The 243,903-nt window shown below is 36.8% G+C and overlaps 27 protein-coding genes, 2 long non-coding RNA genes, 1 other non-coding gene and 2 pseudogenes across 51 annotated transcripts; 18 read left to right on the forward strand and 14 right to left on the reverse strand.

Annotated features, from left to right (window-relative positions):
• Positions 1 to 5,237: 5,237 nt before the first annotated feature.
• On the forward strand, positions 5,238 to 12,906 carry LOC132175015 (beta-1,3-n-acetylglucosaminyltransferase radical fringe protein, putative (DUF604)). 4 transcript variants are annotated; one of them, XR_009439384.2, is made up of 4 exons: positions 5,238 to 6,365; positions 6,466 to 7,017; positions 7,128 to 7,484; positions 12,111 to 12,906. XR_009439384.2 is itself a non-coding variant. In XM_059586806.2 (3 exons), exons 1-3 carry the CDS (start codon positions 5,412 to 5,414, stop codon positions 7,236 to 7,238), a joined length of 1,617 nt encoding a protein of 538 aa, XP_059442789.2. In that variant the 5' UTR covers positions 5,238 to 5,411; the 3' UTR covers positions 7,239 to 7,613. The 4 variants fall into 4 exon arrangements, 3 of the variants coding, with proteins under 3 accessions (XP_059442789.2, XP_059442790.2, XP_059442791.2); XM_059586806.2 differs by lacking the exon at positions 12,111 to 12,906 and having other exon boundaries at positions 7,128 to 7,613; XM_059586807.2 differs by lacking the exon at positions 12,111 to 12,906 and having other exon boundaries at positions 6,466 to 6,981; positions 7,128 to 7,613.
• On the reverse strand, positions 9,605 to 10,832 carry LOC148586732 (uncharacterized; annotated as a pseudogene).
• Positions 12,907 to 16,205: 3,299 nt separating the features above from the next.
• GTL1 (GT-2-like 1) lies at positions 16,206 to 20,617 on the forward strand. Of its 2 annotated transcripts, none has more exons than XM_059586315.2 (3): positions 16,206 to 17,265; positions 17,991 to 19,590; positions 19,747 to 19,843. In XM_059586315.2, exons 1-3 carry the CDS (start codon positions 16,895 to 16,897, stop codon positions 19,756 to 19,758), a joined length of 1,983 nt encoding a protein of 660 aa, XP_059442298.2. In that variant the 5' UTR covers positions 16,206 to 16,894; the 3' UTR covers positions 19,759 to 19,843. The 2 variants fall into 2 exon arrangements, with proteins under 2 accessions (XP_059442298.2, XP_059442297.2); XM_059586314.2 differs by having other exon boundaries at positions 16,209 to 17,265; positions 19,743 to 20,617.
• An 8,793-nt stretch (positions 20,618 to 29,410) lies between these two features.
• LOC132173437 (uncharacterized) lies at positions 29,411 to 41,485 on the reverse strand. The gene is made up of 10 exons (XM_059584941.2): positions 41,095 to 41,485; positions 40,887 to 40,965; positions 40,663 to 40,757; positions 40,216 to 40,320; positions 40,058 to 40,137; positions 35,323 to 35,413; positions 35,143 to 35,250; positions 34,846 to 34,932; positions 29,885 to 29,953; positions 29,411 to 29,759 (listed from the first exon to the last, which is right to left on the reverse strand). Exons 1-10 carry the CDS (start codon positions 41,338 to 41,340, stop codon positions 29,628 to 29,630), a joined length of 1,092 nt encoding a protein of 363 aa, XP_059440924.1. The 5' UTR covers positions 41,341 to 41,485; the 3' UTR covers positions 29,411 to 29,627.
• A 3,142-nt stretch (positions 41,486 to 44,627) lies between these two features.
• LOC132173696 (S-adenosyl-L-methionine-dependent methyltransferases superfamily protein) lies at positions 44,628 to 49,186 on the reverse strand. 2 transcript variants are annotated; one of them, XM_059585269.2, is made up of 6 exons: positions 48,798 to 49,186; positions 47,299 to 47,996; positions 46,658 to 46,868; positions 46,192 to 46,489; positions 45,629 to 46,093; positions 44,628 to 45,529 (listed from the first exon to the last, which is right to left on the reverse strand). In XM_059585269.2, exons 2-6 carry the CDS (start codon positions 47,986 to 47,988, stop codon positions 45,301 to 45,303), a joined length of 1,893 nt encoding a protein of 630 aa, XP_059441252.1. In that variant the 5' UTR covers positions 47,989 to 47,996; positions 48,798 to 49,186; the 3' UTR covers positions 44,628 to 45,300. The 2 variants fall into 2 exon arrangements, with proteins under 2 accessions (XP_059441252.1, XP_059441253.1); XM_059585270.2 differs by lacking the exon at positions 48,798 to 49,186 and adding an exon at positions 48,107 to 48,276.
• A 3,995-nt stretch (positions 49,187 to 53,181) lies between these two features.
• On the reverse strand, positions 53,182 to 72,740 carry LOC132173631 (ARM repeat superfamily protein). Of its 5 annotated transcripts, XM_059585171.2 has the most exons (28): positions 72,407 to 72,740; positions 72,194 to 72,289; positions 71,945 to 72,108; positions 71,457 to 71,730; positions 71,316 to 71,383; positions 71,112 to 71,181; positions 70,648 to 71,010; positions 68,392 to 68,471; positions 68,241 to 68,292; positions 67,880 to 68,033; positions 67,361 to 67,448; positions 65,800 to 65,902; positions 65,613 to 65,700; positions 62,921 to 63,018; positions 62,607 to 62,789; positions 61,754 to 61,999; positions 61,325 to 61,420; positions 61,117 to 61,211; positions 60,936 to 60,999; positions 60,757 to 60,844; positions 60,579 to 60,652; positions 59,311 to 59,577; positions 59,107 to 59,180; positions 57,697 to 57,803; positions 55,708 to 55,826; positions 55,114 to 55,191; positions 53,754 to 53,959; positions 53,182 to 53,672 (listed from the first exon to the last, which is right to left on the reverse strand). In XM_059585171.2, exons 1-28 carry the CDS (start codon positions 72,596 to 72,598, stop codon positions 53,660 to 53,662), a joined length of 3,600 nt encoding a protein of 1,199 aa, XP_059441154.2. In that variant the 5' UTR covers positions 72,599 to 72,740; the 3' UTR covers positions 53,182 to 53,659. The 5 variants fall into 5 exon arrangements, with proteins under 5 accessions (XP_059441154.2, XP_059441155.2, XP_059441156.2 ...); XM_059585172.2 differs by lacking the exon at positions 53,182 to 53,672 and having other exon boundaries at positions 53,840 to 53,955; XM_059585173.2 differs by lacking the exons at positions 53,182 to 53,672; positions 55,708 to 55,826 and having other exon boundaries at positions 53,867 to 53,959.
• Positions 72,741 to 74,265: 1,525 nt separating this feature from the next.
• Positions 74,266 to 75,663, forward strand: LOC132175392 (uncharacterized). The gene has a single exon (XM_059587334.2). The coding sequence runs from the start codon at positions 74,662 to 74,664 to the stop codon at positions 75,511 to 75,513; it is 852 nt and encodes a 283-aa protein (XP_059443317.2). The 5' UTR covers positions 74,266 to 74,661; the 3' UTR covers positions 75,514 to 75,663.
• Positions 75,664 to 78,264: 2,601 nt separating this feature from the next.
• On the forward strand, positions 78,265 to 82,834 carry LOC132174708 (NAD(P)-binding Rossmann-fold superfamily protein). Its single transcript, XM_059586352.2, has 9 exons — positions 78,265 to 78,693; positions 78,785 to 78,851; positions 79,041 to 79,069; positions 79,160 to 79,368; positions 79,795 to 79,913; positions 80,446 to 80,541; positions 80,624 to 80,699; positions 81,048 to 81,201; positions 82,137 to 82,834. Exons 1-9 carry the CDS (start codon positions 78,484 to 78,486, stop codon positions 82,272 to 82,274), a joined length of 1,098 nt encoding a protein of 365 aa, XP_059442335.2. The 5' UTR covers positions 78,265 to 78,483; the 3' UTR covers positions 82,275 to 82,834.
• A 100-nt stretch (positions 82,835 to 82,934) lies between these two features.
• LOC132174427 (uncharacterized) lies at positions 82,935 to 87,307 on the forward strand. The gene is made up of 2 exons (XM_059586086.2): positions 82,935 to 83,601; positions 86,616 to 87,307. Exons 1-2 carry the CDS (start codon positions 83,428 to 83,430, stop codon positions 86,838 to 86,840), a joined length of 399 nt encoding a protein of 132 aa, XP_059442069.1. The 5' UTR covers positions 82,935 to 83,427; the 3' UTR covers positions 86,841 to 87,307.
• A 1,456-nt stretch (positions 87,308 to 88,763) lies between these two features.
• Positions 88,764 to 92,732, forward strand: LOC132174908 (putative cinnamyl alcohol dehydrogenase 1). 2 transcript variants are annotated; one of them, XM_059586657.2, is made up of 7 exons: positions 88,764 to 88,881; positions 89,343 to 89,437; positions 90,541 to 90,654; positions 90,729 to 90,959; positions 91,689 to 91,974; positions 92,090 to 92,240; positions 92,373 to 92,732. In XM_059586657.2, the coding sequence occupies exons 2-7, from the start codon at positions 89,349 to 89,351 to the stop codon at positions 92,567 to 92,569; spliced, it is 1,068 nt and encodes a 355-aa protein (XP_059442640.2). In that variant the 5' UTR covers positions 88,764 to 88,881; positions 89,343 to 89,348; the 3' UTR covers positions 92,570 to 92,732. The 2 variants fall into 2 exon arrangements, with proteins under 2 accessions (XP_059442640.2, XP_059442641.2); XM_059586658.2 differs by lacking the exon at positions 88,764 to 88,881 and adding an exon at positions 88,939 to 89,203.
• Positions 92,733 to 95,213: 2,481 nt separating this feature from the next.
• LOC132175832 (putative cinnamyl alcohol dehydrogenase 1) lies at positions 95,214 to 98,684 on the forward strand. 2 transcript variants are annotated; one of them, XM_088514163.1, is made up of 7 exons: positions 95,215 to 95,363; positions 95,525 to 95,638; positions 95,731 to 95,803; positions 95,876 to 95,961; positions 97,491 to 97,776; positions 97,856 to 98,006; positions 98,143 to 98,683. In XM_088514163.1, exons 1-7 carry the CDS (start codon positions 95,275 to 95,277, stop codon positions 98,337 to 98,339), a joined length of 996 nt encoding a protein of 331 aa, XP_088370289.1. In that variant the 5' UTR covers positions 95,215 to 95,274; the 3' UTR covers positions 98,340 to 98,683. The 2 variants fall into 2 exon arrangements, with proteins under 2 accessions (XP_088370288.1, XP_088370289.1); XM_088514162.1 differs by having other exon boundaries at positions 95,214 to 95,363; positions 95,731 to 95,961; positions 98,143 to 98,684.
• A 304-nt stretch (positions 98,685 to 98,988) lies between these two features.
• LOC132176486 (WAT1-related protein At5g07050) lies at positions 98,989 to 102,564 on the reverse strand. The gene is made up of 6 exons (XM_059588711.2): positions 102,371 to 102,564; positions 102,035 to 102,214; positions 101,706 to 101,964; positions 101,443 to 101,601; positions 101,189 to 101,340; positions 98,989 to 99,271 (listed from the first exon to the last, which is right to left on the reverse strand). The coding sequence occupies exons 1-6, from the start codon at positions 102,553 to 102,555 to the stop codon at positions 99,097 to 99,099; spliced, it is 1,110 nt and encodes a 369-aa protein (XP_059444694.2). The 5' UTR covers positions 102,556 to 102,564; the 3' UTR covers positions 98,989 to 99,096.
• A 1,771-nt stretch (positions 102,565 to 104,335) lies between these two features.
• Positions 104,336 to 108,017, forward strand: LOC132173983 (putative cinnamyl alcohol dehydrogenase 1). Its single transcript, XM_059585698.2, has 8 exons — positions 104,336 to 104,353; positions 104,493 to 104,527; positions 104,667 to 104,761; positions 105,866 to 105,979; positions 106,054 to 106,284; positions 107,019 to 107,304; positions 107,421 to 107,571; positions 107,704 to 108,017. The coding sequence occupies exons 3-8, from the start codon at positions 104,673 to 104,675 to the stop codon at positions 107,898 to 107,900; spliced, it is 1,068 nt and encodes a 355-aa protein (XP_059441681.2). The 5' UTR covers positions 104,336 to 104,353; positions 104,493 to 104,527; positions 104,667 to 104,672; the 3' UTR covers positions 107,901 to 108,017.
• Positions 108,018 to 110,797: 2,780 nt separating this feature from the next.
• On the forward strand, positions 110,798 to 113,336 carry LOC132173982 (putative cinnamyl alcohol dehydrogenase 1). Of its 2 annotated transcripts, none has more exons than XM_059585696.1 (7): positions 110,798 to 110,884; positions 111,368 to 111,462; positions 111,631 to 111,744; positions 111,837 to 112,067; positions 112,154 to 112,439; positions 112,519 to 112,669; positions 112,806 to 113,336. In XM_059585696.1, exons 2-7 carry the CDS (start codon positions 111,374 to 111,376, stop codon positions 113,000 to 113,002), a joined length of 1,068 nt encoding a protein of 355 aa, XP_059441679.1. In that variant the 5' UTR covers positions 110,798 to 110,884; positions 111,368 to 111,373; the 3' UTR covers positions 113,003 to 113,336. The 2 variants fall into 2 exon arrangements, with proteins under 2 accessions (XP_059441679.1, XP_059441680.1); XM_059585697.2 differs by lacking the exon at positions 110,798 to 110,884 and adding an exon at positions 111,202 to 111,224.
• Positions 113,046 to 117,218, reverse strand: LOC132173985 (WAT1-related protein At5g07050-like). Its single transcript, XM_059585701.2, has 6 exons — positions 117,042 to 117,218; positions 116,706 to 116,885; positions 116,377 to 116,635; positions 116,114 to 116,272; positions 115,860 to 116,011; positions 113,046 to 113,942 (listed from the first exon to the last, which is right to left on the reverse strand). Exons 1-6 carry the CDS (start codon positions 117,212 to 117,214, stop codon positions 113,768 to 113,770), a joined length of 1,098 nt encoding a protein of 365 aa, XP_059441684.2. The 5' UTR covers positions 117,215 to 117,218; the 3' UTR covers positions 113,046 to 113,767.
• A 1,064-nt stretch (positions 117,219 to 118,282) lies between these two features.
• LOC132174426 (WAT1-related protein At5g64700 pseudogene) lies at positions 118,283 to 119,316 on the reverse strand (annotated as a pseudogene).
• Positions 119,317 to 128,536: 9,220 nt separating this feature from the next.
• LOC132173336 (uncharacterized) lies at positions 128,537 to 130,662 on the forward strand. Its single transcript, XR_009439304.2, has 3 exons — positions 128,537 to 129,269; positions 129,501 to 129,573; positions 130,477 to 130,662. It is a non-coding gene; the product is annotated as an uncharacterized LOC132173336 (long non-coding RNA).
• Positions 130,663 to 134,870: 4,208 nt separating this feature from the next.
• LOC132173288 (large ribosomal subunit protein uL6) lies at positions 134,871 to 136,332 on the reverse strand. Its single transcript, XM_059584740.2, has 3 exons — positions 135,900 to 136,332; positions 135,307 to 135,429; positions 134,871 to 135,150 (listed from the first exon to the last, which is right to left on the reverse strand). Exons 1-3 carry the CDS (start codon positions 136,269 to 136,271, stop codon positions 135,058 to 135,060), a joined length of 588 nt encoding a protein of 195 aa, XP_059440723.1. The 5' UTR covers positions 136,272 to 136,332; the 3' UTR covers positions 134,871 to 135,057.
• A 1,225-nt stretch (positions 136,333 to 137,557) lies between these two features.
• LOC132173287 (Nucleoporin autopeptidase) lies at positions 137,558 to 146,761 on the reverse strand. The gene is made up of 13 exons (XM_059584739.2): positions 146,593 to 146,761; positions 146,062 to 146,130; positions 144,966 to 145,268; positions 143,401 to 144,045; positions 142,938 to 143,144; positions 142,266 to 142,846; positions 141,414 to 141,501; positions 141,169 to 141,235; positions 140,422 to 140,560; positions 140,113 to 140,229; positions 139,832 to 140,006; positions 139,095 to 139,145; positions 137,558 to 138,488 (listed from the first exon to the last, which is right to left on the reverse strand). The coding sequence occupies exons 2-13, from the start codon at positions 146,078 to 146,080 to the stop codon at positions 137,860 to 137,862; spliced, it is 3,021 nt and encodes a 1,006-aa protein (XP_059440722.1). The 5' UTR covers positions 146,081 to 146,130; positions 146,593 to 146,761; the 3' UTR covers positions 137,558 to 137,859.
• A 1,245-nt stretch (positions 146,762 to 148,006) lies between these two features.
• LOC132175960 (uncharacterized) lies at positions 148,007 to 150,735 on the reverse strand. 6 transcript variants are annotated; one of them, XR_009439479.1, is made up of 4 exons: positions 150,575 to 150,735; positions 150,273 to 150,385; positions 149,306 to 149,397; positions 148,007 to 148,401 (listed from the first exon to the last, which is right to left on the reverse strand). It is a non-coding gene; the product is annotated as an uncharacterized LOC132175960 (long non-coding RNA). The 6 variants fall into 6 exon arrangements; XR_009439478.1 differs by having other exon boundaries at positions 150,277 to 150,391; XR_009439476.1 differs by having other exon boundaries at positions 150,273 to 150,391.
• On the reverse strand, positions 149,818 to 149,890 carry TRNAA-UGC (transfer RNA alanine (anticodon UGC)). The gene has a single exon. It is a non-coding gene; the product is annotated as a tRNA-Ala (tRNA).
• Positions 150,736 to 151,013: 278 nt separating the features above from the next.
• On the forward strand, positions 151,014 to 159,633 carry LOC148586733 (uncharacterized). Its single transcript, XM_088514299.1, has 6 exons — positions 151,014 to 151,493; positions 152,303 to 152,371; positions 153,335 to 153,386; positions 153,692 to 153,828; positions 155,295 to 155,429; positions 158,867 to 159,633. The coding sequence occupies exons 1-6, from the start codon at positions 151,149 to 151,151 to the stop codon at positions 159,518 to 159,520; spliced, it is 1,392 nt and encodes a 463-aa protein (XP_088370425.1). The 5' UTR covers positions 151,014 to 151,148; the 3' UTR covers positions 159,521 to 159,633.
• An 8,943-nt stretch (positions 159,634 to 168,576) lies between these two features.
• LOC132176384 (WAT1-related protein At3g30340-like) lies at positions 168,577 to 172,652 on the forward strand. Its single transcript, XM_059588576.2, has 7 exons — positions 168,577 to 168,822; positions 169,090 to 169,152; positions 169,237 to 169,353; positions 169,462 to 169,876; positions 170,845 to 170,996; positions 171,107 to 171,354; positions 172,573 to 172,652. Exons 1-6 carry the CDS (start codon positions 168,641 to 168,643, stop codon positions 171,294 to 171,296), a joined length of 1,119 nt encoding a protein of 372 aa, XP_059444559.2. The 5' UTR covers positions 168,577 to 168,640; the 3' UTR covers positions 171,297 to 171,354; positions 172,573 to 172,652.
• On the reverse strand, positions 172,414 to 173,197 carry LOC132176217 (uncharacterized). The gene has a single exon (XM_059588356.2). It carries the CDS (start codon positions 173,131 to 173,133, stop codon positions 172,633 to 172,635), a length of 501 nt encoding a protein of 166 aa, XP_059444339.1. The 5' UTR covers positions 173,134 to 173,197; the 3' UTR covers positions 172,414 to 172,632.
• A 2,862-nt stretch (positions 173,198 to 176,059) lies between these two features.
• LOC132176367 (RING/U-box superfamily protein) lies at positions 176,060 to 179,543 on the forward strand. Of its 4 annotated transcripts, none has more exons than XM_059588553.2 (7): positions 176,060 to 176,499; positions 176,607 to 176,864; positions 177,539 to 177,673; positions 177,759 to 177,801; positions 178,837 to 178,896; positions 178,992 to 179,106; positions 179,201 to 179,543. In XM_059588553.2, exons 2-7 carry the CDS (start codon positions 176,662 to 176,664, stop codon positions 179,332 to 179,334), a joined length of 690 nt encoding a protein of 229 aa, XP_059444536.1. In that variant the 5' UTR covers positions 176,060 to 176,499; positions 176,607 to 176,661; the 3' UTR covers positions 179,335 to 179,543. The 4 variants fall into 4 exon arrangements, with proteins under 4 accessions (XP_059444536.1, XP_059444534.1, XP_059444535.1 ...); XM_059588551.2 differs by having other exon boundaries at positions 176,061 to 176,424; XM_059588552.2 differs by having other exon boundaries at positions 176,061 to 176,390.
• A 1,565-nt stretch (positions 179,544 to 181,108) lies between these two features.
• LOC132173680 (uncharacterized) lies at positions 181,109 to 186,033 on the forward strand. Its single transcript, XM_088514204.1, has 11 exons — positions 181,109 to 181,476; positions 181,776 to 182,068; positions 182,267 to 182,593; positions 182,707 to 183,111; positions 183,309 to 183,770; positions 183,854 to 184,048; positions 184,128 to 184,487; positions 184,571 to 184,765; positions 184,845 to 185,204; positions 185,288 to 185,482; positions 185,562 to 186,033. The coding sequence occupies exons 1-11, from the start codon at positions 181,311 to 181,313 to the stop codon at positions 185,850 to 185,852; spliced, it is 3,249 nt and encodes a 1,082-aa protein (XP_088370330.1). The 5' UTR covers positions 181,109 to 181,310; the 3' UTR covers positions 185,853 to 186,033.
• A 1,021-nt stretch (positions 186,034 to 187,054) lies between these two features.
• LOC148586734 (uncharacterized) lies at positions 187,055 to 187,738 on the forward strand. Its single transcript, XM_088514205.1, has one exon. The coding sequence runs from the start codon at positions 187,402 to 187,404 to the stop codon at positions 187,567 to 187,569; it is 168 nt and encodes a 55-aa protein (XP_088370331.1). The 5' UTR covers positions 187,055 to 187,401; the 3' UTR covers positions 187,570 to 187,738.
• A 7,876-nt stretch (positions 187,739 to 195,614) lies between these two features.
• Positions 195,615 to 198,360, forward strand: LOC132175493 (heavy metal-associated isoprenylated plant protein 30). Its single transcript, XM_059587458.2, has 3 exons — positions 195,615 to 195,902; positions 196,999 to 197,074; positions 197,814 to 198,360. Exons 1-3 carry the CDS (start codon positions 195,765 to 195,767, stop codon positions 198,134 to 198,136), a joined length of 537 nt encoding a protein of 178 aa, XP_059443441.1. The 5' UTR covers positions 195,615 to 195,764; the 3' UTR covers positions 198,137 to 198,360.
• Positions 198,361 to 200,180: 1,820 nt separating this feature from the next.
• LOC132175400 (uncharacterized) lies at positions 200,181 to 205,852 on the forward strand. 2 transcript variants are annotated; one of them, XM_059587345.2, is made up of 6 exons: positions 200,181 to 200,321; positions 200,646 to 201,205; positions 202,522 to 204,278; positions 204,722 to 204,901; positions 205,065 to 205,242; positions 205,314 to 205,852. In XM_059587345.2, exons 2-5 carry the CDS (start codon positions 200,659 to 200,661, stop codon positions 205,239 to 205,241), a joined length of 2,661 nt encoding a protein of 886 aa, XP_059443328.2. In that variant the 5' UTR covers positions 200,181 to 200,321; positions 200,646 to 200,658; the 3' UTR covers position 205,242; positions 205,314 to 205,852. The 2 variants fall into 2 exon arrangements, with proteins under 2 accessions (XP_059443328.2, XP_059443329.2); XM_059587346.2 differs by lacking the exon at positions 205,314 to 205,852 and having other exon boundaries at positions 205,007 to 205,113.
• Positions 205,853 to 212,191: 6,339 nt separating this feature from the next.
• LOC132173926 (B3 domain-containing transcription factor NGA1-like) lies at positions 212,192 to 218,599 on the reverse strand. Its single transcript, XM_059585607.2, has 2 exons — positions 216,187 to 218,599; positions 212,192 to 212,440 (listed from the first exon to the last, which is right to left on the reverse strand). The coding sequence occupies exon 1, from the start codon at positions 218,057 to 218,059 to the stop codon at positions 216,911 to 216,913; it is 1,149 nt and encodes a 382-aa protein (XP_059441590.2). The 5' UTR covers positions 218,060 to 218,599; the 3' UTR covers positions 212,192 to 212,440; positions 216,187 to 216,910.
• Positions 218,600 to 228,683: 10,084 nt separating this feature from the next.
• TIM13 (translocase of the inner mitochondrial membrane 13) lies at positions 228,684 to 231,042 on the forward strand. The gene is made up of 2 exons (XM_059586851.2): positions 228,684 to 228,879; positions 230,699 to 231,042. Exons 1-2 carry the CDS (start codon positions 228,760 to 228,762, stop codon positions 230,846 to 230,848), a joined length of 270 nt encoding a protein of 89 aa, XP_059442834.2. The 5' UTR covers positions 228,684 to 228,759; the 3' UTR covers positions 230,849 to 231,042.
• Positions 231,043 to 231,125: 83 nt separating this feature from the next.
• LOC132175045 (putative F-box protein At2g36090) lies at positions 231,126 to 232,273 on the reverse strand. The gene has a single exon (XM_059586850.2). It carries the CDS (start codon positions 232,219 to 232,221, stop codon positions 231,157 to 231,159), a length of 1,065 nt encoding a protein of 354 aa, XP_059442833.2. The 5' UTR covers positions 232,222 to 232,273; the 3' UTR covers positions 231,126 to 231,156.
• Positions 232,274 to 243,903: the final 11,630 nt, after the last annotated feature.

Genomic DNA, 243,903 nt, shown 5'->3' on the forward strand with positions numbered 1-243,903 from the left:
CTTTGGAGTAACTCGCCTAGGAATAGTCGCCAAGCAAGCCTCAATACCACTCGAACTAGAGGTCGAAAAGATCCTCTAAAAATACAAAATAAAAGCTTTTCAACTTCTTATGGGGATGAGTGTAATGAGCCTTCTTCATCGTGAATACAATGAATTTCATTTGCTCTCCGATGTTGGTTGACACACGCATGAAAGAACTTAGAGTTCCTATCTCCAGATTTCAACCAAGCCACCTTTGCACGCTGTTTGAGGTGGGTTTCGTGTTGTTCTATTAAGAGAAATGCTAAAGGCCCAACTTTTTTGCCCAACAAAAGTCCAACTTTTACCCTTTATTTTTTTTCTAAAAAAAACAAAATGAAAAATGGAAAAAATGTCTGAAGCAACCCTATCTATTTTTTGCCTTTCTTTTATTTAATATTTTTTTAAAAATGAAAAATAGTATTTTTCTTCATAATAATGACATTTTCTTGAAAAAAATGACATTATTATGAAAAAAATACCAATTTTCATTTTTAAAAAAATACCAAATAAAAGAAAGACAAAAAATAGATAGGGTTGCTTCAAACATTTTTTCCATTTTTTATTTTATTTTATTTTTTAAAAATAAATAAGGCAAAAGTTGGACTTTTGTTGGGCAAAAAAGTTGGGTCCCTATCATTCCTCTTCTATTAAACCATTCATTTCACGTTGGAGCTGACCCATTTTCACTAAATCCAGAATGCCCTCTTCCATTTGAAGCTGTTGTAGGTCACGAGCTTTGGAAATAATGAGGCCATCAACTGGATTTTTATTAGCTACTGCTCATCTTCCCAGTTCTTCCTTACTCTCAACAAGTTTTTGCCTAACAACCCTCCACACCCCTACATCCGTTGTTTTGGCCTTCCACACCTGATGGATGATTTTCCTACATTCCTTCTCAGTATTCCATTCAGCTTCAAATCTGAACCTCTTCTTCCAGTGCCAATCTCCGAGTAGATTTACTAAATTTTACCAACAAGGGAGCATGATCAGAGCTTCGGTTTGCCAAGACCTCCACTTGCCTTACTGGATAAGCGTCCCTCCATCGATTATTGGTCGTCGCCCTGTCTGGCCTTTCCTTTACGAAATTCCCTCCTTGTTGCATGTTACACCACTTGAATCTAGCTCCTGAAAATCCAAGGTCATGCAATTGGCAATGGTTTAAAGTGTCATAAAAAGCTCTCATCCGCCCTCTAGGCTTATGAGCCTCACCAAATTTTTCTGCATCCTCAGTGATCTTATTAAAATCACTGACACAAAGCCAAGCTTCTGGGGGAAAAGAATAAAGATGGCGTATGAGACTCCACATTTCTTGACGCTTTCCCACCTCGGGATGGCCATAAAACCTCGTAAACTTCCATTTAATACCATTTACTTCCGTTTGTACCATTGCATTTATATGGCGTCTACTATAATTTTGAATTTCCACGCAAATATCCACACTCCATATCAATGCCAAACCATCACTACGCCCTACGTTATCCACCACAAAAATGCTACCAAAACCAGCTTTTGCTTTTTAATAATCTCCATTCGTTGTGTCGGTAGCTTGGTTTCCATTAAGAAAACCAATTTGGGCCTCTTCGTGCAATTTTTCTCATCACCGGCTCATCAGGAGAGATGCCTTGATAGATAACGGAAAACACCACGCCATCGGTAAGATCTTCTACCTTCAATTTTTCTAGATTGAATTGGGTCATAAATTCCTTCAAACTCTCCCCTTCGCATTGATGGAGTGTTGAGAGATATCTGGAAGGCTTCTTCCTCTCCCGAGACCCCAGGAATTGGGTCAAAAATATTCAAGCAAGGTCTTTGAAGGAACTTATAGAGTTGGGCACTAAGCCTCAGAACCATTCTCTAGCGTTCTCCGAAAGAGTCGTGGGAAAAGCTCTACATGTCACTTCATCGGGTGTTGCATGGAGTGCCAGATGCATCCGATAATTCTTTAAGTGCTCGGTTGGATCCCCGGCTCCACTGTAGCGGATGGAGGAGTTAATATTTTTATTCCTTGGCTATTACAAGTAATTTGTAACTATATTTTTAACGTGCATCCCTTGTCTGGCGCGTAACTATCCGAGTCATCAATATGAGTCCATGACTGAAGCGTAACCAACCAGATGGTTTAATGCATGTCCGTTACATTGAGTGTTCCCGATTGTGCTAGTCTCGGACTAGCATTCTCGGCATAGCTGAAACCGCAGGTCAATTGGTCTTTTACTGGGGCTTTGGGCTTTATTAGGGTGGGCCTATTGCGGTATTCTGGGCTTCTTTTCCATTAGATCACTATGTCTGGGGCCCATGGGTTTTACCTCTGATAATATGTGTAACACAAACTAAGAGACAAAATATAAGAGTATCAATTAGGTATAAATGTAAAATTAGTCATTGTAATTGGCTAAAATTACAAATCATTGCATGCAGCATAAAGAATAATTCAGATATCCTCGGGGCAGGACAAAATAACTATTTAGTCATTGCAGTTAAATTTTGTCAAAACATTTGATGAATTTCATTAGTATATAAATATATAAAACTTAAACAATTACTTTATTAGAAAAAAAACAAAAAAAAAATGGTGGCTCGAAGGCCACCCCAAGATCTGGCTAAAAAAAAAAAATTGAACAATATTTGTTTTTGAAACCATGTGATTTGGAAAACAGAGAAAGAGTTGGATCTGGATGCGAAGTTCCACATGCCATCTCGAAATCAAGTTTTGGAAAGAAAAGCCCCCTAACGTAGTTTTTGCGTCAGAGATGGAAGAGAAAAAAACCCTATGAGTGGATTGTGTAGGAAAATTATTCATATGTGATTGTTAAAAAAAAAAAAAAAAAAAAAACTCGGTTGAGGAAAAAAAAAAAAAAATGGTGAAAAAACAACCAAGTTGCCTCATCTTTCCTTTGTTTGACTCAGTTATTTGGTTTATTGTTGGTCATGTTGTTAATTTGGATTCATTTTCCGCTCTTTGTTGGCCCATCTTTGTGTCTTTAAGGTATTGTTTGAAGACATAGGCCCATTTAAGGCCCTCAATTGACTCTCATTTAAGTTTACAGTTGGCTCTCATTTTGGCCCATAATTAACCATATTTTGGCCCATAGTTGGCCTTATTTTGGCCAATTGTGTGGCCTAAGTTTTTAAATATCACCATAAAAGCGCTAGTTATATTTATGATATCATCCCAAAATAGTTAGTTAATTTGAAGCTTTCCTAAAATCGCTTATAAAGCCGAGTTTCATATGCTAAGTAAACAATGTGAGTTTTAACACTTATGAAACATCTCTTATACACCCACACACTCCTTATGTAGACTACTTATATAATATGGGATTGAAGTGTTACAAACCCTTCTCTTAAATTTCTGACGTCCTTGTCAGGGTCATGTCATGCGGTGCTAAATGCACATTACTAAGTCACTTTCATACCATAACTATAACACTCCTAACCCACTAGGGCTAAGTTTGTCGAACTTATTCACTCAGAAGTGTATAAAATTATAAGGTTTACCATAGCATTTAACTAAATGGGATAACAACCGCATGAAAAAGGTCAAAATGAATTTAAAACTCCATTTAATTTGGAAACACTTGGTCTAGATTTCTATAATGATATCATAAAGGTAATAAAGATTCATAAGAGACGTTTCATCATGCCGCCGCACTTATTTAAGATGAGGAAAATACATTCATGATATTGCTTCCTATACGTTTCATAGCTCAACATTTCGGCCGTCTATTCCTTGCCTATAACTTGAAAAACAAAAACAAAATTGAATGAGCGAAAATGCTTAGTAAACAAATCTCCAACTACAAAAAGTTAGATTAAATTCATTTTCTTTAACACCTTTCACTTAAATCACTTATTTTCTTATAAATACTTTTGAACATGTTTATTACGTAACACTATTTAAGTAAGGATAAAAAAATTTCTATGCTATCTAAATAAATTTTGTAGCAAAGCTAAGTTAAAACCATTTTCTTTTCCTTTGGAATCTATAAATGTAGTGATAGGTGGTTTATACGAGATGTTCATTGGTGCTAAGTTTTATATTGCTTATTTTCTGTGAAAGTTGCTTACTCTTGGGTTGCCAAGCCATTTTTTGTTTTTGGTTGTGAAATTCATATGAACGTACCATTCCGTTGGCACATTTCCTTTTTATTTAATTGAGTATATATATATATATATGTGTGTGCAGTGGCAGAGCCAACCATTTTATATTGGGGGTGCCACTAAAATTTTTTTGGCGTCTTAAAAATTTTTTCCACCTTAAAAATTTGGTAATTTACATAATATATGCATCACAAAAAATATTTATAAAAGTTCATAAATATGTACTCAAATTGATATATTAGAAATGTAACATGTTGACACTATATCAAAAAGACAGAAATACAAAAAAAAAAGTGTCTAAAACTACACTTTACGAAGAGACTAGAGAGAGTATGAGAGAGAGCGCCTTAGAGATTTTTTTTTTTTTTTTTGGTGCTGGAGAAGGGTTGCAGTGGGTTAAATTGCTGTGTCTTGGGTAATAGGTAGGTAAAATTGTAAAAAAAAAATTTATTTTTTATTTTGAAGGTGTCGTGGGTTAAAAATAAAAATAAAAATAATAAAAAAAAATCCTTGGGGGTGCTATGGGGTAACGTGGCTCCGCCACTGTGTGTGTGAGACTAGGGCCTTGTTTGCAAGATACAGTTAATAATAAAAAAATAAAATAATAAAATAATGATTGATATAAAAAGGTGAAAAGTGAAAAAATTTTGTTGTGAAAAAATTTTGTTTTGTAATAATTTTTTTTATTTGAATAATAATAAAACGTAAATATAAATGTGAATGATGTGATATATAAGTGAGAATATTTTGATATTAACTTTTTTAAAAAAAAAATTGAAGTAAATAGTAAAATTAGAAGGATGTGTTGGACTTACGAGGGTGCGCCATGCTACACAAAAAATTGACAGAGAAGGGCGATCGTGGTGCACAAATTGTGTGACAGGAGTGCATGCAAGGGAGCGGAGCATTTTCTCCTCGTCAAATGATTTCGAAGCCCGGGGAAAGCAGAGAAAAAAACAAGACGTTGGTTGAAAAACGACGTGGACAAACGCAACGCAACACAAGGCAGGGGATTTGAGATGATGCAGAGGCTCGCTTTAAATTTGAAAAAAAGAGAGAAGAAACTTGAAAAAGCGAACAAAGCGTCAAAAATCAACATCACACAATCCGAGAGAGAGAGAGAGAGAGAGACTCCGTTTGACGTTGATTTATGCGCCTATATCCCCGTTCTGGAACCCAAGTGAACTGACTCTACTCTCCCAATTTCCCCAATTTCCTCCCCTGACTAGTACTCTCTCAACTCCGTAGTGTTTGTTGGTGGCGAGTGGTGGAAATGAACGTTGGGGGCGATGATGGTGACGAAGATGAACAAGAAATTGACGAAGGCAACGACGACGACGATGCCCTGTTACCATCCTGACCTCCACAAGAATCGATGCCGTAGCCGAAGCAGTCCGTGGCGTCAGAGCCGCACGGGCACTGCCGTCGTGGTCGTGGCGGCACTCCTCCTCTCTACAACAGTATGGCTCTCTCTTGTCTTCTCCGGGACCACCACCCACTGCTGGCAGCGTTTCAAGCATTGGGAAGGCAGCCCCCATTCTCTCCTCTGGACCGGGAGGAATCGTCGTCGTTCCGATCTTCTTTCGTCATCGGCGCCCTCCTCGCCTCCGCCTTTTCCCACTCACAGTGGCAGCCCTTCGGTGGAGTTGTCGCTGGAGCACATTGTGTTTGGCATTGCCGGATCCTCGCAGCTCTGGAAACGGCGCAAGGAATTCGTGAAGCTTTGGTGGCATCCTGATGACATGCGCGGCCATGTCTGGTTGGAGGAGCCAGTGCCTCGCGAGGATGGCGATGATTCCTTACCCGCTGTCATGGTTTCCGAGGACATCTCCCGCTTCCGCTACACCAATCCCACTGGTCACCCTTCTGGACTCCGCATCTCTCGCATTATCACCGAGTGCTTCCGACTGGGTCTACCGGATGTACGCTGGTTCGTTCTCGGTGACGATGACACCATTTTCAATGCCGATAATCTGGTGGCTGTTCTCCGCAAGTACGATCCTTCCGAGATGATTTACATTGGGAGCCCCTCCGAGAGCCATTCTGCCAATACCTATTTCAGCCACTCCATGGCTTTTGGCGGTGGTGGGATCGCTATTAGTCGCCCACTGGCCGAGGCACTCTCCAAGATTCAGGATGACTGCCTCGACAGGTATCCCAAGCTCTACGGAAGTGATGATCGCCTCCATGCCTGCATTTCCGAACTTGGCGTTCCATTAACCAGGGAACATGGCTTCCACCAGGTCCGACTCTTCTTCCATTCTTTCAGAAATAATTTCTTTCTGCATTTGATACACAAAATCTCAGGAAACATTTTGGGAAAAATTCGCTTCTTTGTTGCAGTGGGATATTAGGGGTGACGCACACGGTCTTCTGTCCTCTCACCCCATTGCCCCCTTTGTTTCAATTCACCATGTCGATGCTGTTGATCCCTTTTATCCCGGCCTGAGCTCTCTGGAGAGCTTGAAACTCTTTACAAAGGCCATGAGACTCGACCCCAGGAGCTTCTTGCAGCGATCAATCTGTTATGACCGAGCACGACGCCTCACTTTTTCAGTCTCACTTGGTTATGTTGTTCAGGTTTTCCCAAACGTCGTGCTTCCCCGTGAGCTGGAGCGCTCAGAGGTCACCTACTCTGCTTGGAACAGAATACGTGACAGGAATGAATTCGACTTCGACACCAGGGATCCTTACACATCTGTTTGTAAAAAACCTATCCTTTTTTTCTTGAAAGACGTAGCCAGACAAGGAAATGCTACATTGGGTTCATATGCGTGGGCCAGAGGAAGAGAAGATTTGAAAAGAAAAGTTCTCTGCTTTCCACGTTCTCCTCCTCTGCGCTATGTGAAAAATATTCAGGTCTTGGGTTTTCCATTGAGCAGGAATTGGCATGTGGTGTGTCTTTTACCTTAATTCTTTAATGTTCAATCTCTTTTTCCATTTTTACTGAATTTTCTGGAGTTGGCCGTTTCAGTTTTTATAATGTCTTGAATGTCCTTGGACAGGCGCCACGTCGGTTATGTTGCAAAATAAACCAAACGAGTGAAGAAAGTCTTAGATTAACAGTTGGTCAGTGCGGGAAGACAGCTTTCAGTTCTGTCACTGATTTTGTCTGACTATTGGCTGGGGAGAGTGGCAATTCGGTCGATTATTCTATTTATTGGGATATATGGATACTACCTAAAAGGAGTGTCTCCACCATCGTATGCTTTATACTTGTTGGGATACATTAACTCTACTCCTGTCTTTCAATGATCATAGATCAACTGAGATCCGGCATTTGAAAATCCATCTTGCAGATTGCAGATATGAGGGCGCTATGTTTTACGAAGTTGAAGACGAGTGTCCACGCTTCAGCTCGGGTATTACATTGTTTGCCTTCGTTTTTGTCCAGGACGTATTTTAATCATAAACAAAGATCTGAAATTTGGAAATTACTGATGATGTGAGAACAATTAGTAGTTATACGATGTGAAATCCTAAATTAGTGATGACTTTCTTGATCCTCTGGGCTTCGTTTGTTGTTTCCCAGTTTTGTTTACTGGTCAAGTGGTGGAGTTTCCTTCATTTAAGGCTGCACTTCCAATTAAATTTTAGTAAAGACAGTAGTTTTCTTTTTTGAATTTACAGACAAAGAAATAAATTATTTATAGAAAAAAGCCCCTTCAAAAATAACTTCAGTAGTGGAGTTCCATCCCGAATTTTGATGCTTTTATAATGTTTTATATGATAATTAGATTTTTTTTATTAAAGTAATTCATATCATTGATTAGCACATAGAGGCGCAAACCTAGTACACATATAATTAGATTTTATGTAATTATTTAATCATATTAATTAAAAATACTTGTGTTTAGTCATGGAACTTCATTATTTTCCCCATGCCCCTGCACGAAGTTGAATCCTTGATTAGGGAACTTTCTGTTCCTAAAGTTTAGCATATTTGTCTTTCTTAATATATATGTATAACCAATGACAGTAATTGCTTAAACACTTAGGGATTTATCATTTCACTTGCAATATCAAGTCTCGCAACTCTATTTTTCATTGTAAACTAATAAGATATAAGGTGTATTGAACACTTTGCGATGAAGAGTTTGAGTGTGCCATTCAGGAGTGGTGCAATTATGTTTCATTAATGCAATTGTTCCACAAGAAAAAGAAGCAAAGAAAAAGAAAGAGAACTAACCCATTTTTTGTTCTCAGGTTCTCTCTTGGTATGACTTTGCATTCCTTTTATGTTGCTAGTCTATACATTTCATGAGAAAATAACATGAACTCCATTGTTTGTTTTGTTTGAAGGAGGGGGGGGGGGGGGGGGGGGGGGGGGGGGTGTCACTATCAGTAGAGGGAAATTATCTTGACCTATGTAGGGCCAAATTGACATTTTAATGCTTTTAGTTGCTTTCTTTTGGAGTTTGTATGTCTCTGTGTTTTTTTATCCTTCATAATCTGAAAAGTTTTAGAAGTTGAAAATCTGCTAGGTGGAAGTACTTCTGAAGGGAGTACATTTCCTGCCCATTTGTTTATTGCTCGGTCTTGGATTGTGCACATTATAGACAAGAAACTCAAAATTTGATGAATCATGAAAGTTAAGATGATGTAGGAGAGTAGGAAACAGAATCTAAAACTTTCTTTTATTTTTTTTAGGTTTAATGGCTCTCCAATTTTTGGAAATGTTTATGTGTGTTTAATGTTTGTGATTGGTTCCTTCCAAAGTTTTTGAATAATAGTTGATGAAAAGATGACTGACGAGTTAGAATTTTTTCATGGTAGAAGTTTTTAGGGTTGTAAAGAAGGATCAACAAGTTCTTGCTGGAGATTTAGGGTTGATTAGAGGAGACAATGGGCTCACACACCCAGAAAAGGAGATCAGTTGCAATATATTTGAATAACCAAAATAATTCAATCAGGAAGGATTCGTAAGTGCTGACAGAGGAGTGTCTCACTGAGGTTGGGGTCTCATGGTGTTGCTTGGTTAATTGCATTTGAAATCGTTAAGCAAATCAAGGAGGGCTGTAGGAAATAGTTTTCTACTTTGGTTGAAATGAAACGTGTGCATAGATATGTTTCAAAAGTGAGCAAAGTTAGGGGTGTAAGTGGTTTACATGTTAAAAGCTAGTTTCAAGGCATGCAAGTGGGTGTCAAAGTAGGAGAGAATTGTTTGATATCATGCTACTCTTTTGCAAGAGGCACTTTTGGAAAAAAAAAAAATGTGGATCAAAGTGGCCAATGTTTTGGAAGTTAAGAATGATCAATGAATTCAAGTTGGAAAATTTACCCATTTTTTAAGACTAAGAGCATGTTGGTACACGAAATAGACTATTGGAATGGAATGACTATTCTTATAGGAATAGTTTTTCTTTTGTTTGGTTACACATTACTCCTAGGAATATTATAAAATGAGTGGCCGGCCACCCTGGCAGAACCACTGGGTGGTGCGACCACCCCTGGTGGCTTGGCATTAAAATGAGCATGTGTATCATGGAAAAAGGCTCTTGGCCTCTGTCAACACCTCTCTCGGACCCGCCTCCATTGCTGCCACCTAGTCACCAAGTTGATCTAGCATGTCCTCTATCTGGCTTTGGCAGTTGCACAAAGTAGCCTTGTTTGCAGTCGAAACCATTGTCTTGAAGTTCGTGAACTCAGCTATGGAGAGTCAAAGAGAGAGCTTAAAAATGGCTTCTAGGACGGTAAGTTTTGGGGAGGTGAGGTTGTAGGTGAGGGAGGATATGCTGGAGAAGCACGATTCAGGGCACTGGGTCACGTTGGACACAACTTTAAGGGAGTCGACAGAGTTGTATGAAAGTGATGGGACTCCGGTGGCTTGGTTTCTTTCTACATGGATCAATGCCCTGAGCATGAGACCAATAGTTAGAGTCAAGAAGAGGATGGCTAAAATTGTGACGATGGTGATGAGGGACTTTCGGGTGATGGTGGTGTTTGTGCTTCGGTGTTGGGGTTGATCTTCAAGGTATTGTACTTTGCCGTTGCCTTTGAAGAGGATCCATGTCTGTTTTGTTAGTTTTTGTCGATTGAATTGATGCTCATCAAGGGTGGTTGCACTACCTATGGAGTTCCTTAGGGGTCCATCATGAGGGGATTTGGAGGTGGTGCGACCACTCTTGTGGTTTTGCCATGGTTGAGGTGGTTGGCCACCGAAGAATTTTTACTAGGTTTTTTTTTTTAATTATTATTATTATTATTTTATTATATATATCTTGGGTATTTTAATAATATTGTTACATTTCCAATAAAAGCAAATGTGTTATCACTAACTAAAAAATTGGAACAACTTAACTATTCCATTCCATTTTCTTTCATTTCCATTAATAGCTATGCCTTTTCTTTTTAGAATAGACATTTTGCATACCAAACGAAGCCTTATTTGCATGGTGTTAGAGGATCTTTAGTAGAATAGGAAAATGACCTATAATAGTCAAATAATTCAAACCAAGTGGGCGAGAGGTTGAGAGAATGGAAGAGTTTAAAGCCAGAAAGAGAATGAGCGAGAGATTGAGAGAAGAGAACGAGAGAGAGCCTGTGAGAGAAGGGGGATTTTCTGGCCTTAGGTGGTGCGGTTTGGTAGCAGTGGTGGTTGGGCCACCGTTGTGCATGGACAGCAGCTCGAGCTGCGGATTCCAGCCCTGTTCAGGCGAGCTCTGCCTTTGGTTGGTTCCTATAGCTTCTCGGTGTCCAACGGCAATCATCAATGTAGGAAACTTCTAGTAAATTTCATTGGTTTAATCTTTGTAGAGATGAATATTTCTGTGATTTTTGGTGGGTTGCTGGGTGCAATTGTAGCTTGAGAAAAACCGAACAATTGATTGTTTTGATTGGGGTTTCGGTTGTTTTGGGTGTCCTGGTTCTTTGTTGTTGAATTTGGAATTGAGTTGATTTTTAAAAGTGGATTTCGGTGTTGTGTTTTCCGGGTTGGTTGATTTGTTGGTGTTGAAGGCATTGAGGTTTCTGTCTTGAAACTCCACCGAATGGGCAGTTCCGTTTTAATTGTTCAATACAGGTTTGCATTTGAGGATTTGGTAGAGAATTACTTGATGGCTATACAAATGGATGGATCTGTATTTAGTGTGTATTTATGTGGGTAGCTGTAGATGAACGGATGGGGCCCTTTGTGCTCTTAGTTGGAGATGAGAGAGAGAGACAGGGAGGGGGGAAGAAATTAGTGGGTTAAAAAAAATAAAAAAAAAATATTTAAAGAAAGTAGAGAATGTAATAGATAATATGTTAAAATTTGTATAGAAGAACTAGTAGTTAAAATAGCTACTACTCCTAGAGAGGCTCTTAGGACTAGTTTAAAATAATATCGACTGATTAATTAGATTGGAAATGGAAGTAACCAACAATTGATTGTTGCCTTGTTATTTTTCTGGAACAGTCTTTCAGTGGTGATCTTTCTTATTTCTTCTTGTCATGTCTTGTCAAATATTCCATCTCTATATCTATAAACTGCCTACTAGAACAAGTTATTTGGACTCTGAGTTTTGATTTTATATTGAACTCAACAATGGGATGCTCTAATCGTATGAAGTTGACTACTTCCAGGATATCGAACATGCTATAGATAGACATGAAGGTGTGTTGTTATGGACTTGCATTCAATAGTTGTGAATATGGGTAAAGATGGTTATGTGTTATTTTCTCATTGGTTATTCTGGTCGGAGGGGTTATCACCTATCAGTTCAAAGCATTAGTTAATCAACGGGGCCCTTAGTGGTATGTACTGCTTGGCTTCACCTATTCATTTTGAATCTGATAACACGTGTTTGTTGGCAGATGAATGAAATTTTTTATACTACTAAGAAAATAGAATATTGAGTTAATTGGCTCCCATTGTGAATGGTGATAATTAATAATCATCTGTGGTTCAGCTCGCGATGAGTTGTCAATTTCCTATCTATGTGCTTGCTTTCTACTCCTTGCTGCAAGTGAGATCTTGTACTTACTATGGTCTGGTCATTTGATTTCAGATAAAAGAGATGACTTCTGTTGACAGATTCGGTCCTGTACTTTATGGACCTTGTTTAGAGGTGATGCAGATCATAGAAATTGGGAACCACTTGGAACAGTGTAGGGTATATGGGAACACCGACTGTTGACTCTCGAATAGTATTTGTCATCCTCTGTCAGATTCCTTGTTGCATTTTCTGTCTTGATGTTGAAGAATACCTTAGGGGCGGTGGTGGTGGTGGTCAAGGAAAAAAGGCCTTATAAGCGATTTGACGCACCGGGTATGCATGAGTGAATGAATATTGAGGAAGTATTTTGTCTTCATTGCTGGTACTCGTCAGTTCTTATGATTTTTGGTCAATCATGGGCAAACTCTCTCTCTCTCTCTCTCTCATACACACACGTGTGTGGTTGTGGTTGTGGTTGTAAAGTGATCTTTCAACGTTGCCTGAAGATACAAAGCTCAAAGTTGAATCAAGTCCAAGCTCAACTCACTCTTAAGCCTAAAACAAAGTGCTAGTATCTGAGATGTGATAAACTTTGATGTTAGTGCCGGGATGCATAGTCATACAAGTAAATGGGGCCTTGAGTTGCTCAAAGAAGAGAGGAGGGGGGATTTTCTGGTTTTGAGTTTAACTACACTAATATAATTTAGTATGTTATTTATGCCAAAGTTTTGCCCCTTGCTTAAAGGGGAGACAAAGTCTACCCACACTTTGTCAAATTTTCATACTGCAGGGTCAAGATCGAGGGGAAGAGGGACTATTATTATGACTTTGTTTAGTAATAATGTGTAGCCATGTTCATATAGGTGCAATGGGGGCCCAAAAGCTTGGCTGGATAGGATTATGATTGCTTCCTTCTGTAACTTTGGATTGTTAGTTAAACTCTATTGTGTGGTTTCTTTACCTTCATTCAACCAAATAGCTTTAAGTAACCGAAGAAATATGAGATTGGAACTCTTGGGGTACGTTTGGTATGTGAAATGACTATTTCATTAAAAATTATATATATATAGTTTTTATTGGGAATAGAAGAAGGTAGAATAACCATTCGCATGAGAATAACTCTATCATATACTCTATTAGATAGATACTAGAAGATAGAGTTAAACTATATAATATCAATAATAATAATAATTTTTTTTAGTATTTGAGCATTTGTTCTAAAGCTAATTAATTAATTATTTATTATCACCAAATCTTGCAAAACAGACTAGTAATTAGAAACATAAAATAAAAAAATTGGGTCCGTACTCCGTAGCCGATCAAATTAATTTTTGATAAAGTAAGTAAAACGTAATGACTGTAAGCCCAACATTAGATCCCGTGTAAAAGCCCGTTGTTGGCAAGCCGATGAGCAAAATGGTTGGACTCAAAGTTGTATATAGTTTACAAGAGGTAGGAGCCTAGGCCCATTCTCAGTCAGTCAGTCAGTCAGTCCCCTTTACTGTGAGTAAATTTTTGTATGAATTTACGTAAAAAGCGAGGGTCGCAAGTGGCACGTAAAATTCATAGTATATGAATAAAAAATTAAAAATAAAGGGGATAAGGAGTGAAAATGGGGGGAAGCAAGGGGCATGTGCACTGATCCGGGCATGGGGATAGATGCCTGGCAGTTAGGGGTTTCACAAATCCGGAAGAAACGCCACGCACGTTCTTACCACCACCTCATGAAGTGGGCCCCCCACCCATCCCTCCTACAGCTGTAGCAATCTGTTCTTGTCTGCCCCCACCCCATCCCCATGCATCCTCCCTCCCCTCCCCTCCCTCCCTACTCCCTCGATTGGATTGGCCCGATTGGGGGCTTCTTTCCTTTTTCCTCCCATTCATTATGCTTTAGCTTATCCGCGTTTTTTGCTTTCTCTCTCTTTTATTTACCCTCAATTAATTTGACTTTATATATATATATATAGTCTTGTGAGGTCGTTTTTAACTCATATATATATATATATATATATATATATATATATATAAACCAGTTTTTCATATTTTGCACGAGATTTTAAGGAGTTTAATTACCGGGAGAAAAGAAAAAAAAAAGGAAGAATTGAGGACTTGGCTTTTCTTAATTAACATCTCCTCTTCTGATCATATTTCCGAGCTCTAGCAAGGGATTCACTTTATAATGGTTAGATGGTGTACAATGAAAATTTCACATGTACGTACACTAGTAGTAACACAATTCCCCCAACGTATACTAAGAAACCAAATCTAACGCTTAATATATAGTTGAACACTTGCACCCTAATTCGTATACTTTGATAATTGATTTTTCTTTTTCTAAATTTACTAGAGAGAATATTTCAATCGATCTAAGACTTAGTTGTACCATGTTTTATTCCTTATCACTAGATCCAAGACCTGAGGACCAATAAGAAAAACTTGCTTGTGGAATATAAATTGTGTATATAAATTAATGCAGTAAAAAATTAAACTTGATAGACAATTCATGTTTGATTCTGAGGAAAAGTGGCTTTAGTGGAAAGAGAGTACTGAATGTAGGAGTAATAAAATGAGTGGTTCGTACGAAAACACCCACAAACGCCGATTCATAGGGGCAGTTATAGAGTTGTGTGTTCTAGTTGTAGCAGATGATTATTCGTTTTGCTCACAGAGAAATAAAAAAAAATATAAAAAAGAAAAGATGATTATTCCTTTTTTTTTTTAAAAAAAAAAAAAGATTAATGAAAGAAAGAAAAAACCAAACACAAACACAAACAAAGTCGGAAATCGGAATAGAATACAAGTCAGAAACATGATAAAGCAAGTAAAAGAAACAACATATCATCAGGTGGCCGGCATTTTATTCCCATATCAGGTCCTGAGTGAGGTTGCAGTTGCAGTTGCAGCCCCCTTTTTAAGCCAATGTATTGGCTAGCCTGGCTAGGTTCCTGATTATATTTATACGTTTCCAAATTGGGTTGCCTGGCGGAAGCCCCTCATCAAGACAAACAAGGGGGACTCTTTAACATTATTCGTTTTACCTCGGCGTGGAGAGGTAATACGGAATCTAAGACGCCCCCCAATCACATGGAACTTATTTAAACATGTCAGGTGGAGATGGGGCCGACAACTCAACTTTGTTATAAAACTAAAGTCATCTGACACCACCACTGATCCCCCGCAGGCTAAGGCCTAGCTCAAAGGGGCTTCAAGCTTCAAGCTAACTGGCTGTCATTTTAATTAAATCTTTTTTTTTTTAATCCAAAAAAAAAAAAAATCATATTCATTAATTAGTTTTCAATCTGTGTGTTGCGTGTTTTTGTAGTATAAATTATCCAAAATAGTGATTTGTAGTACATCTTAGCATGTGGTTTGATTTGGGTTACATTTTTAACCCTGGTTAAGTTGGAGCGTAGAATTAGATATTCTGATTCTCCTGTGCGCCTCCCAATTAAGTTCAATCTTCGAGTTTGTTCCAACTAAACAAATACAGGTTAAACAATCCCACTGTATAAATATCTTTAGAGAATTAATTGGTAAATATAAAAATTAATGTATCCCAAGTATGGGAAGCCCAGAGAAGTAAGCGCCGGCCGGCAACTAATCTGGTTATATAGAGATGACCTCCACCCACCCAAGCTTGATCCTCATCAACATCATCAGATCTCAGCCCTTGTAGCCTGGAGTTTTTGTACTTCTTCTTTCCTGTGTATTGCATAGAATAAATAAAAAAATAAAAAAATAGGTCGAAATTTGGACTAGAAAAGAAATAAAAGGGAAAAGAATCTGTTATGGCACTTGTGGGAAGGGAGGGGCAAAGCTTTGCTGCTGTTAGTTCTTCATAAAGTTAAAACAAAGTCCAATTATGGAACGCCACGTGTACCGAGAATTGGAGTGTTTGGTCAATTTAGTAGAACAAATGATTGGATTAGGAAGCAAAGGGATTTTCAATGCGAAGGATGATGGAATACTTGTGAGTGTGCGCGACGGAGTGTTTTGCCATTTCCTCAAAGAAAAAAAAAAATTGATTTTTTATTGTTTTGAAAAGTAGTACAATATTGTGTGTAAATGGTTTTAACAATTATTAGCTGCAAAGTGAGAGCTGCTGACAACACAGCATCCCGTTTGTTTTATCATATAGCTCTCTCTCTCTCTCTCTCTCGCTTTCACTCTCTGTCTCTCTCTCTCTTAATCATCATAATCCTCATAATCGTCATCTCCATTCATTTCTCTCTCTCTCTCTCTCTACATTTATCTCTTTCCCCCACAGCCCATTTCTTCTCTTTTCTCTGAGTCATTTTTGCAGGGCAGGGCAGGGCAGGCCAGTGCAGTGCAGTGCAGTTGATGATGATGATGATTATGCTCGTCTGCTTATCTTCTCTTTCTTCTTTACTGCTTGCTTTATTTTCCTTGAATCTTATTTTATTTTAGCTTGCTTTTGGTTTCAAATTTAAGAGTTATAAACAAAGGAATAAAGATCAAATCTGAAGGCCAGCACTAACTCATAGAAATTCACTTTCTGGCTTTCATCTTTCCAGTTGTCTACTGTCCTCTTTATTTCCATTCTTGACATCCCACAACCCCCACCTTTCACCACAACTTCTCTTTGCTCCCTCTCTCTCTCTCTCTATTCTGACCACCACCACCTCCACGAGCAGAAGCCACGTCCCCTCCTCTCATCACGAGTGAGTAAGTGAACGAGGGAGGAAGGAAGGTGAGAGAAATCAAGTGGATTGTATACAAGACGGTGAAGAAGATCCAGTGGATCATTTGCCGCTACTTGTAGCGCTAGAACAATCTGTATTAAAGAATTCGGAAATCAAGGCACAAGTGGAGGGTATTCGATTGAGAAATTAAAGATGCAACAAGGAGGAGGAGGAGGAGGAGACTCTAAATCCGAGATGAGTGCTCCTGCCTTGGCTGCTGCTGCTGCAACCGGTCAGCCGATGGGTACGGAAAGTGGACAAGCCCAGCTAGTAGAAGCGGCCTCGCCCATCAGCAGCCGGCCTCCTGCCTCGGCCGCTGTGAATTTGGATGAACTGATGCCTCTACAGGGCGGGAGTGCAGATGAGGATGCACTTGCCGCCGCTGCGGGGGAGGGAGGAGCTATTGGCGGCGGGAATCGGTGGCCTCGTCAAGAGACTCTAGCTCTTCTCAGAATTAGGTCCGAGATGGACGCTGTCTTCCGTGACGCTACCCTCAAAGGTCCCCTCTGGGAAGATGTTTCTAGGTAATAATTATAATTCAACCCCTTCCTTCCTTCCTTCCTTCCTTTCATTTCCAAAAGAATTCTACAGTAATTAAACAAAGGAAAAAGAAAAAAAGAAAAAAAAAAAAAAAACTCCTTTTTCTTTATTAGAACGCATTGTCCTCCTCCAAAACCAAAGCTTACATACAAAGCTTTAATTTGGTGAGCAAGCAGGTATTCCTCTCAAGATCTCTCTCACGCACGCACTCTCATTCCCCGCACAAAAACGCACATGGCTTCTTATCACTTTGCCCTCACGATTCACGAGCTAGCTGGGCATCCTTGTCTCTTTTCTTCTTTTTATGTAATTTTCAAAACGCCCCAGATCCGCTGCATGTCTTCCAGCCAATCCCCTTATACACAGAAACAGTGAACTTTCCTTTTATCCCCCCCACCCACCCACCCTAGAGAGAAAGAAAAATCAATTTATATTACTATATTCAATCCCGAGAAGAATTCTTCTTGCTTTTATATAATTTTAGTTTTAAAAATCGGACCCTATTAGAAAAGAAAAGAAAAAAGAGAAACACAAGTACTTTTCTCTCTCTCTCTCTCTCTCTCTCTCTCTTGCTTTCTTTATGTAGCTAGCTAGCACTTTTTTGGTTAATTTCCTGAACTCGTCGAGATATATGATTTTTTACCACCTGAAATTGTGATAAGTGTTGAGTGAATCTATTTATGCAAAGCAAAATTCGGGGTGGTGGCAGGAAGCTAGCGGAGTTGGGATACAAACGGAGTGCCAAGAAATGCAAGGAAAAATTTGAGAACGTCCACAAGTATTACAAGCGAACAAAGGAAGGCCGAGCTGGTCGTCAAGATGGGAAAAGCTACAAATTCTTCAGCGAGCTTGAGGCTCTCCATAGCTCAGCTGCCAGTAGCAGCGCCACCGGCAATAACGCTTCAGCGTCCTTCTTAGCGCCGCCCGTGACAACTACTACCATCAACCCAGTGATTTCTCCTGTTTCCACTGGGATCGGCATCGGCGGCTTTATCAGCAACGCCATGCCAATCTCCTCTATCAGAGTTCCCCACGCCCCTCCAGGTGTCGGAATGTTTCCTCCTGATCCGAGTGCGGCAGTTATTGCACCATCAGCAGCAGCAGCAGCAGCGCCCCCGCCAACAGGTATCAGCTTCTCATCGAATAGCTCCTCGTCTTCTCCGGGCTCCGATGATGAGGAGGAAAGCCTAGAAGGGGAGCCATCTAACGTAGGTAGCAGCCGCAAGCGTAAACGGGGGTCATCAAGAGCCGGCAGCGGTTCTGGCACCCGTAGGATGATGGAGTTTTTCGAGAATCTAATGAAACAGGTAATGTACAAACAAGAAGTGATGCAGCAAAGATTTCTAGAGGTAATAGAGAAGAGAGACCAAGACAGAATGATAAGGGAAGAAGCTTGGAAGAGGCAAGAGATGGCTAGGCTGGCCCGCGAGCACGAGCTCATGGCTCAGGACCGGGCCATCTCTGCTTCTAGGGATGCCGCTATAGTTGCTTTTCTACAAAAAATTACTGGCCAAACCGTCCAATTACCTACCCCTACTACTGTAACCAATATTCCTGCTGCCCCACCACCGACTGTGCCAGCGGCTCCAACGCCAACGCCGCCGCCACCACCGCCACCGTCACAACAACATCATCATTATCAACAACAGGTCCACCAACGTTCTCCTCAAAATGCTCAAGTAGTAATGGCCATCCCAGAACAACAGGTACCCCCACAGGATACGAGTGGTGGAGGAGGGATGTTTGAAGCAACTTCCTCGAGATGGCCCAAGGCAGAGGTTCTTGCACTCATAAGCTTGAGGAGCGGGCTTGAACCGAGGTACCAAGAGGCAGGGCCCAAGGGCCCACTTTGGGAAGAAATTTCTTCAGGGATGTTGCGGATTGGCTATAAGAGGAGTGCCAAGAGATGCAAGGAAAAATGGGAGAACATTAATAAGTACTACAAGAAGGTAAAGGAAAGCAACAAGAAACGCCCCGAAGATGCCAAAACCTGCCCTTACTTTCACCAGCTAGATGCTCTTTATCGGAAAAAAATACTTGGCGCGTCTAGCAGTGGTGGAAGCGGCAGCGGCAGCGGCAACAACACTTGTTTTAACCAGAATAGGCCAGAACAGCAACAAGAGAACGTCAAATTGGATCCACGCGATGCCCCGGCAATTATGCCAATACCAGAACCGCAAGAAGCGCTTGCTAGTACTCATGAATTAGAAAACCAAAACAAGGCTAGTACAGATGAACAGGCCCAGGCAAGCGACATAGGTTTGCCAGCGGGCCTCCTTGGAGAAGGAATTGGAGCGGCGCCCAAGAAGGTAAACTCAAGTACTCCTGTAGTTTAATATTTACTTACTATATATTGTCATGAGGGATCGATCTCACGTACGTCTCACATCCAACTATTTAATATTTAATATTTAATGTTTACTTACTATATATATGCTGATTCTTGTTTTTCTACTTGAAGCCAGAAGACATTGTGAAGGAGTTAATGGAGCAGCAGGAGGATCGACGTGAACAACAATTATTAGTAGATGAGTATGATAAAATTGAGGAAGCTGATAGTGACATTAATATTGATCAAGAGGATGAGGAAGATGAAGATGAGGACGAAGAGGAGGATGAAGAATTAGAAGAGGAGAGGAAGATGGGTTATAAGATAGAATTTCAGAGACAGAGCGCAGGACAGCCTAATGGGGGAGGAAATGGGGCACCGGCCTCCTTTCTGGCCGTGGTTCAGTAGTCTTGGTTTCGTAGCTAGCTAGCTAGCCCCTCCTCGACAAAAGTGTACCATGTACGTATCTATGGGTTCAAAAGCATAAGAGGATAACCATGACGTCCGAGTTGAAACCCTCATAATTTCTTTCTAACTTCCATCGCCATCATCTTCTTGTACTTGTCGGTACTCAGCAGTAGAATAGCTTCGTTAAGTTGGGAACTGGGAAATGTTGGATGACGCAGTGATTTTTTCTAATTTATTGATTTGTTGGCGAATAAACCGTTTCAAAGGTAGAACGGGAAAAATATTTGGATTGAGACAGACAAATAAGCTTGCCAAGCAGCAGCAACATCATCATCATCGTCATCGACGAGATACACGAGCATGGCGAGTAAGAGACTCAAAAGCAGATAGTTTTCAAAGCTGAAGCAGATGTATAAGTTCTCGTTTTTCTTTTTTTTTTTTTAATTTCAATTAAACTTTGCTTCCTTCCTTTCCATCCTTGCTTTGTTTGGATGAAGAGCTGGAAAATTGGGTATCCAGAAATTCATTCTTGTTATTCAAATTGTAATAACTCTAGTTACCTAATTTCTTTTTCTATAATGTTTGTCATGTTGCTGTCATTCTCCTCACCTCTCATTGCAATATATAGTAGGATTACGGGAAAAGAAAAATAGAATTCCAAAGCAAACGAACATATATACAAAAACAATAGAGGGGGATTGAATTCTCCAGCAATTTATTGGAATTGCAGGGGCTGCTATTCTTTGGATCTAGGCCATTCTAGGTGTCGCGTTGTAACATCTCATCTCAATGACACACAATATTGTCCGCTTTTGGCTCTCACGAACTAGACTTTTTAAGAGGTCACCCATTCTGGTACTATTATCGCAGAAGCATGTTTAACTGCAGAGTTCTGATGAGTTCATGACCATTACGGCTTTAAAAGGCGTTATTGTCATGAAAGGTGTAAGTATACATATAAGCATATATTCATCTCTATTCCTAGGCGATGTGGGACATCATACACGTCAACCTTCAAAAAAATAAACAAAAAGGCAAATGAACAACTAGTTACTCCTTGAATATTTGAGGAGTGACCAACCATTGTTTTAGCCTTTCAGGAGCTGCTTGACCACTCGAACCATCCAACACTCTCATGGAGTGATCAACCACCCATTAGGGGAAAGAGGAGGTGCGACTATCCCCCAAACAATTGGGAGTAGTTGCACCACCCTTCAAGCCCTTGGAAACCACCCCTTAAACCCTCCAAGGGTGGTGTGAGTACCCCTAATAGCTCAAGAAGTGGTCAAGCTATTAGAAGGTAGTGCAATACCACTTAAAAAAAAAAAAAAAAAAAATCATGTTTGGCATCATTTTTTAAACGACATGAACAGTGAAAAACATGATGGCAATCAGTTGACTTGGTTTTTTTCACGTTCTTTTTCATCTGTTGTGATTCTTGGGGTTGAAAAAATATAAAGAAAAATATTAGTTAATATACTTAAGTAGATCCAAACCAATTAACTTAAACTTTTGGGTTAGAGTGATATTTAAATATGTATATTAATGTACTATTGGCAAAAACTCTCAAAATGTTTATCTCCCCAACAAGTGGTATCAGAACTATGGTTAATTAGTTTCCTAGAATGGGTGTCTGGACGCGTGATGCAATGTAACTTAGTGGGCTGCAGCGAAGAACATCAATAAAGAACGGGATAAATAATTCTAGATCTTGAGTCTATCAAAGATCTAATAATTATTCTTAAAACTATAGAGTCTATCTATGGTTTGAAGGAAAATATGAAGAAAGCTCAACTCTAAGGCTTCTTATTCATCAAAACTGATTCATAAACAACAACTACATTTTTGGAGGCCATAAACATGTATTTATAGACCCCCAAAACCCAAAACCTAATAAAATACGAAATAAAGACTCCCCAAAACCTTAAGCCTAATAAAACACTAATTAAAGTCGGTTATTGAAAACCTACGGCTACACGTTCGAACGGTACAAACCATCGTTCGAACGAACGACTGAACTAAAAACTAAAAAACTGCTGAAATTAACATAGGCATTCGAATGGGGTTTGAACGGGGCTTCAAACGGAGCTCACTAACCTCCCCCGAATCAATTGCATGTTCGAACAGGCTGATCTGCCATTCGAATGGTCTTCCGCTGTGTTGCGAGATTATGAGCGTGTCACCATCTGTCGAGGTGTCTTCATGCTTACATCCCACAGATCTTCCTCATAAACTCCCAAGCACTGTGATCTACATCATCCTCCTCATGTTGGAGAGAATTCACTCTTGAATTCGCATCCTCATTATTGAAGCTCGTAGGGGTTAATTTCCACCCTACATCATTCTCCCCCTATTGGAGAGAATTCAACCTCGAATTCGGCCGGTTCTTTACACGGTCCTTCGGATGTCCAGTCAACTCATTACACTCGCCGTTCCTCAAGATCAAGAAAAGACAACACCCCACAATAGATGCGATGCTCTTCAACATCGACATACCTTGATGTTTGTCGTGAAAGCCCCACACACAACTTTTCCGTGTAGACTTGTCATGCTTCTCTCGTGCTTTGCCCATCCCACAAGCCATGAGAATTCCCAAAGAACTCACAATGACCCCTTCAATCTCTGATAGAAAAGTCGTCTCCACCCCATAGATCTCATTACAACTTTGGTTAAAAGTTTTTGACAAAATAACATCTACTCCAAGGAAATCAACTTCCAAATCAAAGGCTTCTATTTTAGGGTTTTCATCAAGCACTTGTTGTATAGAACTCACCACTTCGTCGGGATAGGTGTCATAGATTGGTGGAGAGGCCCAATCTACCGAGCAATCTTCTTCAATAAACCCATCTTCCTCCACCACAACCGATTGGCTCCTAACCTCCGCCGCCTTTCTAGGCACCACCTCTGCCATCTTCCTAGGTACTTCTTTTTGTGAATTTTTTTTTTTTTTTTTTTTTTTTGCACCATGAACTCTTTGGGTTGCAAGCAACCTTGGAATTTCGGTATATCGAGTTTGAATCTACTCACCCGCTAATTGGCATGAGCTTGCACAAGGTGTTGATGTCCATGAGTTCGGCGCTCCGTAAACGGGTTTCTAGATCCATTCACATTGTGACCACCCATGTTGGATATGCCAGTAGTGAGGTCTTCAATTTGATCCTTCATAGCCTTAAATTGATCATCCATGTGTTGCCAACGTTCAGCGATATATTTGCCTTCTGCTTCTACAAATCGCGGTCTTGGTTGGCGACGACAACCATTCGGCCAACCACCTATGTGCCATAAATAAATAGTCGGTTGCTCCTTACGTGTTGTCTCCGTGTGCACATGTACCTCGTTCATGTCTGCACAACGATCACCCCTTCCCATTCATGGAAAGTAACTTGGGCTCTGATGCCAACTGATGCAGCGCAAATTAGTGGGTTGCAGCGAAGAACATCAATAAATAACGGGATAAATAATTCTAGATCTTGAGTTTATCAAAGATCTAAGAATTCTTCTCAAAATTATAGAGTATATCTATGGTTTGAAGGAAAATATGAAGAAACCTCAACTTTGAGGCTTCTTATTCATCAAAATTGATTAATAAACAACAACTACATTTCTAGAGGCTATAAACATGTATTTATAGACCCCCAAAACCCTAAACCTAATAAAATATGAAATATAGACTCCCCAAAACCCTAATCCTAATAAAACACTAATTAAAGTCGGTTATTGAAAACCTACGGCTACGCATTCAAACGGTACAAACCACTGTTCGAATGAACACTAAACTAAAATCTAAAAACTGCTGAAATTAACTTAGGCATTTAAACGAACTTTGAATGGAGCTCACTGACCTCCCCCAAATCAGCTACGCGTTCGAACGAGCTGATCTACCATTCGAATGGTCTTTTGCTGTGTTGCAAGATTGTGAGCATGTCACCATCTTACAGGGTGTCTTCACACTTACATCCTCACGGCTCTTCCTCATGAACTCCCAAGCACTATGATCTACATCAACACGTCTGGTTTTGAGTTGTATTCGCTTCCACAACTCTTGATGCGGAAAACTCTCGGAAATGTAAAAGACTCACAAGTGTTTGAAATTCCAAAAATTTGACATCGTTGGATTTCAATTATTATGATTTGAGTGGAAATTTTTCAGAAATGATCTTCCAGATTCCAACACTGCAAATGCTTGACTTATCAGGTAATTGTGTTCTTAATTAGGGTTCGTTTCCAGAATTTCCTTCAAATGGATCCCTTCAAAAGTTGGTGCTTAGATCGACAAACTTTTCAGGGACATTGCCACATTCCATTTGTTACCTGAAAATGTTATCAGCAATTGGTCTTTCCTATATTGATTTAATAGGTCGAATTGCTTCCATTAGGTGGGAAGAAATTCCAAATCTGGAGGTTCTTAACTTGAGTCACAATTCACTAGAAGGGAGTATTCCAATTTCTCTGTTTTTCCATCCATCACTGTTGGAGCTAAGACTTTGCAATAACCGATTTCCTGGTCCTCTCAATGCAATATTGTCAAATGTTTCTTCTTCTCTACTGAAATCCCTTGATTTGAGTCACAACAACTTGGAAGGGTCAATGCAGTCTCTATTTGAAATCCAAAGTCTTAACAGTCTATTACGTTTTTTGAACAACTTTAATTAATGGCTTTTTCCAGCTTAATGATTCCAATGGATCCATTCCATCATTCACCATGGGTGAGAATTTGACTACAATATTAGACCTTTCCTATAATAATTTAATAGGTCAGATTACTTCCATTAGCAGGTGGGAAGAAAATTTGAATATGGAGGTTCTTGACTTGAGTTACAATTCACTCAATGAATTGGGTGTATTCCAATTTCTTTGTTTTCACATCCATCAATATTGTTGGAACCAAAATTTCATAATAACCAATTTTCTGGTCCACTCATTGAATTGTCAAATGTTTCTTCTTGTCTACTAGAATCTCTTGATTTGAGTTACAACTTGGAAGGGCCAATACCCATGTTTGTCTTTTAACTCCGAAGTCTTGATCTTGGAACAACTTTAACGGCTCCTTGCAGCTTAATGTGATTCCGACCATGAGAAATCTTTTAGATCTCAATCTTTCCCACAAGTGATGGATGCATAATTTTAATAATGACGGATGTAGCGTGTGAATTATTTTTTTAAGGTGAAACTTTACAAAGTCCTCCTAAACTTCCATGCATTTTGAAATGACCCATCCAAAATTCAAAAACTCTCAATTTCACCATTCGAACTTCTAATTTAATGTAATCTACTCCCATCCGTTATGATTTGGCCTTAAATCCTAACGAAGGCTAGAAAAATACCAAAATATCCTGGTCGTGAACCACGCTGGGTCACAAGGTGACCCAACCATGGGTCATTTGTTGACCCACAACAGGGTCACGGTTGACCCATGCTAGGTCAGAAGGTGAAGCCCGGCTTTAATCATTTGAGCATGAATCAACTTTCTGACAAATGGTTCTTTGGACTTGAGGCTTGTCTGGAGGAGGTAGACATAGAAATCCAAAGAAGAGGTGGGAAAGGGTGGGCTCAGGGCCTCCATTAGAGACTACTATTTTAACGGTCATGCTAGGTCACCAGTAACCCACGATAGTGGGTATGCATGTTGACCCGCAGTTGGGTCGCGGCAAGAACCGTTGTGGGTTACTTTTTTATTTTTTTAATGACCTTAATTTTTCATTTGAAATTGAGGGTAAATTTAGAATTTTATAAAAGTTTCAGAATATAAAGGCCATTTTATCCATTTTACCGTTTATTTTAACGTCAAACCCTAGTGGAGGGAAGAGATTGCATCAAATTAGAAATTTGAGGATTGCAATTAAGAGTTTTTGAACTTTATAGAAGTCATGTCAAAACGCGTGAAAGTTCATGTGGACTTTGTGAAGTTTTCTTTTACTTTTTTTAATAGAAGATGCCAAATATATTCTATTTTAACTTCATTTCCTTAATTAATGATGCGATTTGACATTGTTTCTTGAAGTAACGATGAGATTTGACGTCGTTATTGTGAAAACAACATTTTTTTTTTATATATTCTATTATAAGTTCAATAGATCAATCATTAAATTTGTGGGGTCCACCATTGACTTATGTATAGTTCACATAAGTCCACAAATCTAATAATTGATTTGTAAGATGAGTCTCTCATTTTGTTTTTAAAAAATAATATCCACCTATATATGATAAGAACACTAAGATAACACCAGGAGAGCACCTAACATTTCCCTTTCATATTGAGATACGAAAAAAATATTAACACTAATTATTTTTCAAAAATAGAAAATCCCTAATGACCAATTTTTTTTTACTAGCCCATCTACGCCACATTCTTGGGGTGACAGACCATGTAACCCGCCCCCAATATATATATATACTCTCTTACCAAGAACTTGAAGCAGAAAATTGCTATATATATATATTAAATTTCTCTAATTATATGCATTGCAGGACTCCCTCCTCTTTCTCCACCTTCAGTTTTTGGTAAGAGAGTATATATATATATATATATATATATATATATATATATATATATTAAATTTCTCTAATTATATGCATTGCAGGACTCCCTCCTCTTTCTCCACCCATGGTCTCCTCCACCACCCTCTCATGACCTACTCAACCAAAGGATCCTTTCTGGGCTGTGGATATATATATAATGTTTTATTATAATGTTTCTAGTTAGTTTGTACACCTGGTTGTATGTTCCTCGTTTCATCTCATTTATAAAATAAAATAAAAAAGTAAGAAATGCTTTCTATTAATTCTACGGAACATCATTTTTGAATCTCCCTATATATATATATATATATATATATATATATATATATATTTTCCAGGTGTGGATCGATGGTGTGGGAACCACCAGCCCCTCCCTACGGCCTTTTCCTCAGTAAAAAAAGAAAACAAATCATCTTTGCCAACTTGTAGCAACATGGGTTTATGGATCCTTGTCTGCAAATGCAAGCCTTAATTAATTATCTGATCAATAATGATCCAACTCGATCGGGTCGACCCTTAAGTGCACTACCATGTGCGTATATATATATATATATATAAACCTTTCGTCCCTTGGCTGCTTTTCCTGATCGATCTTCATGCTCGCCACTTCTCTCTTTTTTTTTTTTTTTTTTTTTTTTTTTTTTTTTTTTTTTTAACGTACGTCCAATCTTAGCAAGAGGACTTTCAGAACTCTCCTTTATAAATATTTATTCATTCATGTCCAATTATGTACATATGCTTCTATATCTATTTATGGGCACGTATGAACCATGAATGATGGGTTAGCTGGCTGCTCTATTAATACATCAACATCAAGCTAATAAAGTGCATAAAAGAATATTAATTTAATAGGTGCTGTCCGAAGGCTGAAGCACATGGGAGGTGGCAGATTGGTTGGTGTTATCGGCTGGATTTCCACATTATATTTAAGGGATATGGTCCCATCCCCTACCTTTTCTTAGTGATCTATCCACCAATTAATATTTCAACTCATAAAAGGAAGCGGAGTGGGGTTAAGGAAAGATGAAATCAGAAATTAAAGCCACGTGAATACTCTCTCTCTCTCTCTCTCTCTTGATCGAATATACTTTATTTATTCTGAAATTTCTCTAATTAATTATATGCATTGTATGCATTCTGTTTAATTTGCAACCTTATTTTCTTTTTAAATGAGAATTAATATGTGATCCTAACAAAATAAATAAATAAATAAATGTTTGAAAATATGCAAAAAGTACTGGAAGGCCATGTGAATATATAGACAAGTCTCCTTTTACATGGATCGTATTAATTAATCATAATTAACAGTTGCTTTCAAGGAAAACCACATGTACACTCATATTGGTTAATAACTATAAATATTAAGTATCCTATTTATTATTATTATTATTTTTAAAGCAAATAAGGGTAGGGTACAAGGAATCAAAAAACCGAAAAAGGGGTTGAGTTCCCTCCATAACAAACCAAAAACAGTAATACAATGTAGAAAATACAAACAAAAAGGAAATGGGCCAAAAAATAGCCCGGTCCTCTGGATCTTGGTCAACAAACCAAGAAATGGCACCACCAAAGTGATGTTTGAAGCAAGCTGACCAGCTTTGAAACAGCAACACCGACCAAAAGGAGGTTGTTGAAAGAAAGACACTGAATTCCCATCTGGATCCGTTGAAAGGAAGTAACGATCTTTGGTTGATGAAACAATCTCCACAAAAATTTCAAACTAGAGTAGCTATGGGAGATTAAAACTCAAAAAAAGAAAAATAGAACAAACATAAATACAAGACAGATCACAAAGCAAAATATAAGAAAGTAAGCAAAAACCCTTCAACAGCATCAGCAATGGAGGAACAAGATTCTTGGCCAACAAAAGGAGAAGCAAAATACTTATGTTGCTCGTCATTTGATAAGACATAAGATCCTCTCCATTTCATGAAAGTAATTAGGAATAGGACCAGAATAGTGTCCTATTGATCCTACTTTCATTTACTTCACCGCACCCTCATAAATATTAAATAGGTAAGTTTATTATTTATGTATACGGTGTAACTGTAACCCCATCCTTTGTCATTCCAATTTCAAAGCACGTGCATTTTGTAATTAAGAAATAAGAAGCACTTTTGTTGTAGATGAGGTCCCAAGGAGGTGTAGCCCAGTACTGTGTGTCGTGGGTTCACGAATCGCCACATACTGATTACTGAGTCTATATTTGTATTTACTTGAAAAATAAAAAAGACTCAATTACTCACTATTATAAATGCATCTAATATAGAGACAGTATCTTTCCAGCCAGGTGGACATTGTCTTCTTCTGCATGGGCAGCCTCCGTCTGCAGTCAGTTAGGATACCTCTAGTACTACAACTACAAGGCACTGTCTACAACTCATAGGTCAGCGACGTTCAAGTTTTAACGTTTTCCTTCACGGGCAACCAAAAAATATTGAGATAGTTTCACCACAAAAAATGGAGCCCAATATGCATGCTAATACTCAATAGAACGAAATTAATTGAATTTCTATGGCTATTCAGATCCCTAAAGTGATCAACTATAGGGAAATAAAAGCACCAGGTTCACATCTCAAACTGATCATTCCAGCAGGAAATAAAAGAAACCCTTAAGTTCTTGTAGAAGCCAAACCTGAAAAGAAAAAAAAAAGAAAAAAGAATTAGATAAAAACCAGCTAAACTGGCCTCTTCTTAATCTCAGCCAACCCTGGTTTAGTATTAGGAAGCGCCAACTAAAGGTCTCTTTTATGGTGATACTTTTCTACATGATTCACATAAACACTCTTTACCTTGATTCCAACTTCACGAGAAGAGAAGAAAACAAAAGTACATGGGACAGAACTAGGTGGATCAAGTAGTACTACACAAAATCACAGCAATTCAAATGCATTCATTCTCAGACTCTTCAGCAAGAGTTCAAGGCTACACATTATAAAGGTGAACGTACAAAAGCCAAAATGAAGATTTGTGAAGCAATTTGTACTGCCTTAGCTTCTATAAAACACGTTCGACCCAGAATAACACTCCAAAAATGGGATCCTGTAAAAAGCTTTGGGCAGAAGACTAATTCTGATAATTAGGGACGGTCTATTGCAGGTCCTGCTTGCTCTTACTTCTTTTCATCTTTGCCTTAAATCTTGACTTGACCAGGAGTGTCTCCACTGTATTTGAAAAGTTCCCAACAGCCATTATAACTAGAACGATCCCACAAAAAAACACCTGCCAATAACAGCTTTCTGTCAGTAAACATTGCTTCAGCATAAGTAATAATGTAATTTCTCATGTCCAATACTATTTCATTTGGTTAAACTGATGAGCACAGGAAGTTTTTCCACAAAAATTACCTGCCATTCAGAAACAACCCCAACCAATGCAGTCTTGAGCAACAGTAGTCCGACGTATGCCTCAAAACCCTAGATAAAGTTCAGAAACACACAAACAGAAAACCCATGACTAAATTCATGTCTCTGTACTAACTTCAACAAACTATATATTATAAAGATGAAAAGATCATTGATTTTTATGCAAATCGAGAAAATGATGTAGATCAAGTAACAAATAACTTAGTGAAGAAATTTGAGGTAAAGAGTTTCGCTCGACTGATATGTAAATCTCTTTCAAACAAAACCATGGAATGCTGCTCAATACTAAATCCGGACATCTTCGGTTGATAGTTCGATCGTAGCTCATTTGACTGAAGTGATGAAGTCCACTAATACAAATCCTGAGAGCTTCAGTCGATATTTCAATCAAATTTCGTTTGATTGAGAATACGATGTTGTCTCGTTCGATCAAACTTGATGTTCATTTGGCCAAACTTGTAGCAGAATAGTTTTGTAATTTTAGTTTTAGGCATGCGACCCTACTTCCACTTAAGCTCAATATGGACTGCTTGGCCGCCCAAACTTTATACTTATCAGTTTTCTCAATAAGGAACACTCGGGGAGTGATTTTTCTTCAGTTTCCTGCAATTCCTTGATATTTCTTGGATTTGTGGAAGAATTGTGAGTTATATAGTGCTTAAAGATTTAACTTCCCACTATGCCACATTGCATCAGTTGGTATCATAACTTAGGTTCCTTTCCTATCATGGATGTTGCTTAGTACTAATTCCAGAGCTTCAGTCTATAGATCAATCATAGCTCGTTTGAGTGAAACCATGGGATGTTGCTCAGCACTACGTGTTGAGAGCTTCAGTCGATAGTTTGATCGTAGCTCGTTCAAACAAAGTGATGAGGTCCACTAGTACAAATTTTTGAGGAATTCAGTTTATATTTCGATCGAGAATGTGATGGTTTGCCTCATTTGATCAAACTTAATGTTGGTCCGACCGAACTTGGGGCAGGGTAGTTTTGTAATTTTATTTTCATGGTTGCGACCCTACTTTTATTTAAGCTCAATATGGACGGTTTGGACGCCCATACTTTATATTTTATCAGTTTTCTCAATAAGAAACACCCAATGAGTATTTTTTTTCAGTTTTTTTGCAATTTCTTGATTTTTCTTGGATTTGTGGGAGTTGAAAGCTATGGTGCTTGCAGATTCAGTTTCCTACTATGCCATGCTGCATCAAAAAACCCAACACACACTTGAAAGAAAAAAATAATAATCTGTCAGCCTACCTTCAGCTGACATGACTTTTAGGTTCCCAAAACAAACCTTTTCACAGTAGCTGTGTATAGGTCATGCAATATATTATATTACCACTTAGTAACAAAAAAAAAAAAAAAAATCACATAAAGCCTGAAAAAAACAGTTTTATTTGTAGGAATGATTAACTTGAATATTCCACCAAACTACGAGTCCCCCAATATTACATGTGTGGACAGATAAAACCCCAAACGAGGATCCTACAAAAGGAGAAGTGAAAGCCGCCCTTCTAGCCATCAAAAAATCATCTCAACTAGGCTTCGATAGAAATATGGTGGAAGGAGATTCATTGATTGGTACCTATGCATTGCAATCCTATACTAGAAACACCCAAGATTGGCAAATTGAGCCTATTATTAAAGGCAAAACCCCATCCAGGTCTATTCGTAAGATCCATCGTAGAACCAACTTTGTTGCACAAAATTTGAAGAGATGGAACGTTTCCAACCTTATCACTTGAGGTATTCTCACTTTGTCCCTCCCCTCCCCCGATCAATGAGCTTAAACACCCCCCCCCCCCCCCCTTGACCCCATTACTCCTCCCCCTTGACCTTAAACCTCCCCTTAGTAACACCTTTTTTTTTTTTAATGAATTTTATTAACAACCAAACAAAGAATATTACACACTCCAACAATCATGCTAGAACTTTTTTTTGATAAATAATTCATTTCATTGATAAATGCAGAAGGGCACAACCTTATTACACACGATGTATATGAAGAGAGTCCCCCTTACATGCTAAAAGACAAACAAAAAATATTCACATATTCTGAAAAGTTAGAAGATTGAGAAATATTTTACTCCACTATCCAACTAAGACGCAATTTGACCAGGATGTTCTTGAGCTCTTCCTTCGTCTTCTCACAATCTTCAAAACATCTTGCATTCTTTCTCTCCATATGCTCCCCATTAAGCACAACGGGGCTATCCTCCACACATCTAGAACTGAACGACTACCTACCTAACCTTGCCAACAATCTAACCGTATCACCCTTGCAGACATAACCCATTGGAATTCGAAGAGTTGCACTCCATAATTCTCTTGCCACTTAGCAATGGAGTAAAAAATTATCAATAGATTTCCACTCCTCCTACATGTGCAACACTATTCCACCACTATTACTCTTGCCTTTTCCAAATTATCCAATGTTAAAATTTTACCATGAGCTGTTATCCACACACCAAAAAAATCTCACTCTCAAAGGGACTTTAACTTTCCAAATATTCCTCTAAGGAAAAGAAAAACCATCCGCAGTAGATAACTCATGAAAAAACGATCTCACTTCAAACCTCTTCCTCTTTGAAGGAATCCACCAAATACAATCCACTACCTCTTCTCCATCTGAGGGAAAATAACGCACCAAAAAATGTAAGCACCAAATCTACCTCCCAATCTTGTATAGATCTGACAAAAACACATTCCACTGAATAATGGAAAATTGCATGTCCACAATGTACGCCTCCTTACGAGCAATACTAAATAACTCCTGAAAAGCTTCCTTCAATGGCTGATCCCCACACCAAATATCATGCTAGAACCGAATCTTAGATCCATAGCCCACTTCATATCTAATATATTTTGAGAAAACTTCCCACCGCCTTCTAACATGTTTCCACACTCCAACACCAAAAGGCCTTGCTACCTCCTTAAAACACCAACCACCACTCAAACTATCATATTTTGCTTCCACCACAAACGCCATAACGCCTCCCTCTCCATAGCATACCGCCATAACCATTTACCCAACAAAGCTTAATTAAACTTAATCAAGTTTTAGATTTAATCATGCTAGAACTCCTTATGCAATCAGGCTACAACACTAGCAAACAAGCCACACAAAAAAAAGCCACTCGAAGTAAAGCAACAAAGGAGCAATTATCTATACAATTTACTCCCTCTGGCTAAACAACAAACATCACACCTATCCAACTCACAAAGGAAAGCCAACAACAAACAAAATCAGGCAAACAAACATTTATCTGAAGTGCAGCATCAGCAACCATCAACCCCTTCTAAAAATCACTAAGCAGAACCAGCAACAAGCAAGCAACCAAGTGGCCACACAGACAGCAACTCTGCTATGGCAGCTCCTCAACTTAGCCACTGCAGCATCAGACGCAGCCACAATAGCATTGAGCCAGCAAACACTCAGTATCAAAACACACTGCACCAGGAATACTGCTCAAAGACCTGGTTCGCTCAGAGTAAACAGAGACAGCAAATCTTCAAACCAGATACCAAAACAGCAAGCCATCACAAGGGCTACCAGGCTAGACCAGAACAGAGAGAGGAATATTCCACCTTGCACAAAGAGCCTTGTTCAAATCATTATTTTTGAACCTTCCTTTCCACAAAATCCTGGATCTAACCTCCAACAAATCCTTTGCACTAATTTCTCCTCTGAAATCAAAGGATTCCCAAATTTCACATCATTCCTTAACCTCCAAATGTGATACACAGCCGCACCAAAAGACGACATCGGACAGCTTTGAGGCGTTTTCCCTGCCAATCTTTAATGCCCTTATCCAGAATATCTTCCCAAACATCAAGAACACTCAAACAGAAGCATCTATGAATAACAGCCCTCCAAACCCTTTTACAGAAATCACAACCAAAAAAGAGATGTTCCCTACATTCAATGCAGTTTCTACAAAAAAGACATTTAAAATCCCCTTGGCCTCCCCACTTCAAAATTCTGTCTCCAGTAGTTATGCTATTCTTCACTGCCAATCACAAAATAAAAGAATGCTTTGGAATAGCCAAAAAAATACCAAATCAGGTTCCACCACTCCACTATTGGATGTTTCACTCTAATTTCTTCCCATGTATCTCTACTTGAGTAAGAACTAGACTTAGAAGCCAACCAAATAGGAGTATCCCTTCCACCAATACTAATAAAAGGAAGTTTGCTTTGAATATTTACCAATACTCATATCATTAAAAGTGGCATTGGATGTTTCTCACTAATTTTTTTAGTAATCTCCATAAGTTTAAGGATTTTTCTTCGACTCTAAGTAGCATGGATTTTAATTAAGCTTTTACCTTTGATTAAATTCGTTATAACCCAAGCTACCCACAAAGAACCTGATTTAGCAAAAATATTCTAAATATGGTTAAGGATGGCATCCTTATTCCAATCCTCTGACTTTTTTAACCCCAAACCACCCTCCCTCTTAGGAACACATAAATGATCCCAAGCAAATTTGGCCTTGGCAAAACTTGAGTCATTGCCATTCCAAAGGAATCTGTTGAATTTCTTCTAAATGGATTTAATCACCCTATTGGGAACAATAAAAATTTGGGACCAATGGATTTGAAAAATAAAATGAGAGGTGTTTAGACAGCCAAGAGTCTATTCAGCCAGAAATTTTATCCTTAGTAACATTCTTTGTTGTTTCTTTGTTATGTTTCCTTTGTATTTGCTTAGAAAAAAAAAATAATAAATATATAAATAAGAGTTCCCTAGGATGTTACGTGATTTCACAGTACTACTAGCTCAATGGAAGACAAGGAACTGCAATCCACTAGGGATTGTACTTATTTTATTAATTAAGTCTTATGTAATAGGTTATATTCATCTTTAAATGAATAATGTTACTAAAATGCTTCAGTAAATTTTTGAAAATTAACAACAAAGAATTTGTGTAAATCACCTGCAAAATGAAAAGTATGGGACACAATAGCCATAGTTGGCCATCCACACCGGCTGTTTCTCCCCAGACAACATCCATCCTTTTAGCCTGAAAATAATAGTAAAATAAAGTGGGGAACCATATGTTCACAAACATGGAGATCTGTAATTGCAATAACATGGAAGATCAAAGGACAAAGGAGAGACGGGGGGTTGAAGATTAGGGGTCAAAATGTGCATAATGATCTACAATTGAGATAAAACATGGCAAGACAGAAAACGGAAAATTTTTAGCTGCAGAGACAATTTGGATTGGCACCTTTCCCAATGCAATACGAGTATAGAGTCTCTGGCGTTGATATCTATTTTGTAAAAGCATTGCAACTCCTTGCATCATTGCCCATTGTAGGAAAAGTTGAACCCCTCTCTGCACAAAATTTAACTAGAAGTTACATACAGAACAAATGTTATGGTTAACAAATAAGCAAACAAAAATAACCTGCTTTTGGGCACAATTTGGTTGTCCTTTAATCTCCCATGTCAGACTAACGAGGGCCATAAGCATAGCAAGGTAGTGATGGTATATCCACCTGTGAAATAAAAACATTTGTTCGCAATATCTTCAGTGTGGATATTGACAACAATACCACGTTGATTTTCTTTACAGGAAAGCATAGAAAATTTTATCAGTAAAAACATGTGAAAGCCCTAGTCGAAGGAAGTACACGGGCAAATAGCGAACCTTGAAGAAACAGAAAATGAACTCTAAAGTTCAAGGTATTTGCAACACCTAAAAATGATCTCAAGAAAAGAAACTCCAGGCTGTGTGTGGTGAACACACTCAAAAGTATGACTTTTACCTCCCACACCATTTACACCACATCAAACACATTGGAACAGCTTTCATGTCTGAACTCAGCCAAATTCAAACTCATATGGAGCTCAATCCATTAATTGTTTAGCCAAAAAAGTGGGGTTTGGCTAGATTAGTTCAATTGACAACCCTAGTCTCAGTACCTAACAAAGATTGACCTCAAATTTCTCATTCCTAGAAAAACTCCAAATCAAAGAATCCTCTCCAACTCTTCATGGATTTTCTGAATACAGAAGGTTAAAAAGAGGTATCCACCCATTCCAACTCCCAATCTTGCACTTTAACAAATCATGTGTTCCAAGAAAATATTTCACCATAACTTTTTCTGCAGCTAGCCATTGATGTCTTCCAATCTGCAGTACTTTAAAGAAACCCAGAGGAACAGTTCTAAGGAATCTCTAAAGACCAAATATCATGCTAAAGTGAATTCTCTGACCATCCCTAACATCAAATCTAGCATACAGATAAAACATATCCGAACCTCTCTTCACTCCCTTTCAAAGACTAAACCCCATGTGAGAACCTTCACTATGTTAGGCTTTTTCACCTCAAACCAGAGCAATGAGAATGACTACTATTGTTATCATACACATTTATAGTACTCTTTATTGTGAATTATAGTCTCTTTATATTCATTCACATACTAGATGTAGCAAAATTAAGGACCAGCTCAGATTGTTCCTCACTTCACCACCCATGATGCATGCAATACCTAGATTAAATCTTCCAGTATAAACCAAAACCATGAAATACTCAAAATTTGAACATCATTAACCATGAATAACATGAAATAACCAACTCAAAACAATAAAAGGAGTGCACGTCGAAAAGGAATGAGTCTGTGAATCTTCTTCTTCATTGTGAGGTTGCTTGTGCCATTTAGAATGTTTTCTTCAGTTGATTTGGGCTGTCTTGGGTTATGCCTAGACGAATAGTCAACTTGTATGTTTGTTGGTGGACCACCAGCAACACTCGGAGTGCTACTATGTGAAAGATAGTGCCTTCGTGCCTTTTGTGGTGTTTATAGAGGGAAAGGAATAATAAAAAATTTTAGGACCGTAAGAGGACTTTGGAGGAGATTAAATATTTACTTTTCAACACACTGTATCTTTGAATAGCTGCTTTTGTTTCTCTATTGGTGATTAGTTATCATGATTTTCTTGTTCTTTTTACTCTTACTAACTAGGTGGCTTCTCTTATATACTTATTGTGTACTTGAGGGCACCCTGTACTTTTAATGATATTTTGATTACTTTTTTTTTTTTTTTTTTTTTTAAGAAAAGTGCATGTACTGAATAATGTCAAAAACATTGTATGCAATAGTAGGCCAGAGTATCATCAAAGATAGATTCTTTATACTAAATTACGACAAAACCAAAAGCAAAGTGAGAACACGGTGAGACAAAGCACCAATAAGCTTTAGTTCAAATGGTACTTCCTCCTTTTGTAACAAGGTAGAGGGCGAGGTCATGGATTCAAGACTCACCGGGTGCGTGTGTAACTTACGAAAAAATAAAATAAAAAATAAAAGTGAAGAGACAAAAAAATGGCTAGTTTGTCTTGGAACATCACCATTCAACCTCTCTAAGTTAAGTTTCGATGTTAAGACTTTGTTTTTGGGCCTCAAAACTTGTCAAGTTACTAAAAATGGAGCAAAACACTCCAAGGGATGGTTAACACGCTCAAAAGGATGACTTTACCTCCTGCACCATTTACACCACATTGAACACAACAGATCATCTTTCATCTCTGAACTGCCCAGAATATGATTTATCTGGCATGGGCTACTACATGAGCTCCCAGTAAATTACAGGATAAATTGAGCTGTACTGAAATTCATATAGAGCTTAATCCATTATTTTGGAGCCCATAGTCTCCAAGGGAATATCAAAATACCAAACATCAGGCCAAAAATGAATTCACTGACCATCCCCAACATCAAACCTAACACGCTCATAAAACACATCAGAACCTCTCCACACCCCCCTTTAGAGGACTAAATCCAGCGTAGACTTTCACTACGTTAGACTTTTTTGAGCCAAACCAAAGCAATGGCAATGGTTACTATTGTCACCAGACACATTTATTGTTCCCTATATTGTACTTTACAGCCCCTCTATATTCATTTATATGGTAGATGCAGCAGAACTACAGACCTAGCACAGATTTTTCCTTAACCCCTCATCATGCAGGCAACACCTAGACTAAATCTTCTGGCATGAGCCAAAACTTTGACATGGACAAGATCGAACATCCTTCACCATGAATAACGTGAGATAACCAACACAAAAGCGCGTATAAAGAGTGCATGTACCAATTAATGACAAAAAAAAAACAATATATGCTATAGTAGGCCCGAAAGCAGCATATAAATACCGAAAATACAAAGACTAAAGTGAGAATATGAAGGGATAAAAAGATGGCTAGTTTGTTTCAGACTTCACCATTCAACCAGTTTGATTCAAGCTTTGAGGTCCAGACTTTGCTTTTAGGATTTGATACTTCTCGAAATGCTAAAAGTTGAGTAAATCAATCCCAATTAACTTTGGGACTGGTGGAGGAATCCAAAACTGTCAGCCATTTATAACAGTATTTAATAATTTAAGCCAAGTGTTGACCACCACCAACCAATACGCACTGAAATAAACCAAATTCAAGGCAACACCACTCAATACTCCATAAAGCATAGTGGGACAAGAGAAGATAGAAAAATTAGGAAAAGTGCACCTAGATATTTTCCTGTTATTCTCTAGTAGTCCAGATGGCCTGGAAGACCTTAGTGATAATAGATGAAAGCTTACTTCAAAAAATAAATACAAGAAAACAAAACCTTTGATCCCAAAATTATTTTTGTTATTAAACAACAAGTGAGGAATTCGTAGATCACCTCTTATTCCATTGCCAGATTTCTGATGCCTTATGGAGTTCTATCTTCGGCCTTTATGAGTTACAGAAGGTTATGCCTAGGCATGTGGTAGATCTCTTTGCTTGTGGAAAGGGCAGTGTGGCTCTCTCAAAGGGTAGCAGTGCGGAAGATGATCCCGCCTTGCTTAATGTGGTGTACTTGGAGATAAAGAAATTATCATAGTTTTGAGGATTACAAAAGAATGGTGGTGGATCTAAAGGACTTTTTCCTCAAAACCTTATACCACTGGACAGCCACCTTTGAGTGCCTTCATATTACTAATTTTAATGATTTTCTTGATTTTTTTTTTCTTCTAGTTAGATGTCTCTCTTATATGCTTCTTGTGTCATTGGGTTGCACCCTTTCACTTTTTCTAGTTTAAGCTGTTAGGAGGTGGACCAATCAAGTATATCCAGCATAACACACACTGACAGCCCCCCATTTCCCAAGACATACCAACTGTCCAACAAACCCTGAACCCTGATCCAAATGTATGCCTTGCAAAACAAAAGAAATAAGCTGGAAGGGGGTCACCAAGACCTAAGTCAAAGACCTCACCAAACAACCCCGGCCCCGAATTCATGTTGATGAACCATTAGTCCCAAAAAGTGGACCAATCATGTATATCATCAAGCATGTCATATATATATATATATATATATATATATATATATATATATATATAGCAGACCGCAACAAACCTGATTTAAGTGCAGGCCTTGCACTTGCAAAGCCACGAGAAATTATCCAAATGGAGATCCCTAAGACCTAACACCAAGCCCTGGTGGTGAACCATTACTTCCAAGTTCCAAAAGCTAAAATTGCTAGTGTGGCCCAACAATATGTCAAGCACACAACAAGCTAACAACTTATGCTAAAACTGGAAATATATTCAATCAATTTAGAAGTAAGTTTGCTTATCTAGATAACATATTGACTCCAACATGTCATTTTGTAAGTCAACTCAAGTCTGGCTTCATCAGCTCTACGAACAATATCAGAAGATGGTCTACAGAAATTTGGGTGTCCCCAACATTTGAGGGGTTCCCAATTAGTTGAAAAAACTCAGCCTCAACAAAACAGATGGCAGGCTAAACTAGATTACACTTGTAAGTCATAAACCATAAGTTTAGATGCAAGATTCAACGATCACAATATAAACAAAGTCATCACATGTAGTTCATATAAAGTTTCAAACAGTGCATCTTCAGGGTGAAATGCATTCACCTTCATGAGGAACCAGTAGGCGCCAGATAAATTGAAGATTTAGTAAAAGGTATTGTAAATTTAAGTCATCACTGAAATTAAACATTGATGTTTTGTGATATATAACTTAAAGACCATTTTTCACACATTATCAATTCAGATTGTTCTATTTATGTAAATAAGAGTACAAGAAACATGGTCATTGTTAAGCCAAAACTCAATGCCAGGAAAGATTGTGTGCATGTTTACCATGGACGAATATCACTTCCGTTCACCCTCAAAATGTTTTCTCGCAATGCCAAACCAGTGTAGAGGAACAAAAGCCAAGCCTGGAAAAAAGTAAGGTCCATATTAAACTGTAAATGAATCTTCAAATCAGACATGAAGAAGTTTAACTAGGGGGATACCTGGTACAGCTGAACAGGAAACGCTGGCAAGCATCCGTCCCAAATCCAAGATCTTAGAATAAGTAGAGTTGCTGGGAAAAAGAGAAACAGAAGGGCGGTTTTATCCTGGTCCAAAGAGATAAAAGAGAATCGACTGTGAGTGAAGCTTCTTCAGGAACCACACCAAGGTTCACTTTGGCATTTGTTTTCAGTTTGGGATACACGGAAAATGCACAAGAAATATGATAGACAAAAGCTCGATAGCACTTGAGCAGAAGTAGAAGAAACTTGATCTTTATAGAAGGTGAAGTCTACTTGTGCTCGAATATATGGATCAGATTTTGAGGAAAAGAAAAGTGAATTTGTTAGCATGTGTCATCAACCTGAAGGAAGAGAATTTGTCATGCAAACATGCTTCGAGAATAAAAAAGAAGACATGATGCAGTTGAGAGTGAAAAGAACCAATACTCTGTAACTGTTGTACTCCTCTTTAACCTTCAGCTGGACGTCTTTGCGAGAGGCGCGCACATTGATAGGACCCAGAAACTTCCTCAGAAACCCGCCTGTCGTCGCGTATCAGATAGAAATTAACAGACTTTATAATCAAAATACCACTTGTACTAATAATAATAATAATAATAAAATCATACAGGGAAGGAGAGAAGAGAAGAGAAAGGAAAAGGGAAAAGCACCCTGAGCTTTGCCAGGAAGGAACGAAGCAGCATCTCCATCAACCACAACACATGTCGCTCTCTCTAATTCTTCTTGCAGCTGTTCAGAAGGGAAACAAAGAAATCTAAATTAAAGAGTGAAATCATAAATCATTAATAAAAATAAATAAATAAATAAAAATTGACAAATATGGATGATTGATCAATCCGATCCAATTGAGTGAATTGCCTTGTCGGCTAACTTGGGCTGAAGAAGATTATGGGAGAGGAGAGAGTTGAGCAAGGAGCGGAGGCGGCGGATGGAGGAGTCAAGGGACAGCGCGCGGTGACGGAGAGATTGCTCATCGGAGGAGGTCTTGGAGATGAAAGATGCGGCCGAGTCCTGCAGCTCCTTTGCCTGCTCGACCACTCTTCCTACTTGTTCCTCTATATTCTTCGCCGACTCCTCCAACGTCGCCTCTGAATTCTCCCCCATCTCTGCTATTCGGATCGCCCTCTGATTTGATTTGACGTCTGTTATTATTTCACGCAGAGAGACACTTGTTTAGCTCTTACGTAATTCCTGTGCTCTCTCGTTTTCTTTTCGGAACCTCAACCTGGAGGGTGGAGGGAGGCTATCCTGCCAGAGGCTCAACCGCTTCGTATTAGTGTCCTTGTTACGACTAAATTGTTTAGGCCCGGCCTGGGTATCGGTCAAAACGGTCCGGTTAAGGACCTTATCGGTTATTAACCGATAATTTTCGGTTAAACGGTTTATTAACCGATACCGAACCAATAAGAATTTTAACCGATAATTTCGGTTAAAACGGTACACGGTTAAACGGTCCGGTTAAACCGGTTAACCGATTTAACCGAGAGCTTTATATTGATTTATTTTGTTGGGCCAAAAATCAAAAATGAGTTTTTTTTACTTTTGAGAGCTCAAATACTTTTTGTTGGGCTAAAATAATTTATTAAAAATGAGTTGTTTTAGGGACCAAATACTTTTTGTTGGGACCCAAATATTTGTTTTTTGGGCTAAAAATTGAAGCTTTTTTATATTGATCCACTTCAACTTTTTTTTTTTTTTTTTAATATTATAAAATACATTTTTTCAAAGCAAATGGACTAATTAACATAATGAATGCTAATTAGACTAGCAAAACTAATTAATGAAAAATGCTTTTACCAAAGGCAAAGAAATCTCATCAAATGCCATCACTTAAAAAAAAAAACATCAAACCTACCCAAACCCAAATTAAAATAAAATTCATTAATGAATAATAAACAAAGTATTAACTAATTAAAGTCACTTAGCAAAAGGAAAATAAGTCATGGGCAACACCATTACACAAATTCGGAAACCTGTGTCACTTGTGGGAATTTGGAAACCTCTCTAAAAGACTAAACGGCACCGTTTTGGGACTAGGACTTAAAAAAAAAAAAAAAAAAAAAAAAAATCCCGGTTTCTTATCGGTTAACCGGTTAACCGATAAGAACCGCTTAACCGGACCGGACCGGACCGGACCGAATTCCGGTATACTTTTTTTAACCGATAAGGATATCGGCATATCGGCTACGGTTTATATCGGTTCGGTCGAAGCCGGTAGACGGCCGGTTAAACGGTAACGGTTAATTTGCCCACTCCTAGTTTAGGCTACCAACGTTACCCTTCCGCCATCCATCCTGATTAGTGGTTCCTAAAACACAGACTAATGGTAGGCCATTTACCTTCAAATTTTCCTATGCTTTTCACTTTTCATCAACTGCCCAATCATACAGAAAGGACTTACTATTCTTTTACTATAATTTATTGCAAATTAATACCACACTCAATGTAATATAGTTCAACCTACAAATTCATATAAGACAGATTTTTCATCCAAACTGGATTGAAGAAATTTCCTTCAACCTAATCTATAAAAATGACGTGTATAATTTTATTACTCATAATTAAATTTAATTATTTAGTAACCAAAATAATAATACCTCTATAAGCTTTTTGATTTCCCACATATTCTCCACAGCTAAAGGAAAATTCAACTTTATTATAAATATTGGTAACCATCAACATATGAATGACTAAAACTCAACACCCTCTCTCTTCATGAGGGAAGGGCCACGGTTTAAAATTAAATTTTAAAGTTGGAGTATTGAAATTTTGTATGGAATGTGAGCGATAAACAGGTCAACGATTTATGCCAAACATGATGTCAATGTTACTGAAAGCATAATCGGTGGGAGAGCATTTTCAGCAGTTTACTCGTCATTTTCCTTATATTTAAGGATCCAAACTATTTTTTGCTTTTCTATGTCAAAATACACCCCAATAACTTTCCTTAATCATTCTTTATATCATTAAAATATTTGTTTATATATATATATATATATAAGAGGAGAGATGAGAGAGAATTGTGAGACATGAGAGGAGAGAAAAGCGATAATCATTTTTTTTTTTTTTTAATAATCATAAGGATTGCAATAGTGGAACCCAAAACAGTAGAACCCAATGTTTTAGGTTCCACTGTAGCAATCATAATGTTTAGGGTTCATTTAGAGAGTCTGCTGTGAAAAGTTTTTTGCGATTTTTTGGACATATTCTCTAAACTTAGGGAACAAACTCCCTTACAAGGAATCTGCTGAGAATGCTGTAAGCTAGAATTTCACCCTCCATCCCATCCCCCAAATCTCTCTTGTACCCTTTATAGGAATAGTGAAGAGTGAAGAGTCTCTTCAGCATACGTTTCTATCCCATTGGGAGATAATTCTTTTGGCTTTTGAAAACTTTAGCTGTGAGTGGATTAGTATCATTCTAGACCCTGGAATTTCAATCTACTTAACTAGAAATATAAAGCCTTTCACCGGGGCCTCTATCTAGATGCTTCCTTCCACCTTGGCAAAGCAAATTAAAAAATAAAATAAAAAAGGTCGCCTTGGAACACTACTTTTAGCTTAGAAATTAGGCAATATAGGAAAGGCCCTCCTTGCATAGTTGCAGCCCCTTTGGATGGGAATATATCTCTCCAATCATCTAAAATTCTCCCTCAACCCTTCCTGCCTCCCTTCTAAAATTCTATTTCTCCCATTGGGCCGCCTCTAAAGGGTTGTCTGAATACAATTCCATGTTCTAAAAAGTGTGACAAGCAGTTCCTTCATTTGTCGAAAATATTAACTTGCATAAAAAAAAGTTACTATTGTTAAATCACCATTTATCTTAAAAACTTAAGCTAATAAATAAAAAAGAATAGACATAAGCCTATTTCGGTGTGAGTTCAAGGAGCTTAAAAATGCTTTTAACACACAAAAAGTCCGTTTGAAAAAAAAAAAAAAAAAAAAAAGTATTCATTTAGTAAAAAAAAAAATTTAAGCGCTTTTAAAAGTCCAAAAAGCTAAAAAATGGTCAAAACACACTTTTAACAAAAACTTAAATATGAAGCTTTTGTCAAAAAGTATTTTTTGACTTAAAAACTCTATTTTTCAAACACAATACCAAACAAGCTAATAATCATTTTAACTTATATTATAGTACTCTCATTCACGTGTAAGTTCAAACTTTCCTTTAACAAGTAAAGTCTAACACGTCAAAATTTTTAAATGAAATGGAGAGTGAATGAAGAAAATAAGATTCAAACTCAAAACCTTTGTTATGGTATCATGTTAAATTATTACACATCCCAAAAGCTTAAGCCGATAAAAAATCGTAAACTTAATCATTTAAATTATATTCTAACTATATCACAAATGCATGTCAAAAAAAACTATATCACAAATGACTCGGTAATATATCATAATTAAAAATTAATATAAAGAGTCTCACAAATAAGTAGTTAATATATCATAATTAAACTCAAAACTATAAAACTATAGGTTTAAGTTTTGGATTAAAAGGTGTCCCAAAGACTCCCAAGTTAATCTCTAGCTGAGAGAGAGAGAGAGGCATACTTTAGTGACACCACTGCTGAAACACAACCGTTGTCAATACAAACTATTATAGTTTAGAGAACAAGAGGACACACCAAGCATAGCCACCAAGAAAGAGAAGCGCATTGATGAAGTGAGAGAGAGTGTGTGGTGCTCAGATCATGCCTGGACTCTCTTTCCAAACCACAGATGACAACTTGTAGAGTTAAGGAAATTGGCTCCTTTCCCATGCTAATTTCTGACCATGAATGACAAGGACGTTCTATGCTAAATCGACTGTCCTTATCTTCTTTCCGTAGGGGTTGTAACTTGCTCCAGTATATCAACAACTTAATACAACAAAATACATGACCACTAGGAAAACTAACCTCTTTTTTTTTTTTTTTTTTTTTTCATTTAAACAGCAAAAGTATGCTTTGGCAAAACTCAAGTAAACATGACAATTCCCAAAGAAAAAAAGAACTCCCGAAAAGCTGCAAGCATAGAGACAGATGCAGCAGGAAAAAAGAAATGGAAAGTACGCTACAGCTCTTTACTAGTCTTGTTTCTGTGTAGCTTCACCAGTCCAGTAAGTTTTGACAGCAACAAGAATTTTCTCCGGATTGAAGGGCCCGCTTTCATGGTCCATAATCTGGCTCTTCCATCTCATTCCATCTGTAATACCCTGAATCTTCACAAGGACCTCCACTGTGTCCCTAAAGATAACTGCTCCTTCTGGCCTCAGAATTCTATCCATTTCTAGCAGAATGTAGGTGATATCGCACCTTCAATACACAAACACAAATGCAATCACAAAGTGAATAATTATAAGACCTAAGATCATTGAGCAGTGTGCAATTGTGAATCTGCTTCACAAGTTCTACCTGTCCTGATATATGCTGAAGACTCCACCTGCATGAATGAGATCATACGTTCTTGGATATGTTGAGAATGCCTCACACCAATCCTGGTATGCCCCGATGAAACCCCGTTCATAAATGACTCCTAGAGTGTCCTGTTTCGAATTGGCAGGAACCACATTCATAACCCACACGGGATACTTTAACAGGGCTGCAGCGAATCCACCAAGGTAGGCATTCATGTCCATTATGTTCCTGTATCGTCCTTGGGATAGGGGAATGATCCGCTTGTAATGTGTCACCCTGTCTTTCCATAGTTCATTGTCCTCTTGGAATTTCTCAGCGGTGATCCCTGGTATTGAACCACTAGTAATTCTAGGAGGGATCGCAAATGCGCGCTGGGGCCACTTTTCCAACCCCCCACCAGCAACTTCATCTGAGCTGCTTACTTCTGGTAGTGGGGTGATGCAAGTTTCCATATTTCTGTACCTTTTCAGCACAAATGATGCAAAGGTAAATGGAGTCAACCACAATAGTTTTTGTATTATCAAATGAAAAACTAAGAGTGAAAGATGCTGTGGTAGTACCAAGCAGTGTCTGGATTGTCTGACTTGCATATATGCGGTGTTTTATACAACTTCCTGACCTTAATGCATTCAACGTGGTTGATGGGCTTTTGCCAAATTGAAAGATCATTCTTTTCAATCACTTTCTTCCAGCACAGGCTCTTGGCAACATCCTCAATTGCATCTTGCTCTTTTTTCAAATCTTCTTGGGTTCTTTCCCATCCTCTCCAGTGTTTCTTCCAGTGGATAGGAGGGCCAGAAAGAATCCAGTAACCACCAGGCCTTAGAATTCTGTCCACTTCAATTAGATACATACCATCTGCAAAAAAAAAGTGATCAGATGATTACAAAATTTTCATACTGCAGTGTTAAGCATATTTAAGTTTTTGCAATTAGTAATTGTTAAGCATGAAGGACAACGTTTCTATCTTCCTTATTGTTTGATTGTTTTAAGTTTGTGAATTGACATAGATACATATATTTTTACCATATTTATGCCAAGGAATCAAGCAACGGGAACAATGAGCCATATCAAAAGCCCTCGCTGGGTAAGGAAGCCTCTGTGAAGCCATAATGCCAATCATAGCAGGAACTCCCCGCTCCAATGCAAACTGGACCTGTGCTTCGTGTGTGTCCCTTGGTGCAAAAGACATTGCCAGGATGTCCCTCCTCAACAGGTAAGCTCCCCAACTTGCTACCTTAATACCCACAACCAAAACAAGACATTAGCAAATTGCCATCCCCGTCTATTCTACACTTGGTAATCACAAATTACATTAATCGACAGGCAGCTTAAACATGACATCATGTAGAAGTCTTCGGTGAACGGGGATGTAAACACCCTAGTCCCATATTGGGAAAAGGAGTTGCTCACATATAATGAGCGGTTTATAGAAAGTCATTCATAAGTGCTAACTCTCACATTACTTATTTATTAGGTAAAGGTGGACGAGCACTAACCGCATATGCTCTATCACCCCAAAAGGACCCAAAAAAACCTCATCATTTTGGAATGATAGCCCTGAGGCTAGGGCTTTTTCCTAGTGGGTTCCAACAGAACTGCTGCCTTCATACTTCATAGGCCGTCCCAAGAAGTAAATAAGTTAAAATGAAATATCAACTACTTACACCACAGCCTGTATCTATTGCAGTTCTGATATTCCCGCTTTTGAGAGGAATGAGATCGTTAATGTCATCAATATATGCATCAGCTCCACGGGGGAACATGGTGCCTCCTCCAGGGAATCTGAAACGCTCACCCTCGACTTGAATCCAATTCTGAACAGCCTTTTCAATGCTGAGCTCTCTATGGGGAATATTGCCATACCAGGCATAGTCTCGGCTCTGAGGCCATTTGAAAGGGGTCTTATATCTTGGTGGAGCAGGTATCAGGCAAAGGAGGAGTTCTTCCTTTTTGGGGCAATGCCGCTCTCTGTATTTCAACATGTTACGATCGAATTTCCTTCCCCTCACTGGATCTTGGCAAGGGGTGTATTCGCTATAGGACAAATCACAAGGTGGGAACTTCTGGACTCCACCGGAGTTGTTGATCTCAACTTGATGATGGCTTTGAAAGTCCAATGAAAATGATGATGATGATGACGCCGACGGTACACTGCTGCCTGCTGGAGGTGATCCACCATCACAACCGACTTTATTGTAGACCTCAGATTGATTTGTGGGGGCAGAAGTATTCTGCCAGGCGCCAAAAATGTAAGACAAAATGCACAGCCCACTGACCCCTAGGATCCAACTGAGGCGCTTCCTCTTAGATTCCAGCTGATGATGCTTTGGGGATCCGCTGTACTCCTTTGCCATTCTTACTTCTGCAAAAAAAGAAAAAAGAAAATTAGTAAAAAAAAAAAATTCTCAAGAGAAGCAGAGGAGGCTGCAATGTGCAATGTCAATATACCCAACGAAGTGTTGTTGGGCTTACATATTTCTTGGAACATAAACATTAGACCGAGTATAATCTTTCCAAAACCAGTCTCTCTTGTTTCCTATAATTCTTTTTCTTTTCTTTTGAAGAACAAAACCAAAAATTATGAAGGAAAGGAAACAACAAGTGGACGATAATCGGAAAGGGGAAGAGGCAGACTAGTTTTCAAGGGAGCTGGACGCAAACGGCTAGTAAATCAACCCAAAGAACGTAAAAAGATTGAAACTTGAAGGACCAAAAAAGAAAATCTCAAAACAAAAAAGGACAGAGCATTAGATCCTACAACAAACAAAGCCGCCGGTGCCCGGTAGGAACAGAAAACATTACCAAGTGAAAGATAGAATAAAAAAAAAAAAAAAACGAATAACAAAACGAAGAAGCAAAGGAAATCAAGAATAAGTAAAGTGGCAAGTCGAAACGTACCTCTTTCCCAACAATATAAAATCAAATGCCAAAAACTAGAAAAAGGTTCCCTCTTCTTCAAACTTTATAGAACTCTAACAAGAAACGAACTTTGCAGAACCTTTTCTTTTTCTATTTTATTTTCCATATTTTTGTCACAAACCCACAAAGAAAAGGAGGAGCCGGAAGCCTTACTAGTCTACATACGCAGGGAAACCCACAGGAAACATCTATTTTTTAGGGGGAAAAAAGAAAAGAAAAGAAAAAGAAAACAGAAGAAGCATACCTTGAGGTGACTGCAGGCACAGCTAAAGATTCCCAGATTCTCCCAATAAAATGCTATTATTACAATGTGAAGCAAACATGGACCTCCGTGGTATTCGAGTTTTCTCCTCTTTTCTTTAATAAAAGTTGTAGCTTGGACGTTAGAACCCTAAAAAATATGGAAAAAATATTTTCTTTCCTGAGCTAATAAATGTACATGATAAGTTTTGCAGTCAGAGAAAACTTAAATGAAGCTTTGGAACGGGAGTTTACAAAGGGGGGCAGCGATGGAGAGAGAGAGAGAGAGAGAAAGAGAGAGGCTAAAAGGTCAGACTAATGGGTAACATAAAAAGGGAGGGTGGAAAGCCTCCGCCATTACAGGAAGTGATGAGTGGTAGCGTACATACATATATATAATAATAATAATAATTTAAAAAGAGAGAGAAGATGAAGATGATCGAAGGCAGAGAGTGGATATTGTTTTTTTTTATTATTATTATTTATTCTTTAAATTTTTGGTTTTTTACTAAGAAAAAAGAAAAAGGAAAATGAGAAGTGTGGATTCAGTCTACGACAGCATGGCCAGTGGCACCATATGAGCATTCCGAGGAGAGCTGTTAGCCTTATTTTGCTCCCCACCCTCACTCCACCATTCCCTTTTTGTTTTTAAAACAGATACATACAACTCAAAACGCTGCTTTACAACTACTTTCATGACTTTCATCTTTACTTTCATATCAAAACATTTTCCAAAAAAAATATTAACAAACAATGCCTTTTATGCATATTATATTTCCTACTTCTTGCATTAAATTGCTACAATCCTCCGTATACAGTATGATCTGGATGATGAATGGTTCATTTACATTCTTCTGGTTCAAAACCACATTTACTAATCATTATTCACAAACACTGAGATTTTGCTGTAGTTGATTGAAGTTGTACTCACACCCAGGACAACGAAGCACAATACTAATAGGACTAATATACTTAACCGCTTTAAAGATTAACTAAATATATCAATCCCCTCCACCATAGATAGATAAGTTTTCTAATAAAAAGATAAAGTTGAAATGCAATTAAACTAATAAATAAAAAGTAGAGGAATTTCCACCAAATATAGGAGCTTTAAATTTTACATAATTCCAAGACATGTCATGCAATAACTAACGAAGAAGACAGTGACAGAGGTATATATGAGGCTGAAAGGAATCAAGATCATTATACATTGATAGAGACCGAGGTAAACAAGAGATCACGAGATACTTGTGAGTGCCATACATGTCCACAGTAGCTGCAAATATGGCCCCAGCACTTTGGAAGCTCTTTGTTCCAAAAGGTCGTGGACAGATTATTGCTAGGCCTTGAAATTACCTATAGAGAAAACGACCAAAAATAATTACCTAAAGAAAAATATTATCCTATTCCTATAAATCAAGTTTATGCTTAAAGAGTAATGTTAGACTTATGAGTAATTCTACAAGTTTTTTATAATTTGTTGGCACGTATCAGTATACGAATTTGTAACATTATCAAGTCACATATACTGATACGGTGAGTTAAAAAAAAAAAAAAAAAAAAAAAAGAGAAAATGTACTTTACCTCCTAAAGTTTGATTTTATTTTTCAATTTGAATTTTAATGTTTAAAAATTTGTAATACACTCCCATAAATGATGATTCGGATTGCAAATATTTTTAAACATTAGGACTTAAAAGCTATGTTTGGCAAAGGAAAGCCCCGCACTGTAGCTGGAAGGCATTGTTCCAGCTACAGTGCGGGGCTGACATTTGGCCAGCTTTTTCATTTTTTTTAAAAAAAAAATTTTAAGCAAAATATTAAAAAAAAAAAAAAAAAAAAAGAGAGAAGAAAACAGAGGGGAAAGATGGGGTGGCTGGAACCACCCCCTGGCCGATCTGGGGGTGGTCGAACCACCCCCGAAAAAAAAAAAAAAAAGAAAAAAAGGATCGGTGCATTTGGGGGTGGCCGGACCACCCCCAAGGGGCTGGGGGTGGTTTCGGCCACCCCATACGGCCGGTATGGGGTGGCCGAAACTACCCCAGCCCTTTGGGGGTGCTCCGGCCACCCCCAAATACACCCCTTCCTTTTTCTTTTTTTTTTTCTTTTTTTGCCAAGGGGGTGGCCGAACCACCCCCTTGGCCATGGGGGTGGTCGAACCAACCCCAGATCGGCCTGGGGGTGGCTCCAGCCACCCCATCGTTCTCCTCCCTTTTTTTTTTTTTTTTTTTTCTTTGAAAAAAAAAATTAAAAAAAAAAAAATTCACGTGCAGCAATTTTTAACCCAATTTTAATACTTTGTTTTTTTAAAAAAAAAAACAAAAAAAAAAATTACAAAGTCAAGATTGGTGTCAGATTGCACTGTAATTAGAACAGTACCGTTCCAGCTACAGTGCGGGGCTTCCCCTTGCCAAACGTAGCTAAATTGAAAAAGAGTTACGACTTAGGGGGTAAAGTTGATTTACCCATGATCATATCTCTCCCTCTCTCTCTCTCTCTATTTGTCCACACATTTAAAAGGATTTAAAAACCTTTCTCATCATTTCATGGTCGTAATGATAGAAACACCAGTAACGCAAAACCTTTCTCATCATTTCTTAGTTTTTTCAATGTTGGCACGTGTTAGGATTTGGCTTAGGTACCGTTATAAAAATTATTGCATATTTTTTTAAATTTTTTTTCAATGTTTAAGATTTAATTTTAAATTTTTCATGTGACAGAGAGAACATGAAATTAAATTTAGAACATTGAAAAAACTACATGTGTAATTAAGCCAAATCCATTGGGTGTTTTTAAGAGCACATGTTTTATACAAAAAAAATATATATATACAATTCTATCTTACCCATTAAAAAAGAAATTTTTTTTAAAAAAATTGTTATACACACCCACCCTTACTTACACTTTCAAGTACAAACTAATTGACATTGCACTAAAAAAATCAATGAATCCAAAATTTACTAATGATTCATCTAAAAAATCTAATGATGTTTTTTAGAGCCAGTCATAAAATGTTCGTTTAGAAGTGTAAAAATAAAATTGCATGTAATATTTTATTAAAAGGGTTAAATATTGTTTTGCCCCATATAATTTAATAACTTTATTTTTTGTCCTTTCGATTTTATTTTATATCATAGATGGTACCTGATAATGGCTAAAAACGGAAATTGTACATCCGTCTAATTTTCATCCAAAATTTGATAAAAATCAACTTCAACACCCTTAAAAAATTGACATATGTCCATATGCTTTATTAAAAATAAATTTTTTTAAAAAAATTAAAATTAAAAACATTACAAAATTATTATTATTTTTTTTTTGGAAAAAGCTGGGTGGCCGGGCACTCCTAGCTGGTTTGGAGGTGACTAAACCACCCCTAACTTGCAAAATGTGGTTGCCGAAACAACACCTAAGATTGTTGGAGATGGTTTCAACTATCCTTAATTTGCAAGTTTAGCATGCTCGAATCACCCCCAAAAAGGCCAAGAGTGGCTCCGGTCATTCTTTAGGGCAAAATGGGGTGGCCATTTTTGTCGAGCCACTCCTTTTTCATTTTTTTAAAAAACCATTTTTTTAATGTTTTTAATAGTTTTAATTTTAATTTTTAAAATTTTTAATTAGGTATATAGACACTTGTCAATTTTTTTAAAATGCTTACGTGCATTTTTGTCAAGTTTTAAACAAAAATTAGACAAAATTACCATTTCTATTTTTAACCATTATCAAAATATCATATATGATACAAAACAAAACCATAACAATAAAAAATAAAGTTGTTAAACCTGTAGTCTTTTCACCCTTACTAAAAACACAAAACATAAAAAAGACTGTCGTCCCACGTGCTGTGCTCCCACACTGGGGACACTACGCAGTAAGGACAAGTGGGCCGGATCATGCCATGATGAATTTGATACGAAGTTGGTGGCCAAGCGGATGTGACTTCACACATTCAGTCAAAAAAGCGACCGTGCCTTTTGTGATTTATTTATTTATTTATTATTTTTTTTCCTTGAGCAAATTCGTAATTTCCCGAGCGATGATAGCCTACAAGTTGCATTCGTACGCCTCAAAGTTAACAAGGAACCTTATCCCCAACTTTTCAAATGCCATTTGTCCCGACCAAATAAAAGAAGATTAGCACTCACCCCAAAAAAAAACACAAAAGATTAGCCACTTTTATACTATACTCCAAAAGAACTCGTCCCATTACAATTAAAGTATTCTAAAATTACTTATAGATTAGTTTCACTTAGTCAAAATATCGGACATTGACACATTTATATATATAAAGATAAACTATAAGGGAGAGCCTCTTAGGAATAATATATCCGGATGGCCACCACTGCATTGACAACGATGAGGGAGTTGGATTAAAAAACATAACGTGCATCAAAGAATTTGGAGTTTATCAGTATTGTTATATCACTTACCCATTTACAATTAAAAGCCTCAAGTACAAGAAATAATCTCTACTTTCGGATAATCATTGTGATCATTTTACTATATAGGATCATACTCCCCCTTAATCTTCCCCTTTCCCTTGTATTATTCAGAAAAACAAAAAACAAACTATATAGGCTCATAAAATGGGTGGTATACAATTAATTAATGAGGTGACACTATGTGATTGATTGTAGACTAAACATATTAACTTTACACTAAGAATCTAATCACAAGGAGGTTGTATCTTACGGATTAAGGCCTCACCACAGTAATGATAAAATGAATTTTCCCTTATAAATTAGACACGAGATCTGCATTCAGGTCCCTCCAAATTAGTACCCTAGCCAAGGCCCAAGGGGCGCACCCAATCCCAACCCTTCACTACTCCATTAAGAGGATCTTCAAAAGGATCAGTTTTCTTCATTTACTGCAAGTATCTGTAAGGTGCTAAATCATGGGGCTGGGAACTGCAGTGCAACGGTAACCAACCAAATGACAAGGACAATCCAGAAATTCACCTTATGCTGTTGTCCAACTTCTCTAGTTTCTGGATAATTGATTGATAATTCCTGCCTTTGTATAATTCAACAAGTGATCGTATTGCTTTGGATATCATCTCCTTCTTTTGGTCCCGAAGAGACATATTTTCAAATTCAGAACACGTACTTGTCTCCCCTAATGATGAGCATAGCATCTTCAACCAATCCTCAAGAAAGGAGGCTTTCTATGTGGAACAAAGTTAAAAAGCCAAAATGAGCAATTTGTCATGCACTATGAGAAATGATGAGATATAAAAGAATAATCAGTTAAAAGCAATGGAGCCAAGTTCTACCCCTTAAAAAAGGCACAGAGATACGGGAAAAGATTAGATTACTCCATGTTAGAGACGCACACCATAAGAGCAACCAAACGCAGGCGTGCAAAGAAAGGCAAATTTTTGAAAACAGAGCATGGGCATAGCACTTTCAAAATGCTACATATATAGATAGCATGCACAAACATCGACATATATTATTTAGTCAACTCTTCAATAAGAACTAAAGTTGTGATAATTTGACATAACTCCTGTGAAGTACAATGTAGACACACACAATTCATTTCATTGTTTGACTCTTTGACACGAGAAACCATTGTATTCCTAAATGTTGTACAAACGCAAACATCACTTTTTCTCCTCATACAGTACCATAACTACATACTACTTCATCAAATAATATGAGACTACTCATATTTCAATTTTACTTTATCTTTGGTTGTATGAGGGAGGAGAAAGGGAAAGGAAGTGGGGTGAAGTGAAGGGAAGGAAAGGAATGCCATCTTCCCTCTAGGTGTTAAATCGTTTAGAGGGAATCAGTGAGAGGGGAGATTGTTTTGTGACATCAGAACAGTTAAACCTTGCAAAATAGTCTTTCTCACTTTTGTTTCTTCCACTGCCTCCCAAATTGGGAGGAAACAAAATGGTGGGACAGGAAGGGGAGGATCCCTCCACCTCCCTTTCCTGCCCTCCCTTTCTACCCAACCAAACAAAGGAAAACTCCTCTCTCTTCCCTTCCTTTTCCCTCCAATCAAACTCGGTTAGAGAAACTTCTCCTTACTCTGCTATGTGTTCACTGTGTATAGGTCAGCCAAATGTCCAAAGTTATAGATTTCCATTGGAACATTATGGACAAGTATGAAAAGTGCAAACAAATGTCCAATGTGAAAAGAAGCATTAACGTTTGAAGCATGTCTAACACGGCTGTCAGCCAAATCAAAGTTGTGAAACCAATCCACACACACACAACCAACAGCACAAATGCATTACAGTATAGAAAACCCGGTTATTAAGCAAGGAAAATGTTGTGTAACAAGGAACCCCAACATCTTTGAAATACTTACTTTCACGAGAAAATCTTTCAGAGGTTCATGATCAGTGCTTGAAGCAAGGCTAAGAACATGCAACATGGTTGAGGTTAACTGTATGAGAAAAAAAGAAAAAAATTAAATCACACTAAATTACATAACACACACAAACACAGTAAAGGAAAAAAGCTTACCCAAAACATAACATTTTCCATGATTCAATAGAAATCTAAGCTTAAGGGCCGAATATAATAATTTAGAGTAATATTAGAAACCACATTTTTTATCAGACAACTATCCCACAATATTGACGTGTCAGTGTCAAACCAACTAACCCTTAGATTTATTTATTTAACAATGATCCAAGAGTTGGTTAGGATTGACACGTCAACATTGTGGGATAATTATAAGATAAAAATGTAGTTTTTAGCATTACTCATTTAGATCTTATTAGAATTTTCAAAAATTAACGTCAATTCAAGTGAAATTATGACTCTTTTTCTGCCTTTTCAAATGGACTCAGGAATTGTTGATAAGAACTGTAGGAGCATTCATGATACTTTGAAATCATAAACTGTAAACTAGTACTAATATAGAATTGCTCAAATGCAAAAGATTCAGGAGCTTGACCTGCTTCTCAAGCGCAACCCTATATTTGAAACTAGATGGTGCTGAAATCTGGTCCGAGCCTAGATTCTCTATTATATGCTCCAGACCTTGGATGACATCTGGGAAAGATTTCCCATAATCTGCATTAAATAAAGGGGGAGAAGACTAAGTTACCTTCTCATTCAAGAACTCCAATTTAGAACAGGATAGGAAATGTCAAATTGAAAAATACAAGGTCTTCCAAGGCAGGGTGTAGCACTATCAATACATTAAAAATATAACTGATTTTTTTTTTTTTTTTTATAAGTAATAAAAATTTTATTAAAGAACAAAGAATCGCAACCCTGGTACATATAAAATATACTTGAAACTAGAAAGACACCTTTTAGAAGGGGAACAAAGATCAAGAAAAACAGGAAAAATCAAACGCAGTATGTAAGTCTAAAGTAATTGTCCAAAGGTAGGATTGGCAATCTTTTATACGACCCGCGAATCCGACACGAAATTAGAGGGTTAGGGTTTGGCATAAATGGGTTGACCCACTTGACCCGTTTATGAAATTATATATATTTTTATATAATAAATACATGTTAAAACGGGTTAAACAGAACGCGTTTGGGTCTAAATGGGTCAAATAGGTCAACCCGTTTGTGACAAGTAGGTCGTGTTAGGTCACTCGCGGGTCGTGTTTGGTTTAAAGGTCTGACCCGTTTAGCTAAACAATTTGTGTTTGGGAATTCTACGCATTAATTACATATCCATTTCCTCCTTTTTGAACCAAAGCAGATAGGAGAGGAACTCCCAGTTGACATGGTAATAGGCACAACACTCCAGAAATTCTAGATTTCAGTATGTTGTCCAAACATTCGTTGGCTATATGAACTGAATCTAGACTTATCTCCCCCCTATAAAAGCATTCTGCATAGAAAAGAGTGAACCCAAAACCTGTTTCATTCTAAGAGCAATGACCTTAGCCAAAATCTTATATACACTTCCTACCAGGCTAATAGGTCCGAAGTTCCTTACTTCCAACTACCCAATCTTTTTAGGGATAAGGGCAATGAAAGTAGCATTTAAGCTCTTCTCAAACAAACCATGTTCATGAAAAGTATGGAAGACGCGCATCAGATCGTCCTTCACTATTGCCCAACACGATTGAAAAAAGGCAATATTGAATCCATCTAGCCCCAGTGCTTTACCACCATCCATACTAAGCAACGTCTGATAGACTTCCTCCTCTTGGAACGGCCTCTCCACCCATTCTGCTTCTCCTAAATCTAGCAAGGGAAACTCCAAACCATCTAATTTGGGCCGCCAAGGGGTGGTTTCAGAAAAAAGGTTCTTGTAATATTGAAAGATTGTATCATTGATTGGAAGTGTCCATACTATCAAATGCTAAGACTGGACAAAAATTATTCATCCAATGGGAGTTGGCAAGGCGGTGGGAAAAACTCATATTCTGATCCCCTTCTTTCAGCCAAGTCGCCCTTGATTTCAGCATCCAGCTAACTTCTTGCATAAGAACTACTTTCTCCAACTCTGCTTTCATCAAAGCCCCTTTTGACTACCTCTTCTTCTGTAAGAGGCCTCTCCTCTTCCAGCAAAACAAGGGACCAGATCTCCTCCAAAAAGGACCCTTTTCTCACTTCTACATTTCCAAAGACCTTTTTGTTCTAGCATTTTAAATTAAGCTTCAACCTTTTAAGCTTGTACGCCTAAACAAAGCAAGGGACACCAAGACACTGGTATGAATTCCACCACCGTTTCACCAAATCACCAAAGCCTTTTGCTTCCAACCACATATAGCGTGAATCTCTAGCCATACCACCACTGTCAAGCAAAATATCGACATTATCTAATAAAGGTCATGAAGTGATAAATCCGTATGCCATGGATTTAATTAAAAATGTCAAATTTGGCTGATACTGATAGGCATTGTTGAGTTACTACAAAAACTAAATTTACATTTTAATCTTGACAATGCAAAAAAGGATCCAGCCTACTACTCACCATGAATTGATGCCGGCACAGCTAAAGCAGCAGCTGCATGTATCCTGATCTTAAAGTTGGAAGAATCACGCAATAATAGTAGAAGAATACTAAATACAGATGGAGCCCTGCCCAAAAACACAAGAATACATAATTACATTATATTATGAATGTACTTCAATACTCAAAAGGAAGACATTCATGAAGCAGGCAGATGATATATGTGCTCAACAAATGAACATGATCTATTATTTTGCACTAGCATGACTGGGATCCACAGGAAGCCACTTAAACCTACCAAAAGGCCTAAGTATTTCAAGTACTTCACTACCTTTCACTAAGTGAAACATTTTGTTTTCTCACTATATGCCAAACTGGAGTAATGTCAATTCTGCGTGGCGTTATCTCTCTCGCAAATTCTCAAGATTGAATACCGCTGAATACAACCATGAGTTTGGTTACCGAAACATCTAAATTGCTATTTAGGGGAACAAAAACCTATGAAGACTTGCACTACTTGATCATGAATCTGTAAACAAATATTAGCATACACAAATACACCCTCATTACAGTTGAATCACTATGGTCTTCTCTATACATGCCCAAACCACATAAGTTTCTATCCCTTAATCAACTACGGATATAAATTTCCTACAAACTGGGTTGTAGGAATTCCTCCAATCCAGTCTTTAAAAGTGCTATGTCCCTTGAGCATGTAAGAATCATATGTTTTTTTATTAAGACTATTAAAAACGCATGTAAGAAGCATATGCTATTAAAAAATGTGTTCTTCTCACTAAGAGACAAGTGGCACTTTTAGAAGCTAGGTTTGATGAAATTTCCAACAACCCAGTTTGTAGGAAATTTTTGTCCATTCAAATACACCCATATGTGTATGAATGTTTCTTACTTCTCCATCAAGAATTTCTACAATTAGCATGAAACAGGAAACTAGAAACTGAAATCCATCCGTAGACACCTAGATGAAGTTTATGAACTTTGCCAGTACAAAGATAAAGTTTCCACTTGCTTATTCACCATTGCAGTTTAATCAGCTAATAATTATTTGTAGCATCAGCACGTTTAAATCGCTTTAATGTCATGTTTTGAAGATCGTGAGACTTCGGTGGAAGAGCTAAAGAATATCAGGTACAAATCACTTCATACATGGATTTGGGCGTATAATAGCTCACACTTTTCCAACTTGCTAAATTTTTGGATTTTTGTTCTTTTTCTCCTTAATGGAAGGTTTCTTGTGTATACTTTACGTGTATTAGGGTTGTGCTCCTTTGTGCTTTTAATGAAATTGACTTACTTGATAAAAGCAAAAAATTGTAGCATTGACATGTATCTATATTTTGTTAACAAAAAATCAGGAAAATACATATGTAAGCAAATAGCATCTCAACCATCCCAGCATAAGTACCATACCAATCCATGTCTTGCAGTCTTAATGTCTCATTTAGAAATAGGTTGCTCAATGCATGACAAACATTCCACTGGACCTGTTAGACAGACAGTCACACTTAAAAGAGTGCCTGACAGACTTGATATTAAGAACAAAAACATGCATACTTCTCAGTCATGTTCAAGTACAAAGTTGGTTACACAAATGTAACAATGGGATTATGATACCTTAACATTCCCGGTTGTGACACAAGAGATAAAAGCTTGGACCATTCTCTCAAGCCAACGTGAATCTTCTATAGAAGCTGGATGGAATGAGCTTGATGCATTTCCATGGCTACCTTTCCTATCATTGCTTGATGTGAAAACCTCATTGCTATTGTTCTTCCGAGATAAGCCCATATGGTCCATTGGCTTGTCAAAACTACCAGATAAACATGTACATTTAACAAATCTTGAGAGATTCCCAAGAGCCCTCACAGCATTTGATTTTATCTGATGGAAAGGAAAAGGAAAGGACTTACTAAAGAATCGAACAATGATTAAAAAAAAGGAGGTTCTTTTTTTTAAAAAAATCATTAAAGGTGAGCTTGGTAGCAATAAAACAAATCCTTTTCAACTTAAAGATCATATCTGCTGCTGAAAAAAGAAGAAGAGTAAAACCTGAAAACCAAGCCACTGAGAGAAATGCAGTAATTTTAACCACGGGGAAGAGAGACAAGTAGGGGGGAGGGGCAAATGAAAATGAAATCAAAATGTTTAATACTATATCTAACTGGTGGTATATGTGATTTAGGACAGAAGCTCTGCCTCAATACGGTAACACAAAACAATTTTATTAGAATGACTTCCAAATCCATATAATAGTGACATAGATAATAAAATAAATTAAATTGTGTTCCTGTTTTTTGGAACTGCCATGTGAAAAGGTGTATGATACTTATGTATTAGATATATGCACACTCATCAGGACTAATTTAAATTTATCACATGAAAAAAAAAAAAAAAAACTCAGACAAATATAAACATCTACCAGTATCTAATACATGCCTAAGCATGAAAAAAATACAAGGTCCTGAAAAAATCAATGATAGAGATTTCCAAAAATGGTTATTTTGTTGGTCATATTGATCAATGTGCTATATAAATTTTTGCGAATATCTTGATTGACGGGTGGCTCCTGCATCCTGCCTCGTCCATAATGATTTATTAGTTTATCAGTTATAAATAAAATATCCAGTTGACTGAACTGCTAAATGAGATAAAGCCACAATGACGACTTTATAATATGACAAACTAGAAAGTGCATATTGATGCAATAGGTCAAGGACTATAAAAGTACCTATTGCTGTGCACAAAGGTGGGAGAGAGAGAACCGAGATAGAAACAGAGACAGAGACAAAAGTATAAAATGCTACTTCAACAAGTATGCATGAATGCAATGGGTCCAAACTCCAAATAGAGAGTGAAACAAATTACCAAATAACAAAACTTACCTTGTCTCCATCCTTTGTTAGACGCAAAGCACACTCGGTTAACAACGCAATTAACGAAGAGTCTGCATTTGAGTCTGTAACAAATAATAACAATAACTGATTAGAAAGGGAATGCAATAATACTACAAAAAAAGAAAAAGCTTGACTCATAAAAGTACACTTGTAACCTCAAGCCCACCTTTGGATGGTTTTGATGGAAAATCATCAATACAGAGACGGATTGAATCACATATGTTGGCCAAAGCCCAAGAGGCTGTTATTTTTACCTGAAACAAGTACTTTCAATAAGATTTACTTTCTATAGTAACAAATTTCAAATGTGTGATCTAAAATTTAATATTAAAAACAAAAATATACCGAGACCAGGGGATCGCGAGTATTAATCTCAACAGCATGGATAAACTTGTCGAGGATCTCTGCACTATATGGTTTGAGTTTTTAGTAAAATCCCTAGCCATGGTTCTTGCACAAAAACCAGTAGATAAATGATCATAAGAATGTTACTAGACCATTTCATTTCACAGCATTTCATAATCACCTTTGAGAAACTTGAGGAAAACATGTGATGACACCAATGGCTCGACAAGCAGCAGACCTAACTGAAGGCACCTCATTGTATACAGAAGCATTTATCTACAAAGATTTTGCAATTAAATCCATAACCTAATTGGCAAAGACATTCTGTTCCATTCATCATAACACAGAAAGCAAACACAGATTCAAGTACACATTGCATCAAAACTTACTAATGAAGAAAGAATGAAATCTTGTTTCTCCTTCGTGAGAGAGGAGAACACAGAGGAAGTTATGCCCGCAAAACACGTAACTGATGCAGCTCTCACCTTCCAGAGAAATAAAAACAATTTAGATATTATACGTACTTGAATCTGAGTTTTCCAGACAATATAAACTTTCACCATCATCATTGAGACGAGATTGCTTATAAAAATACCTGCCATACAGAAATCAAAAACTGGAAGAAAACTCAATTTTCTTTTTTGATAAGTGTAAGAAAACTCAATTTTCTGTCTACGCAAATAATATGACAAAACACAGAAGAGATATCATTTTGATGAACATAGAAACCTAAAGCAAATAAGATGAGAATTCCAACAAAACCAAATATATTAATGACACTTGTTCAAAAAGAATGAAGAGACAAAAACCTAACCAACCATTGCACAAGTATGCCATAAAATTAGAGGCATATGCTTCTCAATTGCCTCACACCACTGCTCAATTCCTGACGGGCATGCTTTGGCTTCACTTTCGGTAAGTTCTGTGCTATCTAGTTCATAAGATGGGGCTGATGAAATTTTCTTTATCCTTATGCACTCAGAAGTAAATGGGGTAACTTTATCATCCAAAAGATCCTCAGTTCCTTTAAATCCAGATAATGCACGAAGACATTCATCCAAAACCTGAAAATTTTAACATAAAAAACTATGACAGGATGAACAGAGTAAGAAGAACAAGAAGAGGTATTCCTGTCACAAAAAATAAAACTTGAGGTTCTATTCTATCTAGTCCTTATATCCTCTAAAACTTTAAATACTGAGAAATCTGCATTCAAGCCAAAGTTCTTACATCAAAGCCGCTTGAACAGAATTTCAATAGTTAAATAAATTCAGAAGATAGACATCATGAAAAAAAAAAAAAAAACACAAAAACATAAAAACATAAATCTCCCTAATGAAGGGTTCACTGAAAGCTAGTGTCCGAGAAGTGAACCAAAAATAGAAACCCTATGGTACAATCAGTGCAGATCATTGAAGGACATATGCTTGCTTTGAGAATATGGCACAATCAGTAGAAACCATAGGAGGGAATCCTTTTTTTTTTTTTGATAAGTACCATAGGAGGGAATCCTTAAATCTAAATGAGCTGAATCTGCCCTTTTTCTTACGCTAGACAAATATATTTCACCACAAACCAACAAATAAGGATTTGTTTTATCTTTTATATTTTTGGGTGTGTGAGTTGTGTGTGTGTTGGGGGGGGTGGGGGGGGGGGGGGAAGACATTCTACCTTGACAGCGGCTGTAATAACTTTTTCCCCAATAAACCCAACAGTGTCTCCAGTGTGTCCCTTCCATGGCCTTGCATAAACTTCTGGAGTTGGTACCGTCAAGAAGCCATAAACAATGGTGGAAACTTGTCCCCAACATGCAAACACAATATTTGGGTAATTGTGTGACACAGTTTTCAGTGCCTGCAACCAATAAGAAGAAAATAGCAAGAACAAGGGACGGCCAGACAAGAATTACTAATCCCACTATTAATTATAATTGTTAGAAGCCAACCATCACAAATGAAACAGTATTAGCTTTCTTAAAATATTACCTGGAGAGCCTCAAAGCATACATTTGGGCTGGTTAGTTGTTCTGCATATTGAAATAATGTAAAAAGAACACCTGACTTCTTTTCAGCCTCAAGGAAGCCTGAAAAAAGGTATCAAATGAAATCTAATGTAATTGACAAGGAAATTATCAAAGGAATGAATGAAATTTCTAAAATTAATAGTAAGTTTGGGATGCAAATAAAAAATCAAGCCTAAAGAAAATAGGCAGTGGCAACGAAAAGGTCATCTATACTTGCCAGTTTCTTCTGATAACTTACGTCAATTAATAATAGTAGTCAGTAATGAACTTGTTAGAAGAGTTATTAGGGTTTGTTAGTCATTAGGATTTGGGGGTATTTTCATCATTGTAATAACTAAAACAGAAGTTTGGTCAGGACTGTTAACTACAGTTTGATAGGCTCTCCTGGTTTTGTTTGCGAAGTTCCCACACACGATTCTCAATGTGTAAGTTGAACTTAAAAGGCATGTAGATGTTCAGCATCCACTGTGTTCAATGTCTTTGTCTGGTTATAGATGGTTATAACAATTTATTTCAGGCTACTAGTAACAACATCCGTGAGCACCTTTAAAGAGTTGGCTATGAAAATAAATCGAAGTTGTCAGTATCACGAGTTGCGTGAGGTGGCAGGTTGAATTTGAAAGAAAGCTTTCTGAGCATTATAGGGAAGAAGAACCAAGTGATTCCCACCAAACTAACAAAAAAAATCAATGCAGATTTTATCATTGATTGAACCTTATTATTATTCTAAAAAAACATATTATTGATTGAACCTGGTGATTCATCACCTAAGCCTTGACGGACTGATGAAGTTGAAAGGAAAGTCGAAGGAGAGGAATTGGGTTGCACTTATCAAGAAACCTCAAGTGCACAAATTGTTTCCATCAAGTGGCTAACTTGAATAGGATAAATAATTTCATCGAGTTGGATCACTGCTCTCTGATCATTCTGAGATCAGGGGACATGTGCTTTTCTATAACCAATTGCTTTCCCAACAGTTTAGTTAGCGGCCCAAGTTGTTGCTAAGGAGGAAGCCATATGGTTAGAGACAGTTTGAGGAATCTAAGTGTTTGGAGGTGGTGAAAGGTATGAATAGTAATAAGGCGTCAGGCCCCGATGCTTTTACTATGTCTTTCTCCAAGCATGTTGAGACGTGATTAAAGATTATGTCATGAGGGTTTTCCATGATTTTCATGCTAGATGTAAGTTTGAAAAAGGCCTTAATGCGACTTTTATTGCCTTCATTCTAAAGAAGCTCGGGGCAATTGATGTTAAAAGTTTTAAACCAATTAGTGTGAGTGGGGTTTATAAGATTATTGCCAATTCCTAGCCAATAAATTGAAAAGGGTTGTAGAGAAGACTATTTCGAAGCCCTAAAATGTGTTTGTCAGAGGTAGGCAAATTCTAGACTCCGTGCTCATAGCTAATGAATGCTTGGATTGCAGGATCAAATCTGGTGTTCCAGGTGTGCTTTGCAAACTGGATATTAATAAGGTCTATGATCTAGTTAACTGGGAGTTTCTTTTGTACTTGTTGAGGAGGTGTGGTTTTGGAGAGAAATGGTGTAATTGGATAGCATTGTATTTCTGTTGTGTGCTTTCTGTCTTGGTGAATGGTCCCCCTTCTAGTTTCTTCATCAGATCTCGTGGTCGGAGACAGGGAGATCATCTATCTTCTTTGCTCTTTCTCATTGTTATAGAGGCTCTTAGTAAAATGATTTTTGCGACAGTTGATGGAGGCCTTCGTTCAAGCTTTTTTTTAGGGTCTAGGAACTTTGATAAGGCTCTCTTTTCCCTTGGAATAGTATTTGGCAGACTAAGGCTCCCTTAAGAGCGACTTTTTTTGCTTGGTCGACGGCCCTAAGAAAGATCCTTACCATGGAAAATCTTTGGAAGTTGCATGTCATAGAGATTGATAGGTGTTGCATATGCAAAAAAATTTTAAAATAAATAAATAAAAATTAAGAGTCAAAGGATCATCTTCTTCTCCATTGTGAGGCGGCGTGTGCCCCATAGAATGTTTTCTTCAATCGCTTTGGGCTTTCCTGGGTTATGCCTACACTAGTTACTGACTTGGATACTTGTTAGTTGACTACTGGCAGCATTCAAAGTGTTGTTGTATGAAAAATGGTGCCCTCTTGTCTTTTATGGTGTATTTGGAGGGAAATGAATGATAGGAATTTTTTAGATCATGAGAGCAAGTCTTTCTTCTTCAATACTCTTTATCTATTGACAACTGCCTATATTTCTCTTTTGGTCCTAAGTTTTCATGATTTTCTTGTTCTTTTTTCTTCTTCTAGTTACATGTTTTCTCTTGTATATTTCTTGTGTATTTGATGGCGCCTTACACTTTTAATGATATTTCGATTACATATATAAAAATAAAATAAAAATAAAAAAGTAATAGCGCCTAGAATCCTCCATTCTTACGTCTTAGAACTCTAAAACTTTGTTAATGCCTCTTAAGATTTGCTTTGTTGAATGGGGAGAGAGAGCATGCTTAGGCAATTTTGTAATTCTGGTGCTTTTGGATGTTGTGATTGTTTTTCCCTCTCAGGCTTCCTTTAGGAGCTATGAGGTTTTGGAAGCTACAAGATTTACAAAGATTTTCTCTAGGTGTCTGTACTTAAAAGTAAAATTAGAATTGCCTACACACAAAAAGGGGGTTGAGCAAACCTGTAGATATTTCTTCGAAAAGCATTTGTCTGACTTGTATGGAAGGTGAAGTAGAAAGAGCTGCCGTCAAGCAACTAACAGCAGCAGCCTGTTAAAGGAGGTAGAAATATAACAAGACATTGCAGAAAGAGCAAGGGAGAGGGGGGATTCATATATATTTCCACATAACATATATCAGGAGACTAACCAGAAGACCACTCTGATCATTTCTGAATGAAAACCCATCGTTAACCCTTGTTCGTAGAGATGTGATAACTGTTGGCAACAAATCTCCAGGCATTCTTGAATATCTGAAGAGTGATCACGAATACAAACAACAATTTTGTGATTAGACACATTTTCTCAATAGAAGAATGCATTTGAAGTATGATCGAACTGAAAGGCTGGAACATTCAGCATTAGAGTGTAAATGCGTAGAACCTCTGAATTAGTCAATTGAATGCTATCAGCATGATATGCACTTACCAATGCTCATCCACCACTCAAAAAAGAATTGATATTATATGCTCAATTTGTCACTAGGCCCACTTATGGTAAAATTAATCAACTAATTAGTTCCTAATCCTACCCTAACCTATATTTCAAATTACCAGATTATAAACATTATCCTATAATGAAACAACATTCTAAGAGGTTCAGAATCTTCAGATCCGTAATCAATTGCTATGGACCAGCAGTTTGCTTTGTGTTATTTTGAGAAAACTTTTGCGGGTTAGTATCGATTATATCCCTCATAACAGTAAATAATATTTGCGATATATCATAACATCATGTATTATACCTTTGTATAAGATAGTTAAAAACTATTGGTGTGTATACAGACATTGTTGGGAAATGTAAATTTAGAGGACATGATCATCTATACACACGCCCAAGCTGCACAAGATTATCCCAGTGTGACAGGTAGGTGACAACTTGAACCACATATGCCACATTTTGCAATTGAATTCTCACGACTTGGCATGTGTTTTGCACGTATAAGGTTTTGCAAATTAGTTTAGCACCAAAAGGACAACCATTTTTTTTTTTATAAGTAATGCAAATTCCTTAAAAGCACAGAGTGGCACAACCACCATATTCCGACAATTCAATGAACCTGCTGTGATTATTTCCTCGTCACCACAAAACATACACTATATTCCCCATTCGAAAGATCCTCCAAAAATCACTTAATTCTTCTCCTTTGATCAACACCTCCAACGACTTCATCAGCCAAACCATGCTTGCCCAGCCCAGGACCACCACTCAAAACACTCCTCGTACTTCTCTCTGCTAACTGGACACCACCAAAACCAATCTCATGATGGAACTCAAACGATTTTGCTTCCACATAGAAATATCCCAAGTGTCCCATCTCTAGAATCCGATGAACACTTAACAGAAAAATTCCATTAACACACCTCTAAAACAAACCTCATGCGCCGACACTTACCTCATGCACTACCTATCATCTCGTCTATCGTCAGAAGCTAATATATAACAAAATTATTTATATCTATTACTTCAAATATTATCAAGAAAATGGATGGGAGATCCAAAAGCAAGGAAGAGATTTCCTCCAAGGGCCTTGGCTAATGTGCTAAATGATTCAATAGGGTTCCAAAAGGACAACATGAGAAGCAATAAGTAATTTTTTTTTTTTTTTTTGATAAGTAAGAAGCAATAAGTAATAGTAAAGCAGTTTATCAAGTAGAGTAAAAGACAAAGGTTTAACGAATATAAGATCACTAAGAGAAGAAGATTCATACGGTGTGGACAATACTAATTGCATGAGAATCTTGAATAAGGATGCCAGCAATCTACCATGAGTTTCACGTTGGACTAAGTACAAAATCCCTACACAAGATAGATATGGAACAGATGTAATACTCAAGCATGTAAACAGTAAAAATAATAATTTAGAAGCATAGAAAAAAAGCACCAAAAGAAGGCACAATTTCCACCAACCTAAATGAAGAGTACAGCAATGTATTTTTTGTAAAATCACTAGATGTCCTAAAAACATACGCTGATAGGAAATGATAACATTAATCATTTAATTAATATTCTATCACTCTCTCTCAATAAATGAGGCATAAAGCGTAGAATTTTAACTAAAATGAGAGGTAAATTTTGGAGTTAGGGTTTGATTTCAAGACCATTGTCTTGAAAATTCAGATCGATCTATTCTAATATCGTGTTAATGATAAATCATTAGTTCTTCCAAAAGTTTAAGTTGATAGAAGTAAATTAAATCATTTAATTAACATTCTAGCATATTTCAATACCTGTATGCAGTTGCATTAGTATTTGTCCAAGAGAACTTGAAAGTGCCATAAAAGATCCGAACTTAGAAGATCCTTTGTATTCTGCAACCTGCAGAAAAATGGAAGAAGGCCCATCCAACATGACTTCCAGAGCTGAGGCAGAAGCAATTCGAGCCTAGGCAACACAAAACAGCACATATTAGCCTGTTAGCTAGGAACAACACTAAAGTAAAATCATAATATGATTGAAAAAAAAAAAATGTACCAAAACTGTAATTGGTGAAAAGTCGTTTTATGTATCATGTATCAAAATTTACAAAAAAAAAATTAATTACTAAAGGGGACCTAGTTTTAATTAAATAACCAAAAAAAAAGCCAATACCTTTAAATAAGGATCATATAGCAAACATGTCATTAAAGTAGCTTCAAACTTCCTGTATATAAGAAAGAAACAACAAAGTTGAAAGTTGAGAAATTTAGGGATAGAAGAAGAAATACAACAAAAACAGGACAAAGTACGACTAATGCTTCACCTAGGTTGTAGAACATCACTGGTTGGCAAAAGCAGAGTCCACTGGGTAGTGAATGATTTGGAATCAGCTTGACAGAGATCCTTAAGCCAAATTTTGAAGGAAAACGGTAAAAGTAAGCGTTGAAAATAGTTATCAAAATAGTTTATACTAGAGGTAATGATAATGGAACTGTGGAAGGGGCTAAGCTAACAAGCAAAGCACAACTTTTATCTGTTAAGATTTGTAGGAGGGGGAGTTTGAGAGGGAGAAGAGGAAAGGAGGCTGCTGCCTCTTCTTGTTATTAAGCTTAATAAACCTAATACAAAGCATCACAATATATAGACTAAACCCTAATGACATAAAGACCAAACTACCCTTAAACCCTAATGCTAATAACACTTCTAACACTCCCCCTCAAGCCGGAACATATACATCGTATGAATCCAGCTTGGAAGATACAAGCAAATCAAAAAACAACTAGAAAAACATACAACTAAAACTTATAGGAAGAAGTATGTTTAATCACTTAACCATTACTTTAACACTTCCCCTCACGTGTGGACTCTAATACCATGTTAAATTACCAGTTATCCCATAAGCTTAAGCTTACAGGAAGAGGTAAATTTAATCACTTAACCATTATTTTAACACTTCCCCTCACGTGTGGGCTCAAGCTCCCTTTTAATAGGTGAAACCCAACACGTGAAATATTTTATTTAAATGGGTGGTGAATTGATAGAGTCAAAGTTCGATCCCAGGACCTTTGGCTCTGATACCATGTTAAGATTTGTATGAGGGGGAGTTTGAGAGGGAGAAGAGGAAAGGAGGCTGCTGCCTATGCTTGTTATTAAGCTTAATAAACCTAATACAAAGCATCACAATATATAGACTAAACCCAAATGACATAAAGACCAAACTACCCTTAAACCCTAATGCTAATAACACTTCTAACATTATCTTTTGTGATAGGCAGTAATTTATTAACAATGCCAAAGGTAGCAAACATGCAAAAGGGGCATGCCAAAGGGACATCTAAAAATTAAGTAACAAATAAAAATAGGGCTAGCTGACACTTTCCTCTGACAAACTACCACCCTTGTATCACTTACACTCACAAACTTTAACTTAGTGCAACTTGGACCCTATTATGAAGTTTTGGTGTTAGTTTACCCCCTTCATCTAAATCAGCTATTAAGTTGGCAGAAAAACATATTCTGAATGTCCTTTATGTGAAAAGAGTCTTAAACATTTAAAAAGAAAAAAAAAATTACCAATCCCATTCTCAAATACCTCTTTTATATTGATTTTCAACATAAGAGATAGAAAATTTTATATTTAAACAAACATAAAGTTAGTATGTTTGTCAAGGGACACACACGTGTGGTAATTCATCGGGGGGAAAGTGTCATTTACCCTAAAAGTAAACTGAAAAGTGCTAAACTAAGAAAGAAAACTGGCACATGCTGTTTAAAATGAAGGGCCCAAGGAGGGTTGGCATGAAAAGTCCTCATGTTAAGCATTTTCACAAGAAGAGGATGCTCTAAAGACTCAAACCTGCACACCTGTGCATGGCAGCTAGAGATTTTTGTCATTACAGCACATAAAATCTTTTCACTGAAAATAAGACTATATTATATAGGAAAAACAAGCCTAAATAAAAATAACTCATAAGTGTCATTCTTTTTTTCTTTTTCTTTTTATAAGTAATCAATATATCATTAAAAGCGTAAGGCGCCCCCAGGCATACAGAGAGTATATGAAGGAAACTAACTACTAGGACCTAAAAAACAAGAAACTCATGAAAACTAATCACCTAAGGAAAAATAAAAGCAGCCGTTCAAAGATATAGGGTATTGAAAGAAAAAAGAGACTTAATCTACTCCAAAGTCCTCTTGTGGTCCTCAAAACTTCCATCAACCCAAGTGCCATTCCAGGTGTGATGGTCTCCTTAAGAGACCTTCACCAATACGTATAATACTTGGTGAATCTAACAGTTTAGTAACACGTCTAGATATAGGAAATTATACTTGTTGTCAAGTGGTACATCTGCTCCTCCAAATGGGGGAGATATAGGGTACAACCTAAAATAGGAGGAAGGATATTGGGGTAAGGGAGGGCTATCAGTTCTGTATGCTACTATTTCCAATTGATCTTTAAAAACATAACCCAAAAAAAAAAAAAAAAAAAAAAACAAGAACAACAGCAAGATGACACCTTGAATGACTCAAGCATCAGAAGGATGAATGAGAACAAGAAAAAATGGTGTTGTGAACTTACCTGAATGCAAACAATGGCAGCTACTCTGACCTTAGAGTTCTGAACAGTGTCACTGTCTTTAACCAATCCATCACTGTCACTGTAATCAGAATCTGATGATGTGAAATAACCCATAGAAGATTCATGATCTGAGAAACTTTGAGGATTATGAGCTTTCTTCTCCTTCATATTTGAAGTTTCCATTTTGCGCAAGTGTGGAGGCCTATATGGACTATGATCTACTCTTTTAGGTTCTTCCAAACTTGACTTGCTCACTGTATGGAGTTCCTTCTCCTGGTGAGCAGCAGCTGGATATGTAAGTTGTGTTCTACTACTAAGGCCATAGGTAAAAAACATTCGTAATGCCACTACAAAACCTGTCACCTGCAAAAAACATCGCAAAGTTAGAGATTCTAAAAGACAACGGCCGGAGATAAAAATCATCAATCGATCTCAAGTCCCAAAACACAAAGAAATTGACTTACATGGTCAGAAATGGAACATTTAGGATCCATAAGAACCAAATGCAGACAATGCAGGAGAGATGCATAAAACCTGCAGAGCAAAAGTACCACCAGTTGTAAAGGATGAGAAGAAGATTCAAACAAATACATTAGAACAAATAATCTGAAGGATTATTTTTTGTTTTTCTTTTCTTAGGATTAAGTTATAGAAAAGAGGAGGAATACCTGGACATAACATTGTCTTCCACAAGCAAGCTCTTAGATGCCAAGAAATCCATCACTCTCCTAAGAACCTATAGGAAATAGAGCAACCTAAGCATCTATATAGATAGACATCACCAAATAGGAAAAGAAAGGTATGCCCACCTCAATCATCGATTTCCAAACATCATCCGGAATGGATGACCCGTCTCTTGTGACAGTTTCACCAAGCATAGAAAAAGTGACAGTCTGGACTTCCCATAAACTGCAGTATCTGGGTCCTCTCTTTCCCATTTCAGCAGCACACTTTTGGTTTCTGATAGAATGAGATGAGCAAATTAACTCTGAGTGAGAGCTGACAATAATGCGGAGAAGGAATTTCACCAGCTGGATATCTTCAGATGGTGAACATTTTCTGTGACGAGCACTGATGAGCCGTCTGAGGTGCGAAAAGGAAAGTTAGAGCATGGTTGTAAGAATAAATTTTCAAGACGTAAACGGAAGTCATAACCAAGTGAAGCTTGAAAATAAAAGAAACCCGAGGCCATTTTATACTGTGCAAATATAGCAATAGCAATAGCACTATCATTCCGTAGAAATGAATTGGGCCAAAATGAGAAGGGGCAACTCGTAGAACATGTTCGAAAACTAACCTTATGGTCTCTAAGCAATCCATCATGGAAGTAATTTTAGCAGCATTAGCTGAAGAATCAGCTTTGTTAAGAAGATATTCCAGCATATTTGCAAATGAGTCAAGTATGAGAGACCACGAAGATGAGCTAATCTCATAGGAAACACGACGACATACATCACGAATCTGAGGCAAATTGAACGAAGAATAAATCAGGGCAAGAATCAATACCGAAGAACAGAGAACCAAAAGTAAAGCGCCGAGCGAATACCAAGTTTGATGTGTGAGAAAATGTAGCGGTCATATCTTGTGGGTCGTGACAATTAGAGGCAACCAATTCCAGCATAAACAAGATGTCGGAGGTAACCTATTCCAGTAGCGAAAACACACATTCATAGAAATAGAAATAGAAATGGAAATCCTCGTTCAAAGTGAATATCTTTTTATTATTGCAATACACAGCTGGGAGAGGGAAGAAGCGAACCTCGTGAGGAGGAAGATGTGGGGCGGCAGAGACGAGAGACTGAGAATGGGAGAAGACAAGATGCTGAAGGAGTTGGGGAATGGAAGAGGAGGGCGTGGCGCCGGCTCCACTTGCTAGGGTTTCGTCTCTCATCGTCAGAAACGCCGTCCTCCATGACCTAACTGCCGCCGATGATGATGACGATGACGCCATCCGCTACCGGAGCAAACAAAAATCCAGCTATCCGGCGAAGCCTCAACAGCTACTCAACAACAATGCATAGTAACTAAAGATAGCACGGTCTTCAACGGTAGAAACTACGAACTACCGAATGGTGAATACTGTTCGGTCTCACTGCAGGGCACGCTTGCCTTGTGAGTTGTGTCTATTTGGTTCAGGACCCGTTTGGAATTGCTATTTCAATAAGTACAATTTTATAATTTTTAAATCGCTATGTTTTAAAATTTGTTTTTTTATCAACGAGTGTTTGGATAACACTAACATATAATTGCAATTTCATGGTCAAATAGATAAATATTGCCCTAAATATTCTTTTAAGCGAAATCATAATTTTGATTTAAATTCACACTTTTTTCAAATAAACACCATATAGTCCGCTTATAGAAATCGCAGATTTTATCACGATTTTAAAATTTTCGTTTTTAAAATCACAATCTCAAATACTCAAAAATTGCAACTAGTTTAAAAACGTTGATTATTTATTTCCAAACGGACCCAAGTGACAGACCAACTCCCAAATGCACCAAGTAAACTAAAGACTATCAGAAACAATATGGACAGTTTTTCAAAAGGAAGATGAGTCTTTTGAATACTTAATCTAACGTTGAGGAATTTCTGTCAAAGAGGATATGTTGACATTTATAAGTTTGGGCAACTTTAACTGCAAAATGGGCATCACATGTACATGCTTGATCTAAAGCAGCATTTTACATAGAATTGCATGTTTATTTTATTTATATCATAGTATATTAGAAAAATATACCTTCATCACCAGTTACTTACACACTAATTAGAACAAGACTTTATGGGAACTAAGCATTAGCAAAAAAATGCACACCAAACTATATAGTTTTTTTTTTTTCCTCCGATCTTTTCTTTTGATGAGAAAGTCAATGGAGCATGGCATACACAATTGAAAGATACCTTAAATCTTAAGTATTTCGTACCACACCAAGAACTCAACACATGGCCGTCTCTCTCATATAGAGAGCTCAAGCAATGAAAGACGGGAGTGGGCACTCCCTCTTCAAGGTACGAAAGCTGATCATGGCATGTGTAGTGCAGAAAGCAGAATCTAACAACACACATTAATTAATTAGGAGCATGGGCATGGGCATCGTGACTACTGACAAGGCCCCGGCCAGCTTTGAAGATGAATATTAATTGGTGCTCTGTTCACTTGCCTGTGTTGCAGGCGACTCTTTGTCCTCTTATTTTTCTGTTGCGAACGTTAAATAATGAAAGTGATGATGATGTGGACAAGTGGGAATGACACGTTGATGCTCATTTACTGATGTGGGCCTCTTTTCTCAACCACCACAAGATTATGAGGTGTCCGATTCGATGAACACTTAATTATAGCAGCAGATCAATATGGACGTGGCGCTTTTGAAGCGTCTACGTCTCTGAAATCTTTGAGGTCGCTCTCTCTATTATGTCTTCCCCTAATACGAATCACCGTATCTGTTTGTCGACAAGCTCCCGTTGGGTTCTCTCATCTCTGGGTCAGTGATTTCCAGGCGGCAATTGTGTAGCTAATTGTCTATTCCACCCGTCAAGGGGACATTATTATGACTTTAAGATTTCAATGGACCGTCACAGTTCACACACTCCGAATCTGACAAATGAAAAGCCATGGGTGTAGAAAAAGGCATTCCAAAAGATAAGAGAAAAGGTGAAATAGCTAGGGAGCACAATTTATACAACCTTTACAAGAAAATAATTATGAAGGGAAAATTAGACTGTTGTTGATTATTGTAAAGAAGAACTTTTGGTGAAGCATTCAAAAAACTAGAAAGTGTCCGAAAATCGTAAGATGCCTGCTCCTCAGAAGTCAGAATTGGTTGAACACCAAGAAATGCTTCGTCTAGTACTGTATTTGAGAAGAATGTAGAGGGAAAAAGAAAGAAGTGATTGCAGGCCCCGGCCCCGGCCCCATTCCAACATAAGAAAAGTTTTTTGGTAATTATGTCCCGATATGGGTCCTTTATCATCGAAAAGACATCACACTTCCTTTTGCAAATTCAAAGAGTAAAATGGTAATGTCCTCAAGCGTACGCATGCATTTCTTGATGCCTGGTGCGCATATAAATTATGCCACTCTCCACTCCTACGCAATCTCTCTCCCTCTCTCTCTCTCTCTCTCTCTCTCGGAGCATAAGTACCTCACCTCAAAAACCAAAAGCCATAAACATTCCCCTTTTCTTCAGTTAGCCGTCAGACTCGAAAGGCAGAACCAAATGCGACCACTACTAGAACCAGCAACAGTAGCTCCACATGAAATACACCTCTCCCCACCACTCGCCGCCCCAACAACAACATCAAGATGTGAGCCACATGGCTGCAAGTGGCAACCTTACTCCAACTCGGGAGATTTTGAAGCAAACGCGGCCGTGATTTTCATCGTCCTCCTCTGCGCACTCATATGCGCTCTGGCTCTCAATGCCGCCATCCGCTGCTTCCTACGCGGCGGCCATCACCCACCAGTACCAGACACCCTTCACCAAAACCACCAGCAGCAGCAACAACAACAACAACAAATTCATAATCAGCAAAAGAGTAACCTCGAGAAAGATGCAGCTGATGATCCATTGGCAGCAGCTCCCACGCTGGTGTTCTCTGCTGGGATGAAGCTGGCTGGGGCTGAGGCCGAGTGTGCCATTTGCTTGTCGGAGTTCATGGAGGGAGAGGGAATTCGGGTGCTGGGAAGGTGTAAGCATGGGTTCCACGCGCAGTGCATCGAGATGTGGTTCTCCTCCCACTCCTCCTGCCCCACTTGCCGTGGAAGCTGTCTCCCTGCCTCTCCATCTGCCCAACAAGCTTCCGAGCACTGCCAAAGCAATAGCATCCAGCAAAGCCTCCCAATTGCCAGTGGAACTCTCGTATGATTACCCTTCGGAAGTATACATGTGTGCTAGCTATCTAGCCAGCAACTAAGAGTATTAATTAATAATTTCTCATGTTTTCTTTTTCGTGGAGTAATTTATATGCAATATCTATGGCTACCAACTATATAGTACATATAGTCTTAAGCTCTCGATCTATCTCATGCGACTTTATGGAAGAATGATCAGACCTATAACTATGGAGTCTGATCATCCAATACAAACATCCCTCAACAGGATTGCCTCTCTATATCGTCTCGTCGTTTGAGATGACTAAAATGATTGTGGATGTTTCTTGAGAAATTGATTCTTCAAACAAGAAGAAAAGGTCGGTTCCAAGCAAATATGAAACAGCAATTATTTCAAGTATGTTTTTTACAGTAATCCTTTCACGTGCTCAGCCCTCAGGGCATGTCTTGTGACACTCAGCATTCACCTTCAATCATTATTCCTCCCAAAAAGAAGACAAAAAGAAAAAGAAAAAAAGAAAAAAGTAGGGAAACGACAAAAATTTCACTACTTTTGCACCGCAGTTTGAAGGTCCCAAGTGTCTTATATATATATTGGGAATAATAATGTAACCATTTCTGACCGAGACAAATGCCAATCTATATCCTTAGTTTGGAGTTTCATTATCCTATCATCCAGGGACATTATCTGACATTTTTTTGGGAAGAAAATGAGAGAAGGGATCTTGATTCTTGAGCTCGAGCTGTTCCGGGCAGTTGAGCCCCGCACTACGAAACTACAGATACGTACAGTTGTGCACATCTCATGTATTTGTAATGACCAAGAAAGAAAATCAAACAAATAACACAATTACTCAACCAGACAACACAAGAGAACAAAATACAATGACATATCTAGATGCACTTCATGTGAACGATGGATTCATCATACTCTGCCTTTGGTATCCACATCTCCATTCAAGCTAAACAGAACAATATTCCAGCATTACAATTACAGCCTGTTATCCGAATTAAATATACATACGTACAGAAGTTCAAGCAAATAGGCAATCACGGTAGCATGTATTTTTTCCTAGTATTTTTCCTCTTATTTGAGGGAATTTAAGGTTCGATTCAGGACTTTTGGCTCTGATACCAAGTTAAATTATTAGTTGCCCCTAATTTTTATTTTTTTTATTTTTTATAAAAAATAAAAAATAAATTTGGGTTGGCCATAGCCACCTCTTTGGCCATTTGGCCATTTTTGCACCCCCAAATTTATTTATTTTTCATAAAAAAAATAAAAATTATGGGCAATATGGAAATTTTGGGATGATATTGGTCGAATTGAAAAAAATTGGAACTTTGTAGGAGTGGATTGCAAAAATTAAAATTTTGGTGTTCAAATTAAAAAAAAAAAAGATTGTCAACTTTGGGATGGTAAATTGTACTTTCCCCATACTTTAACAATTTGTGCCTTATTTCTCTTGTTTGAGAATCCCTTGTTGACTTAGGCATCAAAATATTATCTATTAGAACCCTAGGCAAGTCACTCTTACTTTTTTTTTTTAGTCTATCTCTAGGTGTACTGAGCAATCAGTGTGTAATCAACTATAGTAATAGTTTGCCTGGGACCAAATTAGGGGTGGGCAAATTAACCTTTTACCCCCTACCGACGGCTTATCGAACCATCACCGACCGACTTCTAGCGGTCGGTATGCGAAATAAAAATACTGTTTTGACATTGATTCGATTTGTTAGGTGGTAGTTTTATTTTATTTTATTTTTATTGATTAACCGACAATTAACCAACTTTTCAAATGAATTTTGAATTTTACCTGGTAATTTTTTTTATTGTGTTTGTCCAATTGATTTGTAGTTGTCATTTTGGTCAATGTTTTATGAATTTACTTTTTCTTTTCATTTAACCGATCACTTATTAACCGTCTAACCGATTAACCGAAAAAGTCGAAACTATTCATTGTCGGTGGTTAATATATTGACTTAACTGACTTTTACGAATTGATGGGTGAAAATACTTTTATTGACATCGACCAAACCGATACCCACCCCTAGACCAGATGATTACTTGCACTCTCCCTAGATTAATTTCTTGCCAAACACGAACCCAGACCCAAATCCAAAAAGTGTTCGGAACATTTAGTAAATTGTTATTGAATAGTTTGCCAAGGTAAAATTATTTTCAAGAATTTTTTTTTGATATTTGTTGCCTTAAACAACTACAAAACTTTTTGTAACATATGTTTTAGTAATCCATTTGTTACAATCTTGCAGGAAGAAGATCTTCCCGTCCTGTTGTGGCGAGTTTACAATATTTAGAGATAATTATTTTTTACTCTAAGGAACTATAGTATCTTGATACTTTTTTTTCATAAACTATTAATTATGACACCTGATCCTATTAAACTACCATCTTATGACAAAAAGTTATATTCCATCAATCAAAGGAATTAAAATTAACGATTAACGGTCGTGTGCAAGTCATATGTCATTTTAAATTTTTTTTCTTTCACTTTTGTCCTCATTTTAAATTGTTTTCATGTGTTGGATTAGGGTTTAGGAGGGTATAAACATCACTTTTTTGGTCTAAAGTAATGGCAAAAGTGAAAGAAAAAAAAAAAAATTAAAATAGCACATGACTTGCATATAACCATTAACCGTCAATTTTAACCATTTTGACTGATAGAATGAAACTTTTTGTCATAAGATGATAATTTAATGGGACCAAGTGTACTTAAATACTTAATGAGGGAAAAGTGCCATGACGCTCTTCTGTTGTGACGAAACCTCTTTGGAGTCTGATATTCCCACCAAGTCTCTCGTAGACTATGCAACCTGACCGGACCAAACAAACACAAACCATTCCACAGGGAACTCTCAGAGAGAGAGAGAGAGAGAGAGAGAGAGGAGACCCTGATTAAACCAAGCCGAATAGCTCCAAACCGGTGGCGAACTCCGAAGTTGAAAGTTGGCGTTATTGGTGAATAAACGACTAAGAAGGATAATGATAGGAATAAGGATCGCGATGGAGGCGTTGGGGGACGCTTTTCATTTCGTTTGCTCTGTAGAATTCTGGAGAATGGCAGTGTTTTGGACAATCTCTCTCCTCATTTCCTATTGGCACCTATTGTTTGCTCCCAATTCTAAGTCCTATCCTCGCTGCGCCCCTGCAACCTCTTCTATCAATATAAAGCCCGTCTGCATTATCACCGGCGTAATCTCTCATCTTTAGATTTTCTTGCGCCTTAGAAATTTAATCTTGATTGTTCTTATGTTTGTCTGATTGCTTTTGTTATTTGTTGCAGGCCACATCTGGGTTGGGTGCGGCCACTGCTTATGCTCTTTCAAAGCAAGGGTTTTGCGTTGTTCTTGGTACACCCCAAAGTTTGATATTAAATGGGTGCCCAAACATATCTTCTGTTTTTATGTTTTGACATTGTAAATGGATACCCAAATAATAGTTGCTTTTAAAATCATGAAAGAAAGATTTTTTTTTTTTTATTTTTATTTTTTCTGTTTTAACGAAACATTTTGTATAGCTGAAATTCGTTTTGTCTGCAGTTGGACGGTCCTCCCATTTGTTATCGAAGGTATAGCTTTTTATTGTAAGTTTAGTGTTAGGCATGCCTTCTCCATTTTAAGCTTTTTCTTATATTTTTCTCTTACTGGTTCTGGGTCAGATGGTGGGAGATATAAAAAGTAGGAATAAGGATGCCCATCTCAAACCTTTTGAAGTTGACATATCATCCTTCCAGTCAATTTTGAACTTTAAGGGCTCCCTTCAGCAGTGGCTTTCAGATTCAAAAATGCATTCTTCAATTCAATTATTGATTAACAATGCTGGGATACTAGCAACATCATGTAGACTCACAGCTGAAGGCTATGATCAGTAAATTTCTTTACTTGTGACCATTTTTTAAATGGAATTTGGTTATTATCGTGAAACAAATTTTCATTGTTCATGATAAACCCATGCACGAAGAACATATTCCACCAAGTTGTATGAGTTTAAGCTTGCAGTTGATTTGTATAATTTGATCAAACTTGCGTAAGTTACTTGATGACGTTGGCACCTCTAAATCTAACAGTACCATGCTGAGTTAAACTTGAACCTCATAGAGAGACACACAAGATTGTGTAGAAGTCTTTTTTGTTTGTTCTTTCAATTAGGTCTTTAATCTTCAGTATCATATATTTTTTTTTTTCTATTCTGCAAAATTTGTGTTTGTTTCTGCTACATGTTCAGCTGATTTCGGCTTTACATACATTTTGATCTCGTCGCAAATGATTGAGTTAAATATCTTATTCATTTCAGGATGATGGCTACGAATTACATTGGTGCATTCTGTCTGACCAAACTTTTACTACCACTTCTCACAAACAGCCATGTTCCTTCCCGGATTGTGAATGTTTCATCATTTACGCATCGATCTGGTAAATTGGTTCTTGGTTATGTATGTCAACCATTTTTCAGTGAATAGTCAGTGGTGACTTTGTGCCAACGCCATAACTTTGGCATTGACTAGGAAATTCTGTTTATTTTTGATAGATACAATCTCCTTCATGTCGGCCTAAGTTGAAAAGGGGGAGAAAAAAAGTTCAAGAAAGAGAATTGTAAATGAATGTTGGCCCCCAAATTTTTTCTCTGATGTGTTGATGTGGTAAAGAGGCCATCAGGCTTAGGTCGTAAAGTTTCATCCATATAGTGAACCAGTGTATGTGCTAACACACTAACATCTGACTGTTGTGCGGCCCGAAACGGAAAAAGAAAAGGTGCACATTGATTAGATCCATCTTGCTAAGATATTCGCATGATGATTGATTTGTTTAGTATGTTATAGGTTCTGAAATATTCCGCCTAGTTGAATGGCTTTATAAACAGGAGTATATAGTTAGAAAAGTGGAAAGCCATAATTGCATCTACTAACAGACTATTGACAAAATTCACTTACTCTTTTTTCTTCAGTTTTTAATATGCAGGTTGACAAGGAAACTGTTTCTGGGCAGTGCTTTATAAGATCAAAACACTATCCATATGCTCGTATTTATGAAAACTCCAAATGTAAGATGTAATTGCTTCATTAGGTTTATCAGATTACCTTTTATCTCAATCCTAACAAGCAGCATGTCAATTTCTGTTGTAGTATGCCTACTGCTGTTCTCCTATGAGCTTCACCGGCAGCTTGATTTGATGGAAAAATCTCATCAGGTCTCTGTCATGTATGTGATTACAAACTTCTTCATTCTTTCAATCTTTGGGGCTTTGAACATATCCTATTGAATATGTTATTACCAGTGAACTTCCTTGAGTGTAATAAGCTGAATGCATCTTTGACCTTTTCTGGGCTTCATGTATTAAAACTCAGTGGTTTCTTTCTAGATTTGTCTTATAGACAGAACTTCTTGTCTGTCATTTTCTTACCATGCACAATTTTTTTCCTTTTCAAGGAAATCTTTAATTATCTGCCATATTTAATAATTTCTAGCTTTACTCAAATGCTGTTATCCATTATGCTTCATCAAGATCTTCTTATTAACAGTTATTTCCGCTTCTTGTTTGATTTGAAGTGCTGTGGATCCTGGAACAGTGGAAACCAAAATTATGCGGGAAGTGCCTTCATGCCTTTCCTGTGTAGCGTTTATAGTGTTGAAACTTCTGGGCCCCTTGCAATCACCTGAAAAAGGCATCAGCTCTATTCTTGATGCAGCCCTTGCCCCACCAGTGAGTTTCACATAGTCTAATTACTCATATCTTCTCGAATTGAATGCTGACACTCCAATAAAAAAAAAAAGAGTTTGTTATTAATTGTGTTTTTTTAACTTAATCAAAGTCATTGTGCCTACCATTTCATATGTCAGTCCAAATTCCAATGCCAATATTTGTGTTAGCTATTTAATTGTGCTGCCAAACAATAGTTATCGATGGCATTTGGCATGTTATGGTGTAATGTTAATGCAGCTTTAAAGGAGCACTTCTAGGTCTAATCTCATAGTCGCATATGGAACTATATTTTCAGGAAGTTTGCAGATGCTTTTTCTCTTTAGGAAGATTAAGCGACTTATGCTCTAATAGAGCTAGTGCACCTTTTTTCTTTTCATTTTACTAAAGTTGGAAAGGGACATTTTTGGTTCAAGATGTTTAAAACCACTTCTTGTTTAACTTATATTTTGAGTAGTACACCTCAAATAGGTTACTGAGAACTGATTAATGACCTGTAGGAGTCATTCTTTCTTCTTGAAGCTATTCCCAAACGCACCCCTTTAGTGTTTAGTGCAAGTGTCACGAATCCATTTTATTCCATTAGTATTTACATGAGAGATCTAAAATAAGATTGGTGGATGAGTGGCTGGTCGAGCCCTTATGGTATATCCTTGAAGATTTCAATTATCCTGCATGTTCCCCTGAGTCGGTTTAGTCAATGAGTTACTAGAAACTCTCAATTGAATGCCGGCATTATTTTAATCTGCTGAGAATGAGGACTCTTTGAGTTGGGTATGATTCTCCATTTCTCCTTGCATGTGTTAGAAACACTTTGCTGAACTATATTGAAATTGGATTTTGGTGTACTTTTGTTCATTAGTTGAATAAAGAAATCTAAATAATGTATTCCGTGTCATTTGCTGATTACTGAGTTAATTAGTTTATTTCTGTTTCAGGACATATCTGGAGTATACTTTTTTGGTGGAAATGGTAGAACTCTCAACTCTTCTGCACTGTCGCGCAACACCAAACTTGCACAGGAACTTTGGAACACTTCATGTGATCTGTTTTTGCAGTCGCAACTTTTTGTTTAGGAAACTTCCGCTTGAGGATTGGATTGCGATAGGGAGGGATTCTCAGATTCTCTTCGTCAACTGAAAGAACAGAGAAAGATTATGCATCTGAAATGGTGGCAGTTAGCTTGTACCTAGGGGGTTGACTGCCGGCTCCTTGATATGTGTTATCACTTCTTGCGTCATGGATGTTTTGGTAAATGAAGATCTGTAATTGGAACTTGTTTACATTTAAGCCTTGGTGAAAGCCTTGAGAGCTTTTCAGGAATCATGGTTATTTAAAGCAAGGCTGACAGAAGAAATGTGCAGCACAGCAATGGAAGCCAAAGAGGGACATCATCTTTGGGACAGGTTTGTGTTGCCTGTGGGTAAAATCAAGACGCAAGTGGAGGTGGAGTCCATATTAATAAAAAAATTTGGTATACAAGTTTTCGCCTGCATATCTGAAAAATTTTGGTGTTAGAGTCAGTGAAAGAGTACGAGAGTGTCAAGTGAATGCACATAGTAGCAGTTCACTTGCATGCCATCTCTTTTGTGAATGCATATGTTGTAGCAAATGAATGAGCTCGTTTCATTTTTTTTTTCCAGGGATTTTAGATGTACTTTATACAAGGAATGTTTAAAAATGCATGTGAAAATTTTATGCATTTTAAACACATATTGGTTTAATAAATTGGATTGAAAAATTCTCTATTTTAGTTTGGAGAAGAACTGTCCTAAAAAGTTTAGCTTTTTTTATTTTTTTATTTTTGTGCCAATGAAGAAGAGCAAAACTAATTAAACAGGCATCGATTTATTGCGAAGTAATGAATTATGAGCATCTTGATTTTTTGGAATAATTTCATAGCCGAATTCTGAAAATGTATATTGTAATTTTTAATATTTTCAACATTTATCGATCTCAATACTAAAAATAATCGAATTGTGGTGGAGTCCATGTGAGTAACTCGTTCTCCTCCTTACGAGTAATGAAGAATTATGAAGGGTTTCTCTCTAGTTTCGAGTTGTACCCTGTGCGAGCCTGTGGTGTGGTGATAGTGTTAAGAGGCTGACACCCGAAGTAGAAGAAGCATAAGCAGTGACGAGTGGAGTTGGAAGAACTCGGGAGCAAAGGAGAGTAGAGTAGACGTGCTTGGGTGGTGGTGGAGCTTCTTGGAGTGGAGGTTTTGGCACAATGATTTCTGTTCATACATTCGTGAGGCATTTCTCACGGAAGCGCGCAGAGAATCTGAGGAAAATCAACCCGAAGATGACCCCTCAAGAGGCCTCTTCCATTGCTCAAGACCTCTACCATGTCATCAAGCAATGTGGCCCTCTCACCGTCTCCAACGCTTGGATTCACGCCCAGGTTCCGCTTTTTTCTTTCTTTGCCATTTAGCTATTTCAAATCCTGTTTTGAATCATACAAAATTTTGTTTCATGTTAATCATAAATGTAAATTTTGATATTATACTTAATTTAATTATCAATATTTTGATATGTATATCATATATTAACAAATAACAATCCAGAAATAGACTGTATATCTCACACAAACTAATTTGTCATCAGTTTACAATAAAAAGATAAAATCAAAATTCATAGCATTTCTTCCTTGCCATTGAAATATCTGGGTCTCCCCTAAGTGCTCTTGCCAAGTCAAAAGCAATTTGGGATGGGTTAGTGGAGAAAATGGAAAGAAGATTGGCTAGTTGGAAGAAGATCTATTTGTCTCGTGGTGGTTGTCTTACCCTTATCAAGAGCACTCTTCAGCCTGGCTATGTATTTCTTGTCCCTTTTCCCCATACCAGCCAGTATAGCTAGAAGATTGGAGTGCATTCAAAGGGACTTTCTTTGGGATGGTTTTGAAGGTGATCATAAGCTTCAACTAGTTAATTGGAAGACTGTTTGCTCCCCAATTCCAAGCGGAGGGTTGGGCGTGAAAAATTTCAGGTTGTTTAATGAAGCTTTAAATGGCTTTGGAGATTTGCTCATGAAAAAAATTCTTAATGGAGACAGGTAATTGTTGAAAAGTCGAGACTCTGAGAGGGGGCTAGTGTTTTGAGGAAACGTGAGCACCATATAGGGTGGGTCTTTGGAGAAATATTAAGAATGGCTGGGGGTGTTTCTTGAACTTGGTCTCTTTTAGGGCAGGGGATGAATCTCACCTTCGTTTCTGGTATGATGTGTGGTGTAGAGAAGCAAAACTCAAGTCCTTATTCCAAGAACTCTTCTCTATAGCTCGGGACAAAGAGGCTTTAGTGTCTGTTTACTTGGACTCTTTTGACTCTTATGTTCATTGGAACTTGAGTTTTCTCAGGGTGGTCCAAGATTGGGAGCTTGAGTCTTTGGTTGCATTCCTTAATCTCTTATACTCTTCGAAAACCTCTTCAAGAGAGACAAATACAATGTTATGGTTCCCAACTCATAATCATAGGTTTGAAGTGAAGGTCTATTACGATACATTACAATTTGGAGAGTCTTCTCATTTTCCTTGGAAGGGTGTTTGGAAGGTGAAGGCTCCACCTCGTATTGCTTTCTTTAATTGGACAACAACTTTGGGTAAAATCCTTACGATTGACATCTTGAGAAGATGGGGAATGGCACTTGTTTTTTAATTTTATTTGGAGTCTCGTGGGTCATGCCAGGCAATATTCTAGAGTTGCTTTAGAGTAATGCTAAACGTCCCTCTTGTGTTCCCTCAAAATTAATGTGGCTTTTAAAATTACTATTGAATTTCTAGTAGACCACTATCGAATTTTGATCAAATGGTAATTTTAAAAGCCATATCAGTTTTGGAAAGACACAAGTGGAATGTTTAGCATTACTTGTTACTTCAATGTTGGAAGTTGCAAGAGCAAAGACATCTCAAAGAAGCCATATGGAAAGTCATCCCTTCTTAACTAATGTGGAGCATTTTTAGGGAAAGAGATAGACGTCTTTTCGAAGCCCGCAAGTCTAATGTGCTGCAATTAAAAGCCTCTTTCTATAGGTTGTTGTATTTATTTAGATTGAGAAGGGAAGGGGAAGACATGTTGTGGTGGATTCTTTCCAAAAAAAAGGTTGTTTAGTGTTAAATCCTTCTATAGTGTCATGGATTGTTACGATAGTATATGATTCATTGAAAAAGTGTTTAGAGGACTAAGGCTCCTTTGAGGGTGGATTTTTGTGTGTGGTCGGTGGCTTTAGGGAAGATTCTTACTATAGACAATCTCTAAAAGCAGCATGTCATTGTGGTTGATTGGTGTGTCATGTGCAAAAAGAATGGGAAGTCTTTGAATCACCTTCTCCTTCATTGTGAGGTTGCTTGTGCTTTATGGAATGTTTTCTCTAATTGGTTTGGGTTGTCTTGGGTTCTGCTTAGACAAGTAGTTGATGTGTTTTCTTGTTGATGAATTGCCGGCAGCACACGAAGTGTTGTTGTATGGAAGATGGTGCCATTGTGTCTTTTGTGGTGCCTTTGGAGGGAAATGAATGATAAATGTTTTGAGGACTGCAAGATGGCGTTAGAGGAGTTGAAATCTTTTTTCTTCAACACCTTTTTTTTTGGAGTTTCTTGTTCTTTTTGCCAATAATTTCTAGGTGGCTTCTTTTGTATACTCCACATGTACCTAGGGCACCTTACGTTTTTAATGATATTTTGTTTATTTATCAAAAAAGCCTCATTACTGAGCTCCCTTTTAGATTGAGTAGTTTCTTTTGTTGCTAATTTCTCATCCATCTTTCAATCTTGTAGATTTTGTTAACTTTTTAGATTCTCGACCCAGTAAGGTGGTTGCATCTTTTGTATAATTTTCGTGTACATGAGCTTTTCCTCTTCTTCAATAAATTATTTTTTCTCCTTTCTCCAGTGTTTTTCTTAAATTGTTGTCTATATGCGTAATTTTACTACTTTTTGAACATTGTCTAACCATCGAGATCAAAGTGTCCTTCCTTCTAGAGTATTGCTGATTGCAACCTTCTTTAGTCATTATATTTTTTCTTAGTTAATGCCAGAGCCAAAATATGACATCAAGACTTGCTCTTTTAGTAAAATTCAAGTTATTATTATAAAGGATATATGTAACCTATGTTAAAGGTTAATCTAAGTTAACTTTCTAACCTTACTCTTCTCCAAATTATTTGCCTATGCTTGCCTGGACAGGCCTTTGAATTAGTGGACACCAGTCGTGTTCTTCATTTACTAAAGCCAGTACGGTTATTGTTTCCTGAAATACATCATGGAATATTCCTGTTTCTATTTTCTAGCATTAGATTGTGCATGTTAATGGAGGGAAACTTAGGATAAGTAGACCTCTCTGCTACAACATTATTTGTATTGTAAACTATATCTGCATTTGTATAAGCTTTATTGTTTTGATTGGGTTTGATTTTTCATAACAGGAATCTGGTATTAGTGGATTGAACAGCAAGACACATCTGAAGCTAATGCTCAAATGGATGAGGGGGAGGAAGATGCTGAATCTGCTCTGCAACCAATTTGGTTCGAGCAAGAAATTTCTGCTAACTACTTTGCCTGAAGAGCCTGAAACTGAACAAGTGAAAAGTCCCTCTAGTCCGAAACTGCAGACTGAAAAGCCTTCCATAAAGCGAAAGAAAGCCAACTAGATAAGATGCATGTATCAGGGCCTTTCCAGCGGATCGGTACACAAATGGGGAGCTCGCTGCTTATGATCCATTGTGACATGAGTGCCTCTTTCAGATGATGTGTGTTTCAGTTTAACGTCTTTCGATCATCACGATTGCTGCCAAAAACTTCTTTTGCTAATAATATGTTAGGCTTTTGTACGCTTCCCAATTTTCCCCTTCCCCTTTACTATGCATTTAGATCCAGTCTGTTGATTAGCATGCTCTGGTGGGATTTAGAATGAAAAAATTTGGATCATCACAGAATACTTAAAAGAGTGTTGTACGTTATGAAATTCAGCATAATTAAATGCTCTTTTTGTATCTTATAACTCATGGTGTGTCCAACCTCTCTTGAAAGTATCCTCCAAGAACTATTGGCTATATTTTCGACTTTAAAAGTTATTTCTAAATTTTGGTTATATTTATGAAGCATTGGATATATGATTTGGAATGAAGTGTCATCATTTTTCTCTTTTTCATCCTTAGGAATGCCATATAAGTACACTAGAGGCTTTAGTTCTTTGACTCTCAGGTACCCTAGCCCTTGTAAAGAATCATCCATTTTCCTCCATCCTAGGAATGTAAAGGACGAGAGGCACGATGTTCATAAATGGACTTCCATGCCCACCCCAAAAGGACTATTTCTTGACTCTTGTGTGGGATTAACCCACAGGGATCTAAAGTGATTTCCTTTTGCAAAGTGGGATTCACCCAAAAATGGCCATGGTAAGACAACATAATGTATGTCTATACTAAAGAACTTGAATGCTTATTGGTGCGTTAAAAGTTTATCCTAAACTCTAGGATGTCACTGCCTGCGTCAGGGTCAGCCAACCCTTAATTTAATTTAATTTTTTTTTTTTTTTTTTTTTTTTTTAAAAAAAAAACTAATGCTACTACATGAATGCTAATTGGCCGATAAAATGTTTACCCTGAACTAAAATAAAATCTCAAGGATGTCACTGCCTACGTCAGGTTAGGGGTGACCTTAATGTGTCTTTTCATTATTATTATTATTATTATTATTATTATTATTATTTTTGGGAATAATTAGTAGTATACTAATGGTGTTGCTGGTGTTCAATGATGACTGGCTTACCTCACTTTCACTCGAGATTTTCTGTTAGAAAATAAATGGATAGGATTGAAAGATTGAAGAAGATATTCACTTATTTTTTATTTTTTATTTTTGGATAATTTTACTTACTCCATGAAATTATGCGTTTTTTGTAAATACTTTTTAATGTTTAAAGTCTTTCACTTTGGTGTATCGAACTTTGATTTCTTTCCATTTTCTTCATTTCGTTACATATTACAGTTAAATTAAACGGTGAAATGAGTAATTTCAGTATGGGTATTTTAATAATTTCACACATTTCCATTAGGATTTAACAGAAAATCCTAACGGAAGGAAGAAAGTGAAAGGAAATCAAATTTCGATACACCAAAGTAAAAGGCTTTAAAAATTTGAGTGAGCGTTTACAAAAGGTGCGTAACTTCATGAGAAAAAGTGAAATTACCCCTATGTTTTAGAAATAACTTGTCCATTCTTTTTTTTTTTTTTCTACAGAAAATTTCCGCTGAAAAATGTTTGAGATTTCTACAACGATGTCCTAGGAGTGGTGCCTATAAAATTAATTAATCTCTTACAATTTGAAGTGTCTCACATTACTTAAAGCTAATTTTTAAGAGTGATTTTACTAAAGATTTATATCATGATCTTAATTAGATCGTAAAATTGATTCTAATGAAAAAGAACCGTGAAATTTCAAAATGGTCGAGATTTAATATTAGTTTATCTAATTTTGAAGTCAACAGGACCTAGGATGTGCCCGGGATCCAGGAAGGCACGAACGGTTCTAAAGCTACCTTAAATATTAAATAAGGAGAAGGCTTATTCTCGTATTACTACCAGACTACCAGTCTACCAGTCCCATTAGCTTGTCTTACGTGGGTCGAACTCTGGAGTAGTTTACCGAGTATCACTCTCTCTGTCTCTCCGCATCCTTCGCCAGTCCTGGTAAGCCAACACAATCTCATCTCTCTTCGTCTTTTTATCTCTACTCTCTTGAAGTTCACAACGTGAGAATGACTAGTTTCTGTATTTGGAAGTTTGATGATATAATCTGGAATTACACTGCTCCGCCATAGATCTCCATAAGCTTTCTGGTTGACAATTGATCTCATTTTTTTTTCATTTGTCATGCATCCCCAGATTTGTCTTTCCGTTACCTAGACTAATTAATTTATCCATTGTTTGAGTGTATATTTGGGAACACGTCTGCGATATCGTTTCATGAATTTCAGCTATCAGAAGGCCAAAATAGTTATGCTCCTTACGAGTGAGTGGAGTGTTGTACCCACAAAAATGTTGAATTTATTATATGTTGAAATGGGAAAGCTCTATAACCCTGATGGTTTCTTTCCCCAAGTATATTTTCCTTGGACGAAACTCATGTTTGATATTTTATCGAAAATCAGTCAACAATGAGCTCCTTGAGTGCAAAAGACGACTGCCTTGGATGGGCTGCAAGAGATGTATCGGGAGTTTTATCACCTTACAACTTCAGCCGCAGGTATGTTTAGTTAATCTCTTTTTCGAGAAAGGAAGATTATAGAACATGTCCTTTCAAGGAAAGAAAACAAGAAAAAAGCCTTTATGTCTATGCATCATTCAATTCATTAAGGGTGAATTTGGGTGTCCGTGAATTTGATTAAATTCTATTAACATACAAATCCATCATCTTGAATGGAGCCATGAAAAATGAAACCATCACTGTAATGGATGGGATAAGTAATTTCTGTTTCATGAAATGCCCTCACTTCAAATTTCTTGTCATGATGGTCATGATTCTTGAATCCCCAATTCAAAATTTCTGATTTGTTCATTGAAAGTATCGACATGTGATTGGAGCCATCAAATTTCATGGGGCCAAGGGCAACCAAATGAGCCCCAAGTGTGTGTTCTGCTTTCAACTCTTTTCAATGTGTCTATATGCACTAGTAGCAAAATTTCTACACTTTTTTTTTTGGCCTTTTCTATCAAATGGGTTATTTCATTTTTGAAGAAAAAGAATAGAATTTCTACTTTGATGTTTGTTTGAGCATGCCTTGCAGGTCCTATACTCTTTTTTATGCTTTTGTTTTGCTTACAATTTTTTCCTAAGCAAGTTGTTTAGCATATGTCTAGTCCTATAATGTCCTCTAACGCATCTATTGATGGTCACGTTCATTTATCGATGCAAATAATGAACTAGAACATATCATACTTATGGAATCGTATATGATAGAATATTATAAGCGAGCACTAGATGTGATGATTTCTTTCTTGAAGTACAACCATAAAAGAAATAAGGGAAAAGACCAATTGCGCTTGAAAGAACATAGATAACATTCTATTTATATGTCATTTTATTTTGTTGATGTGTATCTATTCTCTTGGATATTCATAATGGGAACAATTTACTCAACTGAAATTATTAGAAAATTTTGCCCGAAGTGAATTCCAGATATTGATTTCCCATATAATTAGTTGACAATAATGATACTATACATGACTGGTATATGATTTTAGAACTACGATTAAAAAATACTTGAAATTTGTATCACGAATGCGTTTTTGATTGATCATGTGCTGTTTTTATAGGATATTCTGATTAACTTAGGAAACTTTATTCAGGGATCTTGGAAGTGATGATGTTTCAATAAATATTACACACTGTGGAGTTTGTTATGCTGATGTAGTTTGGACGAGGAATAAACATGGGGATTCGAAGTATCCTTTAGTGCCTGGGTAAGTGGACTAAATTGTATACTATGAGTAGCCCTAGATTTCATTGAACTAATATATCTATAATTGTAAACCAGACATGAGATTGCTGGAATTGTGAAAGAGGTTGGTTCCAATGTTCACCGCTTCAAAGTTGGCGACCATGTTGGAGTGGGAACCTATGTAAACTCATGCAGAGATTGTGAGTATTGCAATGATGGACTAGAAGTTGTTTGTGCTAAAGGATCAGTTTTCACTTTTAATGGTGTTGATGCGGATGGCACTATTACCAAAGGAGGTTATTCCAGTTACATTCTCGTCCATGAAAGGCAAGTATTCTCTGATGCTAAACTATGTTCTCTTTATTTTATTTATATATTGTAATTGCAGAAGGAAACGCGCCCCCACTCCCTGTACACTGCTGAATGTCTGAAGCTATTTCTCACATTTGCATAGTTTTTACACCTGAACCTTTTAACCTCATGCACTTGCAAATTAAGAAGTGTCTAAGTTCGTACTAATTGGAGATGATGTGACTGTGGAAGTTTATGTGCCTATTCATTTGATCATTTGTTTCACGGAGGTGCTGCATGAAGATGATTGATTTTGGTGGTGTAATGCCTGAGGCTTCCCGGGGCCCTAAGCCTTTGGCAGTATCGCCAATGACTGAACATAAGCTATAAGCCACATATGTGGCTGAGTTTATAAAATATTTCCATTATCATACAGGTTTCTCTCTCTCTCTCTCTCTCTCTCTCTCACTTCCCCACTTCCAATTTATGATGGATTTGACATATCATAGTCTTATACATTGTTTCTACTCTTGCTTGTCATTTACTTGGTATTAGTGCTTCTGCTGAATGAAATCAAGGACCTTCTGCTCAACATCAATATATAGATCTTGCTGATGGTTGGGTTTTTAGAACCTGCATTTATATTCTGCACACTATTGGGAAAAGGATACAATTGTCCTTGTAAACCTTTTGACTTGAAACTCAGGAAATTGGGTAAGTTGTTACCAGAGATTGAGAATATCAGTTTTGATCTTGAATATACAGGTACTGCTTCAGGATACCTGACAACTATCCATTGGCTTCAGCAGCCCCTTTGCTTTGTGCTGGAATTACAGTGTATGCTCCCATGGTGCGCCATAAGATGAACCAACCTGGTAAATCTCTAGGAGTGATTGGGCTTGGAGGTCTTGGTCACATGGCAGTGAAGTTTGGGAAGGCTTTTGGGTTGAATGTGACAGTTCTCAGCACTAGCTTATCCAAGAAAGAGGAAGCCCTGAGTTTGCTGGGTGCAGACAGATTTGTGGTCTCATCTGACCAAGAGGAGATGAAGGTAGAATTATTTAAGCTTGTTATAAAGCATCTGTTTCTCTGTTCACACAAGCAATATTGAAATCGATGACCTATCCTAATTGTTGTTGGATTGATGGTTGTCATGTTGTTTGCAGGCCCTGGCTATGTCTTTCGACTTTATAGTTGACACAGCATCTGGTGATCATCCATTTGATCCCTATATGTCACTGTTGAAGATTTCTGGTGTTCTAGTCCTGGTGGGGTTCCCAAGTGAAGTCAAATTCAGCCCTGCAAGCCTAAATCTGGGTACTTACGACAGTTTTTAGATTTGAAGAGCTTCATGAAATTTACTCTCTTTTATCGTTAGAACTTGTTACCTTTGTAAGTTACACACATAAAAGTGTACTGAACTATCTACATGCGTTGAACTTTTGGCAGGTTTGAGAACCATTTCTGGTAGCGTAACAGGTGGTACAAAAGTGACACAAGAAATGATAGACTTCTGTGCTGCTCATAAAATTTACCCCAACATTGAAGTAATTCCAATTCAGTATGCAAATGAAGCTCTCGAGAGACTAATAAAGAAAGATGTGAAGTACCGGTTTGTGATTGATATCGAGAACTCCCTGAAATGAAACTGCTGAATCTCTTGGATCATATGATGAAACTCAAAAGCATATGTAAGTAGGTTACTTGCCTGAAATAATTGGATGGGTTTGTAGAGTGGTGTTTTAAGAAATGGTTTAATTAAAAATAGCAGTATGGACTTCTAAATGTTGTTCTTTCCCATTGCTGTCATGTGCTTGTGCTTGGCTAAACGTAGTTTTGTAAATTTGTGACATATAACATATAGTTGGCATATGATGTGTCAAGCGCGAGTCACATGTCATTAATTTAGTGGTTTGACTTCGCATGCGGTCACTTAATTAGACAATAAGTTGATGAAGAGATCTAATTAAAATAGGGGTAAAACCAAATGACTTAATTGTTGAAATCGAATACCCGAGAACTAAATTGAAGTTACAAGAAAACGTCGTAACGACAAACTTCGACATTGGGGAAGCTATTTATGCTATAAGCTGCTATTCAAAAGCAATTTAAAATAAAATTCAAGGTGTAGATTGCACGGCAACTTTTTTCATTTCAAAAGCTAAAGAAACACCATTAAAAAAGCCATAAAAAGCTTCATCAAACAAGGTATAAGAACTTTAGAACTAAGGCTCCATTTAGTGGGGCTTTTTTTAGGGGTGATTTTGCTAAACCTGCAAAATTTTTTTTTCCTAGGCTAATAGGGAAAGGGTTACAGAGGACGTTTTCATTCTTAATTTTAATGAAAGAGAGAATGAGAGACTAATTGAAAATGCTTCTGAACATGAGGTTGGAAGCGGCCTATCTAACTAAAAAATGCGCACAATAATTTGCACTCTACTTTTCGGCTATGAAAAAAGGGCAACTGGAAATGAATATTAGAAATGATAAAATCCTTGAAGATGCTAAACCTGCATCTTGTTTCGTGAAGTAAATGTTCCTCAACTTTTCATCACCAAATTTGTGAAGCAGTTTGTGCCTTTTAGATGGCTTTTTAGAAGTAGTCCAAAGATAGATTAAGACTCCTTAAAATTCTTGGGATACTCTCCGGAGTGGGTTTCTTTAAATCTCAACCTTTGTCTTGAAATTCTGCAATATCACTTATCCCTTCATTATTTACCATATTTATAGTCTCATTAGTCATTAATTACCATACCAAGTGATGAATATTGTAAGATAAAAATGTAGTTTATACCAGTTTTCACCTGTAAATATATCTAAGAGTAATGCTAAAAACTATATCTTCACTCCACAATGTTAACGTGTTGATCCCAACCAATACTTGAATACGGCATTTTTTTTTTCTTCACAATACTTCTTCTCTATCCATTTCATAAAACCAGAGCATGTTGCTCTAATAAAATAATATCATAGATACAATGAGAAATTTCTTTCTATCCATATTTGATCCATGTTTTACTTAACTCTTTGAATGTCACCGTTTCAATCAATTTTTAAATCTACAGCATATTCTGGTGCCCAGTCCATCACAACTTTCTCAACTAGAGAGTGATTTTTGGACTTTTCTATCTCCGCTACAAGCGCATTCCCAAACCTAATCTCCTTTGCGTCCTTTACCATCAGTTTCCTTTGCCATCGGTCAGTGATTTGCTCCCTTAAAAAAATCAAAGAGAAACCAAAAACAGATCAGAAATCTAAGATCGCTACTATGAAGGTTTCTTGTAAACAAAAACGACTAAAAGAAATCCAAAAAAAAAAAAAAAAAAAAACTTCACCTTGTAGATCGCTGCTGGAAATAAATCTAGACAAAAAAATATATAAACCATTGTAAATTCTGAGCATTAGCAAACTCACAACAATATTATTCAAAAAATTGAATAGTTGGGGGAGAAGGCGGGAAAGAAACAAATGGTTCTCTTGCAGCTATGAATCAGCTTTGTTAGCAATATTAATTGTTAAGATATATGAGGATTAATTCAAACACGTGGAAAAAAGTTGATTTTTGGGAATGTCGTTTTTTTTTTTTTTTTTTACATGTCCGCACAAGAGGGAAGGAGGATTCAAACTAATGACCTCTGCTTCATTAAGTATGGTCCCAACCGATTGAGCTACCTCTTGAGACATAAATGTTGTTTGTTAAGATATAAGACTAGTATTAATTAAGGCTTCTTCTTTTTTCTTTCTTCTTTTTTTTTTTAATAATTATAATAATAAAATATTATATTTTATTATTTTAAAATATAAAATCACCCCGGCGTGCAGGCGTGATGGTTAACATCACCCTAATTAATTAATTGAACGTCGAGTGTGAGAGACACAAACCGTCCCATTGATAGGGTAGCTTCGAATGGTGAGATCAGAGTGTATGTCACATATTGGCCCAGAAATTGGAGGTTGCTCCGAGGACGTCATTGCATACGTGGTCGGGTTGTTCAATATCTTTTAGAGCAAGATTAGTAAGCGCTATAATTAAGACCAAGATAATTACAACATTTTCATACAAATACGTACCATTATTACCTTAAATTTATCTTTGTCTTCTCTTAATTACCTCAGTCTCTGTCACGTACTGTTCTCAGGTCAGCCACTTCCTTCTTGACTTTCACTTGATAGCCAACTAATTGTGTCCTTGATCCACGTTTTATCCACCTTTAATTGTTATCCACTTTTTCTCCTCTACAAATAATGTTCATCCAATCCATATATTTATTTTAATATTCTACGTTAAATTGTTCATGGATTACTTTCTCTTTGATATTTTACTGCCTTACATTTGGTGGATCAGTCAACAATGAGCTCTGCAACTGCAAATGAAAATTGCCTTGGATGGGCCGCAAGAGATGCATCTGGGGTTCTCTCACCATACAAATTCAGCCGTAGGTATGTTCACTTAATTTTCTCCTCGAGGAAGCTAGGAAGCTTAATTACGGAAACAAAGAACAAGCCTAAACCTGCAGTTTGATAGCACCACTCTTTGCTTGATGATATGTTGATAATAAAATGTTGATTAACAAGTAGTTTGGAGAAAAAAAATATTTCAGGGCTGTTGGAAAAGATGACGTCTCTATAAAAATCACGCACTGCGGAATCTGTTATGCCGATGTAATTTGGACCAGGAACAAATCTGGAAACTCCATGTATCCTGTAGTGCCTGGGTATGTGCACTGATTTAATAATAATGTTGAGAAATTCTTATAATTTGAGTACATTGACGTATATATGAATCAATGATTATTCGCATTGCCAGACATGAGATTGCTGGAATTGTGAAAGAGATTGGTTCCAATGTCGAGCGTTTCAAAGTTGGCGACCATGTTGGGGTGGGAACTTTTGTTGACTCTTGCAGAGATTGTGAGTATTGTGATGATAAACTAGAAATTCATTGTCTAAAGCGAGCTGTTCTCACTTTTAATGCCGTAGATGTGGATGGTACAATCACAAAAGGAGGATACTCAAATTCCATTGTTGTCCAAGAAAGGTAAGAATTTTATGATGTTACTGCTTAATGGATTTGTTAATGTCATAAATATCATGTTAGGAGTTTAATAATAGAGGTATTTTATGATTAAAATACCTTAGGATAATATGTTATCTTTATAGATAACATTAGATTAAAGATTCGCATTTAAATATTATAGATAAGTATTATCATTAGAGTAGTTAGTATAATTTAAATATTAGGGATAAATATTATCCGTAGTTTATTTTAATTAGTCTTTTATTTTATTATGCATTGTAATTGTCTATATAAAGACATCAAGCTCATTAATGAAAGAAATCAGAAAATTAATCCCAAACCTTGAGTTTGAAAAGGGTTTTTTAGGTTTCCTCAAAATCTAAAAGGTCTAGGTTCCCTTTGAACCTAAGGTCTAGGTTCCCTCAGAATTTATAATCTATCCCCGTTACGTATTCACGTAATATTTGGTATCAGAGACGCGATCTTGCTCAATGGCAAATCCAAGCTTGGACCGGCTTGAGCAGCAGCTTGAGGATGAAGAAGATGGAAGAAAATATTGAGACGATGAAAGCAAATAATGCCAAATTGTATGCATTGACTGCCAAATGCGACAATTGTTCTGCTGATAACAATGATGAGTTCCATTTTTCAGAACAGTCACAAATGGTGCCCGAAGACGTCAACAACCTTTTCAATCCGCAAGATCCATTTCACCCCGTTGAAGTCTCTCCACCTTGTGATGTCGTACCTATACAGGCCCAACCAACAAAAACCATCCACAACGTTGTCAAATCGCAAGACTCATCGCAATATTATTACATTGCACGGTCAATTGTAAAACAAGATGAAATGAAGGAATGTTCATCATTGTAGGTAGCCAAAACAAGGCAACCATGTCCACCCCGTGCTCCATTGCAAGTGCCTCGTCGCTATCCTGTATCACAGAACAACAGGCAGTCCAATGTTCATTGGCAGCGGCAAGTGAGTGGGCTTGTGCAAATTTGGACGCTTTATGATAAAGAATTGATCCCACCTCTTGAACGGCCACCAAGGGAACGCCGGAAACGAGTAATGAAGGAAGAAAAGAATTTCTAGACCTTGAGGACAAGGTCTCCTTAAGGGGAATGGAATGTTAGGAGTTTAATAATAGAGGTATTTTATGATTAAAATACCTTAGGATAATATGTTATCTTTATAGATAACATTAGATTAGAGATTCGCATTTAAATATTATAGATAAGTATTATCATTAGAGTAGTTAGTATAATTTAAATATTAGGGATAAATATTATCCGTAGTTTATTTTAATTAGTCTTTTATTTTATTATGCATTGTAATTGTCTATATAAAGACATCAAGCTCATTAATGAAAGAAATTAGAAAATTAATCCAAAACCTTGAGTTTGAAAAAGGTTTTTTAAGTTTCCTCAAAATCTAAAAGGTCTAGATTCCCTTTGAATCTAAGGTCTAGGTTCCCTCAGAACCTATAATCTATCCCCGTTTCGAATTCACGTAACATATCACCTACTCACGTTGGCTTGAATCTGCAGGTACTGCTATACGATTCCTGAAAGCTATCCATTGGCTTCAGCAGCGCCTTTGCTTTGTGCTGGAATTACTGTTTACACTCCCATGATGCGGCATAAGATGAATCAAGCTGGAAAATCTCTAGGAGTGATTGGCCTTGGTGGTCTTGGTCACATGGCAGTAAAGTTTGGCAAGGCTTTTGGGTTGAACGTAACTGTTCTCAGCACAAGCATATCCAAGAGAGAGGAAGCCCTGACTCTACTTGGTGCAGACAAATTTGTTATTTCATCTGACCAAGAGCAGATGGCGGTAAAATACACATGCCTTCTTGGGAGCGCTTGATTTTATTGATTAATTGGTGGTGGTTGTTAATTTCTGGTTTCTGCAGGCCCTGGCAAAGTCATTGGACTTCATTATTGACACAGCATCTGGTGACCACCCATTTGACCCCTACCTTTCGCTTTTGAAGACTTCTGGTGTTCTGGTCCTGGTGGGTGCCCCGAGTGAAGTCAAGTTCAGTCCTGCACCCCTTTTACTTGGTAATTTGACAATTTCAGAGTTTTAAGAGTTACTTGAAGTTCATATTTTTTACTTGATGAGCTAATAGCACTTTTAGCTTGGGAGGTTAGAAAATTGCCGGCCTAATAAACTATTCTATGCTTGACCTCTTGGCAGGTAGGATAACCGTTTCTGGTAGTGCAACCGGAGGCACAAAGGAGACACAAGAAATGATAAACTTCTGTGCTGCGCACGGAATTCATCCCAACATAGAAGTGATTCCAATTCAGTATGCAAATGAAGCTCTTGAGAGGCTGATAAAGAGCGATGTCAAATACCGGTTTGTGATTGATATCGAAAACTCCCTGAAATGAAGCATGTAGAGAAAAGAGGGATTCCTCTTTTTCAATACATATGCAAATATGTTTAACGCGGATTTGAGGGATTGGACAAGATAGACACTCAAAGAATAAGGTCATTGGTGATGTTTCATAGCAGTGCATTTGCTTCTCTGCAACAATATGCACGCTTGATCATCTTTATGAAGCATGTGGTTCTATGTAATAACTTGCAATTTAGTTATGTAAGTGTTCTTATTTAAAATAGATCTAGGTAATAGTATGTAACTTCGGATGGTCAATCTTCTCATTTTGTTGTACTATGCTTATTTTTATATGTTAGCTTGCTTGGGATTTCTTTATTCTGCTCTATTTCTAGGAGATGATGGTTTGAAAGGGTTTAAAGGACTAAATGACGACAAAGTATTAGGGGCTGGCATGTCACTTCGTTTGTTAGATTTCTTAACGAATATGAGAGGGAGATGAATTTGAATGGGAAAGAAAAAGGGCATGGCTGATGGAAAAGTTTGATCATTTATGTTATTATTTTGAATCTTCCTGCACTTTATTGTCCTACAGAGTTACTTCAACCAAATGATCATATCGGTTTCCTTGACAATCAAATAAAACTTAATGCATCTATGCTGTTTTACCCAGCAGTTTGAATGAAAGACTTTAGCTGGTTCTAAGAAGTCTACAGAAAAAGAGATCCCAGCATGACTTAGTGCTGTACTGACAATAGCTTTTGATAGTCATATTTGTATCTATTAACTTTCCAACAAATGCACCTTTTTCATTTCGTTTCATCTGTGACAAAATTCCTTGCTGTCTCGTTGATGGATATCTCCACCATTTTCTTATCATCGTATCCTTTTCCATTCTCTGGCTGCCCAGTGACAAGATTTTCTGCCTTTTTGGCCCAAAGCACACAGTAAAGACCCACAATGATGAGAACTGCTCCTACCAAGCTGGGTAAGACCAAATATACAAAAACTAATTAAAATATGTAGCGTTTCATTTGTGAGAGAACTAACATTCAAATTGTTATGGTAAGTGTTAAATATATTGTTGAATATATTGTAGAGCGGAAGAACGAGAGAGTAAAGAAAGAGCGGAAGCAAATATAAGGACTACATTGTATTTATAATGATTGATATATTGAGAATGATTACAGAGACCTCTACATATAGAGAGGCTATGAGTGATAAGAAAGAAACTCTAGACTAATTAAGGTAAGGAATAAACCCTAATAGGAAAGACAATAAACACTAGAGAATAATATATAAAATATTTTAACATCTCCCTTCAAACTCAAGGTGCAAGCTTCAGTTTGGGGAAAAAAGGGAAAATTATGATTATTATTTTTTTTCGCCGGAAAAGTCGCCGGAGATGGCGGGTGCTAGTGGCAGTGAATGATTTGGGCCATGGACTGGGCCTGAGGCTTGAATTGGAGCATTATAGGATAGGCTAAATTGGGCCGGTTGATTGGGCCAAAATAGGCCAAAACCCATGGACCATTACATATGGTTTGACCCGAAAATGATATGACCTGGGTCTAACCCGGCGAATCGGGTTGACTATTTGGACTAGGTTGTAGGAATTGATCCGGTTGGCCTATTCGACTGAAACGGGTAGGATCCGATTTGTTTTAGATTTGAGTGGACCGGGTCTAACACACGGGTCGGGTTGACTTACAGTACAGGTTTGAGAGTGGGCTGGCTTGGGCAGCTGAGTCGAAAGAAATTAGAACAGTTAGAAACCGGTTTTGGACCCGTTTAAAACCTGATGACTCAGTTAGAAACCGATTTTGGACCAGATTGAAATTAGGGTTGACGTGGTAGCCTCTCTGGGTGGCACATGGCAAGCAGGAACAGGGGAATCGCATGGTGCGTGTAGTACACATGCCTGCATTGGCAGCATCCTTGGTGTGTGAATCCCATGTGCAAGAGCTTAAACCAGCGCGTGGAGGCGCGTTCGGTGTCTGATGGCGGCGTGCTTGGTGGAGATCTGACCGTCAGCGCCGGATCTGTGGATCGGTGTGGATGCTGGGCTGATCCACCTGACATGGCAGCGTGTGTGGCGCGTGGGATGATTGGCAGTTTTTCCTAGCGGCGCGTGGGGGCACGTGCAATTTTGGAATGGACTGAAATTGCACATATCGACCGATCTGGGGCCAAGACACTACTTTTGGTGGTTATTTGGCCAAAAAGAGTGACGGTGGCGGCGTATGTGGCGCGTGGGAAGGCGGATGGTGGAGGATCTTCCACAAATTTGTAGATCTGTGTCTCGCAAGCATGAATCTGGGATAAATTTTCCCAGATGAGGTTTCGTTGTAGGCGTGGAAGAGATTTTCAGTGGCGAAGCGCTTGGCGGTGCATGGACGACTGGAACAGTGACATCATTCGATGGAGCGCTAGGAAACGTCAAAACGTTTATTAGAGGCCACAGAAAGTGGCTCTGATACCATGTTAAATATATTGTTCAATATATTGTAAAGCAGAAGAACGAAAGAGAAGAGAGAGAGAGGAAGCAAATATAAGGACTACATTGTATTTTTTTTTTTTTTTTTGTTGAAATGTCCGCACAAGAGAGGGGAGGGAGATTCGAACTAGTGACTTCCACTTCATTAGGCTTGGTCCTGACCGATTGAGCTATCTCTAAGGGACATGACTATATTGTATTGATCATGATTGATATATTGAGAATGATTATAGAGGCCTCCATATATAGAGAAGCTATGAGTGATAAGCAAGAAACCCTAGACTAATTAAGGTAGGGAATAAACCCTAATAGAAAAGACAACAAACCCTAGAGAATAACATATAAAATATTCTAACAGTAAGAAAAACCATGAAGTTGTAAGTGGAAGAAAGAATTTTTTGTACCTGCCCAAGTGTAGTCGCTCTGCAAAAGCAATAGCTGAGAATATGCCAACGATGATAAGGAGTAGTGGAGTAAACATTGCCGCAAAAACTGGTCCCTTTTTGCTGATACACCATGTTTGGAGGTAGTAGACTAATGATGATAACACCACTCCCTGTTTCAAAAATTAAATAGAAAAAGATGAAGTCTGGTAGTGTTTCAGGTTCAAATATATCATATCCCATAAAAGGGATGCGCTTGTGAACTAAACACTCACAGCGTAGATGATGGTCAATAGCTGCATATTCCATTCCAGCTTCCATAAGGTTGGATTCCTTGCAAAAAACAGGGCAAGGAAAGAAGATTGCAATGATGCAAAGAAGCAAATCAAGGTGTTCAGAGACAATCGAGCTGGGTAGACTTTGGAGACCACAGCCTGAGGATCAGTAAGGCCAAAATTGGGAAAAAGAAAAAGGCCAAAAAGAGAAACTTTTTCATAAATTATTATAAAGTAATATTTGAAAGTATATTGTTCATCACCTGGAGAATCAGCCATGCGCTCCATGCTATGTGACTAGTCAGAATAAGTGCAGAACCCTTGATCCAGTTGTCCTTGCCATGGCTCAACTTGCAAGCAGAAGCATTGGTGCTACAGATATCTATGAGAGGCCTGGGCACAAAGCCTTTTAATAGGTATCCTCCTTTCCAGAAGGTAAATGTAAGTGCCCCGCCAATGCAAATGAGTGTCCCCAACACCTTAGCTTGACCTTTAGCACTTGATATCTTCACTGTCTCCATCCTTCATTAAAGACATAAGCAAATCACTAAAAAGGCCTTTTTATATGAGGAAATTAAAGTAGAGTAAATACCTGAGCACAACTGCTATGAGAAAGGTCAAACTAGGGATAACATTACTCAAGGCGCTTGCAACAGTTGGAGAAGTGTAGGCTAAACCAGCATAGTAAACATTCAGATGGATGGTAGTGCCAAATGATGAAAGCAAAAAAATCTTTGTGATCACAGAGTAGGAGAGTGAAGGGCGATGCTTCCTGCTTTGCAAGAACAAATACTCGTGAACCCACTCAGGCATATGATCAAACTAGACCATAGGGAGTTGATAATCTCAAGGTAAAAGGGAATTAAGAAATAGAAGCAAATGCTGACACACACATCTATGAAAACTAACAATGACAAGGATAGCTAACCTTTCAAGTACATAAGCAAAGGGGCCTAACAAAAGCATAGCAATTATATGCCTATAAACCACGAAGACAAATTGATTGAGTCCTTTTTCTAGAGCAATTTTAATTAGGATATTTCCTACACCATACGCGAACTGAATTAGTACCATTGCCCCATAAGAAGCACAAGCTTCCATGGTTATGTACATCCTCTTGAGTTTCACCTGGTTTAATTAAGTAGTAGTACACATCCTCTCTTGAGGGTATTCTGGTTTAAGTAGTACTTGAAAATCAACCTCAGCCGCTTGTTCAACGAATCATTTTTTTTAAGCCTCACATGTGGGAAGAATGAGGTCGACTTGCTAGCTGCTAGCTAGTGGAATGCATTATCAGGTTACCATCATGCTAGAAAAGCATAGAACCCTCTTAAAAGCTATGTTAGAATATATTCATAATATATTTTGAATATATTCTGATATTTATATTATTTATTTGTATTTCTTAGTATAGGTTGATATTTATGTTTCCTTGTATAAGTTGATTTTAGGTTTACTTGTATAAGTCGACTTATTCAACTATAAATAGAGACTTAAGTATTGTAAACAACAAAGTAATGAGCACAATGTAGCACTTATGACTATTCATAGTGGTGGCCGTAGATATATAATACCGAACCATCTGTAATTTTTTGTTTCTCTTTTCTCTCTTTCGTCTGCTATTATTTCAGTATTTTAGTTTTTCCCACAAATTTCAACATGGTATCATAGATTCATCATATTTCAACAAACTATATGCTGTAAATGAAAAGGATAAATGGGGTCAATTTGCAATCTTACACTTGAATAAGTAGCCAAGGAAGATGGAAATTACATCCCTTGAGCCATATCACCCCCATGTGTTAAAGTATTAATTAAATTTATATCAGTTTAAACTTTTAGAACAAAGTGACGATTTAACATATATCAGAACAAAAGTCATGAGTTTGAACCTTGTTTCCGTCATTCTCCATCCATTTTACTTGTTGAGTGTCACTTATTAAGGGTGATGATTTAACATGAAGGACTACAAAAATTGACACTATTTAGTTTCCCATTTTTCCTTCCATTCCTCGATCTCTCAGTATCCTGCCTGCTATCCAGCTGGTTTGTATTTCAATCATGTTCCCAAGATCATATATAGGGACAAAGAACTTGTCATACGAATTTCAAATGTAGTACGTTCCTTCGCTTCAATTTCTTGTTGGAGAAGTGCTTTATGTATATTCCTATAGTTGAGTAATCTGAAAATGTACCTTCATGTTTTCAAGAGTACTATGGTTTGCATCCTGTATTCTGCGTGCACAAGCACAGAACACAAACCAAAGCCTGTTTTCATAACGATTGGTTTCCATGATTTGTCATAATGATATTAAATTACAATAGTAGATAAGAAGACAATCATGTATCTTCAATCAATACAACTTCAATACAACATGGAAACCAATACTAACAAGAACAGAGTGTTCCCTGTTTGCGTGTGAGGAAAACGAAGTGATGGGCCTGAATTGATCAGCTAGCGTCTTTCAACATCTTGGCTTTTGAGCATTTGTTGAGTGCCCTCCTTGCTCCTTCCCCATAGAAGAGAATAAAGACCTCCAACAATCATAATGCCACCCAATATGCTGTTAGCAAATAGCAAGCACATATATATGAGCGGTAAGAAAATGGGCCAAGTATTGCTTTTCCAACAAATATAGCAGAAGAAGAAACAAGTAACGAACCTTCCACAACGTAGCCGCTCAACCCACACAAAAGCTGAGAAGATAGCTGTTATAAGCAACGAAAGTGGACAAAACATGGCAACATAAAAAGGTCCTTTCTTCTCTATGCACCAAATCTGTAGCCCGTATGAAGCCCCAGTTACAAGCACACCCTTCATATTATTCAAGCAAAGCCATAGATATCCATAAGTTTTGATGATATAATCTGGAATTACACTGCTCCGCCATAGATCTCCATAAGCTTTCTGGTTGACAATTGATCTCATTTTTTTTTTCATTTGTCATGCATCCCCAGATTTGTCTTTCCGTTACCTAGACTAATTAATTTATCCATTGTTTGCGTGTATATTTGGGAACACGTCTGCGATATCGTTTCATGTATTTCAGCTATCAGAAGACCAAAATAGTTATGCTCTTTACGAGTGAGTGGAGTGTTGTACCCACAAAAATGTTGAATTTATTATATGTTGAAATGGGAAAGCTCTATAACCCTGATGGTTTCTTTCCCCAAGTATATTTTCCTTGGACGAAACTCATGTTTGATGTTTTATCGAAAATCAGTCAACAATGAGCTCCTTGAGTGCAAAAGACGACTGCCTTGGATGGGCTGCAAGAGATGCATCGGGAGTTTTATCACCTTACAACTTCAGCCGCAGGTATGTTTAGTTAATCTCTTTTTCGAGAAAGGAAGATTATAGAACATGTCTTTTCAAGGAAAGAAAACAAGAAAAAAGCCTTTATGTCTATGCATGCATCATTCATTAAGGGTGAATTTGGGTGTCCGTGAATTTGATTAAATTTTATTAACATACAAATCCATCATCTTGAATGGAGCCATGAAAAATGAAACCATCACTGTAATGGATGGGATAAGTAATTTCTGTTTCATGAAATGCCCTCACTTCAAATTTCTTGTCATGATGGTCATGATTCTTGAAACCCCAAGTCAAAATTTCCGATTTGTTCATTGAAAGTATCGACATGTGATTGGAGCCATCAAATTTCATGGGGCCAAGGGCAACCAAAAGAGCCCCAAGTGTGTGTTCTGCTTTCAACTCTTTTCAATGTGTCTATATGCACTAGTAGCAAAATTTCTACACCTTTTTTTTTTTGGCCTTTTCTATCAAATGGGTTATTTCATTTTTGAAGAAAAAGAATAGAATTTCTACTTTGATGTTTGTTTGAGCATCCCTTGCAGGTCCTATACTCTTTTTTATGCTTTTGTTTTGCTTACAATTTTTTCCTAAGTAAGTTGTTTAGCATATATCTAGTCCTATAATGTCCTCTAACGCATCTATTGATGGTCTCGTTCATTTATCGATGCAAATAATGAAGTAGAACATATCATACTTATGGAATCGTATATGATAGAATATTATAAACGGGCACTAGATGTGATGATTTCTTTCTTGAAGTACAACCATAAAAGAAATAAAGGAAAAGACCAATTGCGCTTGAAAGAACATAGATAACATTCTATTTATATGTCATTTTATTTTGTTGATGTGTATTTATTCTCTTGGATATTCATAATGGGAACAATTTACTCAACTGAGATTATTAGAAAATTTTGCCAGAAGAGAATTCCAGATATTGATTTCCCATATAATTAGCTCACAATAATGATACTATACATGATTGGTATATGATTTTAGAACTACGATTAAAAAATAATTGAAATTTGTATCACGAATACGTTTTTGATTGATCATGTGCTGTTTTTATAGGATATTCTGATTAACTTAGGAAACTTTATTCAGGGATCTTGGAAGTGATGATGTTTCAATAAATATTACACACTCTGGAGTTTGTTATGCTGATGTAATTTGGACGAGGAATAAACATGGGGATTCGAAGTATCCTTTAGTGCCTGGGTAAGGGGACTAAATTGTATACTATGAGTAGCCCTAGATTTCCTCGAACTAATATATCTATAATTGTAAACCAGACATGAGATTGCTGGAATTGTGAAAGAGGTTGGTTCCAATGTTCACTGCTTCAAAGTTGGCGACCATGTTGGAGTGGGAACCTATGTAAACTCATGCAGAGATTGTGAGTATTGCAATGATGGACTAGAAGTTGTTTGTGCTAAAGGATCAGTTTTCACTTTTCATGGTGTTGATGCGGATGGCACTATTACCAAAGGAGGTTATTCCAGTTACATTCTTGTCCATGAAAGGCAAGTATTCTCTGATGCTAAACTATGTTCTCTTCCTTTATTTTATTTATATATTGCAATTGCAGAAGGAAATGCGCCCCCACTCCCCGTACACTGCTGAATGTCTGAAGCTATTTCTCACATTTGCATAGTTTTTACACCTGAACCTTTTAACCTCATGCACTTGCAAAATAAGAAGTGTCTAAGTTCGTACTAATTGGAGACGATGTGACTCTGGAAGTTTATGTGCCTACTCATTTGATCATTTGTTTCACGGAGGTGCTGCATGAAGATGATTGATTTTGGTGGTGTAATGCCTGAGGCTTCCCAGGGGGCCTAAGCCTTTGGCAATATCGCCAATGACTGAACATAAGCTATAAGCCACATATGTGGCTGATTTTATAAAATATTTCCATTATCATACAGGTTTCTCTCTCTCTCTCTCTCTCTCTCTCTCACTTCCCCACTTCCAATTTATGATGGATTTGGCATATCATTGTCTTATACATTGTTTCTACTCTTGCTTTGTCATTTACTTGGTAGTAGAGCTTCTGATGAAAGAAATCAAGGACCTTCTGCTCAACATCAATATATAGATCTAGCTGATGGTTGGGTTTTTAGAACCTGCATTATATTCTGCATACTATTGGGAAAAGGAAACAATTGTCCTTGTTAACCTTTTGACTTGAAACTCAGGAAATTGGGCAAGTTGTTACCAGAGATTGAGAATATCAGTTTTGATCTTGAATATACAGGTACTGCTTCAGGATACCTGACAACTATCCACTGGCTTCAACAGCCCCTTTGCTTTGTGCTGGAATTACAGTGTATGCTCCCATGGTGCGCCATAAGATGAACCAACCTGGTAAATCTCTAGGAGTGATTGGGCTTGGAGGTCTTGGTCACATGCCTGTGAAGTTTGGGAAGGCTTTTGGGTTGAATGTGACAGTTCTCAGCACTAGCTTATCCAAGAAAGAGGAAGCCCTGAGTTTGCTTGGTGCAGACAGATTTGTGGTCTCATCTGACCAAGAGGAGATGAAGGTAGAATTATTTAAGCTTTGTTATAAAGCGTCTGTTTCTCTGTTCACACAAGCAATATTGAAATCGATGACCTATCCTAATTGTTGTTGGATTGATGGTTGTCATGTTGTTTGCAGGCCCTGGCTATGTCTTTTGACTTTATAGTTGACACAGCATCTAGTGATCATCCATTTGATCCCTATATGTCACTGTTGAAGATTTCTGGTGTTCTAGTCCTGGTGGGGTTCCCAAGTGAAGTCAAATTCAGCCCTGCAAACCTAAATCGGGGTACTTACGACAGTTTTTAGATTTGAAGAGCTTCATGAAATTTACTCTCTTCTATAGTTAGAACGTGTTACCTTTGCAAGTTAAAACACATAAAGTGTACTGAACTATCTACATGCGTTGAACTTTTGGCAGGTTGGAGAACCATTTCTGGTAGCGTAACAGGTGGTACAAAAGTGACACAAGAAATGATAGACTTCTATGCTGCTCATAAAATTTACCCCAACATTGAAGTAATTCCAATTCAGTATGCAAATGAAGCTCTCGAGAGACTAATAAAGAAAGATGTGAAGTACCAGTTTGTTATTGATATCGAGAACTCCCTAAAATGAAACTGCTAAAGCTCTTGGATCATATGATGAAACTCAAAAGCGTATGTAAGTATGTAACTTGCCTGAAATAAGTGGATGGGTTTGTGGAGTGGTGTTTTAAGAAATGGTTTAATAAAAAATAGCAGTATGGACTTCTAAATGTTGTTCTTTCCCATTGTTGTCATGTGCTTGTGCTTGGCTAAACGTAGTTTTGTAAATTTGTGACATATAACGTATAGTTGGCATATGATGTGTCAAGCGCGAGTCACATGTCATTAATTTAGTGGTTTGACTTGGCATGCAGTCACTTAATTATACAATAAGTTGATGAAGAGATCTAATTAAAATAGGGGTAAAACCAAATGACTTAATTGTTGAAATTGAATACCCGAGAACTAAATTGAAGTTACAAGAAAACGTCGTAACGACAAACTTCGACATTGGGGAAGCTATTTATGCTATAAGCTGCTATTCAAAAGCAATTTAAAATAAAATTCAAGTTGCCACCAAAGGGGTGAAAAGCCAAACAGATTGCACGGCAACTTTTTTCATTTCAAAAGCTAAAGAAACACCATTGAAGAAGCCACAAAAAGCTTCATCAAACAAGGTATAAGAACTTTAGAACTAAGGCTCCATTTAGTGGGGCTTTTTTAGGGGTGATTTTGCTAAACCTGCAATTTTTTTTCCTAGGCTAATAGGGAAAGGGTTACAGAGGACTCTTTCATTCTTAATTTTAGTGAAAGAGAGAATGAGAGACTAATTGGAAATGCTTCTGAACATGAGGTTGGAAGCGGCCTATCTAGTTAAAAAATGTGCACAATAATTTGCACTCTAAGACACTTTACAAGCCTTTTCGGCTATGAAAAAAGGGCAAGTAGAAATGAATATTAGAAATGATAAAATCCTTGAAGATGCTAAACCTGCATCTTGTTTCGTGAAGTAAATGTTCCTCAGCTTTTTATCACCAAATTTGTGAAGCAGTTTGTGCCTTTTAGACGGCTTTTTAGAAGTAGTCCAAAGATAGATTAAGACTCCTTAAAATTCTTAGGATACTCTCCGGAGTGGGTTTCTTTAAATCTCAACCATTGTCTTGAAATTCTGCAATATCATTTATCCCTTCATTATTTACCATATTTATCGTCTCATTAGTCATTAATTACCATACCAAGTGATGAATAGAGTGTTGGGCTGCCATATATTGTAAGATTAAAATGTAGTTTATACCATTTTTCATCTAGAATATGTTCAAGAGTAATGCTAAAAACTATATCTTCATTCCACAATGTTAATGTGTTGATCCCAACCAATCATAGAATCCGGCAATTTTTTTTTTTTTTTTTTAACAAGACTTCTTCTCTATCCATTTCATAAAAATAGAGCATGTTGCTCTAATACAATAATATCATAGATATAATGAGAAATTTATTTCTATCCAAATTTGATCCATGCTTTACTTAACTCTTTGAATGTCACTGTTTCAATCAGTTTTCAAATCTACAGCATATTCCGATGAATTATGTCATTAGTCACTGCCCAGTCCATCACAACTTTTTCAACTAGAGAGTAATTTTCGGACTTTTCCATCTCCACTACAAGCGCATTCCCAAACCCAATGTCCTTTGCTGCTTTTACCATCCGTTTCCTTCGCCATCGGTCAATAATTTGCTCCCATAAAAAAAATCAGAGAGAAACCAAAAATAGATCGGAGATCTAAGATCGCAACTATAAAGGTTTCGTGTAAACAAAACCTTAGAAAACGACTAAAAGAAATCGAAAAAAAAAAAATTCACCTCGTAGATCACTGTTGAAAACAAATATAGACAAAAAAAAAAAAGAACCATTGCAAAGTCTAAGCATCTCTGCAGACTCACCATTCAGAAAATTGAAGAGTTGGGGGAGGCTAGGAGGCCGGGAAAGAAACAAATGGTTCTCTTGCGGCTATGACTCAGGGATTTGGATCTCTTGGAATATCTAGGAGAATTAGGTTTCTGAAATTTTAGATCAAAGCCATTCATTTTCATCCAAGAGCTATTATCCTGCCACATGTCCCACTACTAATAAAATAATAAAATAATGATTATTATTAATATCATTAATATCATTAAAAATTTATTATTATCTTATTAGTAATGGGATATGTGACATGATAATGACTCTTAGATAAAAATAGATGGCCTAAATCTGAAATTTTAAAAACTAATTAAAATTCCCATCGGAAATCCAGGGGATCCTATCCATCAATCAGCTTTGTTAACAATATTAATTGTTAAGATATACGAGGATTAATTCAAACGCGTGGAAAAAAGTTGATTTCTGGGAACGTTGTGTGTTAAGATATAAGACTAGTATTAATTAATTAATTGAACGTCGTGTCGTGTGTGAGAGAAACAAACCGTCCCATCAATGGAAAGTTGCTCGAAACCCCAAGAAAGAAAGAGAGAACCCATCTCCCATCAACTCCCCGACCAGCAATGTCACCAACAGCGTCAGCAGCAGCAACAGCAATGGCCTCCAAAGTCCACATAAACCCATCCAGATCTGCTGACTCCAACCCCCACCCGACAACCTTTTGTCCAATCGTGGGATTTATGTCTGGAAAAATTTAAGAGAGAGGGGCAATATGGTAAAAAACAAGATAAACTTTGAAGGAAAAAATTGGTCAACAGGTCAGCCACTAAACAGTATCTAGGTGCTGGCTGTTGTCAAACGAACCTTATAGGGACGCTTCGAATGGTGAGATCAGAGCGTATGTCACATATTGGCCCAGAAATTGGCGTTTGCTCCGAGGACGTCATTGCATACGTACGTGGTCTGTTGTTCAATATCTTTCAGAGCAAGATTCGTAAGCGCTGACGTTTTTTTTTTGATATCTCTCATAGTACTATAAATAAGACCAAGATAATTACAACATTTTCATACAAATACGTACCATTATTACATTAAAAATATCTTTGTCATCTCTTACCTCAGTCTCTGTCACGTACCGACGTACGTACTGTTCTTAGGTCAGCCACTTCCTTCTTGATTTTCATTTGATAACCAACTAAGATGGTGTTTGGTAAATAGGTTGACTTAGATATTGTAGTTGATGTAGATTTATGTGAAAAAAATAAGAATATTTGGTATAAAAAAAATGAAAAAGTGATATGGAAAAATGAAAAAATTTTGTTTTGTAGTGATTTTTTTATTTAAATAATAAAAAAAAGTGAATGATTTGATATAAAAAGTGAAAAAGTTAGAATGTTTTGATGTTGATTTTTTTAAAAAATGGTAATGAATAGTATCTAAGCCAACTCCAACCCTTTTACCAAAGAAGGCTGATCCACGTTTTATCCACCTTTAATTGTGATCCACTTTTTCTCCTCAACAAATAATGTTCATCCAATCCATATATTTATTTTAATATTCTACTTTAAATTGTTCATGGATTACTTTCTCTTTGATATTTTACTGATATTTAATTTACGGCCTTACATTTGGTGGATCAGTCAACAATGAGCTCTGCAGCCGCAAATGAAAATTGCCTTGGATGGGCCGCAAGAGATGCATCTGGGGTTCTCTCACCTTACAAATTCAGCCGTAGGTATGTTCACTTAATTTTCTCCTCGAGGAAGCTAGGAAGCTTAATTACAGAAACAAAGAACAAGCCTAAGCTTGCAGTTTGATATAGCACCAGTACTCTTTGCTTGATGATCTGTTGCATAATAAAATATTGATTAACAAGTACTTGGGAGAAAAAAACATATTTCAGGGCTGTTGGAAAAGATGACGTTTCTATAAAAATCACGCACTGCGGAATCTGTTATGCCGATGTAATTTGGACCAGGAACAAATTTGGAGACTGCATGTATCCCGTAGTGCCTGGGTATGTCCACTGATTTAATAATAATATTGAGAAATTCTTATAATTTGAGTACACTGACGTATATATGAATCAATGATTATTCGCATTGCCAGACATGAGATTGCTGGAATTGTGAAAGAGATTGGTTCCAATGTCGAGCGTTTCAAAGTTGGCGACCATGTTGGGGTGGGAGCTTTTGTTGACTCTTGCAGAGATTGTGAGTATTGTGATGATAAACTAGAAATTCATTGTCTAAAGCGAGCTGTTGGCACTTATAATGCCGTAGATGTGGATGGTACAATCACAAAAGGAGGATACTCAAATTCCATTGTTGTCCAAGAAAGGTCAGAATTTTATGATGTTACTGCTTAATGGATTTGTTAATGTCATAAATATCACCTACTCACCTCACGTTGGCTTGAATCTGCAGGTACTGCTATACGATTCCTGAAAGCTATCCATTGGCTTCAGCAGCGCCTTTGCTTTGTGCTGGAATTACTGTTTACACTCCCATGATGCGGCATAAGATGAATCAAGCTGGAAAATCTCTTGGAGTGATTGGCCTTGGTGGTCTTGGTCACATGGCAGTGAAGTTTGGCAAGGCTTTTGGGTTGAACGTAACTGTTCTCAGCACAAGCATATCCAAGAGAGAGGAAGCCCTGACTCTACTTGGTGCAGACAAATTTGTTATTTCATCTGACCAAGAGCAGATGGCGGTAAAACACACATGCCTTCTTGGGAGCGCTTGATTTTATTGATTAATTGGTGGTGGTTGTTAATTTCTGGTTTTTGCAGGCCCTGGCAAAGTCATTGGATTTTATTATTGATACAGCATCTGGTGACCACCCATTTGACCCCTACCTTTCGCTTTTGAAGACTTCTGGTGTTCTGGTCCTGGTGGGTGCCCCAAGTGAAGTCAAGTTCAGTCCTTTACCCCTTTTACTTGGTAATTTGACAATTTCAGACTTTTAAGAGTTACTTGAAGTTCATATTTTTTACTTGATGAGCTAATAGCACTTTTAGCTTGGGAGGTTAGAAAATTGCCGGCCTAATAAACTACTCTATGCTTGGCCTCTTGGCAGGTAGGATAACCGTTTCTGGTAGTACAACCGGAGGCACGAAGGAGACACAAGAAATGATAAACTTCTGTGCTGCGCACGGAATTCATCCCAACATAGAAGTGATTCCAATTCAGTATGCAAATGAAGCTCTTGAGAGGCTGATAAAGAGCGATGTCAAATACCGGTTTGTGATTGATATCGAAAACTCCCTGAAATGAAGCATGTAGAGAAAAGAGGGATTCCTCTTTTTCAATACATACGCTAATATGTTTAACGCGGATTTGAGGAATTGGACAAGATAGACACTCAAAGAATAAGGTCATTGGTGATGTTTCATAGCTTGGTTGTAGTGCATTTGCTTCTCTGCAACAATATGCACGCTTGATCATCTTTATGAAGCATGTGGTTCTATGTAATAACTTGCAATTTAGTTATGTAAGTGTTCTTATTTAAAATAGATTTAGGTAATAGTATGTAATTTCGGATGGTCAATCTTCTCATTTTGTTGTACTATGCTTATTTTTATATGTTAGCTTGCTTGGGATTGCTTTATTCTGCTCTATTTCTAGGAGATGATGGTTTGAAAGGGTTTAAAGGACTAAATGACGACAAAGTATTAGGGGCTGGCATGTCACTTCGTTTGTGAGATTTCTTTACAAATATGAGAGGGAGATGAATTTGAAAGGGAAAGAAAAAGGGCATGGCTGATGGAAAAGTTTGATCATTTATGTTATTATTTTGAATCTTCCTGCACTTTCTTGTCCTACAGAGTTACTTCAACCAAATGATCATATCGGTTTCCTTGACAATCAAATAAAACTTAATGCATCTATGCTGTTTTACCCAGCAGTTTGAATGAAAGACTTTAGCTGGTTCTAAGAAGTCTACAGAAAAAGAGATCCCAGCATGACTTGGTGCTGTACTGACAATAGGTTTTGATAGTCAGATTTGTATCTATTAACTTTCCAACAAATGGACCTTTTTCATTTCGTTTCATCTGTGACAGAATTCCTTGCTGTCTCGTTGATGGATATCTCCACCATTTTCTTATCATCGTATCCTTTTCCATTCTCTGGCTGCCCAGTGACAAGATTTTCTGCCTTTTTGGCCCAAAGCACACAGTAAAGACCCACAATGATGAGAACTGCTCCTACCAAGCTGGGTAAGACCAAATATACAAAAACTAATTAAAATATGTAGCGTTTCATTTGTGAGAGAACTAACATTCAAATTGTTATGGTAAGTGTTAAATATATTGTTGAATATATTGTAGAGCGGAAGAACGAGAGAGTAGAGAGAGAGCGGAACCAAATATAAGGACTACATTGTATTTATAATGATTGATATATTGAGAATGATTACAGAGGCCTCTACATATAAAGAGGTTATGAGTGATAAACAAGAAACTCTAGACTAATTAAGGTACGGAATAAACCCTAATAGGAAAGACAATAAACCCTAGAGAATAATATATAAAATATTTTAACATCCCCCTTCAAACTCAAGGTGCAAGCTTCAGTTTGGGGGAAAAAAAGAGGAAATTATGATTATTATTATTTTTTTCGCCAGAAAAGTTGCCAGAGATGGTGGGTGCTGGTGGCAGTGAATGATTTGGACCTTGGATTGGGCCTGAGACTTGAATTGGAGCATTATAAGATAGGCTAAATTGGGCCGGTTTGATTGGGCCAAAATAGGCCAAAACCCATGGACCATTGCATATGGGCTGACATGAAAATGATATGACCTGGGTCTAACCCGGTAAATCGGATTGACCATTTGGACCGGGTTGTAGGAATTGACCCGGTTGGCCTATTCGACTGAAACGGGTAGGATCCGATTTGTTTCGAATTTGAGTGAACCGGGTCTAACCCATGAGTCGGGTTGACTTATAGTACCGGTTTGAGAGTGGGCTAGCTTGGGCAGCTGAGCCGAAAGAAATTAAACCGGTTAGAAACCGGTTTTGGACCCATTTAAAACCCAATGACCTGGTTAGAAACCGATTTTGGACTGGATTGAAATTAGGGCTGACGTGGCAGCCTCTATGGGTGACACGTGGTAGGTAGGAAGAGGGGAATCGCATGGCGCGTGTAGTACACATGCCTTCATTGGTAGCATCCTTGGCACGTGAATCCCAAGTGCAGGAGCTTAAACCGGCGCGTGGAGGCACGTCCAGTGTTCGCTGGCGACGTGCTTGGTGGAGATCTGACCATCGGTGCCGGATCTGTGGATTGGTGTGGATGCTGGGCTGATCCACCTAACATGGCGGAGCATGTGGCGCGTGGGATCACCGGCAGTTTTTCCTGGCGGCGCGTGGGGGCACGTGCAATTCTGGAATGGACTGCAATTGCACATATCGACCGATCTAGGGCCAAGACACCACTTTTGGTGGTTATTTGGCCAAAAAGAGTGACAGTGGCGGTGCATGTGGCACGTGGGAAGGCAGATGGCGAAGGATCTTTCACAAATCTGTAGATCTGTGCCTCGCAAGCATGAATCTGAGATAAATTTTCCCAGATGAGGCTTCGTTGAAGGCATGGAAGAGATTTTCAGCAGCGGAGCGCTTGGCGGTGCACGGACGACTGGAACAGTGACATCATTGGATGGAGTGCCAGGAAACGTCAAAACGTTTATTGGAAGCCACAGAAAGTGGCTATGATACCATGTTAAATATATTGTTGAATATATTGTAAAGCGAAAGAACGAAAGAGAAGAGAGAGAGAGCAGAAGCAAATATAAGGACTACATTGTATTTTTTTTTGTTGACATGTCCACACAAGAGAGGGGAGAGAGATTCGAACTAGTGACTTCCGCTTCATTAGGCGTGGTCCTAGCCAATTGAGCTATCTCTTAGGGACAAGACTATATTGTATTGATAATGATTGATATATTGAGAATGATTACAGAGGTTTCTATATATAAAGAGGCTATGAGTGATAAGCAAGAAACCCTAGACTAATTAAGGTAGGGAATAAACCCTAATAGAAAAGACAACAAACCCTAGAGAATAATATATAAAATATTCTAACAGTAAGAAAAACCATGAAGTTGTAAGTGGAAGAAAGAACTTTTGTGTACCTGCCCAAGTGTAGTCGCTCTGCAAAAGCAATAGCTGAGAATATGCCAACGATGATAAGGAGTAGTGGAGTAAACATTGCTGCAAAAACTGGACCCTTTTTGCTGATACACCATGTTTGGAGGTAGTAGACTAATGATGATAACACCACTCCCTGTTTCAAAAATTAAATAGGAAAAGATGAAGTCTGGTACTGTTTCAGGTTCAAATATATCATATCCCATAAAAGGGATGTGTTTGTGAAGTAAACACTCACAGTGTAGATGATGGTCAATAGCTGCATATTCCATTCCAGCTTCCATAAGGTTGGATTCCTTGCAAAAAACAGGGAAAGGAAAGAAGATTGCAATGATGCAAAGAAGCAAATCAAGGTGTTCAGAGACAATCGAGCTGGGTAGACTTTGGAGACCACAGCCTGAGGATCAGTAAGGCCAAAATTGGGAAAAAGAAAAAGGCCAAAAAGAGAAACTTTTTCATAAATTATTATAAAGTAATATTTGAAAGTATATTGTTCATCACCTGGAGAATCAACCATGCGCTCCATGCTATGTGACTAGTCAGAATAAGTGCAGAACCCTTGATCCAGTTGTCCTTGCCATGGCTCAACTTGCAAGCAGAAGCATTGGTGCTACAGATATCTATGAGAGGCCTGGGCACAAAGCCTTTTAATAGGTATCCTCCTTTCCAGAAGGTAAATGTAAGTGCCCCGCCAATGCAAATGACTGTCCCCAACACCTTAGCTTGACCTTTAGCACTTGATATCTTCAATGTCTCCATCCTTCATTAAAGACATAAACAAATCACTAAAAAGGCCTTTTTATATGAGGAAATTAAAGTAGAGTAAATACCTGAGTACAACTGCTATGAGAAAGGTCAAACTAGGGATAACATTACTCAAGGCGCTTGCAACAGTTGGAGAAGTGTAGGCTAAACCAGCATAGTAAACATTAAGATGGATGGTAGTGCCAAATGATGAAAGCAAAAAAATCTTTGTGATCACAGAGAAGGAGAGTGAAGGGCGATGCTTCCTGCTTTGCAAGAACAAATACTCGTGAACCCACTCAGGCATATGATCAAACTAGACCATAGGGAGTTGATAATCTCAAGGTAAAAAGGAATTAAGAAATAGAAGCAAATGCTGACACACACATCTATGAAAACTAACAATGACAAGGATAGCTAACCTTTCAAGTACATAAGCAAAGGGGCCTAACAAAAGCATAGCAATTATATGCCTATAAACCACGAAGACAAATTGATTGAGTCCTTTTTCTAGAGCAATTTTAATTAGGATATTTCCTACACCATACGCGAACTGAATTAGTACCATTGCCCCATAAGAAGCACAAGCTTCCATGGTTATGTACATCCTCTTGAGTTTCACCTGGTTTAATTAAGTAGTAGTACACATCCTCTCTTGAGGGTATTCTGGTTTAAGTAGTACTTGAAAATCAACCTCAGCCGCTTGTTCAACGAATCATTTTTTTTAAGCCTCACATGTGGGAAGAATGAGGTCGACTTGCTAGCTGCTAGCTAGTGGAATGCATTATCAGGTTACCATCATGCTAGAAAAGCATAGAACCCTGTTAAAAGCTATGCTAGAATATATTCATAATATATTTTGAATATATTCTGATATTTATATTATTTATTTATATTTCCTAGTATAGGTCGATATTTGTGTTTCCTTGTATAAGTTGATTTTAGGTTTACTTGTATATGTCGACTTATTCAACTATAAATAGAGACCTAAGTATTGTAAACAATAAAGTAATGAGCACAATTGAGCACTTATGGCTATTTATAGTAGTGGACGTAGATATTTAACACCGAACCATCTGTAATTTTTTGTCTCTCTTTTCTCTCTTTCTTCTGCTATTATTTTAGTGTTTTAGTTTTTCCCACAAATTTCAACATGGTATCATAGATTCATCATATTTCAACAAACTATATGCCGTAAATGAAAAGGATAAATGGGGTCAATTTGCAACCTTACACTTGAATAAGTAGCCAAGGAAGATGGAAATTACATCCCTTGAGCCATATCATCCCCGATGTGTTAAAGTATTGATTAAATTTATATCAGTTTAAACTTTTATAACAAAGTGACGATTTAACATATATCAAAACAAAAGTCGTGAGTTTGAACCTTGTTTCCGTCATTCTCCGTCCATTTTACTTGTTGAGTGTCACTTATTAGGGGTGATGACTTAACACGAAGGACTACAAAAATAGACACTATTTAGTTTCCCATTTTTCCATCCATTCCTCGATCTCTCAGTATCCTGCCTGTTATCCAGCTGGTTTGTATTTCAATCATGTTCCCAAGATCATATATATGGACAAAGAACTTGTCATACGAATTTCAAATGTAGTACGTTCCTTCATTTCAATTTCTTCTTGGAGAAGTGCTTTATGTATATTCCTATAGTTGTGTAATCTGAAAATGTACCTTCATGTTTTCAAGAGTACTATGGTTTGCATCCTGTATCCTGCGTGCACAAGCACAAAACACAAACCAAAGCCTGTTTTCATAACGATTGGTTTCCATGATTTGTCATAACGATATTAAATTACAATAGTAGATAAGAAGACAATCATGTATCTTCGATAAATCACTACAACTTCAATACAACATGGAAACCAATACTAACAAGAACTGAGTGTTCCCTGTTTGCGTGTGAGTAAAACGAAGTGATGGGCCTGAATTGATCAGCTAGCGTCTTTCAACATCTTGGCTTTTGAGCATTTGTTGAGTGCCCTCCTTGCTCCTTCCCTATAGAAGAGAATAAAGACCTCCAACAATTATAATGCCACCCAATATGTTGTTAGCAAATAGCAAGCACATATATGAGCGGTAAGAAAATGGGCCAAGTATTGCTTTTCCAACATATATATATAGCAGAAGAAGAAACAAGTAACGAACCTTCCACAATGTAGCCGCTCAGCCCACACAAAAGCTGAGAAGATAGCTGTTATAAGCAACGAAAGTGGAAAAAACATGGCAACATAAAAAGGTCCTTTCTTCTCTATGCACCAAATCTGTAGCCCGTATGAAGCCCCAATTACAAGCACACCCTTCATATTATTCAAGCAAAGCCATTAATTATCCGGCAACGATTAGGAAAACCACAAAAGAAATGGTGCATTAGGAAAAAGATATTCTGGTATCTGGAGACATACACAATACACAAGGGAAGCAAGTTGAATATTCCACCCTATCTTCCATGAGTCAAAGTTTCGCTGCAAGGCGAGCGCTGCCACAGTGGATTGCACAGAACTGAGGAGACACTGCAGAGTGGAGAGGCGTAGCCTCGCAGGATATTGTTTAAGGAGGTTCGGTTGCACGATGAACCATAATGACCAAACTACAGATGAAAGAAAGAGAAGAACCGGGCCTACAATCAACTTCTTGTGATCCCCTCCAGTAGAAGATATTGTTTCTTTGCTGCTTCCCATGGTATTTGTAAAGCTAAGCAGTGAAAAGAACTGAGAATAATTCTTTGTATTTCTCAATGAATATTACAAGGGAATGCTCAAGGCATTATATACAAAAAGCATTTACAAAATATTAAATACAGAGAATTAAGGTACAGATTGTATAATGGATTACAAAGGAATGAGTGTAAATAAGTTTCCTTATGTGTGCAGATTGAGGAGATGAGTATCATTCTGTGTAAGGCATGTTGCACTCAATCTATGTGATCTTTGATATGGTTTCCTTAATTCTGGTGCGCATGATCTGGATTGATATGGATTTCCAATATCAAGGGGATTGCATGGCTTGATAGGTGGAGCATGATATTTGGTGGCTTGTTTGACTCCACAATCAGTGGGGTGAGCTGGAGCTTGTCTGATTCCACAATCAGTGGAGTGAGCTGGAGATGATTTACTTTGAGCAGCTGGGAGAGAAGGCTTAGCTGGGGCAGGTTCTCTATCAGCCCCCCTCAAGCTGATGGGGGTGGAAACCTCCATGAGCTTGGACTTGAGCTGAAGAAAGCGTGTTGATGAGAGACCTTTAGTGAAGATGTCAGCAATTTGATCATGAGTTGAAATGAATTTGAGGATGATGTCTTGATTGAGAACCTTTTCCCGCACAAAGTAGTAGTCAATCTCAATGTGTTTAGTGTGAGCATTGTACACAGGATTGGAAGCTAAGGCTAAGGCACTAACATTGTCACACCAGATTGTAGGGGCACAAGAGAGGTGGAACTGAATTTCACAGAAAAGCATTCTTAGCCAATAAACCTCTGCAATAGTGATTGCAAGAGCCCTATACTCTGCTTCAGTACTGCTGCGAGAAACAACAATTTGCTTTTTAGCACACCAAGAGATAAGGTTTGAGCCAAGGAAGATAGCAAAACCAGTTGTGGATCGCCTGTCATCAATGCAGCCAGCCCAGTCACTGTCACAATAGGCAGTGAGTTGAAGAGATCCTTTAGAATACAGCAGTCCATGATGAACAGAATCTTTGAGGTATCTAAGAACTCTCTTCACAGCAGACCAGTGAGTGGTTGAAGGTGCATGCATATGTTGGCAAAGCTGGTTGACTGAAAAGGCAATCTCAGGTCTAGTTAAGGTGTAATACTGAAGTGCACCAACAACTTGTCTATATTCTGTAGGATTGGGCAAGGGATCCCCATCAAATTTAGAGAGTTTGAGTCCAGAAGATGATGGTGATTTGGAGGGCTTGGCATCTTGCATATTAGTACGATACAGTAGGTCAGCTATGTATTTGGCTTGACATAGATGTAATCCTTGGTCAGTACGAGAGACATGAATGCCAAGGAAGAAATGAAGTGACCCAAGATCCTTCAAAGGGAATTCTTGCTGCAATTGAGCAATGATAGATTGAAGGAGTTTGTCATTGGTGCCTGTAAGGATGATATCATCTACATACACCAACATAAAAATGTGAGTAGATCCTAAGTGTAATGAAAAGAGAGAGGAATCCAATAGGGATGCAGTGAATCCAATGTACAGCAGAAAGGAGGACAGCCTATTGAACCAAGCTCTAGGTGCTTGCTTGAGACCATAGAGGGCCTTGTGAAGTTTGCATACAAAGTCTAGATGAGTTGAATCAGTGAATCCTTGGGGCTGCTCCATGTATACATCTTCCAGGAGATAACCATGTAAGAAGGCATTGGAAATGTCAAGTTGCCTTATGGTCCAATCAAACTGTACAGCTAAGGAGAGGATGACACGAATTGTGGCAGGCTTGATAACAGGACTGAAGGTCTCTGTATAATCAATTCCATTCTGCTGTTCAAAGCCTTTTGCAACCAACCGGGCTTTGAATCTCTCTAGGGTGCCATCTGACTTGTGTTTCATGCGGTACACCCACTTGTTGCGGATGATGTTCTGGTGTAAAGGTCTAGGACAAAGTGTCCAAGTTTTATTGTTTTGCAAGGCTTCAAATTCTTCTGTCATGGCTTGAACCCACCTAGGATCAGAGGCTGCCTTTCGAGAACAAGATGGTGCAGAGTCAGTGATGGTAAGGTGAAGCATTTGGAATGGATATTTGGTGGTGTGATAGGTTTGGAATTCTGGAAATTGTTTTGGTTTGGTGGATCCTGTTTTGGATCAAGTAGTCATAGGATGGAGAAAGGTTTGAGAAGGATTTGGAGTAGGAGGAGGTGGTGGTGCTGGTTCTGAGGCAGGGGCAATGGTAGATGATGGAATGTCTGAAGGTATACTAGTGTTGGGTAGATGAGGAGTGATAGGTGGCTTACTATTGGTTGGATTGGAGGAGGTGGACAGTTCAGTACATGATGGTGAAGGTGAAAAAAAAGATTGGTTGTGAGGAGCATCTCTGACAGAAGCATTGTTATCAAAATTGAATGAAAATGGTGATGAAGAAGGAAGTAGACTTACAGGGAGAGTGAAGGGCATGTCACCATCAGCATTGATCTTGGAAGGCAAGTGAGAAGAGGCTTGATCCTTTGCTGGAAAGTTCTGCTCATCAAAAACCACATGTCGTGATAAATAAACTTTGTTAGTAATAGGATCTAAGCATTTGTATCCAACATAGCTGTAACAATCTCATATTGCGGAAAAACTGTAATTATCAATACAAAAATACTGTTAAAAATACTTTTCTTTATACAAAAATACCCAAAGCTATGTCGTACAAGGTATTTATACAAATCTATTCGACAGTCTAAACTCTAGACAAAACTTAACCAACTTGGAATCTCTGTACATCTCAATATGAATCTCTAATCACAACTGCATAATTACCTTGATTTTCCATTCCTGCAAGCACTACAAAAAACTGTGAAGTAGTGAGTCAATTGATTTCCGACAATATAAATCATTGTTGAATCATATATAGCAAAATGCTAGACAAGTTATAAAACCACAAAAATCCGTATTATTGGATATCAATATCATACTCAGTAAGTAAGAATACTTACAGTGGATTACATGAATGGATCATCAAAGGTAATTACTTGAAACCCGTTCTGCTGCAGTTGGTCCATACCCATAACAATCCCCTCACTGACTTTCTCTCTCTCTCTCTCTCTCTCTCTCTCTCTCTCTTTCTTCCTCTTCAGCTCTCTGTCTTAAATTTCCCATCTCACTCTCGGTTTCTCTTGTGTTCTTTCTTTCTTGTAGCGCTTGGTCTCGCCCTTTCTCTCTCTGTTCTGAGTAAACACTCTTAGAAAGAAGAAAGACTGAGTAAAAAGCAGAAGAAGGAAGAATATATGTAAGAGATGGGAGATGAGATGAGTGGTGAAAATTGTGAAGGAGAAGAGTTCTATTTATAGGAGAAAATCAAACACTATTCTACCTTCAATTTACAATTATACCCTCATTTTACTATTTCACCAACCCTATACTATTCCACCAACCCTATACTATTCTACCAACCCTATACTATTTCACCAACCCTATACTATTCTACCTTCAATTTACCATCCTTATACCTACCATTTACTATCTTATTATTTCACCAATTATTACAATCATACTCCAAATTATACCAATCAATCATCAATTATCATATCTCTTAAATCTCCCAATAAAATAATCAATATAAAATCATCATCATGATATAATAACCTCAAATAAATATTCATTCCAATAATATTCATAAGATCTAATAAATTCCTCAAGAATAAATATTATTACCTAATATCATCAATAAATATCTCAACCTCAAAGTAAATGCCATTACCTAATATGAATATTGATATAATCATAGCATCAATTTAATATCTCTAAAATAAGACTTTAAAAATCTGGGGTGCTACAATCTTCCCTCCTTATTAGAATATCGTCCTCGAAATTAAAGCCCATAAATTACCACCTATCTTCAAATTGAGCAACCCAAATTAAAACAAATCATAGTTGAACCATAACTTACTCAAGTTACTATAAAATTTTTTTAATTCAATCTGTTCATAAATAAATATCATAACATATTCCATACCCAGGCGATGTGAGACTCTACAAGCACTCTTCTTGGGCACCAGTGTCACCGTTGGCAATCCTCAGGGAATTTCTTCATTCTCGGCCCTTAACTTTTGGCCCTTATACATTTCATTGTGTCTTAACTGACACCATTATAATATAACCCACTTTTGGCATCACCAACGTGTGTCCACTAGCGACCCTCATAGGCTTGTGCACACTCCCACCATCTCAGGCTGGGTAATGCTCTGATACCATTTTTAACATCCAAGGGAAAAGCGCTAGCCACATCTGCGCTATTACCCCAAAAGGACTAGTCAATTTGGAGCTTCCCTATAATTCATTATAAAGCCCAGTTTCACCTAGTAACTAGGCAATGTGGGACTTAGCACCCATGACTATCTCTATAAACTATCCACTCAATGTGGGCTTCTTCTCATCATGCAGTGCTTCAATACCACATGACCTGGCGTTACTAGGTGGCTCTGATACCATTTTTGTAACAATCTCATATTGCGGAAAAACTGTAATTATCAATACAAAAATACTGTTAAAAATACTTTTCTTTATACAAAAATACCCAAAGCTATGTCGTACAAGGTATTTATACAAATCTATTCGACAGTCTAAACTCTAGACAAAACTTAACCAACTTGGAATCTCTGTACATCTCAATATGAATCTCTAATCACAACTGCATAATTACCTTGATTTTCCATTCCTGCAAGCACTACAAAAAACTGTGAAGTAGTGAGTCAATTGATTTCCGACAATATAAATCATTGTTGAATCATATATAGCAAAATGCTAGACAAGTTATAAAACCACAAAAATCCGTATTATTGGATATCAATATCATACTCAGTAAGTAAGAATACTTACAGTGGATTACATGAATGAATCATCAAAGGTAATTACTTGAAACCCGTTCTGCTGCAGTTGGTCCATACCCATAACAATCCCCTCACTGACTTTCTCTCTCTCTCTCTCTCTCTCTCTCTTTCTTCCTCTTCAGCTCTCTGTCTTAAATTTCCCATCTCACTCTCGGTTTCTCTTGTGTTCTTTCTTTCTTGTAGCGCTTGGTCTCGCCCTTTCTCTCTCTGTTCTGAGTAAACACTCTTAGAAAGAAGAAAGACTGAGTAAAAAGCGGAAGAAGGAAGAATATATGTAAGAGATGGGAGAGGAGATGAGTGGTGAAAATTGTGAAGGAGAAGAGTTCTATTTATAGGAGAAAATCAAACACTATTCTACCTTCAATTTACAATTATACCCTCATTTTACTATTTCACCAACCCTATACTATTCCACCAACCCTATACTATTCTACCAACCCTATACTATTTCACCAACCCTATACTATTCTACCTTCAATTTACCATCCTTATACCTACCATTTACTATCTTATTATTTCACCAATTATTACAATCATACTCCAAATTATACCAATCAATCATCAATTATCATATCTCTTAAATCTCCCAATAAAATAATCAATATAAAATCATCATCATGATATAATAACCTCAAATAAATATTCATTCCAATAATATTCATAAGATCTAATAAATTCCTCAAGAATAAATATTATTACCTAATATCATCAATAAATATCTCAACCTCAAAGTAAATGCCATTACCTAATATGAATATTGATATAATCATAGCATCAATTTAATATCTCTAAAATAAGACTTTAAAAATCTGGGGTGCTACAATAGCTGTAGCCAAGGAAGATGTGGGTTTGGATCGAAATTCAAGCTTATGTAGGCCAATGGGACGCAGAAGGGGATAGCACTTACATCCAAAAACTTTGAGTTTCTTGTAGTCAGGTTCCTTTTGATAAAGTTGGAAGTAAGGAGATGCATTATTCAAAGTTGGGGTAGGTAATCTGTTTATGAGATAAGTGGCTATAAGAAATGCATCAACCCAATATGTATTAGAGAGATGAGAATGTGCAAGGAGGGTAAGACCTGTTTCCAGAATGTGCCTGAGTTTTTTCTCTGCTAGGCCATTCTGTTGAGATGTATAAGGGCATGATTTTCTGTGGAGGATGCCATGTTTTGTGAGGAATGATTGAAAATGAAGTGATGTGTATTCACCACCTCCATCGGATTGTAGTTATTTGATGGAGGATGAGAATTGGTTCTCAAGAAGAAGTTTAAATTTGATGAAACATTCATATACTTCAGATTTGGTGTGAAGAGGATAGATCCATGTGTATCTTGAATGATCATCAACAAATATTACATAATATTTGAATCCACTGTTGGATGTAATAGGTGAAGTCCATACATCGGTGTGGATTAAATTCAGAGGGAGAGCAGTTTGTCTAGTTGATGATGAAAAGGGTTGTTTCTTACTTTTTCCCAATTGGCAGGAATCACACAAGTTTATTTTATTGATGTGCAAAGATGAAACAGGAAGATTAAAAGCGTTAACAACACGGGAAACAACATCATTGGCTGGATGACCTAGTCTAAAGTGCCAAATCAAGGCTAAGGTCCTTATTCCTAACAAAGCTACAAATGCACGACGTGATTTGTGTGAGTGTCCTTTAAATCGCAAAGGATAGAGGCCATTTTCACTCTTGCCTTCCAAGAGGGTTGCTTTGGTGAGATTGTCCTTCACAAAGAAATGAGTTGAGGTTAGGATAAAATGACAATCATTATCTGAACAGAATTTTTGAATTGATAAGAGATTAGTAGATGCATTTGGACAATGAAGAACATTTTTAAGATGAAATTTGGAAGATGCAAATGAATTATGAAGTAGAATTGTACCAGAATTATCAATCTTGAGGCCAGCTCCATTCCCTACAGCAACCATTTCATTGCCTTCAAAAGGTTGCTGAATGGTGAGTTTCTCCAAATCATTTGAAATATGTGCATTTCCACCACTATCAGCAAGCCATTCTTGGTCTTCATCATAAAGAGCATTTGATTGGGCTGCCATAGCTGCCAGTTAAGGTGGAGGATGTTTGCCTTGAAATGAGTAGTTCATCCTATGGAAGCAATCAAGAGCTTGGTGGTTTGATTTCCCACAAATCTGACAAGGAGCCCAAGTTGTGTTTGGGAAATGTGATGTATTGGTGTGAGGCTGATGCGGCTGTAATGATTTGTTGTTGGAAAATCCAGTGGCAGGATTATTGAATCTGGGACCACCAAGAGAATGGCTATTTTGCTGTTGTTGTGCTCTAAAGGCAGGGTATCCATTTGGTTTTGGATAATGATACCCTCTAGGCTGCTGTCTGTTGAATTGCTGTGGACCTTTTGGTTTTTGATGAAAGTGGCGAGGACCTGCCTTGTGAGCAAATAATGCAAAAGTGGAGACATCAGGTGCTGCAGCTTGATGATTGTTAAGCAACATCTCATGATTGAGTAACATATCCTGAAAAGTATCAAAACTAAGAGATTTCTCTCTAGTTGCAAAGGCAAAATTAGTCACAAAATTAATAAAGTTTGGATTGAGACCATTGGTGATGGAAGATATAAGATATTCATCATTCAAAGGTTTTCCAATCACAGATAATTGATCAGCAAGAGCTTTGGCAGCTTGTAGGTAGTCAGAACATGACTTAGAACCTTGACGAAGATTCTGTAGTTGCTGCTTGATGTTGGAAATGTGAGGGCAAGATTGATTGGCAAATCTGTTTGCCAGTGCCGCCCATACCTGCTTGGAGGTATCCAATCCATACACTGTGGATAGGACTTTCTCAGATAAAGATGCATTGATCCAGCTTAGTAAGTGCTGGTTTTTCTTGGTCCAGATGGAGTATTTTGGATTAGGAGTATCTTGACCTTGTTCATTGGTCAGCATCTTTGGGGGACATGGTTCAGTCCCATCAATAATTCCTACAAGCTCATTGCTTCGTAGGATGGGTAAGAAGATGGACAACCATTGTATGTAGTTGCCAGGCCCTTCCAATTTTACTTGAGCTAATTGATTGCAGTTGGGGAGAACAAAAGATACAGTTGAAGATGATGCTGAGGCAGAGGAAGCCATAAAAGCAGAATTGAGAGAAAAAGAAGAAAATAAGAAAAATGGAAAATTTGTATGGCGTTTGCCTTTAGTGCTCTGATACCAGAAAAGAACCGAGAATAATTCTTTGTATTTCTCAATGAATATTACAAGGGAATGCTCAAGGCATTATATACACAAAGCATTTACAAAATATTAAATACAGAGAATTAAGGTACAGATTGTATAATGGATTACAAAGGAATGAGTGTAAATAAGTTTCTTTATGTGTGCAGATTGAGGAGATGAGTATCATTCTGTGTAAGGCATATTGCACTCAATCTGTGTGATCTTTGATATGGTTTCCTTAATTCTGGTGCGCATGATCTGGATTGATATGGATTTCCAATATCAAGGGGATTGCATGGCTTCATAGGTGGAGCATGATATTGGGTGGCTTGTTTGACTCCACAATCAGTGGGGTGAGCTGGAGCTTGTCTGATTCCCCAATCAGTGGAGTGAGCTGGAGATGATTTACTTTGAGCAGCTGGGAGAGAAGGCTTAGCTGGGGCAGGTTCTCTATCAAGCAGCACAGCTCCTCCAACAGATATCACCATCCCTACAATCTTCATTATACCATAAAATGAACTCCAACCAAGAGTCTCCATCCTACCGTTTTGGAAAGAATCAGATAGCTAACAAATGTTACATAAACCATTACTAGCTTTTGCAGGTGCATGCTTCAATATCTTTTCCCGTCGGTTGATTTATCCAACACCCATGTGATTTTATAACACAATTTTAGTGTTCAACCAAATTGATTGGCTTCAGCAAAAAGCAGTTGCAACTTGCAAGGCAATCAAATGCATGCAGCTTGCTAATTAATTATAAGTTTGTACAAGTTCTTCTTTCTTGAATACTAGTTGTTTCCTTATATATAAAGCAAATTCAGTTTAAGTGGAAAGCAAAATTTTTGGCTCACCTCAGCAGGACAGACAGGAAAAATGTGAGTACTGGAATGGTATTGAGAATCGCAGTTGCAATTGTGGCTGAGGTAAATCGGAACGCCAAGTAGTATAGATCCAGGCTCACTGCGGGTCTGGATTTCAATCACCACCAAGTGGAAAAAGTTTAGAAAATGAAAGAATTGGAAACAGTAAGCAAGCTAATTAAGGTAGTCGATCTAGATGTGCACAAGTTTTCTTATTCATTAGAGACTTCATTTGGTTACATATATATTGTAGTGCCCCAGATTTAAAATCCTCATTTAAAGATATTAAATTGAAGATAATATTATTTTAATAATTATATTAAGTGATGAGATTTGTTCTTGAAGAATTTATGGATTATATGAGTATTATAGGAATGAAGTTTTATTTGAGATCATACATCCTAAGGTTTAGGATAGATTATAGCTTGATAATTTAGTTGGTGACTTTAAGAGATATGATGATATAATGATACATATTATACATTTGAAGGAAAGTTAGCTTTGAGGGATAGTTGATTTGGTGTTAGCAAATGAAGAATGGTGTGAGAATGGTTAGAAGAGATTAGATATAATTTTAATAAGGAGTGGGCCCAAAGTGTTGTTAATAATGGACCGGAACCCTTCAATAATTCACACCATTTTCTTTCTTTTCCTTTATTTATTCCTTTTTTTTTTCCACACTCCCCTCTCTTTTTCCATGAGGCCCCCACCCACTTTCTTATCTTCCTTTCTTATTTTCCAGCACACCAACGACCAACCCCTCTCTTCCCCCACTTTCCACAATACTACCACTCATTACTCCTTCCTTTTTCTTCCTTCCTTCTTTTACCACACGGCTTTTGAACTTTTCTTTTAATTTTTCTTTGACTTCACCTACTCCCATTTCTTATTACTTAACGGAGAAGAAGAAACAATAAGATAGAGAGAGGGAGCTTTACAGATATAAGAAAGAGAAGGCAGAGGGTGAGATGCTGAGGGGGAGAAACAGAGATTTAAAGGATGACCAAAAGAAAAATTCGCAGAATAACAAAGATAGGTTCTTCAAAGGTAAAATTCTTCTTCCTTTAGCTATGGGTATTTGATTTTAAGTTGAGTAATAGGCCTTAGATGAGAACCTTTTTGGTTTAATCATGATGATATTGGGTGGTTTCACTCTTGAGAATTTTGAATTAGTAGTGGGAGTTGATTCTCTATTTTAATGGGTTAACTTCCCTAAAGGAGTAGACTGGAGTTAATTGATTCTCGTGAATTGTTATTAATTTAGTTGTGAATAAACAGAATGGAACAACAAGATATTTTGTCAAGATGATTAATTAGCAGTTTAAAGACTGCTCATAGCTTCAGTCTAGAGGTAAGTAAATTCACTACCCCTTCTAAAATTACTTCATGTCATGCTATTTATATATTCTTGTATCAAACTGTAAATGATTATTTTATTTACCTGTCATGGAGATATGTTGCATGCATGAAGGATTTCTAAAAGAATTATCTAGAAAGTTTCTATTTATTTAAACGCTTTTTAAGCACAACAAGTTTATATTTGGAAAAGTTTCCATTTTAAGAAAAGAAAGTTGAGAAATGATGATGATTATAAGAAAGAAAAAAAGATGATAAACCCTCCTACATGTTGCCCTAAGATGCATCAAAAGAAGTACAAAGAAAAGTACAAGAGATGAGATAAATGTTTATGAAATGAGGGCACATGTATGGAGGAGAGTATTTTTGGCCCCAAGATAAGATAAGATGAGAGTTCGGTACCGATACTCGGATGGAGGCGAACCCACTGAAGGAGGCTATGCCAGAAGGTGGTATTCCATCAACTAGACCGTTGAGTGCACCAAGAAAGAGTTAATTGACGGTCGGGCATGGCTGTGGCCACAGTTCAGTGCCATGGTCACAAGGACCCGCAACCCTCGTGCACAGGGGTAATAGTGTACATGGGCCTTATTATGAGAAAATGATACTATATTTTCAACGATGATATGCTATGATGATTTACAGAGATTATTTATAATAATGCATTATGATGATGATTTATAAAGATGATTTACAACGATGATCTATTACTAGATGTAATAGTATGTATATGTTACGGGAGATGCAACCGTACATACAGATATTATTATGGCTAGAATTATATTTATTTGCGAAAATGATTTTCAAAACTGAGAACAAGGAGTAAAACTATTTATGGTTGTGGATTTTACTTGCTGGGCCCCCTTTGGGCTCATTCAGTTTTATTTCTTGTTTTCAGGTAGAAAGGATGCTGGAATAGGAGGCCGGAATGGGGTGGGAATAATTATTAATTTTCAAAGTCTTTTCATATAAGTTATTGTAATGATATGATATTCCGCAACTAAAGTTTAATGTTTTCTAATTTCGCTTGTAATAAAATCTCTTGAATAATGTTTTATACATTTTTCGTATCCTTTAAAATCAAGTACTCTGATAGACCTTATAGATCTTTGCAAGAACTTTTGTTGTAAAAAAAGAAAAGTGGCAAACTCAGCCTTAACGGGCTGGGGATGTTACATATATATATATATATATATATATATATATATATATATGTGTGCATGCATGGCTAGCTAGGTGTGCGTTGGCTTCCAAACTACAGTCATGATCAGCATGATCTTGGGCTGTATGTCTAAGAATTGCCTCCAAAGATTGTGACATTTTCTTTTACAATTCTGTCATTCTACGTTATTGGGCTTCCAAATCATCAAAAAACACACTCAAAACACATTTGCATTATTTTTTCTTTAAAAAACTCTTAAAATTAACAAGCCTTTAAAAGCGTTAATTAAACTTTTAAATTTATTATTTTTTTATTAGTGGACTAAGTTCGAACCCAACTCCACAATTTTCTCATCTTTTAGTTAAATATTTCATGTTACACATGATGGAGAGTGTTAATTAAAGTATTAATTAAATGATTAAATTTGATATTTCCTATCCGATTGGTGATTTAACATGATATCATAGTCAAAAGTATTGAATTCGAACATTGTCTAAGTCATTCACCTCTCATTTCAATTAAATATTTCACGTATTGAACGTAGGAGTAATTTGAGCCCACACACACAAAAACACAGTATTAAAACATTACATTATTGGTTGTCCTAAAAGTAATACAAGTACAATTCTTTCATTATGTATATATATATACAAGTAGAATTCTCTCTGAAGAAACCTCTACTCACCCACATAAAGCAGCGAGGAAGATTTTAAAGAAGAGGCTGAATGACAGCAAACTATGCGTCGTCCTATATATAGAATAACGTGATGAAGAAGAATATTAGAACATGTACTCAGCTTGCAGTAACTAGTTTATAATATTGTTAGGGATGGACACACCCTTGACTCAATGGTTGTGCAAACTCCACAGAATAATAATGGAATGATAAATGCAAGAGATCAACACACAATATTTACGTGGTTCGGCAGTGGGCCTACATCCACGGGACTAACTCCGATCAATCCACTATAAACAACTTGTTACAGTGGTGTTTACTCAAGTTATGCAAAACTTGAGTTAATACAAGAGTAAAATAATACAGAGAGAAACAACCTCTGTTGAAACTAATATACACTCTCAGTGGTGTATTAAAACACTCTTTTCTAAACTCTCTCTCTGGAGTATAACTGAAGCTCTCCTGACTTCTCTTCTTGTGTGTTGTTGATCTTCCTCAAGCATCTTTTGTCTAAGGCATAAGACCCCTTGGCTATTTATAGTCAAAGTTAGAATCATCTAGATGATGAACTTAGCCCCCAAGTTAGAACCTTCTAGATGAATGAACTTGGCTTCCAAGGTAGAACCTTCTAGATGATGAAGACAAATTGAGAACCTTCTAGATGAATGGAGAACCATCTAGAATAATCTTTGTAAAAAACCTTCTAGATGGATGGAGAGCCATCTAGATAAATCTTTGTATGACTTGCTCCATTTTGTTTGATCAAAATCTTATCTTAAGTAGGGAAAAACCTTGTCGGCAGCCAACAAATATATATATATATATATATATATATATATATATATATATATATAGTTGCTGTATTTAGAAAAAGAAAAAAGAAAAAAAGTATGAAGAGAAAGGAATACCAACCTTTCGAATAGAAAAGCAAAGGGTGCCAAAACGAGTGTAGCAATGGCTTGCCTATAAGCGTTGAACACCAGAGGGCTCAAACCATCGTTGACAGCAGCCTTGGATATTAAGGCCATACCTGCATATGCCGACTGTATGAAAATCATTGCCAACAAGGCTTGATGATTAACCACTGCTACTTGTATTGCTTTGTTAATTAGGTTCATGGTTTAGCCTGCAGGCTTTTCTGTTAACAGAAAGATATATATATATATATATAAAAGATGCACTATCGGCAAAGACCAGCATACAGTTAGGGTGGTCATGTGAACATAATTTGCTGGAGAAGAGCATGAGTTGGGTGGAAAGTACTGTAGGATGTCAGCTATCAGTGAGTTTAATTAAACAACTCTATGATGATCACTTCACTCTCTATTTCGGCACCCTTTGTGATTGTATTAGGCTACTAAGAGCACTAGCAGTAGCTTCCAACAATTTTCTCTTAATTTAGGGAATAAAACTACTTTTTGATTCCCTATAAAAAAAACACTTCACAATTTTTTCCTATATGAATTAAATACTATTTCTTTTTATCATTGCAACGGAGGAGAGAGGAAAGTGAATTGCTGGGATGTGTGAATCAATTTTTTATAATTTAATAATGCATTGGACATCTACAATGTTTCTCAATGCATTGAGAAACACTGTAAACGCCATTTGATGTTGGTTATATTTAGGGCTTCTGATTTGGATGCTTTTTGATAGTTTTTTAGAAATTTTTCCTAAACATAGGGAAGTGAATGGACTATAAGGAGTCTGTTGCCCAATGGGAACAAAAGCATCAGCATATTCTTTTCCTTTTATATATATATATATATATATATTGCTCAAAAAGGTTGATGCTTTACCTTTATCTTCTTCTTTTATTTATTTTGCTTAGAAATTAAGGTTGGTAATTTGTTAATAGTGGCCATTTCAAATTCATGCCCTCTAGATATAAGATATCATAAAATTTGCGTGCTTTGTGGCTTCTGCATGATGGCTGCGACCTGTAGACAGACGTTTCTTGGAAGGTCCTGAATTTGTCTTCAGAGGAAAATAGGCGATCATCAAAAAGTAGTTTACATCAAAACAGCGGTATACAGAATGATTGTTGCTGTTTAGGCTTCGTTAAGTAGTACAAGAATTCAAAAGGGTGGAGAATGGGCCCCCAACGGACGATAACCAGAGATAGTAGTGAGCTTTTAAGCCCATTACAAGTTTGTCAAACGTGGGCCATAAGCAATGAACAAAACAACTGGTTGAGTCTTAGAAAGATGCATTTTTGCATGGCTAAGGGTTGGTTTAGTTTAGCAATTTTAAAATATACGATTTTAAAAAATTGTAATTTATAGAAATGGAATTAAGTGTTTGGTAAAATAACAATTCGACCTTTAAATCGTACATTATATTAGTCTCACATTCCTTACTAGGTGCACTTGGGCATTATAGTGTGATGTAATACAATGATTACACACTTAGCCCACAACAGAAGAATTTTGCATGATAGCAAAGAGTCAGAGTAACGCACCATTAGGAGCAGTGGCACCATCTCTAATACTTAAATTAGTAACAAAATAAAGGAAAATAAACTGAACAAAAAAATAGCAGAGATAGATGGGCATATATGAGCATACATATGTGACATGTCTAACCTCCTACTGACCTCATATAGGCTAGGTCCATTTTTTGGCCACGTGTCTAAAGGCATACAAGGCCAATAAGTAGTTAATACGGGCACTTATTGTACTAAAAAGTTTCCTTTATGGTCTGCCTTGCCTTAAAAATTTCAATTTATGCTTGCCTTCTTTGGAACTCAAAGGTTCCTTTCCTTTTAGCAAGCTTTCTTTTCATGGTGAGGGGCTTCCCTCTTCATGCACATTTTCCATGTCATTAATGATGTTTTCTTTTGGAGACGTGCCACCCAATTATTTATTCATCCTCCTAATTTTTAAAATTACCATTAGAATTATAAACCCATATAGGTCTCAAACCTACGCCCCACAGATTCAATAATAATTTTAAAAATTAAGAGAGTAAAAGAAAGACCAAAAAATAAATAAAAATAAATCATTTCCCTTCTTTTGAAGGCGTGTGAATGAAGGTCAATGGAGGTTGCTGGCGTGTAGGCCACGAGCCTCCACTCCAACAATCCCCCATTCCCTTAGACTACTTATGTAAGCGAGTGGAAATTACAATCCTTAGACTACTTATTTAGGCGAGTGGAAATTAAGTCAAAATGTGGTTGCAAGCCTCCATACAAACAATCTCTCATTGTCTTGAGCTACTTGTGTAGGCCAATGAGAATTAATTAAAATGAAAACACCTCCATTTCAAGTTACACATTCCAAACTTGGTAAAATTAAAACTTTATAAGTAATTTTAGATAACTGGTCCTTTTCAAAGTGTTACAACTATAGGGGAGAATGTATAACCTTAAAAAGTAGGTCTCAAATTGAGTGGACTGTGCAATGAGAATCATTTGGGATGGTTGGTCCTGTGTCTAAGTAAGGCATAGAAGGACTAAGTCGTTAATATGGCACTAAAATAGATACTCAATATTTCCCCATCCACAAATTAACAGAGAAAAGAAAGCCCCTCCAATTCTGGGATTAAAAAAAAAAAACAAAACAAAAATTGTAGAGATCTCAACAAGACATAAAACAGTTTTAGGACTGTATCCGCCGCTTAGGTATAGTAAGAAAAGAAAATCAATTCTCATTTTCATCAGCTACTGTGCCTTTCTCACTGACATAGATACCGTCAAGGAATTTCCTGATATCTTTATTCTTGACATGGCATTTCTGTTAAACAACCAAAAAAAAGAAAAAAAAAACAGGTGTATTAGAACAGGGAAGCCGCATAATCAAGGTGGTTTGTACAAATGACAGTAATATGATAACTTGCATCCAAGAAGTCTGCTTGCTCTCTCACACAACACACAGAGGAAGAGAGAATACCTGGTTTATGAGGGCAGCCGAGCGTGAAACAAGTTCGACATCATTGCCGTCCAAAACGAGTTCATCCTTGACCTTCTCAGATCGAAGAATTGACACACCGTCAAGCATATCCACTTTCCTCACCTGAGATCAGCACAAGAATCTATATATATAAGAATAGAAGCACGACAAGTCAAAAATTCAACAAAACTTCTGTTAACTCCAGTTTCACTATACCAAGCAAACAGTACATCCCGGCGAGAAAGTGATGGACAACGCTCAAAACCAACACCACAACAAAATTGAGAAATATACGACTTATACGAAGTTTTACCAAATGCAAAATCTTCAATGATCAAAGACTTAACATATATTTCAAATCTAAGAAAAATATAATCTTTTAGAGAAACAACATAAGATTCTGAAGATCTTCAATGTGGGTTCTTGAAATTAAAGCTACTCATTTGTATAACTGAATGAATAAAAGCATCCAACTTAAACCAAAAGCAAATAAATCAGAGCGATTAGAAAGAACTCTGATTTGATGCTATCCTACAGGCTACAGGACTAATAAAAAAAAAAGAAAAGAAAGAGAAAGAGAAAGCGAAAGGTACCCTCTTCTCGCCGAGGAAGTTACGGATCTCGATGGAGCGGTTGGAGTTGGTGATGGAGGCGTTGATGGGGAAGTGGGCGTAGACGAAGCGCATCTTGTAGCGGTAGCCCTTGGTGACGCCGGTGATGAGGTTCTCGACGTGGCTCAGGGCGGTCCGAATAGCAGCGGAGGTCTTCCTCGACCCGAACCAGGCTTCCACCTTGAGCTTCCTCTGGCCGTTCTCGTCAGTGAGCAGCTGGAAATCCAAGCTCAAGTGCTTGAAGTTCCGGGTCAGCTTGCCACGGGGGCCCTCCACCTCTATCACCTTGGCGTTCACCTTTATCTTCACCCCTTCCGGGATGTCCATCGTCTCCGAAGATTGTATAGTCTTCATTCTCTCGCCCTTTCTTCCGCTCGCTGCGACGCCTCCACCAAACCCTAATACAAATTTTATAAACTGCCGCTTCTTCGTTTTTATATATATACACCCAATCTCAACCCAGGCCCCACTTCATCAATTTAATGGGTCTTATGTTCAGTTTCCTTTTCTTTTTTTCTTTTTTGGGCCTTTGTAGTCGCTGGGTCTTGGCAATTCTACTTTTCCTCCACCCCATTTAATTATATGGTTTTTATTTCTTACAATCCATTTTTAACCATTTTAGTTTAATAGAGTGAGTTCGTTCTATTCATTTATTCTCTGCTGAGAACACACTTCGTGTTTCTTAAGTGGAACAGGATCCTTTTTAGTTTATTATAGATTGGAGAATATCTAGTTCATGGCTAGAATTTCATCTGAAAAATTCTATGGCCACAAATAAAACACATATCCCATTAATAAAAAAAAAAAAAAAAAAAATTATTTTAAATTAAAAAAAAAAATTAATAAAAAAATTAAGAAAAAAAAAAAAAAGATGAAGGGGGTGGCCGGCCACCCCCATTTTGGGTAGGGGGTGGCTCAAGCCACCCCCAATGGCTGGCCAGGGGGTGGCCGAACCACCCCCATGGCCTATGGGGGTGGTTCGGCCACCCCCATCTTGCAAAAAGGGGTGGCCGAATCACCCCCAACAGCCTTGGGGGTGGCTTGGCCACTCCTTTTGGGACAAGGGGTGGCTTCGGCCACCCCATGGCCCTTGGGGGTCGTTCGGCCACCCCCAAGGGCCAAGTTAAAAAAAAAAAAAAAAAAAAAAAAAAAAAAAAAAAAAGGTTGGCCCTTGGGGGTGGCCGAACCACCCCCAAGGGCCATGGGGTGGCTTTGGCCGATCTGGGGTGGCCGAGTCACCCCCAAGGCTCTTGGGGGTAGTTCGGCCACCTCCTTTTTGCAAGATGAGGGTGGCCAAACCATCCCCATAGGCCATAGGGGGGTTCGGCCACCCCCCTGGCCGGCCATTGAGTCACCCCCTTCATCTTTTTTTTTTTTTTTTTCTTAATACCATGAACTGGATATTCTCCGGTCCATAATGGACCGGAGAGGATCCTGTTCCTTCTTAAGTAGCCGTATGCATTTAAAAATATTTGCAGCTTTAAGGAAAAATTTTCATCTTTCAATAACCAAATTTCTAATCTAAATTCTGTCCACCGAACAAATAAAGTGGAAACAAAACTGAAAATAATAGATCGCATTGATTGAACACGAAAAACAAATAAAGTGGAAACAAAACTGAAAATAATAGATCGCATTGATTGAACACGGAAACGAAACCCATTCTCCATTCGAGCCTGGCAAAAAAGATTACATCACACTGTAGACCCACAAAACGACAAAAGGCCGCGTAACACACTGCCGCGGCTTAAATTCATATACCACAACTTGGACAATTCTATACAAAAAAAAAAAAAAAAATCAATCGTCATCGAGGACAAAACCCATAATGCATGACACACATCTTCACATCTTCTCCCAATATCAGATATGTAATAATACATTACTGTTGGCACCCTCTTGTCTGCGAATTGGAGCAGCATCTTCAGCTCCCAGCTCCTACTCAGAAGTGATTGACTCTGAACTTCCACTCTCCTTTAATGGGGTCGTAAGATACAAACTCGGCACCTTGGTCCTCCGCCTTCCTCTTGAGCATCTCCTTGTATTTTTCAATTTTGGGCCCTTCTGTATACTGCTTTCCAGTCTTCTTGTCAAAGCATTTTATGTTGAGAAGTGTTACCTCGGCTGGCTTATTTAGACCTTGTCCAACAGGAGGTTTCTTGCTGTCATCCATGTACACAATCACCTCACGATTGTTAAACTGAACAAGAGCCTCAAGATCAAGCCGCCGCACATCTGTCTCACCCAAGAATTTTATGCTGCCGTAACCATGACGTCCAACCACAAAGTCCTTGACATGGCGGCAGAACCCTGGCTCAGCTCTTTCTTTAGCTGCTAGTTCTTGGATTCGAGGCTCCGTGTAGTAATCTGAACGTCGCAGCTTTGGCATCAGTGCCTCAATGTCAGCCCCATGCTCATAAACTATGGCAGCCTCACCGGCTCTGTGTCCACTGAGTGTCATATAAGAATCCCCTTTCTGACCAGAATGATCTTCATGAACTCCATTTGGTTTCTGGTTGCCCTTGAGTATATGAACACCTTCCTTAGCAAAACCATTTTCAACTGGATTTTCTGCAATATTTACAAAAATTAAAACAAAATTAGTCAAAAACAAAGATATATATTCAACCAAAGATACTGGTTGCATAAGTCTCAACTCAAGTTAATTACCTCACAAAATATTCACAACCTTTACACAAACCCTGTTTTAATTCTGAGATCCATAATTTATATAACAAGAACCAAAGGAAAAACTACAATACAAGGCTCAGAAGAAACATGTCTACTGGACACTGCCTAATTGAAAATTGAGATCTTCAATCATTTACTTCACATTTCTCCAGGTGAATATCACAAGCTCAGAGAAAATAAGATTACAATCCTTTAGCAGCTAAAGAACAGCAAAGAGAAGGCTTCCATATCTCTGGTGTAAAGTAAGTGACCTTCCAAACTACCCTACTGCTGGACTTCCAGCAAATGGACTACAAAAACTAAGCTATACATACAGTTCCCAGCACTACCCATGAATTTTTGGTAATATCAGTTCATGTAATTTTTCATATCAATCTAATAACAAGAAAGAAGCATTCTTGAAATAGAGAGAGAAATAATAGCATACAACATCAGATTATAAGGAATTACTAGTTAAAATGACGTCATTAAGAGCCATATACTTACTATCTTTATCCTCAGAGTTGGAGCCACCTTGAGCGTCTTGATAAATTTTCCCTGAATCAACATTGCGATTGAAAGAGTCAGACATAAAACCACAAGGGACTAAATTTGCGGTGAACCACAAAGATCCCGGAATCTGAAAGGAGATGATATTTAATAAAGAAAGAAATAAAGACGAATATTCCTGCAAAGATAAAATCTTTAAAGGGGATGAAAAATAATGCCTGGTATTACTGTCATTAATTCAAAATACACACCCATCAATAATTCTCATCATCACCATTGTATAAAGTCAAGCATGTTTCCTTGTGTGTGTGTGTGAGAGAGAGAGAGGAGAAGTATCAACACTATGGTTCACATTTAAAGCAAAATTCATTAGTGGGGCATTTAACCCAAGACTACCAAGAAGCAGTACAAAAGTATCATCCACAACTTACTCCCCTCCTCAGAAATAAAGTGCTATTAACATCAAGGTTTGAAGCATTCATATAATTTTAAATGTGCCAAAGATCCTAACAGGGTAGAAAAAGGAAAGTGGCATGCCCAAAAGGAGGAAAGAAACGCTTAAAATAATTAATTTTAAAATGATTTTTTTTAAATAAAAATAAATAAATAAATAAAAAAAGAAGACAAATCTATTAAACAACAAATTCTTTTTGCATGCAATTCTTTGTTTTTTCCTCCTAATACATCTCAAGTACACCAGAAACCACATGGCGCAAAATGTGACAGGATTTTACCATTCTCATGCACTGGAGTAGATATATCCTTCGATGCAGATGCTTTCTCAGCACTAGCTCTCATAGGCCACTGCTCTGTGGGACGAATGACCAGTGCTCTAGGGTTTTCCCTAGGAATAAAAAGAGCATCTGCCTTTGGTGTGCTCGGCTCCTCGTCGTCACTGAAAAATGGAACCTGCATACAACAGGCAATTAAAATTAGGTAAGAATTCAAAACGTGCATAGAAAAGTAATGGTCACTCAAAACCCAGACTAATTTTTAACTGAAGCATCATTCTCACCTTCGGACCATCATTCTTAGTATGATATTTCCTTGCAGGCAACCTCATCCGCCTTTGTGACAGGTGTCGCGAAGTCAATAAGGATGATATTCTAACAGGAGCAGGTTTATCAACAACCTGATAATAATAAATAAAGATTAATGCCGAGTTTACACTCATCTGATTTTCGTTTGCAGAATATATTAGGAAATAGCCCACGATACCAAATGTGAAGATAAAATAGTAAATTATATCAACTAAAATTCCACAATTGTGAAGAAAGAATAAAAAAAAAACACACAAAAGCGAAGTTCAGGGCAGTCATATTACAGGCAATGTAGAGATTCCATATTGAATTGAAGGTGAAGTTCCAACTCGGCCAATTGACATTTGAGGCATTGCCGGGAGTGTTCCAAATGGATTTGTAGCAGGTACTGGTTGTACAACAGCAGAGCTCTGAGGAGCAGACCTGTTAAAGGTGAGTGCCAATGCAAATCAGTAATTGATTAAAAACAAAAAAACAAACACGTAAATCTTCTCCATATCCATAAATTTATCAAATGCACCATTAACATAAATTACAAATAAACTACAAAAGATAACACCACAGATTAATTCAAGTGATGGCATGATAAAACAGACTAAATACGCCCAGATAAGGAGTGCAAAACTAGATGCAGCAATATAAGCAATTTGGTGTTTCTGGATTTGTGTTCTTCTTCTCCCTAATTGAGTGTCTCTCTTGTATATTCTTTGTGTACTTAAATTGTGACCCTTCTCACTTTTTAGTAAGGTTGAATTACTTCTTTAAAAAAAAAAAATAGCCCAAGCATATACTATTTGGATGACATTTGAGAATAAAAAAACAAATAAGAAAGCATCTCATATCAAATATGGTTTTCTTCATCTGGAAGTATTTGCTACTTAAATTCCATGTGAGATGAAACTTGGGTCATACCAAGCAAGAAGCTCTTTATAATCTGAATGGAAATGCATGTTTTGGGGTGTATATTATGCATATATGTATGTCCATCAGTTCTGAATGCGTAAGCAGTAACTACAGGAGGCGTGGCTTACAATTGTCCAATGTTACTCTGAGTCTGACCCAAAATGCCTGGCATTCCACCAAAGGGACTTCCACCACCTATAAAGGCAGGAAAGTGATAAAGTCAGAATACTGTCAAATAAAAACCTCAAGGACTATTTTTTTTTTTTTATAAGTAACCTCAAGGACTATTTTTTTTTTTTTTTTTATATAAGTAACCTCAGCGACTATTATTTAGAAAAGAGTATCATTGAAATAAGATATAAAATGAAGTTACCTGGTTGGGTTGCACCATAACTGCTAAGGCCAAAACCAGTAGTTGTCTGAGCAGGTTGTGATTGTTGAAAAGGCATTGAAAAAGAGGGCTACAGGTAAAGAGACATTAAAAATTGTATATTGCTCAAGCATCAAATCTAACTAAAGCATCAAAACTGAGTCTAATGACCCAAAATCAACAGAGCATGAAAAGCAACGTGCACTGAGACAGGAGTCATTCAAACAAGACACAACTAACAAAATCATATAATAATTACATAAAAAACATAAGACAGCAAGACTAGTCAGGGACCAATCAATGACCTGTTACAAACACACTACCTTCATTAGAATATCCCCCTCATGGTCTACAAAGAGTACAATATAAGTTTCTAACCATATAAGATGAGATTATTAAGCTTCTTCAGAATTTGCTCAGGCAGATATAGTATTATGCATTTATAAGAACTCTCACTGCCTCCCAAAATCCTCTTTTTAAAATTTGCCAAATCAGTACTTCACACAATCAATTTTGTGTTCCCTCCATTTCATATGTCTTGCATTCCACTTCCCATATCAAATCACAAACCGTGCATTGTATCAGGACCCACCTTCAACACAAGACCCATTTGATATCAGACGTGGGTAATGACTGAAATAGAATGGAAGGAGAAAGGACTCCTTTCATCCTACTCTAATCAAAGCAGCATATAGGAAACATCAAACCAAAATTGAAGACATTCATACCAGATATCATACTAATTATTCTTTTTTCACTTTTTGCCGAGGAGATAATCCTATATTAACACAGAAGGAACAAAACGCTCAAAAAATGAAATAATGAAAAACTGCAATAATCTAAGGAGCTACTTACATTTGATTGACCGAAACCTAATGCGTTGCTTGAACTAATAAGTGATGAAGTGCTCGAAAAAGTGTTTACCCCAAATCCAGGGGTAGTAGAAGCACCAAGTATTCCTTGACCAAAGGGTGAACTTGTATTCTGCCCATAGGAAGTAGTAGTCTGTCCAAAAGCAGAGCCTGTTTGCCCAATTGAAGGTGCATTAGATTGGAATAATGGGGATGACTGAGTGTTACTACCAAATCCTCCATTGGTTGCTTGAGAAGAACTGAAGAGAGAAGATGAACCAAAAATAGATGGAGATGGACCAACGCCAAATGTAGATGATGTTGATAAAGATGTTGATCCAAAAAGGCCAGATGAAGTTGATGCACCGAAAGGTGAAGAACTGATTGTAGGAGTAGCTGAGGATCCAAAATTTAAACCACCAATGCTGGGAGTTTTTGGAGCAAATGGGTTAGAAGTCATCGAGGAAGAGAAAGGACTAGCAGCCGATTGACCAAATGTTGGGGAAGGAGCAAGAAGATTTGAATTTGCAGGAGACGAACTAAAGCCAATCCCACCAACAGGCTGACCGGCAGGAAGTGGTCCACCTGAAATTACAATATTATAACGTGTTAGTCAATTATTGCCAGCAGCAAGACCACAAGAATTTTGGGTTAAGACACAATTTCTCAAATATACCTTTGTCTCCTATTTGATAGTCCTCCCATCTCAGCTCCTCATGGCTTTTATCTTTGTAGACAGGCATAGCAGATATTGACTCTAACTTCCCACCATCTGCTTCAGTTGTTGGTGTGAAGGCAGCTACTCTGCTTCCCCCACGTTGACTCCCAAAAGGTGACTGCCCGAAGCCAGTGCTGCCAAATGCTGGTGTCGTAGACGGGGCACCTATACGACAGCTCATAAGGAGAGAAAAAAAATATACAGTAATTAGCAAACAAGATACCAAGATAAAGATGTATAACCTAACAGAAGTTCCCTTAACCACATAAGGATGCTTATCACAAGAATATCCATATTCCAAATTGTATAACCAATTAAACACATTCGAAACAACTCACCACTAGTACACGTATCAGTTATCATAAAAATATATAAATATTCTGAACTGTATAACAAATTAAACACATTTGAAACAACTCACCAAATGGAGAACTCTGGGCTGCAAAAGGAGTAGTGGCACCAAATGGGCTGCTACCAAATGCAGAAGCTGATTGGCCAAAAGCTGGAGAGGACCCAAAGCTGAAGGACGGCGTACTAGAAGCCCCAAAAGCAGGAGTACTTGAGGCACCGAATGCAGAAGTGCTTGAAGAACCAAATGCAGGAGTGCTTGATGCACCAAATGCCGGAGCGGTTGAAGTACCAAACACAGAGGTACTTGATGAACCAAACATAGGGCTGCTTGAAGCTCCAAATGCTCCGCCAGATCCAAATACAGGAGCATTTGACACACCAAATGACGTCCCTGCATTCCCAAATGCAGGACTCGCTGTTGAACCAAAGGCAGGGGTGCTCGAAGCACCAAATGAGGGTGTGCCAGGCGTGCTGGTAGCACCAAATGCAGGGCTATTTGTAGAACCAAATGCGGGAGTGCTTGTGGCACCAAAAGCTGGGGTGCTACTGGCACCAAATGCAGGCTGACTTGTTGCACCAAATGGCGTGGAGGCACCAAATATGCTGCTCCCAAATGCCGGCTGTGATTGTTGATTTGTGCTTCCAAAGGGACTTGTTTGAGTAGGAGAGGACCCAAAGCCCCCAAAAGCAGGCTTCTGACCAAAGACAGAAGATCCTATAGAGAAAGAAGAGACATCAGTTCCAAAAAGTTAAAGAAAAAGGAAACCAAGTTGGGTAGATAAATGAGTATTTTAGCAGATAAGACATCATCGATGTACTTAAGAGATAATAGAGTAAGTTATTTTAATGTAACTAAGACTACATCACCAATATTAGAGGATGATCACTCAAGATAACTGACCGAACTCAAGGAAGACAAACACTCGGCAAGAACATCAGTCCAGGGAAAAAGAATAGGTGAGCAACCATTTGCTCAAAAGTCAATATAATTAGTATCTTCATTATTATTTAATAATCCATTCAAATCGTGAAGAGGAAACTAACACCTCGCCAATGAGGATGAAAAAAGGAACTGCAGCTGGAATAAATGCTACCTCTTCTAATTATTATTTTTTACTATCTTGTTTAAAAAAATTCATTTCCCTCATTACTTCATAATCTTGTCCTCTGTTATTGAATTCCAACATAATTCCAATATATACAAGATAGAAAAACAGCCAAATAATAAAAATACCATAAAGAGACATTATACCAATAAAACCAGTTAGGAAATTACAAGTTTCCACCAAGACAAACTCATTTCAAAAATCAGCCAAAAGATTTCCTAAATGACATCAACTACAAAAGCATTATCAATCCGGGACTCAATAATAAAACCAGTTCATACAGAAACAAAATCCACCATTCAGCTCAAGCATAACTTTCCATTCTCTGGATGCCCAAGAGTCTGAAATAGCATTCAAAGATGGCAAATGCCATTCACATACAACAGCTGAAGAATATCACAATGCTGACACACATGATACATCCAGATCAAATGAGTAATAACCATCTTTCTGAACAATTACATCAAAATCAAATCATTGCATAGCCATAGGAGAAGAATGAACAAGTCAAAAACAGTGTTAAACATACCACCAAATGATGATGATGAACTACCAAATGCAGGAGTGGATGATGCTCCAAAAGCAGGCATTGTACTTCCAAAAGCCGGTGATGATGACGCACCGAAGGTCGTGGTGGAAGAGAAAGGTGAAGAAGACTGGGCAGCACCAAACACTCCAGTTGAAGTACCACCGAATAAGGAACCCCCAGTTTGTGAACCAAAAGGGGTTGAACTACCAAAGGGCTTTGGAGCAAAAGGATTGTTACTTGCATTGTTCGTCTGTCCAAAGACTGATGGAGACCCAAATGGGCTACTAGATGACTGCCCAAAAGCTGCCATATGGATAGACACTTATTAATTTGCATTTCAAAAAGGAGCCCCAAAAAATAACTTATGGACCATTACAAAACGCCCAAGACATGTGCAGATGAAAAAAGAATCCAAATAATCATAGCCCAATAACTAATTGCGAGCAAATGCAAGCCCTACTCACTTTGATAAATAAAAAGCTCAAAAAAAAATTATCAAAAAAATAAAAGCAAAATAAACCTATGTTTTCTGTATAATCTCATTTGGAATTTAAATTAGTTATGATACTCAAAATGCACCACCAAAATGACAGAATCAAGTAGAGCCTCTAATAACTGCAAGCATAATTTCACTAGGAACCCAGAAACCTACTCAGCAATTTCCCAGAAACATAACAAATGTAAGAATATAGGAAAACATATAAAAGACTTCAACAAAATCAAATTAAACAAGTAAGCAAAAAAACAAATTGAATAAACAAAACACAATGCATAGAAAAACAAAAATTAATAAATCAGACTAAGAAAAATAGCTTACTCTTATAAAGTTGGAAAAATAAAATAATAAATGCTCATAAAAAACAATAAATATAAAAGCACGACAAAAGGAATCCAATACAAAATCAGACACTCCTCAAGGAAAAGATGCAAGCGACAACATATTCATTGGACTGAAATGAAAACTAATCCAACCACATCCAATTTCCCTATAAAATAATCACTTCGCAGAAAGGAATAGTAGCATCCAAGAACACGCAATTCGGATTAACAAAAGCAAATGCAAACAACACACTGATTCAAGTCAAAGAACACTTACGGTTAGTCGAACTAAACATCCTTTCTTTTAGCTCTTGCCCAATACGATTAAGAGGTTCTCGTTCCAAACCTGAAATAGAATTAGAGCACAAATCAAACAAAGAACGCCAATGTGTGTTGCGACAATCACATTTTATCAAATACTTGGAAGAAACCAAAAAAACAAACAAACTTTAAAACAATTAAGCCTAGGAAGGGATACAAGCGCGTGAGCAAAGGACCACGGAATTAGGGATCCAAAGGCCCATTCTTCCATTCCGTCATTACGAAACCATTAATATACCATCAACATGGATACGACAGTTGAAGAAACGAAATCTTCAATAAATCAATCCAAAAAGGTTACGATAGCAAACATTCAGAATCACAAACCACTCGCACTTTCGAAATGAATAAACCCGCAAGAAGGAACAAATTGAATATGATGCACCAATCAGAGAGCCCTACCGGGAAAACCAATAAAAACCTAAAACTGCCAGCGAAAGAATAAAAATAAGAGAAAACGTAGAATTAGGGTTTTGAAGGTACGTACCGTCGATCTTAGAGAGAGAGAGAGAGAGAGAGAGAGAGAGAGAGAGAGAGCAGCGAAGCAAAGATGGAGAAGGGGGGTTTGTATGGTAGCTTGGTAAGTCGGGGTTAAGCCTCGTAGCGTTAAAAGTAAGCGCAATGGGGAAGGCGCTTGTATTGTATCTTGGTAAGTCGGGGTTAAGACGAGTAGCGTGAAAGGTAAGTCCGTACGAGTGTTTTTCTTTCGTTTTTTCGGGTTGAGGCTGCGTTTCGCGTTTCTTATTGGATTGCTTTTTAGCACAACGTTTCGTCCAGCTTAGGAACAACGGAAAGGTTTCTTCTCGTTTGTATGTCGGTTCCGCCTAAATAGTTAAATTAATAATAAGCATGTTTTCATACGTCACCACATGCTTGGACTTTAACGTAATTAATTAATCACAAACTTAGTAGGGGATGGATGATGCACAAAGTAACTTAATACGAGAGGAGAATGTCTTTTCAAAACTAATCATAGCATAGGGATATATGACATTAGATGAGGAGCATGTCTTTTCAAAATTAATCATAGCATGCTTCAAACAAAAAAAATTAATCATGTCATAGGGATATATGACATTAGATGAAGAGAATGTCTTTTCAAAATTAATCATATCAAACTTAATTAGCATAATTTCAAAATTAGAAACACAATGTAAGTGTAACCCCATTTATCCTATTGCCATTTTTGGATAAGAAGAAAGAAAGAGGAGGGGTCTTACAAAACATTGAATTATGATATTAATTATGATGATTTCCTATTAAATTCTTACTCAAAAATATCCATGTAGCGGGGTTCAATTCCCTTTTGGCATCAATTTGATCGCATTATGTTTATTAACATGTTTTGAAGAGTTTTTTTTTTTTTTTTTTTAGAAAAGTGTCAAATGTGACGTAAATTAAAAAATGTTTTTTTTTTTTTTTTTTGTATTTTTATGAGTGTTTTTTATTTAAGTAATGCTAGAAACTATATTTTTATCAAATAACTTATTATCTTGTATTAGCCTGTATGACTGACAGTCTCATGATCATACTCTATTTTGATTGGGTGTTGGTCGGGCCTTTGGACAGACAGGCCTTATGTGCTCTTCAGTAGCGGAGGACTTTGGTTATGTTTGGGCCGACCGGCCCGGGATAGACTAGCTAGCCTTAGGCCCTAAAGATATGACCCGATTGGGTACACCAAGTGCAATTTACAGTAGATTTTCGTTTGCTGTTATATTTTAACTAGTGGGAAGGCACGTGTTTGATTCTCTGTGTATGATATTATAAAATATATCTATGTAATATTTAACATTAAAAATTCAATGTCATATATAAAAATCATTTTTAGCAAAATTTAATATATAAATCCTTACATGAGCACATTTAAATTCTTACATTAGTGATCTCATAGGAAAATATTACAAAAGTGATTAGATATAATGTACACAACAAAAAGAATTCTATGTAAGAGTTAATCTCAATGGTGCGCACATATTTAAACTACAAAAGCAAGCATATGATTTTGTTCTTAATCTACTAATATAGGAAGACAAATTAATACTCTATATAGTAAAAATTTATGTCTTCTTTATGCGACATTTGTTGATATCAAGTGCAGCTCCAAAAAATACCAATTTCCAACCTCATTGTGAAAACATAAATTTATTCATTTCCACTTGGTGCGTCATGAACAAGTAATATTAAATATATGCCCTAGTCCTTCGTGAACTTCAAGCGGCATAACTCCTAGCTGGATAATGAACTCGTGTTCAGAAGAAAGCTTTGTAGTGCTTTCCATATCTGCGATGTCATCCTATTACAAGTAAAGTAAAATTATAACAACCTCATATTTTGGATAAATTTTGGATAAAAATGGATTAAAAAAAAAAAAACCGCTGCCATCAATTAGAAGGAAAAGGAATCACACACATTAACTTATGCAATTAATTGAACAACCTTGTTGTCATGCAATTGAGCAAGCAATCCATTCACCGACTAAACTACAATTTTATTTTTTATTTTTGATAAGTACTACCTAAACAATAATTGAGCAACCTTGTATTAAGATGCTTGCAAAACTGGAAATCTGCAGTTCAACCTAGAGCTTATGTTAACCAAAATATGAAAACAATTGTTGTGTTGGCTTAGAAGATAGAAATAAAATTCCTAAAAAACAAAGATAAATTTCTACTTTAAAAGCAAAAAAAAATTAGACATTAAAGAAGCTTAAACCAGGCAACAAAAGATAATCGACAATCAACAATCTAGCACCAAAATGTTTGTCAAGAGCCTTTGCTAGTATCCTGATATATCTTTGAAACTACATAAATTCCATTTGGCATATAATAATTAGTAAGGGGAAAACTACACACAACAATATATATATATATATATATATATATATATATATAGAGAGAGAGAGAGAGAGAGAGAGAAATGTTAGGCTTACAAAAACATTTACAAAGTGTTGTGGCACACCATGATTGGGTTTCTCAAAATTTAAATTTATCTCATTCCCAAATTAAAACATACTTGAATAATTGATATGGTACTCTAATCATAATTTTAAAAATATTAGGTGCTGCAAATCACTTGGAATTTTAGAGTCAAGTAATGAAACAATGAGCAGAGAAATTGATGAAGTATTCATTATAATATATACTCTAAAACTAAAAAGGGGAAGAGATTATGAGGAAGAGAGTAAATGAGGAGTATACCATTATAGTCATCCTTGATACACAACCCAGCTCCTCGAATGATTCATCAAATTGCTCCTAATAGATATGTTCAGTAGCCATCAAATACTCCCCTGTTATCATCAAATCAACAAACAAAATCAATTTCTTTCTTATTAAGGTCTATCATAGATGATAGCACAAAGGTGAATATTAAAATTCCCAAAACCACCTATTTGGCTATAACCCAGAGAAATAGAAACACTGAAATTTCTACAAGACTTCATACCCATAAAATCCAACCCAACGTTCATCAAAACTGAACCTTATAAACAACCTATCTGTAGCCAATTTTCTAAGAAAACCCATAGTTCGGCCATCAGAACAACCCCGCCTTTACACCCTAGATCAATCCCTCATGAACTCAAATTATGCACAAGAAACTTACCACGGTTAAATACCCAAATCAGAGTATCTACAATTCGGCCAATCACACAGGAATTTAACAAAGAACAGGACTCAAAATTTTTTTTTGATAAGTAAAACCCGTAGATTGGAGATGCGGGGTATCGAACCCCGTGCCTCTCGCATGCAAAGCGAGCGCTCTACCGTTTGAGCTACATCCCCATGCTAACAGGACTCAAAATTAAACTCTAAACCCATCACCTATTCGGCCATCACAGTGCACCTTCTCAAAATTGACCATTCGGCCATGGCTAATCCTTCATGAACATCCCACCTTTAGGCCATCAAAACACTCCAGATTTTACACCCATAATCAGCCATGGCAGAGGACATCCAAACCGAAACAATCAGAGAGAATCAAATCCAAAAACTCAACACCAAAACCTCAAGACCGATTCAGTTAGGATTAAGAAATTAACAAAAAAAAATCCCCAACAATCAAAGTACCTAACCCAATCGGGTATTTATACAATTAAATCTACAAATCCATTGAAAAACCCAACCAAAAATCACATACCCAAAGCTTAAGGAAATCAAATTTCACCTACAAGGATGGTTTCTGGGCTCAAAACGCCAGAGTTGGGTGCTGCCTCCATCTCTCTCTCAGTCACGATTTCTCCCTCTCACGCTCTCCGTCTCACTGCCTGCCTCTCACCTCTGCTTCTAAAATAGAAAGCATAAAATCTTCTATAAATCCGCCCCTGCCTAAATGTGACAAAAGGGAATTTTCACAAAACTCCAACCTAAAAATCACCTAAGCAAAATACTACCAATTGGCATGATTTTTATGCTTGATAATAACTGGGTATAACGTAATCTTAAAGGAAAGCTTCAGAAACAACTCACCTTATTCCAATGGTCGAAGGTCCTCCGTCCCCTGCTTTACCTTGCGCCATTCTCCACCACCCACGGCGTCGCCCAGCCCCCAGCTCCAACGACCCACTTCAAAATCTCACCTCTCTGGCTCTCTCCCTCTCACGATCGCTCTGTTTGCCCTTTTCTTTTGTTTTCTCCCTCTCAACCACAGCTAAAAGCCTAAAAGGCTTACGAATCAAACAAAAATCACTGTTTTCCTGGAAAAAGACAAAAATGTCCTAAATTATTTCCACATCCTTACATTTAATAAGGGTCAAAACAGTCTTTCAATATCAAACAAAAGTTACTGTTTTGTTGTGCATCGGCTCTTTTAAAGTATAAAAAATAATAAAAGATGTTGACTCGATATAAACAACACGGCCAGCCGTGACGAGTTCCCCATTTACCCAATATATTAAGCAGCTGAGAAATGGCAGTTTCTCCTTTGTCCGTCAGCGGGAGTGGCTGATACCTGCTTCCAAGCTTCATTATTAAAGGGCAAGCGCATCTAACTCGGGCGGTTTGATAAGGTAGACAGTTGAATTGAAGGAGGAGATATATATACATGGGAGCTTCAACCGATGGCTTGCGGGGCAGAAGGAAGTCTTCATCATCGAGGGGACACCACAGATTTGTGGGAGTTCGGCAAAGACCGTCCGGGAGATGGGTGGCTGAGATCAAGGACTCACTGCAGAAGGTTAGGCTTTGGCTGGGAACATTTGACACCGCTGAGGAAGCAGCACGTGCATATGATGCCGCTGCTCGGAACCTACGCGGTGCCAATGCTCGCACCAACTTCGAATTGCCAAACACTTGCGGTGGTGCGGCTAACCGTGTTGTCGCAGATAGTATTGAGCCCTTCTCGTTCGAGCAAGGGTGCGTGACGGGAAAAGAAGCAGACGGGCTTCGTGTCAAACTATTCAAGAATGAATAGAATCAAAAGGAAAACAGAGCATATTGTATGTGGAAGAAGAACAGAAGGAGAAGAAGAAAGAAGGAGCAAGTAGATGGAGCAGAGAAGAAGAGAAGTTCTTCATTATCATAATAAACTCGCATGAATTACAAGCAGAAGCAAGAAAGCTTATATACAAACTTCCAATGAAGCAACTGAAACTGTGAAAACAGTTTAACAACTTGAACTTAAAAACTAACTAACTTACTCAACAGAAAAGCTAGTTTATTTAGTTTATACACGTGTTAAAACTCCCCCTCAAGATGGATGTGAAGGATAATAAATATCCTTTACAAACATCTTGGACAGCAATCTGTAAAAGTCCTTGAAACCAAGGCTTTTAGTAAAGATATCAGCTAGTTGATTATGGGAATTAACATGAAGAGTGCGAATGAGTCCAAGTTGTATTTGCTCACGAACGAGATGACAATCAATTTCGATGTGCTTGGTCCTTTCATGATAAACCGGATTTGCAGCAATATGAAGAGCTGATTGGCTGTCACAAAACAAAAGAGCAGCCTGTGGATGAGAAATTCTGAAATCCTTGAGAAGAGAAGTCAGCCACATCAACTCACAACATGTGGAAGCAAGAGCTCGATATTCTGCCTCAGCAGATGATCTTGACACTGTGTGCTGTTTCTTAGACTTCCAAGACACAAGTGAATCACCAAGAAACACACAAAAACCAGTGATAGACCTTCTAGTATCTAAACAACCTGCCCAATCTGAATCTGAAAAAGCCTTAAGATGAAAATCTGATTTGGCAGAGAAAAGAAGGCCTTGAGCAGGAGAATTTTTCAAGTATCTCAGGACTCGATGAGCAGCATCTAGATGAGGTTGCCGTGGCTTGTCCATAAACTGACTCAATATTTGAACTGAGAAAGCTAAGTCTGGTCTTGTAATTGTCAAATAAAGTAGCCTGCCAACTAACCTTCTGTAGCTTGTGGAATCTGAAAGGAGATCACCTTCATCCTTTGAGAGTTTCAAATTTTGTTCCATAGGAAATTTAACAGGTTTAGCAGCCAATAAACCTGAATCCTCTAGGATTTCAAGAGCATACTTTCGTTGGCAAAGAGAAAGTCCTTCTATAGACCTAGCTATTTCAAGACCGAGAAAGTATTTTAAAGGCCCTAAATCCTTCAACTTAAATCTCTCATTCAAAAGAGAGATGAAAGAGGACACTGCCTGTGGATCATTGCTTGCAATAGCTACATCATCAACATAAACTAACAAAGCAATAAAGGAAGATCCTTTGAGTTGAGTGAACAGGGAGTAATCTGCCTTGGACTGTGTAAAACCAAGCTGAATCAATGCAGTGGAAAATTTTGAAAACCACTGTCTAGAGGCCTGCTTCAATCCATACAAGGATTTAGTTAATCTACAAACTTTTGTCTCTCCCTTAGTGCCAAAACCAGGAGGCATAGACATGTACACTTCTTCATCTAAATCCCCATGCAAAAATGCATTGTTTACATCTAATTGATGTAAAACCCAATCCTTTGCTGCAGCAAGTGCCAGAAAACATCTAACCGTAGTCATCTTAGCAACAGGTGAAAAGGTCTCATGAAAATCCAACCCTTCACATTGAGTATACCCTTTGGCTACCAACCTAGCCTTGTATCTTTCAATGCTTCCATCAGATTTGTACTTCACTTTATAAACCCATTTGCAACCAATGGGATGTTTATCAGAAGGCAAATCAGTGACTACCCAAGTTTTATTTTCCTCCAAAGCCTTAATCTCAGCTTTCATAGCCTCACACCAAAGTGGATTCTTAACAGCTTGATGATAAAATTTAGGCTCAGGTTGAGATGAAATGGAAAGACAGAAATGCTTATGAGAAGAAGACAGGTTATCATAAGAAATGAAATTGGACAATGGATAAGGTTTACCTGAGTTGTCAACATTTGAAGCCGATTGAGGTGAACAAGTAGAAACCAGTTTACAATGATAATCTTGCAAGTAACTAGGTTTGTGTTTGATCCTATCTGACCTTCTAAGAATAGGAGAAGGTGCAGAACTAGGAACCTGGAAAATGGTGTCTGCAGAAGGAGAAAATGAGTTGTTTGCAGAATCAGAATGTGAAGTTGTGTCGGCAGAAGGAGAAGTGAAGATTTCTGCAGATTTAGAATGAATAGGTAAAATAATGTCTGCAGAATCAAAATGGGAAGATAATGTATCTGCAGAATTGTGGTTTGGTGATGGAACAATAGGAGGTGGTTGGATGTTTGATGGTATGGAATCAAAGAATTCTGTGTCAGGAGGCATTGGAAAAGAAATAGAAGGGGAAACAGTATCATGCATATGCATTGAAGGTGAGGAATGACCTAGAGAAGAAGCATAAGGAAATATGGTTTCATGAAATATGGCATTTCGAGAAATGAAAACAGAATGAGTATGAAGATTATAAAACTTATGTCCTTTCATGCCATATGGATAACCTATGAAAATGCAAGGTGTAGCTCTTGGATCAAACTTTGTTCTATTTCTAGACAAAGTTGAAACATAAGCTAAACATCCAAACACTTTGAGGTGTGAATAAGATGGCACAACAGAAAATAATAGTTCATGTGAAGATTTATTGGATAGAAGGGGTGTTGGAATTCTATTGATAATATGAGCTGCAGTTAAAACACAATCTGCCCAAAAAAATAAAGGAAGGTTGGACTGAAATCTTAAGGATCTAGCTACATTCAAAAGATGTTGATGTTTTCTTTCAACCACAGAATTTTGTTGTGGGGTTTCTACACAACTTAGTTGATGAATAATGCCTTGGGTAGAAAAGAAGTCTCTCATGTGAAATTCAGTACCATTGTCGGATCTGATGCATTTGATTTTAGTTTGAAACTGAGTTTGAACCATATTAGAAAAGGATTGTATGATGGAAGAAGTTTGAGACTTATGTTGCATCAAATGGACCCAAGTGAACCGTGTGTAATCATCTACAATGGTGAGAAAAAATCTGGATCCATTAAGGGAATTGGTGGCCATAGGACCCCATACATCACAATGAAGTAAATCAAAAGCAGACTTTGAAAAAGAACTACTAACAAGAAATGGTAATTTGTGTTGTTTAGCCAATGGACAAATTGGACAAACCGAATCTTGTTTACAAGAAATAGAGGGAACAATATTTTGTATCAACCTTATTCTAGACTGAGAAGGATGCCCCAATCTGTAATGCCACAGATGACATGAGGGGTCCTTTATGGAATTAAAAGACAAATGTTTGACAAAAGAAGGAATACAAGGAACTGAAACAGATGCATTGGCTGAAACCTTGTTTGCTTGCATCAAATAGAACAAACCAGCAACTTCTTCACCCACCCCAATCGTTCTCCAATTGTGTAAACTCTGTATAAAACAATATCCAGCAAGAAATATAAGGCAACAATGTAATGACTTTATGAGTTTACTAGCTGAAATCAAATTGAAAGTGAAAGAAGGAACACACAAAACTCCAGTTAGTGTAAGAGTTTCTGAAATTGTAACAGTACCAATGTGTGTGACAGTAGCTATGGAACCATTAGGTAGTTTAACATGAGTGGATACAGTAGCAGTGATGGTGGTAAACATAGATGAACAACTGATCATGTGATCAGTTGCTCCAGTGTCGATAATCCAAGATTTATTTTTCTGTTTTGAATGAGAAGCTATATTAACATATGCAGAAAAAACAGAATACTTAGGATTGAGTATACCTGAATTACCAACAACAGAGTTGGCAGATGATTGAGGGTATTGATGCTGATTTAATAGATTCATCAGTTGTTGACATTGAGCAGAAATCATGGACAACTGATTACCACTCAACTGAGGACTGCTCAACTGAGAAGAATTATTCAACTGAATGGAATTGTTCAACTGAGGAGGATGAGAAATAGGACCACTAAGGTCAGTTCCTTGCAATTGCACTTGATTGGCTGAATGTGACACTGGTCTGGTTCGAGTGAGCTTAAAACCAGGTGGATAACCATGAATTTTGTAGCATTTTTCAATGGTGTGACCAGCTACTCCACAATGTGAACACATGGGACGATCTCTCCTATAGTTTTGCTTAAAAAACCTAGGCCCTGGTGAAGTTTTGGTCATATATGCAACAGGTTCAGGATGAATTGAAGGAGAAGGTTTGGACAAGGTTGATTTAGTCATGAAGGCAGAGGAAGTATCATGACTAATGGAACTCACACATATTTCTCTTTGTTTTTCTTCTTGAATGATAAGAGAAAAAACCTTATTAATTGAAGGAAGAGGAGATGTTAATAGAATCTGAGCTCTAACAGCAGAAAAAGAATCATTCAAGCCCATCAAAAACTGTAAGACACGTTCTTGATTAAAGAGTTCAAGAATAGATTGCATATGACCACAATGGCAGCAATTGCACATGGAGATAGGCCTGTAATTATTTAATTCTTCCCAAAGAGTTTTGATGCGAGTATAGTACTGACTTACAGTGGAATTCTCCTGAGCAACCACTGAAATATCTTTCTGCAACTGAAAAATCCGAGGACCATTCCTTTGAGAATATCTATCGTTGAGATCCAGCCACATATCTTCGGAAGAAGTGATGTAAATCACAGTAGGATAGATTTCTTTGGAAACTTAGTTCAAGATCCATGAAACTACAAGATCATTACAACGAACCCATGCATGGTAATAACTCTAAAAAATGGATGGTTTTGGCAGTGAACCATCAATGAAACACAACTTGTTCTTTGCACTCAAAGCAACAAGCATAGCACGGCTCCAAGTGCTATAATTCTCTCCTGTGAGTGGCTGAGGAACCAATAAAAGTCCAGGATTATCACCACTTTGAAGAAAGAGTGGGCTAGATGGATCAATGGGACGAGTATTTTCGAAAGGATCAAAGAAAGGATTGTTAGAAGGATTATGGTTGTGTGGTTGATTTTCTGCCAGTGAAGCAGAGAATACAGGGGAAATGTTTGGTGAAAATTCAGGTGGAATGTTTGCATGAGCGGAAGATGGTGAACAATCTGCCATTGGAGATGGACCAGAATATGCAAAGAAATCACAGTTTGTGATTATGGCTCTGATACCATGTCAAACTATTCAAGAATGAATAGAATCAAAAGGAAAACATAGCATATTTGTAGTGTCCCAGAATTTTCAAAGCTATTTAAATAGATTATTTTGATAATGATGTTATTTTAATATCCATTGTAGCTAAGGATTTTAATTCTTGGGAAATTTATGAGAGTGGTAATTAGAGAATGGTAATTGGTGAAATAATAGGATAGTAAATGGTAGGTATAAGGATGGTAGAATAAGAAGGTAGAATAGTATAGGATAGGTAGAATAGTATAGGGTAGATAGAATAGTATAGGGTTGGTGAAATAGTATAGGGTTGGTGAAATAGTAAAATGAGGGTATAATTGTAAATTGAAGATAGAATGAGGGTATAATTGTAAATTGAAGGTAGAATAGTATAGGGTTGGTGAAATAGTATAGGGTTGGTGAAATAGTGTAGGGTTGGTGAAATAGTAAAATGAGGGTATAATTGTAAATTGAAGATAGAATGAGGGTATAATTGTAAATTGAAGGTAGAATAGTATAGGGTTGGTGAAATAGTATAGGGTTGGTGGAATAGTATAGGGTTGGTGAAATAGTATTTGATTTTCTCCTATAAATAGAGCTCTTCTCCTTCAGAATTTTCACCACTCATCTCCTCTCCCATCTCTTGCATATATTCTTCCTTCTTCCGCTTTTTACTCGGTCTTTCTTCTTTCTAAGAGTGTTTACTCAGAACAGAGAGAGAAAGGGCGAGACCAAGCGCTACAAGAAAGAAAGAACACAAGAGATAGCGGACTTTAGAAATTAGTTTCAAAAGATATACTAGTGGTGTTAGTTATATTGGAGCAACTGGATTCCTTCATACCACTTTTAGCTTCAGTCTAGAGGTAAGTAAATTCACTACCCCTTCTAAAATTACTTCATGTCATGCTATTTATTCATTCTTTAGTAAATTGTAAATGATTATTTTATTTATGTATTATGAAGTTATGTTGCATGCATGAAGGATTTCTAAAGGAATTATCTAGAAAGTTTCTATTTATTTAAACGCTTTCTAAGTACAACAAGTTTATATTTGAAAAGGTTTCCATTTTGAGAAAAGAAAGTTGAGAAATGATGATGATTATAAGAAAGAAAAAAAAGATGATAAACCCTCCTACATGTTGCCCTAAGATGCATCAAAAGAAGTACAAAGAAAAGTACAAGAGATGAGATAAATGTTTATGAAATGAGGGCACATGTATGGAGGAGAGTATTTTTGGCCCCAAGATAAGATAAGATGAGAGTTCGGTACCGATACTCGGATGGAGGCGAAACCACTGAAGGAGGCTATGCCAGAAGGTGGTATTCCATCAACTAGACCGTTGAGTGCACCAAGAAAGAGTTAATTGACGGTCGGGCATGGCTGTGGCCACAGTTCAGTGCCATGGTCACAAGGACCCGCAACCCTCGTGCACAGGGGTAATAGTGTACATGGGCCCTATTATGAGAAAATGATACTATATTTTCAACGATGATATGCTATGATGATTTACAAAGATTATTTATAATGATGCATTATGATGATGATTTATAAAGATGATTTACAACGATGAGCTATTACTAGATGTAATAGTATGTATATGTTACGGGAGATGCAACCGTACATACAGATATTATTATGGCTAGAATTATATTTATTTGCGAAAACGATTTTCAAAACTGAGAACAAGGAGTAAAACTATTTATGGTTGTGGATTTTACTTGCTGGGCCCCCTTTGGGCTCATTCAGTTTTATTTCTTGTTTTCAGGTAGAAAGGATGCTGGAATAGGAGGCCGGAATGGGGTGGGAATAATTATTAATTTTCAAAGTCTTTTCATATAAGTTATTGTAATGATATGATATTCCGCAACTAAAGTTTAATGTTTTCTAATTTCGCTTGTAATAAAATCTCTTGAATAATGTTTTATACATTTTTCGTATCCTTTAAAATCAAGTACTCTGATAGACCTTATAGATCTTTGCAATAACTTTTGTTGTAAAAGAAGAAAAGTGGCAAACTCAGCCTTAACGGGCTGGGGATGTTACAATATTGTATGTGGAAGAAGAACAGAAGGAGAAGAAGAAAGAAGGAGCAAGTAGATGGAGCAGAGAAGAAGAGAAGTTCTTCATTATCATAATAAACTCGCATGAATTACAAGCAGAAGCAAGAAAGCTTATATACAAACTTCCAATGAAGCAACTGAAACTGTGAAAACAGTTTAACAACTTGAACTTAAAAACTAACTAACTTACTCAACAGAAAAGCTAGTTTATTTAGTTTATACACGTGTTAAAACTTCGTGATGTCCTCAAGGCCAAGCTGTTCGAAGGCAAGGGGCTGCGGCTGCTCGGTTCCGCTACTTGTTTGGCTGCACAATTCAGCGTTGAGGCAAACTCTGCAAAAAGAGACCCATCATCATTATCAACTACAGCCGTTGTTACTCGTGGGGTTGGAATTTTGGATCCTATACCACAAGTCTATTATGGTTGTTCGGATTCCAATAAGGCCGACTCTCGCCTAGATCATTACTATACTGATCAGGATCAATCAGGACCTGTCCAGCAGCGCCAATCCTGCCAAATAACGTCCACGCCAACAAGCATGCTGTGGTTTAGTGAGCCAGCAGCAAACGAGGCGCCTTGGCCCACACAGATGAACCATGCCCATGCCCATGACATTAATGGCTTGTTTTTACCTAACACTACTGCTGCTGCTGCAACATCTATATGGCCGCTTTCTGCTGCAACCGAGTCAACCGTTAATTGGGCATATACAGACCAGGGCGCTATGGAAGTGCCAACAAATAAAAATGGAACTGAAGATATTGTCTGGTCAAACGAACAAGAAGTTGTACACTGTGAAAACAACAGCTGGGATGGCGCAAATGGCACTTGGGATCCCCTCTTCTATGAATCCTCTGTTCTAAGGTGAATTTGTGATATGATATATACGCACAGATCACACTTACTACGAGCATGGCATGGATCATGGTTGATGTAATTCTTTTGTCTTATAAACCCCTGTAAGGTAGACCAGCAAATTTCACCGGCTAATCATTCTTTTAAAATGGCATCAACAGGAAGTAATATGCTCTTAATAAACAAGTTTCCTTTTTTTTTTTTTCTTTCTTATTTGTTGCTTTTTCAAAACTTTGAAGAATAAAAAGATATATTGCTTCTAGTACTGATGGTGTATATGTGTGAACACGAGCGATAATGCTATTGGCTTATTATCCACCCAAATAAAAGGCTAACCCATTTAATTAAATAATTTAGATTAAGCTTAACTTATATATAAAGTTAAAGTCTTATACTCATTGTTTTGACACCATTCATGTAGTGTCCCAGAATTTTCAAAGCTATTTAAATAGATTATTTTGATAATAATGTTATTTTAATATCCATTGTAGCTAAGGATTTTAATTCTTGGGAAATTTATGAGAGTGGTAATTAGAGAATGGTAATTGGTGAAATAATAGGATAGTAAATGGTAGGTATAAGGATGGTAGAATAGTATAGGATAGGTAGAATAGTATAGGGTTGGTGAAATAGTATAGGGTTGGTGAAATAGTAAAATGAGGGTATAATTGTAAATTGAAGATAGAATGAGGGTATAATTGTAAATTGAAGGTAGAATAGTATAGGGTTGGTGAAATAGTATAGGGTTGGTGAAATAGTAAAATGAGGGTATAATTGTAAATTGAAGATAGAATGAGGGTATAATTGTAAATTGAAGGTAGAATAGTATAGGGTTGGTGAAATAGTATAGGGTTGGTGAAATAGTAAAATGAGGGTATAATTGTAAATTGACGGTAGAATAGTGTTTGATTTTCTCCTATAAATAGAGCTCTTCTCCTTCACAATTTTCACCACTCATCTCCTCTCCCATCTCTTGCATATATTCTTCCTTCTTCCGCTTTTTACTCGGTCTTTCTTCTTTCTAAGAGAGTTTAGGCGAGAGAGAGAGAGAGAGAGAGAGAGAGAGAAAGTCAGTGAAGGGATTGTTATGGGTATGGACCAACTGCAGCAGAACGGGTTTCAAGTAATTACCTTTGATGATCCATTCATGTAATCCACTGTAAGTATTCTTACTTACTGAGTATGATATTGATATCCAATAATACGGATTTTTGTGGTTTTATAACTTGTCTAGCATTTTACTATATATGATTCAACAATGATTTATATTATCGGAAATCAATTGACTCACTACTTCACAGTTTTTGTAGTGCTTGCAGGAATGGAAAATCAAGGTAATTATGCAGTTGTGATTAGAGATTCATATTGAGATGTACAGAGATTCCAAGTTGGTTAAGTTTTGTCTAGAGTTTAGACTGTCGGATAGATTTGTATAAATGCCTTGTACGACATAGCTTTGGGTATTTTTGTATAAAGAAAAGTATTTTTAACAGTATTTTTTTTGTATTGATAATTACAGTTTTTCCGCTATATGAGATGAGGTTGTTACAATAATGGTATCAGAGCAAAGGTTATAAGGTTCTGGCAGACTTTTCAAAAAAAAAAAAAAAAAAACAAAAAAAAAAAAAAAATTTGGGGGGTTAATGAGAAGCCACATTCCGGCCAAGTAGAGTGTGCATTGTTGTGTGGTCTCTAATAAATGATGCATGAGCATTTTTCTAATGGTTAATTTTTTTGTTAAAAAAAAAAAAAAAAAAAAAAAATCATCTTAGTGTGATTAATTTGGAGGATTTTATTATTGTGATCAAGTTAATGACGGAGATGAATTTTTATTTTATAGATAGGATGTGATCTATAGTATCTGCCTATTTGGATTTGCGGCAGTTTTCTAGAGTATCGATTGATAATGGTATATTTTAAGGTGTCTCGAGGATTTAGAAAAGATTATTGATCATGATTTAAAAATCGTATGATGATTTTATAGATTTGGGTTGCGAGCTAATTTGTGAAATTAATTTGGTGACAAAATGGTTTTATTGATTTAAGTTGTGAGACAAATGGTGTAAGTGACTTAGTAACGAATGGTCTTATGGATGTCGGTTGTGAAATGATTCTTGAACTGAATTAATGATATAAGAGTTTATATGAGTTTTTGGTAATGGCTAAGGTTTGGTCGATGACAATAATGATACTATGATTGATGTTATAATATATGGATTGATGAATAAGGATTACGTAGTGGCATGAAGTGAATGCCTAAGTATTGCAGGGATAAATGCAAATAAGGTATACCCTAGAATCTATAAGATATTTTGAGATATAAAGTTGTGGTTTAAGGATTTTGATATTTTCAAATGATTGTGATGACTTTAAGGTACAATTCACGAAATCTTTGAGGTGATTCTTAGAATTTGAGGTGCTAGGTTTTCTGTAATTGAGGTAAATTATATTGAAGTGATGCTTAAAGTTTTGAGGATGAATTAATGCTCCTAGGTTGTGGATAATATTTAAATTTTGAGGCAATAGTGGATATGAAATTATGAGAAATTTTAGTTACATGCCAAAGCTTTTGATATAATTTTCTTTTACTAAGTAAAGATAATGGATTATTATTCTTGAGGTAAATTGAAGCATAAAGGTAAGAGTTGAAAGACAATATAATACAGTGATATAATATAGTGACATGATCTAAATTTCTCTTATAAGATATATGTTCAATGATATTAAGGTATTTTAGAGGTTGATAACATGTGATGGTGCATACTTAGATGTTTTATTGAGTGATTAACTTTTTAAACAGATTGTTTGTTTAAAGGAAGTTATTACAATGACAGAATGATTTCATAATGAATATTGAATGAGCACTGAATGATTACGAAAAGAAATGTTTGGAGAACAAGCTCCTTATAATATTACATACCAGTGTCCATCAAAAAAAAAAAAAAGGGGAATTTGTTGCATAAAGAGACACGTGGTAATGATGAGCAGATGATTCCTCAGAGCTGCTCCAGGAAAGTTATTTCTGCATAGAGAAAACCTAGTATGAGCAGAATCGTATATATTTATATAATTGAATTATCTAAGGGAATATTTATTTCTAATGAGGTACCTGACTAGAGCGTGTGCGGAGAGACTTGCAATACCCCTGAACATCGACCCGGAGTTTTTCGTGCTGTCGCTGGAGACGTTCGGTATTCTTCTCCATTTCTAGCATCTTTGGTCCCAAGTATTCTGCGTAAGATAACATCATCTTTTTCAGCTGAGTATTCTCTTGCTTCAAATCCACGTGTTTTCGTTTGTAGTATTTGAGCAGTCGCTGTAAGACCCCGATTTGGTTTCTTGAGACTTTCAGCTCAACATTTCTGGCACTCAAACGTTGTGCCATGTCAGAAACTGAAGCAGCACCTTGGATACTGAATGCCAATGAATTATTAATAGCATCAGTATCCGACCTATCCGCTAAGAATGTTTGATCCCGGGGAATTACAAAACCTTTGGCCACTGCTACAGCAGTAGAATCATGGAGCATGACAGAATCGTGAATAGTGATAGGACGATTGTCAAAGACAAAAGTTGGCTGCCATACGTTAGGATATGCAGCAGGTTCATTAGGGTGTGTAACAGGTACGACGGGATGAATAGCAGACACTTCAGGGGGAACAACAGGCACCTCCGGTTGCACGTCAGGCATAACAATGGGTTGTGCTGCAGGAGCAACATTCAAATCGAGGTTGTTAACGGATGATGATGATACTCCCATATTTAGGAGAGTAAGGAAAAATAGTTAAGAATACGAAGAAATTGGGAGAGATGAAGTACTGAGAAGAGACTAAGCGTTAGGAACTGAAGAAATTTTTGTGAAGTTTCTGGAAGCAGCAGACGAGTGGCTTTAAAGGAATTTTTCACTTCAGGTGAAATAAACAGTAAACAACAAAGCGTTAGGCGACCTCGGGCCGCGATGGAAATTTTGTCAAAAGATCCCGTGGAAGTAGGATCTTGCCTCCTGTCATAAATTCGACGGAGCTAATTTTTTCAAACCCACTGTTCAATCAACGACTTCGAATACCATGCGTGAGCAACTGAATGAATTGTCATGCCAACGCGCACCACGCGCTCGTTCGTTATCCAGAAACCCTTCATATAAATTCACACCTCTTTCTCCATTGCAACGCATGCCTTCTGATCATACTCCTTCACCTGAAATCTTCTAATGACCTTCCATACAATGAAAGCTCGACTTTTCCTCCTAGTTGAGCGTATCCTCAAGAGAAAAATGCAGCCTCACGACTTGATTCACAAACCCAACTCCTTATACTCTCAGTAGTAAACCATTGAAGCAAGATTATCGTTGATCATGTCCTGCGGAAGCAAGATTATCCTTGATCATGCTTCTCAGGCTAAATATCTCCCTTTTCTTCTCAGTCTCCATAAATGACAGAAGAGAGAGAGCATCCGATGTGGGTATTTTGAAAGTCTCACATACATGCCATGTCCTGAAATGCTTTTCAAATCTTCATTTCTAGAAAGCAACAGGACTATCTTTCTCTCTTTTCTCTTTTTGACCTTGCAAGACCCAAGGGAGAGAAATTATAGCATGTGTACTTTGGAACTTCCAGCCTGGAAACTTACCCATATCCTACTTTGCTTGCTTATCAATTTCATCTCTAGAACGCAGCAAGCACAATATGTATTAGTCAAGAATGGATGAGAATCTTACATTTGATGTAATCGTGTATTTCGTTTGAGTTGAAATCATAATTACGAGTTTCTATTGTTGAGTTATGATTTATCAAGTAAAGATGTAGTACTGAAAGATTTTCGCTGATATTGTAGCATCAACACAAAAGTTGGGATGAGAAAATAGAAACGGTTGTGCATTTAGAATGAATCGAATTATGATGTCACTTCTGAGGTATATTCATGTAATGATGTTTGAATGTTGGTGCTATTTACTTTTACAGGTTTATGATGGTGAGAAGTTAATAATTATTAGAGCATCATATTAAAATTTCGTATGCATGATTTGGAATACTGAGATACTAAAGAGAATATAGGCAGGAATGATTTTTACACCTTTTTGATAAATTGATTAAATTAGATCGAGAAAATTATTGCAGGCTTGAAATGAGGACTATGATGTTTGGAGGTATAAACTATTGATCACATGATTTATTAATTTGATGTTTAAACCTTGACTGTGGACTATTGATGAATAACTCGATTGTTGTTATTGAGGTTGGAAAAAAAAAATGGAAAAGATTTTGAGGTAAGATTTTAGTGTGAATTGATGAATGATTGCAGAAATTGAGACTTTAGACTGTGAATAAGATTTACTCATAGAAGAAGGAGATGGAATTTCAATATGATAAAAGAGAGTAAGCTTTGATGAAGGATTGAAAGGAATATTATCTGAATCCCTCAACTTGAAGATTGGACGATAATATTATAGGTTTTAATTTCGAGGACGAAATTCTAATAAGGAGGGAAGATTGTAGTGTCCCAGAATTTTCAAAGCTATTTAAATAGATTATTTTGATAATGATGTTATTTTAATATCCATTGTAGCTAAGGATTTTAATTCTTGGAAAATTTATGAGAGTGGTAATTAGAGAATGGTAATTGGTGAAATAATAGGATAGTAAATGGTAGGTATAAGGATGGTAGAATAGTATAGGATAGGTAGAATAGTATAGGGTTGGTGAAATAGTATAGGGTTGGTGAAATAGTAAAATGAGGGTATAATTGTAAATTGAAGATAGAATGAGGGTATAATTGTAAATTGAAGGTAGAATAGTATAGGGTTGGTGAAATAGTATAGGGTTGGTGAAATAGTAAAATGAGGGTATAATTGTAAATTGAAGATAGAATGAGGGTATAATTGTAAATTGAAGGTAGAATAGTATAGGGTTGGTGAAATAGTATAGGGTTGGTGAAATAGTAAAATGAGGGTATAATTGTAAATTGACGGTAGAATAGTGTTTGATTTTCTCCTATAAATAGAGCTCTTCTCCTTCACAATTTTCACCACTCATCTCCTCTCCCATCTCTTGCATATATTCTTCCTTCTTCCGCTTTTTACTCGGTCTTTCTTCTTTCTAAGAGAGTTTAGGCGAGAGAGAGAGAGAGAGAGAGAGAGAGAGAAAGTCAGTGAAGGGATTGTTATGGGTATGGACCAACTGCAGCAGAACGGGTTTCAAGTAATTACCTTTGATGATCCATTCATGTAATCCACTGTAAGTATTCTTACTTACTGAGTATGATATTGATATCCAATAATACGGATTTTTGTGGTTTTATAACTTGTCTAGCATTTTACTATATATGATTCAACAATGATTTATATTATCGGAAATCAATTGACTCACTACTTCACAGTTTTTGTAGTGCTTGCAGGAATGGAAAATCAAGGTAATTATGCAGTTGTGATTAGAGATTCATATTGAGATGTACAGAGATTCCAAGTTGGTTAAGTTTTGTCTAGAGTTTAGACTGTCGGATAGATTTGTATAAATGCCTTGTACGACATAGCTTTGGGTATTTTTGTATAAAGAAAAGTATTTTTAACAGTATTTTTTTTGTATTGATAATTACAGTTTTTCCGCTATATGAGATGAGGTTGTTACAATTCAAACCCGACATATCACATAGGAACAATAACTTGTAATTTTCTGATATTCATTTCTAAGAGTTCTTTATCAATCTAACGTGGACAAAGCAAAATAAAAATAAAATAAATAAATAAATAAATGAAAAATAACGTACCATTGGTCATCGGGTCCTTCTCACTCAAGTAGTTGCTATCAAGTAATTTCTCTTTGTTCTTAACATGACACTTTTGTCCCAAGCCAGAGACAAAAGTGTTAGCAGATATATAATATCGAATGATGTCTGCAAGGGGAATCCTATTGACGATCTAACCTATTAAGAAAACCCGTTACAGAGTTAACAGTGATATATCATTATTGTTTTGACAGTAATTTTAGAGAATCTCAAAGAAGTAGAAAAACAATTTAATCACACGACACATTAAGATTTAATGTGATTTGGCTTAACAAGTCTACATTGACGAGCAAAAGCAACGAGAAGAAAATTCATTATAAAAATTATAGTACAAAAGTATAGAGAGAAAACCACTTTAAAATCTAAAGATTTAATATACCAAAACTTCACTCTCAAACCAAAAAAAAAAAAAAAAATTATTGACAAAAGAGTTGGGTGATAGGGAGATGCATTTTGAAATATGGGTTTTGTCTGGATGCATGTACATCAAATGAATCGATCAAGGAAGTCCGAATCATTTCTAACGTGGCTGAATATCTCTCTTCTACTCAATATTATCCTTCTCTTCTTGTTGCTGCCAGTAATTTTTTTGTTGTGACTTGAACTACCCCCACCACCACTTCACTATACTAATTTCTCTCAGACAGAGAAGCCTGCGGCTGCAATAATCCCTGAATCAATAATTTATTGATAGAATTGTTTGAATATTTTTCATGTCAAGTCGTGATTTTTTGTTTTTTTTTTTTATATATTCGAAGAGGGGGGAGAGGGAAAAGGGGAATTATGTTAATTCTAGTTACCTGCATTGAAGGAAAGAACGAGAGGAGGGGGGCCCTATCAGCTGCATTGAAGGAAAGGTAGTACGGAGGTACAAAAGGCTTTGATAATGTATGGTCGTGGTCATTCCTCAAGGTTGTAATTTGGCATATGGAATCGTTATCTGATATCAGGATTTAGTGGCCAGTCGATGCTTGATAATCAGAGAAGAGCATGAGGCCTAGGGAACTTTCACCAGAAAGCACAAGACATCGACATTTGGTATCTTTGATTATGTCATCCATGCATGCCTGTCGTTATGAATGTACAGAGCCCCAGAAAGTCTACTTTTCCTTTAATGAATGAAGGAAATTAAAGGACCAATTTCTGGCTGCCCACAGTCTTATGCTAGATCTTGTAGGGAAGACCAACATTGCTGATGTGCATGGCTCTGCTCACAAATTCATTAGAGGGCCACTGATATCTCTTATTGGCATTTTACACATCGTTCAGGCAGATTGTAGAAGCTGAATCATTTTCAATCTATGAAACTTTTAAAACAGAGTTTGATAAGGTAGCAAATTACTATGAGGGGTTACAGGTTATATAATTGAAGAACTAATTCCATCCTGTCATGTATTTGAAGTACATAGGGAAGATTTGGACCAATGTGAAATTGACATTCTTTTACAAGCAATGAAGAGAATCGTAAGAATCTTGAAGCAAATAATGGCAGAGAGGAGAGAGCTTCTCTGAAAACTCATAATGTCATGCTTGCTGAGCTTCTAAGGAAACGACAATACAAAATATGATCTAAGCAACGAGCAGATATATGATCAAGTATTTGCTGATCATGTTTCAAAGATGTAGCCACGTGGAATGCTGCCTTTGGTTTGAAATACTTGGTTTACATCTATTACTTGAATGTAGCAGTGGCAGATGCATAAAATTTTCCCGGGTGAGTTGTCCAGACAGCCGTCCAGTGCTTTCTTCTCAGCCTTTCCAGTGTAAGATTTGACACATTGTTCTTGTTTCCCATGTTATAGACATGAGGATGCTGTTCATGCTGTTTCAAAGATGAGGTATTAGATGCTTTGGAAACAGTGGAGGGGGAACCAAGGAAGAGTATCTGCACCCCCACTCAAAAGATGCCTATAGATTACATAACCAAAAAAGCTTGACGACTTGAAGAGCATTTCCCAAGTAAAGCCTAGAAGAAATTTCAAATGGAAAACTCATGGCCTATATTGAGACTAGCTAGCTACAACTTTTGGGGGCATGAGCGCTTGCATTTATGCTCCACAATTTTGTATGACCCTGGCGAAACGATTCTCCATAATCTCCACGGTTGGAAAGTAACAGTCAAAAGAAATCCAAAAGAAGGGAATAAATATTAAACTATTGTCAAAGTTGGTTGCTTAAAGCATTGATGTGATTTGAAGAATTTAATCTTGCTTTGTGCCCACTTATTCCGGAGCCAGTTTATTTAAACCTACAAATGTCTGTCTCTGGTGCGTTGTTGAGCATAAAATTTTTTGTGAAGAGTGATAGAAGAAGCCTCACTCTGCCTCCTACATTGCTGAATAGAACAGCTGACATGAAGAGTTGTGAAGAATGGAAACCTTTTATTATAATGGTAGCAATCAATTTTGCCTTTGCTGTTGTGAATATTCTTCTCAAGAAAGTCCTTGAGGAGGGAATTAACCATTTGGTCCTCGTTACATACCGGCTGTCAATTTCTACCATGTTCTTAGCTCCAATCGGCTACTTTTTGGAAAGGTAGGAAATCCTAAAACCTCAGTTCAGTTATTTTTTGCTGCTTTGGGAAATCTTTTTCTATTAGCTAATGCCCCAAGCCAAGTCATGTTCATGCAGGATAATAGAATCAATTCATTGAGCTGAATTCCGAATTCCTGAGTATACTAGTAATCTAGTATCTAGGCCTATTCAGTCATAGATCTCCGAGTCACTTTTATTCTCTTTATCCCTCTTCTGTCCTTTTTCTAATTTTGAGTAACATGATACATAAACTAAGTTTGCTTGCAGGAATAGCAGACCAAAGCTCACACTTCGTATCTTGTGTTACCTCTTCTTCAGTGCAATCATCGGGTAATTAATTAATTAATTAATTTTCACACAGATTCATGGATTTCCTCAATAATGTTCCTACAGCTAACTTGTTCTTTCCTGCAGGGCATCGCTAACACAGTACTTCTTCCTTCTTGGAATTCAATACACATCTGCTACTTTTTCATGCGCCTTCATCAACGTGGTGCCCGTGCTTACATTTCTAATGGCATTACCACTTGGGTATGTATGGATTTTCCATTTCAAGATTTTTCACTTATACTACTGTCGTGTGAAAAAGTAGATCGCTTCCACTCTCTCTTCTGTTGCCTTTACATATTTATACTACAGGTTGGAGACTGTGAACATAAAGTGCAGCAGTGGAAGAGCCAAAGTACTTGGTACAGTGGTGTGTGTTGGGGGTGCCACACTATTGACTCTTTACAGAGGAATGCCTTTATTTGATCATTCACACTCACAATCTGCAACTCAAATGGTGGATCACGCTATGAAGCTCAACTCTGACAAGAAGACACAGAGATGGACCATCGGTTCAATTGCTTTAGTTGTAGGAACCCTGTTTTGGTCTTCATGGTTTCTTTTACAATCTACTATAAGCAAGAGATACCCCTGCCAGTATTCCAGCACTGCTATTATGTCCTTCTTTGGTGCCATTCAGTCGGCTGCCTTGAGTTTGGCTACCAGCAGAAATCTTTCTGCGTGGGTTCTGAAGGGAAAAATAGAAATCGTAACTGTCCTGTATGCTGTAAGTATACCTTTCCTTTAATTCTAACGTATTTTATGGAAGGATATTGGTAATGCTATCTAAACGTATGGACTTCCTTGTCAAGTTGAGAAAAAATTGCATCCATATCAATTTTTGATCTGAACTTCTAAACATATATATATTTGCAAACAGATATATAAATATGAAAAATATTGAGAAAAAAAAAAAACGGATAAGAGAAAGAACATGAGAAATTAACATATATGTTAAGCCTTTATTAATAACTTGGCATATTTTATATGTGCATTACAAGAAGGATTTATATAGGAAATATATGGAATTACAAGGGCAATATAGATAGTATAACTAAGGTAAGGGTGATTGATGAAATACAGTATAGTATTAGATATTTGGGATTATAAATAATGAGACTTAAATAAGAATCTACAAATTACAAATCAGTCACCTAATTAGGCCGGTTGCTTTATTTCTTCCTTAACATTCTTCTCAAGTTGGAGTATATATACATCACATCCAACTTGCAGAGTAAATAGCTGATGTTGTAATGTGAATGAAGCTAAACTTTATCCCATATACATGGGATTCACTTGTGACATTCAATACATCCTTTTCCCAGATTCCCAACTGAGTGACTAATAAAATTTTCAGACATGTGCTAACTTTAGAACGCACCAAATAGCGAAATTGGCTGCTTCCCATGCCACCGAGTGTATGGAAGCATTCTCACTTCCTCTCCCTTATCTCTTCCATTCGTATTAAGAGTGGAAAAGACCCGTCCCCTTTCCTTTGTATTGCTCGGAAAAGAAAAGAATAAAAAAAAAAAAAAAAAAGCTAAACTTTATCCTTTCTTTGTCATGATAGCAGTTCTTGAGTTCAAACTTGGAATAAGTGATAGAGAAATATGAACTCTTCAATTAACTAAACCAGTAATATTCTGCATGAATTCTTCGTTAGTTGACGTGTGCATGATTCATTGACGCATGCAGGGTATGATAGGATCCGGCTTGTGCTATGTGGGTATGTCGTGGTGTGTCAAGAAAAGGGGTCCAGTTCTGACAGCAGCATTTAGCCCCCTTGTTCAGATAATGGCAGCCATGTTTGATATCCCCATCCTACACGAGCAACTTCATCTTGGGAGGTGATTTATTCTATTGTTTCATTAAAAGCTATATATAGATAACTTTTAACATTAATACTGCCTTTTATATTGCTAACTTTAATTTCTTCATATTCACTCTAAATAAGCAGTTTGTTGGGATCCATCATTGTAATCATTGGATTGTACATTCTTCTGTGGGGTAAGAACAAGGAGATGAAGATTTGTGCAACAAAACTAGCCCAAGAGGTTGAAGGGATCAAGGAACAGGAGTCACAGTTGCAAGTCATCGCAGTCTCTTGTGAATCACGGTGCCATTCAGGCCAAGTTCAAGTTGCATAATGCTTTTCCATTTGCAATTACTCTCTACTGCTTCTCCTAATTGAAACTGCATGTTCTGGTACTTCTACAGTTTGTTATATTATACTTACCTTCCAATATTCCTTCATCTTCTCTATCTCCAAGAAAATAAAAATGAAGACATTTTCTTTCCCTTTCAGCTTTGATTGCCAAATCTGTCCGGCCGAGAACTACCCATCAGTGTCATGGTTATGAGAAGTTTTTAAATGAAAGAAACTCAATTTGAATAGAAAGTAGAAATAGGGCATTTTTCCAATACCATTATACGGAATCCAAGACCGAAGAATACCTGCATGCATGTATTGTCACTCTAAAATAATTAGTTAATTTATAGTTGAAATTTCTTAAAATTAATGGCTTAATAAAACTTAGTCTCATTTAGTAAATAAGCAATGTGGAACTTATACAATAATGCAAAGAAAAGAAATTCATCAGTTGTATTGCACTGTATTTATAGAGTTTACAGAGTACAGATTGTTCCGGAAGCTTGAATTGTAGTTACAAAGTGATATACAAAAACTCAGCTAACTATGTACAATTACAATTGATAAGTTATATCCCAATGAGAATTGAATCATGATTAGTTAAAACTTGATCTGTAAGTTCTCTAGCGGGATCAATTGAATGGCCTTGAAGATGATTATCTCGGACTGGTTCTTTATCATCATCTGAAGAGATAAACATTGCAGAAGGCTTGAATGTGTGCCTATATATCTGATCATAGGATTACGATTACCCACAGGTAACCCACATAGGTAATTCATCTTCTTAATGGGGAAATAATTCTTTGGGATCGGATGTCACATGTTTGCTCTAAAATTGCAGTCAATCTTTCAATAGTGTAGTAGAATATTTTCATATTACCGATGGAGAGTGAGATTTATAACTTTCTTTTCCTCTGGGAACGACTTTACTTGGGGACCGTGCAAGTCGCCTCAACGAGGGCTGTTAGAACGAATTAATAATATATTTCTACCGCTAAACCAAACCGACACAAAAATAAAAAATGTTAGAATTAAGTCCTTCTTTATCCATATATCAATTATTGGAGCTCAAAAACTGAAAAGACTCAAATAATATTTTATGTGCTTAGCAAACTTTTTCTTTAATTTATATTCTTAATTAACAACAATAGACAATACACACAAATAAATATACTGTATTGCATGTGATACTCATACATGCAAACTCAATACTCTTAGATATATAGTAAAGCAGCTGCACGTAAGAAGACTTTTAATTTATTAATAATTTGTAGATAAATGAAGCTTCTTCAGCCCTCGAGCAGGCCTCCTTGCATCTGCATTTTGATGAGCTCTCAGTCAGAATGGTCGGGGGTGGAGGTATGGTCGCTTTTCAAGTTTTCCTTGTCTTTTTTCTTATCCTTCTTTCCATGTTTGCCGCCCGGCTTGTGGCCTTTTTTGTCAAAGAAGTCGGAGATGTCCACATGAACACCCGGGTCGTTGGTGGAGTAGCTGCCACCCATCATGATTGAGTTGTTGATGGCTTGGAAATTGCTGTTCACGTAGGTGCTCAGCGGCTCAGGCTCGCCAACTGAAAACCCATCTGCAGGAGTACTGGATTTCTCGTCCAGCTCACTTCGCATGGTGGCTCCAGAGTTGGTTCCTGCAAGGGTGATGACTCTTACGCCATGATCATCTTGGTCTTCCTCCTGCAGATTGGTTGAACCTGATTTGTGAATATCTGAAAAGCGGTGAGTTATGGAAGAGACCATGTCTTTGATTTCACGTTCAAGTTGCTTGTGCTGCTCTCTTTCAGCGGATGAGGCCTGGGTTGGCTTAACTGATTCAGAGTCCATGATGTTGTATATATGTGGAGAAGATAATTGGTGAAGCTGTACGTAGAGAGAGTTGGAGTGGGAGCTTGGTTTATATATAGATAAGATGAGGAGGTAAAAGGAAGGTGATGAGTTGCTTAGACGGCAATGCAAGGATTTGATTTATTCGATCGGTTCCAAAAGAGAAGAATTACTTGGCAAAGGGTTTTCCCTGCTGGACGTACTGCATATAATATTATGCTTTTGTGGCTCTTAAGCTCTTTGGTTTATTTGGAAGCTTTAATTGGAGGGAAAGAATCAAGCTGATCATCATTGATATAGGATTGATCAGTACTCTCTTTCCCTAGTTTTGGCACATTAATTACCTCTCTGCTAAAGAAAGTGATTATTGATTATTGATTATTCTCTGCTCCTCATTAATTAATACAGTCTTCAATGACTAAAAAAAGGTGCCATTCTCGCCAAAATCAGGAAAAAAAAAGGTAGTACCAAGCACTCATGATGTCGATGTCACAAATCACAAATGGATGCCGCTAGGCCAGCCTTGTTTCCGTAACAGAGGAAAAAGTAAAGTACTCAATTAATTTTACATTTATCTCTACTCTCTTTGTCAAGCCAATATTTCATTATAACCCAGTCTTGATTTTATTTATTTATTTATTTATGAGGATTTGATTCAAAGATTTGGTCATACTAATTTTAAGTTTTCTATGAGAAAGAGAAAGAATGTGAAATTAAATTTGAACGGTTGAAAAAACCACAACACATATGTAATGTAGTTCTTTTACGGCATCGAAACCGATATTATCCTAAAAAGTGTTATCAAATAAACCCAATATTATCCATGTCTTTTCATTACAGGTTAACATTAGGCATTAGACTCATGTGGGATGACAAGTTAACAACAAAGCTCTAATCTCAAAATTAGGATGGCAGATCCACACAAACCCCACATCTCTTGGTCCCAAGGACTTGCATGCCAAGTGTTTGAACAACACCTCCTTCCATACACATTGGACCACCACACTTGTCCACTCCCTTTTCTATAGAAATATATGAACACTTCTTCCTCACTTGTCACCTTAATTACTAGAATAGTTTGAAGGGTATCTCATTGGCCTCTGGATATTATCTATTAGATCTTCAAACATCTTGAACCATGCAGCCGAATCCTCTCACCATTTCCAATTTTTCTATTGATATGTGTTAGAATATACAGAAAATATAATATATGTCCGTATATTCTATAATTACGTTGATATCGAATATTCTCTATTTATGGGTTGATTGTAATTAAATATTGGGATTGTAATCAAATCAAGGAGATTTGATTACTATACTTGTATTTAGACACTACCCTATAAATATGAACATTTGTATTGTAGACAAAAAAAATTAATGAGCACAATGTAACCCGTAAGGGTATTCAGACTGGTAGATGTAGGTGTCTAACACCGAACCACCCGTAAATCTTTATGTCATTTTCTCCATATTGCTTCCGCTATTATTCCCGCTTCATCATTATTTCAACATGGTATCAGAGTCACTTTCTTGTGGCCTTCAACGTCATTGACGCGCAAGAGTGACCACATCACGCGCACCACACGCCGGTCAGGTTCGGTGCGCCGATCTGATAACCACCCAAGTTGGCTCATTTTCTTTTTATTTGTTTGGCCCAAGTCAACCCTTTTTATGTTTTGGCCCTAGTTAGCCCTGGCCCATCGTCAACCCTTTTGAAGTTTGACTGATTGTCAACCCTAGCCTATTGTCGGTCCCTTTTGGTTTTTGACCCGTCGTCGGCCCCTTTTTAAGTTTGACTCATTGTTAGCCTTGACTCATAGGGACCTTTGTATTATAGACAAATCAAGTTAATGAGCACAATATAGCCCTTATGAGTATTCCTAGTGATGGACGTAAGTGTCTAACACCGAACCACCCGTAAGTTCTTTGTGTTTATTTTCCATATTGCTTCCACTCTTATTTTCGCATAATCATTATTTCAACAATTTGGATGGCCAGAAACAACAAAGTCCACAATATTGACTCCAACCCAAACTCTTTGCTCCTCTCCAAACGAATATAAACTCTACATCCATAGCCCACCTCAAAGCCTAGAGTAATCTAATACCAAAAACCATCCCATAGATACTTACACCCCTAGGTCACCCTAAAGTAAATTTTAACGCAGGCAAGCCATTCAAAACAATTACTGTGCCCTTGTTGCCATCTAACAAATTCTAATGGCCCTTAACATTGGGTCCCTCTTGCAACCTTACTGAAGGAGAGGCTCTAGCAGCTCTCTTTGATGTCAAATCAGCCCTAGCTAGATCTACATTGTCAGTATACACCTCCTCCTCGATGGAGATTATTTATCAGTTATTCTTGGTATGCAAAAACCATATCCCACCACCAAATGGAGAATTACCCCAATTATTTCTGATACTCTTGGCCTCTTCTACTCTTTTAACTGCTGGACTCCTACCAAAATCCATAGGACCGTGAATCAATATGCTCACAACATTGCTCATTCGGCTTTTCACTTATTTGTATCCCTAGCTTGTTAGATCTCTCCTTTTGATAGTGGCAAATATCCTCCTTGATAGTGTTTTGAGGCCTGGCCTCCTTTTTTTTATAGGCCATGCGTTTTTTGTATTTTGTTTTGTTTCTGTTTTAGTACTATCGATCTCATCTTATATATATATAAGTAGATTTCAACGAGATTATCCCTCAATTGGCTATAATTTAGATAGCAATTTCAACAATCCCCATCCATCAAGGCATCAACCATGCACCCTCACATGTAGGGCCTATGTTGTACCATGGTGCAGCAAGGTTTTGGCAGTTGATATCAGTGAGGGCATTCAATATTTATCCATTGGGCCCAGATGATCCCTTCACCTATTGGGTCTTTTTCGAGCTGTTTCATTTCATTAATTGGCTCAACGCCCATAAATAAATAATGACTCTGTTTAATGCTCTACTGGTGCGCATATTAAATAAGAAAAGGACTCGGATCAATATCACTACCCGTGTTCCCGAAGTAACCAGTAACCACCAAACCAACCAGTGAGTGAAATGAATGGGGTGATGAGTCATAGCAGCCAGCGATGGGCTTCGGGCGTAACGCAATTGCCCACTAGTCTACCAATACACGATCATCTGATTCTTGCTTTTGCTTAGAAATAGGATAAAACTTAGCTAATCCCATTTGTTATATTCTCTTTTACACTTTCGTCATTGGCTCTCAACGCCTCCATTACCACAGTTCCAATCCCCAGGTGCGAGAGTTCCATCTTCCTTTGCTGCAACAGTGTAAAATTTGGTTTCTATCTTTGTTTTTAATTTCTGGGTGTTTATGGTTTTGCCCGGTGGGAGGAATCTTTTAAGGTCTTTTGTCATGCTCTTTGTGTGTTTGTCAATAAGTTTAAATGGAATTATTTGTTCAGTTTGTTGAATTGCGTTATTTGGTTTCGTTCCGTCCTTATAATTGATAGAGCGCCGTGAATTGGTTGGTGGGTGAGGGTCTTTTGGACGGCAGTTTGGCACCAGATGCTGAAAGACACGGGCGGTGATGGTGACGTTCCTGACCTGGAGAACCAGTCGGCCAACGCCAACGCCAACGCCAACAATGGTGATCAAACTCCCGGACCCTCTGCAAAGCTGTCAACTGCTTTGGACACCGCTAAGGAAGAGCAACTGTCTCCTAAAAAACCATATTTGTCCAGGACTGCAAGTTCTGTGGAGCTATGCAGGTATCTTATACTTCTGTTATAGTAACACCCACATTCAATTTATTAGAGGACCAAAATTTGAGGGAGAATATGTAAATTGTGTTTGATAGAACGTGAGATTTTCACTTTAAATTAGGAGAAGGAGAATATATGGAAAAGTTTCAATCTTTTCACTAATGTCTTCGTCCTCCATATATTGATGCTTCACTGTCTTCGTCCTCCATGTATTGATGCCTGTTTTGGTTCCTTTTGTTGTTTATAGGAATTTTATCTGATGGCCTCTTTGCCTTTGCTTTTCTTGCATATTATCCTTTCTATAATGTTCCAGTTAGCTTGAAAATTGTAGGTTAAGTTAGCTTGCATATTGTAGGTTATACACAGCTGCTCAATTGATTATAAGGATTTTTTCCAATTGCAATTGTGGGCTTTGAAAACTTTCTAAAGCATCTTTATCATTCACAATGATATGTTGGACTATTTAGATGACTACCTTCACTTTTTCACTTTGACTGCATGTTCAGAACTTATGGGGTATGCGGGGTATGCAGTTTTACTTTATTTTTGCGGTGGAAATGGAGTTAGATGGATGTTGGTAGCAGTGGATCATGCCTTAGAATTACCTAGTGCTCTATCTTGCATTGCAATTTCACAAAAAATGTTCTGGAACCATCATAATAGGCTGTTTTATTCTTCAGAGTTTGTCAGCAGGAGAAAGAAGAAGTTCTAATAGAACTTGGGTGCCACTGTCGAGGTGGTCTTGCCAAAGCCCACCGATCATGCATAGATACTTGGTTTTGTACAAGAGGGTCAAACAAATGCGAGATATGCCAGTAAGTTTTTTCACTAAACTTGTTCATGATTCAGATTTGCTCAGATTTGAAGGATATTATAATATGGTTTAGCGTTTTTATGCAGACAGATAGCTGCAAATGTGCCACCTCCAGTTTTACAGACCAGTGTACGTATACTTAACCATTCTTGAGTGCATAGAGTTCATTGATTAACAACTTGAATGAAATTTGACTCTAGTTCATTGCATCTTTGTGATATCATATCCATATCAAATGAGATACTTCTTGGATATGTCTCAATAGGTATTTTGTCGTTCATTATTAAGTAACATAATTTGTTTGATTTGTTAAATATATTTGATACTTATTGAATTGTATTGGATGCACCCAAATGTTCAGGATATGACCTTCTCAAGAATGGACATGTAATTTTTAGTAACAGCATATGATGGATTTATGACATAGGTTTTGAATGATATCTAACCTGTGGATGCTCTTTTGATTAGACGAATACAGTATACATAATACAATATTAAACAATTGGACAAAAGTTGACATGTATTTATTCATCAAAAAGAAGAAAAGAAAAAAAGAAAGTCGACATGTATTTACAAAAAGAGGACATTTATTTATTAGCATATCCTCGGTGCATCATATCCTACTTTTTCAAGATAGCCCACACCAGTGGTTTCGAACCCCTAGTATATTCACCTGGACATTTAGAGAATACGATCCAATTGTATCACTAAACTCATATAAAGTATCTATGGGGTTTATAGTAATTTATAATATGTTCAAGTATCCTCAATATTTCTTGACATTATTTTTGCCTCTGGATTTGTTTAACAGTCTTCCAAAATCTGAAAATCTTACTGTTTGTTGATTTTTCTAGTTTAACAATTTGGTCTCAAAAACTCACTTCCGCAAGCTCAAATAACTGCAGACATTAGGCCTTTGGCTGAACACACATCAGGTTAACAGAAGAATAGGTTTAGTAGCGCATTTGAAAACAGAAAAGGGAATTATTATATGTGGGGAAATATAAACAGTAATTTGTTTTCTTTAGACTTATTGTTGCCAATTACTGATGCTTCTACTTTACCAAAAAACCGAAAAGCTTATGCATTTATGAAATTCAGTTAAGGGTATACTTGGCGACTAATAGGCACGTCTGAATTTTTATTCTCCCTTGTTTCATGTAGCAGACAAATTACTGGGTTTGGAGGATTGATCCAAACTTTAGACATCAGGATCGTGAAAGTGTAAGGGGTCACTCTGGTCTATCTGCTGGATTTATTCTTATTTTTGTGAAATTAATATGCATTTTGATTTTTGTGTCCAATGAACTTTGTACCAGGGATGTATTAGTCCACTTTGGGTGGCATTTTCAATCCTCATTGGTGGTCTTCTGTTGGATGTGCTGATATCCATTACCCTTGGTATCTCGGCACTGCCAGTCAACATTATTATCGGTATATAGATCTATATTTGTTTGTCTACAATTCTGATCATTCTTCCCAAATTATCAGTTTGTTGGATGATGGTAAAAACATGAGACATATACAGGTGTTATTATTGTGCTTGGACTTGGGACTGCACTGCGACTTGTTGTTGATGTCTTCCATGAGTGGAGTTTGAGAAGAGTGGTGGTGCAAAGGGTGGAAGCAAATGTGAATCTTGGTTACCATCCTGCTTTATAGGTAAATTTCTGTATAAAGAAATCTACAACTTACAATTCACCTCTTAATTTGTTGGATACTGTGAATTGTTGATGTTGTTTTTTGATTTGCGAGGGAACCTTTGTTAGTTCATATTTTGGTGCACCATGGTGCAATGGGGAACATTTATTGTTCTTTTGAATTTGTTGAAACTTTTCATTTATGTTCGAAATGAAAATACTTCCTTTTGATCCCTCAGCTTAGACACACGAGTTGTTTAGATGATGCAATGATTTTGAATATAAATCATTCCGTGGTAGATCCATATCCTAGCACTCAGGCCAGGAGGGAAAAAGAGGAAGAAAAAAAAAGACTAATCAGGCCAGGAAGAACTCATTTGTGGAGCCACATGAGTTCTTAGGCTGCTGACACTTCAGGCTAAAGTAATTGGCAAGGAATCAGGATTCCCTCCTACAATTGTTTGTCCTTTCAATCCATCAAGCAATTGTGAGAGGCTTCCGATGAGGGCTCCTCTTTTCAAGCCAATAGCCCACTTGCTTGAGAATGTGCCTCGGCAGCCTGAGCACTTGTTCGAATAAGTTGGCTATCTCAGAGGCTTCACACAATTCCCTACAGGGGATTCTAGGAATTCAAATCTATTAGCAAAGAGTGTACAATTTATATACCATGTTTTTGCGATGGAAAGGGCAATATTATTTCATACAATTGTTTCATGTAACGCTTGTTTTACGAAAGCGTGACATGCACACCTAAGAGTCTCCTTACTTTAAGGGGAAGAGACATGGAGATGAGATACCACCTCGGTGACGTGAGAGGTTGATGGACTAAAGTTGTTTCAGATGCTTTCGGCTACAAAAGATTGGAAGCATGTGGACCGTAGTAGAATAATCACCTTTTTTTTAAGGTGTCGCGTCCTTATTGGGCCTTCACCCCTTTTCTTCTTTTGCTCATCAAAAGCCCTTTTCACGGTCTTCTATACTTCTCACCTCCCAAGTCTTTAACGTTCTCAACTTCTCCATGTCTTGAGTTTATATTTAATGGTAAGTGTATATGGTACTATAGTTTTTAACTAATGTGACAATACATGTATTATTCTTTATGAAGTTTAATTTTTACTATACAATGATTATCTCCCATTTTACTTGAAATGGAGAGGTGACAAACTCTTCTGTGTGTTTTTTTTTTCCTCCGGCAAATTAGTTACCACTGGCAAGTAAGCTATATGTCATTAATTAACCTTCAAACATTTGGTAATTAATAATATAGCTCCACATTTCACAACTTTGCGGGCCTCTAAATTAATTGCACTACTCAGTCCCAGCCCACACTCTTTTTTTCTTCATTTTTGGAATAAGAAAAGGCAAATCGAATCCTCATCCATGGTAGGAATGACAATTCAAATTCGTGTGTTGGGTTTGAACCATATCGATGCATAGATATAAAATTTTATAGGTTAATTTTAACTCTAATTTAATTAAACGGGTTAGACTTTTAATTCTAACCCGCTAATTTTATGTTATATTTGTGGTTCATGTAAAAAATTAACGGCCTTAAATGTCACGTATTAGATTTGAATAGTGGCTAATGCTGTTTTAAAGATGAATTATAAACCGATCTATTTAATTAAATATGTCAAATTCTTTAATTTTAAATAAACAAATTATTGGCCATAATCTACGGTGCTATGGTACAAAGTAGAGCACGTAAGTATCCAATCACGCGGCAAGAAAAGGCACGTGACAGTGACACACTGCTGTTGTCCTCTGTGGGTGGGTACTCTTCCTAAGAAAACGAGGAAGTAGGAACGGCGTCATATGCTGTCCCAAAATCTGACTCCACCAGGCACCAACAAAACAAATCAAAACAAAAGCGAGTTTACATGTAATAACGCCCAAGTTGTCTTTGTGGGTTTACTAGATTTGGGTTTCTGGCTTTCGTGAATTGGGCCAACTGGAGATAGCAAAGCGTGTGTGGGAAGAAGAGGAAGAAAGAAGAAGATGACGGTGCTGCCAATGGAATCGCTGCCTCTGGGGTTCCGATTCAGGCCGACGGACGAGGAGCTCATCAATCACTACCTCCGGTTGAAGATCAACGGCCGTCATTCCGAGGTCCAGGTCATCCCCGAAGTAGATGTCTGCAAATGGGAGCCCTGGGATTTGCCTGGTATTCTCTCTCTCTGTTCTTTTCTGGATACTCTATTTGTTTATGTGCATCTTCAAATTCAGTTCAATTCTTGTAGTATTATCTTTGATTGGTCCTTTTTTCTTCTATGAATCAAAAATGGATCATTCCCTTTGCCAAACACCCACATCTGGCAGTTTCTTAATGCCGAAGATTCCTTTCTTTCTTTTTTTTTTTTTTTTTTCTTTTTTTTTTTTTTTTTTTTTTTTTTTTTTTTTTTTTGTTGACATTCTTCTAAACTTGTGCTTTTATTTTGTGTTATATATGATGAAAATGGAAAGGGTTGTCGGTGATAAAGACGGGCGATCCGGAGTGGTTCTTCTTCTGTCCGCGTGATCGGAAGTACCCAAATGGGCATCGTTCGAACAGGGCCACCGACGCTGGCTACTGGAAAGCCACGGGCAAGGACCGCACCATCAAGTCCCGCAAGTCTGGCTCCAATGGCACCTTGATTGGGATGAAGAAGACCTTGGTTTTCTACAGGGGCCGTGCTCCCAAGGGCGAGCGCACCCACTGGATCATGCACGAGTACCGTGCCACCCAGAAGCACCTTGATGGTACCCAGCCCGGCCAGGTCTCTCTCTCTCGCTTTCCTCACTAAATTATGCTCTTTTTGCTTCATAGTAGCACTATGTCTGGGTTTTCTTTTTCATGGTTAGTTACTTTAAAACAAAGTTTTATTCCTAATCTAGGCTGGAGATTGTGTTAGCATGATGAGAAGGATAATAATCATTAATGATGCCCAGCTTTCAAATTCATTTATATTGTGCAGAGTCCTTTTGTTCTATGTCGCTTGTTCCGAAAGCAAGAAGAAAAGGCAGACGTTTCAAAGTATGATGAAGTGGAGAATACTGGGTCCTCTCCTACAGCTACCAGGTCTCCTCCTGATGATGCATCATCAGATCTAGTTCAAGCTACACCCACATCGGGTATGCAAGTTGGGGACCAATCTGAAGGCATAAAGCGATGGTTGACTGATAAATCGGACAACATGACCCCTACTACTCTACTGCCTGTTGATACCAGCAGCATTAGTTACAATAGTTGTATGGCTTCGGATGCGGAAGAAGATCATGTACTGGAAGGAACTGGTATAGAGGTGAGAGAAGTGGATTCCATAAACTTTCATGTGGAGAAATCTCCTTTCTTTGGTATTAGTTGTTAAGAGACATTCAATTACTAAAGTTTTTGTTTTCTTTCTTTTCAATCTAGGTGCATCAGCAGCCGGGAGATACTTCAAAGTTCTATGAGCTCTCTTGTGTTCAGAATGATTGGAATGATTTCTCCCTGTTGCAATCACAGATTCACACGGAGCTACCACCTTATAATGCGGATTCACCTTTTGCCAGTGACTTTGGCTATGACAGTAATGCGTTCCATTTTCAGGATGGCACCAATGAACTGGACTTATCTCTCACAGAGTTGTTGGATGAGGTCTTAAATAACCACGATGAGTTTTCTTGTGATGAATCAACCAGTCAGAAGAATTCGGCTATTGGAAGTGACACCCAATTCTCTAGTCAATTGTGTACGACAGAGGTCGTACCACCTGGAGACTCCTATGTTAAAAACAGTGGTGCAAACAGTGATTCCGACACTGAAATGGCTCAAGTACAGGTAAACAAATTAACCCTTTTGTATTGTGTTGGCCACCCTGTTGGTAATCCTTGGCTGTTTCCAGTTTAGACTGCAGATTGTGTTATCTTTGAATTCTGGCAGTATGGTATTTTTATTTTGCTTTTATGGCCATTGTATGTAATCGACTAAATAACATATTATAACATTAAAATTAACATGCTGGTTTGTTACATCAGCGTGATTCTGAGATGGGAGCTCCTGGATGGTTCAATGGACATGTTGATAAGAGAGAGTTATTGCAAATGCAACCTTTATTTGGATCTTCTCAAGCTCATGTTCCACTTGTTGACCAAGAACTTAATAGGAGGATTGAGGGGAACGTTTGGGATAATCCAGAGCAATATGTTTCATCTCCCTATCCTGCTATGAGCTCAAGCCGTGCGCTCAACTTTGAAGAACCAAGTGATAAGACGAATCATGTTAACAGTTGCAGCATTCCTGTTGGTGGAACTGGAATCAAGATTAGGACCCGGCGGTCTCAACAACAACCAATTTCGAACAATTTTGGATCTCAAGGCACTGCTCCAAGAAGAATCCGTCTGCAGATGAAGAGTTCTCTTGGATTAGTTCACTCCAGTGAAGTGACCAGTGCAAGCAGCAGAAAAGAAGAAGATGAAGTGCCATCAACTGTTACTGAGGTAAGGTTCATTAGATGAAGCTGATATGAAAGTTCGCTCTTATGCTGCATCAATTATTGAGTCCATAACATTGTTTGTTATAGGCCAAAGAAGCTTCAGATCAAAGTCCTACCTTTGTTGATCAAGTGGAAGAAAGAGAGCTTATGAAGGCTCGAGGCACTGTTCCAATGAGAGTCCGGCTGCAGATGAAGAGTTCTCATGGATCAGTTTGCCATAGTGAAGTGAGAGGTGGAAGCCACAGTGAGGAAGAAGATGAAATGCAATCAACCGTTACTGAGGTAAGGTTCATTAGATGAAAGCTGATATGAAACTTACGCATTCATCAATTGTTGAATTGGTAATATTTGTTCCTTGCAGACCAAAGAGGCTTCAGAGCAGAGTCCTATCTTTGTTGAGCCAAAGGGAGAGAGCGAGCTTTTGGAGGTTGGGAAGAGCAAGGGAAGCACTGGAAAATCCTCTACAAAACTGAGGTTAAGGGTGAAACAGGATGGTCTACATGTTAACAATTGCAGCATTCCTGTTGGTGGAACTGGAATCAAGATTAGGACCCGGCAGTCTCAACAACAACCAATTTCGAACAATTTTGGATCTCAAGGCACTGCTCCAAGAAGAATCCGTTTGCAGATGAAGAGTTCTCTTGGATTAGTTCACTCCAGTGAAGTGACCAGTGCAAGCAGCAGAAAAGAAGAAGATGAAGTGCCATCAACTGTTACTGAGGTAAGGTTCATTAGATGAAGCTGATATGAAAGTTCGCTCTTATGCTGAATCAATTATTGAGTCCATAACATTGTTTGTTATAGGCCAAAGAAGCTTCAGATCAAAGTCCTACCTTTGTTGATCAAGTGGAAGAAAGAGAGCTTTTGAAGGCTCAAGGCACTGCTCCAATGAGAGTCCGGCTGCAGATGAAGAGTTCTCATGGATCAGTTTGCCATAGTGAAGTGAGAGGTGGAAGCCACAGTGAGGAAGAAGATGAAATGCAATCAACCGTTACTGAGGTAAGGTTCATTAGATGAAAGCTGATATGAAACTTACGCATTCATCAATTGTTGAATTGGTAATATTTGTTCCTTGCAGACCAAAGAGGCTTCAGAGCAGAGTCCTATCTTTGTTGAGCCAAAGGGAGAGAGCGAGCTTTTGGAGGTTGGGAAGAGCAAGGGAAGCACTGGAAAATCCTCTACAAAACTGAGGTTAAGGGTGAAACAGGATGGTCTACATGTTAACAATTGCAGCATTCCTGTTGGTGGAACTGGAATCAAGATTAGGACCCGGCAGTCTCAACAACAACCAATTTCGAACAATTTTGGATCTCAAGGCACTGCTCCAAGAAGAATCCGTTTGCAGATGAAGAGTTCTCTTGGATTAGTTCACTCCAGTGAAGTGACCAGTGCAAGCAGCAGAAAAGAAGAAGATGAAGTGCCATCAACTGTTACTGAGGTAAGGTTCATTAGATGAAGCTGATATGAAAGTTCGCTCTTATGCTGAATCAATTATTGAGTCCATAACATTGTTTGTTATAGGCCAAAGAAGCTTCAGATCAAAGTCCTACCTTTGTTGATCAAGTGGAAGAAAGAGAGCTTTTGAAGGCTCAAGGCACTGCTCCAATGAGAGTCCGGCTGCAGATGAAGAGTTCTCATGGATCAGTTTGCCATAGTGAAGTGAGAGGTGGAAGCCACAGTGAGGAAGAAGATGAAATGCAATCAACCGTTACTGAGGTAAGGTTCATTAGATGAAAGCTGATATGAAACTTACGCATTCATCAATTGTTGAATTGGTAATATTTGTTCCTTGCAGACCAAAGAGGCTTCAGAGCAGAGTCCTATCTTTGTTGAGCCAAAGGGAGAGAGCGAGCTTTTGGAGGTTGGGAAGAGCAAGGGAAGCACTGGAAAATCCTCTACAAAACTGAGGTTAAGGGTGAAACAGGATGGTCTACATGGCAGCAGCCACAAGGAGAAGTCAGAGTGGGCAAATGCACCTCCTCCGCATCATGCCCCACGATTCTCGTTAGTCCATAGAGTAGGAGTTTCTCTAGTTGTAGTCCTATCTGTAGTTATCATTGGGGTGTGGAGGTGCTTTAGATCTTGATGTTGCGAAGGGAATAGCTATAGTTAGTCTGTTGTATGGTACCTTATTTGCTGAGAAACAATGTTAGGTTTGTATATGTTTCCTGTATCCATGGTTATATGTATGTAGAATCAATAGGCAAGCGTGGTGCACTCTGTTGAACAGTTTCATCTGTTTTGTTTAGCCAGTATCTTTTTGTGTAGCCTTTGTGTGTTAGCTTTGTTGGATATTTTCAGACAGTATATATATATATATATATATACAATTTTGTTCAGTTTCCTCTATTTTTGGTGGTGCATTAACATGATAGACCCTGCATACACGGGATTAAACCCGTCTGAATGCCAGTCAAAGGTATCCTTGTAGAAGACTACCCAAGGCTGAGATGCAGAGCAAGTGCCGGTTTAAGTACCTTGAACTTGGATCTCTTTTGCAGGGGATGAAGCTAAACTTAACAAACTTTTGTGGCTTTTGATTCAGGTAATGCTTTCATTTTGATTGGGGTTTATGGAGAGTTCAAATGGTGATTAAAGCGAGTGCGAATAATTATTTAACCAGAAATCTTAATCATGAAGGTTATTTTGTTTATTCTTGGTAATACCATAAATATGTGTAGGGCCCAAAGTCTTAATTTAACTTAAACATAAAGGATAAAACGTCTGGCATATTACTATTTCACATGCACATTAGGTAGCAGACTAATACTCTCTTGTATTTTCTCAACACCATTTACGGAATTAAGCATATAAAGTTCTTCCGTTGGCTTTAATGACTTTCATTTTTTGTCTTACAGGTGACCCCTCACCAGGTCCAACCGTTCTTAAATTTGGTTTTGGTAAAGTTAAGGAGGATTTCTAATTTTCTATTGTATTTTTGGCTCCCTGGGAATAGGGTGGTGGTGGAAGGAAGGAAGGAAGATTAAAATTAGTAAAGGTGAAGTGGCATTATCCACAAGACAAGGTGAAGTGGAACATGGAAACCGAAAAGCAAGGCGAACAATCTGTCAGTGTCAGCAAAGGTGAAAGGAAACGTGGCACCATCCACTCTAATGTAGAGGTTAGGTGGCGAAACTAAACAAATAACTCCATTGATTAATTGACTCAATAGGACCGGAGTCTGGAGAGGATAAGCATGAACCTGGTGAGAGAAGGCTATAGCCACAGCGGATGGGGACGCCCATTGGGGACCCACCTGCTGCACCCCACTGCCGATTTATTTATTTTTCTCTGTGTTTTCCTTTTTTGGGTTCCCATCGAATCCACAGATAAATCTAGATCATTGTTAAGGTTTCAATGCAAAATAAAACCTCCACGTGGAAGCCAAGCAGCAAACTGGAAGAGAAAGTGGGGGGCGCCGTGGTAAATTGCCAAGGGTTCTGAGAATACCAGCGAAGTTGCAACCGGTGAATGCTGGTGGCATTGTCCAGTCTCTTCCCATAGGCTACACAGCCTACAGGGTATATATATTAATTCTCTAGAGAAAGAGAGAGTGAGAGAGTGATAGAGCATATAAAAGGAGTTAAGCGAGAGAGAGCATATATAGCAGTTAAGAGAGAGAGATAGAAAAGGAGATGATACTGGTGGCGGTAGTGGCGGAGCTGATGGAGGAGTACACGGTGCTGTTGGCGAGGGTGCTGGAGCATCTCTTCCATTCGGTGCCTTTCCCCAGGCGGGTTCGTTTTCTCATTCTCCACAGCCTTCCTTTCGCTTCCTCACCTCGACTTGCCCCGGCTTATTAGTCCCTTTTTTTTTCTTTTTTTTTTTTCTTTTCGATTTTTAAGTTGCGGGGTTTCTCAATTTCTGTAAAAATTAGTGGGGGTTTTTGTTTTTGTTCGTTTTTGTTTCCTTTCTGATTTAATTGACATCGAAGTTCTTCATCGCAAGTAAAGTGTTTTTTTTCCGTGTTTTTCTTTATCCACCATTGTTTTTTTTTCAGCTTTGGGTTCAAATTGTTTGGGGTATGTATGTGTATGTATACATGCAGGGAGAAATAAATGAATCAATTAGAATTTAGATGGACAGACTGCCCATATATTCAAGGAAGGATCCCAACTTTATCATTGAAAATCACAATTTTGTACACCCATAAACACAATTGTATTGAATATAAATTCCCAGCATGAATTTCGATTTTTTTTTTTCCTGGGTACGGTGGGAAACTCCCACAAAGAGATGAGAGAGAAAGAGAGAGAGAGAGATAGAGATAAGGCAGAAACATGTAGATGTGACGTAAAGCAGGAAGTAGCCTTGTGCGGAGTTCTATTTTAATATCTATTTTTTTTCTGAGCATCTCCCTCTCGGGAGATAGAAGAGCGTAGAAGATCCCTTCTTTCTTTGGTTGTTTTTATTTTTTAACTACATTTATTAATTGAGGGTTGGTAAAATAGGTACTTGACACTACCCCGATTATGATTTATAGATACTTTTTAGACGATTAATTTATATACAAACACGATTTGTTTAGCAAAATGGGTTAACGAGTTTGACACGATTATAATACGAAAAATAGTCAAGTAATTCGACACGACTTGTTTAACCCATTTAAAATGACCGGATTATATCGAGTAGACACGACCTGATACGATCAGTGCTCTTAAAAGGTAACCTGACCCGTTAAAAACCCTAAACCCTAAAATTAAAAAAAAATGTAATAATAATACATAAATATTAATGCAATTGTTAATAAAAACATTCACAAAATTAGCGACTTTCAACTCTATACATATTAGATAGTCCATTTCCATAATTCCATGTAATGCAATAATGATTTTAGTTTCTCTTTAAGAAAACTCTTTTGCTATAACCAGTCAGGGCAGCTCAATGGCTAGGCCACTGAGGTTGTCGCCTAGGGCCCCAGTAAGTAAGCCCCAAATTTTTTTTTAATAAGGCCCAACTTGAGGCCTAATTTTTTTTTTTTTTATTAAATGAGGCCCAAAATTTTTTCTCATAAAAATTTAATGCTTCTAAAATAAGGTCCCAATATAATAAGCCCATTGTAAAATAAGACCAATTAACCCAAAAAAACAAATATGCCACATCAATTTTTTTGGACCACTAAAATTTAAACTTAAAAGTCATGAAACAACAATGAGAATGAAAATAATAAAAATATTATAAAAATATAATAATATTATTAAAATAAATATTATTTAATTAAGACTTAAATATTAAAAAAATAAGGTCAAACTTTAAAATTTCGCCTAAGGCCCCCAAATACATTGAGCTGGCCCTGTGACCAGTCTAAATGTTCTCTGTTTTACTGTTCATATTAAATTTCACATATATATTTAATGGTGTATATATGAAATGAATATGGATCAAATTAGATTTCCCATGACATTTCCATCATAGCAATAAAGAAAGAGATAACAAAAAACAAAAGGCTAACAAAAGTGTTTAGGGTTACTCATTACTAGATTAGTCTTTAGGGTTTTTTTTACTTTTTTTTTTACCGGGTCTGGCAAGTACCTGCCAAACATGAAATTAACCGGATCTTAAACGGGTACCCGCCAAACCCGGTTATTGTTCGGGTCTGGCAGGTCGACCCGCCAGACACGAAATTAACCGGGTCTTAAACGGGTAGATCCGATTAAGACCCGAACTCAATAAGGCCAAACCTAATATCTGTTTTTTTGTGTCGGGTTCGTGGGTCGTGTCAAAATTGCCAGCCCTACCCATTAGGGTGTAGCCTATAGCTACTTTAAATAAATAAATAAAAATTGATTGCTTATTTTTTTATTTTTAAAAAAAGAATCTTTCATATTCATTTATTAAAAAAATATCAAGAGCATGCCCTTATTTCAGAGAGCATAAAAGCCCTTACTTCATAAAGCATAACGCTCTGATAACTCATAGTCAACACTATGAGGTTACAACATCATAAAGACAAACATAAAAATCTTACAATCAAGTCATATTTATGACTTCAAAATCCGCTAACTCATGTCCAAACTTCAGTTATAGAACATAACTGCTCCAAGCAGGCTCAATCTAATACATAGATAGCCTATATTCTCAATGTTTATTTTTTCGGTCATAAGAGCAAAACACACACAATGAGACTAATCATCTTCGACCCAAAGGTCCGGACAAAAACCTCACCCCAAAGATCATTCATGAAAGCAGATATAAGGAGAAGTTATATCCTTATTAAAAAAACACAACAAAAATACGTTAAAAAACCAGTAAACAGTTATAACAGCGGATGCGAGGAAGGCTAAGTGCACTGGCCGGCGTGTGGTGGACGAGATGGAGCTGTTTTGCCCCGATGGACAACTGAGGGGCCAAGGAGCACGGTGGGCCGGCTCGTGGCTGAGCGAAACCAGTTGAGGAGACTAGATCTAGTTTTTCAAAACTAAATCTAAAGATCAATCGATTTTGAAGAGGCGAAAAACGGTGGAAGGCGGACGAAGACAGCGCAACATAAGCAATTGGATGGCCGGAGCATTGATTGTTTAGTAAAAGTAGAAAGTAAAAAATTAAATTTATTGCGTCGAATGTGAATATTTTTATTATTATCTTTTGCAATGATTTCAATGTTTCAATTTTTTCAATTTATCATTTGGGTAGCAATTCTCTCTTTCACGATAAAAATTTAAAAAAGTATTTCTCATAATTTATTCTTTTATCAAAAAATATATTTTTATTATTTTTAAGTCCCGAGAAATATATTAATCTAAATAGTAGATTGAAGAATATTGTAAAAATTAAAATATTCAAGAGACATTGTTTAAAAAAAAAAAAAAAAATGATAGATGAAATATTTATATACATTTTTTTAAACGATTAAGGTTAAATATTTTTAGGGAAAAGTTCCCATGCTCCTTTCAAATATCGCCAAATTGATAATGTCCTCTCAAACTTTTAATTGTGACAATATTTTTTCAAACTATAAAAAATTGTCAATATCCTCTCTAATGACGAAAATACCCTTAATAAAATTAATTAATTTTTTTTTTAAAAAAAACTAAATCTAAAATATTTTAAAAAATGAAAAGGGAGTGGAAATTGTAAAATAATAATAATAATAATAATAATAATAATAATTATTATTATTATTATTATTATTTTATAAGGATTTGTTGTCTTATTGACAAATATTTATTATTTAGGGTCATTTTTGTCTTTTTTGTATTTTGAGGTGGGACATTGTTAATTTTTTAATAGTTTGAGGATGACATTATTATAATTAAAAGTTTGAGAAAAAAATTATCAATTAAGTGATAATTTTAGAGAAATATAACTTTACTCATATTTTTATGAACATTGATAGTTGTTGATAGGCGAAAGAATACCCGATCCTAATTGGAAACTTTTTGGGCGATAATTGCTGGTGCACCCACTAATTATTTTTTTAATTATTGTTATTATATATATAATCCACTATTTAATCCCTCTTCAGCATCCACAAGAATGGCCCCACGTCGCTATCGTTTTAAGGTGGGGCGGCCGGACATACGCTTTCATTATTTTCAGTGCTTGGTATTCTTCAATCATCATTTCAGCTAAAATAGTCAAAAAAGAGAGGGAAAGATACAGTGGTGGCTCCCCTCTTTCAGCAGCAGCAGCTTCTCCTCTTCTTTTTTTACTTTTTAGTTTTAAATTTCAGATTACTAGTTTTTATATTTTTATTCCCCCAATCTCAGGGTTGATGAAGAAAATTTGTAGGCTTAACTTATTTTATAAAATTGGTTTAATAAGAGAGATATCTATTTCTTATAAACATGTCCAAAATTGAGATATTCATTCTTTATAAACATGTCCAAAATCTTGTCCACAAGACATGTGAGACTATTTTTCAACACCTTTCTCATGTGCAGGCTGATATTTGTCTTATGGTCGGCTCCCAAGATAAGGAGTATGAAGAAAATTTGTGAGTCTAACTCATCTCATAAAATTGGTTCAATAAGAAAAGGTTGTCTATTCCTTATAAACATATCCAAAATCTTGTCCATAAACAATGTAAAACTATTTCTCGACAGTTCCGCCCATGGAATTACCCTTCCCGCTTGAACATCTTTTAATTTTTCTAATGCGATCCCCTGGCCCCATACATCATTTGATGACACGTGCTCTCCACTTCCACCCCCACAAATTAGACACAAAGGATCCTTAATAATTAAAATTTTTTAATAAATTTTCTTTAGTTGAAAGCAAATTATTGCACGCCTTCTCAAAAAAAAAAAACTTTTACCACCCCCCAAGGATACGTGCTATACACAAAGGCACTGAAGCATTCACCTTAAGTGAATATATTTTTTTCTATAAGGTATACTTTTTACTGAAAGTTTCCTGATTGACATATATACCACTCCAAATTAATTGATTAGTTTGTGTATTGGGACTGATTGCCATACTGCCTATTCTTCGAGCCTCATCTCATTAAAAATATTCTTTAGGCACATTTCACCACCTAGTATATTCATCAATGAATTCATTGACATTTTTTTTTTTTTTTTTTAAGCGAATTAGGAAAAATGAGTTACATGCATGAGATCGAACAACAACAAAAGGATGGGCACCCCAACAACAAAGCCCAAACGGTAAATGCAGCAAGGATACATAGAAAAATTCAAAATGACCAAACAATAGGCAATAGTTTCATCTATGGCCTCAGAGAAACCATAAATAAGCCGGGCTTGTTCCTGAGTCGCACAAGGCAGTTCTAAAATGCGTAAGGACTTGATGAAAAGACTTACGCAATTAAGGCAACAATCATTGTTAAATGAAAGTTGTAGGGATGACATTGCATAAAACCGAGAAGGAGCCGCTGAAGGACTAGTCTCATATTGCTTGTGGACAAGATCTTGGGTATGTTTATAAGAAATGGGCAACCCTCTCTTATCGAACCGATTTTATAAGATGAGTTAGGCTCACAAATTTATTCATGAGATCGAACAACAACAAAAGGATGGGCACCCCAACAACAAAGCCCAAACGGTAAATGCAGCAAGGATACATAGAAAAATTCAAAATGACCAAACAGTAGGCAATAGTTTCATCTATGGCCTCAGAGAAACCATAAATAAGCCGGGCTTGTTCTTGAGCCGCACAAGGCAGTTCTAAAATGCGTAAAGACTTGCTGAAAAGACTTACGCAATTAAGGCAATAATCATTGTTAAATGAAAGTTGTAGGGATGGCATTGCATAAAACTGAGAAGGAGCCGCTGAAGGACTAGTCTCATATTGCTTGTGGACAAGATCTTGGGTATGTTTATAAGGAATGGGCAACCCTCTCTTATCGAACCGATTTTATAAGATGAGTTAGGCTCACAAATTTATTCATGGTATCAAAGTCTACCATAGGACGAATGAGAGCCTACACTACTTACCCAGTGACAATGACAACAAAAAAATACCGGCCTGCATGTGAGGGAGGGTGTTGAGAAATAGTCTTACATTGCCTGTGGACAAGATTTTTGGCATATTTATAAGGAATGGACAACCCTCTCTTATCGAACAAATACACACAAAAACAAATACACAAAGCAGCTACTACAGTGGATGATGAGAGGCGGGTGGAGGAGATTGGGTGGCGCAAGGTTGGCGAATGGAGGATCAGCTAGTGGCGACGGGAAGCTGGGGAGCCGCAGAGGAGGGTGGGGAGGCGCGATTGGCCGCGGGAATGATGGGGGAGAGTAGATCGGGAACAAAACAGAGCGGTGGGCAACAGGCTAGGCGATGGGCGACAGGCTGGGCGACGATGCAGCAGCGCTTGGGACTTGGGAGGTTGAGGATGGCGGATGGTGAGGTTGAACGGCGACGATAGAGAGGAACCCGGTGAATGGCGACCATGGTGAGGAGCAGCAACCGGCCAAGAAAAACCAAAAACTAAAAAACAAGGGAACAGAAAAACCAAAAACAACCATTACAAGGAAAACATGGAGGGGGGAGGGGAGAAGGGAAAAGGCAAAGCCTTTCCCCCCTCCCCTGAACGGCCGCACGAGGCGGCGGGGAAAGCCCCACTAAGGAGGCGGCTAAGGGAGAAAAACCTAGGGTTTTTTTTCTCCCTTCTCTCTCTAAAACAAGAGAGAGAGAGAGAGAGAGAGAGAGAGAGAGAGTCTTTAGCTAAAGAGTTCATTGACTCTTGCATCCATGTCCAACATCCTAACCCATGATTGCACCACAAAGGTTAACAGATTTAGGAGCCATTTACCCTCCTAAACTTTGACACTAGACCCATCCTCCACGCGCCACACGAGCTTTGCCTTTAGGAGACCCTTGACTCGCCATATGCTTCTCCATGCATAGAATGATTTATATATAATTCTATATGTCCCCAAAGAGAATTCAATAAATTCTTTTGAATCTTAATTAAGACAAAAATAAGAAATATTTTGAATCTTAAGACAAATATTATTTCACCAAATGAAAAATAGAATTCAAACAAGACGATTTAACTTGTTACAATATACATAATGACTGCACTTGGAACATATATATAGATATATATAACTTCAAAAGGCTATAATTCCTTTTATAAAAATCCCATTAATTAAAGCTCATTAAGTATAATTTCCTTTGGAAATTTAAAGATCATAGTGACATAATTATGGTCGTCGTACCTTATGTCATGCGCAGATAATTAAAACCTCTAGTATTAATTTCAGTGTGCTGCCTTTCCAACTGTCTTTTGGAACCTTTTACAAAAACAATGGAACTAGTAATACATATGTTGTTAGGAGGAGATCGATAGCATCAATTGATCATAATTTATATAAAGACATTCATTCTTTTATACGGTCTGTCTCCAAACTGTCGTTCGTGGCATTCACATCAAAAATTGTTTTCTCCATTATATTCATGATAAATTAAAGAATTAATTGCATACAGCTAGCTAGCAGAGGCGGCCTAGCTATATATATATGTGTGCTGAAACATTATCTAAATGTTAGAAAATTAAGTTGGAAGAATAATCTAAGTATCGAACCCTCCATGAAATGTAATATTTGATCAGCTAATTAACCACATATTCCTTTCAAAAGATGCAATGCATAATTGCATTAACGAATATATAGAGTTGAGATTTATCACGAGGAATATTACCTAATAATACATAAAATATTCTCCTAACCACGCTTAAGCTGAAAGAATCTCGGCCAGCATATTAAAGAATTAATTAATTTCCTCGAAACACAAAAAGAAGTTTCTGTAAATGGAGTACGGATTTTCTATAATTAATTAATATATTTCTGATGGTGTGGAGTGATTGCGGGAAGAATATATAATGCCCTGGCCTTATCGGTAAGAATTCAATGGTTCTCATCACTTTGTTCACTTTATTAGCTTATTAAAATCCCAATTAAAATACGTCATCCGAAGATTCTCTTCTCCAAAGGATTATAAAAATGTGAAACATCTAGAAATGAAATTATAAGAAGGGGCTAGTTAATAACAATGTACATATATATGGGAATATATATATATATACATATATGCTTTGTAGATAGATATATAGAGATATGAGATATTGTTGCATGTTGTGTAGTGAACTCATTTCAGTGAAGATTTTTCAGAATCTATCTTCCCTTTGCATCAAAACCCAGCTAGCTAGCTAGCTTTCCTTTTTAAGCCAATCCATATCTCATGGGAGACAACCTGATCATCATATTCTCTTTGTGCGTACGTATCAGCTAGCAAACCCATGTCAGCTAGCTTGACCCACATTTGATGCACTAAGGTGATCAGGGATCGATTTAGATACCATTCCCTGGCTAAAGGGTCTTAATTATTTGGGAGACTTTATCTCCAAGTCCACTGAATTTAACCACAAGAAATTGCTTGCATGCAATAGTAGACAACTTTGGAATATTTCAGATGAGGATAGATTAAGCATTAAGGAAGGGCACAGAGGAATATCTTCTAGCTAGGGCTTGGCTTGGCTTGGCTTGTCCTTCTTCAATTCCCTTGTGTATTTAAGTCACCTACGCGCGCCATGGTTACCGTATTAGAGAAAGCATTTGGCTCCATCATATCTGCCATTGCACACTGTTACTTTCGCTATCGGGACATCCACAACTTCGACGACAACTTCAACCACAACATGCCAAAGGGTCGTCCACTCTCCTTGCAGGTTAATCCACTTTCCTAATAACTCTTTTTGTTTTCGATCCTTTGAGGTATCTCCCTTTGGCTTCGATCAGCTTTCACCATATATGCATGTTTTTCATTTTCAACTTGCTAGCTATGATGATCAGAAAACAACGCCATCTCTCTCTCTCTCTCTCTCTCTCTCTCTCTCTCTCGATCTAAGTATTTTTAATTTCATGGCACCATATATAAAGCATGTCATATCCTTTTTTTTTTGGTCTCTCATAAAAGATGAAAACAAGTAAAGAAAGAACAAAAGTGATAGACATACTACTCTTCTTATATCTTCATCTTCTTGTTTTTGTTGTTCTTCCTCCTTTCATAGCGTTGGTAATAGTACTATATAGGCCGATTGGCAATACAAATCATGTATTATTCTTTCATTTCGTCAAAGATTATTGTTTTTGTTAAAATAACACTTAAATTTACTTCTTCCTATTACTTGTTTTCAAGATAAAAGTTGATTTAACAAAGTATCATGTATGGTTGAATTATAACATGTTTTTGCAGGACATATATGATACCAATTTAATCATGATTTCAGTGATAAAACCGGTTACCTATGTTAATTAAATGAATGTAGAAACTATTATGTAAAAGATGTTACTCAAATTCACACGTGTCAATAATGAATTCTTTAAAGTCGGTGTAAGTTTTAATGGAGATCGAACATACCCATCTTTTGAACTAACTAGCTAGAAGGACCCACTTGTTTTAATAAAGAGTGGTATATAGGATCTCCTTCCATGTCTCACTTTCAATGTTCATGTTAATCTCCTTTAATCACATTAATATGTTGTAAATAGCATTGGTTATAGAAACAAGTTGAAAAGACAATTAATGTTCCCAGCCTAGTGAACAGAAGAATCTCTGACGACAATAAGATTAATTTATACATAGCTTTTCTTAATCCCCTAGCTTTAATTAGTATAAAGGTCTCTAGAAGAACAAAAGGAACAAAGGAATAAGAAGAAAGGAAAGAAAATGTGAATACTTTTTATATATGGATGGAACTAAGCAGCATCTGTAATCCGTGTTATTCCCATTCCCAAAGTCCTAAAACCGTGTTTGCTTTCCAGACTGTGGAGCTCAGAGTAAGGATGTGTTGCACTGGCTGCGAGAGAGTTGTCAAAGATGCCATTCACAAGCTTAAAGGTACATCAATTTATATATATCTAGCTTTTTCTTTTTCTATAATCACATACTATAATTAATACTATAATTGCTGTGCTTGTGTAACACATCAATTATCCACTTCCCTAATCATGTGATATTAATAGTGATCTTTAGCGATTAATCCAAGAGGCGAAGTCATACACTTTTCTTGTTCAATTCACTCTTGTCAAAATTACTATGTTAAACAAGAAATGCCAAATGAATTAGACAAGGAACTTAATTCTTGTTTGATATAGTACTTAATTTGTCCACCGTGATATATATAATCGTTAATTTCATGGAAATCCCATTCTAGGATACAAAGTTTAACACACCAAACACAAATTTAATTAAAGTTACACGGCTTAATTAATTAAAAACCAAAGTAAAAAGTAATGAAAAGGAAATGTTAGGTGTTCTTCTAGTATTTTTCTAGTGTTCTCCCAACTGTGATGTGACTTTTAAAATTACTAATAGATTAAAAGTCAATAATGATAATTTCAAATTAAACAGTGATTTTAAAAGTCACATCACAATTGGGAGAACACCAAGAGAACACTAGAAGAACACTTAACATTTTTCTAAATGAAATATGTAAACTTGAAAAATTAGGAGATCGATCGAAGAAGAGAAAAATGAAAGAGTACTATCAGCTAGAAAAGAAGGAATATATATATACACTTGTAATATATTTGGTGATGGTATATATATATATATATATATATATATATATATGCAGGGGTTGATTCGGTGGAGGTGGACCTAGAGTTAGAAAAGGTAACTGCGGTCGGGTACGTTGATCGAAACAAGGTGCTCAAGGCAGTGAGGAGGGCTGGAAAGAGGGCTGAATTCTGGCCATACCCGGAACCACCGTTGTACTACACATCCTCCGATCGCTATTTCAGAGACACTACTCATGAGTTCAAAGAGAGTTACAACTATTATAAGCATGGCTACAATCTCGGCGACAGGCATGGGACCATTCCGATTAGTCATCGGGGAGACGACAAGGTCAGCAACATGTTCAACGATGACAACGTCAATGCCTGCTGTCTCATGTAATTCAGTAATTGTAATATATAATATCTCTGACGACGTGCAGCAGCTAGCAGTACCATCATCATCATCATCATCGATCACGCATGTGTAATATCTAGAGGCATAATTTGTATGGTCGATCTGGATGGAAAATCATGATCCGGCCGTCAATCTCTTTATGTAAAGCTTTGTTTGTTTGTTTCTTATAGCTAGGAGTGGGGAATATATTCAATGGAACAGTTATCCAAGAACTCTTTGCATGCAATTGGTCTTTTTTTTGGGAGTTGTTGTTCTTATGCAATCAATATATTGTGTAGTTTCTATGACTAGCAATAGTGACAGCATAAAGCATGTGCTTATATGGCCCTTTCCAAAAGGGATATATTGCTTTCTCTCTTCGATTATTGTCCTAGAATAATCTAGATAGTGGTGATCATAAATAGTAAATACCATGGTTTTCATTGGTTCTCTTGCCTTGCAGTGAAATATGATATATTCTTTCCATTTTAAGGGAAATGAGGAGAATTTATGCTATGGTATATATATATATATATATATATATATAAGTGGCTGCTTTAAACCCTCATGCATTTTTACTTTTTGCCTCGTGCCTCAATTTATATTAAGCCTCCCCTAATGGCGTTAACACGTCATTTAAAATTTTTGAATGATGTTACAATTTATTCATCATGCTTATGATAACGTATACACCATTAAATGTGTTAAATCTAATCCAAATTCTCAAATAAATCCTCTCCATGAGATTTTCATGTCATGTATGTAAATGAGGAATTTATTAATTCTAATGAAAACACCCGATGCATATGATCAATGTGTTAAGGGTATAATAATAGAGGTATTTTAGATTTAAAATACTTTAGGATAATATGTTATCTATATAGATATCATTAGATTATTTAAATATTAGAGATAAGTAGTATAATTTAAATATTAGAGATAAATATTATTAGTAGTTTATTCTAATTAGTCTTTTATTTTACTATGCATTGTAATTGTCTATTTAAATACATCAAGCTCATTAATGAAAGGAATGAGAAAATTAATTCTAAACCTTGAGTTTGAAAATGATTTTTTAGGTTTCCTCAAAATCTAAAACATCTAAATTCTTTGTAAATCTAAGGTCTAGATTCATTCAAAACCTATAATCTATCCCGTTACATATTCACGCAACACAATGTGTCATCCACACTCGTATACTTCAAAGGGATGTGGTATTGGCCGGGTAAAATGAGCCCCTGAATGTGGATGGGGGGAGGTTGGTAGGAAAGATTCTAGGAGCTCGGAAACTTAATTGAGAAGGCAAGAAGGCAGCATGGTCTGTATTCTACACCGTTGGATTCTCGAAGGACTTGGGTCATGCCGTCATGGTCAATTAATCTTTTTCTGTGGACCCCATTATACATACAAATAATGAATATCCCAACTTTTGTTTTGTTTAAATTTTAAAACAATAAAAACTTTTGACTTATATTTATTTGTTGCATCGTCCTCAGAAATGCAGCATTTTACACTTCTCCCACCCAATTTTTTATATTTTTACATGCTGGTTCACTCTTCTCTCTCTCTTTTCATTATAAAGTGTGTTTGGACCTGCAATTTTGTAGATTAAATGTTCATTTTTAAAGAAAATTTTGGAAGAGCTCCATTTGTAAGTGCATTTGCAAAAAATTTGCAATTTGAAAACGTGAAAAAAATCTACATTTTCGAACCGGAAGGAAAGAAGTGAATTTTTGAAAACACACGAATTTAAATGGAGAAATTACAAATTTAAAGACCAAATCACGTTTTTAACAAACATTTGAATTAGTTTTTTAAAAGAGGTAAATGTTGTTTTAAGATTAGAGCCATCATATATCCATAAGAGTTGATTGTAATAGTTCTTAAGAAGTAACTCAATCGGCTAAGAATCATGCCTTATAAAACAGATATCACTAGTTTAAAGTTTCCTCACTTCTTCTTATACAGCATGTAAAAAAGAAAAAGAAGAAAGAAAAAAGAGAGATAAGAAAAACCCTTGATAGAAAGATACAAACGGGTCTAAGGGTACCAGTGCAAAAGAGTTCTCTAAGACAAACGCAGAGCAAAAAACTGAGCGTCTTTGTTCGTCGTACACATTCCAACAAGCAGCTTCAACACCCTCAGAGCCAATCAGCATCAAAGATCGAGGAAGAGCCGGTTAACTTGCTTGGTAAGTTGAGAATTTTTTTTCTTCTCATTTCATTCTTTAAACCCTTTGATAAGTGATTTGTACTGTAATTCAAGGCTTTTGCGCCATTATCGATGATGATGATGATGCTGCTTTATTGCTATTTGATTGATATAATATCTTGACCTCTCTGTGCTCATATAGTGTACAATGAATCCTACTTCTTTGGATACACAACACAAGAAGAAAACATAAGAAAAGAAAGGCCATGGTTCTTAATCACTTGTTTGTTCAAAAAAAAAAAAAAAAAAAAAGAAAAGAAAAGAAAAGATTTTGTTTTGATCAGTTGGGTCGCTGTGTTTTCAGATTTTGAAGAAAAATGGAGGGTCACGGAGATAGAGGGTCTTCGACATTGCAGTCCCGTTTGTCACCTTTAGCTCCGCCCTTCAATCCCCAACCCACTTCGAATTTGTTGGCCAATTCATGCCAGCAACCTCTTACTGCTTCACTAGACCATTCCCAGAGTTCTGACCCTTCTTTTTCCTCGCTCGATTCCTTTTCTGATCTCAAGTTGGATGCTTTTCAAAATTATGGCCATCAGTCCGATATGGAAGTCACGGATTTGCCATATGATAATCCCTCTGGCTTTGATTTTGATACGCAACTACGTAATTATTCGCAGTACCCATCATTAGCATTGGAAGGAAATAGCATGTTTGCTCTCCCTTATGAGTCAGACTTTGATGCCATGCCATTAACCAAGTCCTCAATGCCTAATCTCACCCACAACCTGTCGGGTTTTGGCTATGTTGGCCAAGGGGCTGATGGTGGTGATGGGCCATCCAATGTGGAACAGGACAAGAGGAGGGATCATCAATTCTCCGGGAAGGAAGGTTCAAGACCATATGAGAGCTTTCTAAAACAAGGTATCTTTCTCTTGGAGAATTCCATAGTAACTTTGACTATGGTTGAACCTTCTGATCCTCAAGCTTATAGTTGAAGTCGATCATATTGTATATTGATTATGTTGCGATTCATTGTCTATGATTGCTGTATTCTGTCTTATTGTACAGGCCACTATAGCTTAGTGGTGTCTTGAAAAGTAAAGGTCTGTAGTTTCATTGATTTAAAAGGAAAATATTTCTCTTTTACTTGGTATGTTACTGATGCAAATAATGATTTCAACTTTTTATGCTATTTAGCTGAGTGCAACAACATTTTCTTTATGAGATGAATGAATGCCTTTCTTGTAAAGTTTTTTGTAGTACTTACCTGCGCCAGTTGTGTAGCTTTAATCTTAGAACGATGTGTTTCTCATTATATCCCTTCATTTGGAACTTAAAGGCATCTCTTGGCGGTGAATCTAACTAACACGGTTTACTTGATTGCTATAGTTTTTTTTTTTTTTCCTGTAAAGTGATTAAGTTATTAGTGTGCATAAATTATATGAGAACACTTCTTCTAGTTTTAATTCTATTCCACTCGCATTTGAAGCAAGGACTACAACCAATTCAATTGTCTTATGATGTAGGAGAAAATTGGGAGGACTCCTTGGGGGGTCCTCTTTGCTCTGTGAACATGTAACCACAAAGTATTAGGAGAGACTCTAATTACCATGGAAAAAAATATTTGTGGTGTTTGATTTATGTGCTAGGAGATGGGATAGAACAAATACAGGCCATTGACACCTAGAACTAGGTCTTGGGATTTGAAGGGAGATTTGAGTTTTTCATTATCTTAAATATGTCTATATCTATAATTAGGCCTTCATTTTGACTTGCATCTAAATTACTAATTAAGCAACACAATACATTGGGGAGACCTGGAGACGCCCAGTAATTTCCTAACAACTGCCTATAGATAATTTTTTTTCTTAGAATTGGAATGACAAAAGAAAATTATGAAGTATGCACAGACACTTGTCTATCAAGAATCTTGATGACTTGCCTTTAATGGTCCAAAATTATTCTAGTAGAAGAAGAAAAAAAAAGAACAGAAAATTTCAACCTAACTTTTGTCCCTGGACATCAGTGCATCGTGAACTTTCTTCTTCTTGACAGCCTTCTGAGGCAATCCTTCAATAGAATTGGAGAAATTGATGATATGAAGCTACGCAAAGATTACTAGGAAACGGTAACAATATTTTGTGACTGTGACAGCCACACAAAGCCTTGCATTTATAAGATTTTTTTTTATATTTTATTTATATTTTTTTTTATTTTTTATTTTTTTATTTTTGCAGGAAAGCATCCTGCTGAAGGGTTGAAGCCTAGTGGTGAATTTTCTAATTATATGCATGAAAAATTAAATGGTACGATCATAGGAGGAGATAGTCAAATCAAATCTAGGGGCACTGAGGGAGTAAATTCTGAATCTTTTCCAGATTCTCAGGTCACCTCTTTGAAGTTTTCAACATCATCAGATATTTGCTCTGCTGCAACAATTCAAAACATTCCTCATGGTCAGTGGTCATATGCAATGCCAGTAGTGACTTGGAGCAGTTGTAATCTGGATGTTGATTCATACGAGAGATCCTTCTCACAAATTGATTCTTTGTCAGCTGAACCTACTGTTTCTCCATCAAAAAATAATTCATTGCCAGCTCTATCATATGGATCACAAGGCACTTGCACAACTGTTTCACCCCTTAATCCTGTTTTGGCAGTGAATTCTGATTTTCTAGGCACCAATGCACTTGACAAAAATGAGAATTCTTCTGTTTGTAATCCTGAAGAATTCTATGGGCTAAATGGTTGTAAGCCATGTAGCCTAAAAAAGCCGCATGTCCTCCTTAATGGCAAAGGCAAAGCGGTCTGCCTAGATCAAAGCTTGATAGGAAAAGGTAATGAAAGAAAAAGTGACAAGTCTATCTCTGATGATGGTATAGATCCCTTGCTCGTGGTCAAATCTGAGCTGCAACCTCATGCGATAAAAACTGGTGCTTCTGTTGAAAGTTCTTCTAAAATTCTGGATGAGAATGACTCTGATGTGGATTCACCCTGTTGGAAAGGTACCCAGGCTTGTCGATCACCATTTGGAGTTGCTGAACCTGTATGTTCAATAAATCTTGAAAAGGAGTCTGAAACAAGAAACAGTTTGAATCCTCTGGCACCTCATTTTTTTCCTAGTAATGCTAAAGGAAGCATAGATTACCATGAAAATGAATGTCGTAGAAGTGATTTCTCATCTTTCAAGACAGGTGAATCTTCAGCTGTTTATTTATCATCAAGAATGCTTAAAAATATGGATTCCACCAAAGTGGGATCTCATCCTTCTGAATTGAGTAATGGAATTGGTGCGCAATGCTCTAATGGTATCTCTGAAGCGAAAAAGGAATATGCTTTAGTCAACTTGAGAAGTAGCTCTTTGATCAAGTCTTCTCACGTGGTTCAGCCATCTCTTGTGGAAGATTACTTTACTTCTAATGGGAAGCGTGTTATTGGGGCAAATGCTGAAGGCTCTTTGAAGGGAATCGAGAATGTTGTGTGTAGTGGTTTAACTAGCGTGCCTGTCCTTGCAAAGGAACATGCCCTCAGTCCAACTTCTGGAGTTGCTCGTTTTACTGATCTTAGTGAAATGCATCAGGATGCATGGACAAATGCTGAAGGCTCTTTGAAGGGAATCAAGGATGTTGTGCATACTGGTCAAACAAGGGTGCCAGTCCTTGCAAAGGAACAAGTCAGTCCATCATCTTCTGGAGTTGGTCTTCTTTCTGATCTAACTGAAACACATCAGGATGTATCTAAGTCTTTGTCTACTCCTCCTAAAATAGATGTTCCGAAAGTGATTAATGCAATGCATGATCTGACAGAGTTGATTGTACAAAACTGTTCAAATGGTTTACACTCATTGAATGCTTACGAGCATGACATAATTCAGCGTATAATCCATAAGCTTTATGTGTTTTCCTCAAATAGGGTTGGACAAAGGATTTCAATGCCTGAGTCAACTCCAACAGGCACTCCATACTGTCCTTTTAAGCCAACAGAACACTCCAAGGTATGGCAGGGGTGTGTGTGTGTGTGTTGTTTGATTGATTGTTGCGGATCTTTTATGTAGAATGTGAGTCAATTTGACAAGAATTAAACCCTACTCTCCTTTGAGATTACAAAGTACACTTTCTATTTAGATTTCTCTGGCATGTTAATAGATTTTATTTAATGTGCCTTTTACACAATCTACAAGGAGATTTAATTTGTTTTACACTTTGAGGGCAATAACCTTCATTTTTCTCATGTTTGGGGGAACTGTTTTGTCTAATAGTTGCTGATGTTGATTAGTGGATAGATTTCTGAATCTAAAATGGTTAAAAGTAATGATTATGATCTTTATAATCATCACTTTTATTATTAATCGGGGTACAGGGGGATGGGAGAATTATTCATACACAGAAAAATGCATATATTGTTGGATTAGGAGAACCTGAGTAATGTACTTTTCAGTGCTCTGACGTGGAACTTAGACTAGCATGGACAAAGACAATGGCTGTTCCACTTGAGCCTGACTATCAGAATTACCATGAGGCACAAAAGAGTTTTTATACTGTGTTCACTGAGAAAGGGCTGGATTCTTTTTCTTCATGCAGTGATGTATGGGCCGAGAAGGGCAATGACATTATCCAGGTATCATTAGTTTTCCGGATGCTGACAGTTATTATATTAGTACTTGATGTCTTCTTTACCTTTCTTTTTATTTTTTTTCTCATTTCTTTTTCTTGTGGGGCGAAGGGAAGACTTGATGTTTAGAACTTGCGGTGAAACCAAACCCTTGCATTCTTTATCTCAGATGCAGGTTATTGCAGATGCTCTGACAGAAAAACATCAGTTTCAGGAAGAGATGCATCCAGAAGCTTTACTGTATAGGAACTTATGGCTTAAGGCATTGCATGCCCTGAAATATAAAAGTTATGCCTTGAGCATGAAGCATGATGGGATGGATGGATGCAAATCAATCAAAAAATAAGGTGGATTACTTTCCCTTGATCCTGAACTTTTTTCCCAGTTTTATAATGTGACCCTTTTCCTGCTCTCTCAGGTGTTAGGAAAGCTTTCCCAGAAATACAAAAAGGTAGAGAGAGAATGATGGAGTTCCATAATGTTTCACCTCAGCCAAGCATGGGTTATAACTGCTAGAAGCCAAAGCTACATATTCTGCACCCATATATAAGACTGGTGTTAGGGTTTTGTTTACAGATGGCATAGCTTACATTAGGGAGTGGGTGTTTATTTAAGATGTATGGAGTGTCATAAGTCATGCATGGATGGCGGAGACACCGTAGGCGGTATGTTAGAAACACAGGGCTGAAGCCTCATATTGAAAAGTTTGTTTCTTCAGGATCTTAAAGATGGAGGTGACAACCCCCTGGCTGGAGATCGATCTTTTCAATGACAAAATTGGAGGCTGTTGTAATTATGAAATGCAACACCATTGTATTTTTTGTTCAATGGTGAAAAGAGTTTGACCCTCAGTTAATATGTTATGATTATGTAACTGGTTAACTGTAATGTGTGAAGAATAATTTGTCTTGGGTTTGAATGCCACAATAAAATTGGGTGCATCAAGTGGTTCTGCTAGTGCGGCAAAAGTGACGACTCAAATTGTAATTTGCACTATAAAATGAGTCCTAGGCAGCATTATGCCATGTGAATATTCTTGCAAGAGGCACATTTCTCTGATGCTATGCGTGCATTTAGGTGCGGCAATTCGTATCCTCGTGTCATGTTCGGGTCGCGTTGAAACATGTGTATCAGATTATATAAATCAATTTAATTAAATGGGTTAAATCTTTCAACTATAAGTTAATAATTTCTCTGTTTTTTTTTTTTTTTGGTGGGTTGTTTTAGAAAGTAAAGGCCCTAAATTTTGCTTGTTGGATTTAAATTATGTAAAGGTATGAGTATAAAATTATATAAATTAATTATAATGTAATTTATTTAATTAAACGTAGTAGATCTTTCAACTTTAACATACTAATTTCATATTAAAAATTACCGGCCCGAATGGCTTGTATGCGACTTGGTCACATGAGCAGGCGGCTTTCTGCCCATTACTTTAGGCCTGAGGGCTTAGCTGAATTGAATATTTGGGCCGAGCTTGGATTGAGTAGTACTGAAATAGGAACCCTTATGCCATTTTTTTTTTTTTTTTTTTTTTTGGGTCCATTCAAAGTCCGTTGGACCTAGGAGTCCATGACTACGTAGCAGGAGCAGGTAGTCTTCTTCTCTTAAAATTCTTTCTTTCGTTGCAGGGCGTAATGGCAATGAGAAATTAAGTTTGTCAGCTGAGCCACGTACAACATGACAATCACCGTTTTCTTTTCACTTTTATTAGCCAATTCATTACATTTAAACCAAAAACAGTTTAATTAATTACCTAATAGGAAATGTGTTGTTAAAGACATCAAATAAAACAGAAAAATGGATGGATGTTTTTAATTCTCTTTGAATCAGTCTTTCCCCTGGTCTGGTCTTGGTCTGGATGCTTAACAAATTAAAGTGGGTTAAATGTAAGTGGAGCCTACTACCGTACGTGCTAGACTTGCTAATCTCTTGTTTGTCAGGTTAACTACTACTAATGAAATATATCCTCACGTGTACGTACTTTTTAAAATGATGTGTGTGTGTGGAATGATTGAAGGTATGTGCTAGTAATTAAGGTTAGCTATATATTACAATATCTTTGCTCCCTAGCTAGTAGAATACCTCTGCTCAAGTTTTTATTTTTGTCTGAGTTTGAGGATTATAAATGACTAATACTATTTAATAGACTGTTATATGACCCTCATATAACTTAATAACGGTACCATATTGTTGTTATCGTGCATAACAATGATGAATAATATAAAATCGAAAAGAGATAAATTAAGAGAGAGTCGAGACACAAATTTACATACATGGTTTGATAATGTGCCTACACGTTCACAGAAAGTGCGGCTGTATTTTACTATTAATGATACAGGGTTATAACATAACATATATATATATATATAAGAAAACCCTAATTGTACAGATGTATGTATTCGCTTCATTCACTCCGCTCTGTCTACTCGGCCAACCAGTGATGCATGTTCTAATTATTATATGAGCTACTAGTTCCAACATGTATAGCTGCCAAAGATGGATGATGAAAAAGAAATGTAAGAGCAAGAGGTTGAAGGGACTTGTTATGTGTGGTTGGGCGAGTGGTACCACATTTGTATTTCCCGAGCGGTGTGCACATGAAACATTGAAGCATTTGCAGGGTTTGATGCCATTTTCGTACGTGTGTGTGTGGAATGATAGAAGGTATGTGCTAGTAATTAAGGTTAGCTATATATTACAATATCTTTGCTCCCTAGCTAGTAGAATACCTCTGCTCAAGTTTTTATTTTTGTTTGAGTTTGGAGATTATAAATGAGTCATGACTAATGCTATTTAATAGACTATTATATGACTGTTATATAACTTAATAACGGTATCATATTGTTGTTATCGTGCACAACAATGATGAATAATATGAAATTGAAAAGAGATAGATTAAGATAGAGTCGAAACACAGATTTACATACATAGTTTGATAATGTGCCTACACGTTCACAGAAAGTGCAGCTGTATTTTATTATTAATAATTAAGGATTGCAACATAACATATATATATATATATAGAAGAAAACCCTAATTGTACAAACGTATGTATTCACTTCATTCACTCCGCTCCGTCTACTCGGCCAACCAATGATGCATGTTCTAATTATTATATGAGCTACTAGGTCCAACACATATACTGCCAAAGATGGATGATGAAAAAGAAATGTAAGAGCAAGAGGTTGAAGGGACTTGTTATGTGTGGTTGGGCGAGTGGTACCACATTTGTATTTCCCGAGCGGTGTGCACATGAAACATTGAAGCATTTGCAGGGTTTGATGCCATTTTCGTACTTGGAGAAGGAAGTCTTGGACAGCCCATGTAAAGCCATTCTTCCACGACGAAAGCTGACAGCTCATGGGAAGTGGGGACAACCCCGGCCCGTAGCTTGGCAATTCTGGCGTCCTTTTACCAAGGAACACCCACAAGTTACGACTAATATTTGCCCATTTCTAATACGATCATGTCTCTCTCCGTATGGTTCACATGCATGTATATGGTCCACACCACATTCCATAATTACATGAACCAAAGCGATAATGTTAACATAAATGGTGAATAAAGCATTGTGGTAGGAGAAATAAGGCAGGTTGGTAAAGTAACGAAAAAGAAATCAAAAGAAACAAAGAGGGGCTATGTAGTAGATCGTGAGTGAAGACAAAAATAGGGGTGGGGGGAGACGAAAATGGAAAGGAATAGAGGAATAGGGGGATGGGCAAGTTGGTCAGGATTTGCATATGTGCAGTTTTTGAACACTTTTGCTACCTTAGCATCAATCTGGGTACCCGGCCGGCAATAAATGAGGGAGAGCATTGGGTGAGGACAAATTTCCATCCCATCCCATGCCATCCCATCCCATCTCTATCCCCATTCCATCCAGGTGGGGGTCAGAGCAATTTTGCAGTCAGGCCCACTTACTCTCACACCCTGTCCCCCTATTTTCTTCACAATTTTTTATATATTTTTATTTACGGCTGTAGTAAAAAGGAGTGTGCACTCCATGAATATGCATGACCAGTAGCTATCCATCGCCCGGCCCCTTATAATTACGGTTGTTTTCTGGGATCGGCTGCCACCCTTTGCACTGTCATTGTTAATGCTCTGTCACAAAATATGAAAGCCGTAGCTGTACACTGAGCAGCAGCCCCACCAGCTTTTCTTCTTTTGCCTTCTTTTTTTCCCTCTGCTTCATTCTGCTGCTGCTGCTTCTTCTATCGTCCATCTTTTTTCTTCTTTTTCCCCTTGCTTTCTGCATGTACAGTCTCTGAAAATAACGACATCAATAGTGAAAACCCACTTCATCTCAGCCTTTCCTTTTTAGAGATTATATTAACAAACACCCAGCTCCAGCTGAGCTGGATATATATATATATATATATATATATATATATCTCCCCCAAATTTTACTTTTCCGAACATGGAATGTTTACTGGGTAGAAATAAGGAAAGAAAGCATATTTATCTTCCTTTTTTTCTTTTTTAACCATCAAAAAAAAAAAAAGAAAAAAAAAAAGAAGAAGATAATCTACAGAATACAGCCAAAGGGCCATGGACTGTGAAAGAGAAAGAGTATCACGGGAATGTGGTGCATTAAAACCAAAGAAATATCAACGTGGTCCATGCATTCTAGGGAGTGGGAGTAGATTGCACGCGTCCTGCGTAGCCAAAGTCTTCCAAGAGAAGAGAGAGAAGAAAATTAAACGACGAAAACCACTTTTTCTTTTATATTGTTTATATACAATTAGCTACTTTTTATTGTCGTCATTGATTACGCCTATTAACCCTAAAACCTACACTCTCTGTTTAGAGTGGGGACTTGTCTCCATTCCTTCAGGGCTCGCACGTACGATTCTTGTTTTGCTTCATAACTTTTTTATTTTATTATCCTTTACTACCACCCTAGTTTCCCCACTCCCATCCCCTGTACGTAAAACTTTGGATCGGACTAGTTACAAAATATCTCATTTTCTCCTATATATATATATATATATATATATATATATATATATATATATCATACAATCCCCAACTTTACTTACTCTAAATCAACATGCCCATATTAAACAAAACCATATATATAATTAATATAATCATTTCGGATTCCAATGGAATGCAACGAGACTGTTTCAACACTTGTCCAAACAGAACAAGACCATCCCATAATCTCATTACAATCAAACTTGTGACTGAATGCTTACTAATTAATTTGCAGTCCCATTTAGAAGAGAGAGATAGGGTTTTCACTTTTCATAATTTAATTTATAGTGGGTGCGGGAAAAAATAAAATAAAAAAAGAGTCAAAAGTGCAGAAAAGATGTAAGAGGATCAGAGGAGTTTCCATTTGCAACTCAAGAGTCGATGGGATTGTAGTGCAAGATTTCGTTATGCTTGTCTGGTCTGTTCCTTTGTCCATGGGCAGCCCGGTATAAGTACTGACTCTGCCGGGATACTGATGCCTCTGTGCCTTCACCTGCCTGCCTACAATTAGATTCTAGATGCTACACCTACAACCAAAACGGGTCCCCTCTCTTCTCTTCTGCATATTCATTTATTTATTATATATATATATATATATATACGTCGTGATTGTGCGCGAACAGTGTATATTTATTATATAATACGTACAAAAGAGTGAGGGAGGTTGAGCCTCGAAAAGGATGACAAAGTGAAATGACAAAAGCTATGTTTACTCTTCTACCGAAAGGACACTTCCTAAATACCATGGATTCGGTCATCTTTCTTAGAACAGTACACTAAATATGCGACTTTTGTCCAACATTTTTTTTTTTCTTTCTTTTTTGTCAATAAACTTTGAAGAAGATCATTTACGTTTGTTTTCTTGAACTACAACCCTTTCATTTTAGGGGGGGTGGGGCGGAAGATGAACTTTTGTCGTATGCCATGTTTTCACGCTGATCAACGATAAAACACTAGCTAGCCAGAACAGAGACTGGCGTCTTTGAAAAATCAATTACTATTACCCCACCCCCACCTAAAAATAAAAATAGTTAAGCGTAAGGTCGGCGGTCTACTTTAATCTCTAGCTCAATTAATCTTAAAATAAAATCTATTAGCTAGGTACATTAAAAAAATTTTGAAAATGAGAGAAAATCATTCTATTGTTAATGTTTTCCTTAAACTACTAATTGTGTCAAAAATATCCCTTAAGACTAGCAAAATACAAAAATGATCATAAAAAAAGTTTTCAATTACATAAAAATATTCTTATAAATTCAAGAAAATATAAACTAAAACAAAAAATTAAAAAAATGAAGAAAAAACCGAGGGGTGGCTCGGCCAGTACTCCCTTTGGTCATATTTGAGTCATTGGGGGTGGTTTGGCCGATCCATCTTTTCAATATGACTTAAAATTTATAGGGAATATGAAAACACATGAAGGAAATAGAGAAAGATACAAATTAAGGTGGTTTGGCATATAGTCTACATCTACATACTAAAGCCTCAATAGGCTATATTTTTTTGATTTATAATTTGAGTATACTACTCTATTTATAGAGATTTACATATGATTTGAAATATTTCAAATATAATCATATCCTTTAAATCAGGGTTAACAAAATATTATCTCAATCCCTTGATTTAGGAAATACAAATCAATATGATTTATTTCCTTAACATGCCCCTACAAGATGAACGGTTCGTTAGAGATCATTGATCTTGAACATCGAGTGGCTGGAGTTGATGGCGCCTGATTGAAAGATCGGTTGCTCTTGAACTTGAACTTCGGTAACTGTGACCGGAATTTGAACATTGACAACTTTTTGGCCAAAATCAGTTGCTTTGATTGAAATTTTGACATCGGCAACTTTTGGCCGGAATTTTGACATCAGCAACTGTGGCCGTAATGAGCCAACTATTGGCCACAAGGACCAAAACATCAGCCACTTTGGGTTTCTTTTTTCTTTTTTCTTTTCTTTTCTTCACTTTTTTTTTTTTTTGTTTTTTGTAGGCAAGCAATGGACTTCATAAATCATTTTCTTCTGTGATAAATGTTAATTTCAGAGAGAAAACAATTAGAGGAGAGAAATGAAGTAAAGAAAATAAAAAATTGCAATCTAGAATCTAACAATTGGCATTAGCCTGTTTGTTGACCTAAGCATTAAAGTTATATCTCACCGTAAAATTCATGTTCTGCTCCGGTTCCTTCTATACAATTTAATCATCCCTCGATCGGTATGCAATTTATATGTACCAAACTAATGCTTACTAAAGCTTGATCCCAAGTAACAATTAGTTAATGACATCGATTTAGTTTTGAAATCAAAGATAAAAATGATTAACTTGCTGTCTAGAATTGCGCTGGTGGGTTTCAATTTACAAATATTTGCAACGTACTCCTTCATAAATTAATGCAAAATGAGGAAGTTGGGTTGAAGATAAAGAAAAAAGGAAAATGGACAATGAAGCTTAATTTCATATTTAGTATCCCTAAAGTTCAAGTTCTCATGGATGATCATCATTTTTCCGGAAGAACGTACACCATGCATGGCGATGATCAGGATGATACGTTGTCAATATCTACAAAATAAAGAGATGAAAATAAGGAAGTCAGGTTACATCCTACACTTTTTTTGATGGCTTGGACCAAAAAATGTAGTAATTACTGGAATTATTCATTAATCCCTCGGTCTGTGAGTCAAAACATTATTCAAAACACTTTTTTTCTTCTTCTTCTTCTTTCCTTTTGATACCAAAAGAAAGGCATGTACACACATTGATCACCAGGGCAAGAAATGAGCTTTTTCATATATATATATATATATATATATATATATATATATATATATATATATAAAAAGCTTGTTACCAACACTCATTTCTCTTCTTGAACTTTCGCTAATTTTATTTATAATATTAGCTTAGTTTTATCCTCAGTTCAAAGTTAAAATACTTTAGAAGTGTCTTGTTATACCAATTACCATGCACATGTTTTCATTAAATGAGTCGCTTCCTATCTTATTTTTGAAAGCATTCCCATCAGATCTCATTCTCTCTTCCTCCTGTCCAAATCATAAATAGGAAAGCGCATTCTCTTTTTTTTTGCCTCATACACATCTAAAGAATAAAAAAATGCCTTTTGTTAGCCTGAAAAAGTATGAACCCATAGATTAATTTAACATTTTTCATTTGCAAAAGAGAACAAGGAGAAGAAGAATAACAAGAAAAAAATATAAAAATATAAAAAAAATAGACGGAGAGATAAATTCAGAACAAGAACAGCTTCCTAATTAGACTAGCTAGAATATTGCCACAATTAGAAACTGACGTGAGATAAAATCTACAGAACTTTTATAAGTACAAATCTAGAATAAAGAACTTTTATAAGTACAAATCTAGAATAAAGAACTGTTTATGAAAAATCTAACTATCAATTATCCGTGCTGCTTAATATATAGGTGGGACTTGCATGCATGTAATAAAGTCAAGAATCATCCGAAGACAATGTCCTAGCCAACTTTAATGATATTGTTTACAGCCTCAGTGTGTGTGTACCCTAGCTTGGAATATAAATGAGAATAGCAATCAACTACACAATGAACAAGACCTAAGATATATACATTCATACCTTTTAAGGCACCTACTAACCTTTTAGTATATATACTGTTTTTAGCAGCCTCTCGTCTACATATAGCGCGCTAGGGAGTAACTCTAACTAGCCCTTAGCTAGGCCCAGATTCAACCATACATTTAAAGGGATATGAGATTCAAGATCTATCTTTTGCTAGCTAGCCATAAAAATAAAAAATAAAATAAAAAAATGGTGGCATATTCCTCTAATTTATACAAGTATGTGCATATGTCCTCTCCACCAAGTAAAATAGGAAGAACAGAAGTTCCCAAGAAATGAAAGCGGATAACTTACCAATTTGAAAAAACTCATCAAATTATAAATCTTGTGATTGAATGTAAATGCTTCCACACTTCACAAATGCAACAAGCTAATTATTAATGTTCTAGTTTACTAAATTAAAAAGGAAACAAAAACATTTAAGGAAAAATGAAAAGTACCTTATAGTTTTTACACTTTTCGGATATTAATGCCCTAATTTACTAAATTATAAGTTGCATCTTTACCCTTTTGGATATAATTTTTACCTGTGAATCTGTGATTTGCCTAAAAAAAAAAAAAAAAAAGGAATAAAACTAGTAGTACTAAACTCATCTCTACAAACAGCGGGGGATCGGAAGACATCTCAAAATGCTTTAGTGATTCAGTAAGTATATGATGTTTCACCTTTCGAAAATGGTCTCCTCTCCTCTCCTCTTCTCTTCGTATTTCTATATAATGTTTGTTTTAATTGAATCCTTGTATAATATTCTGTAGTTTCTAAGGATTCCCCTCTAATGGTCTGTTTGGGATTGCGTTTGAGAAGCCTAAAAGTGCTTTTAACACTTAAAGAGTCCATTTGAAGACAAAAGTACTCGTTTGGTAAAAAAATTAAAAGTGTTTTTAAGGGTCTAAAAAACCTAAAAATTGTCAAAACGTACTTTTAACAAAAGCTTAAAAATAAAGTTTTTGCCCAAAAACTCTTTTTGACTTAAAAGCTCTATATTTCCAACGCAATCTCAAACATGTTCTAAATGTTCTAGTGTACTAGTATATAAATTGGCTCTTAAGCAATGCCACAACATGACACAAGAAGTCAACATGAACACATTTATTATCATTCAATATTCATCCAAAAATATATGATACAATTGACACAATTAGTTAGATTGTTTTCAAAAGATGCAAATCAAATTCAAATTTTCTGATGTCATCCAAAAACATTCAAATTACCAGCAAGTAGATATATATCATGAGATAAACAAAACTCAAGTAGGAGACTTCTTACTTAATTAAGAGTTACGATGAAACAATCGACTAATTGTGTCCAGATTGATGAGACATTTTCATCATAAAATCAAAGCAAGACATGGTTCAACTAACGTACGTGATGAAAGATGAGTTTTGGAGTAAGGAAAGAGGCAACATAAATCCAGCAAATGAAGCTTTTTTGAGAAAAAATAAAATGCTGCCGACAGTTCTTAATAATATAAAGAGACATGAACCACACATATATACATACTACAGGCCAAAACAAATTACCACGTATTTTCTAAACATGGTGCATGCCAAGCTTCCAAGATCTTACCTTTCAAGCAAAATGCATGCAATATATGCAACACAGCATGTCGAGATCAGTAGCAATATTGCATAAACGTTTGGAGTACTATACGTGGTTGTGGAAAGGGTTGGTGGCCAGTTTATAAGTGTGAGGAAAAGTCTCACCTCTTGAACTAGCTTTTGAGATTAAGATAGGCCCAAGACCACCAACAATTTTTACCACAATTTTCATACAAATATAGGGGACAATTATATCTTAATGGTGAAAAAAACTTAAGCAACAAAATTTAATAGGTAAATTAATTGTCCAAGACTAGTATGGTAAGTGCCATATAGACCGTTAGATCAATTTATAAGAGTCTTGTAGTATAAAAGTTATTGTATTTGAAACCACACAGTGTGTGTGTGAACACGTGAGGGAGCTTTTAATGTGACTAGAGGTTCATGCATCAATGTTGAGTGTCATTCGACATATGGCCTTACAAGGTTGACAAAGACTCTAGCCCTTGGAAAATTAGTGGAAAAGTTTGGTGCTTGGCTGTTTATTGCAACGATCGACATGGGCTTGATATATTTAAAAAGTAGTATATATATATATATATATATATATACATAATGATGATGATGAAAAAGAAAGAAAAAGAGAATGACAAGACTATAGAGGAACACAAGCCCATAAATTCTTCGATCTATCAGATATGCGTATACAATCATGAGATTACTGTACGTTGAAAATGTACACAACTAATGCAAGTGAATTTTGGTTAGCTGTAATTCATTAAGAAAAAAAAATGGTTAGCTGCTGTACTAGTACTGCTAGTGTCTTAGGCCTTCTAATTGTCTTCTGACACCAAAATCGCATTCAACTCAAATGAAGGAAGCTAGAAAATTAATTATAATTGCTTAACGCGAGAGCATATATATATATATATATATATAGGGGTGAAGATTGAGATGGTTTTTTCTGCAAGAAGAACTTGGAAGAGTAGTGCACGGTGAATTAAGAAGGGGAAAGGTCGTTTTGGCGGGACTCCATTTAAAAAAGGGGAAAAAAAAAAGAAGCAAAACAAGCAGGAATATATTGAAAGAATTGAAAATAGATATACATATATAGAAGAAAGATAAATATTGGAGAGTAAAGATATAGTTATCCTACCTTTTAAAGGCTGAGCAATCTTTATCTGCAAAACCTGCGGGGCATGCCCAGCGAAGCAGCGACAAGAACAACAACCTAGCTACCAAGGTAACAAACAAAACTTCAATTGCATCAGGTCGCTTGCACTGCACAAACTGGTTTGATCAGCGGTCAGGAAAAGTTGTTAAAAACTTAATGAACATGAGAGAGACAAAAGAGAAAGAGAGAGAGAGAGAGAGAAAGAGTAGTTGGTAGCCAAAGAGAATAAAAAGACGTTCGGAAATAATATTTCAGTGACAAGCCATGGATGGGATACATATTGGGGAAACAAGGCCCTACAAATCTCTGGCAATGATGATCTACCTCTTCATCCAATATATAATATTTATCTATATATATATGTTTTTTTTTTTTTTTTGGTTATGTATCATAAATATGTTTTATACAAAGTTAATAAAAAGAAGACAATTGGATATAGTGAGAGTGTGACGACTTCTCTATCTCCAAGGGCCTCTTGCTTATGCTAGCTGCTAGCGCTAGGTAGCTAATCCTTCAAAACCCACCACCGGCCGGTGCCTTCTGAATTAAAATCCAAAAAGGTGTAAAATCCTGGCATTTTTTTTTTTTTTTTGTGGGTCTTCACACTCTTCATCATGAGCATTAACAAACAAACTAGTTATCGAATTAAAGCCAATCAATCAAGGATGGATCTTTTTGGGTGCCTGCAGCTTAATTTCTCGATCTCTTAGATGTTGAAATCCAAGGACATGGATGCCTTCCCTTTATTGAGCAAGTCGGTGGGCACGGTTGGCATTGGTGTGCCGTTGTAGGGCCTCAATTGGAGACCTGATTGGCCGGAAGGCTGCAAAGCCGCCATAGTAGCATGGGGAGCTATTGAGGTGGACGACAATATGACATCGCATGCATCCGATTCCGATATGGGGCAGTCCATGTTTACCCCAAATAGCCTCAATCTCTTTGCTGCAACTTTCCCTTGTACCACCGGCACCGACTCGAACACCAGCGGTGGCTCAACCCCCCTACTCCGCACCTGCAGTAGTTGTTGTTGTTGTTGCTCTTGGTGGTGTTGTTGCTGTTGTGCTGCCGCGGATCTCAGGTAAATCAGTGAAGGGGGGTTTACCATGTAATTACAGCAAGCAGCAGTACTAGTGCCGTAGCTGTTGCGGTAAGGATGATGAGGATGATGAGGATGATGATTGACATTGTTGTTGTTGTTGATATTCAAGTGCAAGTGGTCCCTCGGCCGCATTAGCAAATTAGGAGCATTATTGGCATTACTCCACTGCGTGGGGATGGGGCGGTGGAAGGAAAAGTAAGGATGAGACAGATTGGGAAGCGAAGCCATGGGGTCGGGGGCGTCGGGGCGGCGCCTCCAATCAATGTAGAGACGATCTCTACCGAGGTCGCCGAGGCCACGCTGGAAGGACACGATATCTCCGGCATCGAGCTTCTTCTCCTTGACGAAGCGGCTCCAGCCTTTGGTCATGACGTAGCTCTGGCTACTGTTCCAGTAAGAGTAGCGGAATCTCCAGGGCTTTCCATTTCTGTCCTCGAAGTTAAGGAGGAGGCCTTTCTCGTTGGCGGAGGAGTCCAAAGGGAAGTACTTCTCGGCGTGCTGCTTTGGGATTACAAGGCGATTCAGTTTTCCCACATCGCTGGGAGTCACTACTTTGTCAAACATGTGCTCTCTCTCCATCACGTTGATGCCCTGGGATTCGTCCTCGTTTCTCGGGGAGGACTCCATCATCAGCTTGCCGCCGACTTCGTAGGAAGAGGAGGAGGAGGAGGAGTAGAAGGAGAAAGGGAGCTTACCTCTCATCATCTCCTGACCTTCTTCACAGGAAAACCCTTCTCTATGTGAACCCAAATCCATGTTTCTCACCCACCAATTTCACCTTCCTCTCACTGGATCTGCAAGATTTGAAGTGACCCGATTAGGAAAAAGAAACAAATTAAAGAGGGACCAACCCTTCTTTCTTCTTCTTCTTCCTCTTCTTCTTCTTCTTCTTCTTCTTGTTTCTAAGAAGAAAGATTTTAATTAAGTCTGATGTTTTCTAGCTAGGGCTGGGATTATGCAGAAAAGCAAAGAGAGAGAGAGACCCAAGAGAAACAACACAAGGATAAGGGCAGCTCTCTATACAATGACGGTCGTCGGTGCATTCTTGTTTGACCAACAAGACTCTAACACCGAACTAGATGCCCCATGGACGTTTCAAAGAGTGCAAAATTCCTCTTGTTGTTGACCTTGGGAAGGGAGAGACTAGACAGAGAGAGAAAGAGAGAGAAAGAAAGAAAAATAGTAAAGGCGTGGGCTGTGATTTTCTTACAGGGTGCCTCCCTGGAAGCTTCTCAAGTTAGGCGACTTAATTTCTTTTTTCTTCCTGAATAAATTCTTTCTTTCTTTCTCTCTTTCTCTCTTCACACACACACACACACAGAAAGAGAAGAGAGAGAGAGAGAGAAAGTATACGTAGGGACCCCATGTATTATCTGGTTGGGCTCATGTGAGCTTGTCCCTGTCATCATCCTGGGTGGTACGTATTCACACTCTTTTTTTTTTTTTTTTTTTTTTTTTTTTAACATTAACATTATTGAACATAGTTTCGTTATGAGGCCCAAAGAGCCAGCTGTTTTGGAAGGGCACGAGAGCTAGCTAGCTAGCTTGTAATTGAATTCCCCAACTAGGATTGGAGGACCATTTTAGTTTTCTCTTTTTTCTTTTATATCCTTCCCATTTTGGAATTTTCCTTCAACTCCAAATATTTTTGTTGCCTCTAACTAAACTACTTTACTAATCAAATATATCGGCCGGGGGCTTTGCAATTACATCACTAACTTATGCTTTCGACTTTGCTTTCAACATTTCTGTACGGACCATTCCATCTCTTACCTTGTGACAACCATCCGGATGACAAGGGATTTGAGCTTCCTATATATATATTAGGACTCGTAATCTCGATCTCCTTCTACTTTCAGCCACATAAATAACAATAATGGCCCGCCACTGTCTTTTTTGTGCGTCGTTCGTGATAAGAGTATTATAGTTTTTACTACAATTTTTTTTTTTTTTTTAATTAATACTATACAAATAAATTTGAAAATGCTCATGATACTTAATTAAACGAAGCGATTGAATAAGAAAATTAAGAAGTTCTACCACTACAATTCCAACTACAAACTTAATTGCAAAACTAATAAGAGAATAAATTTAATTTATAAGGTCTTGGCACAAACTAAGTTCTTTGTACCCTCCAATGAGAGAGGTTGACGCATCGATGTAGAACAAAAAAGAAAAAGCAAATATTACCAAAACGCACACTGAATCTCACATCATCTTCTATCACCATCTACATAAGAAAAAAATAAATAAAACCTTCCCCATTTGCCAAATCTCTCGCTATCGATTCAAAGCCGCCCAGGCCAAACGATTGGTGTACTCATGAGAATGTGATGCAGGTCTTGAGGGTCATTCAACAACAATATTGTATGTATGTCTGGAAATTAATCAAATGATATTGTCTATTGGGATTTTTGCACATTCTTTTTGGTCAAAATTCCTTGTTCTAATTCGCACATTCTTCTTATGACTTTTTATTTGTTGCGATCGCAGTCTGGTTTGAATGTGAATGCAATCGATATGTTCTACCAATACTTGAGGGACGTTTGGTCATAGCCATGTTCGAACGAGATGCGACTGGTTGAATCGGCCTGGGCTCCTAAACAACAACCCCAACCACCCCACCCCCCCGATCATACTCTCATTCGAACATGGTCCTATCAGGCTATTCTGTCCTTAGTTCCAAATGTACCAATTGCACTTCCATTTGAACGTGGGTGCATTAAAAAAAAATTGGACCATTATGCCTCGACTTGGAATCTGTCCTACATCAATTTACCTTTTAAATTTTGAACTTAATGTTTTCACTATTGAGATATAGCCACGCGAGTCTATTAAATAAATATATATATATATAATAAAAGATGTACTTAATTAGTACCCCAAGCATTAATTTCCCATGTCCTATGCCCCTATCGAGAAGATAATCTTAGAGAAATTAGGAATATTAGTTAGTTTAGTCTCCATCACAAAGCCAGCCTAGCTAGCATATATATGTAGATACATATATACCTTTTTTCGAGACTTTGTTATGAAGTTTTTATAATGTTTATTGAACACTATTCAGAGTTATTGAAGAGGTAACATCACGTAATGATGTTTGGTAATTATCCCACCAATCTCGATCGATCTCCTCACAAAAGAGATTGGTGTTTTATGTAACACAAGATGGCCGCGTCGATATGGGTAACAGACGACACTTGTTCAATTTTCCATTACATACAACGTTTAGGTTGAGTGGTCTTCTCAATAATTTCCATTGTAAAATGTTTGACTTTGGCTCTTCAACTCAGCTGACCATTATCTAATCTCACACATATCATCAACATGTACGTTATTAATTATTAATTGTTATCGATCTATCTTCACCACTCGCGGGGAGAAGGACAGGTTCATAATTATGGCCCTAATCTAGACAAACCCGCAGGCCATCTAAGATCCATCAAACACTGTTACTCGCATATATATATATCTTCAATTCATTTCTCCTAGCTAGACGGCAAAATCCTAATTATTTTGCTCCTTCACACCCTCCATCCAACCATGCACCTTAATTAACAACACACGAAAATGACAGTATTTCGTTACGGTCTTAAGGGTTTAAGGTTTAACCAAATCAGTATTAATCCAACCGTACGTTCTATAAGGCGTTTAATTAATTAGATCAATGTTTAGGCACGACACCGCATCACCAAGGGATATATATTGCAACAAAATAAGTAATTAAAGAAGGCGTGCTAGCTGGTGTATATATATATATATGCGTGTGTGTGTGGATCTTTATGAATTACATTTTAATGGTGCATTTAGTTTCTCCCTGGGCTTCATATATATATATGTACACCTGGATTTAAGTGTTGGAGTGATTAAAAGATGAATGGAAATGCATGTAGAGTTAGGTTCAGATATAAAACCGAATTAATTATTCCTACCTTCCAATCATTTTAATGACAACCAGGTGGTAATTGATGAAGATCACCTACTCAAGTTTGCAAAGATGGGGATGCTTTAATACATGACTTACATGAGAGGGTTTGTCACCATCCTCCAGCTTTCCTCATCTATTCGCCCGGCCGCCCTCAATCCTCAATCCTCAATCCTCAATGCCTCATCATCATACATATTATATAATATTCTATTCTAATTAATTCTAATTAATTCTAATTCTCGTGATTCTTGACTCCATGGAGTGCTGAAAAGATCTCAGCTGTACAAAATTGGCCTCCCCAAATCATCTCCAGTATCTACGTTGTGTCACGTAATAGAACAGCATCTTCAAAGTCATATATATATATATATATGTCACGCCGCCTAATCACCCCGCAACTATTTCATCATCATCCATTGCTATATATTATATATCTAGCTAACTCGATCACTCAATACTTCTTACTTAATTATGAAACAACATATATAGTTTAATTTTTTTCAAATTGGGTTGAACAAACTTCCTTCAATTAATCTATGTAAAGTAACATGTATTCGATCGAAATGTCCGAAATACATCACCTACATTTTTAAAATCACATGATTTGATTTAAAATCGCACTTTTTATCTGTAAAATTGGTATTCTCAAAAGCATTATTAATTTATAGACTCATGAATTGAATTGAAAGAAATCTTTTATCCGATACAAAAATAGAAACCCATTTCTTGTGGGAGGGAAGAACGTGACAAATAGGAAATCTAGGGTGAGAGAGAGATTAGATAATCTGAAAATTGTTATGCTAACATGTCTACCTCGTGGCTGTGATGCTAGCTCTCCACTTGGAGTTAAGAGCATGGACCACGCCAAACAAATGAATAGTTTAATATGGAGAAAACCCACTTATAGTAGTAATCCAGAGTGCCTGACAGTATTACTTGTAATACTTAATTAATTAAACAATTAAGAAACAATAGTTATCACTGATTTCTTCTTTCTTAACATGTCGAAGGTTGTAGGTATCGATGTGGCTTTCGTCATCCCCCCTGATTACAGTGACGTTTACGTTCATTGAAATAATCAACCGGGTAATCACTTTCTCTAATTACACATTTGTTTATGTTTTATGATCCTTTTGACTTGAAAAACGAGGCCTAATTTCCGACGCAACTTGCAAAAGCTTTCGAATCCCAAAAACCCAAACACCCCCCCACTTGTTTCACCCATCCAACCACGCGGCCTCCTTGTCTTACTTTTCACCTTTTCTATATCTATCTATATTAAAACTCTCCCTCCCTCCTTAATATTATGATTGGGACACAAGTGATCGATCAAAGGTTGTAATACACCGAAGAAACTTCCTCGAAGAAGAACCCTTTGCTTGTCTTATTTGAAGTAATAGTAGTTCCATTGGTTTAATTTACAAAACAATTAACCAAATTGCTCACCATGCTCAACTAATTAATTCAAGTTTACCTTTTACTCCTTTTTTTTTTTTTTTTGGTACCTTTTACTCCTTATCAGCATTAATTGAATTTCTTCTCAAAACAAAAAATAATGGGCTCAACTTAATTTGTCAAATTCTCGTGCTTAGGGCAGGCAATTGTTTACACAATGCAAACTCGATATGAACTCAACATAAAATTAATGAGTTATAAGGTTGAGGTCCTTGAGGAGGCTGGCTAGTTTAATTAAATTAGTTAGGTTATAATTTATCTATATAGTCTTACAATATTCATGTATTGACACAACTTGAACCTAACACTGACAATTTTATGTATTCATGGTCTAACTCTTTAATTAATTGATCGAATTAAAGTTTACCGATACATATTAATTGATTGAATTTACATAAAATATTCAATACAAGCTGGAAAATAAATGATATTTCTTTTCCAATTTTATACATGCATGGTCTAACTCTTTAATTGATCCCCATTTAACAGGATACATTTGGCCGAGGGGCCAAGGGGTGGCCGAAACCACCCCCAAAACCCAATGGGGTGGCAATTTTTTATTTCTTTCTTTTTTTTTTGGAAAAAATATATTTAAAAAAAAAATTAAAAAAATTAATTACATGACACGTGACGACATTTGATTGGTGATAATGTGACGTTCCGTTAAGTTTTGGACGAAATTTTAACGGAGGTACCATCTTCGTCTTTAACCAAATCACAGGTACCTCATGTGATCCAAATGAAACCTTAAGGGACAAAAAATAAAGTGTTGAAACCCTAGAGGAATTAGGTATTTAATGGTAGAGAAATGCTACACATCCCAAATTTTTTTTTTTTCACATGTTGTGTCACCATCCCATGAGTTGGTGATACACTTTCCAAAATAATAAATCTTATGAGATGGTGACACATCATTTGATAACTAACTTTTGAAAAGAAAATTTGAAATATGTAGCACTCCTCTTAACCCTAATATATATTTAGTCAATTTCTCCCTAAATGCAGGACAGGCAAATAATGAAGAATTGTACCCATAAAAGTTATCCATCCTATACCAAATAAAAAAAATAATATATAAATAATAGTACGCTCCCTTGTAATCCCTGTTTACAGATTACTCAATTAAGCCTTTATTATTTATCTATTTATATAGAAATTAAAAAGCATGCATGCTGATCTATTTAATTATCTCAAAATAGATTATATATGTGGTTTGCATTGATTAGCTTGTTAATGAAAAAGTATAAACATAATGACGTTATTGAAAATTTCTTTAATTATCTTTTTTTTTTTTTTTTTTTTGAGAAAAGTAGCACTTTTATTAATAGATCAGAGTTTTAAGACTCATCCATTACATCCCAAGAAATCGGTCCAGTAATTCATCCAATACCCACTACCACTAGCCACTCTCTCCCCACCAGATTCTTTAATTATCTTATACGTACTAGAGGTACGTACGTGGTAGGGCTTTTAATAGGAATCTTAATTATCGCTTTATTAAATGAAATTTTGTATGTTTTGGAAAACAAAAAATATATATATATATTAGAATTGTGGGAATATGTCTTTAATGGTAATCTTCCCCTATGGAGACTGTAAGACTGTAATGCTCTACGATGCCTTCCTCCTCGAATCTACCTCCATTGGTCATCTCTTCCTTTTAGATTTTGTTGGGCGAGGATTTGAAAGTAAGCAAAAACCGAATAATAATTAATATCTACTAATCACCAATAATGAGCCCGTAAATCTCTTAGCTCAAAAATAATAATTAACTTTTGGGAAAACTACATTTTGCTCCCATGAATTACAATGTCTTGACACTTTTCTTTTCATGAACTATCAACTGTGACATCCGACCCCCATAAACTACCATTTTGTATTCAAAACCCCAATTTCATCAGCCAAAAGCGTTAATTCAGACGGTCTACCCGTCACTTTGCCCTCATGAACTATAATTCATTGTCACTTTGCCCCCTTGAATTACAACGCATTATAAATTTGACAGTCTGAATTAACGCATTTGACTAACGAAATGATAATTTATGGGATCAGGTGTCACAATTGGTAGTTAATGATGGCAAAATGAAAATGCGTTGTAGTACTTCATAGGGCAAAAGGTAGTTTCCTCTTAACTTTTGGTTTTTTTTTTTTTTTTTTTAAATGAATTTAAGCAAGAAAGTAATTGAAAAGCAAAAGCACAAGGAGACAAAAATAAAAAATAAAACCCACGATACAAAACAAATCCACAGCAAGATAAGCCAAACCCAAAGCCTGACAAGGCCACAAACAGCAACACAAAGCATTAGATAGGAAGCAAAACGTTTTCAAAGATACCCAAAGACAAAATAAAGTTCGTGTTGGCCAAAAAAAATAGATAAATAAAGTTGAAAGTTATCCATATATAGTTTTGAGAAACCCCTAGTGATTTTTTGGTAAAATATTTATTAATAAATAAAAAATAAATAAATAAGAAGAGAAAAGAAAGGAAAAGAATTACTATATTAAAAAAAAAAAAAAATTGCTAGAATATTTATAATATATATCAGCTTGTTTATCTTTATATACACATGTGAAGCCACTAGGCCCATTGATGCTACCTTAGAGATTCCTATAGTTTTTTCTTTTTTTTTAATAAGCTTAGGTAAATATAACAACAGTTATTAGATTATAATTAAGAAGTATATACAATGGGCCGGGAAAACCGTCGATACAAAAAAGAATTCATATTTTTTTTTGCCGTTGAACAAGAAAGTAATTGTGACAGCAAAACCAGCTAGCTAGCGAAGGGTTAAACTTAAAAGTATACTAATGTACGTCGTGGTGTTTAAGTAAACATCAATAATTACTTCTCAACCATGATCAAACAAATCCTTAATTTACAAAATCACAAGATTATGTGACTGTTGCCACGTTTTTTACGTCATTGGGCATGCATTTGATTGAATGATTTAGGTTATTTTAAGCTCACCATGTTAAATTAAACTGGCGATCGAGTCTTGCTCATATACTCAAAGTTCAAGTTGAGATGATATTGATTTTTCATTAAACAAGTGGGAAATATTAAAGCCAAATTAGCTGGTGATCTAGCTGTAGCGTGATTGTTTGACTCAATCACGTCCATATGTATCTTAATTAGGCTAGCTAGAGGATTAATAATTAACTCATTAAACTAATTAAGCTACTCCAGGAAAGTCGTTGATTCTATCTGCAGTCCACCTGGATATATATAAATCCACAGGGAGAGAAAAATATATGACATAATATTCAACTAATATTGAATATGTATCATATATATATATATATATATATATATATATAGAGAAAGAGAGAGAGAGAGAGAGAGAGAGAGAGAGTTAGGGCTTACTCCAATTATTCCCGTGTGGACTAAGGAATATGGCTTTCAGCCATAAGGGAATCAAAGAGAGGAGATTCCGGAGGATCTGAAATATTGATAATCCTCAAGAAGTTCAAAAAGAAATGGATGAATGAACGAAACTAAAATTGAAGCCTCCACCCTTAGAAAAAAAGAAAAAGAAAAAATGTACAGGGCATCTAGCTAGCTTGGCAGCATGGATGATAGATAGTGCAGGCACCGTGGAGAAGGATGGGGTGGTGGACTATGATGTCTCACCAGTCGGAGTAATTAATGGACCCCGGCCTATCCCCATTGACATGCATATATAGGTTTTGTAGGATTTCATGCCTTTTTCAGTGACTAATTAGGCTGTGATTTTCTTCGTTTTCCCCCACTCAAGCAAGGCTTAATTTGCTAGGTTGGGGTATCACGTTGTGGTCATAGATTAGGGCCCTTTTAGATGGTCCTATATATTGGACCTATTCTCATCCATCTAATCGGGGTTATAATTAAGAATATTATCTAATCGATCGAAGGAGTTTCTTAATTAAATTAATTCAGCCTATCAATTAACTAATTTATTTATTTATAAACTGTACCACCATAGATGCATGTACTCCATTGTCTCTCAGAGAAAGAGAGAGAGAGAGAGATCAAGTGTTGATGATGAAGTAGAACTAACAAGTTTAAAAGCCTGTAGGTCGTGGTACTCAGGATGACAGAAATTGTTCAGAACAAAAAAAGATTATGATAAAACAGCAAAAGAAACTCTAATTTTGGTACAATTTTTTGGTGCATGTTGCAGTAGTGTCCGATAGGTACAGGACCACACCTTTCAAACTCTCATTGGACCACCAAGCACACTCTACCCTCCTCCAGTTGGCGGCTACCTTGTCTTATTACATCTCATCTCAATCTCTCCCTTTGAACGACTTTTCCTCACAGCCCAAAGCCCCCAACCCAAGCCCTCTAAACAAAGTCTCCCAAAGTTAATTTGTGTTGCCTGCTGCTGCACATATACATTTATATTCGCCTTTATCTATGGGCCGGCAAGGCAAGGCAAGGCAAGGCATAGTATATGTGCAGGCAATGAGCTGCATTAGGAATAGAACACGTGTTTTAATTTCAACGGGTTTAGTTCTAATTGGAATGAGACCTAGCCTAATATATATATATATATATATATATAGAGAGAGAGAGAGACAGAGAGAGAGGTTAGTAAGTAAAAGGAGATGAATGCGTTATTATTGTCCTTTCAACTCAATTAAATTCTTGTGAATAATGTACGTAGCTTTATGGCATAAATAATTGTGTTTATAATTAGTTTTACAACTTTTGTGATGGTTAACCGCTTCAATGATACGGTCACATATATTGAAAACGTCATAATGCGACATGAAAAGTAGTTAAGAGTAGCAGAAAATTGCAGGTGTGATGCACTAATGCACAAACATGAACGAACCAGCTGACTTTCGTAGCTAGCTAGCTTGGGTTTGCTTTTTGGTTAAGTTCATAGGGGGGGGGGGGCATGCATGCACCTTTCTCCTCCTAGCTAGGGTTTACAAGAGATTAATTTGATTAGATGGTGTACTGTTTTTTTATTCCGGCGGCAGCGCTTGAACATCCTCAAATATGCTTCCTTGTCTCGGGTTGGCAGAAGGCAAGTGTTTTTTTTTTTATTATTATCCAACTAGCCTTGCCTAGAATCTTTTAGCTAGCTACGATGAGGTGACTTATTGAATTTTTAAAATAACAAAAATCATCAAATAATTCAACCTCAAAGTGCATTATATTTGGGCTATAATATAATTAGATTTTGGCTAAGCCAACTTAACATCCATAAATATATAGTAAACTATAAAGAAATTTCTACAAAGTCAATGCTAATATAATGCTAGGTAAACATAAGGAAATTGTTTGAGGTAATACAAGCTCATTACAAATTAACATAGCAATTTATATATGATATTGTCATGTCAACTATAATCAAATTTAATTATTTAGCATATTGGCTAACGTGCATGGTAAGTATCATGTAAACTGTCATATTGATTTATAAGGAACTTGTAATAAAAGTTAGTAATTAATATCCCTTAGAAAACTCTGAATCTAAACATATTAATATATTGTTTCTATACAATGTGTAACAAGTACACACATGGACCCATGTTTTGCACATAGGTTATCCATAACTACTCTTAGCATCATGCTGTGCCAAAATTGGGTCTGACAATTTTTGACATGACTCATAAATTCGATACGAGTCTAATATGAAATTCGTAAATTAGACTTGACCTATATAATCATGTACTCATACTTCGATACGACTTAAACCTAACACGTGAACATGAATTATGACCCCAAACCAAAGCTGAGATTGGTTGATTAGAAAAAAGGAAATTAACTTCCACAAAGGGTAGGTAGCACAAAACTACTCTATTGATTTATTATGGGTTAGGAAACTCTAAAAGGCCCAAACCCAACTCTAGTCTTGACCCAACTTTGAGCATGAACAACTTGGACTTTCCAGTGGCCCGACCCAAATTTAATAATGAATCGAGCCCAAAACACCTGGGCCGGATCAAGTTTGGGGACCTCCAAAGGACCCGTGTGGCACAAACTAGTTGTCGTAGGGTTTTGTGCAAGTTGTATTGTCAATTAGGATTTAGGAGGCAGTGCGGTGCGGTGCGGTGCGGTGCAGAGCAGAGCAGAAAAGCGATGGATGCGTTTTCATCGTCGCCGTCAAGTGGGTCGCCATCCCAGCAATTCTCGGCGGACGATTTCAAGGACCAGCTCAAGACCCAGCTTGCCCAGGCTTACGCTGAGGAGTTCCTCGAGGTATTTACCTTTGCTTTTTTGGTGTGATTGGTAGCTAAAGACTTGACTTCTGCATTCTGACTTTTGTTAATGATTTGATTATTTAGTTTGTTTCTGAAGTCTTTTGAAATTGCGGAACTAAAAAGATTCGGACTTTGTGATTAATTCATGAAATCAAGTTAATGGTTCATGCATAACAAATTCTTAGGTGCTACTGCAGTGAACTCGGATACATATTTAGTTGGCTGCATCAGTTTCAAAACATGCTAAAACAGGACTGGACTCTGACATTCGTTTACTGATCAGTGTATCATCAATCAGATGCTGTAGCGTTTTCATGTCAGATTTTTTTTTTTTTTTTTTTTTTTTTTCATTTTACAAAATTTTTGTCCTTGCAATTTAGGCTTTATGCATATAAGAAAATTTAATAGTAAGTTCTAACAAAATCTTTATTTTTGAATGATGCACTGTGTATTTCTCCCTTTTGACGGTAAAAATGATAGGAAGATGCAATATTTATCTGGGTTTATGTATGTTTTCTCCAAATTTCTGAAGGATTAATGATGATGAAATATGCAGATACAACAATTTTTCTTCTTGCCTTGGCACTCTTTTAAGTCATGGTTTATGTCATGCTCTGCCGAGGCATGGCTAGTGATCTATTCATTGCCTAGATGCCTTTTAGAAGTATTGCCTATGAAGATATTAAAAAAAAATTAAAAAATTAAAAATTAAAAATTCATTTTATTGCTACAAATGGGACTACAAGACAGTCTTCTCTGTTTCTTAATTTGAAAGGCAGGGTAGTAACCAAAATTGAAGACTATTCAGAATCTCCTTGTGAAGGTGAACTCACTGATTGGTGTGGTTAAACCTAGCAACATGGTTTGATTAGTCTTAATGTATTTCCTCGGAAGAGGCTCTCTCGTCTATCTTCCTAATAGCTTGATGGTTAAGGTTATAAAGGTCTATTCGAGTATTGATTAAATGATTAAATTCATCATATCAACTTAAGATTTAGGGATAAATGGTGATTTAACATGTTATTAGAACAATAACTTGAATTCAAACCTTAGCTCCATAATTTGCCTCCTATTTTAGTTAAATATTTAATGTGTTGGACTTTACTTATTAAGGAGGAATTTGAACTCACACTTTTCAAAATTTTAATTAAATGATCAAATTCACCTTTTTCTATTAATTTAAATTTTTGGAATACTTGGGAATTTAATAAGGTCCGTAAAATAGCATTCATAATTTGAAATTTCTCCCAAATCATAAATCTCATCTCATTATGCCTACAATTTTGTAGTGTTTCTTAAGTTTGGCAGTTTAGGCAATAAGGTATGACATATTTATGTGGCTTGTGCTCTTGACATCTCTATTAGTTATCCTACTTGAAGTGTTTGAGGAAGCTGGTCTAAGGTGTCTTCCTTGATGATTTAGCTGATATTAGCTATACCATAAATATTTCTTTCAATATGTATGTCTCAGAATGACCAATGTGGTTATTGGGCTTGACCACATTGCTCTTATAATGTGGTGATCCATGCCTCCATTAGGTGGTTGTATTGCTTATATGCTTAAAAAACTTTCTAGCTGCTAGGAGGGCGTTCTATCTGCTATATGCCTCAAAAAGGAATAATAAAGTATTGCTGAGTTCACTAGATCAAGAACTATTTCGGACTTTGCTACCTTATTCTTGTCTGAGAAATGAGGGCGGATATCTCTTATTAGAGAATTGCTTGAGAGTGCATCTCCTCCTAAGTTCTTTTACTTGTTAGTTCGTATTTTTTTTATGTTTGCCTTATTTTTGGAGTACTTTTTCATTTTCGTGCAGACCATAAGGGGGAAATGCTTTGAAAAGTGTATTACAAAACCAGGGTCAAGCCTGAGTGGGGGTGAGAGTAGTTGCATTTCTAGGTGCGTGGAACGCTACATTGAGGCGACTGGTATTATTAGCAAATCTCTGTTTAGCGCACCGCACTAAATTTTGGAGTGGAGAATTTCTTGAAGAATGTCAAAGTTACATCATTTCAGAGAAACTACAGATAGCTGAGTAGAGATTGTATTTGTGGTATGTTATCCCAATTCTGATGTTTATCATGGGCACAAAATTTCTTCACATTAAGGACTGATTTATGTACTTTAATTTTTTTTCCATGCAAACTTTCACTCTTAGCATTTTGTCTGCTGCCCTTCTAGACTTAAATGTTTGGATCATGTCAAACTGTTGTGGTTTAGATATTTTAAAATGTGCTTAGCTGAGAAGAATTCATTGGATTTGATGGTGAAGTGCTAGAGAAACAAATAAATATAACAAATAGTTACAAAAATGGCCACTTCAATTGATACACTGAATCCTTCAATTAAAGCTTCCATCAACTCCTTTTTCCTCATCATCTCTCTCTTCTGCTTCTCATATTGACGAAAACCCTGTTTGACTTCATGGTGATTAGTACTCCGCAAGCAGTCTAGGGCGTGATTCAGAACCATCAAACTCTTACTCCCACCAACAATTACACCCGTCAGGTCCTCGATATGCATGCTAATTTCCCTCCACTTTGGACACCCTCCACTTTCTGTCAACTTGCATCTAATTACTATTTTGCACATGGCCAACTTGTGAGACAACAAGCCCTCATCCACTTGTACAATGCTTCCAAAATGAATCACATACTCCCCACTCAAAGGCCATCTCCTCTGTACCAACATTGGCTTCCAGCTTGAGAGATTGACAGCTTTGCCGTTTTTCTTGTCCAGCAGCACCCAACTTAACCTGAGTTCTTGCTCCAGCTCCTTTCCTTCTTCTGCGACTGATACGGATGGAGGAGCTCTTCTTTCTTCATCGTCATCGATGTAGGCATAGCCGAGTTCATTGTCAAAACCTGTTTCTTCATCATAGTCAAGGCTCAATAGCTCTAGGTTAAATGGGAAATTTGAGTTCCATCTACTAGAGTCGTCCTCCACTGCTTGGGGTATGCCATCTAATACTTTAGACAGAACACATTCTTTCCTGTAGTAAAGATCCACTAGCGAAGCAAATTGAGAAGCGGAGACATGGGTTTGTGGTTCTTGAGATTTGACGCATTCGCCATATAACAGCAATGGGTAAGAGTTGGCATAGAACTTGTGGAAGCTACCAATGGGTGAAGATGAAAGAATATGTTGTGCCTCCTCAAGTGCAGTAGAGGGCCAGGTGGATTGACACAACTGTCGCCATAAGCTTTGGTCTCGAGCTATATCACGCAGGTCAGAGCAGGTGCAGGCAGCAGCAGCCAAAGTTGAACCATCAAATCGACCAATGATATCTGCTAGGACGTCCCCGTTGAGGGCCTTAAAATGACACACCTTGTGCTCCATTTATAGGCTTGTGACGTGAGGGATCTTCGGCTCCAATTGGAAATAAGTTGGAATTGCTGTGTGTGGATTGGAGCTCAAAGTAGTCTGCTTCTTATATGCATGTTTCAAAAAAGCTAAATTCATTAGAATATTCAGTTGCCTTGGTGGTGATAGATAACACAGTGCCGTGGCTCATTAGATTAGCACGGATTAACGCGTGGATTAGCGTTGATACATCACATCAATCGTGCCATGGATGTCAACATTTTTAATGCAGTGGATTAGCATCTAATTGCGTGGCTACAAGAGGCAAAATACTGGTCATACGCGTCTAGCCATAGGGGGCCATCTACAGAGAAAGCCATCAATTACGAACAGAAACATCTAGAACTAGAAGGCAACGTGGAGCACTTATCCACCATAGACAGACATCCTTGGAAAGCTGCCTCTTATCTTATTCGCCCCATGGCAAAAACCATGTTGGTTTGCTTAATGATATTCAAGTCGATATTAACCACAGACGGACATCCTTGGAAAGTAGCCTTGCTGTTATCTTATTCGCCCACGGCAAAAAGCAAGTAGGTTTGCTTAATGATGTTCAAGTCGATATTACAATCATGGGTCACCAATATGTCGGCCTCATTTATCCATTCGGCCACCTCAGGTTGAGAGGATACGGGCTCGAGAGTCCAAGATTTAGGCTGGATTGATCAAGCCCACACTGACCGGGCCATAGAAGCTGACATCCTAATTTGATGAAACACTAAACAAGCCCAAAACGCTAAAATCAGACCCGAAACATTTTCAAAATCATTTAAACTACCCTAATAGAGGCCCAAAGAAAGTTCAAAAGACCAATTACCTTATATGCCGATAGTGGTTAATAACGCATTCGCTAATTGGTAATAATCACATGGTATGAATGCAGTCACCTAAAAATAATAACCACATAATGCAAATGTAAATGTGGTTATTCTACGTCCACATATATAACCCTACATGATGTCATAAAGTGGTTGTTATTGTGGGTCAACCTTAATTAACAAGCACAACCTTTCACAATAGTATGAGACACAAGAATAAACAAAAATAAACAAGTAATTAGATCAATAATTTAAAAGAGAGAAAATATCATGTTTCTATCATGAGTTTTGTCTGTGTAACAAATTGTCTCTTGAGCTTCTAATTTTGCCAGTTTACTTTTTTCAATGTCGCTCGTATCATTTGTTGTTAAAATTCTTGTTTTTGTTTTTGCTTTTGTTCTTCTTCCCTCAATGGCTCAAGTCTTTATTTCACCGAATTTAATCATTTAGCATGTTTTTGTGGTTGAGCAGTAATCAATTAGAATCAAAGGCATCCTCAAGGAGTAGCTCAATCGGTTGGAGATCACGCCTTATAAAGCGAAGGTCACTAGTTCAAATTTCTCTCCCCCCCTTATGTGGACATGTCAAAAAAAAAAAAAAAAAAAAGGCATGTTAATGTCAAAGCACGGGATATTTTATTCCTTCGTTGCTCTAGAATGGTCTACTTTGGACTTTGTCCATTCTGCGAGAAAGATAATCTTTCCACTTGGATTTTGTATACCTAACAATATATATATATAAAAGAAAGATAAGAAAGAATGTTGAATAATTTGATGAGGATTCTCAAATTCGTTGTTTAAATTACACGCAGTTCAAACGGTCCACAAAAACGGTTAAGAGTCTACCGACTAGAATTGCATACCTTTTTGGGGCGGCAAATTTAAAGAGATAATGGTCCTAGCTCCATAATAAGTCACCCATATATCCTTGCTTGATTTCTTTGACGGCTATATACTTTTCAAATTTTGAATACTGCTGATGGAATATGATTCATCACTTGACCATGCTAAAGAAATAATATAATTAATGGCAATAATCAATAAGTCTCTACAATGTGAATTAAGCATGTGACTTTTTGTTTCATTTTAATTTTCCTAGCTGTCAAAGTCCTTTACAAATAGATGAAAGGCTGAGGAGGCAATCAGTACAATTATATGTAAAATAAAGCATCTCATCTTTATGACCCCAGAACGCGAATTAACTTTCAAACTATTACATTATATAATGTAATTAATTATTAATTGGGTCGTCGTTCTTACATGCTTTTTTTTTTTTTTTTGACATATCCGCACAAGAAAGGGTGAAGAATTCGAACTAATAACATTCGCTTCATTAGGCATGGTCCCAACTGATTGAGCTACCTCTTGAAGACACATGCGATTCCTTTCTCTTCATCAAGAGTCACTTAATTAATCATATTAAAAATTTAATGTGAAGCGTGTGATGATTATTCTTTCTTTTCTTTTTTTTTCTCCTCCGTAAAATAAAAAATAATAATTAAACCTAGAATTTATTCTTGTCTACAAGTTGAACAGCTTTAGAATCTAAATAGCTAAAATAAGTAATAAAAGCTCATTGGGTTAGATTATTTATATAAAGACAGCTAAAAATATTACCTTATAAAATTATATGAACTGGGAAAAATCTGGCCGGCCGCAAATGAAAGTCGGTATGTGATTGTCCTTTCTAGCCATGAAAAAGGGCGTGCCACTACTGGTCCCCCATAGATATTTTTCAACGAGTGTGGGCGTGGCTGTACTAATTCTTTATTTAACTTGGACTTAATATTTGGGAAAATGAGGGACCATCCTTTTGGCAATTAGAATATCAACTTGTGGAACGTGGGGCGGAGGGTGGCCACTGGCCATGGCCCCATCCACCCTCCCCCAAAGTTCTTGAAAATATAAATAAATAATAAAATCCCAAAATATATATATATATATATATAGAGAGAGAGAGAGAGGTTGACTTCCTCAAAACTTTTATATATATATATATATATATATATATATATATATAGTGATTTTTAGCACATCGGCATGCTCAAGCACGCTGGTGTGCTAAAAGTCACTACTCTCTATATATATACTTCTCTAAATTTAACTATATATATATATATATATATATATATATATTTTGAGGCATATGAAGACAACGTATAATAATTGTTTTGAATTAAATTAATGTATTATTTACTCTCCTAATTTTTATATGTTACATATTTATTATGTACTTCTCTTAATTCTCATACCTTACATATTTATTATGTAACTCTATTGATTCTCATAAACTACATATTAATTATGTAACTCTCATAATTCTCATAGGAGAGTTACGTCGTAATGAGGTACTTCACAGTGGAGTCTTTGTGCACCCATCCCAGATTGCTCAGGAGGCTGAGGAGAATTTGTTACAGTTTAAGACAATCAGGGGAAAACAACTTGAGTGTATTGAAGTGCAACTAGTGGAAACCGATGTTCGATGGAAGAGTCCCCCAGGTAGGGGTGTCAAGGCGGTTACGGTTAGCGATTATTAGCAATAACCACTAACCGTAACTGTCTTAGCGGTTAGTAGATTTCACTAACCGCAACCGCTAATCGCCTAGCGGTTAATAGTTAACGGTTAGTGAAATAGATAACCGCCCGCTAATCGCTTTTTTAAAATTGGGCTTTTTGGGCGTTTTTGGACTTTCTTTATGGCTTTTCGGGCCTTTTTGAACATCTTTTTTTGGGTTTTTTGGACCTTTTTTTTTACCTTTTTTTTTTTTTTTTTTTTTGTATTTTTAGTGTCTTCTTGTGCTCAATTGCTATAAAAAGAGCCCATATTGAAAAATCAAAAATATTTGACCCAAAATTTACATTTACTTGTAATTTAAAAAAATTTCCTTAAATATTAAATCATAACCGGTTAACTTAAAAGAAAAAAAAAAAAAAATTCATAATTCAGACATCTGTCACAACATATAATGATAATACATTAATACTTAAATTATAAGTAACACATTGGTCATTATTTAATCCAATGTCAATTGCTTAATTTGATATTATACGAATGATATCATCATTGTACATTAATAATATGATTCACCTGAAGTCTTGAATAAAGTATTTGAATTGTCATTAAATCATATGATTAAGTATTGATATTATACATTTATATTATTCATATGCATATTTAGACTTATATAGACTTATAACATATATTGACTTATAAGTTTATAACATACATTGGAAATAAGTTTCTGGATATTTAATTGTTGTATTAGTATGAATTGGTATATTTATAAGTTATGTCATATTATATATGTATAATTTATTATTATATAATCAAATGATTTAATGATCAATTGATCATGTGATATAATTATATAAATTATAGTGATAATATATTAATACTCAAATTGTGATTTAATTATTTTTAAAAAAAACTGCGATTTAATGATCAAATGATTATATGATATAATCATATAAATTATAGTGATAATATATTAATACTCAAATTGTGATTTAATTATTTTTTTAAAAAAAATTGTGATTTAATGATATATGTATAAATATTTTTATAATTATAATTATAAAAATATATTATATAAAAAGGTGATTAGCGGTTAACGATTACGGTTAGTAAACCCTTAACGGCTAACCGCTAGGCGGTTAGCAGTTAATATAGTTAAGCGGTTAAACGGTTAGCGGTTATAACGGTTAGTGGATGGCTTTTAACCGCCCGCATTGACACCCTTACCCAGGTAATTTTTTAAGGCAAATTGGGATTTTACTCTCAAGACTAATAATGGAAGATGTGGAGTGGGAGTTGTTATCCGGGACTCAACAGGCTTAATTTCTGCTGCTCTTAGTCGAACATTGAAGGTTTGCCCGGAACCAGCTATTGCGGAAGCCATGGGTGCTTTAATTGTTGTGGAGTTCAACCGGGACTTGGGATTGCAAGAGCTAATATTAGAAGGAGATTCACAACTGGTTGTTTGGGCAATTAATGTTAAAAGCACTAATTGTCAGTATGGCCAAGTGGTGAATGATATTCATGTGGTGCTACAAGCTTTACGAAGTTGGTCGGTGGAAAATGTATAAAGAGGAGCTAACAGTGCCACACATGGATTGGCGAAGAATGCCATCAACAGTGTTACAGATTCTATTTGGATGGAAGAAATTTTTGATATTGTCTTATCAGAGCTTTTTGCTCTTTCTGTTTAGAGTTTCATGCTCTAAATTTATTATGAAATGAAGGAAGAAGTTTATCTCAAAAAAAAAAAAAATCTCATAGATTACATATTGATTATGTATTTATTGTATTCTTTGTCTCATTCAACTATAAATAGGCAATTTTATTATATAATTTCTATCAAGTAAAGGAAAGATGTAGCCAAAATAAGATTTTAAAGCGTGAACATAGGCCAAACTACCTTAATCTGTATCTTTTTTCCTTATTTTTCTCTTTATATTTTTTTATGTACTTTAACAAATTGTGTGGTATTTAAGCTAACATAGATTGATTTTATAAAAAAGAAAGTAGAAAACATATATTCTATACCATTTTCTGTTTTCTGGCGGGGAAATCACACATCAATATCGTGAATTAATGACGTTAAGGGGTGATGTCATCCTGATTACATCATTCATTAAACCCAACCTTCGGCCTCGTGGCCCGTATTTCTCTTCAGGATTTATTTAGTTGTCGGGAACCTTATTGACATCTCTGTCGTTGTGTATATCATCTCGAGTTTTAATTTATTGACATCTCTATAGATTTTGATTTATGTGCTGTAAATAATTTTAATTAATAGGAAAGGAGCTACAAGCCGACAACCCAGAAAAATGATATTTTCCGTTTCAAATTAAATAAAAATAAGTTATTTATGCAAAATAATAAAATTAAATTGTCTAAAGTTTTAAATTGAGAACAACTTTATCTTAATTTTATTACTTTTTTATTTAAATAAATACTCTCCATTTCATTTTCCTACAATTCAGTAATCCGCCCACCATAAAAATGGTAGAGTGGTATTGTGCAGAAAATAATGGTAGCACTAATTAAGAATGCATGGTAGTGGTGTTTTGTCGTTGAATGAAATATATATATATATATATATATAGTGGTGCTAGAAGCACTTCCCTCTTGATTTGAAATGTGAAAAGATATATATATATTCCATACATATATATATTATATATTTGTCGTCTTTCCTCACTTATTTTTTATTAGTGCCAAATTCCAAAAATTATTTGGTTGAAAATAATTTAAGCGGAAACAAAGAAGGCCTCAGCTTCGTGGAGAATATCAGAATAATATCTCGTACGTCAAAATGGAGTTATCCGTATGGGAGAGGGGTCCCGAATCCTGATCCTACTATCGTGTTGTATGATCACCAATGTGAATGATGCGAAGGTGTGATGTAATCGCGATTACATCATGCATGATGAGGATTTGATGTACGTCATCAGTGCTATTGGCTACCTGTCATGTAGCGGCTGTCCCTGCCGACTTGATTGATACAACTAACCCCTGACTCCTGAGCTGTCCACGCGATTACAACCCACCATCCACGCACACTCGACACGCATTAACTCCTATTTTATGACCTAAACGAGCTCTTCGGCTGTGTTTAGCAATAGAGTATAAAAAATAAAAAATAAAAAAAAATAAATAAATAAAAAAAAGTGAAACAGTATTATAACAAATTTGATTGACATGAAAAAAAAAAATAAAAATATTTTATATAAAAAGTAAAAAAAATTTATTTTATAGTAATTTTTTTATTTAAATAATAATAAAAAGTTATTGATGTAATGTAAAAAGTAAAAATATTAAAGTTGATTTAAATTTTTTTTTTTTTGATTTTTTAGTCTGATCCAGCCCGGCCGTTTGCCAAATACAGCCTTCCTTTTGTTTATAAAATTCTCTTGTATTTTTTTTTTTAAAAAAAGTAATTAAAAATTCAAATGGGTTTAGAATGTCAGCAAACTAATTAATACTAACATTTAATTGCCTACATATTAGTTAAAAGCAGAAATTTCAATATTCTATAATCAGATTTGGAAAACGATTGGTACCTTTTCAACTCTCTTCTAGATTTGATAATTGATACAAAGACTTTTCTTTTTTAAGTCTCTTGCCAACTTGGTACCCTCTACTTTCTTCTTTTTTTAATTAAAACTACACATTTTCCCTCGTGCCATGCATTTAAAACTACACAATTAAACCTACTTTCTTCTTCTTTAAAAAAGAAAATATTTATATCATGATTAGTTTTTTTCACACCATCCATGCATTTGGTATGGTCTGCGTCTCCATCTATTTGTGTTAGAGAAAGTGCTGCAAAATCAACTATTTAAACTCTAAACAAATAAGCATTATTATTTTTTTTATTCATTTCAAAGTTTTTATTTTTTATTTTTTTTAGTCATGTGACTCATGGCATGTTGTAATTAATTTGACGTGAAAATTCATTAGTTTTACCGCGTTAAAAATCTAAATACCAAAAAAGTATTTAACCTCAAAAATAAAACAATAACAGCACTATCTCGATAAGCGCCAATTCTAACTACCAAACGAGAATAATAGAAGAGAAATAATTAGTGTTAATAATTTGTCTATATATTTTTTATATTTTTTTACAAATTTAATAAATCAACTATTAGATTTGTGGGATTCAATGACGGACCCAGTGGGAGACCAGAAGTGGCCCTAGTCCCCCAAAATCACAAGGAAAAAAAAAAAAAAAAAGGCAAAAAAAAATTTTTAATTTTTTTTGGCTAATTGATCCCTCCTCAAAAAATTGTTGACACTTGGTCCCTCCCGAAATTGAAACTTGGGTCCATCCCTGGTGAGATTTATCATTGATTTATATACGATCTACATAATTTCACAAATTTAATAATTAATTTATAAGATAATATAAATAAAATATAAACAAAATATTGAAATTCGTAATGGAACACCAAACTTGGTGACAGCAAAAGCACAAACACCAATTTTATGATTGCAGGCTTTGCAGCTACCAAATAGGAAGGCGCCGGGAGTGTCGGCAGCCACCCTACGTGCCTACATTGCATCCAAGAAAATTTGAATTACTGAAAAGAAAGACGCGTTTCTTCTCTTTGCCATAATTTTGTATGCTGTTTTCTCGCTCATGTACGGGAATGGAAACTGACGGGACATTCTCATTAATTGTTGAACAGGAATGGTCTTCTCTTCTAGTTAAATTTGTTTTATATTTTATTTTTATATTTTATTGAGTAAATATATCAAAAGTCCTTAAATCAAAATGTCAAAATTTTTATTTTTGACAACTTATTTTCTAGGTCAATCGAAATGACAAGAAAATTCTTATAGTCAAATTTTTTTAACTGCCATTATATTCTTAGAAACACACAATTTTGCCACATCAGTATAATAATTTTTTATTAATTTAATTTAAAAAATTAATGAAAATTTTAAAAAATTGAAGGAGTCCTCCCTAGCCACCCCAACCATTATGGGGTAGCCGAAAGCCACCCTAGGGTGGTTCGTGAGCCATCCCTTCGGTTTAGGGGTAGCTCCCTAGGTAGTTTGGGGTGGCCGCGAGCCACCCCTAACCAAACGACCCCTAGGCTTCAATTTTTTTTTATTAATTTTTATTTAATTTTTTAAATTAAATTAATAAAAAAAATTATTATGCTGACCTGACAAAATGATGCGTTTCATTCAATGTAATGGCAACTAAAAAAATTTGACGATATGGATTTTCTTGTCATTTCGATTGACCCAGGAAAAATTGTTGAAAAAAAAAACTTAGGAAAATAAAAATTTTGGCATGTTGACCCAAGAACTTTAGATATATTTACTCTATTTTATTTTTACAATTTAAATAATAATAATTTTTTTTAATTAGTAGAACATGTGGCGGCTTATAAACTCTTAGATGAGATTCAATGGCCAGAATTTCAAAAAAAAATTGATGGGCAATTCCAAATCCTATATACACATGGAGTATTGAATGCAAGTTTGCAGAATATTTATTGTCCTACAACTTTATTTTAATTATTAATCGGTTGGAGACTACGCCTCATAAAGTAGAGCTCACTAATTCGAATTTCTTTTTATATTTTTCTCCTCTGACACGAACATGTAAAAAAAAAAAAAAAAAAACTATCACATTAGTCTCGGTCAACAATCAGGCAATGTCTTTAGCCTACTAGTGGACTAGCTGTGATACACAGCACGCGGCGTGCGTAGCACACCAGTGTAAATTTTTTTTTTATTTTTTTTTAATTATTAAAAAAATAAATAATTTTTACACTGACGTGGCAGGCACGCTAATGTGCTGTTTTGCTTCATCCCAGTGGACAAGTAGTATCTTGCACGACATTTGATAAGGATATATAGTACATTCTAGTAGGCAAAGAATTTGGCTTCACAACTTTGTCAAGACCTTATCTCATTAGCAATTAGCAAGAGACACCTAACAAATGACGTACCTGATTAGAGAACGCAAATTAGACGTCATATCTAATCAAAGTCGTGCCTTATCAAAGAACAACGTACACGTAGCCGTTAAGGAAAACACTTCACCAAAGAAAGAAAAGGCTACCATATATTCCCGGTACACACACGCTTGTACAATCCTCTATTATCCTTGTATTATAATCTTTTTTCTAACTATAACTCTATTCCTTAATTATTTTTATTAACTTAAACATGGAAGATATATATCATTGACACTCCCAACAAATCTTTGATCTTTTACCCCCTTATCTCTTTCACATGTACGTATTCATAGTCTAAGATTGATTGTGCGACCAACTATATAATCAACCTGAAATGTCTTGCATGTTGTTCTGTTCTTTTCTTTTGTCAAAGCTCACCTCACCATGCTAACAAGTATATAATGGGTGAATGAAAACAGCACGCGGCATGCTGTGCAAAAAGAAAAAAAAATTAATTAAAAAAAAAAAAAATTGCACAGGTGTGCTAAGCACGCCGTGTGCTGTGAATCAGGACTCGTATATAATACTCTCAGCTTAGGAAAAGAAACAAAAAGAAAGTATATAATGCTCACTATTTACACCAATTAACTAAAGGTGAATCATGTGACGACATTTTTATTTTTTATTATGAGCAGTAATTTTTAGCAAACCAATGTATTTAAACAGTAATCACGCTGGTGTTAAAATATTATATTATATTATTATTTTTACTGTTTAAATATTATTTTATAATATTTTAACATCGACGTGTTTACTATTCAAACACGCCAGTGTGTTAAAAATCACTACTCCTTTGTTATTTGTTAAACCAAATTAACATTAATTAGGAACATATTCTAGTCCAACAAATGTAATTGAGGTGAAGTAAAAGAGCATACGGCGTGCAATTTTTTATTTTTTTATTTTTTTATTTTTTATTTTATAATTAAAAAAAAAAATTTTGATCGCACAAGCGTGCTGTTTTCATTCACCCTTTTGTTGGTACTAGTTTTCAAAAAGCTATGAAATGATTGTACAAACTGGGGCAGCTGCCATGCATCCCATAGATATTTACAAACCAGTGGCTTTGGGACCGCCACGACGCTTTGTTGTCATTCAACCATATCAAATTTTTATTTTATAATTCTTAAATTGTTGAGATGATATAACAGATTAACAGTACATAAACCCCAGTTATTTAATTTTTCTAATTAGAAGTACTGATTTTATAATTAATTTTTATTATCACATCCTCAAAAATTTATTCATATTTTATCTTCTTGTCATTTAGTCGAGTTTAAGTAGTTATTAATATTTTATTCACCTTTAGTCCTATTGATGTCTTAGTAAAGTAGGTGTTAAGCTATAGTTTAATTGGTCTTAAAGGAGCACCTGTAGTTTCCACTATCTAGGTCCCTTTTGAGTGGCGTTTCACGGATTAGTGTTATTATGATCACGCTCAAGTAAAATAGTTATAATTGGCCTCTCTCTCAAACTTTTTTTTGAATAAAAAAAAAAAAAAGGTTACTAATATGACGTTTTAAAAAAAAATTAATGAATTGATCACATAATATCTAATTGTATTTATTTAAATACTTTTAATGTCGACTTGCCAACAACCCAATATGTAATTCATGCATTACAGCTTTCTGCATGTCAACAGCACATGGTTTTTATCCGCAGCAAATTGGGTGTTTATTTTCGAAAAAGTAGGCACCGCCATTGACAAAAGTGATTAACACAGCCGTTAATTCCTACCTGGTCGGTCGGTTAACCTAAAAAAAGTTAGGTTTTTATGGGCCTGTTGTTTTCATCAAATATCTACCGACTACCAATTTTCGTTTATCTGGCCGAGAAATCATTGGATTATTGTGGGAACAGCAAAACTCCGTACGGGTATTCTCAATTCTGAGAAGAATATTTGATGTCATTGTTAGTACATCATGATTATTCATGGACACTACGTCATCTACTATGTCCTACCAGCAAAATTCAGCAACCCAATCAACTCGTGCAACTAACCAATCATGCACAGACTGCTTCAATCACCGCTATCTCTTTGCAATATTTGAGCATTTGGGTTTACTCGGGCAGCTACTATAATTGCACTGTGTAAAATAATTAAAGTTAATCTCATTTGCTTGCTTGCTTTTTTACTTAAAAAAAAAAAAGAAAAAAAAAAAGAGAATTTAAGTAATTATTTGTCAAAATTATTAGCAATTCAAATAAATAATATGAGAAATTTATATGATTCTACATGCCGGTCTTATTTTCTTAACTAAATTTCAGTCATTTTTGACTGACAATTACATTGGCTCTAGCCTCTATGGGGCTGATTGACTTTGGATATTGGCTTGGAACTATAACAAGATTTGATTGAT

This window comes from Corylus avellana, chromosome 3 (assembly GCF_965113065.1).
Source record: "Corylus avellana chromosome 3, dhCorAvel1.hap1.2, whole genome shotgun sequence".
In the NCBI taxonomy this organism is placed as follows: domain Eukaryota; kingdom Viridiplantae; phylum Streptophyta; class Magnoliopsida; order Fagales; family Betulaceae; genus Corylus; species Corylus avellana.

Bases quoted from the DNA above. Each gene is read 5' to 3' on its own strand.
- LOC132175015 (XM_059586806.2), top strand. From the start codon at position 5,412: ATGATGGTGACGAAGATGAACAAGAAATTGACGAAGGCAACGACGACG. The intron at 6,366-6,465 runs GTCCGACTCTTC...TCTTTGTTGCAG, and splicing joins GGGAACATGGCTTCCACCAG to TGGGATATTAGGGGTGACGC. The intron at 7,018-7,127 runs GTGTGTCTTTTA...GTCCTTGGACAG, and splicing joins TGAGCAGGAATTGGCATGTG to GCGCCACGTCGGTTATGTTG.
- GTL1 (XM_059586314.2), top strand. From the start codon at position 16,895: ATGCAACAAGGAGGAGGAGGAGGAGGAGACTCTAAATCCGAGATGAGT. The intron at 17,266-17,990 runs GTAATAATTATA...GGGTGGTGGCAG, and splicing joins CTCTGGGAAGATGTTTCTAG to GAAGCTAGCGGAGTTGGGAT. The intron at 19,591-19,742 runs GTAAACTCAAGT...TTCTACTTGAAG, and splicing joins TTGGAGCGGCGCCCAAGAAG to CCAGAAGACATTGTGAAGGA.
- LOC132173437 (XM_059584941.2), bottom strand. From the start codon at position 41,340: ATGGGGGAGAATTCAGAGGCGACGTTGGAGGAGTCGGCGAAGAATATA. The intron at 40,138-40,215 runs GTATCCCCCTAG...ACTTTTTTCCAG, and splicing joins TTCCTGTTCAGCTGTACCAG to GCTTGGCTTTTGTTCCTCTA. The intron at 35,251-35,322 runs GTTATTTTTGTT...AATTTTGTGCAG, and splicing joins CAAATTGTGCCCAAAAGCAG to AGAGGGGTTCAACTTTTCCT.
- LOC132173696 (XM_059585269.2), bottom strand. From the start codon at position 47,988: ATGGCAAAGGAGTACAGCGGATCCCCAAAGCATCATCAGCTGGAATCT. The intron at 46,869-47,298 runs GTAAGTAGTTGA...GTGGGTATTAAG, and splicing joins CAATAGATACAGGCTGTGGT to GTAGCAAGTTGGGGAGCTTA. The intron at 45,530-45,628 runs GTAGAACTTGTG...TGTGTATTGAAG, and splicing joins TTCAGCATATATCAGGACAG to GTGCGATATCACCTACATTC.
- LOC132173631 (XM_059585171.2), bottom strand. From the start codon at position 72,598: ATGGCGTCATCGTCATCATCATCGGCGGCAGTTAGGTCATGGAGGACG. The intron at 72,109-72,193 runs GTATTCGCTCGG...AATTTGCCTCAG, and splicing joins TTTCTCACACATCAAACTTG to ATTCGTGATGTATGTCGTCG. The intron at 68,472-70,647 runs GTAAGTTCACAA...ATTTGGCTTAAG, and splicing joins CTGCCATTGTTTGCATTCAG to GATCTCTGTCAAGCTGATTC.
- LOC132175392 (XM_059587334.2), top strand. From the start codon at position 74,662: ATGGTAATGTCCTCAAGCGTACGCATGCATTTCTTGATGCCTGGTGCG.
- LOC132174708 (XM_059586352.2), top strand. From the start codon at position 78,484: ATGATAGGAATAAGGATCGCGATGGAGGCGTTGGGGGACGCTTTTCAT. The intron at 78,852-79,040 runs GTACACCCCAAA...TTTTGTCTGCAG, and splicing joins AGGGTTTTGCGTTGTTCTTG to TTGGACGGTCCTCCCATTTG. The intron at 80,542-80,623 runs GTAAGATGTAAT...TTTCTGTTGTAG, and splicing joins TATTTATGAAAACTCCAAAT to TATGCCTACTGCTGTTCTCC.
- LOC132174427 (XM_059586086.2), top strand. From the start codon at position 83,428: ATGATTTCTGTTCATACATTCGTGAGGCATTTCTCACGGAAGCGCGCA. The intron at 83,602-86,615 runs GTTCCGCTTTTT...TTTTCATAACAG, and splicing joins ACGCTTGGATTCACGCCCAG to GAATCTGGTATTAGTGGATT.
- LOC132174908 (XM_059586657.2), top strand. From the start codon at position 89,349: ATGAGCTCCTTGAGTGCAAAAGACGACTGCCTTGGATGGGCTGCAAGA. The intron at 89,438-90,540 runs GTATGTTTAGTT...AACTTTATTCAG, and splicing joins CCTTACAACTTCAGCCGCAG to GGATCTTGGAAGTGATGATG. The intron at 90,960-91,688 runs GCAAGTATTCTC...TTGAATATACAG, and splicing joins TACATTCTCGTCCATGAAAG to GTACTGCTTCAGGATACCTG.
- LOC132175832 (XM_088514162.1), top strand. From the start codon at position 95,275: ATGAGCTCTGCAACTGCAAATGAAAATTGCCTTGGATGGGCCGCAAGA. The intron at 95,639-95,730 runs GTATGTGCACTG...TCGCATTGCCAG, and splicing joins ATGTATCCTGTAGTGCCTGG to ACATGAGATTGCTGGAATTG. The intron at 97,777-97,855 runs GTAAAATACACA...TGGTTTCTGCAG, and splicing joins CTGACCAAGAGCAGATGGCG to GCCCTGGCAAAGTCATTGGA.
- LOC132176486 (XM_059588711.2), bottom strand. From the start codon at position 102,555: ATGTACATAACCATGGAAGCTTGTGCTTCTTATGGGGCAATGGTACTA. The intron at 101,965-102,034 runs GTATTTACTCTA...TCTTTAATGAAG, and splicing joins CTCATAGCAGTTGTGCTCAG to GATGGAGACAGTGAAGATAT. The intron at 99,272-101,188 runs GTACAAAAAATT...GGTCTTACCCAG, and splicing joins GAGCGACTACACTTGGGCAG to CTTGGTAGGAGCAGTTCTCA.
- LOC132173983 (XM_059585698.2), top strand. From the start codon at position 104,673: ATGAGCTCCTTGAGTGCAAAAGACGACTGCCTTGGATGGGCTGCAAGA. The intron at 105,980-106,053 runs GTAAGGGGACTA...ATTGTAAACCAG, and splicing joins AAGTATCCTTTAGTGCCTGG to ACATGAGATTGCTGGAATTG. The intron at 106,285-107,018 runs GCAAGTATTCTC...TTGAATATACAG, and splicing joins TACATTCTTGTCCATGAAAG to GTACTGCTTCAGGATACCTG.
- LOC132173982 (XM_059585696.1), top strand. From the start codon at position 111,374: ATGAGCTCTGCAGCCGCAAATGAAAATTGCCTTGGATGGGCCGCAAGA. The intron at 111,463-111,630 runs GTATGTTCACTT...AACATATTTCAG, and splicing joins CCTTACAAATTCAGCCGTAG to GGCTGTTGGAAAAGATGACG. The intron at 112,068-112,153 runs GTCAGAATTTTA...TTGAATCTGCAG, and splicing joins TCCATTGTTGTCCAAGAAAG to GTACTGCTATACGATTCCTG.
- LOC132173985 (XM_059585701.2), bottom strand. From the start codon at position 117,214: ATGGAAGCTTGTGCTTCTTATGGGGCAATGGTACTAATTCAGTTCGCG. The intron at 116,636-116,705 runs GTATTTACTCTA...TCTTTAATGAAG, and splicing joins CTCATAGCAGTTGTACTCAG to GATGGAGACATTGAAGATAT. The intron at 116,273-116,376 runs GTGATGAACAAT...ACTGATCCTCAG, and splicing joins GCGCATGGTTGATTCTCCAG to GCTGTGGTCTCCAAAGTCTA.
- LOC132173288 (XM_059584740.2), bottom strand. From the start codon at position 136,271: ATGAAGACTATACAATCTTCGGAGACGATGGACATCCCGGAAGGGGTG. The intron at 135,430-135,899 runs GTACCTTTCGCT...TGCTGATCTCAG, and splicing joins ACTTCCTCGGCGAGAAGAGG to GTGAGGAAAGTGGATATGCT. The intron at 135,151-135,306 runs GTATTCTCTCTT...GTTGTTTAACAG, and splicing joins CGGCTGCCCTCATAAACCAG to AAATGCCATGTCAAGAATAA.
- LOC132173287 (XM_059584739.2), bottom strand. The intron at 139,146-139,831 runs GTAAAATCCTGT...ATGTTGATTCAG, and splicing joins TACTCCAGTGCATGAGAATG to GGAAAATTTATCAAGACGCT. The intron at 138,489-139,094 runs GTAAGTATATGG...TAAATATTGCAG, and splicing joins CAACTCTGAGGATAAAGATA to AAAATCCAGTTGAAAATGGT.
- LOC148586733 (XM_088514299.1), top strand. From the start codon at position 151,149: ATGGGAGCTTCAACCGATGGCTTGCGGGGCAGAAGGAAGTCTTCATCA. The intron at 151,494-152,302 runs GTCAAACTATTC...CTGATTTGGCAG, and splicing joins AAGAAGCAGACGGGCTTCGT to AGAAAAGAAGGCCTTGAGCA. The intron at 152,372-153,334 runs GTTGCCGTGGCT...GATAAAATTTAG, and splicing joins ATGAGCAGCATCTAGATGAG to GCTCAGGTTGAGATGAAATG.
- LOC132176384 (XM_059588576.2), top strand. From the start codon at position 168,641: ATGAAGAGTTGTGAAGAATGGAAACCTTTTATTATAATGGTAGCAATC. The intron at 168,823-169,089 runs GTAGGAAATCCT...GTTTGCTTGCAG, and splicing joins ATCGGCTACTTTTTGGAAAG to GAATAGCAGACCAAAGCTCA. The intron at 169,354-169,461 runs GTATGTATGGAT...TTTATACTACAG, and splicing joins CTAATGGCATTACCACTTGG to GTTGGAGACTGTGAACATAA.
- LOC132176217 (XM_059588356.2), bottom strand. From the start codon at position 173,133: ATGGACTCTGAATCAGTTAAGCCAACCCAGGCCTCATCCGCTGAAAGA.
- LOC132176367 (XM_059588553.2), top strand. From the start codon at position 176,662: ATGCTGAAAGACACGGGCGGTGATGGTGACGTTCCTGACCTGGAGAAC. The intron at 176,865-177,538 runs GTATCTTATACT...TTTATTCTTCAG, and splicing joins AGTTCTGTGGAGCTATGCAG to AGTTTGTCAGCAGGAGAAAG. The intron at 177,674-177,758 runs GTAAGTTTTTTC...GTTTTTATGCAG, and splicing joins AACAAATGCGAGATATGCCA to ACAGATAGCTGCAAATGTGC.
- LOC132173680 (XM_088514204.1), top strand. From the start codon at position 181,311: ATGACGGTGCTGCCAATGGAATCGCTGCCTCTGGGGTTCCGATTCAGG. The intron at 184,049-184,127 runs GTAAGGTTCATT...TGTTCCTTGCAG, and splicing joins TGCAATCAACCGTTACTGAG to ACCAAAGAGGCTTCAGAGCA. The intron at 184,766-184,844 runs GTAAGGTTCATT...TGTTCCTTGCAG, and splicing joins TGCAATCAACCGTTACTGAG to ACCAAAGAGGCTTCAGAGCA.
- LOC148586734 (XM_088514205.1), top strand. From the start codon at position 187,402: ATGATACTGGTGGCGGTAGTGGCGGAGCTGATGGAGGAGTACACGGTG.
- LOC132175493 (XM_059587458.2), top strand. From the start codon at position 195,765: ATGGTTACCGTATTAGAGAAAGCATTTGGCTCCATCATATCTGCCATT. The intron at 195,903-196,998 runs GTTAATCCACTT...TTTGCTTTCCAG, and splicing joins GTCGTCCACTCTCCTTGCAG to ACTGTGGAGCTCAGAGTAAG. The intron at 197,075-197,813 runs GTACATCAATTT...ATATATATGCAG, and splicing joins TGCCATTCACAAGCTTAAAG to GGGTTGATTCGGTGGAGGTG.
- LOC132175400 (XM_059587345.2), top strand. From the start codon at position 200,659: ATGGAGGGTCACGGAGATAGAGGGTCTTCGACATTGCAGTCCCGTTTG. The intron at 201,206-202,521 runs GTATCTTTCTCT...TTATTTTTGCAG, and splicing joins TGAGAGCTTTCTAAAACAAG to GAAAGCATCCTGCTGAAGGG. The intron at 204,279-204,721 runs GTATGGCAGGGG...TGTACTTTTCAG, and splicing joins AGCCAACAGAACACTCCAAG to TGCTCTGACGTGGAACTTAG.
- LOC132173926 (XM_059585607.2), bottom strand. From the start codon at position 218,059: ATGGATTTGGGTTCACATAGAGAAGGGTTTTCCTGTGAAGAAGGTCAG.
- TIM13 (XM_059586851.2), top strand. From the start codon at position 228,760: ATGGATGCGTTTTCATCGTCGCCGTCAAGTGGGTCGCCATCCCAGCAA. The intron at 228,880-230,698 runs GTATTTACCTTT...ATTTTCGTGCAG, and splicing joins ACGCTGAGGAGTTCCTCGAG to ACCATAAGGGGGAAATGCTT.
- LOC132175045 (XM_059586850.2), bottom strand. From the start codon at position 232,221: ATGGAGCACAAGGTGTGTCATTTTAAGGCCCTCAACGGGGACGTCCTA.